General features: G+C 42.2%; 6 protein-coding genes and 1 pseudogene across 15 annotated transcripts; 4 read left to right on the top strand and 3 right to left on the bottom strand.

Moving 5' to 3' along the window:
* Positions 1 to 28,620: 28,620 nt before the first annotated feature.
* Positions 28,621 to 63,976, top strand: LOC101390227 (argonaute RISC component 1). 4 transcript variants are annotated; one of them, XM_087446289.1, is made up of 19 exons: positions 28,621 to 28,808; positions 33,824 to 34,026; positions 37,271 to 37,391; positions 37,839 to 38,020; positions 38,420 to 38,556; positions 38,780 to 38,914; positions 39,065 to 39,152; positions 39,814 to 39,961; positions 43,519 to 43,638; positions 44,001 to 44,132; positions 44,258 to 44,391; positions 48,481 to 48,665; positions 54,175 to 54,334; positions 54,491 to 54,581; positions 55,681 to 55,875; positions 57,596 to 57,730; positions 58,344 to 58,445; positions 58,766 to 58,965; positions 59,207 to 63,976. In XM_087446289.1, exons 1-19 carry the CDS (start codon positions 28,779 to 28,781, stop codon positions 59,313 to 59,315), a joined length of 2,607 nt encoding a protein of 868 aa, XP_087302415.1. In that variant the 5' UTR covers positions 28,621 to 28,778; the 3' UTR covers positions 59,316 to 63,976. The 4 variants fall into 4 exon arrangements, with proteins under 4 accessions (XP_087302415.1, XP_004425999.1, XP_014639626.1 ...); XM_004425942.3 differs by having other exon boundaries at positions 28,622 to 28,808; positions 33,824 to 34,007; positions 44,001 to 44,123; XM_014784140.2 differs by having other exon boundaries at positions 28,622 to 28,808; positions 33,824 to 34,007.
* Positions 63,977 to 70,833: 6,857 nt separating this feature from the next.
* Positions 70,834 to 191,796, top strand: AGO3 (argonaute RISC catalytic component 3). Of its 6 annotated transcripts, none has more exons than XM_004425943.3 (19): positions 70,835 to 71,166; positions 93,477 to 93,648; positions 108,513 to 108,633; positions 112,591 to 112,799; positions 113,699 to 113,835; positions 139,045 to 139,179; positions 143,396 to 143,483; positions 143,612 to 143,759; positions 144,186 to 144,305; positions 146,766 to 146,888; positions 147,218 to 147,351; positions 150,286 to 150,470; positions 161,814 to 161,973; positions 163,276 to 163,366; positions 166,548 to 166,742; positions 167,078 to 167,212; positions 170,039 to 170,140; positions 178,500 to 178,699; positions 179,278 to 191,796. In XM_004425943.3, exons 1-19 carry the CDS (start codon positions 71,148 to 71,150, stop codon positions 179,384 to 179,386), a joined length of 2,583 nt encoding a protein of 860 aa, XP_004426000.1. In that variant the 5' UTR covers positions 70,835 to 71,147; the 3' UTR covers positions 179,387 to 191,796. The 6 variants fall into 6 exon arrangements, with proteins under 6 accessions (XP_087302416.1, XP_004426000.1, XP_014639628.1 ...); XM_014784142.2 differs by lacking the exon at positions 70,835 to 71,166 and adding an exon at positions 101,995 to 102,059 and having other exon boundaries at positions 93,552 to 93,648; XM_087446290.1 differs by lacking the exon at positions 93,477 to 93,648 and having other exon boundaries at positions 70,834 to 71,166.
* A 6,653-nt stretch (positions 191,797 to 198,449) lies between these two features.
* LOC147914093 (dolichyl-diphosphooligosaccharide--protein glycosyltransferase subunit MAGT1 pseudogene) lies at positions 198,450 to 199,695 on the bottom strand (annotated as a pseudogene).
* A 2,220-nt stretch (positions 199,696 to 201,915) lies between these two features.
* Positions 201,916 to 204,826, top strand: TEKT2 (tektin 2). Its single transcript, XM_004425945.3, has 9 exons — positions 201,916 to 202,128; positions 202,212 to 202,337; positions 202,540 to 202,745; positions 203,265 to 203,408; positions 203,492 to 203,606; positions 203,788 to 203,895; positions 204,035 to 204,178; positions 204,336 to 204,415; positions 204,581 to 204,826. The coding sequence occupies exons 1-9, from the start codon at positions 201,973 to 201,975 to the stop codon at positions 204,792 to 204,794; spliced, it is 1,293 nt and encodes a 430-aa protein (XP_004426002.2). The 5' UTR covers positions 201,916 to 201,972; the 3' UTR covers positions 204,795 to 204,826.
* An 863-nt stretch (positions 204,827 to 205,689) lies between these two features.
* Positions 205,690 to 211,364, top strand: ADPRS (ADP-ribosylserine hydrolase). The gene is made up of 6 exons (XM_004425946.3): positions 205,690 to 205,927; positions 208,657 to 208,753; positions 209,028 to 209,235; positions 209,337 to 209,521; positions 209,819 to 209,919; positions 210,517 to 211,364. The coding sequence occupies exons 1-6, from the start codon at positions 205,705 to 205,707 to the stop codon at positions 210,807 to 210,809; spliced, it is 1,107 nt and encodes a 368-aa protein (XP_004426003.1). The 5' UTR covers positions 205,690 to 205,704; the 3' UTR covers positions 210,810 to 211,364.
* Positions 211,365 to 213,046: 1,682 nt separating this feature from the next.
* COL8A2 (collagen type VIII alpha 2 chain) lies at positions 213,047 to 236,265 on the bottom strand. Of its 2 annotated transcripts, XM_004425947.3 has the most exons (4): positions 236,195 to 236,265; positions 227,897 to 227,940; positions 217,461 to 217,678; positions 213,047 to 216,860 (listed from the first exon to the last, which is right to left on the bottom strand). In XM_004425947.3, the coding sequence occupies exons 3-4, from the start codon at positions 217,660 to 217,662 to the stop codon at positions 214,942 to 214,944; spliced, it is 2,121 nt and encodes a 706-aa protein (XP_004426004.1). In that variant the 5' UTR covers positions 217,663 to 217,678; positions 227,897 to 227,940; positions 236,195 to 236,265; the 3' UTR covers positions 213,047 to 214,941. The 2 variants fall into 2 exon arrangements, with proteins under 2 accessions (XP_004426004.1, XP_087302412.1); XM_087446286.1 differs by lacking the exons at positions 227,897 to 227,940; positions 236,195 to 236,265 and having other exon boundaries at positions 217,461 to 217,816.
* A 10,545-nt stretch (positions 236,266 to 246,810) lies between these two features.
* On the bottom strand, positions 246,811 to 256,419 carry TRAPPC3 (trafficking protein particle complex subunit 3). The gene is made up of 5 exons (XM_004425949.3): positions 256,281 to 256,419; positions 249,648 to 249,745; positions 249,302 to 249,401; positions 248,033 to 248,215; positions 246,811 to 247,563 (listed from the first exon to the last, which is right to left on the bottom strand). Exons 1-5 carry the CDS (start codon positions 256,320 to 256,322, stop codon positions 247,444 to 247,446), a joined length of 543 nt encoding a protein of 180 aa, XP_004426006.2. The 5' UTR covers positions 256,323 to 256,419; the 3' UTR covers positions 246,811 to 247,443.
* Between the last annotated feature and the right edge of the window lie 2,765 nt (positions 256,420 to 259,184).

The raw sequence follows: 259,184 nt of genomic DNA, 5'->3' as shown, positions 1-259,184 counted from the left end.
AGCGGAGCACTCACACTTAACCACTTGTGCCACTGGGCCGGCCCCATGATTGCTTTTTAAAAACAATTTCCTCAATTTAAGAAATTTGAGAAAGAACAGTGGGAAAACTTTGTGTTTTTAACTCCTGGCTCTCCCTATTTTTAGAAATTGTTATTTGGGAATTTTAAAAGAGCTTCTCGCAACATTTCACACATGAAAACTTTTACAAGATTCTTCAAGGTTCTGGGTATAGCTCTTAATGGGAAGATCTATTTAAGTGATGTTTTGAGAAAAATCTGCAGTCTCCAGAGGGCAGTATGGCCACATACTTTGTAAGACTAACTTCTGCAGAGGAAGAGCTGGTCAAATTCACCCAACCTGGGGCTCTCCAATCTCATGTCTTTTAAAACACACAGATAAAAACAGATTGGTGGTTGCCAGAGGGGCAGGGAGTGGGAGAGGGCAAAAGGGATAAAGGGGCACATGTGTATGGTGACAAAAAAAAACTAAACTATTGGTGGTAAACATGCAGTCTATACAGAAGCTGAAATATAATAATGTACACCTGAAATTACACAATGTTATAAACCAATGTGACCTCAATAAAATAATTTAAAAAAAAATTCTCACCAGCAAATCTCTTTTGTTAAGTCATGGCAGGGTTAATGCAGAGATTTGCACAATATGGCCCTTATCCTCAGGGAACTTTTAGTTGACCAGAGGAGCAAGTCCTGCATACAACTAACTCTACTCTAGGTAATTGTTTTTTCCATCAGCACAATAACCCCTCTCTGTATTTATCAGTTATCAAACTTTTGCCATCAATCCAATAGGTGCCAAGCTCTGCCTAGGTGCTGGGAACACAAAGAGTAAAAACTTAATTCTTCAAAGAGTTCGTTTTAATGTGGCATGGGGTGGGGAGGAGGAGGCAGCGAGATTAACATTATCTGAGTTCCTAGCATATGCCAGTCACTTTAGATTGACATCATTAATCCCAGCAACAGTCCTTTGAGATTGATAGTGGTATCCTCATTTTAAGGATGAGGAGTCAGCTTCAAAGAATTAAATAACACACAGTTACTGAGTGGCAACACTAGAATTTGAATTCAGTTCTGAGTGGCAGAACTAGAATTTGAATTAGATGGGATTCAAATTCTAGTTTTGCCACTCATTACACCTGGTATTGAACACGAAATAACAGAAATTTAGAAGGGAAAACAACAACTCGGCCATGGGGAGTCAGGAAAGCCTTCACAGTGGTGGTGAATTTTGGGATAGATCATGAAGCATGAGCAGGAGTTTGCCAGGTAGACAAGGAGGGGATGAGGGGATTCTAGACACACTCTTCCCTTACAGTTGATTATGGTAGCTACAATTTTCATCTACCTAAATGCTTCCCCCTACTCCTTCTTTGGATGACAGAATCCTTCTTTCTTATGGGAACCCCATTATTTTGTGTGTTTCAGGTAAGTCCAAATGGCCTTCCTCCAAATTCGTCCTCCACCATTTGTGTCATGTTAATGTCCATCCTTGAATCAGTGCCTGGTGTACTGTGTTACACCAGCCAGAATGGCTCATGTGCCCACTCCTGTGTGTGAGGGTGGCCAGCAAGTAGAGAAGTCGCAGACTGATCAGCACCATTACAAGACATGTGTCTCTGGGGCCGGCCTGGTGGCGTAGCAGCTAAGTGCGCGTGCTCCGCTTCAGCGGCCGGGGTTCACAGGTTCAGATCCTGGGTGCGCACCGATGCACCGCTTGTCAAGCCGTGCTGTGGCAGTGTCCCAGCAATCTTCCTCGGATTGGCATCAGAGATTAGCTCAGGGCCGATCTTCCTTACAAAAAAACACCCACAAAAAACAAGACGTGTCTCTTTTTCTCCATCTCTTGGCTCTGATTTCCTCTATGTTGACTTTATTCTCCAGAAGCTAGTGGCAAATCTTTAAGGAGAAGAGGGACAATATCAGATGGAGAAACTAACGACTATGGTATAAATTGCCTGGAGAAGGAAAGAAATGATTTTAGTTTAACAAACATTTCTGGAGCTCCTATTATGTGCTAGGAAATATAAAGATGAAAGACAAAGTTCTGGCTATTGAAAGGTTCACTTGTAAACTTGGGGGCCACACATGTAACAAGGTAGCTTTGATGGTTAAGTGCTATGAGAAGTGTATACACGGAACCATGGGACCACTTAAAGAGGTTCCTAACCCAGCTGGGGCATCAAGCAAGACTTCTTAGAAGAAATGAAGACTGAGGTGTCTCATAAAGACCAAATAATAATTTTATAAAAGAACAAGGTAGAAGAAAGCATTCTAGGAATTCTTGTCATGGGCAAAGTCACAGAGGGGAAAATAAAGAAAGATCATGACTTGTTCAGATGAATTACAAGTAATTTCAGTACTTTTAGGTTATAAGGGGTGAAGGGGGAAATGAGGGTGATAAGATTGGACCACAGAGGCAAGCACCAGTTCCTGACAGGTCAGGACTTAAATGGCATTCTAAGGAGTTTAGAGTTTATTCATAGGTGCAGGGAATAGCAGAGTCTCATTTGTGTTAGTTATGCTGGCAGTAGTGTCATCGGTAGGTTGAAGCTGAAGTTCTGCTGAAGGGAAGTTAGAGTTTTATTGCAATTTGTTGTTAGTGCTGGCGAATGGCTTCCAACTCCTAGCGACGCTGTGTACAGCAGAGAAGAACCCTGCCAGGTCTTTTTGCACCATCCTCTCACCTTCTGGCACTATAACAGACAACACTCTGCTGCTATTCATAGGATTTTCACGGCCACTTTTTTTATGAAGTGGGTGGACAGGTCCTTCTTCTTAGTCTGTCTAGTCTGGAAGCTCTGCTGAAACTTGTCCACCATGGGTGACCCTGCTGGTATTTGACATCCTGGTGGCATAGCTTTCATCATCATAGCAACGTGCAGCTGCCATGAACCCAGGCGTGGCGGTAAGAGCACCAAATCTTAACTAGTAGACCACCAAGACTGGCTTTTATTGCAATAGCCCAAGCAAAAGATGATGAGGCTTGAACTTGAGCCATGATAGTGCAGTTGGAGAGAAGGAATGAACACAAGAGATATTCAGAAAGTGGAAAAAGCAGAAATTGGTGAAAGTGGATGTGGAGAGTGAGGGGAAGGAAGTAGATTCGTTAAGAGGGCTCCCAGATTTCTGGCGTGGGTAGCTGGGTAGATAAAAGTGCCACTGAGAGAATGAACACTGAAGAAGAAGCAGATTTGTGATTTGTGGGAAGGAGGAAGGTGGTAAGCTCAGTTTGGGACAAATGAGATTTGAGGGTGGTGTATGTGGACTGGAGAAAGAGATTGGAAGCCATCGATACGTATATCTATGTATATCTTATTGGTTCTGTTTCTCTGGAGAACGCTAATATAGGAGGAAATTACCCTTTTTCCTCTGGCTGCTTTAGTCTCTTCTCTTTGTTTTTGATTTTCAACACTTTTACTGTAATGGGCCTAGGTATCTTCATATATATCCTACTTAGAACTTTGTCTTATACATCTTTGTGAAACCAGCACACTGTGTCTGGCATATAGTAGGTGCTCAATAAATGTTAGCTAATATTATTATTTGAGGAAAGTCTCCAACATGAAAGTCAGAGAACAAAACAAACAGTAAACACAACTCAAAGGAAACAGAGACCATACAAAAAGAACCCAAGAAAACTCCCCCCACCACACAATTGTATAGTTGTATTTTATATTCTCAGAAAGCTGAAAGAAGATGCTGCATTCGTTAAACAAGAGGAGACCATAACAATAGGAACAATTTAAATTAAAGGAAAATATTAAAATAGCAAACATTAAAAAATTCATACATGAGGCAAACTCCCTTTCACCCTAAACTTTGCTCTCCAGTGATTCTGTCTCATCTAATTCTGAACTTCAGTCTCTGTGATCTCTTTCCTTGACTCTGCTCCTGGCCTCTGGACTTGGTTGGCATTTGAACTTCGTTTCTCTTGTGTTTAATCCTGTTTTCTCCAACTGCCTTCACTTGGCTGCCCTCAGAGTCTCAGTGTCGCATGTGAAATTAACCCCCCTACCCCCAACCCATATATGTGTGTGTGAGGGGTGCAATTCAGACATTAGAAATAATGAAGAGTTTTAAAATTCTTGTTAAAAAAGATACCAAACACCATGGCAATTTATTTTACATATTACCTTTTAATGCACACACGTTTTTATAGTTGTAATCTTAATGCATATAGGATTTTGTATTCTATTATTTCACTAACTATTACATAATGAACAGTTATCCTTTCTCAAGACTGAAGTCATATCATTTTGTGGTCGTAATAATTTACTGTATGGTTTTTCTTCATGCTTTTGAGAATTTTACATGTTTAGAGGGAAGAGGGGGAGGAGGAAGGAGAAGGCTATATCGACAAAGGAGAGCAGCTAAGTGTTGCCACATGCAGCACGGGAAGTGCAAGCAGGGACACATGGGAGGGAATGTCAGGAAGTTGTCATGAAGGCAGGAAGCTTTGAGCTGAGTTTTGAAACACAAGTAGGTTTCACCAGTCAGGTGGAGGAGACGTTGAGGTTTAAGGGGGTTAATAAATCATACCTTCCTCCCTATACCAGTTCAGAACCAACTGAGAAGTAGACATAGATATCAGAGAGTTGGACAAAGAGCAAGACGTCAGCTTTATTGCTGATAAAACTTAGATAAGAGGATTTGCTTAGAAGTGAGGGCAAATGGGAGTGTTAACATTCCCCTTTATTTAACATGCTTGCCTTCCCAGTCACAGTAAGCACAGGACAACCTTGGTTTTCCACACTGGGAAGAGACTACTTTTCCAAGTTTACTGATTAAGCACTTTAGAATAAAATTGAATTTTAAAAATCCCACTTAAATAGCATCGAAACCATAAAATGCTTAGGCATAAATTTGAAAAAGATGTGCAAGATCTGTATGTTGAAAACTAGAAAACATTCTTGATAGAAATTTAAAAAGACCTACATAAATGGAGAGATGCACTGTGATCATGAATCAGAAGACTCAATAGTGTTAAGGTGTTATTTGTACCCAAATTGATCTATAGATCTAACACAGTCCCAATCAAAATCCCAGCAGGCTTTTTTGGTAGAAATTTACAGCTGATTCTAAAATTTATTTGGAAATGCAAAGGACCTAGAATAGCCAAAACAGCTCTGAAAAGAAAAACATGGAGAACTTATACTACCTGTGGAAGATGGATTATAAGATGGTCCCATGATCCCCAACTCCGGGTGTTCAGACCTTTGTATAATCTCCTCCCCTTGAGTGTGAAAAGGACTTATGACTTGCTTCTAACCAATAAAATATAGCAAAGGTGATGTGATGTGATTTTGTGATACATTTAGTTATAGAAGACTCTGTCTTGCTAGAAGACACTCTAAAATCCTTCTATCTCTCTCTCTCTCCTTTCTCACCAAGTTGGGGATGCCCAGGTGGCAAGGAATTGTGAGGGGCCTCTAGGAGCTAAGGGCGACCTCCAGCTGCCAGCCAACAAAAAACAGAAGCTCTTGGTTATACAGCTGCAGTGATCTGAATGCTTCTGACAAGCACACAAGCTGGAAAGTAGATTTTTTTCCTAGTCAAGTCTACAGATGAGAACCCAGCCCTGGTCTACACTTTGATTGCAGCCTATGAGATGCTAAGCAGAGGATCTAGCTAAGCCATGACTGGACTCTTGACCCACAGAGACACTGAGATAGTAAATGTATGTTGTTTTAAGCCTCCAAATTTGTGGTAATTTGTCATGCAGCAATAGATAACTGATATACTACCTGATCTTGAGATTTATTATAAACCTACCATAATCAAGACAGTGTAGTACTGGCATAAAGATAGACAAATAGACAAACGGAACAGAATAGAGAGTCCAGAAATAGACCCATACATATATGGTCAATTGACTTTCAACACAAATTTCAGGGCAATTTAGTGGGGGCAATCTTTTCAACAATTGAATAGTCTTGTGCAAAAAAATGAACCTTGATCTTTTCCTCTCCCCATATATAAAAAATAGCTCAAAATGGATCATAGACCTAAATGTAAAAGGTAAAACTATAAAACTTCTAGAAGAAAACATGGAAGAAAATCTTAGTGACCTTGAGTTTGGCAAACATTTTTAAAACATAACACAAAAAGCATCAATTGTAAAAGAAAAAAATCAATAAATTGGATTTCATGAAAGTTACAATTTTTGCTCTTCATAAGACACTGTTATGAAAATGAAGAAGCAAGTCATAACCTGAAAGAAAATACCTGCAAAATATATATCTGATAAAGGACTTGTATCTAGAATATATGAAGAAGTCTTACAACTTAATAAGATAACCCAATTTAAAAATGATTAAAAGAGGCCGGCCCCATGGCTTAGTGGTTAAGTGCACGCGCTCCGCTACTGGCGGCCCAGGTTCGGATCCCGGGTGCGCACCGTCGCGCTGCTTCTCTGGCCATGCTGAGGCCACGTTCCACGTACAGCAATTAGAAGGATGTGCATCTATGACATACAACTATCTACTGGGGCTTTGGGGGAAAATAAATAAATAAATAAAATTAAAAAAAAAAGAAAATACATAAAAATAAAAATTAAAAAAAATGATTAAAAGATTTGAACAGACATTTCACTTAAGAACATCTACAAATGGCCCTGGAGTGATGTCAGCATCATGGTGAGTGAGTTGTTCCTTTTGTCTCTCCTCACTAAGTTACTACTAAATGGATAATCATTAACCAGTAGAGGATTCCCTGCACAGCACAACAGGACATATGAGAGATCCATGCAGCTGTGCATCTGAAGGTGGGTGGACTGGATCCCCAGGAGGCAGTGCAACTATGTGAGTGCACCCTTACCCCTCCCCAGTAGCAGTGATCTAGGTCATGGGTCCTCACACAGCAGATGGCATGACTGTAAGAGGAGATGGGGGCAGCCTGGCCCATGCGAACATTTTCGGAGTTGTAGCCTGGCCTTTGGGAGTGCCCACCATGCCACAGTGGCCCCACTTGTGGAAACACTCCCCACCAAGTGGCATAGCTCAACCCCCATGAGGGAGCTCCCACCTTGCAGCAGCTCAGTCGAGCACCCCACATGTGCACAGCCAGCCTATGCATGAAAGAAAGCACCCCTCCCCTTCCACCTGGTGCACCAGTTTGGGCAGTCCCCTGCCAAGCACAGTGGTCCTGCACCAGAGCGACCCACCAGCTGAGCACAGAGGCCCAGCCTGCGTGTGCATGTGTGATCTGACAAGCAGCCGTGGCCAGCATGCAAATGCAGAGAAGTCCTACCAGCACAGCTTTCAACAGATGGGACGGGATCTGAAAACGCAGCTCCTGCCCCACCCCCAGCAGTGGCAGGTGGAATCTGATACTACCACAAACGCGCTGGCAAAGGATCACTTCATCAAACACCATGAAGACTACATTAATACTCAGAGCAGAAGGAAAATGACAAGTCTCCAGAAACCAATCCTGAACTCACAGAAATTTATAATCTAAATGACAGCGAATTCAAAATAGTTATCATAAAGAAACTCAATAAGTTACAAGAAATCTCAGAAAGACAGTTCAAGGAGCTCAGGAAGAAAATTAATGAGCAGAAGGAATACTTCACCAAAGAGATTGGAACTCTTAAAAAAAAAAACCAAACAGAAATTCTAGATAGGAAGAACACAATTAATGAAATAAAAAATAATCTAGAATCCATAAAAAGTAGAGCTGATGTTATGGAGGAGAGAATTAGTAATTTAGAGGATAGAAATACAGAAATGCTTCAGGTGGAGGAGAAGAGAGAACTAAGATTTTTAAAAAATGAAGAAATTCTTTGAGAAATATCCAACTCAGTTAGGAATAGCAACATAAGGATTATAGGTATTCCAGAGGGAGAAGTGTGGGAGAAAGGAGGAGAGAGCCTGTTCAAAGAAATAATAGCTGAGAACTTCCCAAATCTGGGGAATGAACTGGACTTACAAGTTCATGAAGCCACTAGAATTCCTAATTATATCAATGCAAAAAGACCTTCTCCAAGGTCTTTAAACCTGCAAAAGTCAATGACAAAGAAAAAATATTAAGGGCAGCAAGGCAGAAAAAAATAATCTACAAAGGAACCCCTAAAAGGCTTTCAGCAGATATTTCAGCAGAAACCTCACAGGCTAGGAGAGAATGGAAGGATATATTCAAAATACTGAAAGACAAAAACTTTCAGCCTAGAATACTGTATCCAGTGAAACTATCCTTCATATACAATGCTTTCCCAGATAAACAAAAGCTGAGGGAGTTCATCGCCACTAGGCCTGTGTTACAAAAAATGCTGAAAGGAGCCCTCTCATCTGAAACTAAAAAGCAAAAGTTTACAAAACCTTGAGCAAGGAGACAAATAAACACATAGAATCAGAAAATTGCAGCTGTAAATCAGAATAGGTTACTAAACACTTAATTATAACAAAAAGGACAAAGGGAAGGAAAACATCAAAAATAACTATAAACACTTCAGTTTGGTTACAAACTCACAATACAGAAAAGAACAATTTGTGACAACAATAACTCAGAAGGGAAAGAGAAAAGGGATGGAACTTGCTTAGGCTAATGGAGATAAGAGGCTATCAGAAAATGGGCTATCTCATCTATGAGATCTTTTATACAAACCTCATAGTAACGACTAAACAAAAAATCAGAGCAGAGCCATAAATCATAAATAAAGAGAATACTGAGGAAGCGATCACAGAAAACCACCAAATTGAAATGGCAGTCAGAAATACAGGGAGAAGAAACAATGGAAATATAGAACAACCAGAAAACAAGAGACAAAATTCCAGTATTAAGCCCTCATATATCAATAATTACTCTAAATGTAAATGGATTGAATTCTCCAATCAAAAGACACAGAGTGGCTGGTTGGATTAAAAAACCTACCCAACAATACACTCCTCCAGGAAACACATCTCAGCTCTAAAAACAAACATAGGCTCAGAGTGAAGAGATGGAAGACAAATACTCCAAGCAAATAACAAACAAAAGAAAGCAGGTGTTGCCATATTCATATCAGACAGAGCAGACTTCAAGATAAAAAAGACAATGAGAGGCAAGGAGGGGCAGTATGTAATGATAAAAGGGACATTCCACCACAAGGACATAACACTTATGAATATATATGTACCTAACACAAGAGCACCAAAGTATATAAAGCAACTACTAACAGACTGAAAGGGAGAAATTGACAGCAGCACAATAGTAGTAGGCGACTTCAACACCCCACTTACATCAATGGATAGATCATCCAGACAGAAAGTCAGAAGGGAAACAGTGGCCTTAAATGAAATACGAGACCAGATGGACTTAACAGATGTATATAGAACATTTTATCCAAAAACAGCGTAATACACATTCTTCTCAAGTGCACACGGAGCATTCTCAAAGATAGACCATATGTTGGGAAACAAGGCAAACTTCAATAAATTTAAGAAGACTGAAATTATATCAAGCATCTTTTCTGACCACAATGCTATGAAACTAGAAATCAACTACAAGAAAAAGGCTGGGAAAGTCACAAATATGTGGAGACTAAACAATGTGCTACCAAACAATCATTGGACCAATGAAGAAATCAAATGAGAAATGAAAAAATACCTAGAGACAAATGAAAATGAAAACACAACATACCAATTCTTATGGCGTGCAGCAAAAGCAGTGCTAAGAGGGAAATTTATAGCAATATAGGTCTACCTCAACAAAGAAGAAAAATCTCAAATAAGTAATCTTAAACTACACCTAACAGAACTAGAAAAAGAAGAACAAACAAAGCCCAAATTCAGCAGAAGGAGGAAAATAATAAAAATTAGAGCAGAAATAAATGAAATAGGGACCAAAAAACAACAGAAAGGATCAATGAAACTAGGAGCTGGTTCTTTGAGAAGAAAAACACAACTGATGAACCCTCAGCCAGACTCACTAAGAAAAAAAGAGAGAAGGCTCAAATAAATAAAATTAAAAATGAAAGAGGAGACAGTTTCCTCATCTGTAAGAGTGGATGATAATAATAAGAGCATCTGCCTCAGAGGATTGTCATGCAGATAAAACAAGTTATATTTGCAAAGTGCTTAGAACGGGGTCTGGCATGTAAGCACTATACAAGTTTTGGCTAAAAAAAAAAAAAGAAAGAGAAGAAATTACAACAGATACCACAGAAATATAAAGGATTATAAGAGAATACTATGAAAAACTACATGCTAACAAATTGGATAACCTAGAAAAAAATGGATAAATTCTTAGACTCACATAACCACCCAAAACTGAATCAAGAAGAAATAGAAAATCTGAATAGACCAGTCACAAGTAAAGAGATTGAAACAGTAGCCAAAAGCCTCCCAAAAAACAAAAGTCCATGACCAGATGGCTTCTCTGGAGAATTCTACCAAACATTCAAAGAAGATTTAATACCTATCCTTCTCAAACTATTCCGAAAAATTGAAGAAGACAGAATGCTTCCTAACTCATTCTATGAAGCCAACATTACCCTGATACCAAAACTAGACACGAGCAACACAAAGATGGAAAATTACAGGCCAATATCACTGATAAACATAGATGCAAAAATCCTCAACAAAATATTGGCAAATCGAATACAGCAGTACATTAAAAGGATCATACACCATGATCAAGTGGGATTTATACCAGGGATGCAGGGATAGTTCAACATCCACAAGTCAAGCAATGTGAAACACCACATTAACAAAACGAGGAACAAAAACTACATGATCATCTCAATAGACACTGAGAAAGCATCTGACAAGATCCAACATCCATTTATGATGAAAACTCTCAATATAATGGGTATAGAAGGAAAGTACCTCAACATGATAAAGGCCATATATGACAAATCCACAGCCAACATCATACTTAACAGTGAAAAACTGAAAGCCATCCCTCTGAGAACAGGAACAAGACAAGGGTGCCCTCTCTCATCACTCTTATTTGACATAGTACTGGAGGTTTTGACGAGAGCAATTAGGCAAGAAAGAGAAATAAAACGTATCCAAATCAGAAAGGAAGAAGTGAAACTTTCACTGTTTGTGGACGACATGATTCTATATACAGAAAAGCCTAAAGAATCCACGAGAATACTGTTAGAAATAATCAACAACTACAGCAAAATTGCAGGGTGGTACAAAATCAACTTACAAAAATCAGTTGTATTTCTATACAGTAATAACAAACTAGCAGAAGGAGAAGTCAGGAATATAATCCCATTTATAATCATGACCAAAAGAGTAAGATACCTAGGAATAAATTTAACCAAGGAGGTGAAAAGTCCTATACACTGAAAACTATAAGACATTATTGAAAGAAATAGAAGACGACATAAAGAAATAGAAAGATATTCCATGCTCATGGATGAAGAATAAACAGTTAAAATGTCCATATTACCTAAAGCAATCTACAGATTCAATGCAATCCCAATCAGAATCCCAATGACATTCTTCATGGAAATAGAACAAAGAATCCTAAAATTTATAGGAACAACAAATGACCCCAAATAGCCAAAGCAATCCTGAGAAAAGAGAACAAAGCTGGAGGCATCACAATCCCTGACTTCAAAATATACTACAAAGCTGTAGTAATCAAAACAGCACGGTACTGGTACAAAAACAGACACACAGATCAATGGAACAGAATTGAAAGTCAAGAAATAAAACCACACATCTATGGACAGCTAATCTTCAACAAAGGAGCCAAGAACACACAATGGAGAAAAGAAAGTCTCTTCAATAAATGGTGTTGGGAAAACTGGACAGCCACGTGCAAAAGAATGAAAGTAGACCATTATCTTACACCATACACAAAAATTAACTCAAAATGGGTTAAAGACTTGAATGTAAGACCTGAAATCATAAAACTCCTAGAAGAAAATACATGCAGTACACTCTGACATCCATCTTAGCAGCATCTTCTAGAATATCATGTCTACTCAGGCAAGGGAAACGATAGAAAAAATAAACAAATGGGACTACATCAGACTAAGCAGCTTCTTCGAGGCAAAGGAAACCATGAACAAAATGAAAAGATAATCCAGCAACTGGGAGAAACTATTCGCAAATCATATATATCCAACAAGCAGTTAATTTCCAAAATATATAAAGAACTCACAACTCAACAACAAAAAGACAAACAACCCAATCAAAAAATGGGCGGAGGACATGAACAGACACTTTTCCAAAGAAGATATACAGATGGCCAACAGGCATATGAAAAGATGCTCAACATCACTAATTATTAAGGAAATGCAAATCAAAACTACAATGAGATATCACCACACACTCGTCAGAACGGCTATAATTAACAAGACAAGAAATAATACATGTTGGAGAGGATGTGGAGAAAGGGGAACCCTCATACACTCCTGATGGGAATGCAAACCAGTGCAGCCACTATGGAAAACAGTGTGGAGATTTCTCAAAAAATTAAAAATAGAAATACCATATGATCTAGCTATCCCAGTGCTGGGTATTTATCCAAAGAACATGAAATCAACATTACAAAGAGATCTATGCACCCCTATGTTCATCGCAGCAGTATTCACAATAGCCAAAACATGGAAGCAACCCAAGTCCCCATCAATGGATGAGTGGGTAAAGATATGGTATATATACACAATGGAATACTACTCAACCATAAAAAAAGACAAAACCATCCCATTTGCAACATGGATGGACCTAAAGGGTATTACGTTAAATGAAATAAGCCAGACAGAGAAAGACAAACACCATATGATTTCACTCATGTGGAAGATAAACACATGGATAAGGAGAACAGATTAGTGGTTACCAGAGGGGAAGGGGGTATGGGGGTGGGTGAAGGGGTAAAGGGGCACATATATATATGGCGACACATAAAAACTAGACTATTGGTGGTGAGGGCGATGCAGTCTATACAGAAACTGATATATAATAATGTACACCTGAAATTACACAGTTATAAACCAATATGACCTCAATAAAAAAATAAATTTAAAAAAATTGTACCAAAAATAATAAAATTAAAAAAAATAAAGCGTGAGCTTCTGGTAACAAAAATAAATAAATAAATAAAGTATGATCTTCACTCTGGAAAAAAAAAAGAAAATATACAAATGGCAAATAAACACTTGAAAGATGCTCAACATAATTTGTCATTAGTAGAGTGTAAATTGAAACCACAGTGAGATACCATCATACTCCTACCGGAAGGACTAAAATTAAAAAGACTGAGCATACCAAATGTTCAGAAAGATGTGGACCAACTGGAATTCTCATGCACTTCTGGTGAGAATGTAAAATGATGCAATCACTTTGGAAAACAGTTTGGCTGCTTTTTAAAAAGTTCTTTAAGTTCTTCGTTAAAAGGTATGCAGCTACTGTAAGTCTCAGTCATTCCACTCCTAGGTGTTTACCCAAGCAAATGTCCAAAAGACTTGTAGACAAATGCTCATAGCAGTTTTATTTGTAATGGCCTCAAACTGAAAACAACCCAAATTCCCATCAACATGTGAATGAATAAATAAATTGTCATATATCCATATAGTGGAATACTATTCAGCATTAAAAAGCAAAGAACTATTGATACACACAACATGGGTGAATCTCAAAAAAATTATGGTGAGTGAAAGAAGCCAAAAAAAGAACTTACTCCTGTTATATAAAATACTAGAAAATGAAAAGTAATCTATGGCGACAGAAAGCAGATCAGTGGTTGCAACGGAGAAGGCAAGGAGGGACAAGAGGCAGGATTACAAAGGGGCAGGAGGAAACTTTTGAAGGTGATGGATATGTTCATTATCTCGATTGTGAGGATGGGTTCACGCGTGTATGCTTATGTCGGAACTCATCAGATTGCACACTTTAAATATGTGCAGTTTATTGAATGTCAATTAAACCTCAACAGAATTGGAAGAAGGTTGCAAGAATGGAAGATTTCTGCAGACCAGAGGACCTGAAGTTAGGGGAGGGAGGAGCTAGGTTGCGCACCCTCAGTCCTTCCTCCACGCTCACCAATCAGATCCCTGTTGGGCGACCTGGCGTCTGCAGACCGGAAAGGACGCCATGGGGAGAGGGCTACCCACGAAGCGCGCGTGTCAGGGATGCGAGAGGCCTTCCCAGAACTCGGTGGCCTTTTATCCTGAGGGCATGGGGCAGCCCTGGAAGGACTCTAATGAGGCAAGTAACTTAAGCCGGTGTTCGGTTGGAAACAATATTTTGAAGCTGTGTGGAAAATGGGCACGAGAGGGTGGGGAACGACCCGTAGGCAGGCTGTGGTCATTGTTTTTTTCCCCTCTCGGTCTTCCCCTTCAGCCTTGAACTCTGGAGGGAAAGGAATATTTCGTACTTATGACCAAAGTGCCCCTTCCCTGCCTGCACCCCTGCCCGTGGCTGGTGGTCAGTACGTTTTCGCTGAAGGGGTTGAGTAATCTCTGGTCACACAGCTTGTAAGAGCCACATTCAAATCGCGTGCTTTTTGGCTCCAAACCCTGAGGTCCTTCCTTCAAAGCGTAATGCCAATCGCAAAATAGTTGGGATTCATTTTGGGATTCATCAGTCTAATCCGTGCAATGACTTTGCCAGCCCTAAAATGCCCGCCATAAACAGCGAGGGATTTCCGAGGATGTCTGGAGGGATTTGTGTATTTTTAAAAATTATGCAAGATCGATTCAACAGAGGTTGTGCGCCTGCTTCCTTACAGGCACTGCGTTTGGCGCTGGTGTATCAGTGGGGAGGGTGGACATCGTCCCTGCCCTCGCATAAACAGACAGAATAATAAATAACAAAAAAGTGATGAGTGCTATGATAGGAAGCTGTCAGATCTTTTCTTTTCCCCTGAAATTTTGAAATTTTACCGTGATCTGCTCTTCTGTGAGTTTTTTTCTCTTAGTTTGCTGAGCACAGAATGCTCCCTTTCTGGAACTCGTGCCCTTTAGTTCTGAGAAAGTTTTTTTGTATTAGATCTTTGATAATTTCTTCTCCATTTTTTCTCCTTTCTCCTGAATTGGATCTTGTATTCTTCAGATGTGGGACCTAATGAATGGCTCTTCTAATTTTCTTTTTTTTCTCTTCTATTTTATATCTCTGTTTTTTGTTCTACTTTCTGGGGTACTTTTCTCAATTTTATCTTTCATGTATGAATTTTAAATTTTTACTATTTTCCTTTAAATTGTTCCTGTTGTTATAGTTTCCTCTTGTTTAATGAATGCAGCATCTTCTTTTATCTTTCTGAGAATATAAAATGCAGTTTTGGGAGAGGAGTTTTCTTGTATTCCCTTTGGGTGGTCTCTGTTTCCTTTGAGTTGTGTTTACTGTTTGTTTTGTTCTCTGACTTGCGTGCTGGGGAATTTCTTCAAATAGTAATGTTAGCTAACATTTATTGAGCACTTACAGTGTTATGGGGAAAGTTCTTAGCTCTTACAAATATTAATTTATTTAATACTCCTAACAACTAATGAAGTTCGGTGCTACAACCTTCAGTTTATAAATGCTGAAATGAAGGAAATGAGAGGGTGAGTAGTTTAACAAGAGTCACACAGTTTCAAAGTGGTGGAACCAAGATATTAACCAAGGCAGTCTAGGGCTTGTGTTCTTAACTACTATTCTATATTGCCTCATATTTAAGAGTGAAACCTGGCATCTAGTTAAATATGTTGGATTACACACCCATATTTACCTGTTTTCCCCCACTAACCCCACAAAAACAATAATAAATGGATTTTTTAAAAAAGGTACAAACTCATCAAGACAGAGCAAAGGAGAGGAGAAAACAGAAACAAATTTTTGGAAGTTAGAAATCCTGTGGACCAGTGGTAACTGATTTTGCACATCCTAGAAAGCTAAATCCTAAAGTGATGTGCGAGAAGCCCAAAGGCAAACCAATTTTCCCTGCAGATCGCCTTTTTTCTCTCTCCCAAGCTCTTTCTCACCCACAGACACACAGGTTAGGAATTATGGGCACCAAGAACCTCTGGACATGGGGATGCAGGGGAGGCTGAAAACAGGAAGATAGGTTGAAAGAATGGTAAAAATCTGTTAAGACTCCCAGATCCTCTCCAACTTCACAGCGGTCAGATGACTGCCCATCTCTGCTCTATCCAACCAGGTGGACTCTCTGGAGAGGTTAAAACAGTTTTAGTCTGGGATACGTTAAGTGTAATTACCACTCTGAAAACAGGCAGTAAGTGAATGTTTACACACTAAGTTGAGGCACAGTTCTAAGCTTTAAATCTATTAAACAATTTAATTCTCCCAACAGCTGTATAGAGGCGAGTATTATTGTTTTTCATGATTTACAGATGAGAAAACTGAGGCACAGTGAGACAAAGTTAGTTGCCTAAGATCACACGGATAGTTAAAAAAATTATTTTTATGACATACGCATAGTATAAAGAAGAATGCTGTAACAAACACCTATTACCCACCACTCAGTTTACCAGAGAAAAAGAGAGTATTACTTTTACTTTTTTTTTTTTTTTACCTTTACCTTTTGAGGTATGTCCTTTCAAAATCCAGTCCCATTTCTTCCCCTCTCAGATGTAACTACCATCTTGAAATTCGGGTTTATCATTCACTTGCTTTTTCTGTATTGTTTAATATATATGTTTGTATCCTTAAACCATATAGTTTACTTTTTCATATTTTTAAATTTTATATAGAGTCATACCATATGCATTCTTCTGCAACTTGTTGTTTTGTCACTCAATATCACGTTTCTAAAATTTATATGTATCACAATTTATTTGTCTGTTCTATTATGGGTGCAGTTAGTGTTGTTTTCAATATTTTGCTATTATAAACAGTGCTACTAAGAACATTCTTATGTGTACCTCCTGTTGGCAAAAGCAGAAGTTTCTCTGGACCAAAATTGCTGGGTCATAGAGTATGCACATTTTCGACTTTACAAAATAGTGTGTTGATTGTACCAATTTATACCCTCACTAGCAGTATCTGAGTTCGCATTAGTCTACATCCTTAAGTTTTACCCAATTTAGTGGGTGAAATTGATAACTCACTGTGATCTTACTTTGTATTTTTGTAATAAATAATGAGATTGAACTTTCATTTTTCGTGTTTCTTCTTCTGTGAAATAGCTGTTCATGACTTTTGCTTTTTTAAAAATATAATTGTCTGTTTTTCTTATTGATTTGTAGTTCTTAATATATATTGGATACTTATAATTCAATGGTTATGTGTATTGTAAATATTTGTTTTTGCCTTGTCTTCACTTTCTTTATGATGTCTTTTGATGAATTTAAGTTCTTAATTTTAATCTAGTGGAATTCATAGTCTTTATTTTTTTTAACAGTTAGTATGTTTTTGGTTAGTATGTTATGCTTAAGAAATTCTTCCCTGTCTCAAGTTGCTTATACTTTTTTCTACACATTTTTCAAGACTTGCCTTTCACAGGAGTTGATTTTTGTGTATGGAGCGAGGTAGGTCTCCAATTTTATATTTTTCCAAACAGATAATCAGTTGTCCCAGTTCAGTTATTGGTTAGTTTGTTTTTTGGCTAGTGGTCTGCAGTGCCACCTCTGTCATACCAGTATTCTTGCCATACATGCATGGGTCTGTTTCCAGACTCTGTAGTATTCTGTTATACGAACCAATTTATCTAACTCTAGGCCACTACCTCACTGTCTTAATTACCGTAGTTGTTTGATAAGATTTGGTATCTGGTAGGACAAATTCTCCACCTTAATATTTTTCTTTGTAAGTGTCTTTGCTATTCTTTTTTTTTTTGCCCTGGAAAATTTTTATAATACCTGTTACAGATAAATGACTATTAAATCTAATTGGTACTAATAGCTGCTACAATTGATAAGAAAAAAGTAAACAGTCCAGAATAGAAATGGTAAAATGCTCAGACAGTTCGCCGTAAAGGAAAACGAAGGGCCAGTCCAATGAAATTAAAGCAAAAATAATACCGTTGCCCACTTGTCATATTGGCAAATGTTGGAAGATTTTACCACCCATGGAAGAAAACATGGTGTGCTTACCCTTCTGAGCCTCCCTAATAAGATGGCACTGGTTAATGTAGGATGTAGGGTGAGCGTTATGTATATAGAAAAGCTGAGAGATTCTAAGTCCAGGATTACTCCCCCACTCCTGAAAACAATAATAAGGGCAAACAACAAAATAGCATCAATAATAACAATGGACTTTTTTTCCTGCCATCTATGTCTTTGCTATTCTTTGGGCCTCTGTTCACCTATATAAATTTTAAAGTAAGCTTATCAAGTTACATACACACAAACCTGATGGAACCTTTATTATAATTGCACTGAATCTGTAGATGAATTTGAGGCTATAGTAATGAGACTTCCTATCTAGGAGCAGAGTTTTTCCTCTCCATTTATTTAGGTCTTTTTAAATATTTTTCAATAAGATTTTTACAGTTTTCTCTATATAGGTCTTACACAGCTTTTGTCAGATTTATTCCTTGGTGCCTTCTTATTTCTGCTGCTATTGTTAATTATTATCTTTTTAATGCAATGGATTTTTAAGAATATTAATCTCATATTCATCAGTCTTACTAAACCCTCTTATTTCTTATATAATAATTTGTCTATATATTATTTCAGTTTTCTTTGTAGATAATCATATCATCTGTGAATAATAACAGTTTTATTTATTCCTTTCTAGTCTCCTAACTTTTTTTTCTTTTGGCCCCACTGTGCTGGCTGGACCTCCAGTACAATGCTGAAAGAAGTAAGGGCCTGTTTGTTTTGTTCCCAATTTTAAAGAGAATACTTCTGATGTTTTACTATTAAGAATGAAGTTTGTGTTTTGTAATTATTATATCTGGATGAGATGATGAGTATATGATGATGAGTACATGAGAGTTCATTATGCCAGTCACTCTAATTTGGTGTAGGTTTGAACATTTTCACAATTTAATATTAGTTTAAACAGTGTTTGCTACTGGGATTTGGTGGATACCTTTTAACAATTTAAGAAACTTCCTTTTTCTTAGTTTGCTAAGAGGTTTTTTTTAAAAAACATCATGAATGAATAGGTGTTGAATTTTATTAAGTGATCTTTCTGCATCTATAGGCTGCCTCTATTGTTTTTCTCCTTTAATCTGACATTTACAGATTTTGTAATGTTGAACCACCTTGCGTTCTTGGGATAAGTACAATTTCGTCATTACATATACACATTTATATATGTGTGTGTGTGTATATATATATTAATACATCACTACATTTGGTTTCCTGTTATTTTGTTGAGGATTTTTACATCCTGTTCATGGGAGAGACTAGCCTGTAATATTCCTTTCTAATACAGTCCTTGTTGGTTTTGGTATTAAGATTATACTGACTTGGGGAGTGTTCTATCTTGTTGTCTCTGGAAAAGTTTGTATGAGATTGAAATAATCTGTTATTCTTTCAATGTTTGGCAGAAGTTTCCTGTAAAACCATTTGATATATTTTTATTTTGTGGGAAGATTTTTAACTACTGACTCAATTTCTTTAATCATTCTATAGGTATTTAGCTAATGGTTTGTAAGTTCTATTTCTATTCCATTCTATTTCTATTTTTTTAATACCTTTTTTTGAAGTTTTACCATGTGTGCTTACCAAAGTCTAAAGTGAATCAACACCTTCACCCTTGTCCTAAACAGTACAAGGACCTTTAGAACACTTTAACTCTGATCACCTCGCCTCCCAACTTACATGCCATGACTAGTATTAAAGAAATACCTCCATCTTTCTTGACAACTGATATCAAATAATCACCATCTCCAATTATTCTCTTATTCTGTCTTACAGTAACCTATTCTTTTCCTTCAAAGAACTTATGTTGAAATATATATGTATGTTTTTTTTTTACTTGTTTATTGTCTGTGTCACTGTAATCTTCATGAGGAGAAGGAACCTGTCTTCTTTGTTCACCAACTGGTAGGCATAAAGTAAATGTTTGTTGAATAAATGGATATATATTTGTATTTTGGAAAGATCACCCTGGATGCAATTGGAAAAGGATCTGAGGCTGCAAGACTAGACTCAGGGAACTAGGAGGCTGTTGCCCTTATCCAGGCAAGAGTTAGTGGTGGCCTGGACTTGGATAATAGCAGTAAGGCTATAGAAAAGTAGAGAGGGGGCCGGCCCGGTGGCGCAGCTGTTAGTTGCTCGTGCTCCGCTTCGGCGGCTCGAGGGTTCACGGGTTCGGATCCCGGGCATGCACCAATGTGCTGCTTGTCAAGCCATCCTTGGTGGCGTCCCATGTAGAGTGGAGGAAGATGGGCATGGATGTGGGCCCAGGACTGGTCTTCCTCGGCAAGAAGAGGAGGATTGGCACGGATGTTGGCTCAGGGCTGATCTTCCTTACAAGAGGAAAAAAAAAAAAAAAAGAAAAGTAGAGAGGATTGAAAGATATTAGGAGGTAGAATCCACAGGATTCTATTACTATTTCGATATAAGGGCATGAGTTAAGTAGTGTTTTTTAGGGTTTTGTCTTTGCTCTATTCTCTCTTCATGCAACACACCCTCTTTGAGAGTTCTCGTTAATGCCTATGGCTACTGTTGCTGTCTATATGGTTGTAACTCTCCAATACGGATCTTTGTTACATGTTTTTTGGGTTCCACATTATATAGTCAACCACATATGGGACATCTGTACTAGGATATCTTGCAGGCATCCCAAGCTCAATATCTCAAAACCATGCTCATTATCTTTCTTGCTAAACCTGCTCCTCTTCTAGTGTTTTTTTTTTTGTGTGTGTGTGAGGAAGATTAGCCCTGAGCTAACATCCGATGCCAATCCTCCTCTTTTTGCGGAGGAAGATTGGCCCTGGGCTAACATCCGTGACCATCTTCCTCCACTTTATATGGGACGCTGGCACAACATGGCTTGACAAGCAGTGCATTGGTGCATGCCCGGGATCCGAACCCGTGAACCCCGGGCCCCCAAAGCAGAGCATGCGCACTTAACAGCTATGCCGCCAGGCTGGCCTCTCCTCTAGTGTTTTTTCAATCTCAGGATATGGCACCACCACTAGTTGCTTAAGCCAGAAACCTATTAGGGGGTGGCTCTTGGAGCCCAGCCTAGGAGGGGATAGGAATATAAGTATCTGCCCTTTAAAGGGTGTAACTAATTTGCTTTCCTCTTTATTTCCTTTTTTTTTTTTTTTTTGCTGAGGAAGATTGGCCCTGGGCTAACATCCGTGCCCATCTTCCTCTGCTTTATGTGGGCCGCTGCCACAGCATGGCTTGACAAGTGGCACGTCAGTGCACACTCAGGATCCGAACCTGCAGATCCTGGGCCGCTGAAGTGGAGCGTGCATACTTAACCACTGCGCCACTGGTCTGGCCCCTTTAGTTCCTATTTTTATTTACTATTTTTAAAAGATTAAAGGAGTAAAGCCATGAGAATGATTGAGATGATGTAGAAAGAAAAGAAAACAAGGAGCTGCCCCAGGAGCAGAGCAGAGGGCCATGGGAATTATCGTGTATTCAGCACCTGTAAGTGCTAAGCTCTGTGCTTGGCCTTTGCCATTCATTAATTAATTTAATCCTCCCACTACTCTGTGAGATTTTTATGAATGAGGAAATACAATTAATAATGGGACTGTGGCTTGCTCAAGGTCACATGCCCACGTGCGGTAGAGTTTAGATTAGACCCAGGTTTGTCTGATTCCAGGTGTTTCAGTATATACTGGGTGGGATTATAAGTCAAGGAGCAGAAACATCATTATGGCTGTTGATAAATATAGCCAAATTGCTTTCCAAAGGATCATACTTGCTGGTATAAAATGCCAGTGTATCAGTTCCATCACAACATCTTGATCATTGAATATGTAATAAACATTTTAAAATTAATGGATAGAGAATTATTATTGTATATTGACTTTCTTATGAATTAATGGCAATTATGTAGTCCTACTTGTGCAGACTATCCTTTTTCTTGGCTCATTGTATACTGAAGCCATATTTATTGTAAGTTTTTTCCCATTGAGCCCCACTGTGGGTTAATGGAGGTGAAGGAAGATGAAAGGAGTTAATTCTGCCCCTATCCTTTCCACTGATCAGCAGCTTGGTAACGTCGACTCAGACAGATTTTGGATTGAAAATTGAGTTGTTAGTTTACGTTCTTTGAGGGGTCAAGATACATGTTGACTACCATCTTTGGGGTTCATCTGGTAAGGTAGATCTACATCTGCTTTTATTTAAAGAGAATGCCTTTCCTGGCCGTATCTGACCCTAAATTTCAATATCCTAGAGTTCTGTTCCTAGATTTGGGTATTCCTAAGATTCTGCAACCCACTCAGGGCGAGCCTGTCCAAAGGGCTCTCCTGTTCTGCCAGGCCGACTTTAGGGTTTGGGAGCGTCTATGTGTGCTGCAGAAGACCCGGGGAAATAGGCTTGATCCAGCCTGGGTGGAACTGAACTGTGAATCTGGGTGGAACTACACTGTGAATCTGCCTTGGATGTCAGAACCAGGGACAGCTCCCTCTGTCCCTCCCCCTGCTGCCCCTCCCCTGGCTTGGGCTGGGGAGAGAGTGGGCAGATTTGGGCATGGTGTACTTCTCTGGCCTCTTCTGTTTCTTGCTTCCTTTTTTATGCTAGAATATTACTACTGATAGTTCCTGGCAAACGTGCTGTTTCTCACCTTCATGCTCTCTGCTAATACTGCTTAGTATGCCTTTCTCCCATCCTTCCTTTGCCTAGCTAATTCCTGCTCATCCTCCCAGGCCTATTTAAGTAGGTATCTCTTCTAGGAAACCTACTCTGATTACCCCAGACTAGGTTAGACATATCTCCTCTTAGTTCCCATGGCACCCATGCTTGCCTCTGTCAATATACTCAAAATTGCATTGAAATGATCATCTGTGCTGTCCAGAACAGTAGCCACTAGCCACATGTATTAAGCACTTGAAATGTGGCTAGTCTGAATTGAGATGTGCTATGAGTGTAAAAAGCACAACAGATTTCAAAGATTTATATAAAAAATGTAAAATATTAATAACTTTTTATATTGATGACATGTTGAAATAATAATTTGGTGTTAAAATATTAAAATTAATTTCACCTGTTTCCTTTTTACTTCTTATAATGTGGCTACTACAAAATCTAAAATTACATATGTATCTCACATAATATTTCTGTTAGGTAGCACTGATCTATATATTTGTTTTTTCTTAGGGGTAGGGACTGGCTTGAATCCATCCTTGCCTTTGTATTTCTGGAGCACAATACATGGGGATGGGTGGAGATACCTGATGCTAGTCCTCAGAACTTGGGGCTAGAATAGCAAGGGTCCAAAAGACATTATTACATTATTTGATTTTTCTATCAAGGAACTTGGTCTCTCTCTCTACTTAACTCAGGCTGTTTTATATGTCTTCTTACTAATTCTTATAGATTTCCTCATAGATCACAAACATCTCTCATTAAGTTTATTTTTAAGTATTTTGAATTGGATATTTTATCATTATAGTTTCTAATTAGTTATTACTTGTACCAGCAGTGAATGCTACAGATTTTTGCTTATTTTCTTGAATCTTTCCACTTACTTAGTCTTACTAATTTTAAAACTGTATTTTCTTATTGTATAATTGCATCAACTGCAACAAAGATATTTTCTTATATACTTAAGTTTATTTCTCTCTCTCTTTTCTTCTGTCTCTGCCTCTCTCCTCTGGCTAGAATATCCAGAATAACCAAACCAGTATTAAAATAGTATTAGTGAAGAGTGATCTTGTTTATTCCTATTTTTAAAGGGAAAGTATCTACTGCTTCTCCACTAGCTAAAAATAGATATTCTATTATACTGTTAAGTATGAGTGATTTTAATTATTTTACTAAGAATGGGTTATTAAAATTTATCAAATATTCTTATCTGTTACAATTATCATGTTTTTTTATTAATCTATATGTATGATATATTATGTTAAGATATTTCTTTATTTTTGAACCAGCGATGAATTATCGTTTTGTTTGTGATATGCTGTTCTTTTAATAATAATGTCATATAGTTTTGTGGTTAAGATTGTTGACTCTGGAACCATCCAGCCTAGGTTCAAGTTCTGTCTCTGCAAGTAGCAAGCTGTGTGATCTTGGGCAAGTTACTTATCCTCTCTCTCTCTCCATTTTTAATAATAGTACCTGCCTGTGCCAGTTATTTACCTATGGCCTCTCAGCCCAAGCCCACCTATCTGTTCTATGATGCACCAGGATTTTTGTGAGGATTATGTGAGTTAACATATGTGAAGTGTTGGAACAGTGCCTGACACTTAATATTAAGTAGACACTTAATAATGTTAGCTATTATAATTATCATAATTTTAATTAATCTCTTATAGAATTCTATATGTTAGTATTTGACTTGGGATTTTGCACCCATATTCCTGATATCTCTTTTTGTAATATCATCATCTGATAAGAGATGCAGATCTTTATCTGCTATTGTAAATGAATTAGGAAAATTCTCCTTTCTGCCATATTCTAGAACCATTCATATAACATGGAACAGAATTATCTCTTTCAGGAGGGGTTGGAAGTATTAAATAGTGAACCTTCTGGGCCAGATGTTCTTTGGTCATTTTTGATAACTTTCTCAGTGTCCTCCTTAATTGTTGCTCAATTCTTGCCTTTGAGTCTTTGTTTTGCATTTTTTTTTTTTTTGTGAGGAAGATCAGCCCTGAGCTAACATCCATGCTAATCCTCCTCTTTTTGCTGAGGAAGACCGGCTCTGAGCTAACATCTATTGCCAATCCGCCTCCTTTTATTTCCCAAAGCCCCAGTAGATAGTTGTATGTCATAGTTGCACATCCTTCTAGTTGCTGTATGTGGGACGCGGCCTCAGCATGGCCGGAGAAGCGGTGCGTCAGTGCGTGCCCGGGATCCGAACCCGGGCCGCCAGTAGCGGAGCACGCACACTTAAGCGCTAGGCCATGGGGCCGGCCCTGTTTTGCATTTTTTAAAGAAAAAATATATATGTAATTTAAAATTTTACTCAGAGTTTCAAATTCATTAGTCTATAGTTATATAAAAAAATTCCCATGTAATATATATATAATATAATTTCTGTGATGAGTTTTAAAATTTGGGAGTGATAGATACGTTCACTGTCTTGATTGTGGTGATAGTTTCACAGGTTGATACATATATTAGAATTGATTAAATTGTATACTTTATATATGTGCAGTTTATTGTATGTCAATTATACCTCAACTTAAAAAGGTAATTAAAAAAATTCTACCAATTCTATAAATCTTTTCAAAGTACCAGCTGACATTTATTAATTCCATTGTTCATGATTTCTGACTTTTAAAATTATCCCCTGAAATATATAAGAAATACATTTTATTATAGATAAAAAGAGATAGTGAATGCAGGAGCTGTTGGTGATTCATTTCCTAAGAGTAGGGTATACGATTTGTTTTATGTCTGTTATACTACCTTGATTTCATTGTCCCCAGGCTGTTTTTTAAATATTGAAAAGAGGAAAATATAGATGGAGGTGTAAATTTTTTTTCAGGCCATTCTTGTGTTTTGGGCCGGGAAACTCTGGGTATAGAGAAGGTGTACAAGTGGAAAGACCTGGGCTCTGGCCCACACAGCAGAGGCCTGAGCTATGGACTGAGATATAAGGATTGAACTGGAAACAGAAGCCAACAGCTTTCTGGGAAGGTACATTAAGAGTTACTAGAAGGGGAGGCCGGCCCCGTGGCTTAGCGGTTAAGTGCGGGCGCTCCGCTGCTGGCGGCCCGGGTTTGGATCCCGGGTGTGCACCGACACACCGCTTCTCCGGCCTTGGTGAGGCCGTGTCCCACATACAGCAACTAGAAGGATGTGCACCTATGACATACAACTATCTACTGGGGCTTTGGGGAAAAAAAAAATAATAATAATAAAAAAAAAGAGTTACTAGAAGGGGCTGGCCCCGTGGCTTAGCGGTTAAGTGCGCACGCTCCGCTGCTGGCGGCCTGGGTTCGACCCCGGGCGTGCACAGACGTACCACTTCTCCGGCCATGCTGAGGCCGCGTCCCACATACAGCAACTAGAAGGATGTGCAACTATGACATACAACTATCTACTGGGGCTTTGGGGGAAAAAAATAAATAAATAAATAAAATCATAAGAGTTACTAGAAGAAGTTTGTCCATATAAAAAAAGCAAAATGCTATCTGCATTTCCTGTATACTCTACCACTTTGTCTAGCCAAGAGTAAAATCCTTGATGATGGAGACACTCTGCAGAAAGACCTTGAGAGGCCAAGGCCAGGTTGACTCCACTAGCCACTTTGGAGATGGGTCAGAATAGTGACCAGTGCCTTTCCACAAAGTGTGAGGCTTGGTATTTCAAACAGGGGATTCAAACTCTTCTTATAGAATGCTGAGCTTCCAGTTTAGGTATACCAAGGCAAAGGTCTTGCTATGTCTGAGGATGTTTTGATGCCATCTGTTTGATTCAGATCAACCCAAATTTACTGATCATTCTAGGCACAGCTTGTGGCAGGCACTAAAGGGGGACAGAAATGCATATATATGGTCCCTGTTCTTAAAGAACTTAGAATATAGTGCAAGAGGCAGACAGTGCTTATGATAGCAGCTAATCCATTGCCTTCATTCTTCTAGGTACTTTTCTAAGGTGTTTATATGTATTAACAACAGCCCAGTGAGGTGGTAGGTACTATTTTCACCCTCTAAAGTGGAGGAGAGGAAATTGAGACACGGAGAAGTTAAGTAATTTGCCCAGTGGTACACAGCTAGTAAATGGCAGCACCGGGATTGAAACCAAAGCAGTCTGGCTCTAGAATCTTTGTTCTTTACTTTATACTGTAGAGCAGTAGTTCTTAAAGTGTGGTCCCCGGATCAGCAGCATCAGCCTCACTTGGAAACTTAATAGAAATGCACATTCTTGGGTCCCACCACAGACCTACTGAATCACAAACTCTGGAGGCGAGGCTCAGCAATCATTGTTTTAACAAGCCCTCCAGGCGATTCTGATGCCAGCTGTTTGAGAACCTCTGCTAGAGAGAAGCAAGGCATATACTATGATAAGTTTTAGAAATTAGTCTCTCCGTGGGTAGGGATTGGGTATGGTCTGTCTCTTAAGTTCCTAGCTCTCTGCACAACATCTAGTGTAAAGTAGGCATCAAAAAATACATATGGATGAATACATATGAATGAATATATGGGAAATTGATGTTTGAGCTGTGTCTCTTACCACCTATCAACTGCAGCCAACCAAATGGGAGGAATGTTCCCAGAAACCATGAGACTAGCAAGGAAGTGGTTGTGATACTTTTGGCAAGGTATGATAAGGGTCTGCACCTGCACAAGGAGCCATCAGAATGGCAGGGGGATCATATGAGAGCAGTTCAGGAAGTAAACGTGTCAGAACTTGGTGAAGAGCTGATTGAAGGGAAGAAGCAAGGGAGAGAGAGAAACTTATTTCTGGGATGAAGGTGCTATTTGCAGAGACAGGAGGCATAGGACAAGAATGTTTGTAGCAGAAAGATAAAGAGTTTGGTTTTGGACTCTAAATTTGAAGTGCTGGTAGGAGATCCAGGTGGAGCTGTCCAGCAGACACTTGGAAATATGAGTCTGAGACATGGCTGGAAATAGAGATTTGGAAGGGTAGTTGAGCCATAAGAATGGATGAGACCTTCAAGGGGAAAGTGGAGAGTGGAATGAGAAGAAAGTTGGGTTTGAAACAGCGAACACTGTTATTTAATGGGGCGAACACTGTTATTTAATGCGGCAAAAGCAAGAGAGGGCCCTTGAAGAAGACAGAAAAGGACTTAGGCAATAGGAGACCTCAGAAAATGCTGAAGCCAAGTAGAAGGCTCAAAAAGGAAGGAGAGGCAGTGTCAGATGATGCAGAGAAATAAGAACTGAAAATTATCCTTTGAATTTCGACACAAAAAGTATTTTAAGTGACGTGGTGAGGGCAGAAGCAGATTGACTGAGTTCAGGCGTGAGCTGTAGATGAGAAAGTGGAGGCAGGTGCTTCCCAGGTCCCACAGATAGTGGTCTGTAGCAGCACTTAAGTTGAGACCGTGACATCTTTCAGGGTAGGCAGGGTCTCTTGCATATCGGTGTTCTCAGCGCCCAGCACTCGGGCCTGGAAGAGAGGGTGGCGTCAGTGAGTTCAGTGACAGGGACGGAGAAAGGCTTCGCGGAGGCAGTCGCTTTGCAGCCAAGGCTTGAAGGATGAGGGTGATTGGGAGGAGAGGTGGGAGGCAGGGCCCCTGGGTGATGGGGTGTTCGGAGTGTGTGAGGGGGCCTAGGAATGAGGTGGGGTTCCTGTAATGTGCGCGTGGCTCTGTGCGAAGTGAGGAGGCTGTGTGTAAGCTTGGAGGGACCTGTTTGGGGAAAAGACAGGGCCGGAGGCTGCTGCGGGCGGTGTCCCCCCGCCCCGCCCCACTCCACTTACGCCACTGCGCGGTTCCGCGGCACCTCTGTCGGAGCCCTCCCGCCGGGCTGCATGGCGACAGATGACCGCCAGGGGCCGCTGCCTCGGGTCCCCGGTGCCCCCGCCCCTCTCCATTGGCCTTTGTTGCCGTCGGAGCGCCCCGCTTGACTCGTTCCCGTCCGCCCCCTGGGCCTGGCGGTCGCGCCTGCGCACTGGCAGCTGGCCGGGCGCTGGCAGGGGGAGCTGCTGCAGGCTCCGCGGCGGCGGCGGCAACGGAGGCTGCGGGGGCGGCAGCGCGAGCGGCCGGGCTTGGTGGGGGAGCCGAGCCCGGCCCGGGAGCCCGAGCAACTAGAGTGCGGGGTACCTAGGCCCCTCACGCTGGATTCCACAGTCTCCGGGCCGCCTGACCTCCGCACGGGTATATGGGATGGAAGCGGGACCCTCGGGAGCAGGTAAGGGTTCTCGGGAGTGGGAGACGGTGCGTGCTCCAAGGACCAGGGGGCTCCCGCGTGAAAAGCAAGATTTCCTAGTGAGGGAAGGTTTCCTAAGTGAGGAGAGGGGCTCTTATAGGAAGGGGGGCCCAGTTTGAAGGGGGCTGTGTGCAGTTCCGGGGGAAACCTTGTGAAGGGAGCCTTGAGACGGGGGCCGTTTATCAAAGGATCATATATGCACTCCTGGAGGTGGGAAGTAATCTGGGAGAAGGGCCTGAACGCACATAAGGACTCCCGGAGATCTCAGGAGGCCTAGGGAAAGGCCCGGCAGGTGGCAGGAGGCGGGCTTCAGGTGTCCAGGAGAGGAGGGGGTCGACACAAATGGGCCCAGAGTTGCTGCATGCTGGGGACGGGGGCTCAGCCGGGCTGGGCTGGGCTAGTAGTGTCTCTTGGGAGAAGGCGCTAGAGCTGGTCTCTGAGCTCCGCCCCAACCAGGCCTGACGCGGGGGCGAGGGTCAGGGGGCGGTGGGTGGGGATCCAGCCCCGGGATTCCCCCCCGTGAGTCTGGGGAGCTGGAGCGGAGGCGCCCGAGCATGCGCGGAGGTGGCAGCTGGAAGGGGCTGCCCGATGTCGTGGGGGCGTGGCTGCCCGAATCCCCCCCAACCCCCACACCGCCCGGTTTGGCTTGGAAAAAGGAGCGCGCTGATGGGGTGCATTCTCTAAGGTTATGCTGGCAGAGCGTAAATGGAAATGGTCCCCTTCCCCATCTTGGGGACTCTTACACTTGGCCCTGAAAACCCTCAGTCACAATTTGCCAAGAATGGGTTGAGGGAAACTGCCAAAGCGCCTTATTCTGCCGCTGGGATGAGGAAAGACTGGGACCGAGGCAATGTTCTTGGGGGCGGTTCCTCCCTGAAGATAGGCCTTAGAAAAGGTGTTGATTACTGAGGGACCAAGGCCAGGACCAGGTTTACCTGGAAGGGGTTGTCTGCCTGGTTTACACGTTTCTGCTCCAATAGTACTGAGTAGAGATGGAATCTTTTAATCCAAGGATAATGACCTTTCCATTGAAATGTCTCCTGAAGTGACAGCCTAATCTCTTTCTATACTTTAATGTTTTTGGCTTCTATCCCCTTCTTCGGTATCTTTTCTTTTTCCTCTCTATTCCCCAGAAACTGTCAGGGCTATGTCATTAGACCCAAGGTCGCCAAACTAGCCTTTTGTCACAAATAAATTGTTTGGGGTAGGGGGTAGTTTTTAGCCTTCACTCTGGTGAGTCCCAGGTAATAGCCTTAGATTCTTATTCACAGGCAATCAGGAGAAAAAGAGATAAGAACAGAGGAGAAACTGAGGCAGGGCTGCCCCAAGAAGACCGGAGTGCCCAGGATGGGCTGTGGGTGGTGGCACCTCTTGTGTCAGGTCTCTTAGCCTTTGATGGGAGGAGCAGTCTGGACCTGGGAATTCTTTAGGTCTTGTCTCACCACCTTCTTCCGTTTGGTCTGGGGGTGGGAATAGGATTTCCATTTGGGACATGAATTTCATTTCATTTCATTTGGGACATGAATTTCATTTCTGGTAGAAGGATCTTTGTTTTTTATACCAGATCTAAGCCCCTCAAGGAAATAGCTCCTACCAACTCATCAAGTCATCCATTCAGTGATCTATAAGTACTTAGTGACTACTTTCCCCAAAACGAAAACAACCTTGTAAAGGCTGTGTAAGTCTTAAGGTGGAGTGCAGGGAGCAACTGACTTCAGAAAACTACTCCCTTCTTCCCTGAGGCCCCTCTCTCCATTCCAGGAACTGTCCTGGGTTTCTGGGCTGGAGAGTATTTGCAACAACCTGTGGACTAGTGTAGCGTTAGGTCACAGAGGTCCAGATGGATTGCTGGGAGCTGGCACCCGTACCAGACTGCTAATGATTTTATTCTGATGAATTCCTAATGGGCTCTGGAGTGATGGAAAAATTGACTTTTTTGTTTGTTGCAAGAAATAAGCTTCTAGGGAAGGGACTAGAGCCTGGTATCTGGAGTTGACTGTAGCCCAGTGGGACAGGCTTTGCCTCATCAAGGGGCGTAACTGAAATTCATTCTGGAAGCTGTGAATGGAGGGACCCCATAACTGCCTCCTTCCTAGGCTGAGACTGTTCTCTTGGAAGTTGGAGGACGAAATATACAAAACTAAGGTATTGTTGCTGGCTTCACTGGGTGGGGTGTTCCTTCTGTGCTCAGGTGTGTTCCAAGCACATATACTGGACTGGGAGCTCCCGGAGGGTAGAGGTAGTGTCTGATTATTTCTGGAACCAGCGAGTGTTTAGGCCCTGATTCAAAGTACGTGTTCTTTAATGGAATTGAATCACATTCTAGTGTGAACGTAAACGGGAATGTGAACGTAAATGGTTAAGCACATACGTTGATATTGAATAATTTGTGTCTACTCATATGTGGACAAATTCTTTTTGGAGAGATTGGCCTTAGTCTTTGCTTACTGGACAGCTAACCCAGCCTTGAGTTTGTCTTTTGAATAGGCAGCCTGGCTCCTTGGGAGGCATGTGGGCCTCAGAACTGCAGGGAAGGAATCCCTGAGCCAGGCCATTCAGCTCTTACTTTTCCTTCTCAGGGCTGGTAGGGGATGGGGGAGGGGGAGTGTCCTTTTCATGGCCCCTCCCTCCTTGCTTTTGTCTGGATGGAAGGGCCCCGCCCCTTTCCCCCAAGGCCCAAGCTTTGTCCTCTGTGCTGGGGCCCTCATCTGCATCACAAAGTGGCCGTCTGTCCCTGTCTGGGTCTGAAGGGAAGTGTCTCCCTTTCTCAGACTAAAAGCTGGGGGCAGGGTGGAGTAAAGGGGGACTTTGTACAGCTCTAAGACTTGCAGGGGGATGGGGTGGTAGAGAGGTTCTCCCTTCCTCCTACCTTCCTTAGTTTGGGGATGAAGGGGAGGGTGGGGGTTCTTCTGTTTTCCCAAAGCCTTCTTGGAGTGGAGGGTGCCTAAGGCTAAGTCTGGTGTGTAGTCCAGTTTCTGGGGAAGAGAAGGCTTTGAGGCTAGAGTGTCGGTCCCATCCCCCATCATTTCTACCCAGCCCCCAGCTCTAGGGGATGTCTTTCTCCCAGGCTCCAAATGATTATTCAGCCTGGGAGACTAAGGAGGTGAATGGAATGCAAGAACTTGGGGAGGGGAAGGGTGTCTCTTACCAGCAAAATCCACCAGGGTGCATGTTTGTCCTGTGCAGGGTTTATACTTGTTCCTGAGCAGTTTGCAGGTCTTCGTGTGTTTGTGTGCTGTGTATGCTTGTGTGTTCTTTGTGGTGTGTCTGTTGATCTGTTTTAATATCTGTATATTGAACACCTCCTGTATGCCAGGCATTGGAGATTCAGCAGTGACCAAGGCAGATAACAGTGCCTGCCTTTGAAGAACAACAATCTAGGGTGGTGAGGGGTATGTGTATAAAGATACACTGTCTAGGTCTAAGTGTATGTTTGGATGTGTATGACAGGAATGTGTCCCACTATGTGTGTGTGTCTGTCTATGGCTTGTGTGCAGTTTTTGTCTAGCTCTTTCTGGAGTAGGCGCCAGGTGCTAGTAGTTCGGCTTTTAAGTTCCCCATGTAGCTGAGTCCTGAAGGCTTTTTCCCCCAGGCTGGGCCTCCATTTCCCTGTCTGCCCAGTGGGGCTGGGTTTGACAGGTGGTTAGGAGACACAGCAGCTTAGCTCTGGGAAGCGTGCCCCTCCCTTGAATGGTTCTGACCTCTTCCTGACCCCCCTAGTTGAGGATATGCCCCATCCCCCCAGCCTGGCAGACCGTGAAAGCAGAGCTCTGGTGATGGGAGGTTCTGTGCTGGTTTATCCCTCTCTCTTCCCACCTGGGCCGGTCCTCTACTGGCAAGGACAATAGTAGCTGTGGACAAAGGCTTCTCTTAGGCAGTTTCCCTTTTTCCTCTCTTTCCCTTCAAGCTAGAAAAATAAAACTAGGGGCAGCAATCAGGCTGGTGGCAAGAGAGGAGAAAGTAGTGGGAGCAGGCCCTGCCCTAGCCCTTTCCCAAGGGCCCCCTCTGTCTTGAAATTGATCCTTTCTGCTACCATCTGGGCCCTCTGTGTGGAAGGAGCTGTGGGCCCTGGAGAGAATCTTGTGTTCTCCTTCCCAGAGCCAGTATCTCTTCCTCCTCCAGCATGCTAATGGCTACCTCTCCTTCCCAAGTCCCTATTTTAGCCCACTCCTGCCTCAGTCTCCCGTATTCAGCCTGTCTTCATTCCCTAGGTTTTTCTTCTTTTGAACTTTTTCTTTATTGTCTCCCCAATCGCAGCCTTCTTTCCCAAGCTCCTAACACTAACCTGCCCTGCCCCAGTCCCTAACTCCAGTCTTTCCTCCTTCCCAATTTAAGCCTTTTTCTGCTGTAGCCTCCGGCTCCGGGCTCTTCACCAGCTCTCTACTTCAGCCTCTCTCCTTTCGTTAGTCTCCAAACTCTGTCCCTTTAGCTTTTTTCCCTTTTTTGTCTCTCTAGCCTCAGCCGTTCAGTTGCCTTAATCCTTTCTCAAACATTGCCCGTCCCCCCACCGTCTCCCCCCACCTGGCCTTCTTTGCATCTTCTTCCTACCTACATTGCAGAGGAGCATTAGGATGATGCTATTTTATGTTCAGGATGGTGATGATTGAAGTGAGCATCTGGCTGGCGGAGAATAGGGCATTCTTGGTCTGCTGGATACCTGGTGGAGGCAGCTGTCTTAATCTAGTAGAAGGAAGAAAGAGTTTTGTTACTGGGAGCCAGAGTTAGCCCCTCTACTTAACATGTAATAGGAACTTATTACATAGTCACTTGATGGATTTAAGATAGATAACAAGGGGAATTTTCCTAACTGGAGAGAGAGAAAAAAAAAATGAGCCTGGTTGCCTGAGCCAGTGGAAGCCCTCGGTTAGGTTGGGTAGGCAGGAAAGAGGCTTCCCCTACACTCTCCTGCTCCTGTTCTGGAAGGCCTTATGCCTTCTCTGATCAGAGTAGTAAGGAGATTGCCAGACTCGACCCTCACCAGCCTCTTTGTCTTTTAGCTGCGGGCGCCTACCTGCCCCCCCTGCAGCAGGTGTTCCAGGCACCTCGCCGGCCTGGCATTGGCACTGTGGGGAAACCAATCAAGCTCCTGGCCAATTACTTTGAGGTGGACATCCCTAAGATTGACGTCTACCACTACGAGGTGGATATCAAGCCGGATAAGTGTCCCCGCAGAGTCAACCGGTAAGTGGTGCACATCTAAGCCACCAAGTCCAGGAGTCTTCACTTTCCTGAGTCTCAGAACCCTGAAGGAGGATCCAGAGAGGTAAAAGGAAAACTAGTAGAAGATGGTATCACCAGATTCAAGAAGGTTTTGGGGGAGGATATTCCAGTTAAGGTAAATGTTGGAAAATATCATTGGATTTGGTTATTAGGAGATAATTGGTGCCTTTTGCCAGGGCAGTTTCAGTAGAGTAGTTGGGCTAGTAATCTGACTACAGTGAGTTACGGAGTAAGTGGAAGGTAATGTGGTAGGGATAGTGAGAGCAGATACTTTTTTTCCGGATAGCTTGACAGTGAAGTGCAGGGAAAGAGGGAATGTGTTGGCTAGAGAGGATTATCGGGGTCAAGTACAGTGCCTAGTATATTTCAATATTTGTTGAAATGAATGAATGAAAAGTTTTTAAGAATGAGACATGGATGTATTTAAAAACTGAGGAGAAGGAGGTAGTGGAGAAGGAGAGGTTAAAGATACAGGACAGAGAGGAGAGGAATGAATGGGATGTCCTTGCAAAGGCAGGAGGACATTACAGGATACACAGCTGGAGGGATTAGCCTTAGAAGAAGCAATATTTCTTTTTAAAATTAATTTATTTTATTATTTGAAAACTATATATGTACAATGTAAAAAAATTAAAATATTACAAAAAGAGTAGCAGGAAAAATGTCTCTTATTACCTTGGTCTACAGTCCCATAGTCCCTTTCCCCAGAGGCATTCATTGTTACTGTTCTTGAGTATGCTTCCAGATATTTTTCTATGCATATGCAAGCGTATCTGTGTATAGAACATTCTTAAAACACACAGAATATAGAATCCTATATACCTTATTCTGCACCTTGCTTTTTTCCACTGAAGAATATATTTTGGAAAATAATACATATCAAGTACATACTTAGTTGCCTCAATCTTTTGCATAACTCCGTAGATATTCCATCAAATGAATATAGTATAGCTTATTTAGTAAATCTATTGAGGAACATTTAGGTTGAGTCTAAACTTTTGCTACAAAAATGAAACTGTGTTGAATATTATTAAATATAGATACATTTTTGCACTCAAATATGAGTGTATCTGTAGGATAAATTCCTAGGAGTGGCATTGCTGGCATAATACATTTAAAAATTTTGAGATATTGCCATATTGTTTTAAGGTTAAGTTGTACCACTTTATACTCCCGTCAGCCAAGTGTGAGAGTCTCTCTTCCCCATATCTGCACCAATCCAATATATTGGATTTTTTGATCTTTGGCATTCTGATAAATAGTAAATTATATCTTGGTCTAATTTTTTTTTTCTTTGGTGAGGAAGATTAGCCCTGACCTAACATCCAATGCCAGTCCTCCTCTTTTTGCTGAGGAAGATTGGCCCTGGGCTAACATCCATGCCCATCTTCCTCTACTTTATGTGGGACACTGCCACAGCATGGCTTAATAAGTGGTGCGTCGGTCTGCACCTGGGATCCAAACCTGCGAACCCCAGGCAGCCGAAGCAGAGCACGCGAACTTAACCAGCACGCCGCCAGGCTGGCCCTCTTGGTCTGATTTTAAATTGTGTTTCTCTAATGAGTGAAGTTAAACGTATTTTCATATGTTTAAAAATTATATACGGAAGGGACATTTCAAGTTTGAGAAGAAAGAAAGAAGAAAAGAGATGTGTGTATACAAATATGTTTGTGAACTTGGGTGGTGTTGCCTACTCTGCTTTACTCTTTTCAGAGTTATTAGAGTTGATTTTTGATAAGAAGTAGGGGGCCGGCCCCATGGCTTAGCGGTTAAATGCGTGTGCTCCGCTGCTGGCCGCCCGGGTTTGGATCCCGGCACGCACCGACGCACCGCTTCTCCGGCCATGCTGAGGCCGCGTCCCACATACAGCAACTAGAAGGATGTGCAGCTATGACATGCAACTATCTACTGGGGCTTTGGGGGAAAATAAATAAATAAATAAAATTATAGAAGTAGGAATAGGTTCTGGAGTTAGAGGGTAGTTGAGAAGGTTGACACAGGCTATGAGGGATGAAAGGGATCAGGGACATTAAAAAGATTGCTAAGCAGCACTGAAACCTAATTGGGATTGAAACCATGTGTTTACAGTTGCTTCCAGTGTACATTTTGAGTCTTTTTATCTAGTAGTATTCAAGAGCTTTGGTTTAAAAAGTGAAGAGGTCAGATGGTTGGATGGGCTGGAATTTTGAAGGATAAATGGACACTCTGAGATCTAAGTGGCAGAGGACAGGAAGTGAAATCAAGAAAGAGATGATAGGGGCCGGCCCCATGGCTTAGCAGTTAAGTGCGCGCACTCTGCTGCTGGCGGCTCGGGTTCAGATCCTGGGTGCGCACCGACACGCCGCTTCTACGGCCATGCTGAGGCTGCGTCCCACGTACAGTGACTGGAAGGATGTGCAGCTATGGCATACAACTATCTACTGGGGCTTTGGGGGAAAAAATAAATAAATAAAAGTAAAAAAAGAAAGAGATGATAGGGGCCGGCCTGGTGGTGTAGTGGTTAAGTTCGCACGCTCCGCTTTGATGGCCCAAGGTTCAGGGGTTTGGATCCTAGGTGTGGACCTACACACCGCTCATCAAGCCCTGCTGTGGCAGCATCCCACATATGAAATAGAGGAAGATTGGCACAGCTTTTAGCTCAGGGCCAATCTTCTTCACCAAAAAAAAAAAAAAATGATGATAATGGAGAGAAAATGGGACGGTGGGACTAAGGGCTTCATGAAGAGAGATGGAAGAGGTGAGGTTCTTCTTCCACAGTTTATTCCTATTCCAATTCAGATCTCCTCCCCATCTGCCTTTTTTTTGCTTATCACCTTGGGGATTGGAGCAGCCTGGATTCTGTTTCTGATTCTGGATAGACCTTGGGATTAAGCCCTTCTCCCCTCTGCTTCCCCCTCTGCTCAGAAGGCACTCATACCCACTGTTTCATGTTCTTTAGAGCCTTGGTGATCTGAGGACCAGAAGCATCACCTGGGAGCGTGTTGGAAATGTAGAATTTCAGGCTTTGCTCTAGTCTGACTGAATCAGAATCTGCATTTTAATGAGATCTCCAAGTGATTCATATGAATGTTGAAGTTTGAGAAGCACTACCATAGAGCAGATGAGATTAGAGTAGCTGCTAGGACAGAATGTAGTAGGTGGGACATTGCCTGGACTTTGAGTTACTTCCAAAAGCTTGAAGTGGTAGTCTCTCAGCTTCGACAGGCCACTCCTATCCCCCACAGGGAAGTGGTGGAATACATGGTCCAGCATTTCAAGCCTCAGATCTTTGGTGATCGCAAGCCCGTGTATGATGGAAAGAAGAACATTTACACTGTCACAGCACTGCCCATTGGCAACGAACGGGTAAGGCTGGGAGTCAGGCTAGACCTGTGTCAGGGGTCTGGGTTGGGACAGAACTCATGTAAGCCTGCTTAGAGTCTGGCAGTTCAGAGATCCCTTTCATCTTTTGTGCTGGGAAAGTGTGTTTTAGGGTGAGGGATGGGTAGGTGCTGATGTTTATTCAGCCTATTGTATGTCTGTCCCTGTCCCAAACAGACTGAGATTAGACTTAAAATAGACCTAAAGGATTTCCTCCTAGGTGTGGTTGAGAGAGACAGAAGCACTGAACCAAGGTGGCTGGAGACTAAGGGGCTGGATTTTCTCTGAAGGCTTCATTATAAGCCCCTGTCAACTTAAGGAGCAGATTCTTGGCAAATCTGTGTGGGAGAGGAGGGACAGTTGGGGCAGGGCAAAGAATGTTGGACTGTGGAAAAGCATTGGTAGTCCTTCACTCCTTTCTCTCTCCTGAAGGTTGACTTTGAGGTGACAATCCCTGGGGAAGGGAAGGATCGAATCTTCAAGGTCTCCATCAAGTGGCTAGCCATTGTGAGCTGGCGCATGCTGCATGAGGCCCTGGTCAGTGGCCAGATCCCTGTTCCCCTGGAGTCTGTACAAGCCCTGGATGTGGCCATGAGGCACCTGGCGTCCATGAGGTACTGGGTGTAGTTAGTATCTGGGCTACTAGTGGTGGCAGAACTGCTGTGTCGGGGAGGAGGGGTATGAGCATGTAGTAAGGTTCCACCATGTGCTTTTCAAATAAAAAATTCTTTGAAGCCCTACCATATGCCAGGCAAGTGTGCATATACATTTAGATAGTTGAAAGCCTTGGCGCTGTCCCTTTTAGATATCTTTGGACATCACCCCATCTGTCCCTGCAGGGCAGCGAAAGGGTAGAGACTTGCACAAGGTCAGTCACACAACTAGTAAAGGATCAGAGCTGGAATTAAAGCCCTGGTGTCCTGCCTTCCAGGCCAGGGCTCCTCCGTGCCCAGGATGCCTCACAGGGTGGGGGCCTGTGCCCGAGGGACCAGTTCTCTGCCTGTCCCTGCCAGGTACACCCCAGTGGGCCGCTCCTTCTTCTCACCGCCTGAGGGCTACTACCACCCGCTGGGGGGTGGGCGCGAGGTCTGGTTCGGCTTTCACCAGTCTGTGCGCCCTGCCATGTGGAAGATGATGCTCAACATTGATGGTGAGTGGGGAGAGCTATGGAGCCAGGGGCACCCTGAGTCCAGTGACCACATTCCCAGCCTCATCCCTCCCAGCTCTTAACCACATTCCTAGTCTAATCCCTATAGCCCTGGGACCCCTCCCGCATCCCATTACCCTATAAGGAAGAGGGTGTAAGGAGCAGTGCCTCCATTTATTCTGGAAGACAGAACCTGAGCTGAGCTTTACCTACCCTGTCCCCACAGTCTCAGCCACTGCCTTCTACAAGGCGCAGCCGGTGATCGAGTTCATGTGTGAGGTGCTGGACATCAGGAACATAGATGAGCAGCCCAAACCCCTCACGGACTCTCAGCGTGTGCGCTTCACCAAGGAGATCAAGGGTGAGGACCCAACCAGGCGGGGAAGGGAAACAGCACTACTTTCTCTTTAGTCCTAAAAGGAAATCCCCTTGGGACATATTCAGGGAAGAGGCCAAGCCTGGGCACATGAGCAACCTTTTCCAACCCTGACAAGCAGTGTGTGTATCCCAGGCCTGAAGGTGGAAGTGACCCACTGTGGACAGATGAAGAGGAAATACCGCGTGTGTAATGTTACCCGCCGCCCTGCCAGCCATCAGACGTAAGTTAACAGAGCTGCTGAGACATACCACTGGTGAAAGAGGGCTGATATTTCAACATACTCCCTTTACCCCCTACTCTCAACCTCCCCCCAACACTGGCCCTGAGGATGAGCCCTATTTTCAAAGACAAGCTGTGGGAATTTGGCATCCCTCCCTCAACTTTCCTAGATCCATTGATATTCTCCCTACCATTTTTACCTTCTTAGTCTCTACCTTTCTTCCTTGGGCCTTTGCTAGAGAGCAGGCATCTTCCTTTGACTCCTGTCTTGGTTCTGTAGGTGTTAGAATCCCTCTCAACTTATTCTTTCTCCTGAAAAAGAAAGCCGGGCTCCTGGTCTAGACCTTGGGGAATTTGTCACTGATTCCATCTGCCTTCTTGACCTCAGACTGTACTGGACTATGAATGCCTACTGTGTGTAAGGCTTTATGCTCAACACTAGAAATAGAGATGAGTCAGCTATGGTCCCGACTGTTGTGGAACTTGCCTCACGAATCTTTGGCTTCACTCTCGGAGCCCTGTATTTCCTGCTTTCCCAAGAGTGGCAGTGCTCAAAGAGGCTGGATAGGGATGAAGCCAAGTCTGGGCTTCCCATGATTGTGGGTCTAGAGAGATGAGGTTGAATGCTGGGCTTTGACACCTCTTTCTCTTCCCCCAAACAGGTTTCCCTTGCAGCTGGAGAGTGGACAGACTGTGGAGTGCACAGTGGCACAGTATTTCAAGCAGAAATATAACCTACAGCTCAAGTATCCCCACCTGCCCTGCCTGCAAGTTGGCCAGGAACAAAAGCATACCTACCTGCCCCTGGAGGTGAGGCTGCCTAGTAATAGCCGGGCTGGGGAACAAGCATTGTATCTGCACACTGATCATCAGAGGTCTGTTCTTCCATTCGTAGTCTCATCCTCATTTTGAATTGACATTCTGAGAGGTATGAGGTCATGATGTGAACTGTAGGCCTCATTCTTACCTACTAAGTTTTTTCCTTATGCCCCATCCTGCTTTCATGTTCTTTCAGGACTGCCAGGCAGAGGTGAAATCTGTATTTACTGTTTAATAAGTAATTAGTTTGTTTAGAACAGAGACTTCAGATACCCATACTCATGTCCCCTTAATTTCTCTTTCCCTGTCTGGAGCTGGCAGTCCTAAATGACCTAGAGATACAAGTGTACTTTATTTTACAGAAAATGGAGATGAATGTTATCTATAACGTGAATTCCCTATTTCCCCAATAATCAATGTGTTTTCTTTGAAAAAGTTTTAGCCCCAAGATATATCATATTTTTATGCTTCAGCAGACCTTTGATATCCTGCAATTAAAGAAAGAATACTAATGCTATTTAAGTCATCGAATACAAATGCAGAACCATTGGGCTGCATTTGGTTTGGTATACATTAGCCAAAATGTCTAATGAGAAACTGCTTCTGACTGTTTCATTGTCTAGTCTAGTGCTACTCAAAATGTGGTCAGTAGACCAACAACATAGCCATAGGAGCTTGTTTGAAATGCAGAATCTCAGGTTCCACCTAGACCTACTGAATTAGAATCTGTCTTTTAACAGAATCCAAAGAGGATTCATATGAACACTAAAGTTGGAGAAGCACTAGCGTAGACCGTCTTACTGTGTTTTAGCAGCAGGAGTCAGATAGCTGGGACCAAAGCTCAAGCCTTCTGTAAGCTTCCGGAATTTCAGAACTAACCAGAGGGAATTAGGCTGAAGAATTCTGACGGAACTTAGTAGCTGCTGATGCACAGAAAGTGGGATGAAGGCAATGTGTTCTCTCAGGTGTAAACAGAAGTCTTTAGGGACAGTCTCAGCTAAGTAAATAGGCTTTAGGTAATATCTACTGCAAGCTGAGATTTGTTAGTAAATTAACATTACTTCTGTTTAAACAGTAATTGCCAAGGTGAATAATTTATATAATGACTTATATTTGATTTTTACTGTTGTTTGTTTATTTAACAAATATTTATTGAGCTCCTATTATGTGTCATATACTACTCTTTTAGGTGCTGGGAATGTAGAGATTAACAAGACAGACAAAAGGTCCCTGCTGTCATGGAGCTTACATTCTAGAAGGGGGAGATAGACAATAAATTGATAAATAAAGATAGTTTCAGATGGTGGTAAGTGCTCTATGAATAATAAAACAGGTTAAGGGGATAGAAAGGGTTGAGGGAGTTGGAGAGCTTTAGTTATTGTGCTCAGGGAAGTTCTCTTTTAGGAGACGTTTGGGCTGAGTCCCAAATTATGAGATAGAACCAACCTTGTAGCAACTTGAGGGAAGAGCCTTCTAGGTAGGAAGTAAATAGCAAGTACAAAGGCTGTCAAGCAGCAGGGAGCTTGGATCTTTTTGAGAGATAGACAGAAGGCCATAGTGGCTGGCCTGTAGTGTATGAGGGGCAAAATAGCAGGAGATGATTTTGGAGAGAGGTGCAGAGTCAAATTATGTAGGCTGTTATAGCCAGGTGGGATTTTATTTTATTATTTTTTTAGAATAGCTTTATCGAGATGTAATTCACATACCATAAAATTCACTCTCTTAAAATGTACAATTCTGTGGGTTTTAGTATAGTCAAAGAGTTGTGCAACCATCACCACCATCTGATTCTAAAACGTTTTCATCACCCACAGAAGAAAGCCCATGTCCATTAGCAGTCACTTACCATTCCTTCTTCCCCCCTACTCTGCCACCAGACCCTAGTAACCATTAATGTGCTTCTGTCTCTATGGATTTATCTATTCTGGACATTTCATATAAATGGAATTATATAATATGTGGCCTTTTTTGACTGGCCTGTTTCACTTAGCTTAATATCTTCAACGTTCATTTATATTGTAGAATATGTGAGCATATCCTTCCTTTTTAAGGCTGAATAATATTCTGTTGTGTGTATATACCACATTTTGTTTATCCATTCATTCATTGACGGACATTTGGGTTGCTTCCACCTTTTAGCTGTTATGAGTAATGCTTCTATGAATACAGGTGTACAAATATTTGTTCTAGTCCCTGCTTTCACTTTTTTTTAGTACATACCCAGAACTGGAATTACTGGACCATATGGTAATTCTGTGTTTAATTTTTTGGGGAATCACCATACTGTTTTCCACAGCAGCTGTACCATTTTACATTCCTACCAGCAATGCACAAGGGTTCCAGTTTCTCCACATCCTGCTTTAGTCTTTTTCCTGGTGTTGATTCTGTAGCTGAAATCATCTGTAGAGTGTGCTGCAACTTTAAGGTGCCTTCAAGAGAGCAACCTCACAAATTTTAGCAATTCTGGATTTTCATTAAGTGAATTCACTAATTTGTATCTTCTTTGGGATATGGACTTTAAGGGCAGGTGACCTTGTCCTGGTTTTCCCTACCATTGTTCAGCATGAACTCTGGAAATTAGGAAGAGAACCAGTACGTACAGAGTGTTGGACCTATGGGAGCAAGTTATACATTTCATTTTGTCTAAATACTCACTACAACTTCATGAGACAGCTAGTATTTTTTACTGTGACTGAAATTGAAGAAGCAGTCTCAGAGTAGTTAAGAGATCTGCCCAAGATAACATCACCCAGAAATGGCAAAGCTGGGCTTCAAAGTCAAGTCTTCCAAATCTGCTCGCTCTCTGCTCTGCCAAAAGGCTTCTTGTTCGTGGTATACTGACTATAGTATGTTGGGGAATGGAAGTCCTGTATATCACCAGAAAGTCTTTTCTGATCTCCATTGTGTTCTGTTGGGCCCAAAATAGAGGAACCACATGGCAGGATGTTCCTCACACCAACAGAGGACACAGTCAGCCAAGAGAGACAGTGATTTCTGTAGTCCAGTTCAGTGATCACCTGTAGGCTAGGGCTCCAGAGTTAAGAGCCATCTCTAGTTCTGGTGGATTGCAGGATGGAGCAGCTTACTGCCTGTCACCGCTGGAGAGCTGCCTACTATGTTAGGAGTCCAGTTTGTGTATATTGAGTTTTTTAGTATTCAGAAGAGCTCTATACTGGGTCCTTTGGTAAATAATAATTTATGCTACAATTTATTGAGTGTTTACCGTGTTCCGGAACTGTACTCAGTCCTTAAAGTGCTTTATTTAGTCCCCAACCAACCCTAAGAGATTGTTAATGTTCTCCCCATTTAACATATGAGACCTGAGCCCAGGTCTGGCTCTGGATCCCAAGCTCTTAATCACACAGTGGCTGTATTGCCTGTTGTATTGCACATGGATGTTTTCTAACTTACCTGTCTATACACAAGAGATTTTGCAGTCTCCTTCCCAGGGCTGACAGCCAAAGTCTCTTCCCTTACTTACTGTGGGGCTCTATGTACAGGGTGGACTGTACTCAAGCCAGAGCTACCTGTCCTTCTCGTTTCCTCAGGTCTGTAACATTGTGGCTGGGCAGCGCTGCATTAAGAAGCTGACCGACAACCAGACTTCGACCATGATAAAGGCTACAGCTAGGTCGGCCCCAGACAGACAGGAGGAGATCAGCCGCCTGGTCAGTGGGGCTGCAGAGAAATGTATGCTTGGTTGCTCAGTCATGGGGTCCCCTGGTAGCATAGATGCTTTTCTGCCTTGGCAGGACCCTCAGGAGAACACAAGTCTGAATTTGCTGCCTGGAGCTCATAGGAATGCTCTTGCTTCTTGACTCTGTAGTACTTTGCTTCCTATCTCTTTTTTCCTTTCTGTATTACTTCCCTGTGTTATCCACACCCCCTTACCTCATCTTCCACTTTCCCCGCTTTTTCAGGGCTATTCCTTGCCAGCCCCAGCTGCTCTTCAGGGCTTTCTCCTTGGGACCCAGAGGGTGAGCAGTATTGCCAAGCTGCTGCTCTCTTGAGCTCCTCTTTTGTCTTGCAGATGAAGAATGCCAGCTACAACCTAGATCCCTACATCCAGGAATTTGGGATCAAAGTAAAGGATGACATGACGGAGGTGACAGGGCGAGTGCTGCCGGCACCGATCTTGCAGTACGGCGGCCGGGTGAGCAGGGTCAGGGCCAGAAAATATCTCTGGGGCATATGGGTCGGAGGTTGGGTTGTATAGCCCGGGGCTTTTGCCCCCTACCCACCTGGCTCTACTGAGGCTCACCTGGGCACCCCTCTGCCTATCTGCAGAACCGGGCCATTGCCACACCCAATCAGGGTGTCTGGGACATGCGGGGGAAACAGTTCTACAATGGGATTGAGATCAAAGTCTGGGCCATCGCCTGCTTCGCACCCCAAAAACAGTGTCGAGAAGAGGTGCTCAAGTAAGGAGGGTTGGATGTGTGGGTGAAAGGGTGGGAAGGACCCTAGAGCTGCCTACCTTCCCTTACGCTCAAGGGGCCAAGATTTGATCTGTAGTCTGCTCTTTGTGACTCTTGACTCTGCCCTCCTTATGCTATCTGGCTCAAACTTCTGCCTGTTCCTTCTCTGTCCATCTGTGGTCAGGAGTCTTGATAAGGAGCCATATCTGTGTCAGAGAGAATGATTTCAGAGAATGAATCTCCTAAGGGAGGCCTGAATTATTTTCTTGTTATAATTATTAACATTGATAGTAAATAGTAGTCATGATGACTATAATGTTTATGCCAATATTGTACCTAATTTTATGTTCTCTCATTTCATCTTCACAGTGAGTAGTTGGTGGTATTTCCATTTTCAGGAGACTGAGGCTCAAAGAGGCTAAGTAATTTGTGCAAGGTTTGCATATCAAGAAAGTGTCAGAATTGGGATTGAATCAGGCCTGAGGTTTCAAAGCTTGTATTCGTAATTGGAAACAGAAGTTCAGCTGGTTCTCTGATCTGTCTTCTCATATGCACAGAATTTGTACAGTTGGGTCCAAGTGACCTGAATTAGGTGAACATGAGTTGTAAGGGCCTCTGAGCTACCGTGGCTGAGAGGCTGGGAGTAGATGACAGCATTGAAGAACGTGATATAGCCAAATGGTTTAAAGGAACAGGTTAGGGGAGTAATGGTTTTGAGTGAGTGAATGAGTAAGTGAAGAAATTACCAACCCTTCCCCTGCAGTCTTTTTTTTTTTTTTTAACAGCTTTATTGAGATATATTTGAAATACCACAAAATTCACCCATTTAAAGTGTACTGATGGGCCAGCCCCGTGGCTTAGCGGTTAAGTGTGTGTGCTCCGCTACCGGCGGCCCGGGTTCGGATCCCGGTCACGCACCGACGCACCGCTTCTCCAGCCATGCTGAGGCCGCGTCCCACATACAGCAACTAGAAGGATGTGCAACTATGACATGCAACTTCTACTGGGGCTTTGGGGAAAAAAAAAAAGGAGGAGGAGTGGCAATAGATGTTAGCTCAGAGCCGGTCTTCCTCATCAAAAAGAGGAGGATTAGCACAGATGTTAGCTCAGGGCTGATCTTCCTCACAAAAAAAATAAAATTAACTATTGAAAATAAATAAATAAATAAATAAAGTGTACTGCTTGGTAGTTCCTGCAGTTCTTTGAAGTGGTGGCTTCTAATTTTCTGTGCGTCTAGAATAGGGTCACTACACTCTGGGGCTGAGGAAGAGTGGGTGGAGCTGACTGCTTTGGGCAGTGGCGAGGATATTAGAGATGTGTGCCCTGGTAGGTTCAGCTAGTCTTGGGGTTTTCATAACAATTAGTTACAGCAGCCCCTGATGAATGTGGAGACTCTAGCTGCCCTGCCCTCTTCCTCTCCTCTCCCTTCACAGATACACAACTACCGCCAACACAATTACATTTTCTCTTAAATGGGTTCCTCTTGTCTCCTTTCCTGGGTTCTTGGGATTTTAGCCCCATTTAGGCCAGGCTGCTCCTAGCCTTGGCCTAGTACTGCGGGGCTGGCCCTTAGCAATATTGGAAAGATTCCCAACTCTCTGCCTCTGTGTCACCTTGTTGGTAGCTCTATTCTCTGTGTGCTTCTCTTTTATTCCCATGTCCTCTCCTGTCCAGTTCTTTTGAGAAACAGTTCATTTTTTTGGATATTTTGGAGTACAGAAACTGATAAACCTAGATTCTCAGAGTTGGAAGGAGTTAGTTCATCAGACATCACCTTCTCCCAATAATACCTAGCTGTAAGGGGTAAGAATGTGACTTGTATACCTGGGCCAGTGCTACCCAGTTGGATGTGTGGTTCTGGGCTAAAGATGATTGGGGAGTCTTCAGCTATGGCAGTAGATGAGATTGTCCAGGGAGAATGTGCGTAGTGAACAGAGGCTGACAGTAGAACTCCGAGAAACTAGAAAGGAAATAGAGCAAAGTTCCTAAGTGTGTGTGAGGGGATGGGATCCAGAGCACAGGAAAAGGCATCCTTTCCACTGGGACAGAGTGGGAAGGATGAAGGGGGCTGTGGAGGTGGAGAAATTGGTAACGGGATGGATGAGGGAGTCCTAGGGTCAATCCTCAGAATTTTTCTTCTTGCTCAAGAGGCCCTGTTACCTCAGCTGTATCACTTTTAGGACAGGATTTCAAGACCTTCCCCATCCTCGACTTCTCTCAACATTTTGTGGCCCCCAGCACTGACACAATAGCCCAAGTGTGATCTGGTAGTAGAGAAAAGATTGGGGGGCTGGACCCGTGGCATAGCGGTTAAGTGCACGCGCTTCACTGCTGGCGGCCTGGTTTCGGATCCCGGGTGCGCACCGATGCACCACTTGTCAGGCCATGCTGTGGTGGCGTCCCATATAAGGTAGAGGAAGATGGACATGGAGGTTGGCCTCAGGGCCCATCTTCCTCAGCAAAAAGAGGAGGATTGGCATGGATGTTAGCTCAGGGCTGATCTTCCTCACAAAAAAATAAAATTAAAAATTAAAAAAAAAAAAAAGAAAAGATTGGGAATACCATTTTCCTTGAAGTAGAGACCCACTTATTAATGGAATCTAGTAATACATTGGCTTTTTTAGTAGCTACACTACAGTTGTATACAAGGTAGAGAAATGGAAGAAATACTGTTAGTAGTCCATCAGAATCCTGGCTTTGATGTACATGAAATAATGGTTAGGGCCGGCCCCGTGGCTTAGCGGTTAAGTGTGTGCGCTCTGCTACTGGCGGCCCGGGTTCGGATCCCAGTCACGCACCGACGCACCGCTTCTCCGGCCATGCTGAGGCCGCGTCCCACATACAGCAACTAGAAGGATGTGCAACTACGACATACAACTATCTACTGGGGCTTTGGGGAGAAAAAAGGAGGAGGATTGGCAATAGATGTTAGCTCAGGGCCGGTCTTCCTCAGCAAAAAGAGGAGGATTAGCGTGGATGTTAGCTCAGGGCTGATCTTCCTCACAAAAAAAAAATAATAATAATGGTTAGATTGTACTTTTTTATTTTAACATTTATTTTGAAAAATTAAAAGAAATAGAGTAATATGGCAAACACCCATGTATCCGTCATCCAGAGTTTTGTCATATTTATTTTATTCTTTTTTAAAAAGTAAATAAAATATTACAGGTAAATTTGTTGTTCCTTATATCCTCCATCCTAGTCCCATTCCTCCCTTCTGATGCAGCCACTTGCATGAATTATTATAACTTTCCTATCCACTTTATATATTTTATGCACCTATATGTATATAAATGATTTTAAATTTTATGTAACAGTGTCATACCGTTTTTATCTTTCTTGTGTTTTTTTTACAAAATATGTGAAAAAAGTACTTATTTTCTTACTACATAGGCTTTTGTATCTTATCGATATTTATATGCTGTATAATGACATCCCCTAAACAATTGCTTTTATTCTCTATTTGTACATTATTGCTTTTAATCTGAATGGAGGATTTTCACAAATTAGATTTCCTGCTGCTCATTTCAGTCTGTCATTATATTTATGTAGCTTGATTTTTTTTAATCTGTATGTGTGCCCTCTTCCAACTTTGTCTTCCTTTCCTAGGATAAAGCCCTAAAGCCAAAGGAAAGAAGCTTGTTTAATTATTTGCTCTCGGGCCTCAAAGAACTAGTAGGGGAGGAGGGAGCTCATTTTTACTGAGCATCTCCTGTGCTCCTATCACTGTTAGAACCTTATTTATTTTAATCTGAGCAAAGAGCCCTTCCTCTTGGGCATCTGCCTATTGCTATGGACTTAAAGCACAGGAATCAGCTGCTTGAGTGGGACAAGGTGGGAACTCTGAGCTTCCCACAGGTCCGACTTCTTTGGGCTCCCTCAGCTCTCTGCTTGTACCATTGGACCTTAGCAAGCTCTGTCTTGTCCTATTCAACTATAAATGTGTTTTTTTCACTAGCTTTGATCATATCTTATTCATCTTAGAATCTCTCGCTGCCTGTCATAGTGCTAGGCACCTAAGATGGAGGCATTTGGTCAGAGGTGTTATTGTGGGACTTACTGCCTCCTGTCATGACCATACTTGTGCTGCAGGAACTTCACAGACCAGCTGCGGAAGATTTCCAAGGATGCAGGGATGCCCATCCAGGGCCAGCCTTGCTTCTGCAAATATGCACAGGGGGCAGACAGCGTGGAGCCCATGTTCCGGCATCTCAAGAACACCTACTCAGGGCTGCAGCTCATTATCGTCATCCTGCCAGGGAAGACGCCAGTGTATGGTACAGTTCTCTTGGGACAGTGATAATGATGATAGGACTCGTCTCAGGGTAGCTCCCTGGAGGCTCCTAGGGAGGACTCGGTGTGGATTCTTGGTTTTAGCCAGAGCTGTTTCTTAATGTCAGTGCTCCTCTTACTGGAGACATATCAGCCTGTATGAGCCATTGAGTCATGCCAGGTCCTGCTTACCTGCTCACACTCCCTCTCAGTAACATTTACTGGAGTCCTTTGTGTGCTAGTCTTTATGTCAGGCTGAGCTGGGCCAGATACAGAGATGGGTCAGTCCAGATTCCTATGCTTAGGTTTGTGTTGTCTATCAGGACATTATGCAGCACACCCAAGCAGAGTTTGTAGCGGTTCTATTGGTGTTCTGTCGCCTGGGAATGACTTGGACTTTTCAAGAAGTTTTCTCTCTCTCCCTCTATTTTCAGAATAGGAATGATTCTATACATCTCTGGCTCACAACTTTTCTCTTACTCTCTTTTTCCTCTCCACCTCTCCTGCTTCAAAGGAAGAGGTGTCCCTCCCCTTACCTTGCTCAGCCTGTGTGTGCTCTTGTTCCCGTCCCATCCTACTACCTTTGGGTCTTCATACCCTTTAACCCTCAAACATCTTCAGATTCCCCACATTAGAGCACATTACCACCTTTAGCTTTTGTCTTCTTATTTTCTTGTTTTTCTTCATCAGACTTTTTGAGTGAGTTTTCTGCATTTTCCACATCCGCTTCCTTACCAGCCGCTTACTCCTTTGCCTCTTTCATCTGTCTTACCTCTACCTTTCTCCTAAACTTCCTCTGCAGAGGGTTACCAGCGAGCTTTCTCAGTTCTCTTCTTTTGACTTATTGCTGTTTTCTCCTGTCTCCTTAATTATTTGTGTCATTACCAAGAATGCCTGGTATCTTCCATATTTCTGTACTCTGCCCTTTTTCTGTCTTTACATTCTAGTGAAATTCTCATCCATTTCAGTTGCTTTAGTCATCAACTACTGTTATCGTGTGTTATAACGTATTATTAAAATCCTGATCCAACCCTTGACCTCTCTGCAGCTCCTGTCTGTCTCTTTGACCTCTCTCCCTTACTTCTACAAGAGTTTACTGATTACTTACTATGTGTGAAACACTGTGCTAGATCCTGAATACATTGGTGAATAAAACAGATGTAGTCTCTGCCCTTATAAAGTGTTTTGGTGGACCATCTCTTTAGTAACTTGTCATCTTCTCCTCTGTCTACCATAAGCCCTTTTCTTTACTTCTTTCTTTCTTTGGCATCACAGTTGCTTTTGGATACCTTCATCCAAACTTTGGAGGCAGTGTGTCTTCTCTTTGCTTTACCTCCAGTGTTCTTTTTTATAGTCTTAAGATATATTTTGGGCTCTCCACGCACACTTCTCAACTTAGTTCTAACATTTCTTTTTAAGTCTTTTTTTAATAGGTTACTGGATGAGATCTTTTGTGTCTGTACTCCCCAAAAAACCTTCATTGGTCACCATTCACAAAATAAAAATTTTTAAGGGCCCTGATCTTAGTTAAACCTTTTCAGCTTTATCTTGTATTGTTCCCTTTGCTATACATGGAAAGATCACTTGTTCTGGAATTAGATTGAACTGGATTTTAATCCTGGCTATGCCAGTTTACTGGTTTAGGTAAATTACCTAACCTTTCTGAGCCTCATGAATTAATTATATAAAAAGCAGCATCTAACACAGCACTTGGCACATGGTAGATACTCTGAATCCTCATTCCTTGTCTGTGCTTTCCAGTCTCTGGTTTTGCTTACATTGTTTGCCTTTGCCTGGAATATCTAAGTACTCATCCCCCAACTTGCCCTTAAAATTCTCGCCATCCTTTAAAGTCCCAGTTTAAATGTACTTATTCCTGGAAGCCTTCTCTTGTCATCCCACCTAGAGGAAGAACTTGTCTCTTTCTGGATTCCTCTAGAAATTTTATCAGGCTGCTGATCACTTACTCCCTTGCTTGATACTTTTGGAGCATGGAGTAGATCTGAATCTGCTCTGAAACCTTCTTCCCTCTGCACATATACACCTAAGGGAGAGCCCTCCACTAACATGGTACTCAATAATAACTTACAGAGGGAGGTTGGTTGACCTCCATTCCATGTCTGTCTTGGGCCTTAAATTGATAACCCCAAATAAGGATGCTTTTTAGGAGAACTGCCTTGAGTAATTATCCATGTTTCTGGTTCCCTCCATTAAAGGTAGAATCCAATGTTTTGGCTTGCCTGGGAGTATAATGTAGCATGCTTGGAGAAGGCAGTGCTTACTCAGAGGATTTTTAGTTCCCTGGACTCAGTAACGTTATACCTCTCTCCAGTCTCATACCTTGATTAAGACCTTGGGTTTCTTTGACTTACATGCCGTTCCTTGATTATACCACTTGGACAGTGGGGCCATCTGCCTAGGAATTAAGCCAGCAGAAAAGAGGAGCAGTCATTTTCTTCTAAAGACACTTCACTCTCCCTCCTGGGAGGCCAAGTGATGATTAAAGCAAGGTCCAGATGCATTGTGGTTGCCCTGAGAGTATAGAAGGACATTGTCACATTTGCCCAGTTGTGATCTGGTACCATACCTCATCCTGTCTTTAGTATTTTTAACTCCTTTGTCTATACTAAATCAATACTATCATCTTTTTTTTAGTGTAAACTTTTTATTAAAGTATAATGTACATATAGAAATTCTATGCATTCAGTTCAATGAATTTTCACAAAGTGTCACAGCAGGGTAACCAGCACCCAGTTCTAGTAGCAGAACATTACCATAGCCCCAGGCTACCAGTCACTACAACTTCCCATTAATGGTAATCACTATTATTCTGGCTTCTAACACCATAGATTAGTTTCACCTGTCTTTGAACTTTGTATGAATGGAATCATATATTATGTACTTTTTTTGGTGTCTGGCTTCTTTCACTCAACATTATGTTTGTGAGATTCATCCATATTTGTGTAGTTGTAGTTATGGTTTTTCCATTATATGAATATAACACAATTTATATGTATTTATCCATTCTACTGTTAATGGACATATTTGGGTTGTTTCCAGTTTTTAGTATTATAAATAATGCTTCAGTGAATATTCTTGTACATGTCCTTTGAACATATATACCTATTTCTATTGGGTGTGTATCTAGGAGGGATTTTAAGTGTACAAATTTACACTTCCGCCAGCAGTGTATGACAGTTCTAGGTACTTTACCTCCTTACCAAACTTGGTATTGTCTCTTTCATTTTAGCCATTCTTGTGGGTGTTTAGTGATATTGTGTTGTGTTTTTAATTTGATTTCTCTGATGATTGATAAAGTTGAGTATCTTTTTATGTCTATTGGCTGTTTCACTAACCTCTTATAAAGTGCCTAATCAAGTCTTTTCCTTTTTTTATTGACTTAACTACTTATTTCTTATTGATTTATAGGTGTTCTTTATAATTCCTTCATTTAATATGTATGTGTATTACACATATCTTCTCTGCCTTTTTGCTTTCTTAATGGGGTCTTTTGTTGAACAGAAATTTTAAATTTTAATGTAGTCCAGTTTATCAATATTTTTCCTTTTGTTTTTCTTTTTCTTTTCTTTCTTTCTTTCTTTTTTTTTTTTTTTTGAGGAAGATTAGCCTGAGCTAACATCTGTTGGCAATCCTCCTCTTTTTCTGAGGAAGATTGGCCCTGGGCTAACATCCATGCCCATCTTCCTCTACTTTATATGTGGGACGCCTGCCACAGCATGGCTTGATAAGTGGTGCGTAGGTCCATGCCCAGGATCTGAACCTGCGAACCCTGGGCCACCAAAGTGGAGCGCACCAACTTAACCACTACGCCACCGGGCTGGCCCCTCAATATTTTTCCTTTATGGTTAGTACTTTCTGTGTCCTATTTAAGAAGTCTCAAGGTCATGAAGATACCAGTCTATGTTTTCTTTTAAATGTTTTTTTTTTTTAAACCTTTCACATTTAGAACTAGTCTGGCTTTACCAGAAACTCTGTTCTTTTCTCTTCCCTGGCAGTAGTTCCTCTGCTGGTGCAAAGCCTAGAATCTCAGCCTCCTGCCCACACCTAGAATCAGCAGATGTACCCAGGGTAAAAGCAGCTGCAGAAGATAGCTTACCTCTGTGAGATTCTCTCCCTCTCTGGAGTTTTAGCCCCTCCAGTTCCTGTTGTCTCAGCACCTCTCTGCAGCCTTCAAAAAGATGATTTGTCTATTTTATCTTGCTTTTCTGAATGTTCTCTGCAGAAGTACTGATTTGCCACTAACTACTCTGTCTTTCTTGGAGGTGGAAATGATCCCGTTAGCTTTTTAGACATGCTCAAGCTTCTCCCATTGAAAACATACCAAACCTTTCATTGATCCTACATCTCCTTCTTGGTACTTTATATCATCAAAATAGTTTTTGCCTCTATGCATTTATTTTTTGCCTTGATATCACTAAATCCAAAGGACATTTCTGATTTCTCATTTTACCTGATTTCTTAGCAGCATTTGACTTTGTTGAACACTTGCATTTTCTTGAAACACTCTCATTCTTCTCTTGACATTCATAATACAACAATGTCTTGATCTTCCTCCTTGTTCTTTGGATTTTTCTGCTTTGCAGACTGATCTTCCTGTTCTGCAAGTATTGGGAGTTCCTCAAGATTCAGGTCTAAGCTCTCTTCTCTTTTCACTCTGTTCTTTTCCTTGGTGATCTCATCAAGATCACGCCTTTAGTTACTCCCTGTACTTAAATATCTCACAAATGTGTATCTCCATTTCAGACTACTCTTGAGCTTCCAACTACTGTACCCAGTTTCCTTGTTGATATCCTCACTGGGATGACCAAAAAGCACTTCAAACTCAAAATGTCTCAAAAAAAGAATTTGTAATCTATCTATTCTGTTATGAAAGTTAGAAACTCAGAAGTTATCCATAAAAGTTCTTTTCCCTTACTCACATATATAGCCTCTGAGTCTCTTAAATATCTTTTGAATCTGTTTGTTTCTCTCCATCTTGACAACTGCCTTCTTAATATAAGCTACTCTGATTTCTTCCCTAAATCAGTCTAATGACCACATTCTTTCTGTCACACCATGCTTCCTTTGCTCTTGTTTTTAGTTACTTTGGCCCTTCAGTTTCTCAAATATATGCTGCTATCTCCTATCAGAGTGCATTTTTGCATGCTGTTCCCTCTGCCTGGAATGCTCTCTCCCAAACTCCTTCTCTTCTAAGTCCTTTTCTACCTTTAGATTTCAGTTCAATCATTACTTACTCAATCCTTTCCGGCTAGGTTATTGCCCCCTGTTATATGCTCTCATAGCTCTGTGAAGTTTTCTGTTGTAGCATTTATCATTGTTGTACTTTACATAATTTTTAAAATTAGTGCTAGATAGTAAACACTACAAGAGTAGGGACCCTATGTGTTTTTGGTCACCATTGTGTTCCCTAGCACCTCGTATACTACCTGGCATCTAGTAGGAATTCAGTAAGTATTTGTTGAATGCACTAACCAGTTTTCTCCCTGCTCATAGCTGAGGTGAAACGTGTTGGAGATACACTCTTGGGAATGGCTACACAGTGTGTGCAAGTGAAGAACGTGGTCAAGACCTCACCTCAGACTCTGTCCAACCTCTGCCTGAAGATCAATGTTAAACTTGGTGGCATTAACAACATCCTAGTCCCACACCAGCGGTATGAACTCTATTGCCCTCTTAGCCTTGTCAAGCTAGGTACCATGCTGGGGATTGATGAGAAGATAGGACCCTGACCAGGACCAAAGTGGGTGCTCGATGGTGCCAGGAAGAGAAGACCCAACTCCTCACCGTTTGTTTTCTCTTCCTTATTCAGCTCTGCCGTCTTTCAGCAGCCAGTAATATTCCTGGGAGCAGATGTTACACACCCCCCAGCAGGGGACGGGAAAAAACCTTCTATCACAGCAGTGAGTGATACTCTGCAACTTCCTCATAAGGTTCTCCTCTTAGCTCTGAGCCCCCAAGACTACGTGTGATTTCCTTCCCTCAACTCTGGTGCTTGACCCCTCATAAGATCTTTTCCTTTTAGCTGATTATCCTCATTAGCCACTCCCTTGGTATCTTCACAAAACTAACTCTGTATGGTGTCTTTTTTCCAGAGAAAGTACTGAGAGTGTAGGCTGTGGCCAGAGACTTGGCCCAGTCTTGATCACTCTTGCTCTGTGGTGGAGTTTCTCTCTTTCTCTCTGCATGCTCACTTTCGGAATATGGGAGTGACTATCTCTCTTCTCTGAAATCCCTTATAAGGGAGTTACTTCATTGCTGGGACTGTCCTTTCCTCTTCCCCATCCCTACCCCTGATCTACCTAGTAGATTAGATGTGTCTCCAGTTCCTCTCCTGACGTCTCTGCTCCCTGTCCCTTAGAGGCTTCCAAATTGCTATAGGGATCAGGCCTTCCTTCCCACTTCTCTTTACCCAACCCTCACATTTCTCTAGGCAGACCGGGCTTATCTCACTAAATGCAAGGAAACCATGTACTGTGCCTATCCCTAGTTTCCTTGTGGCCATCCATCCTAGGCTCTGGCCACTGTCCTCTTTGAAAATGATGTTACTTCCACCACCTGCAAGAATGCTCTTCACCACAGTTCCTGGGTAGATTAGCACTTCACTTGAAAAAAGGACAAACTTGTGGCTGGATGAGGTCATTCTTTGAGCTAGTAGTGCTAAACCTTCACGTGCCGCTCTGCAAGGGATAGGAAAATCAAATTTATCAAGTACCTACTGTGGGCTAGGCCCTGTGCAAGGTGCTCTATGTGTACCACAACAGCACTGCAAGCAGGTAGTAGTATTTCCATTTGAGAGGAAGAAAGAGAAGATCAGATGAATTAAGTAACTTTTGCATGAGTGGTAGAACAGAGATTGAAACCAGGGCTCATTGAATTTAAAACCCTACTCATTCGATTGCATAGTTTTCTTGCTAAGAAGCCTTTCCCCAAACCCACAGCCTGGGACAGTGTTGGGAGGATGGAGGTTCTGGGGGTTGATCCTGCCTCTTTGATTGTCAGGTGGTAGGCAGTATGGATGCACACCCCAGCCGTTACTGTGCTACTGTGCGGGTTCAGCGACCACGGCAAGAGATCATTGAAGATTTATCCTACATGGTGCGTGAGCTGCTTATCCAGTTCTACAAGTCCACCCGCTTCAAGCCTACCCGCATCATCTTCTACCGAGATGGGGTTCCTGAAGGCCAGCTCCCCCAGGTAGGGCCCACAGTAGCTGGAGAAAACCTTCACATTGAGGTCAGAGGGCCTAATGGTAGCAGAGAGTACTGCTACCTTTTCTAAGCTGTTGGCACTGGGAGGTGCTACTTCTTAGGGAGCTTTGCTAAATGGCTTGGGAGCAGAGATCACAACTGAGAGATAACGTGTATAAGCATCTATAGACCTTTCTTCTTGTAACAGAAAACCCTCAGTGCCTATTTACTAGTTGATTCGTGTTGAAGACTGATTCTTTAGACCAGTGGTTCTCAAACTTCAACATGCATCAAGATCTCCTGGAGGGCTTGTTAAAACAGTTTGTAGGGCTTTATCCTTAAAATATCTTATTCAGTGAGTCTAGGATGGGGCCCTAGAATTTGTAATTCTGACAAGTGCCTAGGTGATGCTGTTGGTGCGGAGGCCACACTTTGAGAACCACTGCCGTTGACCTTCCTTCGTGATGTTTCTCTTACTCTTTCTCTCTGCCCCAAGCCTTCATATTCTGTTGTTTAGGGTACTAAACTGGTCTTCTTGACTACTATTTAATAGTAATATAACTACCATTTATTGGGTACCTCTTATGTGCCATGAACTGTGCTAAGCACTTCATATGTGTTCTATTTAATGCTTACAATAGCCCTATGAAATAATTATTATTATTCCATTTGACAGGTGAGGAAATGGAGGCTTGGAAATGTTAAATGATTTCTTCAGTGTCACCCAAGCTAATAAGTGGTGGAACTGGGATTCAGACAAATTGGTCTGATTCCAAAGTCCATGCTCTTAACCTTTATTCTCAGTTTTCTTCAAGTCATCCAGTGTTTCCTAAAATACCAGATAAATTTATCCTGTCCCTTCTCTGTTCAGAAATGTCTAGTGGCATCCCATAGCCTTGGGTTAAAATTCAAACTGCTTAGCAAAGCAATCAGCAGTTATTAAGCCCCTGCTAGGTTTGCTATGCTTTTACTTAATTGTCTGCTTTAGTCTTCACAACAGCTTTGTGAGGCTGGTCTTATGAGTAACTTTAGTAGAAGTGGAGAAAATGAGACTTAGAGGGGTTAAGTAACTTGCTCAAGGTAATACGACTAGATAAAATTTGGGTTTAAACCTAGTTGTAATTGATTCCAAATTCTTTCTACTTCTGTCATACAGTTTTGACTCCCTGCATCTGACATCCAAGGCCACAAAGCACCTATTGCCTATGGTTATTTACCTATGGCTGCTTCTTCAGCTGGTCCATTTTTTTATAATTCTGCTTCTTTGTAAGACTGAATTCATATACTTTCTCTGCACCTGTTTCTGAACTGTATCTGCTCTTTTCTGGTGGTCCCACCCCTGTCTGCTCTTAGAGCTCGCTGGGGAGCTCCCGTTATCCTCCTGATCCTTTAATTGACCTTACTTTGGGCATTGTGATTTTAGTGATTTCTCTGTGAACCTTAGTTCTGTGTCTTGATGTTAGGTCTCTTTATGCATAGGAACTAGGTGAGTATTCTCTGCTGATGCCAAGGCTCCCAGACAAGGTTTTATAGGAACATATCAGGTGAACTGAGTATAAGGGTGATTTTGGTGGGAAGGTCCTATCGTCTCTAATGGTTGGGTGTCAGCTTATAAAGGGATGCTGAACAAAAGCCATATTACAAGTGGCAACCCCTTAGTTCAGAAAGACCTGTGAACTCAGGAGGAGCTGTATGTCTCTTTGTCTTCTTCCTCACCCTGTGCCTAGATCCTCCACTATGAGCTGCTGGCCATTCGTGATGCCTGCATCAAACTGGAAAAGGACTACCAGCCTGGGATCACTTATATTGTGGTGCAGAAACGTCATCACACCCGCCTTTTTTGTGCTGACAAGAATGAGCGAGTGAGTAAGGGACTGAAGAAGCCACCCATACCTCATCCTGTCTCCTTTCTCTTAATATGGAAGGAGCCCTTGAGATAAAATCAGGGGATTTAGTCCTTGGCCTATCCATCCTCCCTGACCCCTTTCTTCCCCCTAGCTCTTGTGGTCATTCCTCTACCACTTCCTTCCCTTTGTTCCCCTCTTCTCCCCTCCTTCCCTTATACTTCCTCTCCCTCCTCCTAGCGCCCTGGCCTATAGACCCCATATATAGACCAGCTCCCAGAGAAGGGAAAGGGAACTACCATTTATTGAACTTCTCCTATGTGCCAGACACTGTACAAGGCGTCTTCCTCACAGCAGCCCTGTGAGGTAGGTACTATTATTATCTCCAGTTTAACCTCAGAAAGGTTAAATGACTTGCTAAGATCACACAACTAATAAATGGTGAAACCAGCACTTAAACACAGGTCCGTGTGACTTTAGAAGCCCATTATTTCAAGACCTGGTATCCTCTGGGAACAGCAACTTCTGCTTTACTCTTGGGATTCTGGTGGAGTCAGAGTAGAATTGAGTTGGGGCCCTTAGTTAGGGCCAGGCAGGTCTTGGGATCTTGGTTGTCTTTGTCTCTATACAGATTGGGAAGAGTGGTAACATCCCAGCTGGGACCACTGTGGACACCAACATCACCCACCCATTTGAGTTTGACTTCTATCTGTGCAGCCACGCAGGCATCCAGGTAGCTGGGCTATGTCCTGGGGTTTCAATGGGTCACAGATTAGTTGATTATTCCCACTGCCTCTAGAATATATCACTGAGTGGCATTCAAATCAGTACTATTCTCTTAATAAGCCCTTAGTGCACTTGAACAGAAGTGTACTTTGAGCATCTTAGGCAGGTTGCCCCTAAGAAGGGTGCTTTATGACTTAGGTGGCTTTGTGCCTGCCTGTTCATGGGTGGGTCTTCCAGCCCAGCCATACTCTTAACAGTGATCCTGTTCCTTATCATCAGCCATCCCCTCTGCCCAACCTGGGGCCCCTCACCTTCCTATCTTCCCAGGGCACCAGCCGACCATCCCATTACTATGTCCTTTGGGATGACAACCGTTTCACAGCGGATGAGCTCCAGATCTTGACGTACCAGCTGTGCCACACTTATGTACGATGCACACGCTCCGTCTCTATCCCAGCACCTGCCTACTATGCCCGCCTGGTGGCTTTCCGGGCACGATACCACCTAGTGGACAAGGAACATGACAGGTGAGGCCTGGAATGAGGCTGGCTTCCTTTTTGCTTCAGCCTCTGGTACCAGATCCTCTCAACTTTCCTTAGGTAGAAGGAAATGGGTATTGTCCAATTTGGTGTCCTTGGGCTCACTTGCCCACATCCGGGTTGGGATTTTCTCTTAAGTTGGTATGGGAATTGGTACCCTAGGGATGGGGGGAAGGATTAGCAGCAGGTCAGTTCACCAGGAAGGATTTCTTTCATTTTTCCTTTTCAGTGGAGAGGGGAGCCACATATCGGGGCAGAGCAATGGGCGGGACCCCCAGGCCCTGGCCAAAGCCGTGCAGGTTCACCAGGATACTCTGCGCACCATGTACTTCGCTTGAAGGCAGAACGCTGTTACCTCACTGGATAGAAGAAAGCTTTCCAAGCCCCAAGAGCTGTGCTGCCCAAATCCAGAAGAAGCAGGGAGGGAGGTGGGATACGGAGGAGTGCAGAAGGCCTTGTTTCCTTCTACAGTGGGGGCAAAAGGGTAGGGAACAGGGCCAGTAAACCAGACCACCAGCCAGAAATCTCTGATATCCACCTCATGCCCCCCACTCCTCACCCCATCTTGTCACATCTGGCCCTGACCCCACTGGACCAAGAGGGGCAGCACCGGTGCCCACCATACACACAGGTGTCTCATGTGACTCACAGTGCTAAAGACTCATGCCTCACAGCTTGGTAAGGTCGGCTCTGCAGCCCTGCGGACAAAAGCTGGTAGGTTTGGGTATGATACTTTAGATGGGAAAATGAGGGGCTTGAGAAATTGGGTGGGAGGAGGGAAGGATTTTTTAGGAGCCTTAATCAGAAAAGGTCTAGATTTGTTTAAGAAGAAAAACGAAACCAGACCCAGATCAATATTTTAGGATACTAGGTGTTTTAATGGGTTGAGAATCCAGTTTGTAGGAAGATTTTTAATGCTAATGGTTTTGGTTGCTCCTCCCCCAGCTGCCACCCGCCTTTCCCTTACTCCTCGCTCTCCACCTTTTCTAGCCCACTTTACACCTCCTCCTTGACAGACATCCAGCCCTAGTAAGACTTAAGGCACTATGGCACTTAGCTCTGAAGTGACATGACCCTGTCTTCCTTCCGCCTGCTGGTGGGTAACCAGTGCCTTCCCTGTAACGGTAATGCTGCAGAACTGCAACCTTTTGTACCTTTCTTTGGGGGGATGGGGTGGGGGTGGGAGAGGAGGTAGGTGGGGAAGAAATATCCCCAACCCAACAAGCCTCCAGCCAGAGCGCCAGCTATTTTGCATTTGAAGGAATTGACTTCCATATTCATTGAGCTTTTAAAAAGATAACCTCAAGATGGTTAAAATCCATTGACATTTGCACTTTCAGACATGACAAGTCCCAGAGCTGCTGAGATGACTGGCCCATGGCCTTTCCACTTATGCCTCCTTTTCTCCCTGTTCCCCCTACCTCCCCACCTACCTGGGTCTGGAGTTACTTTCATAACATTTCTCACTCTGGCTTCTTTTTTTCCCTGATGGTCAAGTCTCTTATGTTTCAATATTTCTTAACTGGGGCATCTTATAACAAACAATCCTTAGGTCTAAAATAAGAAAAAAGAACAAAAGCTAAATGTTATTTTTATACCATAACTTGAGTCTATTGCCAAAATCTGGAAATCCTTCCTATGCCCAATGAGTTTACATCCAAGAAACATTGAGCCATCAGAAGGAACTATGTACGTGACTTGTTCTTTGGCCTGGCTAGGTAGGGGGGTAGTTATCTCCCCAAGGTGGGGCTCAGGCTCCATCCTTCCTCTGTGCAGATAATACCTTTTTCTTGCTACAGGCTCCCTCCTCTGCACTTCCCTGCACTATTTCCTGCAAGTACATCTTCCCTTCTTCTGGACTATCCTCTGATGCTTTGGCTCATCCCAGATTCCAGTATGTCCTTGGGACAGGCTAGGGGATTTTGCTGCTCCCTATTGCTTCTGTTTACACAAATGAATTTTTCCTGGTTTCCCACTAGGGCATGTGAGTGGGTGGCATGGGCTTTTTTTTTTCTTTTCTTTTTTTGGTCTCCCTGGATAGAGATGGGGTTTGGCTGTCTTGCAGAACTGGAAAAGTAGGGGGTTCTAGCTTGGTGTCTGCTGGCCTTGAGGCAAGGCCCCCTCTTTTCTTGACTGTTTATTTTTTCCTGTCCCACTGCTTGGGATGAGGAGTTGCAGCTTCAGTGCAGAAATTCCTCTTTTTGAGGAGCCTGGGCTTGGGTTTGCCCTAGTCTGGTGATGAAGCCATGACACTTTAGACCTAGCTCAGGCTTAGAGGCCAGCCGGAGGAAGGCCGGTCTGAATCCGGGCCTGTGCAGTTAGAGCTACCATTTCCCCTCCCCAGCAGCCCTTGTACAGACCCAGATTTGCTATGCAAAACAGTCTATCCCAGGTTCTGTTCTGGTTGGCTACTTTGTTCAGTGACTTCACAAAACGTAGCACAAACATTGATTATGGAGAAGGCATCAGGACTGTTGAGTAACTCCTCCTTTACTTCTTTCCTACTGGCTACAGCATGGGGTGCCCCATGGGCACAGCCCAGCTGAAGAACAGAATGGAGGGCTCTGGGAGGAGGCATCTCACTGGAGAGCCTACATTCCTTACACAAGTGCCTAAAGAGAGTGATGCCAACACTCCATCTACCCTGTCCATCGCCTTCATATACTGTCTACTTCGTGTTCAGTCACCCTTTGGGGAGGGGAGCTCTTTTGGAACAGTGGGTTCTGCATGTTCTCTTCTTGGGTGCATTTTGGGGCTGGGATCAGGGCACTGTTTCTGGAGGGTCCAGTCATTCACCAGCATTTGCAAATGTCCATAGGGAGCTGGTGGTAGCCACGTACTCTCAGCAACAAGTTTGTGTTCTCTCCTTTTTCTCTCTTTGCCTCACTCTCTCCAGTTGGGTTTTGAGCTGGGGCTTGAAATGCATTTTTTAGCCCTTTGGCATTGCACATGGCGTTCAAGAAATAAAAGCAAGAGAAGCAGCTTGGGCAATGGCAAGAAAATGACTTCTTACTCTGCTTTTTTTTTTTTAATCTTTGAGACTTGAAAAATATCCTTGACCTTGAGGATTATTCTTGTTTGAAAGGTGGTGCATGCAGATTGATAAGTGGTGTTGGCAACAAGCTTAGGCTTTTATGGATTTAGTTTAACTGGTGCTTCTTACCCAAGCTCTGAGGAAACACTGGGGAGACCCCAGCCTCATCCTCTTAGGTCTCTTGTTCCCTTCATTCCACTCCTTTGCCTTCCTTTTCCTCTTCTCTCTTTCCCTGGCTTCCTTTTCCTTTTTTCTATTCACTCAGCTTGCTTGCTGGCCTGCCTGCCTGTCTGCCTATATGATGATGAATTCTGTGCATGGCTACAATGATCCTACTGTTAGCTGGCAAGGTCAGGCTTAGCTCGTTGGCTGCAGAAGACGAAGAATCTGTTCTCCTAGCCCAGTGATGTCCTTTCTGGGCTGGACTGCCCTCAAGCTTACATGAGGGTAGAGCAGCAGGCCTACCCAAATGGCATGAAATCAGGGGGCTTCTGGCAACTTCCACACCTGTCCATTCCTTGGAGTTGGTTCCTCTCATTGCTTTTTCCATTTCTCTCTACCTGGGGCTTCCCTTCTCTGAGAATTTCCTAGGGTTAAGCTACTTGGGTATCCGGGGTTGGAGGGTTAGAGAATGGACATGGGGGAAGAAGAGAGTGATGGGAAGAAAATGGAGAGAATTTGGATAAAAGGTGGGAAAGGAGAGCACTGCTCATTGATCATTTTTCTAGTCCAGCCTGACCCATTGGGGGTTGAGGTGCTATTGCTGGCCTCTGGGGATAAGCCTGGGGCTGTTGTTGCTGGGAACTTAGGCTTAGAATAATGCTGAAGAAGAAGGTACCTAAAAGTGTGAAACCTCCCTAAAAAGCTTCTGGTTCCTACCTACTAGATAGCTCCTCTGTGGCCTCCTCTTTGGCCAAGCAACAGTGTTCTTGGATAGTCTTCTTTTTCTGATCCAGAATTCTGTAAATGAGGCTAGCACTCAAGATGGGCAGCCGAGGGGACACTTTGACTTCTTAGCTGGCCCACAGGACGTCTGCAAGGCTGGTGGGACAGTGTTTTAGACCTGGCATCATGTGTAACAAAGAAGGATGGAAGTTCCTTCCCCTTCAGGGTAGAAAGTCATCTCAAACTAGCCAAAATGCAGTTTTGGAAACTACATCAGGGGGAGTTATTTTTATTTATATTTACTGGGCTTAGGCCAATTCAGGATGGTAGCTGGGATGCCTTCCTTCTTAAAGTCTGATCATGGCAGGGATATGCAGGGCACTCTTTCCTATTTGGCCTTCTAAGCAGATTGGGGTAAAGGGATTCTCTGGTTTTCTCTTTCCCCCCATTTATTAGGACTTGCCTTCTCCCTGGGCAGGGAGGGAGGCTAGGTTGGTGCTCTCCTCTTACTCTACTCCTACTGACTTAGAACCTCTGGCTGCTGTTTGGGAGCCCATGAAAGGGAGTGGAGGGAATGGGCTAAAAACAAAACAAAAAAACCAGAATAAGGTGGGGAAGGCAGATTTCCTTCTTTAAAAAGGAAAATAGGAAACCCTCCAAGGATTGTGCAAGTAAAGACAATGTGTCGAATGCACTGAGTCCCCTGGTGTAGTAGCAATAAGGAAAAATGAAATGACTTTCCTGTGCACACAGTCCAACCTGATTGGTGTGTGATGTTGGCACTTAGCAGCCGTCTGGTGGGCGTGTGTGACTACTCTGGGTTTCACATTAGTTTCTAAACTTTTTATCCCTCTCAAGTCCAGCATGGATGGGGAAATGTCCCTGGAGCCCCACAGCTGTGTACTTGTTTGCATTTGTTTCCCTTTGAGACTTGTGTTTGTGTCCTGCTTTGAGCTGTACCTTGTCCAGTCCATTGTAAAATTATCCCAGCAGCTGTAATGTACAGTTCCTTCTGAAGCAAGCAACAACAGCAGCACAATTCTGTGTTTTATAAAGACAACAGTGGCTTCTATTTCTAAAGTGCGGTCTGTCTCTCTCTCTTTTTTTTTCCCATTAGCAAAGCAAACTGTTGGGATTAATTATAGCTCTGATAAATTTTAGGTTAGAATAGTAGATTGTTACAAGAGCAGAACCATCACTTCTAAAGAAGGAAAGTGGATAAAACAAATTCCAGCGAGTTGAAACTGTGGATTTTATGTAATCATAACCTTACAGGGCCTCCATTTATTCTTCATTCAACAAACATGCAAAGCGCTGTGTCCAGCAGCATTTGGGGAAAGAGGTCAGGCACGGTTCAAAAAACGAGGAAAACAGTGTCTCTCTCTTTAAGGAGCTTAAAGTTTGGTGGGGGATATGAGTAGCCAAATGGTCCCCTGGTATAGGAGAGAGATGATGAGGGACTGAAACAAGGCTATAGGGCTATAGCAGTGAAGATAGAGAGGAAAGGGCAGATTTGAGAGACACTCAGGCGGTAAAATTAATAGGACTCAATGGATGATGGAAGGAGAAGAGAGAAGTAGAGGCTAATGCCCAGGTTTCTGCTTGAACAAGTGAGTATATTGGGACGTTCCTCTAACCAAGATTGAGGGAAAGGGGAAACTAGAAGGAAGGTGATGAATTTTGTGAATAAAGACAATTAGCCTTGTATAAACTGAGTTTTGAGCTTCCCATGGGGCAATGAGGTTAAGGTTTCCAGTAAACACTTACGTTTTGGTGCTCAAGGAAGACTACAAAACTGCAGTTACAGATATGGAATTACTCATTTGGATGGTAGTTACAGCCATAGGAATCCACAGGAATGCACAAGATGGCTTAGAAAAAGAGTAGAGCAAGAGAAACATAGTGTACAGCTCTAGGAAACACAATTTAAGGGATGAGGGGGGGAAGCAGAGCCTAAGATGACTGTCAAATAACTAGTAGAGACCTTGTATATGTATATTTTTTTGTGTGAGGAAGATCAGCCCTGAGCTAACATCCATGCTAATCCTCCTCTTTTTGATGAGGAAGACCGGCTCTGAGCTAACATCTATTGCCAATCCTCCTCCTTTTTTTTCCCCAAAGCCCCAGTAGATAGTTGTGTGTCATAGTTGCACATCCTTCTAGTTGCTGTATGTGGGATGCGGCCTCAGCATGGCCGGAGAAGCGGTGCATCGGTGCGCGCCCGGGATCCAAACCCGGGCTGCCAGTATCGGAGCGCGCGCTCTTAACCGCTAAGCAACGGGCCGGCCCAAGACCTTGTATATTTTTGACTGATTTAATAAGATGGGAGAAGAATCGAGAGAGTGAAATAGGATCCAAGAAGGGCGTGATTAACAGCATGAACTGCAGCGAGAAGAAGGTATTTTTTTCTATTTAGTTTACCATCCTCCTCCCATCTTCTCTGGGATCTTATAACTATCTGGTCATTCTCCAGTATTTCTTGAAAATAATCATTGGAAAAACCTAATTTAAATAAGGCTAGGACTAGGACTTCCATGTCGTTCACCACAATCACCACCACCACCTCCACCTCCCTCCTGTCCTCAGGAGATACTTGTAAAAGAATAAAATAAACAAACCTAATTTTGTTCCTAACTAGTGTCATAAATGGTGTTCCAGTGCACTCAATAGCACTTAGCAGCTTGCTCTATTTATTTTCATGACTTGTTTTCCCCAGAGCCTGTGAACTCCGAGGAGTGGAAACTACATTCTATTCATTTTTTTCATCTCAGGGCCATAGCATATATATCAAGGGGTCAATATTTGTGAATAGAATTGAAATGAGCTAGAAATATGTGGTTCATGAAAACAGAGTAGGGGGAATCAAGAAGTGATATTGAGTGCACAGGATGGACTCAGCATTCCTGAATCTTCAGGTAAGCAGAAATTTAACTAGATTACCATCATTTCTCACTCTCACTCCAACTTGGAGGTTCTGTGGTTTTGTCCCGTAAGCTGATGGTACAGTTGTCAAGCATGTAAGTTCTGGCATTCCTCCCTGGTATTGCTAGAGCTTGTTATTTCTGTGTACTGGTGAGGAGATGGCTCAGAGAAGGATTCTGGCATAGAGCCCAGTGAGAAATTTTCAGTGGCAGCTAGTGTGTACATAAGTGCCTAGCATTCCTCTGGAGGCCAAGTGTTGTGACTTTTCAGATTGCAGAACTAACTTATGGCTACCACCTGCCAGATTCCCTTGGGAGCAAGCCAGCCAGACCCATGCTCCTTTTCAGCAGCAAGAGTTAATGAGGTTGGTTGAACTTGAAGAGCAAATTGGAACATGAAGGAGATTTTTCCCAGTCGAAATAAGACTTAAAATAAATTTATGACCCTTAATGAAGCAGAAATAAAGTATTTAGCAGAGGGAGTGGGAGGATGCTCATTATGGCGTATTTTTGCCATAAATTTTAGAAACTTTTTTTTTTTTTTTTTGATGAGGACGATCAGCCCTGAGCTAACATCCATACCAATCCTCCTCTTTTTGCTGAGGAAGACTGGCCCTGGGCTAACATCCGTGCCCATCTTCTTCCACTTTATATGGGACGCCGCCACAGCATGGCCTGACAAGCGGTGCGTCAGTGCTTGCCCGGGATCCAAACCCCGGGCCGCCAGCAGCAGAGCGCGAGCACTAACCACTATGCCACGGAGCCGGCCCCTAGAAATTATTGATGTTAAAAGGTTTCAGGATTTGGCTGTTGGTTGCTACTCAAGAGAAAAAGATGGTGAGAGCCCAAGGCCTGATTTCTCTGGTCCTGGAGCTCAAGGTTTTGAGTTAAGGCTTGTCCTAGCACCTCTGGACATCCCTTTAGTGTTGGTTGAGCAGCCTTCCCTTTGTCTTGTCAATTCGCAACATATACTGTAGCACATTCTTGTCTAGCAAGTGCCTTGGTGCAGAGAGAGGCTGGGTATTTGTTGGGTTATCTCTTGGCTTAGCAGACCCCAGAATCTCATGGCAGTTATGGTTTGGTGGCTCAAGGAAAGGGTTATAGTGCAAAGAGAAGACTGCTTTCAAGTTCTGAGCCTGGGCCACCCCCAAGCTGCTGTCTGTACTGCTGAATGGAGAGTAGCATTGAATTGGAAAATTAGCTCTCCCTTTTTGTTTCTGGCTTTCAGGACATTTATTCCTCTGGCTATAGGCTGAGGAAATCTGGCAAGCTTAGAAGATGCACAGAGCATGACAGAAGCATAGATGCTTTAAAGCATCTATGTCAAGAAGGAGGAGCTGGAAAAGTGGACTTGCTGGAGATGAGGTGCATTTAGAAGTTCTCCACTTAAGCACCACGACTGCTTTCCCCAGGACACGATATCAAGGTTTTTTAGGCCACTGTGGCTTACGCTGCAGGAACACACTGTCCTCCTGGCAGTGTTTTTTTGGGATAAAGAGATCTTGAGGGACCTTTCTAGGGAGCCCTCCATACCTCTTCCCCTCCTTCTTAAGGCAAGGAACTTTCCTCTTAAAAGAGGCAATGGGAGCTCCCAGCCAAGTTTTTGGAAAAGGCCTGTGTGTTGTTAATGGAAGTGAACTGGAAAAGGAGGAGGAAGTTGGGTACTTTGAACTTTTGTACTACATGTTTTGTACAGTATCTATTATTTAATTGCATCTTCACAGCATTCATGTGACGTAGTTTATCAGTTACCTTCAACTGTATATAACAAAACTCCAATTAAATTGGCTTAAATAAGGAAACTATCACTTGACAAGAAGTCCTGATTTAATATGGCTCCAAGGTTGGTTAAGTCACTGGCTCAATGATAATACCGACAAACCAGGTTGTTGCAGTCTTTCTGCTCTGCCATCCTCTGTGTTGGTTTATCTTCATGCTAGTTCACCTCAGGGTCCCAAGATGACTACTGTAATTCCAGGAAGGAAATGGTGACAGAAGGTGTCTAGCCGAAGAGGGACTAATTTTTCCCAGTGTTTCATTTTAAAGTAAGGAAATCCCTAGAAGCACCAGCAGATCTGGCCTCACGTCTCACTTGCTAGAAATGGATCATCTTTCCACTCCTATTCTGTCTTTGGCAAAGCAAATTAGATTGTCCATCATGCGTGGCTTAGATTAATTAGGAGTTACTCTGTGAGTCATGTGGATTAGAAAGACGAGTCATTTCTGCTAGGCAAGAAAGAAGGGGCTAAGGGCTGTTGGCTAGGCATCCAGCAGTGTCTGCTCTGTGTAGGTACTCTGGTTTTTACAGATGAGGAATGTGAGGCTCAAAGAGAGTGACTTTCCTAGAATCACAGATGGTAGCAGAGGGCCTTCTGTCTGAGCTCTGTCCCTAGAGCCAGTATGTTTTATAATGTGTCTGCTGCAGTGCAAAGTAACATTCTTTCTGCTGTGTAAAAACTGCTGGTCTAGAAGAGGTTTGAATTCAAGTGTCAAGTTGACTAACTTGAGCCCATGTGAGAGGAGAGGATTCTATCTAGAAGCTCTCCTCACCCAGTGATGATGTTTATCTAGCACAGGAAGCCTAGGAATGCCACTTTCAGAGGGCACTGATTTCCTTGTTCCTGAGATTTCTGTACTATTTCTGTAGGTCTCCCTTCTGAGAGCAACTAGTGCCACAAAGGATGAGGGTAGAGTTTTAGCCTGCTTCCTGAGCCCCGTTTTTGAAGCCCACTCATTTATTCATCCATCCATCTGTCCCACAAATATTTATTGAATGCTGCTATGTGCGGCACTGTTCTAGGCACTGGTGCTATGACAGTTAACAAGATACACAAAGACCCTGCTCTATGCCCCTTAAGAGCAGATTCATTTGGGAATGAGGTTATCGAAAAATACAGGAGTTTGTGTGGTCAGGGGAGAGCCTCATACAACTTCGCTTTTGGCAGAATTATTTAAACTTTTTTGCCTTTTCACTTTCTGATATTACAATTCATGAACCTTCCACATGGGCTCACTCTAAAGAGGCGGGGTCCCTGGGTTGCAGAAATAGATGGGAAGGCATCATTGACATTTATTAAATTGGCCCGAATTAGAGGGTCCAAATCCTGCTTCATCAATGTCAACAAAGAAGCCAGTGGCCCACCTCCAGGGTTTATCACCATCACCATTGGGAGAAGCCAAAGAAGCCTGCAATCATTTCAGGAACCAGTTTCAGATTCAGGGAGGGTTGACGGTGTGATAAACCCTTCACAAGAGTTGATATTTAACCTTGTCAGATGCTGCTACTGACTTGGATTGTGTACAGTCAGGGATTGAAAATAGCTAAGATAAAGTGTTTCATCTGGTGACATTTAATTTCAAATATTAAAATTGGGGAGGGCAATTTCATTCAAAGGGGTAGAGGTGGGAAGGAAAAAGGCAGAATTGGAGTCAGATGTGGGTTTGAATGCCATCCATTTATTAAGCTTTTACTGTATGGTAGGTGCATGTAAGAAGTGCTTTAAAATGGTAACTATAGTAAATACTTTTTTAATTCACTAACATTTAGGGAGGGTTTTCTCTGTGCTTGATGTATATTTCCTAACCTTGCAACAATTGTATAAGGTATCTGTTCTCTCCGTTTTTCTGAGGAGGAAACTGAAGCCCACAGGTCAAGTGACTGATCCAAAGTCCCACAGTGATTGGGGGGAGCCGAAGATGGGATATTTTTTCTCCTTTTCCTCTTTGTCCCAAGCTTTAAAAAGAGAATCTATTTTGACTTTTCAGAAGTCTAAACAAAATTACTGATACTTAGGGGCATCGGGAAAATTCATGAATCATTCTTCTGCCTGAAAAAAGTAGTATCACCTTTCATTAAGGCAACAAATATTAAGGATTTACTATTTGCCAATTAGTATAATGGCCCTGGTAATCTTATAAAGCTTACATTCTAGTGGGGGAGGGGGCACACAATAAACTATTAAAACGAATTACAAATTGGGAAAAGGGTTATTAAGGAAATACTGTAATAGAATAAAGGGTGCCCCACACCGTAGATGGGTGGCTGGGAAAAGGTCTCTCGGAGATAAGTCTGACGTTGGGGTATAAGAAGCAGCGGCGAAGGAAGGGGAGAAGGTGAGGGTAGAGAGAAAAGGAGAGGGTTACTGCCCAAGGGAACCAAAGGCAGAGAGGCTCCAGGTCGGAAAGAGAAGCGCTTTGCCTGTTGGGGAAATTAAAAGCAGACCAGTATAGCTGTAGCATAGCGTTGAGGGAGTCTTGCTTGAGGAGAAAGGCTGGGGCCCCGTTACGCCGTGTTTTGGCCCTGGAAAGGAGTTGTGGGTCTTCTCAGTGTGACGAGGCGCTATTCAGGACTTTTAAATATGGAAATTATTCGATCTGATATTTGTATAATGTTGTGTTCCTTCATCTTTACCCAAATTATATTGCACATTTTTTCCCTAAAAAAAAAAAGTCAGAGCGACCCTACGGACTTGGAGTGATCAACAGCGGCGGTCACTTGACCGCCTGCTGAGGAGGAGGCGCGTGGGACCGCCCAAACTGGGCGTGGCGGGAGGGGCTCGGGGAGGAGGGTGGCCCTGCCCAAGACGTGCTCGGCCTGGAGGCCCTCTCAGCTGCAGGTCTGGGTCCTGGACCTCAGCAGCCTCGCTCCAACGGGCTCCTCCCCAGGTAAGCTATGCCGCCTTCTCCGACGTCGCCTCAGGCAGGCACTGCCGTGCACCAGGGTGGCGCGAGGGGTCCTGCCTCTTCGGGTTGTCTCCGGCCGGCACGGCCCAGCGGAGAACCGCGGGAGGGCCGGCCCTGCCCCGCTCCGCCCAGCTCGCCAGCCTCCGGCCGCGCGTGCCCCAGGCTCCGCCCAGGCTCGGCGCCGGCTCCCCGACACCTCCCCTGAGTCTCCGCTCCGGCCGCGCCCGCACCGACGTCGCGCCAGCCCGGCTTGGGGCGGAGAGGCGAGGCTTAGATGTCGGGAAAGCCGGGGCAGCGGAACTGACGGCAGCGGACTTCCGGGGGCGGCCCCCGGGGAGGTCGGCGGCGGCGCCGCAGTCGTGGAGGGGCAGTGGGAGCGTAAGCGGCCCTGGGCGACGCAAGTTCCGCACGGGGCTCCCCTTCCTCGCCTCACGCGTCTCCTCCTTCTCGTATAGTCCTGTGCTGCTTCCCGACGGTGGCTCTTGCTGACGAGAGCCTTCGGAGTGCGGTTGCTGAGGAGAAGCCGTCGCTACCCCACCTCGGGGCTGAGTGAGGGTGCCTGTCGCGCCGCGTCGCCCCCTGCGCCGCCTCCTTGCCCCCAGTGGCGGACGCCCTTCTCACTCGAAGCACTCCCCCCAGCTCCATGAATGGAAATCGGCTCCGCAGGTGAGTCAGAGCTGCTGGCCCGGTCGCTGGGGGTGTCCCCAGAGGCCCGTCGCTCCCTCCACCCTGGCCCAGGTGCGCGAGGTGAGCGCCGTCCGAGCGGCTTTCCCTCTCCGCCCCCGCCCGGCCCCTCCGCCGCCGCCCCGCAGCCCCGCCGCAGTTCCCCGGGGCCCCTGAGTAGGCGAAGCTGCGGGAGGGGACATTGCTTAAAGGATTGAAATGTGGGGTTCTTTGGGGGGTATTAGCCTTTCGGGAGTCTAGAACGCTTTGCCATCGCTTTTGTTATTCCCGTTGAAGATGTAGCGGTGTGCGTGTCCTTTAACCGGGTTGTGTGTCCCATAGAGGCGCTGGGCGACCAGCCCTCTCCCTTGCTCCTTAAGCTAGTTGTGGAGATACGTTGAGATAACGGAGGAGACTTAAGTTTGAAATAGGTATTAGAGCAACGTCAAATGCAAGATGGCATTTCTTCCGTCCCCGAGTTCTCTCCTGATGTTTGTGGCAGCATGGTATATAGTTCCTGAGGATCTTGGAAATGTCATATCAGCCTGGATCACTGCTTGTGTGAGGAGGTGGATCTTAAAATTGCTGACAGTATATTTTTTTTCATTCCCTGTTCTCTAAAGAAGCAGTTGTCATGTTCCTGGAAATTAAGAAAATTGCTTTCTCTGCTTGGGAAAAACGGCAGTCTTGAGAAAAATTGCAACATGGGCAGTACTTACCTTAAAAAAAGAAAGAGCACTCTTTTATGGTTCTAAAGTAATTAATTGAGGGACGTAAAGTAAGTGTTACATAACGGTTTGCTTTCCAAATCGTCATGCTTTGTATGTTAAATTTGAAAGTATGCTTCATCTAGACAGTCACAAAGTTATAAATTAATTTTCAGAATATTGGGGGGGGGTGTCTTGTTACTAATGGTATCACAAGTCCCTGAATTTCACATCTGGTTTTGCCAATTTGGGAGGTACCTAAATATGAGATAAGAAAAACTTACATAAAAGAAACCAGTGACATAATGATGATAAAGAATTTGTTGATTGGGTTAAGGAGTATAATTGTTAAGTAGATGTGGAAAGCACTCAGAAATTGTAGAGATGGGATGGGGAGAAGAGTTTATTACAAGTTTTATTATATGGAATTTTCTTTAATCAGTTTATACCATTTCTCTTTCGCATTCTCCATTTTTACCTTCATTTCTTTGTAGAAGAGAAAGCTTGTCTAGGTTGTGAAGAGTTTTAGATTCTCATTTTTTATCATTGATTTGTGTATTTCTGAAACTGTGTCCTGCCTTTGTTTTTCAATTTTCTACTATACTATTTAGGAAACGTGATGATTCGGGGCTATAGGTGATTTTTACATAACTGTCCTGTTGTCAAGCCCAGAAAACAAAACGTGAAAGTTAAACACTTTATTAATCATCCTAAAACTTTTAAAGGTATTTCAAAAAAATTTTTTTAAGTTTTGTTTCTTTTTCTCCTTTGGGTTTTTCATATGAAATTATGCCCAGATATATGGACAGTATCTTAGAAAATACTTCTGAAGTCAAACCACCTAGCCAACTGGCCCAACTAGCCAAGTATGATTCAGTAAATGCTCCTGTGAATTCTTGAGCTACAGATAAGTTTTATCTCTTCTTTTTGCATGTACCATTGCTGAAATATATACCCACTTAATTGTCTTCACATATGGGGAGGTATAGTTAGAGTTATCAACCATATGCTTGGGCATCTTGAAACGCAAAATTTATTCTTCAGTGCAGTTTATACATGATTGACTGTAATGTGATGATAAAGATAAGTATAATTTGGCTCAAGATCATCATCATCGAAAACAAAATTTCCATTCTACCTGATACTTACATGTAATTGTTATGCTGCACATGAAATTGAAGGCATAATTGGGAAAAATGTGCAACTAAGTTTTAAATCAAGAATTTGACAGATACATATTTTGGTTTAAAAAATTTTAGATGTAAATGGTCTCTAATAGTGTTGGATCTTACTCCTCCAATTCTGTTCTGAGTTTTTCTTTTCTGTGGAGATTCTTAAGAATCATCTTGTAACAGGGTATTTTAAATTCTAGTTGTTAGGTGGATACATAGAAAACAAATTTATTTACATTAGAAGACTTCAAATACAATTACTTTATAATTGTTTCTTGGTGAGTCATTCCTCACTAAAAATTAATATTTATCTATTCTTTCCTTTTGCATGAAATATTTTAAGTGATTTTTAAGGGTGTCCTGTACAATCTACTGATTTAGTATTGTGTGAACTTTGATGTAACCAAAAAAGCTGGCACAATTGGTTTTTAAATAATAATAGTCAGTAGTTTAGCATCTGTGCCTATGACTACTTAGTTAGGGGAACTTCTGATGAAACCCTATTTGTTAGCTGGACTAAGAGTGTATGTTGTTTTAGTTCCAAAGAAAGTGGGAATAGAGGAAGCAGAAGTATTCATTGAGATATCACTTCTCCTGAGTAGCTGTTTTTTAGGATTGTACTATTCTAGTCTGTATTTTTGGGTAAAGTCAGACTACTGTTTAGGGCAAAACGAATTGTACTACTTACCAATGGAAGAAAAACATTTACTTTCACCTTAAATTAATGATATGCAAATTGATTTGACACGTTTAGTAGTTGTCTTATATAACCTTGCAAAAGTGAATAGACTGTTTCTTAGTTATACTCTTAAATTTGTGTTTGAATATAGTTATTTTAAGGCTCTGCATTTCTTTTTTTTTTTTTTTTTTGTGAGGAGATCAGCCTTGTGCTAACACCTGCCAATCCTCCTCTTTTTTTGCTGAGGAAGACTGGCCCTGGGCTAACATCCGTGCCCATCTTCCTCCACTTTGTATGGGACACCACCACTGCATGGCTTGCCAAGCGGTGCGTCAGTGCTCGCCCGGGATCCAAACCCAGGAACCCCGGGCCGCCGCAGCGGATCGAGAGCACTTAACCGCTTGCACCGCGGGGCTGGCCCTCTGCATTTCTTTAATAATAAAAATCAAGAGAAGTCATATGAGAACAAGTTCCAAAGAAACAAAAATTGCATGTATGGAAGGTCGATTTGAATGAAGTGTGGATAAAAGTGGGTTCAAAATACTAAAATATATAATGCCATTAGTTTCTCAGTTTAGTATTTAATTAATTAATTTTTTTTGTGTGAGGAAGATCAGCCCTGAGCTAACATCCATGCTAATCCTCCTCTTTTTGCTGAGGAAGACTGGCTCTTAGCTAATATCTATTGCCAATCCTCCTCCTTTTTTTTCCCCAAAGCCCCAGTAGATAGTTGTATGTCATAGTTGCACATCCTTCTAGTTGCTGTATGTGGGACACGGCCTCAGCATGGCCGAAGAAGCGATGTGTAGGTGCGCGCCCGGGATCCGAACCCGGGCCGCCAGTATCGGAGCACGCATTGGAGCGCGCGCTCCTAACCGCTAAGCCACGGGGCCGGCCCACTCAGTTTATTTATTTATTTTCTTTTCCCACTCAGTTTAGTATTTAAAATAAACAGTCTTCTTTACTCATTTTGGGAAGAGTTTTTATTGTTATGTAAATTTTCTCACTTGTAGATTTTTGTCTTGAAGAAAAATATGTCAAAATGCTGCTCTGTCTGGAGGGCATGAATTTTGAACATGGTTTTTCTACTTGGTTGTCACTTAAATTTTAGTTTGTGGTGCTCTGGAGTGGCCATTATAACTTTTTTCCTAGTATTTGCTACTTTTGACTGGCAGTGGGACTTATGAAAGTGTGCCAAGATTATTTTGATTTTTGTTTTAGAATTTAATTTCTCTGACGGTGATGGATCACTCTGAGGGAAAACTGAAAAGGAGGCAAGAAAACGTTTTTCTTCTAAACAAAGACTTTAAAGTAAAGGAAAAAAACGTATGTGTAACTCTCAAATGTAATTTGATTAACATGATGAGACTTTTAAAAATTATCCATGATTCCATCACCCTGATATAACCACTCTTTAAATTTTTAAACCAAATTTCAAATTAATAAATCTACTAATTTAAAAAATTTTAGGGAATTAAGTAATTTAGGAAAGCAGTTATAATGAATGAAATGATTTCTAGATGCTACTTCCTTTTGCTCTTTTGGAGAATTTTATGTAGTAAGTTGGTAATTGAGAATTAATTTCTATTTCCCAATGAGAACATTGCATTTGTTTGGTTCTATAAGCCTGGTCTGATAGTATGCAAAGAGGCCTGGGGCCCTGTAAAGGGGACATTTCCTGGAAGAGTTCTCTGTTGTATATGGAGAAACCCTAGCTCAGAGAAGAATTCTTGACAAATTGTTATAAGCTATTGGAGTCTAGTTGAATACTATGTTGCTTTATATCACAACCATCTTTTTTCTCAGTAGTTTCCGTAGTCTTAAAATACTGGCGAGTCCACCTGAAAGATGAATTAAATATTTTGTTAGTCTAACAAAACATTTTCTCTTATGATACTTAAAACTAGGATCTTAAGTAATTTATGGGGTTTTTTCTTAATGGATAGGAGGGAAAAGGCAAGTGATAGTTCTGTTACCAGGAAGGTAAAACTAAAAAGATAATTTATTTAAAAATAGTATCCTTTCCAAACCTGTTTAGTTTCAGTTTGTTGAGATGAACAGCATTCACCAGACATTCCTACTTCTAATTCAGTCGTCTGGGATATTCAATAGACCCTCATTCTTGGCTCATTAACAAAACAGATGTGGGAAAGAATATTGTGTGGTTTTTCAACCATAATGGTTATGCTGTTAGGATACATGAACAGCCTTTTTATATTTGGAGTTTCTGTAGTTTTCTGCCATTATCTGTGTTAATATTAATGACTTTCTTTGGCTAGCCACTGCTTAAAAAAAAAAAGACTATTGACATTTAGCAAAACCTTGTCCCACAACTGATGCTTTCTCTTATATCTTAAATGTGGGCTTTTTGTGGTTTGGTTACCATAAAAAATCGTATGCATTAGTCTTGAATGTCAGTTTAATGAAATAATCTGGAAGAATTCTTTGTTTTACTTCAGCCAGTTTTTTCCTACATTGTTTTTAAATTGTCAAATTCTTGGGAAATTAGAAGATATCTATAGAATATAGACATGGTATATTTTTATATTTTTCATTTGTGAAAGAAATTTTGCAAGAAAATGTTCTCAATTGTAGGCTTACATAATACTATTTTTGAGTCATTACCAATACTTGATACTTTAACTGATTTCCAAATCTTCTAACAACAGAATTTCATTAGTGTATCTCTGAATTTTAAAAAAGGTTCAAGAATAGATTGCAAAAATGGGCTTATACCTTAGTAATGAAGTCTTTTTTTTTTTTAGAAACTTCTGGCTTCTAAATTAGGACTCCATCTCTATCTGTATATTTAACATAAAAATGGCATTACTCAAAAATTTTCTAAAATTTTTACTTGGGTGCTCAGAGTTTTTCCAAAGCTATCCAACTTTTAATTGCAAAATAAATCTCAAGGCATTTCCATAGTGCAGGGGCTACTTGAGTAAAGTCTCCTTTTGTTTTCAAAGGGGAAAATGACTTTTAAAAAGTTGTTCCCCATACTCCCTTCTGAGAAATTTAACCCTCAGTAAGCTGAATTTCTATAAAAATGATTATTTAGCTGTAGTACATATAGTAAATGTAATATAATAATAAGTACAGTGTGTTTGTGCAGGTTCGTTGAATGAATAGATAGAATTAATAGGTGGGAGGTTATTAAAATCTCATGCTCATATTTACTAGCCTTGTGGGGTTGACTAGTAAACAGAGGCATTTTATTATGTTAAATTTTGAGGTCAACATAATATATATATATTTTTCTGATTATAAAAATGCATGTTTATTATTTTAAGAAAGCAAACAATATAGGAAAATATAAAAAACAAAGTGAAAATAATATGATCCCATCCTCCAGATAAAACCATTGTTAGTTTTTTCTTGTATGTCTTCCCAGACATCCATCATCTGTCTGTTTATCCATCCCTCATCCATTAATTGTTTTTAACCTGCTTTTTCTATTCAGTAATGTATCATGGACTTTTTTTATATTAATACTTACATCTATATAGCAAGGTAGTACTTTTTACTGAGTACGTAGCTTTTAATTTTATATATTAATTAATCAGTCTCATTGATGGTGGTTTAGATTTTTTCCATTTATTTTTTTAAATTATGAATAAAACTTTGATAAGTATCCTAGTACATATGTCTTTGCATACTGGTCCAGTGATTGCCTTAAGATAAATTCCTATAAGTATAATTGTTGAAACGAAGTATTCCATGAATATTCAAGAAAAAGTTCCCAGTGAAAATCCTTATGTGGTAATAAGCTGTAGTATACGCTGTAGTTGATTCTGATTTATTTACTGTTTATTTTTCATCAGTTACAAATGCCGTAGGCTGTTATTTAGCTTTGGACTCGCAACTAGTACATTAAATTATTAAGTCAGTGAACAGTAGGCACACACATATGCTTTGAAAATATATGGTTTTATGTCTGAAGTATAATGTGGTTAGTTGATATTAGCCAGTACTTACTATATTACCAAAAGAAAAGTTTGAGATGGAGAGAAATTCTAGATAGTGCCTTGTATTTCTATGTAATTACGTTTTCAATTCTAATGGGTAATATATGTATTTGTTAAATAACTAAAATATGCTTCACTGGAAGTATAATTGGTTATATTGACAGAATTGTTTCTTCCATTAATTTCCATTAAAATATTTTTTGGATACTTAAACTTGATGATGATGATTTTATAGTTAATAATGGTAGAGTTCTGTTCCATTGCTTATTCATGAAACAGAATCTTGAGTTTTGCCAGTTTGTATAAAAAGCACCAGGCAAAATAATGATAATGGAGGAAAAAATGGCAGTGTGATGTAGTGTAAAAAGCATGGGTTTTGGAGACAAATCCTGGCTCTCCAATTAACCGTGACTTGATAATGATGTCATTGTAGGTTCATCAATTGTGACAAGTGTACCACTCTGGTACAGGGATGTTGATAGTGGGAGAGGCTGTGTATATGATAATAGGCAGGAGGCATATGGGTAATCTCTACCTTCTCAGTTTTGCCCTGAACCTAAAACTGCTCTAAAAAATAAAGTCTATTAAAAAAAATTAACTGTCATTTTGGGCAGTGCATTTAATCTTTCTTAACCTTAATTTCCTTATCTGTGCAATGAGATGACAAAAAGAGATTAAGTATGCAAAGGAAATGGTACTTCCTCTCTTCCTATTTTTTTAAGGCATTTTATTATGGAGAATTGAGGATGTACACAGGTAGAAAGAATTGTATAATAAGGTCCCTGTACCCATCACCCAAACCCAACAATTATCAGCGTATGTCCAATTGTGTCCCTTCTACTTTCGCTTCCCCTGTATTTTTTGAAGCATATTCTAGACATAATACTGTTTCATTCATAAATATCTACTAAGTATCTATAAAAGACATGGACTATTTAAATAAGCCGCGGTAACATTATCACAGCAAAAATAGCAATAATAATTCTTTATAGCAAATATCCAGTCGGTGTTCAAATTTCTACTTATCTACTTATACTTTTTTTTTTTTAACAGTTTGCCTTTTATTTATATATTTTTTTTTATTTTTGAGTCAGGATCCAAATAAGTGCCACACATTGTGATTGATTGGTATGTCTTTTAAATGTCTTTTAATCTTTAAGTTTTCTATCCTTTTTTCTCCCCCTGCAATTTATGGATTGTTTGTCCTTTTAGAGTCTGGATTTTGCTGGTTCCATCTTCATGGTGTAATTTAACATGTTCCTCTGAATTTCCTGAAAACTGCTAGGATCTAAGGCTTGATCAGATCCAGAGCATTCTTTTTGAACTTACTCCAGTCAGATTTTTGTCCCCACCACTTCACTGAAATTGCCCTTATCAAGGTCAACAAAGAGTTTACTAAACCCAAATAGTCAATTCCCAAATCTTCATTTTATTTGAGTGTTCAACTGCATTTGATTAAGTTGCTTCCTTCTTGAAACACTTTTTTCCACTTGGCTTCCTGGGTACCACTCTCTCCAGGTCCTCCTTCAACCTATTGGCTATTACTTTTCCACTTCCTTTGCTGTTTCCTCATCATCTCCCAAATCTCTAAACATTGAGAGTGTCCCAGGGCTTAATTCTCCTATATCCTACCACAGTCTGGGTGCTCTCCTCTAGTCCAGTGGTTTTAAATACCACTCATATACCGAGGACACTCACATTTACATCTCCAGCCTGGACCTCTCCCTTGAACTCCACACCCATCTAACTGCCTACTAGACACCTACTTGTATAGACACCTCAAACTTAACATGTCGTAAAAATCCTGATTTCCTATCTAAACTTGCTCCTATCACTGAGTTTTTCCTATCTCAATAAATGATACTTCCATTCTTTCAGTTGCTTAGACCAAAAAACCTTGGGAGCTCTTTTCTTTCATACCCCACACCTAATCCCTTAGCAGTTCCCATCAGGTCTACCTTCTAAGTGTTTTCCACGTCAACATCATTCCCCCAGCTGGCCAACATTATCCTTTGCCTGGATGGTCAGCGAGCCTACTAACTGGTCTCCCTGCTTGTACCCTTTGTACCCCTATATATAATTTTTCATACAGCAGCCAGAGTGATCCTTTTAAAAAATTTAAGTCAGGGGCCAGCCTGGTGGCGCAGCGGTTAAGTGCACGTGCTCTGCTTCAGTGGCCCAGGGTTCGCAGTTTCGGATCCCGGGTGCGGACCGTTGCACCGCTTGGCAAACCATGCTTTGGCAGCGTCCCATATAAAGTAGAGGAAAATGGGCATGGATGTTAGCCCAAGGCCAATCTTCCTCAGCAAAAAGAGGAGGACGGGCAACAGATGTTACTCAGGGCTAATCTTCCTCACACACACACACACACACACACACACAAATTGTCAGATCATAATGCTTCTTGACTTAGAACCCTTTTTTGGTTGTCGTGTCTCAGAATAAAATCCAAAGGCCTCATCATGGCTTACAAATCCTGTATGATGTGATCTCCCATTATCTCTCTGACCTCATCTCCTATGATTCTCTCTGTTGCTTATTCTGTTGCAGGCATAGTGGTCTCTTTGCTATTCATCAAACACCAAGCAAACTTCTGCTTTTTCCTTTATACTTCATTTTTCCTCTGCCTGGAATTCTCTTCCAGATAGCCACATGACTTGTTCTCTCACTTCCTTCTGTTTTCTGCCTACTTGTCACCCTTTCAAAGAGGCTTTCTTTAACCAATCTATCTAAAATGGGTAACTACCTACTGTTTCTCCTCTCCCCAACACACACTTTCTATCCCCTTAACCTATTTTATTTTTCTTTATAGCACATATTATTACCTAACTGGCAAAAAAAGAAATACAACATAATCTGCCCCCTCCACCCCATAAAAGCTTCATGAGGACCAGGTCTTTATTATTATTATTAAATTATTGTTCACCTGAGCCTGAACAATGCTTGGTACTTAGAGACCGTCAATAAATATTTGTTGAACAAATTAAGAAATCAATGAATAAATGACTTAATGAACGATAGACATTCATCACTTGTTAGTTTGTTGTATAGTGTACTGGTTAAAAATGCAGGCTCTGAAATCAGAGCGCCTATTTGCAAATCCTTGCTTTGCCACTTTCTAGCAGTGAACATGTTTTTTAATCTCCCTGTGCTTCAGTTTCCTCAGCATAATATAGTACCTACCTCAAAAGTAATGTTGTAAGAAATCATCTAATGTATATCAGATATTTAATACTCATTACGTGTTAGCTATTATTGTTGTTAATGTTACTTTCCTTAAATATTAAGATGGGATATTGCCCAACGTATTGTGAACTACTTAAGCAAGATAACTGTGACTTACTAATTAATCTATGTATCTATAAAAACTTGAACATAATAATTGTTCAATAAATAGAGTAGATAAATGACCTTTTATGTTTTTGATTTTTTAAAAATTGTCTATGGGGGCAATGAGTTTCATAAGAAAATAGGGGATATAGAGCATAAAATATTCTGTTTTTTTGTTTTGGGGGCTTTTTTTTTGGTGAGGAAGATTAGCCCTGAGCTAACATTTGTTGCCAATCCTCCTCTTTTTGCTGAGGAAGTTTGGCCCTGGGCTAACATCCGTGCCCATCTTCCTCTACTTTATACATGGGATGCCTGCCTCAGCATGGCTTGATAAGCAGTGCATAGGACCTTGCCCGGGATCTGAACCCACGAACCCCGGGCCGCCGAAGCAGAGCGCATGAAGCCAACCACTACGACACCACCAGGCTGGCCCCCGTAAAATATTGTTTTTAAGCCAGTCGTGATAGTATTCACATGAAAATAAAACAGCAGGCGGTCATTTTTTAACACATAAAAGGTTTTTTTAAATTGTAATGCCTAATACTAGAGAGGGTAGGAGACAGAAATCTGGTGATAGTAAAGTGTTCACATGCCAGGTTGGCAATAAGTATCAGAAGCCAGAAGCAGGGCTGGCTCTGTGGCTTAGCGGTTAAGTGCGCGAACTCTGCTGCTGGCGGCCCTGGTTCGGATCCCGGGCGCGCACCGACGCACTGCTTCTCTGGCCATGCTGAGGCCACGTCCCACATACAGCAACTAGAAGGATGTGCAACTATGACATACAACTATCTACTGGGGGGGGCTCTGGGGGAAAAAAAAAAGGAGGAGGATTGGTAATGAATGTTAGCTCAGGGCCGGTCTTCCTCAGCAAAAAGAGGAGGATTAGCAAGGATGTTAGCTCAGGGCTGATCTTCCTCACACACACACAAAAAAAAGTCAGAAACATGTTTCTGTTCCTACCCTTTGACCTGACAGGTCTACTTCTGAAATTTGTCTGAAGGGAAAAATTCTGTATGCCAGTTTCCCTCTCTGCCTCCCCCAAATAGAACAGTAGGTGCTTGATGCAGGGAGATGCACTTAACATGCACTTATTGTGTGACATGTTATAGATGCTTATTAATATTTATTGAACAGTTACCTTTTTTCACGACTTATGTGTCAGGCATATCTAGAATGTATAGGTGGTTTTAATCTCATTTTTAAAATAAGATAACTGAACCAACCTCACCATAATAAAGGTCATATATGACAAGCCCACAGCTAATATCATACTCAGTAGTGAAAAGCTGAAAGCTTTTCCTCTAAGGTCAGGAACAAGATAAGGGTGCCACCTCTTGCCACCTTTATTCAACATAGTACTTGAAGTCCTAGCCAGAGCAGTTAGGCAAGAAAAAGAAATAAAAGGCATACAAATCAGAAAGGAAGGAGTAAAACTGTCACTATTTGCAAATGACATGGTATTATATATAGAAAACCCTAAAGACTCTACCAAAAAACTGTTGAAACTAATAAATTCAGTCAAGTTGCAGGATACAAAATCAATATACAAAAATCTGTTGCGTTTTTGTTCACTAACAATGAACTATCAGAAAGAGAAGAAAATAATCCCATTTATAATAGCATCAAAAACAGTAAAGTACTTAGGAATAAATTTAACCAAGGAGGTGAAAGATCTATACATTGAAAACTAGACAACGTTGATGAAAGAAATTGAGGAAGACACAAATAAATGGAAAGATATTCCGTGCTCATGGATTGGAAGAGTTAATGTTGTTAAAATGTCCATACTACCCAAAGTGATCTACAGATTCAACGCAATCCCTATCAAAATTCCGATGGCATTTTTCACAGAAATAGAAGAGCTTTGTAATATAGTTTGAAATCAGGGAGCGTGATGCCTCCACCTTTGCTCTTTCTCAAGATTACGTTGGCTATTCTGGGTGTTTTGGGGTTCCATACCAATTTTAGGATTGTTCTATTTCTGTGCTTGTTATGATTTCAGTCTTCTTAAATTTATTAAGACTTGTTTTGTGGCCTAACATATGATTTATTCTGGAGAATGTTCCATGTGTACTTGAAAAGAATGTGTATTCTGTTGCCTTTGGGTGGAATATTCTGTATATATCTGTTAAGTCCATCTGATCTAACATGTCTTTTAAGGCTGATGTTTCCGTACTGATTTTCTGTCTGGATGATCTATCCATTGATGAAAATGGGGTATTAAAGCCCCTACTATTATTGTATTGCTGTCTGTTTCTCCCTTTAGATCTGTTAACATTTGCTTTATATATCTAGGTGCTCCTATATTGGGTGCATAAGTATTTACAAATGTTATATCTTCTTGTTGGATTTGCCTCTTTATCATTATGTAATGCCCTTCTTTTGTCTCTTATTACAGTCTTTGTTTTAAAGTCTATTTTGTCTGATATAAGTATAGCTACCCTAGCTTTCTTTTGGTTTTCATTTGTATGGAATATCTTTTTCCAACTCTTCACTTTCAGTCTGCGTGTGTCCTTATCACTGAAGTGAGTCTCTTGTAGGCAGCATGTAGATGGGTCTTGTTTTTTAATCTATTCAGCCACTCTCTGTCTTTTGATTAGAGAAATTAGTCCATTTATGTTGAAAATTATCATTGATATGTATGTACTTATTGCCATTTGGTTAACTGTTTTCTGGCTGTTTTGTAGTTCCTCTGTTCCTTTTTTCTTCTCCTGCTCTCTTCCTTTGTGATTTGATGATTTTCTTTAGCGGTATGCTTAGATTCTTTTCTCTTTATCTTTTGTGTATGTATTATAGTTTTTTGCTTTGTGATTACCATGAGGCTTCATGACCTTCTCTTTAACACCAGCAGCACATCCCCTGGTTGACACTCAGCAGGCTTTAAAACACTGTGTATTTCATTTCTGATATTCTATCAGTTGCGTTGGAGTGTAACTTGAAACTTTTCTCCACACATTGTCTTGCTTTTTTTTTAAAAAAAAAGTGCTAGTTGAGTTTTGGGGGCATAGTGTAAATGTTTGCTATATAAAAATAATTTGAGAAACATTATATTGAGAGATATTTTAACATATTCTAAGAGGTTTAGATCTTAAAAATCAAGATGTATTTTACAGGGAAAAATTAGGTTCTGTGGGGTATGCCTGTAGTTATCAGGCCAAAATGGAAGGGAAATGAAAACCCAAAGACGTAAAGAACATAGAAGCCACTTTTTCCCTGAAGACATTTGCTGATCCTGGAAACTTTAAATTTTGATGCCTGGAGATAAGGGGAACAGAAATCAAAGTCAGGGACTACACATGCTGGAGAGTGTATAGGAGACCTTCCCTGCCATTAACTGGGACCCTAAAATGCTATACTCAAGGTGAGAGTAATCTTGAAGTGGATAACCCTCACAGGAAGCCTAAAGTCTTAAATTTGTTTTAAGTTGCACTGGACTGGTAGTACTCCTAGGCACCTGACAGAAACAAATGCAGATCTTTCCTTGAGGAACATTTCTTTATCCTAGGTCTTAAATTATTTTTCAAGTATGATGACCACACAATCTCATAACCAGATATACATACTAACAAGATACCGTGAGCGAGAAAGAGAACAGACAGTAAAAACAAAATCACAGACTTCAGATATTGAAGATATCAGATGCAAACTATAAAACAAATATTTCTTGGGGCCAGCCCGGTGGCATAGCGGTTAAGTTCACGTGCTCCACTTTGGCAGCCTGGGGTTCAGGGATTCGGATCCTGGGCGCGGGCCTATGCACTGTTTATCAGACCATGCTGTGGCGGGCATCCTGCATATAAAGTGGAGGAAGGTGGGCGCGGATGTTAGCCCAGGGCTGGTCTTCCTCAGCAAGAGAAGGAGGGTCGGCAACAGATGTTAGCTCAGGGCTGATCTTCGTCACCAAAAAAAAACAAACAAACCCAAACATTTATTAAGAAGTATATTTAAAGGGCTCTAGTGGTAACTGGACTGGATATAAAATCCATGTATACAACCTATTGAGGGCAAATTTTAGAGGTCTTTGAAAAAGAAAAAAATAACAGAAGAAGCCTCCCTGAAATATTGATCTCAACTGAAAATTGAACGTGTATTATATTCCAAGCAAACCTATTGAAAAGAGAACCACACAAGGGCATATTTATGGATTCTCAAGTCTCAAATATATAAAGAATGCATACAGAAAAAGTAATGCACATATACCAAATGCTAGAAGACAGTGTCTATGGAAATTTGAAGATAAAACTGTTGAATATATGGGTTCAGTGTCAATCCACGTTGTGTATGAAGGGTAACAGACATTCTTAAATGTATAAGGACTTAGAAAATATATCCCCCAGCTGCCTTTCTGTATAACACTACTTAAAGACATGCATTAGAGTAATGAAACATAAATTTGAAACCTCAAGAAGAGAGACTTTCAGAGTTGGAAAGCATGGGTGGTGAGCAAAGAAACCATATAAACTTAAATACATTAATTTGTTATCCAATTGCTTTTCCTGTAAAGAGATGATATCTTCTCTAAAATTTTCTAAATGATGAATGTTTTGGTTATCTGTTACTGCATTAGTGGATTAAAACAACAACAGCAGTTTATCATTTCTCTAGATTTGGTGGCTGGAAGCTCAGCTGGTATTATCAGCTGGAGGTGGGAGGGAGGAGGGAAGAGAAGCTCTGGGGAGTCTGGGCTCTTCTCCACTTGGGCCTTTCCATGTCGTAGGTTGGGCTTCCTCACAGCGTGGAGGCTGGGTTCCAAGAAGTAGCATTCCAAAAGGCAAAGGCAGAAGCTTCAGATCTCTTAAAGCCCAGTCTCAGAAGGTACACAGCATAGCTTCCTCTGCATTCTGTTGAAACCCCAGGTCAGCCCACATGCAAGGGGAGAGGAAAAACTCCACCTCTTGATGGAAGGAGTAGTCAAGATATATAGCTGTCTTTCATCACCACATGAGATATTCAGCTACTGATTAAGATCTCTTTCCAAGAATGTAGCTTGGAAAGGGATGGTAGAATGGGCTGAATAAAACTCTTATGTTCCATTAAGTAGATACCTTGTTCCATTAACAAGGTAAACTTTATCTTGAATTTTTAAAAAATAGGTTATAACAGCATATGATTCAAAATTCAAAAGATATAAAGAGATTCACAGGTGTTTCTGCTATAATGTGATATGTGCAATCCTGACAAGCCTGAATTACTAGGGGCGGAGGGATAGAGTTGAAACCTACCAGTCAAAACCTACTCAACTTTGTAACTAGAGTATAATAAAAACAGTAAAAATTTTAATAAAAATATCAGCACGGTTAAATAGACATGTTAAATTCATAATGATTGGAAAACAGTCTGGCAGTTCCTCAAAACGGTAAACATGACCCAGCAATTCCATTCCTAGGAATCTACTCAAGAGAAAAGAAAACTTATGTCCACACAAGGGCATGATGTGAGTGTTCATAGCAGCATTATTTATAATAGCCAAAAAGTAGAAACAACCTAAATGTCCATCAAATGGTGAATGGATAAATAAACTGTGGATTCAACCAGCTGTGGGTCAGAAGGCCTGTCATAGTTGCATCTGTACTGAACATGTACATACTTGTTTTTTCTTGTCATTATTCCCTAAACAATACAATATAACAAGTATTTACATAGCATTTACATTGTATTAGGTATTATAAGTAATCTAGAGATGATTTAAACTATACAGGAAGATGTACATAAGTTACATGCAAATACTTCGCCATTTTATATAAGGGACTTGAACATCCACGGATTTTGATGTCCTTGGGCAGTCTTGGAACCAATCCCCCATGGATACAGAGGGACGACTGTATGTTCAAGCAATGGAATATTGTTGGGGAATAAAAAGGAATGGAGTACTGATACATGCTACAACATGAGTGAACCTTATAAACATTATGTTAAGTGAAAGAAGTTAGTTATAAAAGGACTGTATATCGTATGATTCAATTTATATGAAATGTCCAGAATAGGCAAATCTGTAGAGATAGAAAGTAGATTAGTGGTAGCCATTGGCTGGGGGTGATGGGGGAATGAGGAGTTGATGGCTAAGGGGTCCAAGATTTCTTTTTGGGGTGATGAAGATGTTCTAAAATTGATTGTGATGATGGTTGCACAATTCTGTGAATATAATAAAAGCCATTGAATTGTATACTTTAAATGGGTGAATTATATGGTATGAATAATACCTCAAGAAAGCTGTCAAATGGGCCAGCCCCTGTGGCCTAGTGGTTAAATTCGGTGTTCTCTGCTTCGGCAGCCTGGGTTTGGTTCCCAGGCACAGACCTACACCACTCGTCTGTCAGTGGCCATGCTGTGGCAGTGGCTCACATACAAAAAGAGGAAGATTGGCAGTGGATGTTAGGTCAGGGCGAATCTTCCTCAGCAAAAAAAAAAAAAAAAAAAGCTATTAAAAAAATACATTGCTGCTGCCAGCCCGGTGGCATAGTGGTTAAGTTCACACACTCCTCTTCAGCAGCACGGGGTTCACGGGTTCAGATTTCAGGCACGGACCTACGCACTGCTCATCAAGCCATGCTGTGGCGGCATCCCATATACATATAGAGGAAGATGGGCACAGATGTTAGCTCAGGGCTAATCTTTCTCAGCAAAAAGGAGGATTGGCAATGGATGTTAGCTCAGAGCCAGTCTTCCTCACACACACACACACGCACACACAAAATTGCTAAAAGAAAAAAAAAAGTCCTAATAAATAAGGACTACTATAAGCTTAGGACTTTACATTAAAATGTTTTGAAAAGATGATGGTAGCCTGATAAAATGGGATGTAAGGAAGGTTTGAGACTGCTAAATTACTGAGATAAAGGCAAAAAATACCAAGTGTGGAGGAAATCACACAAAAGCTATTTTAAGTCAGAGCATGTGGCCAAACTGAGCCAAAGAGAAGACGATAGAGGTGAATGGGTATCATGGACAATACTGTATTCCTCTGCAAATTGTTGCATTCAGTTGTGTTCGTATACTTTGTATTCAACTGCTGTTACTTGGTGAGGCAAAGCATTCATAGGTTGAAGAAAATCACATGTGGGGGCCGGCCCCGTAGCTTAGCGGTCAAGTGCGCATGCTCCGCTGCTGGCGGCTGGGGTTGGGATCACAGGCGCGCGTTGACACACCGCTTCTCTAGCCATGCTGAGGCTGCATCCCACATACAGCAACTAGAAGGATGTGCAGCTATGACATACAACTATCTACTGGGGCTTCGAGGGGAAAATAAATAAATAAAATCTTTAAAAAGAAAAAAGAAAATCACAAGTGGACCAAAGTAACCTCTCTGTTAAACTGACATAATTTCCCTATTACAATTGCATATGAGGTTATTTGTATTACAGAAACACATATTGTATCACAATAAACTATACAGGGAGAAAAATCAATCTTTCCATCTTTCTTAGGCCCCCAGCCATCTAGTTCCCCTCTGTGAAGGCAATCATTGCTCCCACTGTATTGGTGTCCTACAAGATATTCTAATAATGTATGTGTGTACAATATGAATGTATATTCTATTTCTTCCTACAAATGAACACATTGTATAATGTATACAGTATCCTGTACTGTTTTTTTCATATAACCTATATATTGATACTAAAGAGCTTCTTTATTCTTTTTAATTTTAATACATATTATTTCATTGTATGGTTGTAATGTTAATTCTCATTGGGCATTGATTTATTGTGCATTACTGTTCTGGACACTATAGAGCAGCGAAGAAAGCAGACAAAACTCCCAGCCCTCATTGAGCTTTCATTCCATTTTCTTTTATTACTCCCAACAATGCTGCACAAATGTGCAAATGTCATTTTACACATGTGGAAGAATTTGTGTAGATAAATCCTTAGAAATGGAATTACTAGGTCTAAGTACAAATGCGTTTTTAAAAATTAATAGGTTTTTTTTTTTTTTTAATAATTTTTGAGTTTATAGAAAAATTAAGTGGAAAGTACAGAGAGTTCCCATATACTTCCTTACTCCCCTTCCCCCTTAGTTTCCCCTATTATTGCATTAGTGTGGTATGTTTTATTACAATGAATGAGTCAATATTGGTACATTATTATAAACTAAAGTCCATGGTTTATGTTAGGGTTAATTTTTTTTTTTTTTTTTTTTTTTTTTTTACATTCTGTGGGTTTTGAAAAATGTGTAGTGACATGTATCCACCATCACAGTATCATACAGAATAGAATTAAAATCTTCTGTGCTCTGCCTATTCATCCCTCCCTCCTTTGTACCCTCTGAACTCCTGGAAACCATGGATGTCTTTACTGTCTCCTTAGTTCTGTCTTTTCTCCCAAATTGTCAGATAGTTGGAATCATACAGTATGTAGCCTTTTCAGATTGGCTTATTTCACTTAGCAGTATGTGTTTAAGGTTCTCCATATTTTTTCATGCTTGATAGTTCATTTCTTTTTAGAGATGAGTAATATTCTGTTGTCTGGATGTACCACAGTTTATTTATCCATTCACCTACAGAAGGACATCTTGTTTGCTTCCAAGTTTTGGCAATTATGAATAAAGCTACTATAAACATTCATGTGCAGATTTTTGTGTGGACGTAAGTTTTTGATTCACTTGAGTAAACATCCAGGAGCTTAATTTCTGGATTGTATGGTAAGAGTGTGTTTAGTTTTGTAAAGAAACCACTAACCTGTCTTCCTAAGTGGCTGTACCACTTTGCAGTCCCACTGGCAATGAATGAGAGTTCCTATTTCTTCATATACTTGTCAGCATTTGTTGTTGTCATTGTTTTCGATTTTAGCGTTCTAATATGTGTGGGGAGGTATCTCATTGTTTTAGTTTGCAATGCCCCAATGACATATGATGTTGAGCATCTTGTTGTACGCTTATTTGCCTTCTGTATATCTTCTTTACTGAGATAGCTGTTTAGATCATTTGTCTATTTTTAATTGTTGAGTTTTAAGAGATCTTTGTATATTTTAGATACTAGTCCTTTATCAGATATGTGTTTTGCAAATATTTTCTCTCAGTCTGTGTAGCTTGTATTTTCATTCTCTTTTGCAGAATAGAGTTTTTAATTTTAATGAAAACTTACCAATATTTTATCTGATGCATTGTGCTTTTAGTGTCTTATCTAAGAAGTCAGCGCTGGGCTGGCCCCGTGGCTTAGCGGTTAAGTGTGCGCGCTCCGCTGCTGGCGGGCCGGGTTCGGATCCTGGGTGCGCACCGATGCACCGCTTCTCCGGCCACGCTGAGGCCGCGTCCCACATGCAGCAACTGGAAGGATGTGCAGCTATGACATACAACTATCTACTGGGGCTTTGGGGGGAAAAATAAATAAATAAATAAATAAATAAATAAAAAAGAAGTCAGCGCCAAACTCAAGGTCACGAAATTTTCAACTATGTTATCTTCTCGGAGTTTTACAGTTTTGCATTTTACAATTAGGTTTATGAGCCATTTTGAGTTAATTTTTGAAAAAGGTATAAAGTGTGTCTAGATTTCTTTTTTTTTTTTTGCATGTGGATATCCACTTGTTTTGAAAAGACTGTCCTTTTTGCATTTAATTGCCTTGCTCCTTTGTCAAATATCAGTTGACTGTGTTGTGTGGGTCAATTTTGAGGCTACCTATTCTGTTGTGTTGATCTATTTGTTTATTTGACCACTACCACACTGTCTTGATTATTGTAGCCTTATAATAAGTCTTGAATTATAGACCAACAATGAACAATTAGAATTTGAAATTAAAAGCACAATACCATTTAGATTAGCACGAAACAAACAAATCCAATTTAGTTATATATCTAACAAAATATATACAAGAACTATATGAGGAAAACTACAAAAGTCTGATGAAAGAAATCAAAGAAAATCTAAATAAATGTAAAGGTATTTCATGTACATGTATAGAGAGACTCAGTATTGTCAAGATGATGTCAGTTCTTTCCAACTTGATTTATATATTTATTTAGCACAATCCCAATCAACGTCCCAGCAAGTTATTTTGTGGATATTGACAAACTGATCCTAAAGTTTATATGGAAAAACAGAATACCCAGAATAGCTACACAATATTGAAGAAAAATAAAGTCAGGACTGACGCTATCTGCAAGACTTCCTATAAAACTATAATAATCAAGGCAGTGTGTTTTGGCAAAAGCATAGACAAATATATCAATGGAACAAATTAGAGAGCCCGGGAGGGCGGGTTCCAATCCTAGTTCTGCTACTTACTAGCTATGACATTTTAGTCAAATCATTTCAGTTTTCCTCATCTATAAAATCATTATAAGGTTTGTATGAAGAATTAGTGAGATAATGCATGTGCAGCATTTGTTAGCACATTGCCCAGGACATGATAAGAGCTTCATAAATTTTAGCTATTGTACGTTTTCTAATTTGATCCTGACAAGATTCGTAAGAAAGAGGCAGATCAGGTATTATTCCCATTTTATAGATTAGGAAATAGAGTTTCAGGGCTATTAATATTTGACAAAGGTCAAATGGTTAGATAAATGGCAGCACCAGAACTATGATCTAGTCTAGAATTTCTTAATATTACTTATCTCAGTCTCGGATAGCAGGAAAAATTATGCCCTCAGAATAGATTTTTAAAGTGGCTGACAACAAAATTTAAAAATAAATGATGCAGGCAGTATTTATGAGCGTACTTGCATCCACGGTGAAAAAAAAAGTTGTTGTTAACCCAACTTTTAATTCCTGATATAAACTCATCTTCATCATGACACATTGTCCTTTTAATATATTGCCAGATATAATTTAACATTTTGTTTAGGACTTTTGCATGTATGTTCATGAATGATTTTGTCCTATGATTTTCCTTTTTCCTAATGTTCTTGGCAGGTTTTAGAATCAGTTTTTCTGGCATCATAAGTTGAATTGGGGTATGTTTACTTTTTTCGTATTCTCTGGAAGTTTGTATAAGATTGGGTTTTTTTTCCTTTAAATGTTTGGTATAATTCTCTAGTGAAGCCATCTGGATCTGGAATCATTTAGTGTGTGTGGGGAAATATTTTTAACTGTGGATTTAATTTTTTCAAGTAGTTACTGGACTTTTCAGATATTTTAAATGTAAGTTCGTTAGATACTAGTTATTAATTTATTAACTGAATTTATTGTTTGAACTGTAACAAAGCTACAACATTTTGAGCTTTAAAAACTTAATGCTAGATAGATATCACTTAGGGGTTTTTTTTTTTAACTGTGATACAATATACATAACATTAAATTTACCGTCTTAGTAATTTTTAAGTGTACTGTTCGGTAGTAGTAAAGTACATTCACATTGCTATGCAACTAATCTCCTAAACTGTTTTCATCTTGCAAACTAAAACTATACGCATTAAGCAAAAATTCCCCATTCTCCTCTTCCTCTAGACCTTGGCAACCACCCTTCTACTTTGTCGCTATGCATTTGACTACTCTAGGTGTTAATAAGTGGAATCATACAGTGTCTTTTTGTGACTAGTCAGTTTCACTTAGCATAACGTCCACAAGATGCATCTATGTTGTAGCATATGTCAGAATTTCCTTCCTTTTTGATATTCCATTTTATGTAAGTACCACATTTTGTTTATACATTCATCCATCAGTAGATACTTAGGTTCCTTTTGGCTGTTGTAAATAATGCTGCTCTGAGCATAGGTGTACAATTATCTCTTCAACACCTGCTTTCAGTTCTTTTGGGTATATACCCAGAAGTAGAATTGCTGGATCCTATGGTAATTCTATTTTTAATGTTTTGAGGAACCACAATACTGTTTTCCAAAGCGGCTGCACCATTCTACATTTCTACCAACAGAGGACTTTACAAATTTTATATATTTTTATGTGTCAGTAAGCTGTATTTCTCTAGAAATTTGTCTGTTTCGTCGAACTTTCAAATTTATTGATACAGTGTTTGTAATGTCTTCAGTATCCATAGTGATATCATTTTTTTCACTAATATTGGTTATTTAAGCCTTTTTTCTCCTGTTTTAAAAATCGATGTTGCCTGGAGTTTATCGATTTTAATTATCTTTTCAAATAATTGATTTTGTGCTTTGTTGCTCCTTTTCATTGTATATTGTTTTTTATTTTGTTATTTGCTGTTATCCTTATTATCTCCTATTTTCTTTAAGTTTACTTTGCTGTTGGTCTCACACTCTTTATCTCTGTGTGTGCTTCCTCATGCTCACCTGGGTTTATGTGATTGTTTTCCCTGCTTTCTACTCCTTCCAAAACAATTTTCCAGAAGTACTCAGTTTTTTTTGTTTGTGTGTGCATTTGTTTTAATGAGGAGAGTAAGTTGGGATGAAAGAAGTTGAATTGTTAGAAATGATGTCATCTTTCAGCACTAGGCTTCAACTGTTATCAGCTGTACTTAAAATTCTAACATACTCTGGTTGACAAGGTTATCAAATGCAGCTTGTAACAGTGTTACTCTTTTTTTTTTTTTTTTTTTTCTCCTCCCTGGCAGGACCCGTTGGGGCCCAGCCCCTACTAATGGTGCCCAGAAGACCTGGCTATGGCACCATGGGCAAACCTATTAAATTGCTGGCTAACTGTTTTCAAGTTGAAATCCCAAAGATTGATGTCTACCTCTATGAGGTAGATATTAAACCAGACAAGTGTCCTAGGAGAGTGAACAGGTAAGAATCGTGCAGTCGTGGAGATCTTTTGCTGTTGGTATTTGCCTTTGCTTTAGTAATTATGTTTATCTTGTATATCTGAATAACAATGATAATGTCTAACAGTTCCACCAAGAACACATGGTAATTTGTTTTGAAATTGTACTCCAGAGGTGTGATGGTGGGAAAAATCTACAAACAATCTTGAAACTTTTCCATTATAACATGAGTTCATGTTTTCTCTGTGCTAATAGAAAAGGTCCAAATCATTTTTATATGCTCTTGAAATGAGACTGAGCATCTTTTCCCTTGCTGTTACGTATTATATCTGTGCTGTATATCTATATATATATTTATATTGCTACTGCCTTGGTTTCAGACCCTTATTTGTTATCTAGACTATTATAATGATCTTCTAATTGGTCTCCCCTAACATCTTTCTCTCTCTCCATTCTAGTTAATTATTCACACTTCTGACATAGTTAGCCTTTTAAATAAAAAAAATATGATTACATCACTCCCCTACTTTAAAATTTACTCAGCTCCCTATTGCTTACAGAATAACATCCCAAATTTAGTGCAGCATACCCTTCTTAGTTTGGCTCTAACCTATATCCTTTTCCATATTCTGCAGCTCTTACCTGGAATGCCCTCTCTGCCCTTGTCTATTTGGCAAACTTGTATTATTTTTCAAGACAAACCTTTTGAACTCCATAGTCAGATGGTAGTTCATTCTTCTATGACCTTGTAATACTTGGTGTACGCTTTTGTTGTAGTATTTTTAGTGCATTGTAATTATTTGTTACTCCCCTCTTCTCTCAGTATAACCTCTTCATGAAAAGAAATATTCTTTATCATCTTTGTAGCCTTGATCTTAGCTCAATGATTGGCACATAATAAGTACTCAGTAGAGTGAATGAAGTGCTTATAAAAGTAAAATGGGGTGAGTGTGATAGTGGGGGACAGGTGAGAGAACTAGACATTATAGAGAGCTTTGTATGCCTAGATGTGGATTTTCAGTGCCCTACCCTTCTCTGCCAGGATCTGTAGAGTAGTCTTTGTCTTAGTCTCCTTCGTTTCTCTTTTGTCTCTCTTTCTGTTAGCCACCATCTTCTTACAGGGACATAACTCTCTCAGGCTGCACTCTTAATTTCTTTTTTTCTTGGTTCTTAAAACTGGGGTGTAGTAAATTTGAGTGAAGGATAATCCTGACCCTTCTGGTAGATGTTTATATTTTAAAAAGGCATTTATTAATCTAAGTAAATCTCTTAACTGATAGCATGTCTAAAGCAGATATTACTGAGCTGAATTCCTTACTACTGCCTTTCCACCTTGCCCTGCCTAAGATTATCACCCCTAACTTTAGCAGTATATAGCTGAGGATTGTTATAGGTTATTTATTGAATAGGAGAATTATATGACTAAAATGTTGGGAAAACAAAAATCACTTGAAGATAAAATAAGTTGAAATTGAGGGTGTGGTGTGAGATGGAGGCTTGGGGCTTAGAGGAATGTCAGTTGAGGATTTTTTTAGTATTTCAGATGAGATATGAGGAACTGGGGCAGTGGCAGTAATATTAGGTAAAAAAGAACAAAATTGTTTATTAGATTTGTTTCCTCGCCCACCTAACTTTTGTGTTGGTAGGGGGTAAGGGAGTAATTGTGTATTATATGTGTGTATATGAAGTTGTGTAGCATAGAGGTTCACATGTAGATGCTCAACATGTTGGTGAAGTTTAAGAGGAAAATATATGTAATAAATTAGTGTGGTACATTCTGATTTTAACTTATGATCCTGTTGACATCTCTAATTATATTTCATCTTTAGGTTGTTTTATCTTATTATATTATTTGCCACTAGGAGTAAAGGATCTGTAATTTAGATGTTTCCAAATGGAAATTTTTTATCATGTACCTTTTATTTGAGTTTTGATAGGAGCTAAAGGACTTCTTTAGGACTCTGAAAATGGCATAAGTCAACTTTATACTTTGTTAATAATATTGACTTGATTTTATGTCAACATCGGCAAAACTTATTCCCTTTATTTTCCTCAAAAGACTAGCTTTTGTCTTCACATTTTGCAATATTTCTACATAACTAGTCAGTTAAAAATTGTTGGGGCTTCTGAAGTTGGTTCAGTTCCTACATTTCAACAACTGGAATTCTAAAAGTTAGAAGAAACTAGATAGAACTTTCTAATTCCTTTTCAGTATTAGCTAAACAGTTATGGGCCAAAATGCAGCAGTATTTAAATCAACACATATGAAGTTTCTCTTGTCCGTATGCCACGTGCTCAAATATTTGGCACTATGGTATTAATCATAATAGTAAAATGATGTATCGTGCCAAGCAAGTTTCCACTTGAGTCAGAGGAGTTTTCCTGGACAAAATATCCAGGAAATGCTTGTGAATCATTTTGTGAGTCAACTTCTCTACTTCAGACCTGCTGTCCGTTTTTTGTTTTTTTTGTTTTTTTTTTTTTTGGTCCTTTTGTTATTCTTTTGGGGTGTATGTGTGTGTATTTTTTTCCTATTTAATGATTTTGATTGAAAATGATCATTTGGTAAAAGAGCATGTTTGTTAAGCAGATTTCATTTATTTATTTATTGTGAGGAAGATCAGCCCTGAGCTAACATCCATGCTAATCCTCCTCTTTTTGCTGAGGAAGACCGGCTCTGAGCTAACGTCTATTGCCAATCCTTCTCCTTTTTTTCCCCCAAAGCCCCAATAGATAGTTGTATGTCATAGTTGCACATCTTTCTAGTTGCTGTATGTGGGACACAGCCTCAGCATGGCCGGAGAAGCGGTGCGTCGGTGCGTGCCCAGGATCCGAACCCGGGCCACCAGTAGTGGAGCGCACGCACTTAACTGCTAAGCCATGGGGCCAGCCCTGTTAAGCAGATTTCAGATGTTTCTAGTTTTGTTTTGTTTTTTTACAAATGAATGGTCTCAAAATCAAATATTTTTAGAAATATTATGATGTAAGTATAAATTCTGTAATTTGAAATTTTATGCTACTTTGCCTAACTGCTAAATATATGTGGGGATAAACCTTGAGTAGACTATTATATATTTATTGAAAATCATTAAATAGGGAAATAGATGGGAAAAAATTGTATATACAGCATGCCTGTAACTGCAAGATATATTTTAAACATGAATAAAGATTTGAGGGAATCTTGAAGTAGTTGGTAGTAGATTGTGGTTGAATTTTTTTTTAGTTCAATTTTCTTTTATAAATTAAACATCTTATAATCATTTACTACTATGATTACTATTACTATTCTAATATGATTGATAGCATAGTGCCAATATTTGCATATTGCATATGGATATAATGTAATTCTGATGATTAAATTTTAGAAGGAAAAAATGAATTTATATTGATACCATTTTGGCTTTTAAATGGAAATCTTAGACCAGAGTGTTTGAAGGAACTCCCTTTCTGCTGTTATTAGGAATATTGTTGGCATAGTGTTATAATTGGGTAGTCCACCAGGAGAGGAACATACTTTTTTTAAGTAACAACTTTATTGATGTAAAATTCACATTCTATACAATTTACTCCTTTAAAGTGTACAATTCAGTGTTATTCAGTATGTTCACAGAGATGGTGTATAGCCATCACCACAATCTAATTTTAGAACGTTTCGTCTTCCCAAAAAGAAATCCCATACTCAGTAGCAGTCATTCCCCATTGCTTCCCTCTCCACAGCCCCTAACCATGAATCTACTTTCTGTCTCTGTAGATTTGCCTTTTCTCGATGTTTCATATAAATTGAATTATACAGCATGTGGCCTTTCAAGTGACCGACCTCTTTCACTTCACATAATGTTTTCAAGATTCATCCATGTTGTAACATGTCTCGGTACTTCATTCCTTTTTATTACTGAATAATATTCCATTGTCTGGATATTTTGTTTATCTAGTCATCAGTTGATGGACATGTGAGTTGTTTGCACTTTTTGGCTCTTACGAATAATACCACTGTGAACATTTGTGTACCGGGTTTTGTGTGGACGTGTGTTTCCATTTCTCTTGGGTGCATACCTAAGAGTGGAATCGTGGTAACTCTGTGTTTATCCTTTTGAAGAACTGCCAGACTCTCTTCCAAGGTGGCTGCATCATTTCACATTCCCACGAGCAGTGTACGGTGATTCCAGTTTCTCCACATCCTCACCAACATTTGTTATCTGTCTTTTATTATAGCCATCCTAGTGTGTTAAGTAGTATCTCATTTTAATTTGCATTTCCCTGATGGCTGATGATGTTGAGCATCTTTTTGTGTACTTGGCCATTTGTATATTTTTGGACAAATGTCTATTGAGGTCCTTTGGCCATTTTTAAATTGGGTCATTTGTCTTTTCATTATTGAGTTGTAGGAGTTCTTTATAGCTTCTAGCTAAAAGTCCCTTATCAGAGGACTTGATCAGATATAATGATTTGCAAAGATTTTCTGCATGTTACCTTCTCACTTTCTTGATGGTGTCCTTTAAGCACAAACATTTTTTATTTTGATGAAGTCCATTTAATTTTTTCTTTTACTATTTGTTCTTTTTGTGTCATATCTATAGAGGGGTATACTTCTGATTAAAATGATTTAGAGGACATACTCCAGAAAATACTACTGGTGAAAATCAAATGGTATAGTTTTGAGAGTTTAGCTATCTTGGGGAAACTGTATCATACAAAATATGTCAGTTAATAAGCAAGTTTTATTTTCCTTCTTAGTTAATCATTTGGAAGCTAGGACAGCCAGCAGATGGTGATTATTTCAAATCTCAAAATTCTTTTAAAGTAGCAGCTAAATAAATTGCTCAGTAGAAATCAGTCATCTGGCTAATATTCCTACAATATGTTTGAAATTCAAAGATACTTTTATAAATAAATCTATAGCTAAACATCAGGGACTAGTAGGTAGGATTTATTCCTAACATCTATCCATTTGTGTAGATTTAAATTATAATAACAACCGTATAGTATTTCATTGTATGGATGTGCCTTGATTTTTTTACTTTTAGTTTGCTCTAGTTTCTTTCTTAGACTGAGTTAAATCAATTTAAACCAATTATCTGAGTTTACCATATGGTTGTACCAAGGTAGAATGCTGTTGGTACTAGTTTAAAGATATATGGACCCTGACTAGAATTATAATTCTAAATCCTGGAGAAACTTTTAAAACTTAAAGATCATTTTCGGATCTTCCCTGTTTTCATTAACTATTTAATTTATTGTGTCTCTGTTTTGTGTCAGGCACTGTGTAGGTTCTGGAGATACTAAGATAAGTAAGACATGATCCCTGCCAAGGATTTCATAGTCTGTATGGAGTGACAAATTCTGTGAGATGTTCATTACGTGCTGTGATGAAAGAGTAATGATTCCTGCTTTGGGTAGAGAGGAAGATGCGGGGTCCATGACATGGTATCTGAGCTGAATGGTTGCACAATGGACCGGGGGAAAGAATAATCCGTATAGAGAGAGCATGAGCAAAGGTATAACATGTTTGTGTAACAGAAGTACACCACTATCAATAGAGTAGCTAGAGTCTGAAAAGTTAGCCAAGGGGTAGATTATGAAGGATCTTAAATCCATGCTAAGGCTTTTCGTGAATTCAGAAACAGTAGAGAGCCATTGGAGGCTTTTGAGCAGTGAGGAACATCTGTATTTAAAAGTGTAACTAATGGCAGTGTGGAGAATGAATTAGAAAAGAGAAAGATGAGAGTCCTGGAGAACATTTTGAAGGCTGTTGCTGTAGTCTTGATCACTGGCCTTCAAACTTTTGGTCACAATTCCCATTAGTTAAAATATATTTGACCATGCACTCCACAATAAATAGATAAATATATATATATGTACTCACATTTAAAATTTTTTAATTTATAGACATGTACTACTATTCTAACATATTGCATAACTATAGAAAAATTAAAGGTGGGAAACAATATTGTGAAATAAACTTTTTAAGAATATATTTAATAATTTGAAATTTTGAGATTAATGTGCCAAAAACTTGATCGAATGTGTGTCACATGCTTGAACTGAAATAAGTTGCAACATGCTGAAATGAATGAATCACAGTTCCACTGTTAACTCATATATGTTACAGAACTCTCATTATTCTCTTAGGATTCCTGGTATACCATGTGTTACACCTGACCATCTGACATGGATTAAGTGAGGGCACCAGTGTCAATCAATATTCATGAATATTAGTAAATCCTAATTTTTAATTGTTAGGTGAAAATTAAATATAAATACTTTTTTTCTCATATACCAACATACCCCTTAGTACCTCTGGTACCTACTTTTCTAGATTAGAGGTAATGTGTTCTAAGACTTAAGTAACAGCAGTGGCAGAAGTGATGAAAGGAGGGCTTAGATAGAAGATTTAGAAGAAAAATGAACAATTTAGGTGTGTAGGGAAAGAGAAGAGATAATAATGGCTTCATAGTTTCTAGCTTGTGTAATGGTGATGGCTTTAACAGAAATAACAGATGGGGAAAGGACCAAGTTTTTTATTTTCTGTTTTGGATATTTGGAAGTTGAATTGTATAAGAAACGTCAAAATGGAATTCAATAGATTATTGGAAATAAGTGCCTACAGCTCAGGAAATAAGTCAAGATGGAGATTGAGATTTGAGATATGTCAGCATATAGGTGACAGTTAAAAGCTAGAGAAAGTGTGTAGAGTCAAGATAAGAGGACTGAAGATACATCTTGGGGGATACTATTGTTTCAGGTTTGTTGGTGAAGACACTTAGAGATTAGAAAGGTAGGAGAACCAGGACAAAGTAGAAGCTGTTTCAGAGAAGGTAAGGCAAGGATTATGGTTTCCTTAATCACGGGATCACAGTAGCAAATGCTAAAAGAAGCCGGGAGTGTAAAGGCTGAAAAGAGACCATGTCTCTTATGATGTAGTCCATGCAGAAATAGAAGTACAATGATGTACACCTGAAATTTTTACAATGTTATAAACCAATGTTACTGCAATAAACAAAAAATTAAAAAAAAATAAAAATAAAAATAAAAAAATAAAAAAAAAAAAAAGAAGTCAGTGGTGGCGGGCTGCCCCGGTGGTGCAAGCGGTTAAGTGCCCGCGCTCCGCTGTGGCGGCCCCGGGGGTCGCCGGTTCAGATCCCGGGTGTGCACCGATGCACCGTTTGGCAAGCCATGCTGTGGCAGCGTCCCATATAAAGTGGAGGAAGATGGGCACGGATGTTAGCCCAGGGCCAGTCTTCCTCAGCAAAAAAAGAGGAGGATTGGCAGATGTTAGCACAGGGCTGATCGTCCTCATAAAAAAACAAAACAAAACAAAAGTCAGTGGTGGCCTGAGGGAGAAGTGTTGTAGAGGAGAGTTCTTAGCGTAAGCCAGATTGAGTTAAAAATTCATTTCTTTGGGCCGGCCCGGTGATGTAGCAGTTAAGTTCGTGCGCTCTGCTTTGGCGGCCTGGAGTTCACAGGTTCGGACCCTGGGCACAGACCTGTGCACGGCTTATCAACCCATGCTGTGGCGGCGTCCTATATAAAGTAGCGAAAGATGGGCACAGACGTTAGCCCAGGGCCGATCTTCCTCAGCAAAAAAAGAGGTGGATTGGCAACAGATGTCAGCTCAGGGCTAATCTTCCTCAAAAAAAAAAATTCACTTCTCAATCTAAAGTAATCTATCAATTATTTGTGAATTCTAGAAATGTTTACTCCACTAGATTAGCTGGTGTGGTTATATAAAATTATGGAAAAATTCATACCCATGTGAAATGACTGTGAAGATAGTTTATAGTAAAATGCTCTGGTGTACTACAGATTTTATATTACAAAGTATTAAAAATTTGATCTAAAGTATAACCCTTTTCTTCCCTGCTCTGTGTCTTTTAAACTTTATTTTCATGCAAAAGTATTCATTGGTTACCTTCTCTGCTACTTACTACAGAGTTATGAAGATAAATTAGAAGTTGGAAGAATACAAGCTATTTTAGTTGTGTTTTATAAACTTCTTGGTGATTTTAGCATCTTGTTATACCTTAGCAATCTTCCTTCTTTCTGTTTGTACTATAGTGACAGATGAATTTATTTTAGCTGTGAATAGTAAACTGATATGAAAAGTCACTTTTTGGGGAAAATATTATTTCATTTCTTCTCCTATGGACTAGAATAATATTTCCCATTCTACCTTTTGGGAGCAGAGAGTTAAGAGGTACCTAAAAATGAGATGAAGATGGGTCTCTGTGAGCTTTATAGTAACAATTGACAGAAAAATAATTTCTCCTCCTTTTTACATTAAAGTTTCCCTCTCCTACCATTTTTCTGCTATATGAGTCAGATGGTAAAGTGGAACTTACTGAAACCAATATTAAATTTTACTTTACAGTCTGTGCACCAGAGCATGATGGAGTCAAAAGACTTGGTACCAGAATGTAGAAAGTGGTGGTTGAGGTAAGAGTGGGAAGGTAGGCTGTAGCCCTTTGTAAGACCTAATGTACTCAAGTAGGTCCCATTTTTGTAGTAATCGCCAGATATTCTGAAGAATTTTTAACTTCTATCCTGAGGTTCTACAAAAGTGCATCATATTATACTCTACAAGAATTCTTCCCTCCTCAGACTACAGTTATTAGTAAAAGGAAGGCACTAAAGATTGGTTAGAAGTTCTTATCCCTATTTACTCAAATTTTCTTTCCCAAATTGCTTTCCTAAGTACTGCTTTAGAAGTTAAAATATTTTATGTATTTTGGTTGTCATGGTTTTACCCTGTATCATAAGCTAAGAAGCTGGCTTAACAGTATACACTTAAATATTTTGCTAAAATTTCTATATTTGAACAAAAGATCAAAGGATCCCTCCCACTGTTATCATAAAAGGCTAGTGCACCACAACTACAATACAGAGAAAATTTAGTTCACAGTTTCTGTTAATTACCAGAATTCATTCTTTGTGTTAATTTATTATATTTGATGCCACTGCATCGTGATGTATCTGTTTGTTGTTTGGAAGACTACAGTACTTCAATATAATTCTTGAAGTATATTTTTGAGATAATTATGCTTAAATTTTTATATAAAAATAGTATCATACATATTTATTTTTTTCTCCCAAAGTACTTTCACCGATATACCATTTGGTCCCTGTAACAGCCCTGAGATTTTTATCCCATTTTTATTGATAAAAGAACTAAAGTCAGAGAGGCCAAGTAACTTTCATAACAACTTAGTGGCAAAATAGGACTAAAAACTCATCTACTGATTTCTTCTCCAATACTTATGTTTCAACATATTTTAAAGGTTTTGCAAATTGGCAGTTTCCCAACCAAACCTTCTTCCTAATACAGTGAGCACCATTGCTGCTATAGCTGCCTAGATAAATTACTATTTTGGAGAGTATTTTCTCTTATTTCCACATGCCTGCCTGATGAACATTCTAATAAACTGCCCTTTGCCACAGATACTTTGCCACAGTATCTTTTGAGATAAGAAATGAAAATTTGCAGTTCCTGGATTTGTCATTTTGTTAACTTGGCTTACTAAAGTTTCATTAAAATTCTCAATATATCAATTAATTGCATCATATTAGTGAGAGGTTAAAGTGAAGAGAGATGATAATAAATGATAGTCCTCAGAAAAGCTGATTCCCTTTGAAGCATAGGTTTTAGCAGTTATGAACTTAAAAGTAGTTTAATGTTGGGGCCAGCCCAGTGGCGCAGTGATTAAGTTAGCACGCTCTGCTTCGGTGGCCTGGGGTTTGTGGGTTCAAATCCCAGGTGTGGACCTACACACCGCTCATCAAGCCATGCTGTGGTGGCATCCCACATAAAAAGTAGAGGAGGATTGGCACAGATGGTAGCTCAGGACCAATCATTCTCACCAAAAAAAAAAAAGTAGTTTAATGTTAAAATTGCCTGGTGTATATAAAATTCTAACCCCATTCTGTTAAGGCTCTGAAGCCTTAAGTTCAAATCAATGTTTAAGGTAATTATTCATAAAGGAGTTTTTATATCTGATGCCATGATAAAATCTGCAGTGTTTCATTATTTGGTATTCTCTTGATTAGATTTTACTGATAGAGGGGATTGCAGAGATTATTCATATCAGTCTTTTGGTTGGTATCTTCCCTGACGTAACTGCTCTTTGAACTAGCAAGGATGAATTTAGGTACTTTGCAAGATAGTGTAATCTACTTGCGAATAACTCTGGTGGTTAGAAAATGTGGGATATTTTTGTTCCAGAATCTAGCTCCTGTATATTTTTCCATCTATTTGTCCTAGTTCTATCCTCCCATGCAAGATAGATTTTCTACTCAGTTTTTCGCTTGATGGTCCATCAGAATAGGCAAAGACTTCTATAATTTCCTTTGAGTCTTTCCTATTCCAGACTAAAGGTCCTTATTGTGATTTATCTTTACACATATTACATGAGTTTCTATCAGGATTACCTTCTACTGATTATGTTTCATTTTTAGGGTCTTAAATTTTTCCAGGTTGAAAGAGTACTCCAGAATGTGAAATGACCTGTGTAATATATGACAGGATGGTTACCTGCCTTATAATGGGTACTTAGATATATGCAACCTGAGTTCTTTAATTTTGAGGAAGCTACATCACACTTTTATTATTTTATTTATTTATGTTTTTTTGTGAGGAAGATTAGCCCTAAGCTAACATCTGATGCCAATCCTCCTCTTTTTGCTGAAGAAGATTGGCCCTGGGCTAACATCCGTGCCCATCTTCCTCTACTTTATATGGGATGCCGCCAAGCATGGCTTGACAAGAGGTGCGTCATTGTGCGCCCAGGATGCTAACCCGCGAACCCCTGGCTGCCACAGTGGACCGCTCGCACTTAACCGCTACGCCACCGGGCCGGCCCCTGCTACATCCCACTTTTAGCTCATTCTGGACTTACAGTCACCTTAAAGCCCCTTTCCACAAGAGCAGTGGGTCAATTCAGATTCTCTAATTTGTTTTTATTGCAGCTGAACTTTTCAAACATAAGCGTTTAGATTTATTGCCCTTATTATGTTTTATCTTCCTTGAGTTCATTGTTGTAGTTTGTCAGCTTTTAACACACTAATTTGTTTTTAGCATACTAGCCACGTCTCCCAAGTATGTATTATTTGAGGATTTCTTAACCAACAGATATTTTTTGATTAGTTACTATATGTAATATGTAGGGCACTAGATATGTTTCTTTTGCTTATGGTAGTGATAGGTTTTTTTTGGAGGGGGAAGGACTTGAGAAGTTTTTTCTGAATAAAAATTTCCATGAATGTCCAAGTTAACTTAGAAAAAGAAAAGGAACTTGCCCTGCCCCACATTACAACATAAACACTCTAGGGGCTGGCCTGGTGGTGTAGTGGTTAAGTTCGTGTGCTCCGCTTTGGCAGCCCGGGGTTCCCAGGTTCAGATCCTGGGCATGGACATAGCACCACTTATCAAGCCATGCTGTGGCAGGCATCCCACATATAAAGTAGAGGAACATGGGCACGGATGTTAGCCCAGGGCCAATCTTCCTCAGCAAAAAGAGGAGGATTGGCAACGGATGTTAGCTCAGGGCTGATCTTCCTCACCGGAAAAAAAAAAAAAAACACTCTAGTAATCATGAAAACATATGATACTGGTCTAAGAACAGACAAATAGACCACTGAGACAATATAGAGAACTCAGAGCCAGATCCATTTGTATGTGAGAACTTAATAAGATAAAAATAGCATTATAAATTGGTTGGTTAAGTATAGACTATTTAGTAGATGGTGTGGGAAAACTGGCTCACTATATGGAGAAGAGTAAAATCGAGTCCCTACATAGCACTGTTTATAAAGAAGGACCTCAGAGGGATTAATGACCAAAATAATATGTAAAATAAATATAGGTAATAATAATTAATAATAATAAAGATCAGTAAATAATAATATATAATAAATAGAATAATATAGAAAAAACTATGAAGTTAATAAAACATAATACATCTTTGTGACTTAGTATTAGGAAAGTATTTCTTAAAACCTCAAAAGCATGAAACCGTAGGTGAAAAATGATTAATTTGATGATACAATGTTAAAGATTTCAGTTCAGCAAATAAATGGACATTGTTTACAGGCAGATAACATTTTGGGGGAAGATATTTGCAATAATTAAACCTGTTAATGAATTACTATCTAGAATATCAAAGAAACTCCTTCAATTCAATAAGAAGACTGGGACCCCAATAGAAAAATGAGCAAAAGAAGTAGGGAATTCACAAAAGAAGAAACACAGACACATGAAGGGGTACTCAAATTCGTTAGTAATAAGAGAAATCTAAATTAAAACAAGCTTTTAGTTTTACCCACTAGGCTAGCAAAAGTTAGAAAGTGAAGCTAGATAATGCCAAATCTTGTCTGGGGTGTAGGGAAATAGGAACCTCCGGGAGTGTAGATTAGTGCAGCCATTCTGGAGAGCAATTTGGCAGTTCTTTGTCATTTAGTTGATAAAATTCACTAGGACTTAACAGTTCTGTTCCTGGATATATAACCAGAAATTAATTCTCGCATAGGTTTATAAGGGAACATAGAAGGAGATATTGCATTGCAGCATTGTTTTGGGTGGCTGGCAGTTAAAGATACTCTGAGTCTGTGTTGCTGAGGGAGTGGATAGACAACATGTAGAGTACTTTGCATCAGGAACAGTGAACTAAGTGTCCCACAGCAACGGGAATAGATGTTAAAAACCTAGTACAGAGGGTAAAGGTAGGAATATATACAAACAGAAGGATACTCATCAAACACATTAGAAGAAATAACTTATTGGTAAGGGGAATGGGGATAGAAAATGAATATGAAAGGAAAGAAATCAACTAGTTAGAAGAGGGGTCTTATACAGATGAATGATGATAATGTGCCATGAGCTGAGGAGTGTGATTAACTTAACCTTTTGTACCTGGGAAATAAAAGTGGGGTCTGGGGACTCATTTGGCAATGGTATGTAAGTTGAGTTGGAGAAGAAAAAAATTAAAGGCATAAAGAACAAGAAACTTAAAATAATCCAGGTAGTAAGACATGAAGTTTTAATTTAGAATGGTGGTAATTGGGAATGGAAAGTAAGGGACTGATATAAGAAATACTGCAGAGAGGTGAAGTCAACAACTAATTGGATGAAGAGATGAGCCAGGTTTTGAATCTGGGTAAATGGGAAGATGGAGGCTCCAATAATTCAAGAGGAGTAGTAAACAGGAGGATAACCAGATTTGACCTGGGGGAAATATGTTGAATTCAGCTTTAGATATATTCCACTGGAGGTTCTGGCGGTTCATTGAGGTAGATTATCCACTGTTCGAACATTGATTAAGAATATACTGTGTGCTAGCCATCAAAGCAGAACATTTTTTATCCCTATGTTTTGGCCCTACTATTTTAATCTCCTTCACCATTTTGATCCTTAGGGTGGTTTGATTGGGTTACCAGGATGTAGTAAGCTTAAAATTACCCCAATCTGCTATTGAGAAAAAAGTGACAAAATACTCAAAACATCCTGACAAATGAGATCTGAGAAACTGGAATTGATGATAATGGTCACAAAAGAAAACTTAAAATGGCAGAAAATCTTTGAAATTTGTTTGGTACCCAAAAACTGATCAGTGAATCAAATCTTTGTTGTAAAATTTACTCTAGGAAAGACTTGATCTTGATTTAAATAGTTTCAGCAAAATAAAATTGAAAAGGGGGTACAATAGAAACTTTGAGCATGTAGAAAATTGCTCTGGGTATCAAGTCAGCTTAATTATTTTGTTCCAGAAAAAGCTTTTTTTCTCTCCTTTCCCTCCCATCTACCCACTTGACTGGGCAAGAATTGAATCTTTTTTTTTTTCATTCTTTTAAATGTATTGTAAGTTATTTCAGTACTGTGTGAGTATACCCTCATCATAGTATCTTTCCACTGCTTTTACGAATAATGTATATACAAAAATAAATATTTATTTGGGGATATTTGGTATTATTTTCTCTATAAACTGTATTTTTTTTTTTTTTTTGGTGAGGAGGACCAGCCCTAAGCTAACATCCGATGCCAATCCTCCTCTTTTTTTTTTTTTTTTTTTTTTGCTGAGGAAGACTGGCCCTGGGCTAACATCCATGCCCATCTTCCTCTACTTTATATGGGACGCCGCCACAGCATGGCTCAACAAGCGGTGCGTCATTGCGCACCCAGGATCTGAACTGGAGAACCCTGGGCCGCCGCAGTGGAGCACACACACTTAACCACCTGCGCCACTGGGCCGGCCCCTGTAGACTGTAATTTTTAAAAATGTATAAGTCCTGAGTATCTTTCCATGTAAGTATATAGGATAAAAATGTTTGCTGGGTAAAAATGAACGTTTCAAAATATCCTTACTGGCTAGATACTGTTGTAAAGATGGGGTGAGGAGGTAGAAGGATGGTGGAGTACAAGGTATAGGTGTGTTTATTGCTCTCAAGAATCTCAGAATCTAGTAGAAGTGAAGTATGTAATAATTACAATGGAGTAAGTATTCTAATAGATAAATGTACTAGGTGCTGTTTGAGCATAGAGGAAAGAGCATCAAACTCGGATAAAGAGAGGCAAATGTGTCAGATGGTACTTAGAGATGGTGAATGGGATTTTGGATTAGTTTCTAAGGATAATATTTTGCAGGTCAACTGTGGTCCAGAATGATTAAGTAATTCACTGGATTCATTCTTCTCTGTACTTTGTGAAATTCGTATCATCCTTTGCCAGAAATCAGTCTTTCTGGTATCCTAAGCCATGGTTCTGAAAGCAAAATCTTTGTCATGTATGATTGTCTTACAGAATTTTGACAGCTTCAAATAGTGTAAGAAATTACTTTAGTTAAAATTTTTGTATTTCATCATGCAGAGGATTATGTGAATGTATTTTTTTCCCTTTTTTAGGGAAGTGGTTGACTCAATGGTTCAGCATTTTAAAGTAACTATATTTGGGGACCGAAGACCAGTTTATGATGGAAAAAGAAGTCTTTACACAGCCAATCCACTTCCTGTGGCAACTACTGGGGTAAGATACGTATTCCTTTATTGGAAAGCTATACGTTTGCAATGTCTCCTTTTAAATGAATTTATTACCATTTTATTTTATTACAGTTCATATTACATGTAAGTGTGCATTATTTATCTTTTTAAACTTTTTATTTTGAAATAACTTCTAATGTAGAGAAAAGTTGTAAAAATCATGCAGAGAACTCACGTATACCCTTTACCTAGATTCACCAGCAGTCTTAACATTTGCCACATAGGTTTTATCATTCTCTTTCTTTCTCTCTTTATATCTCTAGATACAGATGTATATAGTGTTGTATACCCTTTACCTAGATTCACCAGCAGTCTTAACATTTGCCACATAGGTTTTATCATTCTCTTTCTTTCTCTCTTTATATCTCTAGATACAGATGTATATAGTGTTGTATACCCTTTACCTAGATTCACCAGCAGTCTTAACATTTGCCACATAGGTTTTATCATTCTCTTTCTTTCTCTCTTTATATCTCTAGATACAGATGTATATAGTGATACACATGCTTATTTTTTCTTGAACCATTCGGGAGCAGGTTGCATACATAATGTCCTTTAATGTGTATTTTCTAAGAAGGACAAAAACCATAGTACAGTCATCAACTTCACTAAATTTTACATTGATATAATACTTTTGTCTCATCAACAACCCATATTCCAATTTTGTCATTTGTTCCAGTAATGTCCTTTAGCATTTTTCCCCATTAGTACAGAATTCAGTCCAGGTTTGTGATCATATTTAGATATGATGTCTTTTTAGTCTTCTTTGTTTTGGAACAATTCTCCAGCCTTTTTTTTTTTTTTCTTTTATGACATTAACATGGTTGAAGATTACAGACAAGTTATTTTGTAGAATGTCCCTCAGTCTGGGTTTGTCTGGTACTTCCTCTTAATTAGATTCTGATTAAGCATTTTTGGCAGGAATATTACAGAAGTGTTCTTTCCTTATCAGTACATCATATCAGGAGGCACATAATATGTATTTGTTCCGTTAATGGTGATGTTAACTTTGATCACTTGGTTAAGTTGGTATCTGCCAGGTTTCTCTTGTCAAGTTATTCTTTTTCTCTTGGATCTTATAGAGAGAGAATTTTTTTTTTAATTGTGGTAAAATACACATAAGATAAAATCTACCATCTGAGTCATTTTTCAGGTGCAGTTCAGTTGCATGAGATGCAGTCACAACCATCACCACCATCAATCTGTAATTTTTTTCATCTTGTAAGCTGAAACTCTATACCCATTAAACACTAATTCCCCCTTCTCCCCTCCCCTCAAACCCTGGCAACCACCATTCTACTTTCTGTCTTTATGAATTTGGCTACTCTCAGTACCTCTTATAAGTGGAATCATACAGTATTTGTCTTTTTGTGACTGGCTTATTTCACTTAGCATAATGTCCTCCAGGTTCATCCATGTTGTCAGGTATCAGACTTTCTTCCCTTTTTAAAGCTGAATAATATTCCATTGTGTGTGTATACCACATTTTGTTTATCTGTTCATTTGTTGATGGATGCCTTTTGGCTATTGCAAATAATGCTGCTATGAACATGGGTGTACAAATATCTGTTCTCATCCCTGTTTTCAATTCTTTTGTGTATATACCCAGAAGTGGAGTTGCTGGATCATATAAATGGTAATTCTATTTTTAATGTTTTGAGAAACTACCATACTGTTTTCCACAGTGACTGTACTGTTTTACATTCCCACCAACAGTGCACAAGGGTTCCAATGTCTCCACACCCTCACCTACACTTGTTGTTTTCTGGGTTTGTTGATAGTAGCCATCCTAATCTGTGTGAGGTGATATCTCATTGTGGTTTTGATATGCATTTCCCTAATGATTAGTAATGTTGAGCATCTTTTCGTGTGCTTATGGGCCATTTGTATATCTTCTTTGAAGAAATGTGTATTCAGGTCCTTTGCCCATTTTTTAAATTGGGTTTTTGGGTTTTCTTGTTGAGTTTTAGAAATTCTTTATATATTCTTATCAGATATATGATCTGTGAATATTTTCTCACATTCTGTAGGTTGCATTTTCACTCTGTTGATTGTATCCTTTGATGTACAGAAGTTTTAATTTTTGATATAGGAGATACTTTTAAGGATCCTGTTTCTCATTAGACCATTTTTAGTAATTGACGATTTGTGCTTGGAAGGATTATTACTATGTAGTAGTGGTGATTTTCTAATTCTGTCATTCCTTCTACATTTATTAGTTGGTATTCTAGTGTAAGGGAGAGCATTTTCTTCCGCCCTATTTATCTGTCTTTATTTATTTGACTGCCCAAATTGTCCTAGATTTGGCCAGTGGGAGCCCCTTTAAGCTGATTCCTGTGTCCTTTAGACACGACACACTTCTTTTTTGGGGGATGGAGCGCTTCCTTACTTTCTGGCACAAGATATTCATCTTATATTTTCTCTGCTGCAGTCCTGCAACTGGCCATTTCTCAAAGGGGCACTGGTTTCTTTTAGTTGGGGAATGCAATTTAGAAACCAAAATTTGGGTACTGGATGTGCTCATTGCTACTGGGGTTATATGTACTTCTAAGCCTTTTCTTTTTTTTTTTTTTTTTTTTTAATTAATTAATTTATTTATTTTTTCCTCCAAAGCCCCAGCAGATAGTTAGTTGTATGTCATAGTTGCACATCCTTCCAGCTGCTGCATGTGGGACGCGGCCTTAGCATGGCCGGAGAAGCGGTACGTTGGTGCGCACCCGGGATCTGAACCCCGGGCCGCCAGCAGCGGAGCGTGTGCACTTAACCGCTAAGCCACCGGGCCGGCCACTTCTAAGCCTTTTCAGTGGATGGAGTTAGGAAGGATAAATAAGTAAATAAAGAAACAAAACACAATAAATAATAAATATTACATGTCATATAGTAAACCTAACATATGTATCCTGCCAGTACCACTAACTGTATGCAATATACAATATGTGTATTGGAAATCATGAGTTCAGATTGATTCTTCCAGGTCCAATCTGTCCCCACAGGATTCTTCCTTTACTCCCTACTTTGCACATTTGTATCTTCCTTCTTTAAATGCCTGGCTCACCAAAACATCACCCACTTTTACTCATTTTTTTCAGTCCTACAGTACATATAAAATAGTTACTGAATTACTACACCATACCACTATAGAAAACAAACCTACTAATAAGAGTTTAAGGTTTTATTTTGTAAGCAGTTCTTCCCCATCCACCACTCCTCCACACTCCAACTGAGAATGTAGTCAGCATACTGTGTTAGAGTTACTTGCGTTAGTGTTTTCTTTCTTTTTTCCTTCTGTCAGTGTGGTTATGTTATTTATTGGAAATGCGTTTGGTTTCATTTGATTTTGTTTATATTCAGTTTTAGTTTTTCCCTCCATCCTTGTTGTTTTTGATTTTTTAATATATAGAACTTGATTTAACATGCTTCCAAAAGTCAAAACTATACTGAAAAATATACTCAGAATTGTTAATCCCCCCTTTATTTCTTCCAATCCGTTCTTTTCCATCCTTTGAAAATAACCACTTTCTTTGTTTCTAGTTCATGCTTCCTGTGTTTCTTTTTGTAAAAAGCAAATATATGAATATTTTCCCATTTTCTCCTTCTTTCTCACACAAAAGATGGTATACTATTTGTAATCTTCTGTACTTTGCTTTTTTCACTTAACAGTATAGCTTGGAAATTATTCCATTGCAGTTCCAAGAGATTTTCCACATTCTTTTTTTATAGCTGCCTAAATGTTTAGGCATTTAGGGAGTTTCCAGTATTTTGCAATGACAAATAATGCTGGCATAAATAACTGTTATTTAAATTTTAGTCTATTGATTTGACGTTGAGATTGGTTTTTTAATACTTGCCTTGTGTTTTCTTAAATATTTTTATAAGTAAAACTTAAAAATAATTGTATTTATCTTTTTCAACTTTTATTAGTTGACTCTTCTCCCATCAACAGGTAGATTTAGATGTTACTTTACCTGGGGAAGGTGGAAAAGATCGGCCTTTCAAGGTGTCAATCAAATTTGTGTCTCGGGTGAGTTGGCACCTACTACATGAAGTACTGACAGGACGGACCTTGCCTGAGCCACTGGAATTAGACAAGCCAATCAGCACTAATCCTGTCCATGCCGTTGATGTGGTGCTACGACATCTGCCCTCCATGAAGTGGGTACTTCTGGCTTTTTTCCCTCTTTATATTTTAAGTGTGAAGGCTTTCCTCCCAAGAGTGAGTTGTGCAGGCCTCCTTTGGTTAACCTTCAGATGTTGTACATTTTGATTATTTCAGTTGAAGAATAGCATACATACAAGTTCATTGATAGAAGTAAGTTACAGAAAATTCTCTAACTTTTGAAAGTAAATGCACATGATTAGCTTAGCTATTTTAATGTATATTTTTTAGAAAAATGTCTAACCCTTTCTCTTAGGAGCTATCAATCTTGAGTAATGATATATTTTCAGATATATTCCTATAGTTAAATCACCTTGTTTAAAGGTAATTTCATTGTTTATACAATAGTATCAAATTGTGTTGAAATTGCTACTCTTTTAATCACACTAGCACCTCACATATGTATGTGTGTATCTGTGGTATATCTGTGTGTATATATATAGGATTGGTGTGTTTTAATATTATGTCTTGCAAACACATTTATAGAAACTGTGTTTTGATCAATAATTATTTACTCTTTAGCATTTTCTAGGGTTGAAACTGTTAACTTTTAACTTTTTAAAATCTTTTTAAGAAAGTATTTTATTTTTTTATTTTTTTATTTTTTTTTTTTTAAGAAAGTATTTTAAATAAAATTTATTTTTATTCAAACTAACATTAGTTTTAAGAATAGAGAATTTCATTGAGTGATGCAGATGTTTTTGGGTTTTTTTTTTCCCCATTCAGAATGACTGCTTTTGGCTTTCACAAATTTAGAAAATGTGTAGTTTCGTATATTCATGATGATAACCATCATTATAATAAATTAAGTTTATGTTCTAGAGTCACCTGTTCTGCAAATTTAAATGCTTACATGGGAAGGAAAGGATTGAACATGCCGTTTTAATTTTTGTAGATATACGCCTGTGGGGCGTTCGTTTTTCTCAGCTCCAGAAGGATATGACCACCCTCTGGGAGGGGGCAGGGAAGTATGGTTTGGATTCCATCAATCGGTTCGGCCTGCCATGTGGAAAATGATGCTTAATATTGATGGTAAGGGAACTAAAACCATATTCTGTATTGGTTAGTTGATTTCTATATGGCCTGTGTGTGTGTGTATAAATATATACATATGTACATTTTATATATAATAGTATGTGCTGGTGTCTTGAAGTAATATTTGGACATACATTAAGACAACTGGAAAAATCTTTATGTTTTTATTATATTTCATTTTGAAAGCCTTTACACAGAACTTGCCCTGGAATGCTATTAAACGTGAAGTGAGCACATGCACGCAGATATAAAAGCCTTGACATGATCATCTGAGCAGTCTTCTGTTATAACTCACTTTTGTTCTTTTAACTCTAAGTCAGTATTTCATTATGAAATACATGTTTGAGAGGAAGAGAAGTCTGTTGATCGTGGTGACCCCAGGCATTATGCCTACTGCTGATGCTTAATGTGTTGCTAATTGCATTCTCAATTTTAGGTGTTTTCTTATGAATATTTTTGAGCATATATAAAAGTAGAGAGAATAACATGATAAATTGCCACAGCCGTTATCCAAATTGTCAGGATTTTTCTACCTTTGCTTAAACTATCTACATTTCTTCCTCTACTATAGTATTTTTAGACCAAATCGCAGACAGCGTGTTATTTTTTCCCTACTACTTCAGTATATACCTCTAAAAATACAGATGTTTTCTTACACAGTCACAGTGCCATTATCATATGCAAGAAAATTTAAAATAGTCATTTATTTGTAGCCTCTATCTGTAATCAGATTTCCCTGATTGTCTCAAATATGTCTTTTTATAGTTAATTGATTCTCATCAGGATCTAAACAAGATCCACACATCACATTTGGCTATTATGCCTTTTTTAAATGTAGTAGTCCCATTTCCTTCCCTCTTGTTTTGTTTTTTCCTGTTTTTATGCCATTGATTTGTTGCAGAAACTCTGTCACTTGTCCTGTAGAATATCCAAAAATCTGGATTTGTCTTTTGTTTTCTTGTGATGTCATTACCTTATTCTTCTATCCCCTGTATTTCCTGAAAATGAAAATTGGCCCTAGAAGCTTGTCTCAATTCTGGTTTAAAATACTTCATAAGTGCTTCATATTGTGTCATATTAGGAGGCATACAGTATCTAGTGGCCTCAATTTTAGTGATACTAAGATTGATCAATAGGTTCAGAGATCAATAGGCCTGATCTCTCCATTGTAAATTTTGCAATCCACCTTTCAAGTACTAATATCCCATTCATTGATCATTGTTACCTGAATCATTATTTCACTAGGGATTACTAACTGGTATTTTTTTCTAATTCTGTTATTCCTTTTGCATTAGATGGAATTCTTATGTTGAAAAACTACAATGTCCTGTTGATAATTCATTAGTCTTTGATAGCTGTCTTGCATTCTGGCACAGCAGGATGTTCCAGGCTTATCTTCTGTTCCTACCCTGTACCTGGAATCAGCGTTCCTCCAAGGATCCTTGGATCTTTCCTGATCAATACATAGATTCCTCATTATTTTCAGCTGCATGTACCATTGTGAGGATATGTCATTGAGGGGATATATTTCAATAATCCCCTTTAGATATATACTAGGGCTGTTTTTAATTATTTGCCATTTCAGAACATCATTTCATATGTATGTAGACGTATCTTTAAGATAGATTCCAGGAGGTGAGAATGATGGGTCAAGGGCAAATGTATTTGTAATTTTGATCAATATTGCCCAATTGCCCTCCATAGAGGTTGTAAACATTTTGCATCAGTGAATGAGACTACTTGTTTCCTTATACCTTTGCCTCTAGAGGTATCAAACTCTAGATTTTTGTCCATAGAATTTGTAAGAAATAGTTCCCTTATGTACTTTTATTTTGCATTTGACTGTCTTTTCACGTATGTAAGGGCCACCTTATTTCTTTTCTTATTAACTGTTAATGTCCTTTGCCCTTTTTTTTTCTGTTAGATTTTTGGTCTTCTCATTTACTGGGAGAGCTTTCTTTTTTTTTTTTTTTTTTTTTTTGTGAGGAAGACCAGCCCTGAGCTAACATCCATGCTAATCCTCCTCTTTTTGCTGAGGAAGACCATCTCTGAGCTAACATCTATTGCCAATCCTCCTCCTTTTTTTTTCCCCCCAGAGCCCCAGTAGATAGTTGTATGTCATAGTTGCACATCCTTCTAGTTGCTGCATGTGGGACATGGCCTCAGCATGGCTGGAGAAGCGGTGCGTCGGTGTGCGCCCAGGATCCGAACCCGGGCTGCCAGTAGCGGACCACGTGCACTTAACCACTAAGCCATGGGGCCAGCCCGAGAGCTTTCTAAATTAAAGAGATGAGTCCTTTGTCCGTGATATGAATTGCAGATATTGTCCCTAGGTTGTTGTCTTTTGATGTTTGGTATGGTCTTGGGTTTTTTTTTGTTTTTTGCATCTGTGTATGAGGAAGATCAGCCCTGAGCTAACATCCAATGCCAATCCTCCTCTTTTTTTGCTGAGGAAGATTGGCCCTGGGCTAACATCTGTGCCCATCTTCGTCTACTTTATATGGGATGCCGCCACAGCATGGCTTGACAAGCAGTGCCTCGGTGCACGCCCAACATCTGAACCTGCAAACCCCGGGCCGCAGAAGTGGAGTACGTGCACTTAACCGCTGGGGCACCAGGCCAGCCACTTGTTTTTGTTTTTGTTTTTTGCCATGTAGAAGTTTTTCTCTTTGTTGGTGTGTGTGTGTGTGTGTGTAGATACACATACACGAACACTTATATGTATTGGTCAGTCGTTTCTTTTATGGCTTTTAATATCTAATTGGGGCTAGTCTCATTTTTCTCTTCAGGATTATCTAGGCCATTCTCATTTATTTTACCATAAAGCCTTTAGAAACACCGTCTCTAGATCTACTGGGCGGTGGGGGGGGGGGGGTGGCAGGAGAATGGGCTGTTATTTTTATTGAGATCTCATTATGGTTTTTCTTTTTAATAATTTTATTTATTTATTCCCCCAAAGCCCCAGTAGATAGTTGTATGTCATAGTTACACATTCTTCTAGTTGCTGCATGTGGGACGCGGCCCCAGCATGGCGGGAGAAGCAGTGCGTTGGTGCGCGCCCGGGATCCAAACCCCGGCCGCCAGCAGCAGAGCACGCGCACTTAACCTCTAAGCCACGGGCCGGCCCTAGATCTCATTATGTTTATAAATTAAGTTAGGACAAATTGGCATCTTAAAGATATTGAGGGGCCGGCCCCGTGGCATAGCGGTCAAGTGCTCACGCTCCGCTGCTGGTGGCCACGGTTCGGATCCCGGGCACGCACCGATGCACCACATGTCAGGCCGTGTTGTGGCGGCATCCCATATAAAGTGCAGGAAGATGGGCACAGATTTTAGCCCAGGGCCAGTCTTCCTCAGCAAAAAAAGAGGAGGATTGGCGTCGGATGTTAGCTTGGAGCTGGTGTTCCTCACACACACACAAAAAAGATATTGAGTCTTTCTGTCCCAGAAAAGACTTCCCATTTGTGCAAGACTGCTTTTATTTCCTTCAGGAGTGTTGTAGAGTTTTCCTTGATAAAATTTACACATTTCTGTTGTTATTCCTGGATATTTTCTCTCTTTTTTTTTGGTATTAAATAGGTTTATAGATCCTAATTGGTTATTGTTTATGCACATGAAGGCTTTTGATTTCTGTATACTTACTTTTTTCTCTCTGACTTTTTGAATTCCATTTTTGTTTATAATAGTTTTTCAAGTGATTTTCTGGGAGTTTCTAGGTTATAATCGTTTCATCTACAGGTAGTGATAGCTTTATCCTTTGAATTTTTATACTCTAATTTTTTTCTTATCCGATTATATTGACTGACTAAACAGGACAGTGTTAAACATTAGTGATTAGTGGGCATCTTCTTTTTATTCTTTACTTCAGAAGGAATGCTTCCAGTGTTTCTGCATTAAATATGGTGCATACATATACGTATGTATATGTATAAGAGCATCTGTTGATTCCTGTTTTAGTAAGTACTTTTAATCAAGAATGGATGTGAATTTTGTCAGATGTCTTTTTAGCATCTATGGAGCTGATAATATGATATTTCTCTTCTTTTTAACAAACATTGAACCAGACTTGTATTTCTGGATTCTTTTAACGTGATACTGGATTCTGGATTCTATTAATACTTTACCTTTTTAATCCAAATGCAAAAGTAAGACTGATCTGATCTATGGTTTTCTCTTTTCTGGGGCAGTCGTTTTCAAGTTTTGGTATTAATATACTTCATAAAGAATTTGGAAGTTTTCCATTTTCTAAAATGGACAACAGTTTTTAAATAATATTGAAATTATCAGTTCTTTTAAAATTTGGTAGAATTCCCCCATAAAATCTTGTAGCCTGGTGTGTTTTGGTGGGTAGCTCTTTTAAGACTTCTTCCATTTATTTTGTGAAAATTGGTCTGTTTAGGCTTTCTGAGTTCAGTTTTGGTAGGTTATATCTTACTAGAAAATCATTTATTTTATCTATGTTTAATTTATTTGTCTAGAGTTTTACAAAATAGTTTCTTATTTTTGAAATTTTGTCTATTCTCTGGTTTACTTCCATTTCGTATTTTGTGTGTTTGTGCTTTGTCCTTTTTACTCTTGATTAGGAGAGGTAGTAGTTTAATCAACTGATTTTTTTTCTCAGCAAAAGAGCTTTTGAAATTTTTTTTAGTTCTCTGGCTTTCTGTTTTCTAACTCCTTAGTTTCTGCTTTTAGCTGTATAAGTTTTTTCCTCTACTTCAGTTAATTTCATTGTTTTTCTGACTTTTGGAGCTATATTAGTAACTCATTTACTTTCATTTTTTATTATTGATGAAGGTATTTAAAACAATGAATTTTCGGGCCGGCCCTGTGGCTTAGCAGTTGGGTGCTCGCACTCCGCTGCTGGCGGCCCGGGTTCGGATCCCGGGCATGCACCGACGCACCGCTTCTCCAGCCATGCTGAGGCCGCGACCCACATACAGCAACTAGAAGGATGTGCACCTATGACATACAACTATCTCCTGGGGCTTTGGGGGAAAAATAAATAAATAAATAAAATTATAAAAAAAAAAAATGAATTTTCTTCTGATCACTGTTTTAGCTATATTCCAAAGCTTCTCATATGTAATATTTTTATTATATTATTTTCTAGAAACACCACAAATTTCATTTGTATTTCTCCTATTATCCAAATGTTGTTTGAGAGACTTTAAGTTTTCAGAGTGAAGACCTTTTTATGTTCTGATTTGGTTACAAATTTCTAGTTTTAATGTGTTCTTAGTCAGAGAATGTGGCTTGTATTTCTACTTGTAGAATTTGTTGAGGTATTTTTTTGTAGCCTAATATACAGTTAGTTTTTGTGAAAATTCAATAGCTATTTGAAAATAAGGTATATTGAGTTATTAAGGTAGAGTTAAATGAATATCCATTAGGACTACCATTTTGATTATGTTGTTTAGATCATTTATTTTCTTGTTTACTTTTGTTTACTTGTTCTCTCAGACTGGGAAAAATAAATTTAAATTTCCTATTATTATTGTGTTTCTATTTCTCCTTATATCTCCTATAAGTTCTGCTTTCTTAATGTTCCTGCTATGTTATTGAGAGTGTATATATATAGATACACACCTCTCCATTTTCTTCATTGTGAACTGTACCCTTTACAATGATAAACTGACTTTCTTTTTATACTTTTGGGCCAAAAGTCTACGTTGTCTAATAAAAGGATTACAATCCATGTTTTTGTGAACTTTATCCTATCCATTAATTTTTCCTTTCCTTTAAATATTTTTATACTTTCTGAATCACATTTACATCTCAGCAACAGCATAGAATGGTCTTGCTTTGTGGGTCAGTCAAAAGCTTTTTTTTTTGTCAGTGGATGAGTTAGGCCAGATAGATAGGAAGGACATACATGTTTGGTCTTAGTGGTGTCAAATTATGTTATCTTTTCTGATTATATATGTTTTTGAAACTTAAATGGTCTGTTTTCTGTGCTTTTTAAATGATGGTTCTGGTAATAGGAGGGTTTTTTTCCCCACTAGTGGTTACCTTTATACTTAGACGTTCATATAATACTCATCTTTATCTCTTTTTTATAGCAGTGTTTTTTATTTTTCTTAATGAGTAACAATAGTATTAGCTTTATTCTCTATCTTCCCCTCTTTCATCCCTCTCCTTTACTAATTTTAGCCAATATAGCATTATTTTATTGTTCTTTATAATTTTGCTTAAAGTTTTACTACTTACCTTTCAACTTTGACTCCAGTCTGTTACTGTAAGGTGCAATCAGTGAGCTTATTCTATTTTTTGTTTACTATGCCTATCATTCATTTATTTATATGTATTATTATTCCTACATTGTTAGAGCATGTCACAGTTACACTCCATTCTGTCACCTCTAGGTCAATTTGTCTTAATCTTAAATCTACAATTAAATGTGTTGGTGCTAATTACCAGTCTTTTTGCTGAAATTTTTCCTGTTATCTCCTGGTTGCAGTTTCTCCTTAAGTTGTTTCTTCAAGAAGGTCTCATAAGAATAAAAGCTGAGTTTTTGCATATTGAAAACCATTGTCCGTAGCCTTATTCCTGAAGGACTGTTGGGCTAGACATAAAATTATCAACTCCAGTTTTCTTGAGTATCTTATAGATATTTTTTCACTGTCTTCTGACATTGAATGTTCAGTAGAGAAGTATGATAGAAGCTTGATTTTCTTTTCCCTGGAAGGCACCTGCTTTTTCTTGTCTGATTGCAGAAAGTGTTTTTTACAATTATTTTTACCAGATTTTTTTCTCAGCGTTGAACATTTTGGGTCAGTTTTATGTAAAACATGAGATTTCCTTTGAAAGTGTAGCTTTGAGTCTTTTTTTAAAATCTATCATTTAAATTTCTTTAAAAATTTTTCTATCCTCTTTACTTCTTACTGTGCCTTTTGTGGTGTAATTTTTATCATGTGCTCATTGTAGTTTAGTCTTCATTTTTTGAATTTTTAAAAATCTTTTTCTTCCATTTCTTTCATGAGTTCTGCCATGCTTATTTTACTTTCTCCTGTTGACTGGCTGTCTCTTCCTGGAGTTCTTAAATTTCTGCTCTGAGATCTTTCTTCATAGCTGCATTAAGAATTTTTCAATTTGTGTTAAAAAGTAGTGTTATGATTTTCATCTGCTTTATGATGATATTTTCTTTTGAGTTTTCTTTGTCAGGAATGTTGTGCTACTTTTTTACATTGTTTAATGGTATCTTTTTATGGATACGTATCACTTTTTTGTTATTCATATTTAAATGAGGTGAGATGAGTTTTCCCAAATTAGAAGAGGTGGGATAGGACATTAGAAGCAAGGTAGTTTTCCAGATTGCTCTCCTCAAGGCCTCTGCCCTCTGTTGTTCTGATGGATTCTTTCTTCAGAATGGAGCCACATCTCCTTTGCCTTTCAGTAACTTACATGTTTAAGGGGTGTGAACTAGCAGCCCTGAGTTCCACCAGGTCCTAACTAGTTTCTGCTACTAAGAGATATAGCTGCTGCCTTTTAAAGTGCCTACTCAAATGTTAACAATTAGAGAATTTGTGTAAAGGGTATATAGGAGTTCTTTGTACTATTCTTTTAACTTTTCTGTAAGTTTGAAATTATCGAAGAAAAGTGCATGCCTTAGTTTTAGAAAGGTAGTCCTACCTGAGATCTATCACTTTTAGACCACCTTCCACTCACTCTCATGACACTTTCTACACCTCCTTTCTCTAATTCCTTCTGAGATTCCCCCATTCAATCTCAGTTCTAACATTGCAGTTCCCACTTAGGATAGGACCCTCTCTTTCTGGGAGTGAAAGTTTGCTATTCCCCCACTAGTCTCCTTTCCTACTTCATGTCCTTCTCCCTTGTATAGGTTCTACTACTACCAAGTACTTTGGGCCATATTTACTTATAATTTGGCACTTTCAGGTTTTTATTATCTCCTAGGTTCACTTAAGATGTAGGGGTTTTTTTCTTTTCCTTTTTAAATATTCTCTTTGTTGCTCTGTATTGGGTTCTAGGAGGAAAGTAGGAAAATTCAGAAATAAATTGCTACTATTTTCCTACTGGAACTTAAAGTCCAGTTTTGGATAGTATTAAGAAATAATTTCTAAATAACCCATTGGTCAAAGAAATCACAAAGAAAATTTTAAATATTTTGAACTGAAGAGTAATGAAAATAGTACATATCAGAACTGATGTGATTAGCTAAAGCAATGCTTATAGAGAATTTTAAACCTTAAATACCTATTAGAAAAGAAGAACAGCATCAGTGACCTACACATTCATCTCAACAAATTAGAAAAATAACATAAAATTAAATACAAAGAAGAATAGAAAGAAATGAGTTAAAAACAGAAACTAATGAAATAGAAAAAAATTTACCTCTATCATGTAGATAGGAAGACTTCAAAGGTTTTTAAGAAGGATAGTGACATGATCATATTTGTTTTCCAGAAAGAGACCTCTGGCAGCAGTGTGGAGAATAGATAGAGGAGAAAAAACTAATCTGAGAAACCAGTTAGGAGGCTTTTTCAATCACTAGTTCAGGTAAGAGATGGTATGGTCTAATGTGGGATGGAGAGGAAAGGAACATATTACGAAGATTAAGTTGAAAAAATAGGTTTAAAAACCATGTCCAGAAAAAATTTTGGGTATAGTTACTGGCACATGGAACTGATTGGAAACAAATAGACCAGAAGGTTTACTAGGTGTTTGAAGGAATTGTTTTTGGAAATAAACTACAAACCTGGTGTATTAGGTTCAACCAGGGAAGCAGAACCAGCAGGAGATAGATAAAGAGAGAGATTTGACTTACCCAGTTTGTAGGGGCTAGTGAGACAAGTCTCAAATCCTTAGGATAGGCTGTCAGGAAGGGCAGGCTAGAACTCATGGGCAGTAGCTAAAGCTACTGTCCATAGGTAGAATTTCTTCTCTCTTTATCTTGGGGAAGCCTCAGCCCTGCTTTTAAGGCCTTTCAACTGACTGAATGAGGCCCACCCAGATTATCCAGGGTAATCTCCTTTACTTAAAGTCAATTGATTATAGACTTTAATTATGTCTATAAAATACCTTCACAGCAACACACAGATTAGTGTTTGAATAACTGGGAACTAGTTGCCTAGCCAAGTTGACACATTAAAAACAAAAACAAAAACAGAACCCCATACCTGTCCTACAAAATTCTCTGATTATTCAGTCTTTGAAACAACCTTCAGCTTAATTGACTGTGCTATATTATAAAAAACTAGCTTCCAAGAGGAGCATACTCGCCAACATACATTCATAATAGTGACTCATTCATGCCAAGTATGAATGGTAATGCTGTCAACTGAATATGGGAGGTAGATCTGCTGTTGGTGATTAGTTGGCAGTATACACCATGTATAAATAGATCAAATGTTAATGTGTCTGAAGCTTGGGGATTCTATGGAACGTGTGGCTAGAGACATCCAGTATGTAGTTGGAAATAACAGGTATGAAAATCTGTAGTGGTTGGAGCTAAAAGCAAAAGTTTTGGGACTCCTCAGTATGTAAATCCATGTTGAAACTGTAGAAATGGAAAAACTTCTTTTGGACTAGTATTTAGATTGAAAACAGGAGTGAGAAGGATAAAGCCATGGGAAATACTAGCATTTAAGGAAGCATACTAACATTAAGGAAGAAGAACCAGTGAGCAATTAATGATTATCACAAGGAGTATGAGCCAAAAAATGGTGTCAAGGAAACCAAGGGAGGAAACATATTCAAAGAGTAGATGATTTCACAGTTAAGCAGTGGGAGCTATACTCTGCTATGTAGTCACTTGTGTTTGCTAACTTCTGTTCTTCTTACAGGTTTCAGTCTACATGTTACTCCCTTGAGAAGCAGTATTTGACACCCTTCTCCCCCCAAATCCAGCCATCCCCCAAGTCCGAGTTAGATATTTCTCTTATGTATTCCCAAAGCACAGTGTACTTCCCCTGTAATCGCATGTGTCACCCTGAATTATAAGTGTTTATTGTTCTATGTCTCCTATTAGAATGAAAGCTCCGTGAAGCTAAGGACTGTCCATCTTATTCACCAGTGTAAATATCCTCCATGCCTAGCACAACTGTTGATTATATAAAGCAAAGAATTAATAAATAAAACCGAGAGCATAGAGATGGAGCATCCAAATGAGCCTGGAAAGTTAGAAAAATATTTGTAGAAGTAAGTGATGTCTTAGTTGAGCTTTAACAACTATGACGAGATCAAGAGTTTGAATTGAAAAGGAAGTACACAAGGAATAAAAGATTTCTGAGAGATCTCTAAAATATAAAGCTTTATTGAAAAACCTAAGAGAAAATCTAAATCAATGAAATATATTAAGCTCATTTAGAAGACTCGATTTGATAAGATGTCAGTTCTTCCAAAATTCATATGTAAATGCAATTTTAAGTAAAATCCCAATGGGATATATCATGAAACTTGATAAGTCAAGATTTATATGGAAAAATAAATGACCAAGAAAAACCAATATAATTTTAGAGAAGAATAAAGAAGAAGGAATTTCCCTCCTTATTTTAAAGCTATAACAATTATACCACATTGCTTTAAGTGCAGCACAAGACACATTAATGAAGCAAAATACAGAGCCTAGAAGTAAGCCATGTGTGTGTATATGGAAACTTTGTAAATGTCAAGGTAGCATTTCAGATAACCAAGGAAAGAATAGAATATTTAATAAATGGTGTTTATACAGTTGTTAACTATATGAAAAAATAATTAGACTCATCTTACATCATACCCAAAATTTATTTCTAGGTGGATTATAGTTGTAAATTTAAAGAGCAAAGTTTTGAAATTTTTAGAAAAAAATAAGAGAATAATATTTCTACTGTTGAACAAAATATAAAATGTATAAATCATAAAAGCAAATACTGATAAATTTGGCTACATCAAACTTTAAAATTTGTGTATTATAAAAGACACCATAAGCAAAGTTAAAATGCTAGGAGAATATTTGCAGCACATATAACCAAGAAATTTACAAAATATAAAGACAGATCAATAAAAAAACAGGTAACTCACAAAAGAGGAAACCCAAATGGCCAGTAAACACATGAAAATCCCAGTCTCAAATTTATTAGTAATCAAGAAAAGGCAAGTGAGGGGCCAGCCTGGTGGCATAGAGGCTAAGTTCCTGCACTCCGCTTTGGCCGCCCGGGGTTCTCAGGTTCAGATCCCGGGCACAGACTGACACACCGCTTGTCAAGCCATGCAGTGGCAGCATCCCATATAAAGTAGAGGAAGATGGGCACGGGTGTTAGCCCAGGGCCAATCTTCCTCAGCAAAAAGAGGAGGATTGGCATTGGGTGTTAGCTCAGGGACAGTCTTCCTCAAGCAAAAAGGGGAAGATTGGTACAGATGTTAGCTCAGGGACAATCTTCCTCACCAAAAAGAAGAAAAACAAGGAAAAAAACAGAAGAAGGTGATATAAAATGTTGGTGAGGATAAACTAAAAGGAACTCACACGCACTGTTGGCAGAAGTATGATTTGATACAACTACTTTGGAGAGCAGTTTTCAATATCTAGAAAAGATGAAGTAAAGATGAAATTGCACATATCTTAAAACTCATAATGGACCATAGAGATAACTTGCATATGAGCCTGAGGCATTATTTGTAATAGCAGAAAGTTGGAAACAGCCTAATTCCTATCAATAGCAGAATGAATAAACATTCTGAATGAGTACATAAATTGTTATATAATACTGCAGTGTACTATGTAACAGTTAAATGGATGAACCAGATCTACATGTATCAACATGGATTATTATTGAAAGCAGTGTTGGGGGAGGGGGAAATCAAATAGCAAAAGAATATGTTATTATTTATGTTAAAACAGAATAAGAGGGTATACTAGATACATACAGATGCAGTAAAATTATCAAAACATATGGGCCAAATACACACCAATTTCAGGATAGGGGTTCCGTTTAGGAAGAAAGAAGGAAGAGGAATGGAATAGGTTGGTTGGGGTAGGCAGAAGAGATAGAGCTAAAAGGCTGCATGTTTCAAGAAAAATATGAGAGTATGTTTATTTGTGTGAACAAAGTGTATAGATAACTTATGATGCCGTTGTGAAGCAAAGAAATCAGAAGATTAATAGGATATTTTTTAAAAAGGTCTGTGGTATCTTAATGAAATGAAAATAAAGCCTAAAAGTTTTTATGGGTTTATTTTTAAATTGTCAATAATATGTAATGCTGCTGTGAAAAATAATGAGTGAAAATATTGGACTGACCACCTTACTTTTATTTTGTTTTTTGTTTCTGTGTGATTTTGATTTTGCAACCCTTGCACTTGGTATATTGCACTGAACAAAACAGCCCTTATTGAACTTGAAATCTACTGGGGAAGACTGGTATTGAGTAATATAATGAGTACTACAAAGTACTGAGTGCAATGGGGGCATATAATAGAGGGATCTATTGTAGTCTCATGTTTGAGGAAGATTTCTTTGAGGACGTGACAGATGGGAGTCAGGTGAAATTGGTGGTGGAGATAAACATGGAAGACTACTCTAAGAAAGCAAGCAATTGAATTCTAATTGTGTGACTTAATCTTGTCTTCAAAATGATTGTTTTCATGGTATTTAATATCCTAACTTTCAACTATGTAATTAAACTTACTGAATTTTACCAATCTAAGACTTAAAAAAAATTTTTTTCACATTTCATCGTCTCTGAAATTGGGAGATGTCTTAGAGTTGATGGTTTGTCATAGTTTAATTGGCAGGTTTCTTTTTTTAGGATACATAAAATATTGATATACCTTACCATCATTGGCATCTTAGATTCAGTGAAATGTAGAATATTTATTTTTTTAATATAGCCTGCTTTAGGCTAAACTCATTTGCAATTTGCATTTTATTATTGTAATTCATGCATTTTAAGAGCATCACAGTGAATCTAGTGTTTATTAGTTGTATCTCCCTTAAGATATTTTTATTTACCACTTATGTACCGGGTAGAATGCTAAGAGTTTTACATTAATATCTCATATAGACGCCACCACAGTTATATGAGTTAGGTGTTGTCCCCAACTGAAGTTTAGAGAGAGAAAATCTCTTTAAAGTGACTTGCTGTCTCTAAAGGTCACATAGTTTATATTTTATATTTATGTTAAATAGTTTATATTTAAGGCTCAAGGTGACATAGTTTATATTTAAATGATAGACGTCAACTGTTCTGACTACAAAGCTTATGTGCTTATTATTCAATAGCTTTATAGTGTATCCCTTAAGCAAGATTTCTGGCAGACAAATCTCAGACCCAGGACATCTGAGTTGAGAAATGTTGTTTTATTTTTATTTACTTCCTTGTGCTTTTCTGTAAAAAGTAGTTTAAAAAAAAAGTACAAAAGTAGCGTTCTATAAAACATTCATTATCTGTTTTGTTCCTAGAAGAAGGTAATCAGAATATATAAATGGTTGTAGAATTTAGTAATTGTAATTTATTCTGCTTAAGAGTCAAAAGTTCACACTGAATATGCTTCCTTTGCAGGGAAAACAAATTTCTAGTAAGTAATTTATTAATCACAGTCTTAGTGTTGCTTGCTTCCTATGTTTGTCTTGAGTTCAGGTATAAGATCTCTAGGGTTAAGAAATAATTTGATTTTTATAATATTCCAATTAGTCATCTCAGACGTGGATCAAAGCAGAACATTTCTTTAGGGTGAAATGAGAGTCTGATTTTAGGCAGCAGGGCAGGAACTTTATCAACACGTGGTCAAGCCAGGCCAAGTAAAGATTTCTGTAATAGGCTTACAGTCTATCCTCACATTAGAAAAACAGTATAATGGCAACAGGAATCTCAATGACAGTCTTCATCAAATCTGTTTCTTTTTTTTTTTTTAATTTTATTTATTTTATTTTTTTCCTCCAAAGCCCCAGTAGATAGTTGTATGTCATAGCTACACATGCTTCTAGTTGCTGTATGTGGGACGCAGCCTCAGCATGGCTGGACAAGCGGTGCATCAGTGCGCCCCCAGGATCCGAACCCGGGCCGCCAGCAGCGGAGCGCATGCACTTAACCACTAAGCCACGGGTCCGGCCCATCAAGTCTGTCTCTTAATTCACACTGTTTCAGTCTTATTGAATATGCCCTTCATATTTGCTGCACAGCTGTCCTCTTGGGATCACACTTCACTGTCTCTCTGGGGAATTTTGTCTTTCTCCTATATTGATCTGTTTCCTGTATTCCACCCCCCCTCTTTTTTTCATGTTCAGAAGTTTCATGAGAAAAGAGTACAAGAGGCAAAATTTTTTGATAGCTTACACATTGGAAAATGTATCAGCAAACCTAAATGATAGTTTAGCTGGGTTTCTATGTTGGAAAAAATTTTTCTTCTTAAATTTGAGAGCAGTGCTCCATTTTTTAAATAGACCTAGTGAGGTTTAATTTACACACCGTGAAATTCACCCATTTTAAGTGTATATTCGTTATCTTTTTATCTCCCTTGCTTTGCTTTACTTTCTGGAAAATTTCTTCAACTTCTTCTTTCAACACTCGAGTCACTTTTTCATTTCTGCTGTTACATTTTTTATTTCCTGAATGTTATTTTATTACAACATACTATTCCTGTTTCACAGATAAGTATCCTCTCTTAGCTCACTGAGAATAATTTATTTTGGAGTTTTCTTTTTCCTGCACATGCTCATGCTTCTTCCAAATTCCTTTTTGTTTGTTTTGATCTGTCTTCCATTTTGGAGGCTTTGCTCAAATATATAGTATCCTTGATTATTTACTCATGATTCAGTGGGAGTCTAAAACACTGACTAAAAGCTTTGAATGCATTAGTGGGGCCTGTTGACTTTGAGCTTCATTATATGGTGATTTCAATGGGCTGATGTTGGGGAACCTACAATGTTAGTATCCTTACATCTCTCCTCTTGGCTAGTCAAGTTACCCAAAGATGAGTCTTCCAAACTGCCTGAAGGGTAACAGTCCGATTGCCTACATTCTGGAAGCCAAGTTGGGGATTCTGGCTTGCGGAATGTCTGCATTCAGCATTTAAAATTTATAGTCATTTAATCTCTTGTTTTTGGTGTAGTCCTGTGCCCTCCTCAGCTGTGGCTGACTTCCTCCCTAATTAAGAGCAACAGCTTTCCTCATTATTTTTCTGCACCACTCCCATCCGATCACCAGTTTCAGAGGTACCTAGCACTGCTGCTTCTCGTGCTTTTTGAGGATTCCGTAGTGTAATGTGGTTGATTCTTACCTTTCCCAACATAGCTGGCTTGAGATTTCATTTTCTTAAATCTGCTATGTCAGTTACAACTTGTCCAGTTGCTTTTCATCTTCTAAAATGATGCATTTCCTGTTTTCTGTTCTCCCCTCCTAGGTTTATGTCGTTTTTTTTTTTTTTTTTTTAATTCTTCACTGTAGTTATCATGGAGTTTGGGGATGGAATATGAAATGAGCTGCTTGTGGTTAATCTGCCATCTTAACCCGGGATCTGTTCTTAAAAGGCAGCGGCTTTGTCTGGTTCATCTCTAAATTCCAATCCATAAAGGAGTCTTGATTTAGTAGGTACTTAATAAATGTTTAAATGGATGATTAAGTCTTTTTACCTCTGTAAAACTCAATTGGTAACAAGTTTGTGCTGGAGGCCTAGTTTCTTGCCACATGGACCTCTCAATGGGGCTAGTTAAGTGTCCTCACGACATTGTGGCTGGCTTCCTCTGGAGCAGGTAATCCATGACAGAGCAAGGCAAAAGCTGTAATGACATTAGGGCCTAGCATTGAAAGTTACCCCACGTCTGCCATTTTCATAATATCCTATTGCTTACACAGATCAGATATATTCAGTGTAGGAGAGATTTACACAAAGGTGTGAATCCCAGGAGGAAGACTTATTAGGGACCATCTTGGAGGCTGGCTACCACACGAAGTTTCTGTCTTAAGCTAGATAAAGAACAAATTAAACACCAAGTAAGTAGTAGGTAAGAAATAATAAAGATCACAGCAAAAACTAATTAAATAGAAAGCAGTACAGAAAATGTATGAAGCCAAAAGTTGGTTCTTTTTAAAAGATTAATAAAATTAATAAACTCCTAGCAGGACTAATCAAGAAAAATAGAAAAAACAGATTACTAGCACCAGGAATAAAAGGGGATATCACTAAAGATCCTTCAGAATTGAAAGATTAAGAAGGGAATGTTATGAAAACTCGATACCGATTAATTTGATAACTTAAATGAAACACAGCTTTACAAAAATTGACTCAGAGAAATCTGAATAGCATTGTGTCTGTTAAGGAAATTGAATTCATAATCTTTTCTAACAAAAATAACTCCAGTCCCAAATGATTTCACTGGTGAATTTTATCTAACATTTAAGGAAAAAATAATACCAATCTTTCACAAATTCAGAAAACATAAGAGGAGGAAAGGCTTTTCACCTCAATTTCTTGAGGCTAGTCTATATCTGATACTGTCACCTGACAAAAGCAATATAATCCTCTCAGCAGACAGAAGAATCATTTAACACATTTTAACATTCTCATGATTAAAAATTAAACCAGTAAAAGGAAACTTCTTCAACCTGATCAAAGCATCTAGAAAAACCTACAGGCATCACCGTACCAAATGGTGAGAAGACTGAATGTTTTTGCCCTAAGATCAAGAAAAAGGCAAGGGTACTTGCTCTCACTTCTTCTGTTCAACATTGTGCTGGAGGTCCAAGCCAGTGCAGTGAGGCAAGAAAAATAAAGGCATAATATTGTAAAGGAAGAAATAAAACTATCTTTGTTTGCAGAGGACATAGTTGTCTATATAAGAAAATCCTAAGGAATCTACCCAAAAATCCTACCAGAATTAATAGATAAATTTAGCAAGGTCCTAAGAGACTAGTTGCATATATAAAAATCAATACTAGCAATATAACAAGAAATAACACCAGCATTCAACAATTGGAAAAAATAGTATGTACTATTTATAATATCAAAAAATGTAATATTTAGGAATAGATTTAAAGAGAGATGTGCAAGGCCTCTACACTGAAAGCTACAAAGCATTCCTGAGAAAGATAAGGAAGATATAAATAAGTGGAGAGAGACCATGATCACGGACCAGAAAACTCAAATTGTTAAGATGTCCATTCTCCCCAAATTGATCTGTAGATGCAACACAATCCCAAAATTTCATCAGGCTTTTTGAAAAATATATCTTGACAATTTATTCTAAGTGATTTATTTATTAAATTTATTCTAACATGATTCTAAGTTTATATTGAAATGCAAAGAACCTAGAATAGCCAAAACCATTTTGAAGAACAACAGAGTTAGGGGATTTATACTACCTGATTTCAAGATGTGCTATATAAAGCCACAGTAATCAAAACAGTGTGATATTGGGATAAAGATGGACATGTAAATCAAGTTATAGAATAGCTACAGATATTACACTTGATCTTAGCCAAAAGTCTGAGACTCTTTTAGAATAGCTACAAAAATAGACGCACTCAAGTGGTGGATTGATTTTCGACAAAGGGGCCAACGTAAGTCAATGGGGAAAGGACAGTCTTTTCAATAAATTACGCTAGAACAAGTGGATATTTGTATGAAAAAATTAAGCGTTAACCTCTCTTTCACAACATACTCAAAAGTTAATTCAAAGTGTGTTAACGGGCCGAAACATAAAAGATAAAACTGGAAAATTTCCAAGAAAACAGGAAAAGTATTCATGTCCATGGAATAGGCAAAAATTTCTTAATATATTGGAAACCTCATCTAAATGAAAAGGCAAGCTACTGCTGGGAGAAAATATTTGCAAAACATAGTATCTGAACAAAAGACTTGTGTCCAGAATATATGGAAAATTTGCACAACTCAGACAATTTTAAAAAGTGGTCAAAAGCAGACACTTCACAGAAGAAGATATGTGAATGGCCAATAAGGTAAACATCATAAATAAGAACCACAATGAGATAGTGCTTCACACCCACTAGATTGGCTAAGTTAAAAAACTGGCAATACCAACAGTTGACAAGAATGTGGAGCAACTGGAAATGGTAGAAGTGTAAAATTGTACAAGCACTTTGAAAAGTATTTTGGCAGATTCTTTTAAAGTTAAACATTCTCTTGCCATATAACCCACCAATTTTATTCCTAAGTATTTTCCCAAGAGAAATGAAAAAATAGGTCCATACAAACATGTTCATAATAACTAGAAACTGGAAACAACCCAAATGTCCAACAGCAGGTAAATGGAGAAATAAATTGTGATCTAATCATAGAAAGAAATACTACTCAGCAACTAAAAAGAACTAACTACTAATTTATACAGTGGTATGGATGAATCTCAACTAAGATGTGCAAAAGAAGCCAGACACAAAATGGTATATACAGTATAATTCCTTTTATATGAAATTCTAGAACCAGTTAATCTAGTATGAAAGGAATCAGATAAGTGGTTGCCTGGGGCAGATGTGGGAGGAACTGATTATATAAGGTTAGGAAAGTACTTTCTAAGGTGATGGAAATGTTCTATCTTAATTGGAGTGGTAATAGCATAGATGTATACATTTGTCAAAATCATTGAACTTCGTATTTTAAATGTATTTTATTATATGTAAGTTATACCTCAAAATTGTTTTTTTTAAATGAGATACTACTACACACCCACCAGAAAGGCTAAAATTCAAGTCTGACAGTGCTAACAGTTGGTGAGAATTTGGCACAACAGTGACTCATACACTACTTGTAAGAGGGTCAGTTGCCACTTTGGAAGAGTTTGGCATTATCTAGGAGAGTTAAAGATACACATCCTTCATGACTCAGCGGTTCTGCTCCTAGATAGATAGCCTTTTTTACTAGAGAAATTTATATTTGTATATGCATCAAAAAGACAATCCATAAGAATGTTCATAACATTATTCTGGTAACCAAAGGAAAGTACCAACAGAAATGTCCACCAATGTTAGAGTGAATAAATTGTATATTCAGCAGAGTATTAGGCTGGGCAATAAAAATGAAGAAACTAGTTAGATTTAATTAATATAGATGAGTTAGAAGCAATCTTTAGCAAAAGTCTCAAAAATATTACATAGTATTTAGGGATCTGTACTTAGGTTTTAAATCTATAAAGAAAAGGAAGTTATTACCATAAAATCCAAGATTTTGGTTACCTTTAGAGGAGAGAGGAAGTTAGGATTGGGAAGGGGCTCGGGAAAAAGTTTCTAGGGTACTGACAGTATTTAGTTCTATCTGGATGCTGGTTATGTGGATATTCACTTTATAATAATTTGCCAAGTTCACTTTATAATAATTTGCTAAGTAGCACATTTATGTTTTATACACTTTAGTAATATATGGTATTTTACATTAAAAGTAGAAAAAATACGGGCCAGCCCCAGTGGCCTAGTGGTTCAGTTTGGCGTGCTCTGCTTCGGGGGCCTGGGTTTAGTTCCTGGGCACGGACCTACACCACTCACCTGTCAATGACCATGCTGTCGCAGTGGTTCACATACGAAAAGAGGAAGATTGACAGCGGCTGTTAGCTCAGGGCAGATCTTCCTCAGCAAAAAAAAAAAAAAAGAAAACAAAATACAATAATCATTTAGTCTATCAATATCTCCTGAGTACTATGTTAATATTTTGCTAGGTGATAATAGGAGATGCAAAGATGTTTAACATGGCCTCTAAAGTACTCACTAATTATTACCATAAAAAGGCATTATGTAAGTGGTCTTAGTTTCTGTTCTTACACCTTCAGAGCCATGGAAGTAAACCTATAAACTTGAGGCAGATAACAGCCATACCATGTAACCTCTCAGGAGGTAGAATGTACAACATTAAGTATAATTGTGGTTATGTTTTTACCAGGATCTAACATTATTTAGTGCTTTGTTTTATACTGTTCTTTTGGACCTGGACTCATTTGGTACATGTAGCCCTAGTTATTTTAAATATGGCAAATATTTATTATTTTCTTCTTTCACATCTGTTATTTTAGCTGTGTCCTAACAGAAATTTTTAGTTCTGACACAGTGGAAAGCAAATTTAAGAATCCTAATCTCTTCTTCATGGAACATTTCTCCCGTACAACCTCTTCAAGGAGTTAGTTTACATCGACAAAACCGTTTTGCCTAGAATTAAGACCTTGGTAAATCAGCAAGCAAGGACATGAGTAGACACTTCTGCAAAAATGAGAAAAAGATTTCTGTTGAGCTCCTATCGTGTTCCAGGCACAAGTAGGTACCTTGCATTGAATCTCCACCCTAATGCTATGAGAAGTAGGTATTTTCCTAATTTTACAGATGAACAAATAGAGATTCAGAGAAATCACAATTAGTAAGTACCAGACCTAGGATTAAAATCTAAGTCTCTCTTACTTCCAAACCTGTCCTTTTTTCATTATTCTAACACTGCTACCTAGGAAAAGAAAAAAATAAACCTAGTTAAAAACTGTTAAGTGACAAAAAATTAAAGCATATATTTCCAACAGCAACAAAAATTTTTATCAATAATTTATTAATAAATCTATTAAAAGATGCATGTTATAGAGTATATTACAAAATCTTAATGAAATTTAAATTATCTTAATAAATTCAGAGATATACTATGTTCACGAATTGAAAGACTATCCCACTGGTATTCTAGACATCTAGTCTTTTGGTAAAGTGTTTTTTCCTTAGTTGTATATTATACATATCTAAATACTGGCAATCTAGGTAGTTGATAATACCTCTTTTGTGTGTGTGTGTGTGTGTGTGTGTGAGGAAGACTAGCCCTGAGCTAACATCCGATGCCAATCCTCCTCTTTTTTTTGCTGAGGAAGATTGGCCCTGGGCTAATGACATCCATGCCTGTCTTCCTCTACTTTATATGGGACGCCACCACAGCACGGCTTGACAGGCGGTTCATCGGTGCGCACCCAGGATCTGAACCTGCGAGCCCCGGGCTGCCGCAACGGAGCACACACACTTAACCACTGCACCACCGGGCTGGCCCGATAATACCTCATTTTTCACCAAACTCTTCTCAAGTAATATCTGTACTTTGTTTCTCAATTTTATTTATCTGAATTCTAGTACTTGCCCATTAATTTCAACTGTATGAATATACTACAAATTTACCCATTTGATTGATGGATATTTGGCTTGTTTCCATTTGTTTTACTATTAAAAACAATGCTACAATAAGCATGCTTATTCATGTTTCCTTTTGCAGATGTGGAATTTCTCTAGAGTATATATTCCAATATAGTGGAATAGCTGGGTAGAAAATTATGCACATCTTCAAATTTACTACGTATTGCCATTTGCTCTCCTAACTGCTTGTATCAATGTGTAATTCTACAATCTGTATGAGAGCTTTCATTCTTCCGTTGGCTTATTGTCAGTTTGAGTTACTGGTCTTGAAATTTTTTGCCCATCTTGATTGGTGTAAAATGATAGCTTAAATTGTTTTTATATATATTTCCTTAATTACAAATAAGATTATTAGTGAAGGAGGCTGGCCCGGTGGCGTAGCTGTTAAGTGCGCGCGCTCAGCTTCGGTGGCCCACGGGCTTGCAAGTTCAGATCCCAGGCGCGCACTGACACACCGCTTGCCAAGCCATGCTGTGGCGGTGCCCCATATAAAGTAGAGGAAGATGGGCACGGGTGTTAGCCCAGGGCCAGTCTTCCTTGGCGAGAAAGAGGAGGATTGGCATCAGATGTTAGCTCAGGGCTGATCTTCCTCACAACAAAAAAAGATTATTAGTGAAAATTTGTTTTTTGACGTTTAGATTTTTCTCTTCTGTGAAATGCCTGTTCATATCTTTTGCCACTTTTATTGTTTTATCTTGATTTGTAGGAACTCATTACATATTCTAGGTACTAATCGTTTGTTATATATTATACATATCCTCTTTGTTTTGTTTTTAGCTTTCTTTATGGTATCTTTTTTCTCATAGTTTTACTGGTTTGTAGTTTTGTATCTTGTTTAAGAAACTCTTCCTTACCTCAAGATCATAAGGATATTCTGTATTTTCCTCTAAATGTTTGTTTTTCTTTTCATATTTAGTTCTCTGAATAGGAATTTGTTTTTGTATATAGTATGAGATAGGCTTTCAAGTCTGTTCTGCTGGTCTGTGTGTCTATCCGCACAGTCTCTTGACTTGAATAGGATTATGACAAATCTTGATGAATGTTAAGGCAGACCTTATTCTTAAAAATTGTCTTGGCTATTCTTGTTTCATTGCTCTTTCATGTTAATTTTAGTATTACCTCTTTAAGTTCCCGAGGTCGAGGGAGTTATAGCCTGTTGGTATTTTGATTGAAATTGCTTTGAATTTGGAAATTAACTTGGGGATAATTTACATGAATAGGGTATATTACTCCATTATTTAGCTCTTCTGTAATATCATCAATAGTAAAGATATCTATTATTTCTATAGGTCTTATCTTTTGTTTAGATTTCATCCCAAGTGCCTTATGTTTTTTGTTGTGATTTTAAGTGGTATCTTTTTTAAATTACATTTTAAGTCAGTTGCTAGTATATAAGAATGTGATTTATTTTCATGTGTTTATCTTAAATGTACAACCTTGTTGAACTCTCTTATTAATTTTATAATTTATAGATTATTGGGTTTTCTATGTAGACAATCCTATTGTGAAGAATAATAATTTTGTTTCTCTCTTTCTAATCTTTTTACCTTTTATTTCTCTTAACTTGCATTACTGAGCTAGCTAGGAATTCCTATTAAATGAAGTTGAATTTACCATAGATTTTTAGTAGATAGCTTTTATCAAATTGAGGAGGTTCCCTTCTAGTCCTGATACAGTGAGAGTTTTAGCTATGGTGCTGAATTTTATCATATGCTTTTTTTGGGCCATCATCTATGGAAATGACTATATGCTTATTTCCTTTAATATGTTAATGCGGTATATTTCATTAATAGATTTTTAAAATATTAAACATAAATATTAGTTTTTCAGTTAAAATTAGCTAATTCCTGAAAGGGGAAGAAGGAATAAAATGCCTATATATGTAGGTTTATAAAATGTTAAGAATTCAACCAAGGGTAGAGAAGCAGATCTTTGCTCATTGAAATTCACACCTAATTCAGCGGTACTCATTGATTTCACCCCATCTTTTGTAAGAGCTTTTTTTCACTAATTTTCACTTCAAATGCCCACTTTCCTATAGAGAAGATGGTAAACAGTAAAATGATTAGAAGCACAGTGGGATAAAAAGGGAAAAATAATAGAAGAATGTTAAACAGAATAAATTGTTTAGTAGGATCAACTCTATGATATAAGACACATTTGTTGTGAATCCTAGTATTATAGTAATCCAGTGAAGAAAATTTACCTGTAGGATTAAAGGAAAGGCAAAATAAGCATGTTACTCATCATATATTTATTTTCCTTTATGTATTTACTTTTTAAAAATTAACCCAGAAGCAATGTGTGCTTATTTAGTTATGTATCCTGCCAGCCTTTTTTTAATGCACAATATTCTCACATTTTTTAATAGAGGAATATAATGTATACATTGTTTACACTATTGTGGATTTGAATAAGGTATTCAGAATGCTGTCTTATCAGTCTCTTTTTTTAATTAATTAGAAATTGTGGAGGTGTTTATAAAGTTTACTTGGATGGAAGTTTAGCAGTGAGTATTGATTCCTCTTAAATCTTTCCTACAGAAGTAGTGATGGATGTATCCATATGCACACATACATACAAATATATGTATAAGGATGTTCACTGGAATGTTTTTTGTAATAGTAAAAAAACAAAACCAGCGTAACTATCCATCATTAGGGACATGAAGTACATCCATGTAATGAGATATCCTACAGCTATGAAAAAGAATGAGATATAGTTCCATATTAGCACGTATAGATTTATCTCTAAGATATATAATGAGAAAAAACAAGTCAAAGCCCAGAATAGTGTTTCTAATGTTTTAGCACTTGTGCTCTTTTTGTTAAGAGGGGAAGGGGGTATATATTTGCTTAATTATCATGCAGCCATGCTGTGGAATAATATGAAGCCATTAAAAAGAATATACTGACATGGAAAGATCTCTAAGACATATTGTTAAGTTTTAAAATAATAAATCATAGAACATTTATTATCTGATCTCATGAAAAAAAAGTTGTACATTTTTATCTCTGTAAGTGCATATTAAAAGAACAGGATATATACGTATTTAACTACTAACAATGGTTACTTCTTAAAGATACTTGGAGACCAGAGGAATTCGTTACTGTGTATCTATATTGATGAGACTTCGTTCAGATATTATTTCTGTAGTAAAGGAAAAAGTAATATGTGCTCACTATTTAAAAAATTAAGATTTAAAGATAAAATGAAAAAGAAGAAAATAAAAAATATCCACAGTAGCCTTACCACCCACACACATCCTGAGATAACTGCTGTTAAAGCCTTGATAAATATCCTTCCAGAGGTAAGGGACATTTTGTGAAGGACATTTAATCCTAAACCCAGGAGAGGGAGATAAAGAGCACCACGTAAAAAGTTTACACTTAGCTTAGCAGATAGTGGGCATGTTTTTTTAAGCAGAAAAATATCATGATAGCATGTAGCTTATTGTCTGTTTTGGTTTTACTTTTCATTATATCACAGCCTTTATAGGACATAATAGCAGTCAGTAAGTATGTGTTTAAGAAATGAGTGATGGTAATCTACTAACCATTGGTGAAGCTCTTCCAGTTCCAAAACCCAAGATTAAGAAATCATGCTGGTTGACTTTCAGAAAACTGCAAACTTTAGCTAGATAACAATGGGCAGATACCCCTTGGCATTACTAGCTATAGTTTGGATTAACAGTCACAACATTTAATACCACTGTCTTCTCAAATCTGTGCAAGATAGAGAAAGCTCTCACTAGAATAGATAAACAGTCTGGGGTGGCATAGAAAGCTTTGTTTAAGAAACAGTACTTAGCCTTTTCATCTGCTAAGGGACTCTGGCCTTCTTTGCCCTCTTACAGGCCTTGTCTCATAACCCAGAACACTTTGTGTATGTATAGTAGAGAATGGAATGATTCAGGTACCTTGTTCTTGTGCCTGTCTTCCAGTCAAAGAGAGGTCAAATTGAAACTGCTTAATTTTGGAAATATTTTTATATGTACATAAGTATACATGAAGGATAATTTTAACTGTATAATTAGTTAATTATCATGGAGCCTGAGATCAAGTTTCTGAATCTTTTTTAAGGAAACATTAATTTTTACTATTTGTGTTTTTCTTTTTAGTTTCTGCCACTGCCTTCTACAAAGCACAACCTGTAATTCAATTCATGTGTGAAGTTCTTGACATTCATAATATTGATGAGCAACCAAGACCTCTGACTGATTCTCATCGGGTAAAATTCACCAAAGAGATAAAAGGTGAATTAATTAGCATTTGGAGCAACTTAACTATAAAATGCATGGATATAACAAACTATTATTGAAAATTTTTAAATTAAAATCTATTCATGTAACATCACCAGGAAAAAATATAGATCAGATTCTAAAATGTTACATTAAATTCATTACCATAACATCTTAGGTAGTGTTTCAATGGAAGAAATGCCAAGTAATGGAATTAATATCAATACCAGCTAATTTTTTGTTAATACTTTCCCTTACTAGCTGAAGGGATAAGAGTATCCCATGGGAAAATGCTTCTATAATACTGTTAAAAGTAGGAAGCTTATTCTAAAAACATTGTTATTTCAGAACTGGAGTCATTCTTTGAACATTTTCTAATATAATGACTTCCTTATTTTTCTGAAATGATAGCAGAGTATTTTATTCCTTTGAAAATTTATGGATATGGGGCTAGCCTGTTTCCTGTGTTGTTCTAGAGTTGGAATTCAGTTATTTCATGTACATTAAATAGCCAACCATTGATCTTGCCTATTTTAGTTAGTAGCTAAAATTTGTACAGTGGTGTTGCATCATATGCATATTTTACTAATATAAATTCATCTCTACATAGTCTTCCAAAGAGAAAAAAAGTTGTGTTCTGAAATTTATATTTTATATGTATTTACTCTTTATATATATTTCTATATACGTTTAAATATACATAAGCAGTTTTATATGCAAACCCACATACACTGTCCTTTATCGCAATTTGAGAGATTTTTCAAGATTAATTTTGATTATGTAAAATTCTTGCCTTATTCATTATTTTAGAACCTAATCCTCATGTAAGGTGTGACTCCACTGTATTTAGTTCTTTATTATTTAGACATGAAGAGAAATTAGATATTCTCTAATTAGAATGAGTAGTATAAGTTCTATGTATATTAAGGGTTAGATCTTAAATAGTCGGAAATAACTATGTTGTTTTATTTCAAGGTTTTACCTAGGTGTTGTAGATAATTTTCAGCCTGTGGTTTGAATGAAGCATTGAAGTTTGTTCGCTGAACATCTTTCAGTTCCCCCAAATCAATTAGAGTAGCTAAATACATCCTGCTTGCTCCAGTAATCATTCATTCTTTGTCACTTAGTAACCGGGAGAGAGAGTCATTGTAATAAAACATTAAAAGGAAAATCCTTCCTGCTTTGAAAATAAGCATCCATTTCTCTCAAGTTATTTAAGTGCCAAAATAAAAAAGTGTTATATATTACTGTATTGCAACCATACCATTGTCCTTTCATAATCTGTATTAACTGAACAGTTAACATTGTTGGGAGGTACTGCATTAGCCACCATTAATATGTGATCATCTAAATGCCATGCTTTCCAGTGGAGTTGCTGCTTAGTTACCACCTCTGATATCATGAAGTCACTTACATTATTTTGCGGTAACTATGCAATCAACTCATACCACCACTCTATCACAGAAAATACAAGATGTACAGAACAAGGATTCAACTGCTGCCCGAAGAGCATGGACTCGATCTTAACTTCAACTGCTCAGGGGCCCAAAGAAATGACTGAAAAAAATGACTAGAAAGCATTATAAAGTTGATGTTATAGTGAAGGTAAAGCCAAGTTTATAGGTTAAATATTTGATTTATTAAAGCCAAAATTTTGTTTTGGTTGGATGGAGGGTTTGGGGAGGGACCTGGGCAGGGTATTATCTAGTCCATTTTTTTAAGTGTCACCTTTTTGCTAACCCGTGGATTTGGGTCTAATCCTTAGGCACCTGTGACCCTAGATTTGGGGTAGAAAAATCTGAGTTGGATCTAATTGACAAACTGATGATTTTTTCCTCCATTCAAAGTCAAGACAGCTTTCTTTTTTTTTTTTTTTTTTAAGAAGGCTCTTAAAGTACATCATATATTCCTACTACAGTAACTCCAGAGAATCACAGTTGTGTGTTCTGTTCTGTATATTTGGGTTTAGTTTTTAGCTGGCATGAGGAATTTGGTGATAACTGTTAAATAGTGATACAAAGTGTGCTATAATGAATAGATTTCCTTAGTATATTCGTTTGGTTCCAGTTGAACTTTTTCCTGCATATTTAATAATAACTTTTGGGTGGTTTCTTTGTGCAATAATTCATCATAGTTAAACAGCAGAAATATTGAGGGAAATTTATGGTTAAATTATCATATGTATATAAGAGTACCAGTTTATTTTTGGTAAAAACTTTAGTAGGCTTGTAGAACCTTACTAATATTTTTTTTAATTCAAAGGGAAGACTTGAAAACAAATTGCTATGTAGTGTGGATAACAGAAATTTGTTTTAAATTTTTCTATTGTGTTTTTCCCCTAAACATAATATTTTTACAGCTTGCTTACTTTATATTGTTGGTATTTCCTTCTTTAAATACCAATACTACTACTTTAAAATACTATCAAGGACTTTCCTTGGAAAAGGAAATACTAATACTAATACTTGGAAAAGGAAAGTCCTTGATAGTATTTTATTTTCTAGTCTCCTTTATAACATAGAGGCATAGTAAATTCTCTAATTGATCTGAAATTTTAGTTTTATAAAGGTAGTTACTAATAAAAACTATTTCTCACTGATTCAATTAGGAGTACTTCTCAAGAAAAACCCATACCAGTCTGGTTCAGTCACACTGTGTCCGTTTAACATCTTAATTTGTGCTGATATATCAGAAGAAAATATTACTAGGAGTGAACTTTGTGTTTGGTACTACAGTTAGTAATTAGATAGGAAAAGAAGTTATACTATAGCAGGGCTTCTCACCCTTGGCACTATTGATATTTTGAGGTGAATAATTCTTTGTTGTGGTCGGGGGTGGGAGGTAGTGCTGTCCTGTGCATTGTAGGATATTTAGCAGCATCCCTAAATCTAGCATCTACTAGATGCCAATAGCACCCCCAGCTGTGACAATCAAAAATGTTTCCAGACATTACCAAATAATCCCTGAAGGACAAAATCACCTCTGATTGAGAACCACTGCACTATAGGAATCACAGATGTAAAAGGGAAATAATACAAAAATAATAACCATAAATACTATCAGAGAACTAAAAGTTGTCCTCCATCTACCCTTTTTTAAGTTTTCCTCCTTTGGAGTATAGACCATAGAAATAGAGTTGCTTATCTGTGACCAGTAGCCACCACATCTGTTTGTTAACTCTTCTCTAAAGAGTTCCAGGACTGCACTGGCCAATACAGTAGCCACTAGCCATGTGTAGCTATTTAAATTTAAATTAAATTTTCAGTTTCTTAGTCGCACTAGCCACAATTCATGTGCTCAGTAACGCATATTGCTAGTGATTTTAGTGCAGATGTGAAACATTCCATCATCTCAGAAAATTCTATGGACAGCTCTGCTTAAGAAAATTCATCCCGAAGAATTTCAGCCAATGGTTTAAAAGCCCATTGCTTTACATTCTAAAGCAGGCCTGGGATCTTCAAACCCCTAGGGTCTACAGATGGACTGCAAGGATCCAGGAACATCTCAAGTCATGTGCTAAATTATGTGTATGTGTGTTTTTCTGCGAGTTTATTGCTTTCATGAGATTTGCAAAGGGGTCAGTGATTTCATAAGAAGGTAGGGATCACCTGCTCTAGGAATTATTTTGGTTGCATTTGATTTCTAATATTTAGTGGTAAAAGAGTTGTGTCACTATATTATAATTCTACTAAATTGTCTCACCACTTTTGTCACAAGGGCCTGGGATTTTTTTTTTCTTCCTGCTTTAGAAATCTTTGAAGGACTTCCTTCTTGAGCTTTATGAAATTCTGATCTTCAGTCAGTATGTGATGACTGGGTTGTTCAAATAACACGTATTTTGAAGATTATAGAATATCTTGAGAATTATTGCAACTCTTCTTTCATTCCTCTTTCCCTCTCCCAGCATAAATACCTGAATTTATTATAAACAAGGTTTTTTATTAATGGATAACTTTGTCCCGTATTCTACAGGCTTTTCAAATCTTATGATACTATTTTTTAGTGTGTAGAACTGGGTAGGATAGGGGAAAGGTTTGGAGCTAGGTCTATGATGATTGTAACCATTATTATCAATGTTATGTATAAAATCCTGTGTTACTATCACATTGCCTTTATCACAGATTTTCTGTCTGTTTAGAATTTGAGTTTTTATAGTAATGAACAGGTTTTATAACTATAAATATTTTATATGTGACAGTTCTGTAACTTCAGTTTTTCTTGTTGGGAACAGGTCTGAAGGTTGAAGTGACTCATTGTGGCACAATGAGGCGGAAATATCGTGTTTGTAACGTAACAAGAAGGCCTGCCAGTCATCAAACGTAAGAAAAGCTGATGTTTGTCAGAGCAGAGATGATTGAAGCAGCTTGCTCTAGTTAGTGGATTGGGTGTTTTGCCAGCTCATTAATGAGATAAGAGTTGTTAATGTGTACTTTTTTTTTTTTTCCAGCTTTCCTTTACAGTTAGAAAATGGCCAAACTGTGGAGAGAACAGTTGCACAGTATTTCAGAGAAAAGTATACTCTTCAGCTGAAGTACCCACACCTTCCCTGTCTGCAAGTGGGGCAGGAGCAGAAACATACCTATCTGCCGCTAGAAGTAATGTGTTTAAGCTGCTTATTAATATACTCTTATTCGTCATTCTGTTGGGGTCTTGTATTGCCTATAACTTACTTCATACTCTCACATTTATTTTGGAGATTGAGCTGTTTTTAAATTTTATTTTATTCCAAATTTTTGGTAGTGAAATAATATGAAAAAACACTCATCCACAGTCCTACCACTCTAAATATTACCACTGTTAGCATTTTGGTACACTTCTTTTCAGCCTTTTTATCCAGTGTACATTTTAGCTAATACTAATCATACTGTAAAACAGTATTGTTTACTACTTTTTTACTTAACATGATATTAAAAAGAAGCAGTTTGATGAAGTAGATTTTAAAATTTAATTTCACATGTAATTGACACTGAGAGTTTAAAAAATGATATATACATCTAGTATAAATTTTTTTCCATTTGTAGGTCTGTAATATTGTGGCAGGGCAACGATGTATCAAGAAGTTAACGGACAATCAGACTTCTACTATGATCAAAGCAACAGCAAGATCTGCGCCAGATAGACAAGAGGAAATTAGCCGATTGGTTAGTACTTAACCCTAGAAATAGGAATTAAAAGCATATTAGAGTGAGCTACTAAAGAACCATGTCCTTATAAGCTTATACATTATTACCATTCCATGGACTATCAGAATTAAAACGGATCATGGAAGTAATCTAGAGGTGTTCTAGGAGGAAACCTTAGTGAGTTCTATGAGAAGGGTTAGATCCTTCTAATTTAACCCCAAACTCTTTAATTAGTTCCAGAGTAGATTCTCTCAGAACTAACGTTTCAGTTTGGTGAACTGCCACTTTATTACCTCCCACCTAAAAGAGGAGAGAGAAAGGAGGGAAAGTCAAGGTATTATGACTAGCAATAGTGAGAGTCTTAACACTCAGAGTAGGATTGCTTGAAATTCAAGACAGCTTCAACCATATAGGGTCTCTAAGCTATCTCCTTGTTCTAAATGGGGAGGAAGGAAGAGTTGTCGATACCACTTTATAAAACTGATAGAATAAGGCAAAATGAAAAGTAAAAGGCACCTGGTGGATCTTACCTTACTCTCTTCTTGAATACCATTTAAATTATCCAAGTGAAGAAGTCTGGAAATATGAATATTACCCAAAAGAACTTAAGGACACTTTCAAAAGTAATTTTAAAGATTGTTAAAAAAGGATTACAGAACTTTCATTTTATAGGCTAATTACATAAAAAAGACCTTTTTTTCTTATAGTTTTGTAAAGAGGGAATAAAAGTTATTACATGATATTTTACTGGGAAAATACAGGCTGGTTCTCATCATGGATTTTTGTCTGATCTACTATGACAAGATTTTAAAACCTTTAAGAGACTAGAACTTCTCACTATCTCTATAAAATCTCAATAACTAGTTCTAACCCATTTATTACAACTTTTCTGTTCAGAGAGACAATATTGTACAGTATTGCCTGTTCAGAGAGACAATATTGTAGTGGTTAAAAGAGGCTTTGGAATCTTACAGCTCTGGGTTCAAAGTCTGGCTTGTCTACTTGCTTACTGTTACTATTACTGTATTATTCTTTTTTTTTTTTTTTTTTTTAAAGATTTTATTTATTTTATTTTTTTCCCCCCAAAGCCCCAGTGGATAGTTGTATGTCGTAGCTGCACATCCTTCTAGTTGCTGTATGCGGGACTCGGCCTCAGGATGAACGGAGAAGTGGTGCCTCGATGCGCACCCGGGATCCGAACCCGGGCCACCAGCATCGCAGCGCGCGCACTTAACCACCAAGCCACAGGGCCGGCCCTGTATTATTCTAATTATAGTATCTGGAAGGCTAGTGCAGTGATTGAGAGTAGGAACTCTAGAATCAGAACATACATGGTTTCTATGTCATTTGCTTAGCTATATGGTTTTAGGCCAGTCATTTAACTTTACTAAGCTGTAGTTTTATCCTCTGTAAAATAAAGATTATAAAAGACCTTCTTTTATAGTCATAAGGTTATTGTGAAAATTAATTATAAAACATTTAGCATCAAGCACGTCACTCAGCAAGTCTTTGTAAATGATAATTGTTGTTATTCTTTGTAACCTTACTACGGAGGTACACTAAAACACACCAGAAATGAATGGCATTTAAGCTTGAAGAAAAGATGCATTAGTGCCTAATTTCGAAAACAACTTTCTGTGCTTATTATGGGGAGATTCTTTTTACCTATTTAGATTATATAGTGTTTTTTTTAATGGATTGTTACTCAAAGACTTGAACACTGCCTTCTTTTTGTCATCTCGTTTGACATTTACCCTGAGACCAAGTAAATATGTTTTGAAAAACACAGTTACTATAGCATACTGTGAGCATGAATTACCTCTGAGATCCAAGTTTACACTGAAACTAAATAAATTCTTTATCTTTGTATGTATGGATATATTATGTAAAAATTATAATCTGTATCTTATACTGGCTTTCTTATCTGTCTCAAGTGCATCCCACTAAGTGTTATAATATGGCACTTTTTCTCTAAAAATACACAAGTAAATTTTATATAAATTGTAAATCAAATACTTAGGAAAAAAGAGTTAGGGTTATCAATATTTGTTATCAAACTCTACGTAAGATAAATTTTAATAGTATATGTCTGGATCCTCTAATTAGGTGTTCTTAACCTTTTTTAGGTCAAGTATTTCTTTCTCTTGAAGTCTCTGGACCACCCCCCCCAAATATGCTAGGTTTAATTATATAAAATTACCATTTCATGAGTCATAAATAGTTGAAGTTTCTTATTATTAACCTAATACATTTAAATTTTGTATAAATTGTTGGGAGGTTCAGAGGCTTCCTGCAGTCCATTTATGGTCTGTGGTCCCCAGGTTAAGATTCTCTGCTCTATCATTAGGGCACCATTAACTAGACCTATTGTTAAATATTGTTGACATAGCGCAGAAAAAAAAAATAGAGGTTTCTAATGAGTACAGCAGGGAATTTGGGGGAATTCTGAAAGTAACTACAAACTTTTTCTGTTGTTAGGTAAGAAGTGCAAATTATGAAACAGATCCATTTGTTCAGGAATTTCAATTTAAAGTTCGAGATGAAATGGCCCATGTAACCGGACGAGTACTTCCAGCACCTATGCTCCAATATGGAGGACGGGTAAAACCTCTTGATAGTTTTTTAATTATCAACATATAGTTTCTGTGTATGGAGAGGAGGGCATCCTAGCTAAGTGTGGAATGTAGAAAATGTTTTATTGTTCCAGCAATATTTTTTTGTTTCAAAATGAGTATCTTTGCTTGAATTTAGTAGAACTTTTGTTTTTCTCTGGTAAAAATATAAATTATAATGATTTAAACAGCCTATTCTATGTAGAATGTCAGATACATATCAATTCAGCAATTTGAAATGCTTATTTCAGCTCGTTAAAATAAATTGTATGTTAAGCATTTTTTGCCTTATTACTTCTCTTTGTCCTTTTTCTGTAGAATCGGACAGTAGCAACACCAAGCCACGGAGTATGGGACATGCGAGGGAAACAATTCCACACAGGAGTTGAAATCAAAATGTGGGCTATAGCTTGTTTTGCCACACAGAGGCAGTGCAGAGAAGAAATATTGAAGTAAGTCTTGTCATTAGTTTGGCTTTGGGACCTTTTTGTGTTTAAGTTTTGTGTTTCAATTTTAAATTACTCAGCTAATGTTCTAATCAATGTTGCCTCAAAATGGAGCATATTTAATCACTGAACCTTTAAAAATGTTTCTTCTCAATAGTTTGATGAAGATTCCTCAATTGGTTAGTCATAGTCAGTCACTGATTCATTCTTCTAGGCGTCCTAGTAGACTAGCTTCTGTGTTATAGCAGGACCATCACTGGCTTTTGATAGCAAATGGGTTACGTTTAATTCTCAGCTTTGCTACTCGCTAGCTTTATTACAATGGATAATTTGATTTAATCTTGTTATGCTTCAGTTTTCACCTTTTTAAAATAGAGACAATAATACTTATCTAGTGGATGAGGATTAAATAAAATCCTTATTTATCAATTGAGTCCTTTGAAAGAGTGGTTTAACTCCTCTTTCACTTCCTTGCTTTTCAAAATTTGGCCGCCATCTCCACCACTTCGCCTCTTTCCCAGATTCTTTCCCTCAATATGTAAGTGTTCAACAGTCTTCTGTTTAAATTTAAAACAAACAAAATCTTCACTGTTCAATTTACCTCACTTATTCTCTCAGGCTTCCAGACTTACCTTCTCTCTCCTTCCTTGAAATCTTAGTGCTCTGCTGAAACTAGTTCCTGGAAGATCTCTGATATCTTTGTGCTTATCAATTCTAATGGTCTCTTCTCAGCCATTATTTTCTCAAAATTTGTGCAGCATTAGATACAATTGAATACCTTCTTGACATTCTCTCCATTCTTGCCTTCCTGGTTCCTTTTTATCACGTTGGCTTCTTTTCTTTTTTATCTCCTCTCCTTTGGAACTCTCAAGTCTTTGGGGCTTTGGTAATCTCAAGGGCTTCTGCTATCATTCTTGAAGAGCTGTGCTGTCGTGAAAGATTACCAGCTCCACTTGTGTCTCCCCCCACTCCAAAACTTTTAGGCTTCTCTTTGACAAAGAGTAACGTTAAATTGTTAAATAGAAGAATAACATTAAAATCACATAACATAACATAAATAACATAAAAATCAGTATAACATTTAAATCTTTCACCTGCCTAAGTCCTTTCTCCATTTTCACATATTCTGAACAAAGAAATTGAAGCAGTGTATTCCCTCTATCTCTCTGGCATTTTTTTCTGTTTCTACTTATGCTGCTCTTTACTGAAAATGCCTCCTTCCTGTCTCTACTCATCTAAATAATATCCAGTCTTCTGTGATTTGTGATGCTGGAAATAATCTCTCTTAACTCTAAATATAGTAGCTTATCAATATCCTCTCTATTTGTACTTGTCACTTTCTGTGTAAAATAGAATTGTATTCTAATTATTTGTGTAAATTTCTTTTTTTTTTTTTTGTGGGGAAGATCAGCCCTGAGCTAACATCCATGCTAATCCTCCGCTTTTTGCTGAGGAAGACCAGCTCTGAGCTAACATCTATTGCCAATCCTCCGCCTTTTTTTTTTTCCCCAAAGCCCCAGTAGATAGTTGTATGTCATAGTTGCACATCCTTCTAGTTGCTATATGTGGGACGCGGCCTCAGCATGGCCGGAGAAGTGGTGCGTCGGTGCGCGCCCGGGATCCGAACCCTGGCCGCCAGCAGCGGAGCGTGCACACTTAACCGCTAAGCCACGGGGCCGGCCCTAATTGTATTTCTTAAAGTTCACTTAATATGTTTTTTTCTCCAAAGTTTTTATCCCCCTGCTTTCAAGTAAAATATCATAAGGACAGTTTACTACAATGCTACGATTATCTTACTTGGCCTCCAGAGACCAAAGAAAACACCTCCAGTCATTTTTCAAGCCTAGGGTCATTCTTTTCATTTTGCATTTGTTATTCATGGCTTGATAGAATCTTATGATCAGGGACTTATGGCTCTTATTCAATCAAAATATTCAACGTCATACTTCTTGAATTAAACACTAATAAGGAAAAGGAGAAGAAGGGAATTCCTACAAACGTCATCTCTGTCCTGAGGGAATTGGGGTGTTTTTGAGCAAAGATAACTCAGATCCTTGACTTAGGACCTTATTTGTTTTAAAACAAGTAAAGTGATTGTTAAACCTCAACATCATTACTCTATCCTAGGCTAAATGCAGAATTTTGTTTAAATATGAAATTATTAATCTTTTATTTTTTTCAGTGTGGATGAAAGTACATTAAAGTGCTGCCTGCCTCATTTGTTTTTAAATGTTGTGTTCATATTTTCTTAATCTTTTCTGAGGACGCAATCTTTCCTGCTATCCTAATTTGAGACAGGTAATATGGAAAGAAACTCTGGATTAGGTCGTAGTTCTGACTCTGCTATTTATCTAACCATTTGATCTTGACCGAATACTTAATGTCCCAGAAACAATTTCCTGATCTATAAAATGGGAATAATACCTGACCTACCACTTTCTTAGGAATCGTGTCAAGATTGAATTAGAAAATGTACGACAGCTTAAATTTATCAAGCTCTTACCATGTCTTGGGCTAAGGGCTAAGTGCTTTTACATGTATTATCTCATTTAATCATCACACCAGCCTTAGAATGGAAGTAATCACATTGTAAATGAGAGAAACTGAAAAAATTTGCCTAAAATTTCATAACTAGTAAGTAACAGAATTAGAATTGGAACATGTCTTGCTAACTTGAGAGCTAAGCTCTTAACTAGCACGCTCTATTACTAATGGCCTTTGTAAACTACAAAACGCCACATAACTGTATAGTAGTGTTAGTTTGCAAAATAGATTACTGACCCGCTATTGCCCTTAACATCAGTAATCTGGTGATCTCTTCATATATGGAGCACACGTATCTTTGCTTCATTCTGCATTCTCTTCCCAAACTTTCCATTACTACTTTGTAGGTGTTTATGACTAGAGAAAGGTTTTATTTTTATTGATTTCTCCTTCCAGGGGTTTCACGGACCAACTGCGTAAGATTTCTAAAGATGCGGGAATGCCCATCCAGGGCCAGCCTTGCTTCTGCAAATATGCGCAGGGGGCAGACAGCGTGGAGCCCATGTTCCGGCATCTCAAGAACACCTACTCTGGGCTGCAGCTCATTATCGTCATCTTGCCGGGGAAGACACCGGTATATGGTAAGGATAACTTCAGATTGCGTTTTTCCTCAAGTACTTGATATTCCTTTTAGAATTATGCTAAAACATATCCTAAAACTTCCAAACATTAAAACATATTTTATAGCTACAGTATTGAAACTTGTTAACTTTAAAAAGACAAGTCAGTAGATCGATTTAAATAGTCTAAGAAGAGACCCTGTGAAAAGAATTTCAGTAGTTAAAGGAGGCATTTGAAAACAATGGTGGAGCAAAGAATTATTTCTTAAAAATGGCATTGAGATAACTTGAGTATCAGTGTAATGTAGTGGTTAAAAAGCACAGACTCTGGAGTCAAATTATGCTGCTTAATACTCAGCTACTGCCAGGTGTACTGCCTGTGAGATCTAGCTGAATTACTTAACCACACTCAGCCTTCATTTCCTCATCTATGAAATTAGGATACTAAAACTACCTAACCCATATAAGGTAGTTGTAAGGATTAAATAAATTTACATATGTAAACAGGGACTAGAATAGCGCCTGTCATATAGTGAACACTCAGTAAATGTCAGCTATTATTATTGTAAACAAATTAAAGTTTTATGAGATCAATAAATATAAATCATTGTGGAGGCCAGCCCCGTGGCTTAGTGGTTAAGTGCTCGCGCTCTGCTACTGGCAGCCCGGGTTCAGATCCCGGGTGCGCACCGACACACCGCTTGTCCGGCCGTGCTAAGGCTGCGTCCCACATACAGCAACTAGGAGGATGTGCAACTATGACATGCAACTATCTGCTGGGGCTTTGCGGAGAAAAAAGAAGGAGGATTGGCAATAGATGTTAGCTCAGAGCTGGTCTTCCTCAGCAAAAGGAAGAGAATTAGCATGGATGTTAGCTCAGGGCTCATCTTCCTCACAAAAAAAAAAAAAAATCATTGAATCATGGAAAAACACACAGAAAGTACCGTTTTCAACCTCCTGAATGGGGTATAATCATTTAAGCTTAAAAATGATAGAAGAATTTGCAAAGGAAAATTGTTAGATTTGACTGCATAAAAATTAAATTTTCTGTATGTCACAAAAGTATAACTAAAATTAAAAGCAAACCAAGAATGTGAAAAATATTTACAACAAATGGAGACAACGAAGGGCTAGTTTGTTATTAGTTAAAATATTCACAGAGGGCCGGCCCCGTGGCTTAGCGGTTAAGTGCTCGCGCTCCGCTACTGGCGGCCCCGCGTTCGGATCCCAGGCGCTCACTGACGCACCGCTTGTCAGGCCATGCTGAGGCTGCGTCCCACATACAGCAACTAGAATGATGTGCACCTATGACATACAACTATCTACTGGGGCTTTGGGCCGGGGGGGACAAAAGGAGGAGGATTGGCAATAGATGTTAGCTCAGAGCCGGTCTTCCTCAGCAAAAGGAGAAGGATTAGCACGGATGTTAGCTCAGGGCTGATCTTCCTCACCAAAAAAAAAAAAAAATTCATATAGATCTATTATGTGTTCAAAGGAAAAAATTCTTACATTCTTTTAGATTAATGAGAAAGAATATAAACTAAAATTTCTCAAGAAAAAACAAGTAAATATATGAGAAAATGTGGGTTTTCACCAATAGTTTAAGAAAAGTAGAGTAATAAAGGGAAAAATTTTATGCTACTAAATTAGCAAATATACTTAAATATTATAATACCTAGTGCTTGTGAGTATGCAGTGAATCTAGTATTTTATGGCAGTGCAAATTGGTATCTTTTCCATCGAAAGTAGAAAAATGTGTTTTTCGTCTGCAATTTATATTTCCAATTCCAAAAATGTGTTCAAAGAATTCATAATGTAGAAAACTTTTTTTTTTTTTGAGGGAGATTGGCCCTGTGCTAACATCTGTTACCCAGTCTTCCTCTTTTTTCCTTTTTCTCCCCAAAGCCCCAGTACATAGTTGTGTATCATAGTTGTAGAGTTGTAGCTCTTCTGTCTAGGATGCCACCTCAGCATGGCTTGACGATCGGTGAGTAGGTCCTTGCCCAGGATCCGAACTGGTGAACCCCAGGTCGCAGAAGTGAAACTCTCGAACTTAACTGCTCTGCTGCCGGGTCGGCCCCTAGAAAAATCTTTATGCACAAATAATGATGTCTGTGATGTTAAAAAATAAGAACTGGCTTTAAACAATGAGTAAGTTAATAGTATGTTGATGAAATAGTCTGCAGTAATTAAAAATGATGGTTATAAAATTCAAAAGATATTTTTTATGTTGTGATAAAATGCAGAAGGTTTTAAACTCAAAAAATTTGTAAATCAGTAAGGAAATGACAAACAACTCAACTGAAAAATAGACCAAGGACGTAAAACAGAAAAACAAATGGTCAGTTATTTTATGAGATCATGCTTAGCCTCATTTGTCATTAAAGAAATATGGACTAGAATAAGTTATTTTTCACCAACAGTGACAATACCCGTTTTTGGCAAAAATGTGAATAATTAATTATACACTCTCGTACCCTGTTGATGGGAGGGGAAGTTGTTATTACCATAGCCTCCAAACTGGTGTTCTTCTCTGCATTGCTTCTAGTTCCCTTTTAGTCCATTGTCGACACTGCTGCCAGAGTGATTTTTTTTTTAATTAATAGACTTTATTTTGTAGAACAGTTTTAGATTTATAGAAACATTGAGCAGATAGTAGAGTTCCTATATGCTTCCCCTCCCCTGCACACAGTTTTCCCTATTATTAACATCTTGTATTAGTGTGGTACATTTAATGAACCAATATTGGTAAATTATTATTAATATATTGTCCACAGTTTATATTAAAGTTCACTCTTTGTGTTGTACAGGTCTATGGGTTTTGACAAATGCATAACATCATGTATCTACTATTACAGTATCATAAAGAATAGTTTCCCTGCTCTAGGCCGGCCCCGTGGCTTAGCGGTTAAGTGCGCATGCTCCGCTGCTGGCGGCCCCGGGGTCGGATCCCGGGCGCGCACCGACGCACCGCTTCTCCCACCATGCTGAGGCCGTGTCCCACATACAGCAACTAGAAGGATGTGCAGCTATGACATACAACTATCTACTGGGGCTTTGGGGGGAAAAAATAAATAAATAAAATCTTTTAAAAAAAATAAAGAATAGTTTCCCTGCTCTAAAAATCATCTGTGTTCCACCTATTCATCCCTCCTGCCCTCTTCTCAAACCCCTGACAACCACTGGTCTTTTTATGTCTCTATAGTTTTGCCTTTTCTAAAACGTCATATAGTTGGAGTTATATGGTATGTACCGTTTTCTGATTGGCTTCTTTCACTTAGCAGTGTGCGTTTAAGATTCCTCCATGTCTTTTCATGGCTTGACAAGTCATTTCTTTTTACTGCTGAATAATATTCCATTGTATGAATGTACTATAGTCTGTTATCTGTTTACCTATTCAAGGACATCTTATTGCTTCCCATTTTTATCAATTATGAATAATGCTGTTATAAATATTCACGTGCAAGTTCTTGTGTGGACATAAGTTTCCAGCTCAGTTGGGTAAATAACTAGGAAACTAATTAGTGTATTGAATAGTAAGACTACCAAATTATCTTCTAAAGTGGCTGTGCCGTTTTGTATGTATGTACACCAGCAATGAATGAGAGTTCTTATTGCTCTGCATCCTCTCCAGCATTTGGTATTGTCGATTTTAGGATTCTAATAGGTGTATAGTGGTATCTTGTTGTTTTAATTTGCAATTCCTTAATGACACATAATGTTGAGTGTTTTTTCATATGCTTTTTTTCCTTTTGTATGTCTTTTTTTGATGAAGTGTCTGTTCCAATCTTTTGCACATTGTTTAATTAGGGTGTTTGTTTTCTTATTGTTCAGCTTTAAGAGTTCTTTGTATATTTTAGATACAAGTTTTTTATCAGATATGTGTTTTGCAAATATTTTCTCCCAGTCTGTGACTTGTCTTTTCATTCTCTTAACAGTGTCTTTCATAGAGTACAAGTTTTTAATTTTAATAAAGTCTAACTCATCAATTTTTTCTTTCACAGGTCATGTTTTTGGTGTTACATTTAAACCTCATTGCCAAACCCAAGGTCACCAAAGTTTTCACCAAAGTTATCTTCTAGTGGTTTTATAGTTTTGCTTTCTACGTATAGGTTTATAACACATTTTGAGTTAATTTTTGTGAGAGATAAAGTGTCTTTGTCTAGATTCACTTTTTTGCATGTGGCTCTCCAGTTCTTCCAGCACTATTTGTTGGAAAGACTGTCTTTCTATTAAATTGCCTCTGCTGCTTTGTCAAAGATTGACTGACTATATTTGTATGTCTGTTTTCTGGACCCTTTATTTTGTTCCACTGGTCTGTATGTCTATTCATTTGCTAATATGACACTGTCTTGATTAATATTGCTTTATAGAAAGTCTTGAAGTCAGATAGTGTCAGTTCTCTGACTTTGTTCTTTCTTCTTCACTATTATGTTAGCTATTCTGAGTCTTTTGCCTCTGTATATAAATGTTAGAGTCAATTTGTCAGTAGCCACAAAATGACTTGCTGAGGTTTTTATTTGGATTACATTGAATCTATAGATCAAGCTGGAAAGAATTGACATCTTAACAATATTAAGTCTTTTTATGTTTGAATATGGAATATCTCTCTGTTTAGAGCTTCTTTGATTTCATCAGAGTTTTATAGTTTTCCTCATATAGATCCTGCACACATTTTATTAGATTTGTTTTTTTTTCTTTTGATGCTAATGTAAATGGTATTGTGTTTTTAATTTTATTTATTTTATCTTATTTTTTTACTTTCTTTTTCTTTTTCTTTTTCTTTTTGTGAGGAAGATCAGCCCTGAGCTAATATCCGTGCCAATCTTCCTCTTTTTGCTGAGGAAGACTGGCCCTGGGCTAACATCTGCCCATCTTCCTCCACTTTATATGGGACACTGCCACAGCGTGGCCTGACAAGTGATGCATTGGTGCACGCCCAGGATCCGAACCTGGGCTGCCAGCAGCGGAGTGCACGCACTTAACCGCTACGCCACGGGGCCGGCCCCTGTGTTTTTAATTTTAAATTCCAGTTGTTCATTTTTTGTATATAGGAAAGCGATTAATTTTTGTATATTTACTTTGTATCCTGCAACTTTGCTATAATCACTTATTAGTTCCAGGAGGCTTTTTGTCAATTCTTTGGGATTTTCTACGTAGACAATCATGTCCTCTCCTAACAAAGACAGTTTTATTTCTTCCTTCCCAGTCTGTATACTTTCATATCCTTTTCCTTTCATTTGCTAGGACTTCTAGTACAATGTTGAAGAGGAGTAGTGACAGAAGACATCTTTGCATTGTTCCTGATGTTAGAGGGAAATCATCTAGTTTCTCGGCAGTAAGCATAATGTTAGCTATAGGTTTTTTGTAGTTGTTCTTTATCAAGTTGAGGAAATTCCCCTCTAATCCTAGTTTGCTGAGAATTTTTATCATGAATGCATGATGCAGTTTGCCAAATGCTTTTGCTTTATCTATTGATGTGATCATATGATTTTTCTTCTTTAGTCTCTTAATGTGATCAGTTGCATTAATTGATTTTTAAATGTCGAGCCCAGCCAGCCTTGCATACCTGGGATAAGTCCCACTTGGTCATGGTATATAATTCTAATACATTGTTGGATTCAATTTGCTAATATTTTGAAGATTTTTGCATCTGTATTCATGAAAGATAATGATCTTTGGTTTTCCTTTCTTGTAAAGTCTTTATGTGGTTTTGATATTAAGTATTGTTGGCCTCATAAAATAAGTTAGGAAGTATTCTCTCTGCTTCTGTTTTCTGGAAGATATTGTAGAGAATTGGTATCATTTCTTCCTTAAATGTTTGGTAGAATTTACCAGTGAAACCATCTGGGCCTGGTACTTTATTTTTTGGAAGATTATTAATGATTCAGTTTCTTTAATAGATACAGGCTGATTCAGATTATCTATTTCTTCTTTGTGAGTTTTGATAGTGTCATTCAAGGAATTGGTCCACTTCATGTAAGTTATCAAATTTGTGGGCCTAGAGTTGTTCATAATATTCTTTTTTTTATATATATAATTTTGTTTATTTTGTTCCCCCCACAAAGCCCCAGTAGATAGTTGTATGTCATAGTTGCACATCCTTCTAGTTGCTGTATGTGGGATGCGGCCTCAGCATGGCCGGAGAAGCAGTGCGTTGGTGCACTCCCGGGATCCGAACCCGGGCCGCCAGCAGCAGAGCGCGCGCACTTAACCGCTAAGCCATGGGGCCGACCCCATAATATTCTTTTATTAGCCTTTAAATGTCCATGGAACCAATAGTGATGACGCTTTTTTCATGTCTGTTATTAGTAATTTGTGTCTTCTCTTTCTTTTCCTTAGTCTGGCTAGAGGTTTATCAATTTCATTGATCTTTTCAAAGAACCATCTTTTGGTTTTGTTGATTTTTCTCTATTGATTTCTTATTTTCAATTTCATTGATTTCTACTCTAATTAATATTTCTTTCCCTCTACTTGTTTTAAGTCTATATTGTTCTTCATTCTCTATTTTTCTAAGGTGGAGACATAGATTATTGATTTTAGATCTTCTTTTCTAGTATATGCATTCAGTGCCATAAATTTCCCTCTAAGCACTGCTTTCACTGCATCCCACAAATTTTGACAAGTTGTATTTCATTTTCATTTAGTTCAAAATATTTTTAAGTTTCTCAAGACTTCTTTGGTCCATGTGTTACATAGAATTATGTTGTTTAATATACAAATATTTTGGGATTTCCCAGCTATCTTTCCGTTATTGATTTCTAGTTGAATCCCATTGTGGTCTGAGACCATACTTTGTATTTCTGTTCTTTTAAATTTGTTAAGATATGTTTTTGGACCAGAATGTGGTCTGTCTTGGTATATGTTCCATGTGAGCTTGACAAGAATGTGTATTCTGCTGTTATTGGATGAAGTATTCTATAAATGTCTCTTAGATTCAGTTGATTGATGGTGCTGTTGAAGTCAGCTATATCCTTACTGATCTTCTGCCTACTGGATCTGTCAATTACTGATAAAAGTGTGTTGAAGTCTCCACTATAATAGTGGATTTGTCTGTTTCTCCTTGCAGTTTTATCAATTTTTGCCTCACTTATTTTGGCATTCTTTTGTTAGATGCATGCATGTTCAAGATAGTTATGTCACCTTGGAGAATTGACCCTTTTATCATTATGCAATGCCCTTCTTTATCCCTAATAATTTTCCTAGTTCTGAAATTTGCTTTATGTGAAATTAATATAGCTACTCCAGTTTTTTTTTTTTCCTTGATGTTAGCATGGTGTATCTTTCTGTATCACTTTGTTTTTAATCTGTGTCTCTATATTTAACGTTGATTTCTTGTAGACAACATGTAGTTGGGTCTTATTTTTATCTTTCCCTCTTTTTCTGCCTTTTCTGGTTTTAATTGGGCACTTTATATTATTCCATTTTCTCTCCTTTGTTAGTATATCAATTATAATTGTTTTAAAAATTTTTTAGTGGTTGCTTTAGAGTTTGCAATATACATTTACAGTTAATCTAAGTCCACTTTCAGAGAATTCTGTACCATACTTTACAGGTAGCATAGTGACCTTATAACAAAGTATTCCCAATTCCTCCCTCCTGTCCCTTATAACATTGCTGTCATTCGTTTCGCTTATCCATAAGCTATAACCACCCAACACATTGTAACAGCTATCTATCAGTTCAATTAAAAATAAGAAATTAAAAGATTTTATTTTATTTTTATTTATTCCCTCTCTGACCTTCCTTTCTTTATATACATCTGAATTTCTGACCTATATTATTTTCCTTCTCTGAAGAACTTCTTTTATCATTTCTTCCAAAGCAAGTCTACTGTCAACAGATTCCCTTAGTTTTTATTTGTCTGAAGAAGTATTTCTCCTTGGGGCCGCCCCGTGGCGCAAGCGGTTAAGTGCGCACACTCCGCTGTGGAGGCCCGGGGTTCGCCAGTTCGGATCCTGGGCACACACCAAAGCACTGCTTGTCAAGCCATGCTGTGGCGGCATCCCATATAAAGTGGAGGAGGATGGGCACGGATGTTAGCTCAGGGCTGATCTCCTCACAAAAAAAAAAAAAAGAAGAAGAAGTATTTCTCCTTCACTTTTTTTTAATCATTTAATTGTTTGGTGTTTAGTTATAAATCAAATTATCCATTCATATAGTTTCAAGTGTTAAATCATTCTGGAATTCTTATTTTAAAAAACAGCTGCTTTACTGCCTTTACCCCATTTGTTTTTCTCATAGAAAAACTCTTTCATCATTTGCCACTTCTTTTTTACTTAATTTTTGTTTCCTGAGTGCTGCTACCTATATTTCAGCTCTTTCTGTAGTTGCCCTCTTTTGCCTGAACCCTGGGATCTCTTCATTTGTCTCATGTTAGTAGAGGTGTCAACAGATGGCTTCCTTAAGTCAGTCATTTAGTGTCAAATTTTGATTATAGTTTCATTCCTTCTGATGTACTGTTTTCATGGGAGTGTTCCCGGGTTAACTGTTTTTTAAACAAGTTTTTGTGTGTATGTGTGGTAAAATCTACATAACAAAATTTACCGTTTTAACCATTTTTGAGTGCACAATTAATTGGTTTTAAATATATTCACATTGTTGTGCAACCATCACCACTATCCATTTTCAGAACCTTTTCATCATCCATAACTGAAACTCTGTACCCATTAAACAGTAATTTCCCATTCCTGTCTCATCCCCAGCAGCCACCATTCTGCTTTGTCTCTGTGAATTTAACTATTCTAGGTACCTCATATAAATGAATCATACATTTGTCCTTTTATGACTTATTTCTTTTAACATAATTTCCTGAAGGTTCATCCATGTTGTACATGTATCAGAATTTTCTTCCCTTTTAAGGCTGAGTAATATTTCATCGTTATGTGTATACCATATTTTGTTTATCTGTTCATCCATTGATGGAAACTTAGATTACTTCCACCTTTGGGCTATTGTGAGTAATGCTGCTTTGAATATGGGCATGCAGCTGTTTGTTCCAGTCCTTCCTTTCACTTCTTTTGGATATATTCCCAGAAGTGAAATTGCTGGATCAGATAGTAATTCTGTATTTAATTTTTTGAGCAGTTGCCATACTGTTTTCCACAGCAGCTGCAGCATTTTCTATTCGTACCAGCAATGCACGAAGGTTCCAGTTTCTCCACATACTTGCCAACACTTGTTATTTTCAATTTTTTTGATAATAACCGTCCTAATGGGTATAAAGTGGTGTCTCGTTGTGGTTTTGATTTGCATTTCTCTAATGATTAGGATGTGGAGCATTCTTTCATGTGCTTATTGGCTATTTGTATATCTTCAGAGAAATGTCTCATCAAGTCCTTTGGCCATTTTTTAATTGGATTGTTTGGGTTTTTTCTTGTTGAGTTATAGTAGTTACTGTTTAATTGCTCCTCCCAGTTACTGGTTTCATCAGCTTCTGCTTCTAATAAGCTGATCTTGGTTGTGATTCTTTGTATTCACGTGTTTTGGGGGTGGCAGTTCACTCTGTGACCTCAGCTCTCTAATGGATCTAAGAAAAGTTATTGATATTCAGTTTACTCTGCTTTTTTCTTGTTGTGAGAATGGGAGTGATGACTTCCAAGCCTTCTACATGTTGGAGCTATAACCAACATCCAGGGTGGTCTTTTTAAAATACAAATCCTCTGTACCCCCTACCCCATCACCCCCACTTCAATAGTTTTTCATTATGCACTTGATAAAATTGATATTCAGTATGATCTTCCAAGGGTTTGCATGTTCAAATCATGACTTCCTACCTCTTTGAGATTCATCTCACTTTATGGTCTTTTTTCCCACAGGAACTCTTTGTTCATCCTCTTCCTTCTACTTGTATTGCTTCTCATGACCCACCTTCCACGCTTCACCAAGTAAATGTGCATTCTTCTTTTGAATTTCTTCTTTTGAATTTTAGTTCGGACATCCCTTTGTTGGGAAAGCTTTCCTTACCTCCCTGACAAGGTCAAATTCTCTCACTTTTATTATCTTATAGCACCTTATACCTCTCCTTTCTGTTGCTTTCACAGTTGTAATGTTAAATTTGAGCGGTTATTTAATGCCTATTTCTCTGACTTCACTATAAGCTCTGTAAGGGCAGGAACAGTGTCTTTCTTGACTCACCATTGTATATCCAGAGCTTCACACAGTATTAGCGTGTATTAGGTGCACGTTATATATTTGTAGAATGAATAAATAAACCTTTTGGAGAGCAATTTGTCACTATCTATAAAAATGTTAAATATATTTACCTCTGACCCCTGAATTCTATTTATAGAAATTTATCCTGAAGCTATAGTTACACAAATGAAGAAAAATAAATATACAAGGATATTATTCATAGGATTGTTTGAAATAATGAAAACCTGGAACAAGCTAAAAATATATCAGTGTATGGCTAGTTAGATAACATATGGCATATAAAAACAGAATAACTGAGGTGTTATAAGGGCGATGTATATATTGAGATTCAGAACATACTATATCATTAAGTGAAAATGACAAGTTGCAGAATAGAATGTATAGTACATTCTCAATCTTTATTTTAAAATGTTTTCCATGTGTTTTATATATAAGTTATGTACACTGAAGTTTTTATGGTAGTTACAATGGCAGAGAAGGGGAACGGAAAAGGGCCTTTTATTCTTTACACTGTAATACCTCTGTATTTTTAAATTAAAGGTTGGAGAATAGGATTGAAAGCTGTAAGTATACTGTGATTATAACTGCATTAAAATAATATAAATGAGAAAATTACTGGAAGAGAGTACAGTAAAATGCTAACAAGGTATTATGTATGATATTCTTTATGGTTTTTCAGTTATTGTAGTTATACTGTTTTTATGATAATCAAGATGTGCTTTCTTATACAAAGAAGAAAACAATTGGAAAAATTATCACTAAATGCTTAAGCTAGGGGCTGGGCTGGGCTGGTAGCGCAAGCAGTTAAGTGCGCGCGCTCCACTGCGGCGGCCCGGGGTTTGCCGGTTCGGATCCCGGGCGCGCACAACACACTGCTTGGCAAGCCATGCTGTGGCGGCGTCCCATATAAAGTGGAGGAAGATGGGCACAGATGTTAGCCCAGGGCCAGTCTTCCTCAGCAAAAAAAAAAAAGGAGGATTGGCAGATGTTAGCACAGGGCTGATCTCCTCACAAAAAAAAAAAAAATTACTTAAGCTAATCTTCAAGGCAGTATACTTTAAATTTTAACAGCATTGTTTTAATATTGGTGTAATTTTTGGTATCCTGTAATACAATGATGTATTTCAAGGGGGGATACATAGTAGTAGCTTATTTTTCAGTAAAGTTTGACCTTTTATCTAACTAGAGGTATTTGCATTTGTTCCATAGCGGAGGTGAAACGTGTAGGAGATACGCTTTTGGGTATGGCTACACAGTGTGTTCAAGTCAAGAATGTAATAAAAACATCCCCTCAAACTCTCTCAAACCTGTGCCTAAAGATAAATGTTAAACTTGGAGGGATCAATAATATTCTTGTACCTCATCAAAGGTAAGATAAGCTAATTGCATGATAAAAATATTCGTTATTTTTCTATATATTGCCATATGTAAGATATGGTAAGAAATAGCTTTGATGATTTCTGCGTGGGAAATAAGTAGACATTTTGGCAACAAATTAAAAGAATTTGGATTGGCCAGATTAAGAGAGTCCCTTGTAAAAATCCCCTCCCACCTCCATGTTCATTTAGTATGCAAAGTACCTCTTGCCTGGCTAGAAAGTATTGACATCTTTATTTATTTCTCACTGGAGAGCCCAGCTTGAAGAGTTTTCTCATTTTTTGATAGTCATCTTCAAGCTGGTGTCATGAAGCTACTCACCACCTAGAAAGTGAGGGAAGAAAGGAGGGTCTTGGAGGGGACATTCAATTAAGTAAATCAGTTAAGCAAGCCATATCAACCGCTGCTGCAGTCAGGGGGACAACAGATGTTACTGTTAGATTGCCATCATATCCAAGAGCTCAGTGACCTAGAAACAGTTGCTGAGGAAGAGGCTGTTATTTGGAGAAGTGAATAACAGTTTTCCTTTTAATAGTTGAAGCAACTAGGGCTTTAATAAGTTAATATCTTGACTAGTATGCACCACAAATAAGCATTAGAAGGATGGAACCATGTGTGTTTGACGCAAAAGCTCTTTTTTTTTCCTGTTTTTCCGTGCTGCCTCTACTTCCTATCCCTATTAAATATAAGACAAGATTCATAACTGAGGTGAATATAGAATTTTATCAACAAGTCCAAGAACTAAGAGACAGTCATTTGAATCTTAAAGGATATAGTTTTAAAAATAAAATGAACTACTAACTGCTTTATGGCTATTAAATATATGTTACTCAAATTTGTACTTTTGGCCAGGGGAGGAGGAGTAATACACTCCCATAATCCTTTCCAGTGTAAAGTTTAGTGATTCTTTTTCTTTCAGAGATTACATAAACTTAAAATGTAAATAGATTAAACAAAGATCGATACAAATTAGTGGCTTAATGTGAGGAAGTTTATCATTTTATGCCTATTATGAAGAACACTAGCAGCAGATACCCTTTGCACCCCCAGCACCACTGCTTAAGGCGAAAAACTGCTCTGAATAAGACATTGAGACCCATTGTGACAGCTTTTGCTTCATTGACTAGGGCTTCGTGAATTAAGAGAATAAAGCTCTCAGTAGTTCAGGCCTGTGAAGGACAGGATCTCCTCTGTGCTGTGTCAGCAACTTGCAGTTGTGTTACGGTGTTATGAAACAGAAAAATGGATAATGAAAAAAATGACTTATCTAACTCTTTTAAAAAATGTGTTTAAGACCTTCTGTGTTCCAGCAACCAGTGATCTTTTTGGGAGCAGATGTCACTCATCCACCAGCTGGTGATGGGAAGAAGCCTTCTATTGCTGCTGTGAGTGTCATTAGTCAGGTTTATCTAAAGTTTATACAAAGATCAACATTTTGGTTTCGACTTTTTTAATTTTAATGATATTTTATTTGAAACCAACTTTTATAAATATATATATCTAGAGCCAGCTTTCAAATGTTCCTTGTGTTTTTGAAAGAATGATCATTCTACGGTCGGGGACTACAAATTCCGTATATATCTGTTAAATCAAGTTTATTAATTATATTACTCAAATCTTCTGTTTTCCTACTTTGTCTTTTTCTCTCCATGATTGTATATTTTCAATTACTTTTTGTAATTCAAAGAGTTTATTTATTTCACTAGTGTCTTTGTTACAGAAAGATACATTACATATAAGCTTGGTGGATTGCATTTTTTTCAATATGAAATATCTCCCACCTTCATCCAGTTTAGTAGTTTGCACCTGAATTGTTTATTTGTTTAATACTGCCACTCCTACTTTTAATATCTGCCTATTATATCTTTGCCCACCTCTATATTTGTACCCTTTCTATGTCATTTCTTTTAAGTATATTTCTTATAAACTTCAGAAAGCTAGATAATATTTTACCCAACTTGAAAATTGTTTGATCTTAACAAAGGCCACCGTTTTTAAAATGTCAACATATTTTAGGCATACTTGATAAATTTCAGAAATTAAACTGTAAGACTTTTTATATTTTTCTACCATCCATTTTATAATCTTTATATAAATTTTAAGTTTTAACAATCTGATAAATCTTATTTATCCTTGAAAATGGTAGTAATATTAAAATTTTCACTTAGGATTCCAAAGCTATTTCATTAATAAAGAAAATTAATTTTATTAATAAATTATATTGCTTTGTATTCTTATAGTTATGCATACATTGTTTATATTTCAAATGTTCTAGAGGTAGTATTGAGCCATCTGTGATATTCATTAAAATATTCTTATAGAAGATAAAACGGTAAGGAAAGAAATTCAAAAGACTCACTTTAGATTTGCTGTTTTCGGGTCATTTTCCAAGACAGTTCAAGCATATTTGAATTCTTTTGGAGTTCCAGGTAGTCACTCTCCTTTTCTACTAGATCCATTTCTACCAAATACCTGCTTTCTTTTATGATTATCACAGGTCTTGTAAATAGAATTTATTGATTAATTCTTTTTGCTATATGGCTTCTATTCCCAAGAACTTAAAGACTAGTGTAAGAAACAAATGTAAGTAATAAATGCCACATATTATAAAAGATACTACCTTGATAGTGATGTAAATTAAAATTTAGATTGCAAAAACTTGATGTGTTTGGAGAACATTGAGAGATGCAGGGAATTAGAATGTAATATAGCAGGCTGTGAGGCTGGTAAGTTTTTGTGAGGTTTTTTGTACCATCAGAAGGGATATGGATTTATTTTTTAGTAGTGAGAGAGCATTCAAGGGAAAGAAATGGTCAGTTCTTTTTTTTTTCTTTGTTTTACATATAGAAGATTAAAAAAAGCAGATACAACCCATGTACATAAATAAGTAGACAAATTCTAGCTTATTTTTTTAAAAACTCTTGGTTATTTTCTAATCTGACCTACAGAAGAGAAACGTAAGAATTTTCCATATTTTGGTTTCAAGTAAGTAAGACATTTAAAGTACGGACAGGAAGTTAGACACTCTTTGGAAGTACTGTTTTTATTTATTTTTAATTGAGGTATAATTATGTATAACATTATATTAGTTTCAGGTGTACAACATAATGATTCAATATTTGTATTATTGTGAAATGACCACCACAATAAGTCTAGTTAACATCTGTCACCATACATAGTTACAAACAGTTTTTTTCTTATGATGAGAACTTTTAAGATTTACTCTCTTAGCAACTTTCGAATATGCAATACAGTATTATTAACTATAGTCGCCATGCTGTAAAGTACATCCCCAAGACTTATTTATTTTATAACTGGAAGTTTGTACCTTTTGACACCCTTTACCATTTCACTTATCACCCACCCCCAACCTCTGGCAAATACCCATCTGTTCTCTGTATCTATGAGGTTGGTGTGTTTTGTTTTGTTTTGTTTTGTTAGAGTCCACATATAAGTGAGATCATACAGTATTTGTCTTTCTCTGTCTGACTTATTTCACTTAGCATAATGCACTCAAGGTCTATCCAGGTTGTCACAAATGGCAAGATTTCATTCTTTTTTCATGACCGAATAATACTCCATTGTATGTATATGCCACGTTTTCTTTATTCATTCATCCTTCGATGGATGCTTAGGTTGTTTCCATGTCTTGGCTACTGTAAATAATGCAGCAATGAACAGGGGAGTGAAGAGTTCCATTTTTGAAGCATGGCTTGTTATAAATAGTACCCTAGAAGAAAGAGAAGCTAGAGGCAGTGACCAGCTGTTTCTCAGCCTAGGCTCTGATCAGAATGATGTGTAGACATTTTTAAAATATTCGGGTTCCAGAGATCATGCTTCAGTGGGTCTGTGAGTGACTATAGTCAAGGTGAACTTATAAGTTCATGCTTCAAACTTCCCTCTGCTCCAGGCACATAACAATATTAAAAAAGACACAGAAAGAGAAAATTAAGAGCTATTCCCAAAACCAAGATTAACTTTTCTGAGGAGCAGATAGAGAACACAAATTTAAGACAGTAAGACTGACGATAGATTCAAGCTTTCTGGTCTAGGACCTTGCAATAAAAAGAGAAAAGTCCTTTTAAAAGTTATGAAGCATAACAGTTCAAAGATGATGTCAAAGTCTTAAGTATGGCTTCTGGGGGTGGTTTGCTAAAGTATAAGAGATATAGAGAGAAATCAAGGGTTTGACAGGGTCCTCTTTTTTACTTATCTCCTTTCTCTTCTTCTCTTCATGTATATCTTTTTGTCTCTTTCCTTACTAATCTTTAGATTTATCAGCAACATCTATAAATTAGAATCTAATTATTAACTGTAAAGTACAGCCTACTTATAGGAAAATAGTTTTTGACCCTATACGAGGTCTTTTATTCTGTTCTTCACTGGGAATTATCTGTTTGTGATTACTCTCAAAATGAACAGGGATAAATAGGAAGGTTATAATAAAATACAAATTTAAATGAAATCCATGTTCCTTTTTTCAATTTTTTTTTATTGTGGTAAAATTCATATTCTTATAGTTTTGATTATCTTAATTTCTGTTTTTCTTTACTTTTTCCAACCTAGGTTGTAGGTAGTATGGATGCTCACCCAAGCAGATACTGCGCTACAGTAAGAGTTCAGAGACCCCGACAGGAGATCATCCAGGACTTGGCCTCCATGGTCCGAGAACTTCTCATTCAGTTTTATAAGTCAACTCGGTTCAAACCTACTCGTATCATCTTTTATCGGGATGGTGTTTCAGAGGGACAGTTTAGGCAGGTTGGTTGCCGGGGATCTCATCATACTATGGTTAAATCAGATACTGTGTTTATATTGTGGTGTCTAGTTCTGAAATTAGAAGACTTAATTAAGTTGAGAGTTCCTAAAGTCAAAATATGATGCTTCCTTAGATTTTCCCTTGTAACATGTTTACTATGGATGTATAAGCCTTGATTGCTAAGACCATGCTCTGATAATAAAGATGGAAAAGAGAAGTATATTTAGCTGTGAAGTGGTGAGATTTAGAAATCCTGAGACTAAATCGTTATTTTACGTTTAAGTATGTATAAGAGAACAGCTGGCTATATCAAATCTTTCTATTTCATCTTCTCTAGGTATTATATTATGAGCTACTAGCAATTCGAGAAGCCTGCATCAGTTTGGAGAAAGACTATCAACCTGGAATAACCTATATTGTAGTTCAGAAGAGACATCACACGCGATTATTTTGTGCTGATAGGACAGAAAGGGTAATCTTACATCTGTTGTAATACTATTATAAGCCAGTCTTATCTAACATAGTTCTTAGAGCACTTAACAAAGGCTTCTTGCCAACAGCAAAATTTCTAATACATAGTACCAGATTTCAGCAAAGCAGATTATGAATATAAAAGTATCAAAGTAGGTTGTTACTTTGTGTGTGTGTGTGTGTGGGTGTGTGGGTGTGTGGGTGTGTGTGAGGAAGATTAACCCTGAGCTAACATCCATTGCCAGTCCTCCTCTTTTTTGCTGAGGAAGATTGGCCCTGGGCTAACGTCCGTGCCCATCTTCCTCTACTTTATATGGGACACCACAGCATGGCTTGACAAGCAGTGCGTCGGTCTGCTCCCAGGATCCAAACCTGCAAACCCCGGGCCTCTGCAGCTGAGCGCGCGAACTTAACTGCCACACCACCTGGCTGGCCTTGCTTGTTACTTTTTAACTTTCTGGAACTTCTAGTAATACTCTAGATGTTCAAAATCCCATTAATACTTTTTTGTTTTTGTGAAGAAACTCATAGTTTTAAAATTGTTCTTTCTACTCATATTTTTCTTAAATGTTCAGAAGAAAAAAGGTACATTCTCTTTTTAAAATATCTTGTAAAAATTAGTTTTTTTAAAAGCTAGGGACTTTTAGAATGATTAGTGGAAATTCAGCAAACTAACTTGTAAACAATGCCTCCTTTAAAATGCACAGAATTATTTTCTGTATTTTATAATGTGAATATGTATTTTTATATTTAGGAAGGGAAAGGATATAAATACCTAGGGAAATCTGTCTTCTTGTCTGTGTGCAACATAGGCAAGTAGCAGTCTTGCTATCATTTCCAGTGCTCTGCCCGCATCCTGCAAACCTTGGAGCAGAGAAATCTGAGGATTCCAAGTGTCAGTGTTCCCTGGGAAAGGGGTTCAATGGAAAAGACGGAGAGAGAGGAGTGGTCTTGTCTTTGGTATATATTTGGTCTTTGGTTACACTGACTGTGTAACTTTGGGCAAGTAGCTTAACATTTCTGTGCTTGTTTCTTTCTCAGCAAGGTTTGGATAAAATTATTTACCTTATTTGAATTGTTGAGAAGATTAAATACATTATAATATGTAATGCACTTAGAATGGTGCTTCGCACTTACTAAGCACTCAATAAAGGTTAGCTAGTTGTAGATTGGTGGTGATAGTAGTAGTAATAGAGAAAAAGAAATAATAATAGCAGACATTGTTCTAGATATTGTTTATAAATTTAACTCATTTAATCCTCACAAACAATACATTGAGAGACTTACTATTATTATCTCCATTTTCCACAGGAGGAAACTGTGGCACGTGGAGGTTAAGTAATCTCCCAAAGTTACAAAGCTAGTAATTGGTAAAGCTAAGGCTCAAATCAGGCAGTTTGGCTCCAGAGGGCTCTTAATCACTGTCTGTACTATCTCTCTAATAGCAGCAGTGATAGTTTTATTATGGCCTCCAGGTTGTTAAAGGCCGTTGACCCCAAATTACTAGGTACATTTCTGTACCTAGAAAACCAAAGATTTCTTCAAAAGTAGAATTAGGAAAACTTAAGTTAGATTTAATGATTACTAGCATCTAATGTTTAGTTGTGCCAATCCATCATTTGTTTGCTTCTCTTTCACCTTTGCTCTAAATACTACTACTAATTATAGATGAGAGATCATTGTAAATGAGGAAACAGACACACACTGAGGTAAAATACCATGCCCTAGACCGCACAACTAGAAATTGGTGGAGCTGTGATATGAGCCTAGGCATTTTGCTGCCTCTCTGAATAGAGTAAAACTTTTTATATATATTAATTAGAAGGTTTATGTGTTAAGAATAGGCATGATTTAGTAGATTATGAACTGTTTTCTTTGTTTTGTGCTTGGTGAAGGCTAGCTGGTTGGTCCACACAGCTGTAACTCAAGGCACTACCTGATAGCAGTCCCTCACATGGCAGAAATAATGTCTGAGTCAGTAAAATAGGCTCTGATTTGCTAGCCTTGTAAACCTAGACTTATAGTTAATGATTTTAAATATGTTAGGGATAAGGAGGTGGAGGTGAGTATACATATGTATTTTAAAGTGTTTTATTAGGAGCCTTTCATTATGAGGAATTTCAAACTATTTCATTTACATCATATCTACTCAGAGCAAATCATGGTGTGTTTCCTTATGGGATCTTGAATCTGCTAGTATGAAATCAAAGGAATAGGGCCTTTGCAGTCGTTTCTGTGTTTGATTACCAGTTCTGCTCTTTATTGTATGCTATTGGGCAAATTAGTTTATATCCTCAGCCTTAGTTTCCCCATACAAATGGGAATAATACTTAACTAGCAGGGTTATCAGGATTAGAAATAATGTATGTAGAGTACCTGACACACAAATGGTTAACAAATGGTGACTTTTGTTGATGATGTTGTCAGCATTCTTTCTCTCTAAAAATAGTCTTCTCCAAGGAAAATGCTGATTTTCATGAGTTACACATTCAGAAGTACCTGCTGTGCACAGGCACCATAAATTGGAGCACTTAAAGTAACTTTAAAAAAATTTTTTTAAGTCTTCCACCCCTACTGGGATCAACTACCAGCTAAGCCTCAGTAGAAACTAATAACTCGTTGTTTGTCAGCTCTTTCTTTCAGCAACATTTAAGAATAGGAACCAGGACTAGAATAAAGTCTGCTCTTAATGCTTGCTTAAGTAATATATCAACCTGAAAGAGGTGAAACATGGGATCAGCCTATATACTTATACGTGTTTTAAAGTGCTTTCAGACACACCCTTTACCTTTGTCTTGTTGTTTAAACTTTGACCAAACAAATCTAGGTCGGAAGAAGTGGCAACATCCCAGCTGGAACAACAGTTGATACAGACATTACACACCCATATGAGTTCGATTTTTACCTCTGTAGCCATGCTGGAATACAGGTAAGCCTACACTTCGGGTGAAATGTAATTCAGGAACTTGCGTTCTTATGTATATTTTTTTTAATTTCAAAAAAAGAGAGAAAGAAATACTCTTCTCTGCACTCCATATTATTTCCACATGAAATTAAGTGAAACTTTGAGTAAATAAATTTTTTCCCCTTTCTTGAGAGGGGCTTATTTCTATGAAAATACCAGAATATAAGTAGTTTAATAGAATGAATCTCCCTAAACTGGGTCCTTAGTTTAACCTAATACTTCAAAAAAATTTTAAATACCTAATTGTTCCTTTGATATATGCTTCTTTTTGATAATAATACTTCATAGAAAACTTTGACATTTACTGGCAGATATTGAGCATGTGAAAGAGTTTAATTGTAGAATTACAGCTTTAAGTTTCAGTTAAATAATTTTGAGTCTTATTCTCTTCAGAAAATCTTTTTGTTAATTTGTTAGCTATACTTAGTAGAACATAAGCTTTAATTCAGTGCTTCTCAAACTTTTCAGCAGCAGAAAGTGAATCCACATTCTTCGGATGTCTGAGAGAATGTAGGCCAGAACTATTTTAGGTTACTTGCCATTGATTAAAATAGAAATTTCAGGAAGATGTACATTACTGTACAGCTGTACCTTAAAGCTTTATGTGTCACACATACACTAAGTCCAGTTTCACTCTTACAGCTTTAAAATTGTTGTCCCACTCATTTATCTATATTCTTATATCTGCTGCTCTTTACAGTTAGTGTTGTACATTTTCATCGTGGGTGATAACAATCACTTAGCAAAACAAAGTTAAAAGTACCTTCTAGGGGCTGGCCCAGTGGCATAGTGGTTAATGTCGTGCGCTCCACTTCAGCGGCCCGGAGTTCAAGGGTTTGGATACCAGGCATGGACCTACACCCCATTTGTCAAGCCATGCTGTGGCAGTGTCCCACATGCAAAATAGAGAAAGATTGGCACAGATGTTGGCTCAGGGACAATCTTCCTCAAGCAAAAAGGGGAAGATTGGCAGTGGATGTTAGCTCAGGGCCAATCTTCCCCACCAAAAAAAAAAAAGTACCTTCTAGAGATAAAATCTACATCATTGGAATACGTATTTTAACCTAGTGTTTCCCTCCATGTATCCCAAGGAACACTACTGCTATGACTTTTTAAATTTTTTTTTTTTCCCCCCCCAAAGCCCCAGTAGATAGTTGTTTGGCATAGTTGCACATCCTTCTAGTTGCTGTATGTGGGACACGGCCTCAGCATGGCCAGAGAAGCGGTGCGTCGGTGCGTGCCCAGGATCCGAACCCCGGGCCGCCAGCAGCAGAGCGCACGCACTTCACCACTAAGCCATGGGGCCGGCCCATTGCTATGACTTTTTAATAAATATCACAGAGGAGAAAAAAAGATTCTCTGTTCAAATAAATTTTGGAAATGCTTGTTAAACAGATTTTTTTAATCTAGAACTTTTGGATATCATTGATATGCAAACGGTTGTTATAAATCTTCAAGATAGGAATATTTCCCCCATGTATTTAACCAGAGACTTTAGGGATCAATTTTCCTTTGGAACACCGAGTTGAAACTTTGCTCTAGTCAGCAAATAATCAGGAATATTTCACAGAGGCTAAAGATGATTCTTTAAACATCTTAGCTTTATTAGAATTTTCAAACTTCTCTGAGATCAAAAAAAGGAGTTTTGTTTTTTACCAGCTAAAATTAAAAACCCAATCATTTCTAACCAGTATAAGAGATTATTTTTTCATATCACTACTTTTAACTTTACCAGTGAGTAATAGATCCTTTAATGACATTTTGGCCGAATTCCATAACTTCTTGACACTTTTATTGGTCTTGTTGGTGTTTACAGCTTAGCCCCATTTCCTTCCCTCCCCTTTTTATTTTGCAGTAAAATTCCCATTCATTTTTTAAACTTAAATTTACAAATCAAGTCAAAGCTTGGCTCCTCCCTTCTACCCTCCACCTGACCAGGACAGGCTAGGGCTTTGGTCCCAATAGCTTTGAGTAGAAGAGGGGACCATGGCCTGCCTCTGAGATACCTCCGTCCTCTCCTCCTTCTAGAATTCTAACTCATCTGGTATCACTGACTGCCAGCATGTCAGTAGTGGGAGGTGACACGAGCCTTTCAATAGTCCATTCTGATTCTTTCTGATGCGTTAGTCTCTGTGAAGCTGAGGACCCTTGAAGGGCAGCAGTGTCTTCCTTTGGCCTCATCATCAATATAGACCCCAGCTCCTCTAGGGTAGAGATCCCATTGCATGGCTTCATGGCTCCTGTGCCTCTGCTCACATTCCTTCTTTTGGCTCCTAAAACTGCTTCCAAGAACTAACCACTCTAGCTCTATGGACTTGACAGAGTGGGCCTATGGACTCTGAGTTCAGAAAGTATCCAGTTGGGGAATGAGATGATAGTCTCCCTTTCTAGAAGGCCCTCATCTTTATAACTGATTTTCTTGGAGTCCCCCTTACTTGACTTCAGGGGAGAGAGTGTGCCTTTCCTCATAACTAAAATTCCATATTTTAGGGGGCCGGCCCAGTGGTGCACGCAGTTAAGTACACGCACTCAGCTTCGGTGGCCCGGGGTTCACGGGTTCAGATCCTGGGCACGCACGGACGCACCGCTTGTCACACCATGCTGTGGCGGCGTCCCATATAAAGTGGAGGAAGATGGGCATGGAAGTTAGTTCAGGGCCAATCTTCCTTGGCAAAAAAAAAGAGGAGGATCGGCATTGGATGTTAGCTCAGGGCTGATCTCTCTCACAAAAAAAATAATAAAATAAAATAAAATTCCATATTTTCACAAAACCTTCAATCACTCTCTTCCTATATTGAGAGGATGGAGAGAAGATGAGAAGAGGCCAGAGCCAGGGAATTGATGATAAGATCTATCCAGAACTGGCTCCTCACAGTGAGCCCTTGAAGGAAGGTGACTGGCTTCAAAGGTTGGTAGCGCTTTAGAATGTAAGATGCTTAGTACCTTTAGTCCTCTGCTTTGGGCCACAGTTGAAATTCCGGGATAGCAGGGAAAATAAATCCCACTTGACATACTGTTACAAACATGTGAACTGCGTGGAGCATGTGACCCCCCCACCCACCCACCAAAGGGAATTCTCCTGAAGAGAGAAATGCTCCCTGTTGAGGAATCAGAGCAGGCAGTGCCCTAAATTATAACTTCCTGATATGAATCACCAAAACTTCAAAGATATTCTTCACTATTGTTTAACAATCCTTTGACTCCTCTTTCATTAGCTCTTACCATTTTCCGAGGGTCCCTAACCTTGGTCTATTGCCCCAACACTCAGCACGTGACCTCTTCCTTTTACCTCACTAAGAAATTATATTGTCAGTCACGCCTACTTTCTTCCCTCCTCTCACAGGAGAAAGGGTCAGCCTGTAGTATTGTTCTCACTTGCTCTTGCCTGCCTTAAGTTGGCCTTAGTTCACCAGTTATCCTTTCTTATATCTTCAATCTCTTCTAAGCTTCTGATTCCATTCCCTTGGCTTGTAGATACCCCCATCCTAAAATACAATTCCTTGATCTTGCTGTTCTCTTTTAAGTTATTGCCCCATATCTTTTCTTCCATTTGTCACCAAACTGTTCTTCAAAGAATAGCGTAAACACACCCATCAGAATGGCTGAAATTTAAAAAAAAGACAAGCGGGGCTGGCCCCATGGCATAGTGGTTAAGTGCGCGCGCTCTGCTGCTGGTGGCCCAGGTTCAATCCCGGGCACGCGTCGATGTACCGCTTGTCAGGCCATGCTGTGGCGGCGTCCCATATAAAGTGGAGGAAGATGGGCACAGATGTTAGCCCAGGGCCAGTCTTATTCAGCAAAAAGAGGAGGATTGGCGCGGATGTTAGCTCAGGGCCGATCTTCCTAAGACACACACACACACAAAAGACAAGTATTAAGGATATAGAGCAACTGGAACTCATACTGTGCTGGTGGGAGTATAAATTAATATGAACATTTTTGAAACTGTCTGGCATTATCTAGTAAATTTAAATATATGTGTATTCTATGACCCAGGATTTCCACTACAAGATAGCCAACAGAAATGCATATCTGTGTTCACCAAGGCATAATATGTTAATGTTCATAGTAGCACTGGTCATAATAGTCAAAAACTACAAACAACTCAAATGCCCGTAATCAGTAGATTGGATAAATAACCATCAATATATATTTATACAACAGACTATTGTACAGTAATGAGACTGATACAATAATATCTGTGAATTTCACAAACACAATGTCGAACCAAAGAAGCTAGACTCAAAGGGTACATACTTATAATGCCATTTATTATAAAGTTCAAAAACAGGCAAAACTAATCTATGATGTTACACGTGAGGTTACCAGGAGCAGGGTAGATAGGGTAGTAACCAGGAGAGGGCACAAAGGGGTTTTATGGTTGCAGTTAATGTTCAATTTCTTGATTTGGGTGCTGGTTTCATGGGTATGTTCACTTTGTGAAAATTCATCAGTGTGTACACTTATGGTCCATGTATTTTTCTCTCTATATTTATATTTCTGTCGAATGTTTACGTTAAGAATAAAAGACTACACCTGCTATTTCCTGTTCAACTTAAGCAGCCTGCCTTCTACACCACCACTATTGCTCCTTGATCTCTGCAACATCTGACTCTATTATCACTCATTCATCAAAACCATCTACCATTTGGCTTCCACTACATATTTTTCTTCTACCTGTCATTTTGCCTTTCTGTTTTTTCTTGATTTGGTGGTTGTTCTTCCATCCACCCTTTAACATTTTAAATTCAAATAATATTTATGCCTTTTAAATCTCTTTTTACACACACAACTTTTCTCCTAATTTCCAGACCTTGAAGTTGTTTTTGACTGCACTCGGTCACCTAACCACCTTCATCTAATGAATCCCTCAACCCTGTAGAATCTACCTTCTCACTCTCAGGCCTATCCGTTTTTCTTACCCTCACCTCTCCTGCTTAGTTCCAATTCTCATTATTACTTTCCTATACAATTGCAAAATGATCCTAAGTGCCCTCATTTAGTCTGTTCTCCATCAGATTAACTAAAACATAGATAAGACCTTATCATTCATCTGCTTAGTGGTATCTTAGGACAACATATTGATTCAATTCCCAATATCCCCTATCCTACTTCCTTCACTTCTGCTGCGCCCTCAGTCTGTCTGTCTCTCTTTTCTCCCATTCTTCCCTCCTCCTCCTCTCTTTTTTTCACCTCTTCTCTGTTTCCTCTCCTTCACATACACAAACACACAAAGCTGCAGCCATTCTAAACTATCTTCAGGTAGTTCTCATAACTCAATCCTGCCCATGCTGCTTCCTTACCTTAAATATTCCTTCTCTGACTTATTCTTGCTCATCCTTTAAGACTCATCTCAGACATCAACTCCTCCCGATCCTCCTCCCAACTCCTTTCTTGTATGTTTCCCCAAGACAAATGCCTCTCCTCCACACTGCCTGAGCATTCTATGCATACCTCTTTCTTAAACTTATTAGACAGCGTTGTAACATTCTTTTGTTTCTCTCCGCCTTCCACTAGTCTATAAGGTCCCAAAAGGCAGAGGCTACTCATTCATTCAATCAACAGATATTTATTGTGTACCTCTTAGGAGATAGGTATTGATACTAAGAGTATCAATACTAAGAGTGAACAAATAAATAGAATCCCTTACTCTTTTAGTTTATTGGGAGAGAGATGTTAAGTAAGTAATCTCACATATATATTTATAAACTGGGATGAGTGCAATAAAGAAAAAGTAAAGATAGGAAGACAGATTTTAGTCGGGACCTGATTTAGATTGAGAGACCACAAAAAGCTTCCCTGAGAAGTGACATTTAAGGTAAGATCTTAAGGAATGAGTAGGAGTTAACCAAGCCAAAATGGGATAGAGAATTCCTGCCGGAGGCACATGTACAAGCCCTTTTGGTGGAAAAATTTTTATCCATTGAAGGAATCGAATAGAGACTGCTACTGCAGCATGAGAGTAGGTTAGAGAGGTAGCCTGGGCTGGATTATGTGGGCCTTGTTGGGCGAAGATAAGAACTTGGATTTTAGTCTTAAGTGCTTTGGAAAGCCATTAAAAAAGGCTTTAAGCTGGACACTGACATAACTGGGGGGGGGGGGGCATGTTTAATTCACTTCAATTAAGTACAGATTACTGGGATTAAAAGTGGTATTACAGACATCAATTAGGAGTCTGTTAACATAGTCCAGGTGAAAGATGATGGTGGTTGGGACTAGAATGATGATGAGAGAGAAGTGAATGAATTGTGTATAGTTAGGACTTTTGCCCTCTCTCTTCCCTGTGCCTGAAATGCTCTTCCCTCTGATCTCACAAGCCCTCCTTATCATTCAGAGCTCACTTCCATGTCTCCTCCTCAGAGAGATAGGCCCTCCCTGACAGCCCACTTTAAAGAAGGCACAGACATACTCAGTCTTCCATGCTATCCTACATTTTAATTCTCTTGATAGCCTAATTTCTGATGGTTTTATTTATGTATTATCTGTCTCATTACTGGAACGTGTGTCTTATTCATTACTGTGTGCCCGGCACCTGATACAGGACATGGCATATAGTGAGTGTTCAGTAAATATTGAATATGTGAATGTATAGTATATTATATATCCATTATAAACATATAATCTGGGAGAGGTAGGATTTGGTAATAATTTGAATTTTATCCCCCAAATCTTGCACAGTCTGACAAATGATACTCAAACAAATGTTTGTTAAAGTATGAGCTAATCTTTCTCCTTTTCTCCTTTGCCACTGCCATTCCTTAGTTCATACCTTCATCATCTCGTACCAGACTAATGCAACAGCCTCCTAACTGCTTCTCTTGCTTTCAGTCTCTCCAGATGTCTAATCCATCCTCCATATTATTGCTGATGTTACTTTTATAAAACCCCAATCTCATCACACCTAAAAATTCTCCTGTTAAAAAAACTGTGAAGTGCTTTCCCTGCTGCCTACTGGTGGAAGTCCAAATGCCTAAGCATGTCATCACTCTGATTCCAAACTTTCTATTCAGCTTCATCTTTTTCCCTTTGTGCACCATACTTTGTTCATACTAGTCTTTTAGCTATTCCCCAAATACGCCACGAAATGTTATGTCTGCTGTGCTTTTATTGAGGCTGTTCATTCTCTCTAGTGTCTCTTCACCCCTACCTGCCCAAAAAAGGCCAAATCTCCCTCATTCCCCCCTTGGTGAAGAACCCCCAGGCTTATCTTCCAATTACTTCCTTTGGTATTCTTGTATAGGACTAACTGCCAGTAGTGCTATTGCCATTTAATAGTTGCTTTCGGGCCAGCCTCGTGGCTTAGTGGTTAAGTGCGCGTGCTCCGCTGCTGGTGGCCTGGGTTCAGATCCCGGGCGCGCACCCACGCACCGCTTCTTCGGCCATGCTGAGGCCGCGTCCCACATACAGCAACTAGAAGGATGTGCAACTATGCCATACAACTATCTACTGGGGCTCTGGGGGAAAAAATAAATAAAATTATAAAAAATAATAATAATAGTTGCTTTATAATTGTAGATGCTTGATCTCCTCTATTCCTCTACTAAATTATGTTTTCCAAAAGACAGGAAACCTTTGACTTTGGTTTTCTTTGACTACATAGTACCTAACATAGTAACTAATACAGAAGAGCTCAACTAAATGTTCTGGTTTTTTTATTTTGGTAAAATATACATAACATACAATTCACCATTTTAACCATTTTTAAGTGTACAGTTCTGTCACGTTAAGTACATTCACGATGTTGTGCAGCCATACCACCGTCTGTGTCTGGAACTTATCTTCCCTGACACTCTTTACTCATCAAACACTCCACCTTCCTCCCTGGCCCCCAGCCCCTGGTGACCACCATTCTGCTTTCTGTCTATGCATGTGGCTATTCCAGGTACCTCATATAAATGAATCATACATTATTTGTCTCTTTGTTAACTGCTTTATTTCATTTAGCATAATGTCATCAAAGTTCATCTATGTTGTCATATGTGTCAGAATTTTATTACTTTTTAAAGACTGAATAATATTTCATTATATGTATATACCATATTTTGTTTATCGATTCATCCATCAATGGATACTTGGTAACTTCCACCTTTGGCTATTGTGAATAAGGCTGCTTTGAACTCGGGTGTGCAAATATCTGTTCAAGTCTCTGCTTTCACTTCTTTTGGATATATACTCAGAATCAACTGGATGTTTTTTAATTGATTATTAGATTAGAATATGTTTTACTAATATACAAAGCTGGTTTTTAATATAACTTAGTCTGTGCTGAATATTTATTTAAAAGTTTAGAAATCAACAGACTATGCCATTGCCTTCTCTATAGGGTACCAGCCGTCCTTCACACTATCATGTTTTGTGGGATGATAACTGCTTTACTGCAGATGAACTTCAGCTGCTAACTTACCAGCTCTGCCACACTTATGTGCGCTGTACACGATCTGTTTCTATACCTGCACCAGCGTATTATGCTCACCTGGTGGCATTTAGAGCCAGATATCATCTCGTGGACAAAGAACATGACAGGTAATATAAAAACTAAACAAATACAGATTCTCACCCAAATCTAAGTATGGTCTGCATGTTAGAACTTTCTTGGGAAATTTCTTTAAGTGTTTCCATGTAAGTGCCTCTCTGTTTGCCATAAAGTACTGCCATTTAGTATTCAAGTTCCACAAGCTTTTAGAGGAATCTGTGATCCATATTGAAAAGCAATAATAGTCAGAACTGACTGCCCCAAGATAAGGGTTCCCATTAAAATGTGCAGTCTAGGCTTATTAGTAATAGAATGATATAGTGATTTAGTTGCTTTACCAAATTAATTCAAGGGAGAGATAATTGATAATAAAAGTGATATATATGGACAAAATGATGGGATGTCTAGAATTTGTTTCTAAATAATCCTAGGGAGGTAGGAAAAGTAAAACAAAATTGGCCTTGAGTTAATAATTATTGAAGCTGGGTGATAGACATGTAGGAGTTCATTATAATAGCACCTCTGTTTTCTTTAACATTTTTGAAATTTTCTACAACAAACAATATTTTTCAGAATTATTACATCAGCATAGGGTTTGTTTTTGTGTTCATTGCCACTTCTCTTACAGTGCTGAAGGAAGTCACGTTTCAGGACAGAGCAATGGGCGAGATCCACAAGCTCTTGCCAAGGCTGTACAGATTCACCAAGATACCTTACGCACAATGTACTTTGCTTAAAAAGTCCAAGAATATTCTCTGAGAGGAAGAACTGAAAGATGAATCGACATACAACGTATGTTTCCAGTGGAGTAATTGAGTGGGGATGCCTCCAGCCATACAGAAACCAACACTGTGTGGGGGCCAGGGTCTGATCTTTATGTTGATACAAGGAAGATTGTTTACTTCATCAAGGAACACAGCACCATTATGCAATATGAAACCAGCCAACTGCTTTTTTTGTGCGGTCTCCTGTAGGAAGTATCGCAGTTGTTTTGTTTTCACTTTCTTGTAGTCTAACCCTTTTAATGCCTTTACCTCAAGTTGCTTGGCAGCACAATTATCTTTGCAAAAAAAGTAAAGAAAAAGAAAATGATGGTTTAAAAAAATACACCTACATGAATAATCAAAGTGATTGTTCACAATTATGTGTGCAAAAAAAATGTGCATTCATCTATTCTTGTAAAAGGTATCTGTGTATATTTTAAATATATACATGCATACTTCATATGCATATATATCTGGATCTACATTGATAATAGATATATATGTGTCTCTGTATATATTTTATAGTTCATTCCATTGGGGAACTTTCCTTCCCTCTTATTATCCCCCCACCACCACTTTTATTTCTCTCTCTACCTCCCTTGCCTTCATCACCTACATTTTTTTTCCTAATGCTACCAGTGACATTCAAATGTTCATGTATCTGGTTCATTTGAATATGAAGCATGACAAACTAGATTTTAATTTTTATTTTGCACACCCTACTCCTGTGTCTTGTCTCATACACAATTCTGAATCCTCAACTCTTGATAGTGCTTTCTTAAGAAACAGAATTATTTTATATATACATTTGTTTTTGTGAGAGTGTGTGTCTGCCCCCTCCTGCTCTGAACTTACATTTGCCATTTGTGCAATGTGTACATAAGCAGTAGCAACCTAAACTATTCTTTTTCTTTAGTGAGTTTGTTAAAGCTGCTATAAGTATAAAACCTTGTCAGAAGTTGTAACTCTTTCTCTCTATAAGTGATATGTATTCTAAAGCCTTCTGTTTCTATGGATTATACATGGAAATCCCTTAAAGCTTTTATAAAGGATAAATATTTTGAATGATTGGAACTCTGTAGGGTTGAGGCCTCTGAAATTGGATGGAGGGGAAGTTGTTGAAGTTTTTAAAAAAATTTTCTTTTTGCTAGTTTACTTGCTGCCTCCCATACCTTAATGTGATTTTCATATATATATTTTTATATATATGTGTGTGTATATATAAACATATATGTATGTGTTTTGAAGTACAGCTTCCTTTTCTTTTATATTTATTAGAATAGTGCTTTAATAATTATAGAACCATATTGGCAACATCTTTTATAGAAATATAATCATGTTTATTTTAAGAACTGACAACTTGTTTTTGCTATCTTTTAGTGCAATAAGCAGTTTTAACGGAAAGCTGTGTCTGACATCTTTACCACAGATAGTGGGAGAAACAGGCACCTCCATAATTTTAAAAGGGCAAAGTAATACAGCCTTAATTTCAGAAGGAAAGTTTTGTAATTTTCAAGTTTAAAGCATGTCTTTTAAAAATCATAATGAAAATGAAGGAAGTTAAATTTCCTCAATGAGTCTGACCTTTAATGTTAGAAATAAAGTTGAACTTTGATTTAAGAAGTGACACTGAATAGCTTAAGATTTAGAAGATATTTAAATTCTTTGAAAATAGATCATGTTTATTGAAGAATCATACTGGTTAGGTGTCCATTTTCATGTACTAAAATCAATCAGGAAAATGTAAAATGATATTTTAAAAATATTTTTGCTAACATCACCAGTGTAACTTTCCTTTTAAAATTAGGGTTATGGTGACAAAGGAAGTTAGGACTTTGATAATTTTAAATGAGTTAAATCACTGAAATATGGGAAAAAGTTTTACAAAACTTTTGTTTTATTGACTTCACATTAAGATACTAAAAAGTACTATAAAGCTGTCAAAACTGAGCTCATCAGTAACATTGGATTCAGGGGAGCTTTGCACTTTGTAACTCATGAAAATTGCATTTTAATTTTTTATTTTTTGCACTGGTTCAGAGTATAGATATTACAGATTGTTTCCAGTGGGCATTGTTGTTAACCTTTCAGAATTCCATCTGCATGTGAAAACGAATGGATTAGCTCTTTATTTTCTCTCTTACCTATAATCCACTCTTATTGCCAATTTACTGTATTTTGAGCCTAAAATCTGAGCCCATGTCCTCCAACAGGTATGAAATCTTTTGTCCCTCTGCCAGAAAACTAGGAAAGTACTGTATTTTGTATGTCTATTATACTGAAGTGTCTGAAATGCAATTTACAACACTGTTTCAAAGCTCTTTACATGAGATAGTATTGTATAGTATATACATTTTTTCTCCCAACACTCCCCTCCTCCAAAATATTCCTATAAAGCACGTATTTTTTTTTTAATTGAAATGTCATTGAATATAGTCAGGAACATGGGCAAGAGGAGAAAATAGTATATCCTAGATGGTAAAAACTTGATTGCTCTGTGCTTGCTTGGTATGAGTATAACATCTTCCTTTATGGTTGAGAGGAAGAGTTGCACAAATTCACACAGGAAACTTTAGGGCCTGGGAAGAACTGTAGATAACCCTTGCCCTATTTACTGCTTTACCTAATTTTCAGTTACTTGGTTTCACATACGCTAGAGTGAAGCTCATAATTTAAATCTATTTGGGAAAAAAAAAAAAGATTTTTTTAATATAAAGCTTTACCTTTGAAGTGAGTTCTTTTTTAGGGTTTCTTTCTTACGGTTTCAACGTTGCTAGTTTAAGGTTGGTTAACTTGAAAGAGTATGTATAGCATATTTCTATTTTGCTTACTAACAAGTTGGTGTATCAAACTTAATTATGCGAAATCTTGTGCTTAGAATTTTACGATAAAAGTCTAAGTGGCAAATACTTTTTGAAATTTGTTTTAATTATTATTGCACTTCTGGTGTCAAATTCTTGATCATTTTATTTAAAAAAAAAAAAGTTTGTTTTGAATTTAATAGTCATGAAACTCAACAGTGACCTTTTTGTTCCTGCCCTTGCTCATTAACTATATAATGAATGCTAAATTTTGGTTTGCTGTTTTCTGTGATGTATAAGTGACTTTAAAATGTCAGTCTCAGCAACAGGTATAATTGATTTTCATGTGAAGAAGAGTTGGGAGTTAAATGTATATTCTGGACGGCAAATGTGTCTGTGTAAAGTGCTGATACATGTTATTATCTTACAGTATCAAGTTACTGGCATTGAGGACCATATGTTTATAATACTGTAGCTGCTATATTTATTTAATTAAGTAGAGTCTGACAGTTACTGCACTAAACAATAAGGAGATGAGCAGGATTCAAGGCTAGTGTTGTAGATCCCCTTTTTTTGTTCCTAAATAAGATTAAGAACGTGAACTATCAAGGTAACAATGGGTGCTGCCATTTTAGTTTCAGTTTAATATCAGGATACTCTTTTTTTTTTGTTTTATAAATGTGGATTTTGACTTTAGCAGTTTTGAAAAAGGGTACCTCAACCTCCTCAGTACTGATTTTTGGCATATTTTCACAGAAGTACAGATGCCCTTTATTTTTTCTTAATATTTGCCTTTTAACAAGTTTCTCAGAAAAAATATTCTTCTATGGAAATCTTCCTGTTTATAACCTATTAATTTATTTTTCTTCCTAGAAGAGAGTCTAGAAGGGATTCTAGTAGGAATGTACTGGGTGTTTTGGAAGGCAATTGATAAAGATTCATCTCCACCTTCTAGCATAGGGACTCCTAGCCTTCTAAAGACCTATACTAGTATTCCAAACTAGATTCTCTGATGACCCACCACTGCCTAATGTTTACTTGTATATTCTCTAGTGGATTTTAGTATGGCAGGCTTAGTCATGACAGACTTAAGGAATGTCTAGGGAAATAAAAGCTGACTTGCCATTCAGTAGAAATGGCTGGCAAGAGGATCTCAGTGTTTAAAGAAAAGGTGAACACTCAGAGTGCCAGTAATAGATCTGAAATAATTAGATGGATTATAGACCAGGAATTAAAAACCATTATTCAAGGAATTTGGTGGGTGTTTTCAGAGGCTAACATGAATTTGCCAAGGGTAGTGATTTTTATGAAATCCATGAAGCTAGCCACTTGGATTCAGCTAGAATATTTTGTAGTCTTGCTATTTCAAACTTGATAGTAATGTTTTTCCAAGGAGCTTAACTGACAACTCTGCATAATTTTTATTCAGTATCATTAAACCTTAGTTAAATATTTGCTTAACTTATCCTCTTAGATATTCTATTGAATACTTTTAAAGACAGGTTGCCCCTAACAGTAACTTGCTACTTAAATTACCTTTTATGAGTTATCAGTCAAACTGCAAAAAGACATCATTGGCCTGGCATCTTTATTTTGGCTTTTTTATCCATATGAAGTTTTAATCCTTTTCATTCTCTTTGAGAATTCATGGAGCTTCAATAATAATAGTTGGGAGACTTTGTCTCAAGTGAGGCCTTCTGAGTGGCCATATAACCCTGACTCTAGAGTCTGTCTGTATTTTCCTATTTCCCTCCCATTTGACCATATAAAGCACTTTTGTGATCCTATAGGAGTCAAAAAATAAGCCAAGAATAGACGTGTAAAATCAATACAGAAATGTGAAAGAATATTCTCCAAAAAACTGTTTTTTAAAAAAAATCCCTGCTTATACTAAGAACATTCTTTATCAGTGGCAATGTTAGAAATGATACTGTGATTAGTGAAACAAGCTGATTCCCTTGTGGAAAAAAAACACTCTCTTCTCTCCTCTTTTTCTCTCTCTCTTTCTCTCTCATATATATATATATCTCAAAGGGAGAAAATATTTTTGACTTTTTCCTACTTTTAAAAACGGTACATTTTAGTTTTATGATTTTCCATATTGGTTAAAATAATTTTTCTTAACCAAGAGACAATAGTCAAGGCTTGTGCTAATATTATCTACTGCTAGTTGAGTTTTATTTTTCTTTACTCATCAAAGATAGTACTCTAGATTTTTACAATGTTGATTAAACCTCAAGAATCTTTTGCTCTTAAGGTATAGAAGTTAAAGATTCTAATTTGAGTTAAAGATGGAAAGATAATAAATTTAATATAGAGGGTTGAGATTTACCAGTGAGAAACCCTGTTGAAGTATCAAGTAACAAGCAGTGTGACAAAATTAAGATCCTATCAAATCATCTATCTAGCCATTGGTCTCCCTTTTTGAAATCAATGTCTGAGGTAACCAAAATCTAATGTATCTATGTTAGGGTCTCAGTAAAGCAAAGATGTTCTTCAGGGTAGGCGCTGAATTAAATTTTTAAATCATTTTTTAAAGTAAGGTGGTTCTTAGAAAGTGCCTTTTCAGAAGATGGTGCTGTAGATTTTTATTTTTCAAATAGACGAGGCTAAAAATTTCAAAGAAATTATTTTAGAATTCCAAGAGTGTGACAGTTTCATATAAATAATGTTATTCGTTGTCCTGAATCCAGTCCAAGGGAACCAAGTAAAGCTTTTATTCAGTAAAGTATCTAGATAAATGCTCACCAAATGTATTTTCTGAGTTTGAAAACAAAATTTTTAACAGAATTTTCAGTTCTCAGCTGCGTTGAAGGTTATCTATAAGGCACATAAAACAGCAAATCTGCTTAACTTTTTAATAAGAGTATGGGTATAGTAGCAAGTGAGTGCCCAAAGGGAAAGGTAACTTGCCAGGAATTATAAGTCATAGGCTACCTTTCCTTTTTTTTTTTTTTTTTTTTTGGTTTCTTTTTTTAAGCGTGGATCGACCCTTTTGTATCTTAAATATCTATTGGCAACCTTTTCTAATTAATCTTTATTAAAGAAAACTGCGTATAAAGGGAGAGTCAAATCATCACGGAAATCCGTTTAAGAGAAAAAATGATTATGTCTCTATCTATAGGGAAATTTTCTTTTCTGGCGCCAAAAAATATTTAAATGATTCCTACTTTTTTCTAGCATGGGGGAACTATGAAAAATGATGACAGTGTATCTAAAAGGGTATGATCAGGTAATTAGAAATAGAACATGCAAAATTGAGCTTTGGAGGAAATAAGCAAAAGAAAGGATAATATCAGGACCATTCATGCTTATTAGAAATTTAGTATCTAGAAAGCAGTTTTCCCCTGGACTAAGAAGCAGTAAACAGCAGTTAAATGATCACCTAACCAGTTCTTGTTTGTAAATTTGGTGAGCATTCCTCCAGAAAAGAATAGACTAAAAACAAACAAAAAACACCACACCTCAGTAACCTTGTATGCTGCATTATGTAATAATGATAGTAAAATTATATCGTTTGGAGTGTACTGTGTCTGTTTGCAAATATACATGCACATTAAACTTTTTCATTTTTATAATGTCTTAATAGCAATTATGAGTTTATTTTTTATATTAATTTTTCTATTGTGATGTTTATATTTATTGGCAATTTGTGTGCAACTTTTATATTTTGCTTAGATGTTGGTTTTAAGGTATTTTATTTTTATAGATATTTCTAGTGTTTCCTCTTTCTTTGTCATATTAGCAAAGATTGAGATGGAATGTTAATATACCAACCAAACTACTAGTTCCATAAAGTCTAGAGTTTGGATTTTTACCAATAAACCATTAACACTATTTTCTAACTTAGAATATTTAATATTGTTTATATAGTGGGCATTAAAGACAGTCTTTAGACAGATTTCTAAATGTGGAGGGGAGGTGGGGCTTTTCTATAAGTTAGATTTCTTTCCCTTAAGTAGCAAACTAACACTAACAGATTGGATTTAATATACCTGATCTGCATTTCTGGGGCAACTTGTCAAATAAATGATTGTTACATTTCTTTTTTTAACTTCAGCTACATTAGAAACTGCTTAAATGGTCACATCATCCAGCATTAGGATTATGATACCATTTTTATAGACCTGGAAAACAAATAGCAAATGATCCAGAAGTCACTGATACTTGACTTTGAAATAGGATTTTTTTTCCCCCATAATAATATTATATGGAAAATTTGCTACCCTGATCTTTTCTCCTGCATACTTTTAAAGTTGATTCAACCCTGAGCATCAGTAAAGAAACAGAGTTGAAGTGGCTAGATAAAGCCAGGGATAAAGACTGATTAATATAGTATTTCAGTTAATTAAACATTTAAATAATAATTTATGAATGTAAATCAATTGGAAGGCAGTGAAAAGTATGATTATAGAATATTCACTTCAAATATATATGGTCCCTCCAGTTTCCTAATGAATAGATCAGGATTATATTGGCACTCTTTTTATAAAGGTATGTGGAAAAAGTGAATTCTTTTAAACAGGTAAAATATTTCTATTGTATTTTTACACTGTGAATTTGCTTGGTAAGCCATTTTCCTGTAAGAGATTAAAAGATAAACTGTATCCCATTCTCTGAGTTTTAAATTCTAAATTATCAAGGCTCGGTGTATGACATTTTGCTGTACTATAATCTGTTCTTCCACTGAGGGGGGGTAAATGAGAAAGTTTCAAGTAATTATAATTGGGAAAAAGTTATTTTTATATCCTGTAAAATTTTACAGCTTAAAGTGAATCAGCACGTGATTTCCTACAGACATTGGCCATATCATTTCTTTCTGCATTTTTGCTAGTTACAGTAGTTTTTTTAATAATATATTATTCTGAGCTACTTCCTTCACCCCCACATCAAGTATTAATTGAAGATTGGTACTCTGATTATAGGAATTTGTTGCTACCAAATATGTTTCAAGCAGTCAGATATATTTTTGTTGCAAGCATATGCCCCCCTCTTAAGGATATTTATTGTGCTTATAACTTGATTAGTTTTATTCATTATGTTTCAACACTGTCCTAGGTTGACAGGCATATAATTCTTGTAGACCAACATTTTTAAGGCAGCCTCGAGTAGAAATAGTCCTTTATTTCTTTTTTTCCTTCTGAAAGCTCATAGGAACCTGACACATAGAGCTTCTCTTGCTTTTATAACTGGTTGGCCCCGTAAATTAAGGTACCTGGCATCAGTACTGAATTACCACGATAAAGCACTTGGTGGCTTGTTCATGTTTATAGTCCACCTCTTAAGAAAGAAATATTTGTGCGGTAATAGTTCATCCCAAAAAAGAACTGTCATGAACAGTTCTTCTATGAGTAGAAAACAGATGGGAGTGTTGGTCATCAGAATTGTGCTTTTTTTTTTGGTTTTATTATTTCAAAAAAATTGACTGATGCACATCTATAATTTTATATTTGAAGTTTAAGAGGCTGTGCCAGAGACTAGAGAAGGAGATTACTCTGGTATTTAATACCTAAAACTTTCCATCTTTATTTACCTCATGGCTTTAGTTGGAAGGATTTGGCCTTTTAATAATATCTTTAGAACCAAAGAAGGAAAGACTCTACAAAAAATGTTGCAGATGTGACTCTATCTTTATTATAAGAATCTATGGAAACAGGAGGTCTTTGTAAAGAAACAGACTAGTGGGATTGTGAGGGTATGTAGTGACGGGGGAAATGAAGAGATTTCTCTGCTGGATCCTGGGACAGAAACCTTACTATTGTTTAATATTTGTCTAGTTCTCACAACCACATTGTAAAAGAGGGACTGTTACTGTTTGAACCTACAGAAGAGACCCAAGAAGAGTGCCTCTGTAACCTAACTTGACTATATGTTGTTGTCCCAGACCTAAAGCTGCATCTGTTCTCATTAAATTAGAGAAGTCTTGGAAGTTGCTTCCGAATTATAATAAAGAAATTAAATGAAGTATTTATCCTTAGAGCCATGGCATTGCCATCAACGTGGCTTTTCCAGCTTTTCCCTTTACATAGAAAACACCAACCAGAGCCTTTCCAGACAAGGTAGTCTTTCCTGTAAAGAAAATGTTTTTGGTGAAAGATTTTGAAAAAACACTGGTAGATTATAATGAAGGGGGAATTTTGCCTAGCGTAGACAGTCCAGCCAGGTTAATGGATACAATTTGGTCCCAAGAGTTTAACAAGAGGAAGCTTTGGTTTTGGTAGCAACAAACTTGGATCTCCGATGGTAATTAACTCCAGAAAGCTCTCTGTTTCACAGAAAGGGAATGATCTCATAGTATTTATGATGACCCTGCAAATGTGCATATGCTCTTTTTCTAATTCAAAAACCAGAAACAGCAAGCACTGACTGAAATCTTCTAATAGTTTGGCCCTACAAGATTTTTAAAACGTTTTTCAGGAGCTTTCTCATTTCTTAGCCCAGGGTACAACCCCTTTCTCCTCTTTAAAAAAGAAGAGGAGGAAAAGAAAAAGGCAGTTTTTAGAGGCAGTTTATATAGAATTCTACTATGAGTAAATAATAGTCTTTAAAATAGTTGGGGAAGGAGGATCACATGCCACAAGTTATAGCTTGATTGAGAGACTATTTGAGCACTTTTTTCATGTTTAGGTTCTAAGGTTTTTCCTTTGACATACCATTCTTTGATTTACTTGAGTGCCATCATTCTGTTTTGTGATATAATCAGTGTTTTATGCATTTATGAATCGTGCAGTTCTTCTCACCCCTACACACACACACACACACAAACACACACACACACAGTTAAAAAGGGAGAGAGATAAAGCAAAAAAGATACAATGAGAATCATTAGAATGTAACTTTAGTTAATATAGATGGAAAGAAATCCTAACCCGGTTAAATGAGAATTAAGATTGAAAGTGTTAATGCTGCAGGTATTATCTCTAGCCATAGAATTTTTGCTAACTATAGAGTGATAATGTGAACAGAATATATATCTGAAATATGAAGTGATAGCAAAGTGAGAAAAGAAAATTACTCTTGAAAGTAATGTTTTAACCTCTGCAACAGAGATCCCCATGTTCTTAAGGAAAATTAGTACAGCTTCTGGCTTTAGTGAATCAGACTCTGATTTAAACTTTAAAAGGTTTGTGACTTTTATTCTGACACGTCTTAAATATAAAATTATGCAGAATGAACACTTAAAGACTGTTCTTTCCTCTTAATTTACATATTGATTTATTCAGACTTGAGTTATATAGATATCTCTCTCACATATGCCTCTTGGTGTGTACAAAATGCTATATAAAAAACATTTTTTTAACTCAACCCACTTCCTAGTCAAGCCTGAGCGGTAAAGGAGAAGGCATAGGTGTTTTCCAATGCAGGAACTTTTTAGAGGATCACAACTGGAAAAGACCGTTGAGAATTGTTGCCTTTGGGAGTAGAAAGAGCTCTAAAACAGGAGCCAGAGCCTTGCGATTCATTCAGAGCTCTACCACTAATTTGCTCTGCATCCTTAGGCAATTTCGTTCATCTCTCCGTGCCTAGTTCTCCTTGTAAAATGGTAGTGATAATACCTGCCCTCACCTACCTCACACAGTTGTAAGAATAGGATAATGTTTGTGACAGTGCATGAGTTCTCCAAAAGAAAAGCTATCCAGAAGTTCAAGATAATAAAGTATTGTTGTATGAAGGGTTCATTTCCAGTTTGCCTCTATGAAAATATCTTTATCGTAGAGCATTTTATCAAACAGGTATAAGAGAAACTTAGGCCTTTTCATGGTATGGTGTTCACGTACAAATGGATCCTGTTCTGTTTCTCCCCTGTCAGATAGCCAGTGCACAGGCTGAACTTCTCTTTATAATAATCCTTGGCAAAACTGTAACTTCAAAAACCAAACTCCTTTTAGCGGTGCTATGGCAGCTGCGATTGTATTTTGAGTTAGATTAACGTGGTGAAACCATCAGATAATCAGAAATTAACTTTGCCTTTAGCCTCCGGGTATTTTTGCTACATATTGGCATCAGAGGCTGTTGTGCAACCTGATAGTTAATCCCTTTGTTTCTTGGCAGATTTTTGGTATCTTTTTTTGGAGTAGGGGCTTAGGTTTTAAGAAAGAGTGCTCATTTCACTTATCACTTTGCAGAGTTGAGCCTTGCTTTCCAATAACCATGTACCTGTAAAAGTTAAAATATAGTAAAAGGTTTTTTTCATTTTAATTCAATTCTGAGCATGTACAGGTGATATCAGGAAGCCTGTTGGTGTCTGACCCAGTTATCTTTATGGATCATGGGCAGAACCTTACATTTTGACAGGCTGACCCATTTCTATGGGGGGAAGGCGCTCCCGTTTCTAGGAAATAGCAAAGGGCACATCACCACAGGTTGTGTAAGCGATGCATTGTTGCAGCAGACAAATTTGGTTTTTTGTTTTGGGGTTTTGTCTTTTTAAGAAAAAAGGATGTATTTTAGGTACACAGGGTGTGGATGCATTCAGCGTTCATTTTTCCTCTTTGTAGATGCTGAGCTCCCCTCGCTGCAGGCAGTTGGGCTTTTCCACCTCATCACCAACATAGCGGTATCTGTCTTAGTTTTATAGGCTAATGAGAATTGCAAATACTCAGTGAAAGTGAAAAGTTGGAGAGATTCATGCTTGGAAAATGAACAAAAAATCCACCTTGCTGAGTGAGATAGCTAAGAACATTGATATATCAGGAATACTTTTAAATAATTTTTGCTGTAATGTGTAGCTTTAATGTCTCTCTTGAGTTATGGACCCACAAAAGTATTACTGTATCTTGTGAATAAAGATCATTCTTGTGGACTAGTATATGGATGCATTCATAGGCTGTGGGAAGCAGTGGTGTGTGTGGGTGTGTGTGTATAAAGATTCTATGTTTCTAACACTGTGTGTATTACCCAAGTTGATACAGAAAAAAATAATGTGTTTCTTTAGTGTTTTAGGGACTAAAATTGTAATATAGCCATTCCAGTGTAATCTGACCACTCACTCTAAAGAACATTTATATTACACCCAAATGCACACCCCTGAAGCGTTGCTAACTGCTCCCACTTTAGATAATTGCTGCTTTTTTTTTAACCCTAAGTAATGGAGGAGGAAACAGCACTCTTTTTAAAGGGGCTTTTCTGAACAGTAAAATGTAAATAGAGGACATGTGGGGAGGGTGGGGCCACCTGCAAATGTCTTGCAGATGGGCAAATAGCCTTTTAAATTTTACTTTTCAACCATCTTGACCGTGTGTGCCTATTTGTATTGCAGATGTGAACTATTTTTGGGGGTTAATATCAGTATGTTTTGAAACTGAATTATTACAAATAAAATCCGAGTAACCTCTTTCTCCATCCTCGTTTTCCACACCAACTATTCTTGCCAAATATTTCTACTGATACCAAGTTTCAGCGTGGTAAAATGATAGACTCTCAAACCTCCTTCCTCATCTTCCCTACCTTTCTTAAAACTGACCTGGCCTTATATTTTTTGTTGGCTTTTCATAAGTAAGAACCATTTACTGTAGTAATTTAAGGAGGACTGCAGAATTTCAAAATGTTTATCTATAAAAATATAAGCGTTCCTTTGTTAATGTTTGGTTACACAGTAACATCAGTTAAAACAATGGAATGAGTCTGAGTTTGTAATATGCCATAGGACCAGATAAGATCTTGAAGGACACTAAACTTGACTGCCACATTTTATTAAGAGGAAATTGGAACTTTATATGGTGGGGGTGGGAGCAAGTCTGTGATATATATGTAATCACTGTATAATTAGAAACACCAAATGCTGAATCCTATCACTGTGTACTTGGGGGCCAGGCTTTGGATTTGGTTGTCATTTTAATTCCTTGAAGATTATGTAATTATGATGAGCAGAGGCAAATAAAGTTTTTAAACAAAAGTGCTTTTTTTCGGTATTTAAAGTTTGGTAGTAAGTTTTCTACTTTCAGTTAAATTATCTTCCCCCCAAAAATTACTACAGAAAACTTAAGGTTGCGATTGAGATGCTTGAACAAGCCGCTTTTTAAGCAGGTCAATCACTTATAATATTTTATGTTAAAGAGGTCATAATTCTTTCTGAGCCAAACTGTCACTAAAATGTCTTGTGACAGAACCACTTTTTTCTGCCATTCTGCATATTGGAAGGGTTCTATGTTGTATTTGTTTTCAATCCTTGGTTTAAAAAAAAAGTAATGGTTTTAGTGTTGCTTAGCTTCAGTTTGAAGTGTTAACTTTCACTAATGACTGCAATAAAAAGAAAAGCTTTGCTCCAAACTTTCTGTTGTGTGGTCATCATTATAGCTCTGCAGGCTTAGGTAAAGGGAGCCAGTGTGATACAGTGGAAAGAAAGAATTTAGGCCTTAAGAGTCGTGAAGTCCTGGGTTCAAACCTGGATTGCATGACACTCTGGACAAGTTCCTGGATGCTTCTAAGTCTCAGGTTCCTCCGCTATAAGATGATAGTAGGGCTGTTGGGACATTAAATGAGATAATATGTGGAAAGTACCTAATAATGCTGGGCATGTGCATGGAGCTCAGGTTTTAAAGAGGTTCTTCCCCCCACCTACATTTTCCCTTAAATAAAAGACATTGGGTGGAGTGGAAAGAGGGGAAGGCAAGAAGCCAGGCTTAGAAACTCTGCTAGCCAGTGAAAGAATTGTAGAACAGGTAGGAAAAAAAGAAGCTGAAATGAACTGGGGGAATCTTCACAGGCCCAGGAGTGCATACACAGCCCAGGTATGATAGACAAGAAAACACTGGACTAAAACTTTGGAAACCAGCTCTCAACTGGTTAACTGTCACAACTGTATAACTTCAGGTATATCACTTCTCTTCTGCTATAAAAGTAGAAGTTTTTGGACTAAAATGAGAGGTCTCGAGTTGGCAAGCCAATTTCAGCCTGCGGATAATTTTTGTTTGGTGTTTAAAATAAGTTGCTGGGCCGGCCCCGTGGCTTAGAGGTTAAGTGCGCGCGCTCCACTGCTGGCGGCCCGGGTTCGGATCCCGGCGCGCATCAACACACTGCTTCTCCGGCCATGCTGAGGCGGCATCCCACGTACAGCAACTAGAAGGATGTGCAACTATGACGTACAGCTATCTACTGGGGCTTTGGGGGGAAAAAATAAATAAATAAAATCTTTTTAAAAAAAATAAGTTGCTAACATTTAAAAAATCAGAAGATCTCCCATAAAAATCCAGATTTTGTCTTCCCTTGAAAAGTGAGGAGATTCAGCAACTTCGTGGTATCCCTTTCAGTATTCCTTCACGGCTGCCATCAGGGGAAGCTCAGTGGTGGTCACCCCCTTTGAGCGGGACAGACTCTCACCACAGCCCCCAGCACTCTTTGCCCAGCTTGTGCAGGCACTTGTTCTTTGCCATCACTGGACTCAAAGGAACCCTAGTGTGAGGTGAGGCCTCCAACCAATACAGGAATTCCTTGGAGGACATGCTTCTTACCTGGGGGTAACTCACTGCTTTGAAGCAGTCCAGCCTAAATATTAAAAACATGTCCCTTCATAATTTCCATTTACCCTATTTATGTTCTCCAGAACATCATAGAATTAAGTCTAATCCCTTCTTGCTATTACATATACCCCATCCCAGTCTTCTCCCAGCTACATGTGCCCAGACCCTGTACAACCCCTAACAGTATAATTGGTGTTCTTCAAGGTTCTTGTTATGCTAAAGAAGTACTAGTTAGCTTATGAACAAATACTGATGGGTGGTTTTGTGTGTGCGTGAGGAAGATTGGCCTGAGCTAACCTGTTGCCAATCTTCTTCTTTTTGCTTGAGGAAGATTGTCCTTGAGCTAACATCTGGGCCAATCTTCCTCTATTTTGTATGTGGGACACCGCTGCAGCATGGCTTGGGAGCAGTGTAGGTCCGTACCCGGGATCCAAACCCACGAACCCCAGGCAGCCGAAGCAGAGCATGCGAACTTAACCACTACACCACTAGGCTGGCCCCCGTTGGTTTTTTTTTTAGACTTATACAATATGTGCCAGTTGATAAATTTGACAAATTGACTCTAATGTCAGTCTGCCCAGTAACTACACTGGTATAGAAAAATTCAAAAAACATCAATAATTATACCCAAATTCATACCATTAAATGGGGGAAATATGTGTAACAGTGACACTAAGGCCATGCTCTGAAAAATCAGAGGCTGTAGGGCAGATAACTGTGGTACCAGAAAAGCACCAAGTTATCTAGGCAGACTAGTTAGCCTGTTGCTCTGATAATAAGACGTGCTAGACTGCACAGAACAAATTGCCGATTATATTAGAGCTCAACTGCTTGAAATTTCCTTCATAGAAAAGAGTGCTCAGAACACTACCCTTAAGCATACAGAAATGAGGTGGCAGTCTAAGAAATTCTCAGGTGTTTTGTTTGTTTTGGAAGGGGGACATACATCTTGAAGTATAAGTTTTCATGGTTTCCATGTTTCAATGTCTGATCATTTGACAAATTCCTCTTGGCTGCTGAGACTTGCATACTTTGCAGATGCTTTTGGGAATTTAATTAGGTTAAGCTGCCAATGCCAGGAAAGGATGTGATCATTTTTACAATATTCAATGAAATGTTTTTATCATAAAGGAGACTGAAATCTTGAGTTTCATCTGTAGAAGTGAAACCAGCAAACAGCCATTGATGATTAAACAGCTAGTAACTATGGGGGACTGGAATTTGTGAACTCAAAATATGTCTCTGCCTGAATGACATTTTGACCCCCACCCCCACTAACTGACCAAAGGAGTTTGGGATGGGAGGCCTGCCCCCAGAAAAGGCCATTACTATAGACATCTCCAGGTACCTGGGTGGGTCATGCTAAGCCCATTCTTAGTTCTAGTTACCCTTTATGAGAGACATTTACATTTATAAAGAAAATCTCCATTTGTAAAGATATCTTCTTCCCTGCACCAGGAAGAAGGGGGATGGCCTTACCGAGAAACTTATCAGAATGGAAGGCGAGGACTTAAGTCTACATGATAAACTTACTCGTTGTTAACTGTGCTGTTTGGACAACATGCTCTCTGACTCCCACTAGGTTCCTATAGATGACATCTCCCTGGAGCCTGGGTCACCATGGTAATGGGTGTTTGAGCTCTTTTTTTCAGGAACTGAGCCCTTTGTCCACTTCAGGCCAGACTGAGACCACTAATCCATCAACTGGGCCCTTTTGACGGCAAGAGGTTGGAACTCCCCCCTCAGGGCATGCTAATGCCGCCATTCTGTGAAGATGTGTCCTACGAAGAAGCGTGAAGCCTGACTACGCTTGCGCAGATCATCAACTACCTCATCTCTCCTCAGCTCCAATCATTTCAGACCACCTTGCTCCCCTCCCCATAAATACCCCTGAGTCCCTATTTTCCGGGAGGCGGATTTGAGACTTGTTCTCCTGTTTTCCTCACTTGGTTGCCTTGTGATTAAACCCCCTCTCTCTCTGCAATCTCGTCGTCTCGGTGATTGGCTTTCTGGGCGGCGGGCAAAAATGGACCTGGTGCGGTAGCAGAAGAAAGATGATTCTTCTCCTGTCACTTTTGTTACCACTACAATTTCCGCAGTCTATAAAAATCTTTGCAATGCCTTTATAGAGCAACACTTTTCTCATGCTTTTCTCTATTAAAATATTTTTTATAACTAATACTTGGGTTCAAAATTTATAATTATAAACAAAACAGACACATTAGTGACTTAGGATTATGAAGCCTAATACGATGTCTGATTCTCAGCTGAAACAAAACGTTAACAGACTTTTTTGCTAAGTGATTTTAGAAGTAGCCCAGGGCCGGCCCCGTGGCTTAGCAGTTAAGTGCGCGCGCTCCGCTGCTGGCGGCCCGGGTTCGGATCCTGGGCGCGCACCGACTCACCACTTCTCCGGCCATGCTGAGGCCGCGTCCCACATACAGTAACTAGAAGGATGTGCAGCTATGACATACAAGTATCTACTGGGGCTTTAGGGGAAAAAAGGAGGAGGATTGGCAATAGACGTTAGCTCAGAGCCGGTCTTCCTCAGCAAAAAGAGGAGGATTAGCATGGATGTTAGCTCAGGGCTGATCTTCCTCACAAAAAAAAAAAAAAGAAGAAGTAGCCCAATTCAAAAGTACTTGACACTGCTAAATGTACAACATTACTCTTTACTAGAACATATCTTGCTAAATGGAATTTACACATTATGTTACAAAAACCAAAACTGGAACATAGGAATAGTTTTGATGTTGGACCAGCAGGATTTCAGTCACCACCATCATTCAGATGGTTTTCACTTGTATTTTATGCAAATGCAAAATTAAGGTTGTTTAACCCTCTTTTTATATTTTGTTTTGTGAGTTTAATTCTTCTAATTTATTTTTGTACTTTAACAAAGATTTTAGATTATAAAAGTTTGCCATCTGTGGTATCTCTTTGACTAGAAGGGTTTTTTTTTATTAAGAGGTGCTATCTAAACCTGTAATTAAAAAGTGCTACTATTGTCTACATGAAGGCCCTTTAGATATTAATTTGAAAATCTGCACAAAAGTATCACACTTTGCTTTGAATGCAGAAAAGCTACTTTCCATTCATTTTAACTGAGAGGCTTTTCCTTCTTATGCAAGATCAGTGGGCTTTGAAGATAAGAAGGGCAAATCAAGTTGGGAAAAAAATTGTTTCAGCCTCCTGTGCAGTTAAAATGATCTGCCGCTGTGTAGTTAAAGCAGCAGTTACCTCTCCCTGACTAATGTGCCGTGCAAACTACTCAGCCTCCCCTAAGTCTCAGCCTCGAGGATCTCAACGTGAAGTTATCTGGCCTGAGAAAAGTGCAAGACCAGCAGAAAAGTAAGCCGGAAAAAAGGCCAGAGTTGAGCAGTTTCCTCTGGGGTAATGTACAAAAAATGTCTAAATTAAAGTGAGAGAGGTCAACTATTCCCAACCACTCCATGTTTAAAAAAAAAATGTAATTTACTCTGGGGCAATTATACGCAACTCCCTTGGCAAATGACTCTTATATGAAACCTCAAAATCTTCCACTATACCTTGGAGGACGGTTACTTGCCAAAGCCAGTCCCAACTGAAAGCAGAAATCTTCTAATGTGGCACTAAATTGTTGCTTGAAAAACATTTTCACAATCACGGTTCTCACATTTCTAAAATAGCAATTTCCAGAGGGAAGGCCACAGTTTGATTTAATAGTAAACTGCAACTTAAATCTTTGCCAGGCATGTTAGTAAAGTGTTTAGGATTTAACTTTGATTATCCACATGACAGAAAGAAGATAAAGGGAAAAAAAATCTTCAAATCTATAGTTTGCTTTTTCACTTCAGAGGGAAGAAAGGCTGAAATTGAACAGCTTTTAAGGTGTTCAGCTTTGCATTTCTGTACATTGGAAATAACTTGATATTTTAGCAGAAAAGGGTGAATGAAATTACCATTCATCTTCTGAGTTGTCTCTGTGTGATATCTCTTAGGTTTAAATTAAATAGAAAACAACCTCAAGTCAACACCAAAATAGGAACTCCTATTTTGTTAGAGATTGGCCACTTGAAAGAAAAATAAGGAAAGATAATTTATCTGAAATCTTTCCAGATAAAAGGTGGTTAACAGTCTTGGAGAAATTATAATCCAGTATTCAATTAGTTTGTAATACGCACAACAATCAAGAAACACAGTAGTGGGGCCGGCCCGGTGGCTTAGCGGTTAAGTGCGCGCCCTCAGCTGCTGGCGGCCCGGGGTTCAGATCTGGGCGTGCACCGACGCACCGCTTCTCCGGCCATGCTGAGGCCGCGTCCCACATACAGCAGCTGGAAGGCTGTGCAGCTATGACACACAACTATCTACTGGGGCTTTGGGGAAAAAAAAAACGAGGAGGATTAGCATGGATGTTAGCTCAGGGCTGATCTTCCTCACAAAAAAAAAGCAGCAGCAGCAGCAGCACAGCAGTGTATTCCAGTAGGGCAGACTTGGGAGATGGAGTACTGAGTAGTACTATATTTGCCTCTAGGCATTGGAAGTGCACTCTACAGAAAGATGCTTAGGCTTCAGAGGACAACACACAAAGCATGCTGTACAAATACAGACCTCCAGGAAAGGTAACACAGTCATCTTCAGTAGCTAAATGTGGGGATACCTTACCAAGATATTATTTTTCATAGGAGAATAAGATCAGCTGGCCAAGGATTAACTACTTTTAAACATTGTTCTAATTCGATAAAACTTGTACTCTCTGATGATTTTAATCTTTGGAATTCATTAAATTAGGTAATCTATGACATTTACTGGAAGGAAAAAATTGAGAAGAACAGAGAACATACATACCATAAGACTTCACAGATTTTGAGAGAAAATGGCTTATTATTGCCAAGGCACCTCACGTCTCCTTTGGCTAAATCTCAATCACCTAAAAAGTTATGAGTTCAACATTCTTCTGTTTCACATTTTTATTTCACATTTTTAACAATTTCTTGCTTCATTGTTGGTATCTCTAGGATTCTTTTGAATCCATGAGAATGCTGAAGGGATACTCACATTCTTTAACTCTGAAGAGGGAGCTCAGCCAACTGAAGAATATTACAACTAGACACGTGCCAGTCATGCCCATCATCTTCCTCTCTATAATGTTCACACGAGATGTGGCAGCTTTATCTAAGAGCATCATTCCCAAGAAAATGCACATATTAAACAGAGAAATAACATGCATTTCTGCTACAAACTGAGAGTAACTTACTCCATGGATATAATGTATACGTCCTGTGTGAGAATTCCTTTGAGCATATGGTGCTCTTTTTATACGAGTCCACATTTGACCAGATGTCATCATGATCACAAAACACAGAACTAAAACTGCCCACAAATTTTTGTTAAAAATAAATTTCCTATTCCATATCAGTAAATACACATGTCTACCAATGACAGCCAAAAATATCCTCAACTTGAAGTGCTCATGATACTCTGTAGGCTGTCTGATTCTGTTGACCTTCCTTATCTCAGTTCTCTCAGCTACCCATTTGGCCATTTGCTCAGCTATGATACCCCTTTCTTCCAAATGATAAATGTCATCTGATGTAAAATTCCTCTTAGCAGAAAAGTGGAGGAAACTTGGAACTGACATCAACTGGAGCGCTTGAAAGGCCTCAGGGCTTTTGTCATAATCCACCATAGCAAAAAATACCTTGTTGGTGAATGCACTGGAATGTTGCCAGGAATTTGCCAAGATCTGAAATTCTTCAGCAGCATGTTTGCATATTACACATGATCTAAACTTCTGGAAAGTAGTAAACATCACAATAATAGAGTAGTTTCTTGGTGTTTCTAGTACAAAATGATAGAATACGGCATCACTCATTCTTATCATTCTGTTTTTCTTGGTCCAATCCATCAGCTGTCTGACCTTTTCTGCTAATATTCTCTTCCCTAGGCCAGGATGTTCGGGAACCTCATGAGTCATGAACACCAAGGCCACCACCACAATCAGAGACATTCGCCAAAGCCACCACCATTTGGCCACATTTGTTTACTTCTTTCTGTTATAAAATGTTTCCAAACACTTTACAGCCAAAATTTGATAATTTCTTCCAGCAATTAATTTGTCCAAGAACTTTTTTTGTCTTCTTTAATCCTAGTAAGAGCTATATCACCAATTCCCATGCATGTCTGGTTTACAAGCCATATATTAGAGTTTATAAAATATTCTGCGGGGAAAAAAATATATTCTGTGGACAAGGAAGTTTGGGAAATGTTCTAGCTTCAGTCTTTCTGCAAAGCTCCAGACTCGCATTTCTAACCACCTACTGGACAGCACCTGGCTACACCTCCATCACTCAAACTTCTCAAAACCCAGCCTCATCCTCCCTTATCTACCAAGCTCTTGGCTCTCTGCCTCTCTTCCCTCTGTGAAGGATTATACCATCCCACCAATCACTGAGGTTTTAAAACTGAGGACTCTTTTTGGACTCCTCTCTTTCCCTCGACCATCAAACCCGAGCTTGGCCTCTGTGGCAGACCTCCTGGGTTTGGATCCAGCTGTAGAGCACTTAGTTATGCGACCCTGGGCTCGTTCCTCATGTCTCTGTGCCTCAGTTTCCTCGCCTGCAAGATGAACACGGTAATAGCACCCACCTCCTAAGACCCTTCTGCAGAAGACAACCAGGCGGGAGTGTTGGGGATAGCGTCCCTGCCTTCCTCTCGATTTCCAGCGCCACCACTAGAGGCAGTGTGGAGTCATAACGGAGAAAACGTGTATCTGGGGATCGGACACACCTGAGTTTCCAATCCTGCCTGTTAGCGACGTCCGTCTCTTTAGTTGCCTGCGAAAATGGGGATAATGCCTGCCTCACCTATTAATTATGAACATTAAATGTTAACATCTCCCAAGGCCTAGAATAGTACTGGCACGGTTGAATTATTTTTCCTTCTCTTTTTTAAAGAAATGGTTGGATTTTTAGCATTGCTTCTCATACCCCAGTTACCTCTCGCACGGATGTGCCTTCTCCAAATACGATTATCATTTCTTCTATGCCGACAAGCAGATGGATGAATTTGTTGGGCAAGACAGGATCAAAAGAACGTGTGTAAATAAGGTTAAATATATATACAGTTCTGGAAGGATACCTGCTGAGGAGTGAGCCTGAGCGGGAGATGACTTTTTCTATGTACTGTACTATTTTTTACCATGTCGATGCATAACTTTTATCAAAATAAAAATGTTTAACTTGTAAATGAAGTGAACGCGGCATCCTGAGGCCCTCCTCCTCACGCCCCCTCCGCAGCCCCAGCCCCGCAGCCGCCTCTTTCCCACCCCGAAGGCCTCTCTGCCCGCCGCCGCCGCGCCGGCCCGCGGTTGCCAAGCTAAACAAGACGGCGCCGGGTGCCTAGCAACCGGGGCGCTAACAGAGCAGCGGGCGAGGGGAGGCGGAAGTGCGAGCTGGGAAGGAGGTGAGAGGACGAGGGGAGCGGGGGCGCTGGGGGGCTCACACCCAGGGCCCAGCTCCTTCCCTTCCCCCCTCCCTCTCCCTTCTTCGCGCCAGCGCTGGGGTATTATTTAAACCAAAGATGATTATCCTGGGGAAGGGAGGGGAGGAGTTCGGCTGGGAACTAGACGGACCCCAGCTCCTCCTCCTCCAACAGAAGGCGGAGGGAGAGAGTGTGACAGCCAGACGGGGAAAGGGCCAGCGCCTCCACCCCCACTCCCTAGTGCAACCCGTATCCCCTGCAACACTAGCCCGTCCTATCTGGATGGGGAACAGGGAACAGGGCTCCTTCTCTTAGGCTCCCCACGGGTCCTGTCCCAAAGCTGGCGCAGAGAAAGAAAAGAACGCTCCACAAGATTTGGTTGCTGGAAGTAGGGGTGGAAACGAGATTAAAGGCTATTTTTCCTGCTAACTCCCCCTTCACCAGCCCCACTAAGCACTTGGCACTGCATACACACACACACACACACACACACACACATGCACACGCACACACCCGCCAAGTGACTCCATTATCCTGTTTCACCTGCTCCAGGATCTGCAGGGTCCAGGAGTTAGTGTCTGTGGACAGACAGGTGGGAGGAAACTCAGTTAATGCCTCACACAAAGTTGAGTAAAGAGAGGGCTGTTCCTTAGCAGGCTTCTTGCAGGAAGGGGTCTGCAGCAAAATGGACAGGAGGAGGTCCCTTGGAGGGGTCTTTTGATCTAGGAGAGGATCTCCTGAACATTCTCCTGCAGCCTTGTTTTCCCTCTCTGGCAGAGGTGGGTGTATTGGAACAGGCCTAGGGGGTTCGGCCCCTTGGGCCCCTGCCCCCTGCACCATGGCTACGCTGAGCGTCAAGCCCAATCAACGTTTCCGGTTGCCAGACTGGCATACCAACAGCTACCTGTTGTCCACCAATGCCGAGCTGCAGCGAGATGCTTCACACCAGATCCGCCAGGAGGCCCGGGTCCTCCGAAATGAGACCAACAACCAGGTTGGAAGCGGGAGCCCAGTTGGGTGTGCAAAGGGATATCCCCCAACTCCGACAGCCTCTTTATCTAGCTCTGTCTCTTCCAGACCATTTGGGATGAACATGACAATAGGACTCGACTGGCAGAGAGGATTGATACTGTCAACCGATGGAAAGAGATGCTGGACAAGTATCTGACGGATTTAGATGCTGAGATTGACGCCCTGACACAGGCAGGCAGCCAGCGCAGGGTGCCAGGAGACCCTGCTGCAAGGAACCCCCCCTCCATCCCCACTTTGGGGTTGGGAAACCCTTGATGGGGGTATTTGGTGGCATGTCCATCTGAGTCACTCAATGGCCCCTCTACTAAAGTGAGGAGGAGAGCTGCTTCCCAGTGGATGGCCTCACCAGCCTCCTGTGCCCTCTCTTTTCTAGATGAAAGAGTCAGCAGAGCAAAACCTGCAGGCCAAGAACCTGCCTCTGGATGTGGCAATCGAGTGCCTGACCCTGCGGGACAGTCGGCGTGACATTGATGTGGTGAAGGACCCTGTGGAAGATGAGCTGCACAAAGAGGTGGAGGTCATTGACGCCACCAAGAAGGCCTTGCAACAGAAGATTAGCCAGGCCTTTGAGAAGCTCTGGTAAGGGCGAGCTGTGTCATTCACATGTTCACCTGCACGAGGACTGTGTCTGAAATGGTGAACACATGTACTGTGGATAACTGGCTCTCAGGCTGCCTTCTGCCCTTGTTGTACCCATTGGCAGAAACCACAAACTGATTGTAGCACTTTTTCCACCGCCTGGACGTGGTCTCAGAATACTTCTCATGACCCTGCTCTAGGCAGCCATTGTTAATAGGTTGGAGCATGAGAAATGAAGCCCATTTGCCACCACCCCTGACTGTACCTTATTGTGAGTGTGTATGTGAGCCTTGTGAGTGTAGCTACATACATGTGGCCCTGTGGGTGTGTACAAGCACTTGGGTGTCATAATTTTGTCTGTGGGGAGCTCCTCCAGCTGTGCTGGTCTTTGTCTCAGCTGCAGCAGCAGCTCCGCTATCACCCCAGCCTCCTCATCCCTCAGCGTCCCTTCAGTACAATGGGGGCTGCATCCTGGGGCCTTGGAGGGATGGGTCCTGATCGAGACTGTTCCTTCCCCAGCCTCCTGCAGGAAGTCCGACAGCAGCTCAACTCTGACCATAGGGGCAAAATGGAGACATTGGACATTGATAGAAGCTGCCTCTCTCTCAACCTCAAGTCCCCAAACATCTCTCTGAAGGTTAATCCCACACGTGTCCCCAATGGGTAAGAAGAGTGTTTCAGTCAGCCTCTCCTCCTCCCCTCCTAGGCCATACTCTTATGACCCCAGCATTTCCTGTCACCTGCAGCTGCTCCACACTCAAGCAGTGGGATGACTTCAGTCAGTTTAACAAGGACCGAGCAGAGGCTGAGATGAAAGAAGCCATGGAGCTGAGGGAGGCCATTGCGCTAACGATTGCCGAGGTGACTGACCACTCCTCCCACCCTGCTCCTCCACGGCCAACGGACGGCCCGAGTGTGCACTCAAGGGCTTATCTTTGTTCCCTGTTGGCCATGTGGCATCCCATCCCCTCATCTGAGCGGTATCCTCAGATGGCCATGAGTTTCTACCCTCCCCTTGCCCTGCCTACTTCCTGTCCTTCAGACCAACAATGAACTCGAGGCCCAGAGGGTTGCAACAGAATTTGCCTTCCGGAAGCGGCTGCGGGAGATGGAGAAAGCGTACAGTGAGCTCAAGTGGCAAGAGAAGAATGTGAGCCTTCTCTGTTTAGTCCTCTGGGGCCTGGACTTCCTGCTGTGGGATGAGGAGCCTGAGGCCCTGCCAGGAAGCCTGGACTGGGTGCACCCTGGTGGGTTCAGCTGGTGGAGACCCATCACTCTGTCCCCTGCAGACCTTAGAGGAGATCGCGGAGCTGCAGGAGGACATCCGGCACCTGGAGGAGGATCTGCGCAGAAAGTTACTGAACCTGAAGCTATGCCATACCCGGCTAGAGTCCAGAACCTACCGTCCCAATGTGGAACTCTGCCGGGACCAGGTGCGAGGGTCCCCAGTGGGCCATGGGCCCCCTGCTAAGGTCTCCTCAGGGTCACTCCCCAGCACATATTCCTGGCAGTGCAGGGGTGCACCTGGGCCTATGGGCTAAAGGACAGTATGGCTGACCTGGGACTCCCAACCCGCCCCTCTGCCTCCAGGCACAGTATGGCCTCACTGACGAGGTTCACCAGTTAGAGGCAACCATCGCTGCCCTGAAGCAGAAGCTGGCGCAAGCACAGTAGGTTTGGGGAGTGGGCAGGAGGGGCAGGGAGACACCTCCCACCCACAGGGTCTCTTGCCCCTGCTGGCTTCCCTGCTCTCTTCCTGCCTGAAGGCGGGTGAGTTCAGCCCCGACCTCCCAGCCTCACGCAGGGGTGGTGGTTTGTTAATGCCTCCTCTCCAGGGACGCCCTGGACGCCCTGGACAAGCACCTGGCCCGGCTGCAGGCTGACATCACTTGCAAGGCCAACTCCATGCTGTTGGACACCAGGTGCATGGACACCCGTCGGAAGCTGACTGTGCCTGCTGAGAAGTTTGTGCCTGAGGTGGACACCTTCACCCGTACCACCAACCGCACCCTGAGTCCACTCAAAAGCTGCCAGCTGGAGCTGGCCTAGCCTTGGGGGCTGAGGGAGAAGGGGAAGGTTAGGTGGGAAATGGAAGAGGAAGGGGGGCAGAGAGAATGAATCGAATAAATGTTGGCGTTCTCAGTCCAGACGGTTCTCTGCTACCTGCACGTAGCCAGCAGGGAGGGAGTGGGTTCTTGGCCCTCCTGTATATGGAGATGCAAAGATGGGGAACATCATCCCCCAAGCTTCATGTGCCAAATCCCATTCCTTCCCTTCTTTCTCCTCAGGGAACCCCTCTCTGGGCTAGGCCAGCAGTCGCTGGGCTCTAGCAGTGTGACCTCTAACCAGCTCTGCCCCAGCCGGACCCTTGCCTGCCGTCTTGATGCCTAAAGAGGCCCAGAGGGGGACAGGATCACAGTGGGAGAGGCTTGGGGGTGCGGGCCCAGGCCTGAGTGGGAGCAAAGAGCGAGTGCTGCCTTGGGAGGGCTGGGGGTGCCAGGGCACAAGGCGAGGCTTCATAAAGTCAGGCCACGGGGGCAGTGGCCTGAGGGTCAGAGCTGCCGAGGTCCGATGATCTGGCTCAGTGCCCACCCCTGGAGGACCCTTTAGTGGCTGTCCCACCCGGCTGGGACACCGTTTACAGGTGGGGAGAATGGGGGCTGAAAGCAGAGACCTGACCCAACCGAATCAGGGCGGCAGGACCACGGCGGGTCATACGCCTGTGGGAGTTGCGACTCTGGGCCGCGGGGGGCGCTGCGGCGAGGGGCGGTGCCGGGACTCAGGGTCACGCGGAGGCGCTGTGGGCGGGAGTCGGGGCCGAGACTCTGGGCCACGAGGGAGCGCTGTGGGCGTGGGCGGCCCCAAGACTCCCGGCCGGGCGGGGGCGCTGTGGGCCGGGGCGAAGCGGCGCGTGGGGCGAAGCGGCGGACGCACCGGAAGTGGCGACGGGTCCGCGCGGATGGCGGCGGTGGCGGCTGTGGCGGCGATGACGGCTGCGGGCTGCGGAGGGGCTGGCGCGGCCCGCTCTCTCTCCCGCTTCCGAGGCTGCCTGGCCGGCGCGCTGCTCGGGGACTGCGTGGGCTCCTTCTACGAGGCGCAAGACCCCGTCAGCCTGACGTCAGTCCTGCGTCACGTCCAGAGCCTGGAGCCGGACCCCGGCTCGCCCGGGAGCGCCCGGACAGGTGGGCGGGGCCGGGCGCACGTGTGGACGCGGGGTCGGGGTCGGGAGGCCACGAGAGGCGTGTGTTGGGAGATGAGGCTGCCGAGGCAGCAGGGGCCAGATCTGGATGACCCGCAGGCACCTCGGACCCAGCGTATCTAAATCCCAGCTCCATCTTCGCTCGTCTCGCCCCGAACATTCCCCAGCTCGGGGCCTGGCAACACCATCCTGTCAGCCGTGCAGGCCACGCCTAGATTGTGCCTAGTGCAGTGTATACACGCCTGCCGATTTCACCTGTTCTACCCAGTTCTCCGAAGCAGTGCACCACTAGTCCGTTCTCCACGCAGCGGGAAATGCTCTTCTCACAGATAGATCTGATCGCGGCCTCCCCGGCGTGAATCGGCGGTGATCTGCCATTGCCCTTAGGGTAGAGCCAAATTCCGTAACGTGTCCTACAGTCTGACCTTACACCACTCGTGGCCTTACCCTCTGCGCTTCAGTTCCTCTCACATCGTGCTTCCTCTAGCGCAAACCTTTGCCGTCCCCTGTCTAAAACTCTGTCCACTGCGCGTCTCCCTCCCCTCGTGCAGTCAGCCCATCCCCCAGATCTCAGCGCGGTGTCAAGTCTGAGGTCAAGCAGAGGATCGTTCTTGGAGAGCATGTAGAATAGTAAGAAAAAGGAGCCATTCTCAGAACCCTGGGGGAGGAAGAGGTGCTATAGGAGACCATTTGACAGGGGGAGAAGCAAGGGGAGTGGGTATCAACAAAACTCAAGAAGAGAATTTCAGGATGAAGACACTGGTCAGTGGTGTCATTCTACAGAGAGGTTAAGTAAGGGGACGTCTGGGTTTAGAAAAGCATTTTCAGTAGAAAGTTGAAGCCTGGAAGTTAGATTTCAGTGGGTTTAGGAGGAAATGAGAAAATAGGGTATGGTTTGGTGTGAAGGGAAGGGGAAAGACGAGCTGTGGTTGAGGGGAAGACAAGATGGAGGGACGGTTTTTAATTTCATTTTTGCTTTGTTGTTAAGATGAGGGGAAACATTTCGGGTTGAGAGGTGTTTTAGGACCCTTTGGATGCAAGTGGCAGAAAACCCAGCTCAGAAGGGCCTAAGCAGAAAGGGAATGCGTTGGCTGACGTAGCTGAGAAGTCCAGAAGTAGGTCTGCTTCAAGAGGAGCTCACTCCAGGGGCTCAGGCCGTCTCCTCAAGACTGAGTTCCCCTCCTTGTTGGGATCTTCGTTCTTCTGGGTGGGCTTCACTCACTCTGGAAAACCCTTCCCATGGGGTGGCCCCCAGCAGCTCCCAGCTCAACAAGTCCAGCAGAGGAAGAGTTTCTTTTTGCAGTCGTCCCAACAAAAGACCCAGGTCGCGTCTCACTGGCCCGGCTTAGGTCATCTGTCCCTCCTTGAATGAGGGAACGGGCTGTGCTATTTGGTTAGGTTAGAGGTGGTGTGAGCGCCAGGCCCTAGTCACATGGGCTGAGAATGGGAGAGATGCGGTTCCCTGGGGAGAAGCAGGGTACAGGGAGCAAACGCAGAGAGAATGGGTGCTGTTTCACCACAGAGGGAGAAGTTGAGGATACAGGGGAGGAGACAAAGGAAGAACACGGTCCCCCGGGAACGGGCTGGGGGTGGACAGGAGAGAGAGCCGCTCCCTGTGAGGGGAGACTGGAGAGTGCAGCTGTGGACAAGGTGCCTGTTCCCCTCTCCTCCTAGTGAAGCAGGGGGTGAGGGCCTCCTAAGAGTGAAAGGGGAGGAGAGGGTGGGATTGGGGCTTGGGATACACGGAGAGTGGGTGGCATAGTGGATGTGAGGAATGGGAAAGGGGGCTCACTAGGGAGTGTGCTTCATTCTCTGTAACTGCCTCTTCCTTCAAGTAAAACCAAGTCCCTGTCCCCACCCGGCTTAGAGCCTATTTGAGAGTCACCACATAACCAGTGGTGCCGTGTTGAAGTGCTAGAGCAGTACTCCCGGGCACCCAGAGGAAGGAGGCTCCAAGATTGGTTCTGGGGGTATATAGGGGGGTAGTGGGATATAAAATGGGTGAGGAAGAAAGGGCTTTGAATGCCAAGGCTGTGAATTTGGACCTCATCCAGTAGGCAAGAGACAGCCATTGTGAGCAGGAGAGAGAGATGAGGAAAGTGATACTCTACTCCTAGGAAGAATTTTCTGGCTGCACATATAGTCTGGGTTGGAGGGTGGGGAATGTGCAGGAGATGTGAGAGGCCCAAGCAGGTCGTTTTAAGACTAGAGCTACAGTGATGGCAGCCGGAGCGGGGGGTAGGTTTTCCTTCAGAAATCAGCAGGATGTGGTGACTGACTCAGAATAAAGAATGGCTGAAAATCCCACAGGGCAGAGCCCAGGAAACTGAGTGGGAATGAGAGGCTGACTTCAGGCATTCTAGAAGTAGTAAATAAAAGGCATGAGTGGCTGGGGTTGGCCCTGTGGCGTAGCAGTTAAGTGCACGCGCTCTGCTGTGGCGGCCCGAGGGTTCGCAGGTTCAGGTCCCAGGCATGCACCGACGCACTGCTTGTCAAGCCATGCTGTGGCAGCGTCCCGTATAAAGTAGAGGACGATGGGCACAGATATTAGCCCAGGGCCAATCTTCTTTGGCAGAAAGGGGAGGATTGGCATGGATGTTAGCTCAGGGCTGATCTTCCTCACCAAAAAAAAAAAAAAGAAGGCATGAGTGGGAGGCCAAAGCCACCACCCTCGAGCCCTGCAGCTTGATCTCCCCCGCCCTGTCCCTGCAGAAGCATTGTACTACACAGACGACACAGCTATGGCCAGGGCCCTGGTGCAGTCCCTGCTGGCCAAGGAGGCCTTCGACGAGGTGGACATGGCTCACAGGTGAGGGGGATGGTCTGGGGTGAGGCAAACCAGGTGGGCAGCGTTACTGCTCTTCCTGACCAGAGCCATGATGTCCCTGCATGCCGGGACCCCCGCCCTCAGCAGGGCACTGTGTCAGGCTGCTGCAGCTTCCCACGCTGGAAACCACAGCACTGCTGGTACAGGCTCCGCAGGCCCCCCAGGCTTCCTCTTTTCCCAGAGCAGCCAGATGTCTTCTCTCCCAGCCCTGACAGGCATCTTTTAAACCCTAATCCGGTCTTCTTCTCTCCCCTAGATTTGCTCGGGAGTACAAGAAAGACCCTGACCGGGGCTACGGTGCTGGAGTGGTCACTGTCTTCAAGAAGCTCCTGAGCCCCACGTGCCATGATGTCTATGAGCCTGCCCGGGCCCAGTTCAACGGGAAAGGCTCCTACGGCAACGGGGGGGCCATGCGGGTGGCCGGCATCTCCCTGGCCTACAGCAGTGTCCAGGATGTGCAGAAGGTAGTCCAGGCGGGCTGGCTTCTGGACTCTCCTGCCCTCCCTGCCCCTCTGCTCTGGGTTCTGTGACAGCAGGTCTTTTGCCTCCACTGCCTCTGCCCTAGTTTGCCCGGCTCTCGGCCCAGCTGACACACTCGTCCTCCCTGGGTTACAACGGTGCCATCCTGCAGGCCCTGGCTGTGCACCTGGCTTTGCAGGGTGAGTCGTCCAGTGAGCACTTCCTCCAACAACTCCTGGGCCACATGGAAGAGCTGGAGAGTGATGCCCAGTCGGCCTCGGATGCCAGGGAGTGAGTGTGCCTGCATGGGGAGCTGGGGCCCTCTGGCATTGCCAGAAGCTGAAGCCCGCCTTCTTTCATTGCAGACTCTAGGGAGGGGTGGGAGGAAGCCCCTTTGCCTTGGCTGTGCTTCAAGGCTCTCAGGGTCCCAGAGAACAAAATGACTGTCCCACCTCTTGTCAGGGCACCTGCACGTGGGCGTCAGCCTGACCACATCCCCACCTCGCCCTCCCACACAACCCTTCCCCCTGCCTGGCATCTCCACCCTGCTGGCTCCGACCTCCCTGAAATCTCGCCCCTCTCCCACAGGTTGGGCATGGAGGAGCGTCCGTACTCCAGCCGACTGAAGAAGATTGGAGAGCTTCTAGAGCAGGACTCAGTGACCAGAGAGGAGGTAGTGTCTGAGCTAGGTGGGTAGTCCCCCCACGCCCGTCATCCTTCAAGGTCAGCCTTGGGCTTAGGGATGGGAGGGGAACATGGAGTCATGCCTGCCAACATGTTTTTGCCTCGGGCTGCTGTGACCGCAGAGCCAGCTCTCTAGGGTCCTTGGTGAATTGTGAGTACAGTGCCTTCTTGCTGTAGGGCCACAGCACCTTCAGCCTTACAGATAAATGTCCCCAAAAATGGCAGCTGGCCACTAGTCTTTACAGCTGGTGTTGATAACTGCTGTTTGTTTACATAGCATTATTACTGTGTTCCGGGCCCTGTGCAGAGTGCTTTACCTCTGTGCTCTCATTTCCCTCTCCCAGTGGCCCTGTGAGGATTACTAACTTGATTCACTCTACACGAGGAGTCGAATCCAAGATACAGGACCCTTAGCCATTAGGGCACTTTCCTAGTCACACAGCCAGTAGGTAGGGGAGCGAGGATTTGAACCAGATAGTCTAACTCTAGAGCCTGTGATCTTTGTCACAGCCCAACTTGAAGCTGAGGTGTTGACTTGTGGCAGGAACCCTGGGGACATGGTGGCAGGGGGGTCAAGTTCCCGTAATTTGGTTTCCCCACAGGGAATGGCATTGCTGCCTTTGAATCTGTGCCCACCGCCATCTACTGCTTCCTGCGCTGCATGGAGCCCGACCCCGAGATCCCCTCTGCCTTCAATAGCCTCCAAAGGACTTTGATCTATTCCATCTCCCTTGGTGGGGACACAGACACCATTGCCACCATGGCTGGGGCCATTGCTGGCGCCTACTATGGGATGGAACAAGTGCCAGAGAGCTGGCAGCAAAGCTGTGAGGGCTATGAGGAGACAGATATCCTGGCCCAGAGCCTGCACCGGGTCTTCCAGAAGAGTCTGTGAGGGCCACAACTGCTGGGACTCTGCCATGTCCAGCAGGACCTACTGCAGCTCAGACTGGGAACCCTGAAGTTCCCCAGGCTTGGCTCCCTGCCTCAGTCTTCCTGCAGTGTGGGTGGAGTGCACCCTTGGGGCTGGGGTCTTTTTGGGGGAAGTCATTGGAATGGTGTGTGAGGGACTGGTGCCTCCCTGGGGCTGGGTTTCTGGCTGGTGCAGAGCCTTGGGCACTCACAGCTCCTCAATCAGACATGAGGGACCAGGGCAGGTTTTATTTTGGAGCAGTACTCGTGGCATTTTCCTTTATTATCTAGGACATGGGATTTGGGGAGGTGGAAATGATCTGCAGTATCATCATTTCTCCTTGTTGGCATTTAGCCATTTTGCCAGAAAGCCTGTCTTTGACTGGGTAAGGCCCCTGAGCAGCAAGATTATATGGATCAAGGGGACAGACACTTGAATCCAGCTGATCTAGATACACACCTGGCCCTTGGCTGTCGTGGGCTTGTTAACAGCTTCCAGTGGAAGTCAACAGCAATAAACAGCTTTCGGTAAATCCCACCACTTGTTCCTATGTTTTTCCTCTGCCCCGATTGGATTCTTCCCACTCTGACCTTCTGTTCTTAGTGCCTCTCTGTCTGGGCTGCACTCTCCAAGGAGCTAGGACCCCAAGGCAATGAGCTGCTGGGTTGTCAGGCAAATTCCTCCAGTTCTTCCAACCAGCTGCGTTGTGCAGCCAGGAAGGGCAGAGCAGGCATGGTTTGGTGCTTTTTCCTGTTGGAGGTCACACAGGATGGCCCAGGCAGTGGGCAGGAACAAGCCAGATTTTCCTGCTCTTGGAGCCTGACTTCTTCACAGGTTGCTCCCCAGATAGGACCAGGCCCAGCTGGGCTGGGAGCGGGAACCCTGGAGGAGGATGCAGAGGGCACCTTCTGTCACCAGACTGCTGACCTTTGGGTGGGGATGGCACAGCATCTCTGGTACCCTGGGTGGACGGACGGCGGTGCCTCATTCTGCATCATGGGCCCCAGTCAAAGGCCTCGCCCCACTAGGAAGTTTTGCACACCATCCATTTCGAAGAAAGGGAAATGGAAAGGGAGGGGACGCCTCCCCTCAAACTTCAGGGATATTCTCTGAGCATCCTTCCAGCCTCAGTGGAGAGAGAAGCCTGCCCAGCTCTGCAGCCAGCCTGAGGTGTCAGGACTGTTGAGCAGGTCTGCTTTCAGCCAAGATGGGGCTCTGCCAGGCTGGGGCAAACCACAGGACTTTGCAGGGCATGGCTTGGTCTCAGGTCTGCCATCTCCATCCCTAGAGCTGGGGACAGAGCCCTAGCAGCCAAGCACGGTAGGCTGGGGGGCTGGTGCTTTCTGCCCAGGACAGCTGCCCCAGCCCTGCCTTCAGCCTTGGGCCTGGCACTAGCACCGCCCACAGGAGCAGATTCATGATTTCATTCATAATTTGTATCAGATGTTGAAACTTGGCCCTTGGGATCCTGAGCCAGCTGTCATGCTCCACTACCCCTGAGAGCTGCAGGAATGTTCAAGGGAAGCTCGATCCATCTCCCCAGCTCCAGCCACGGCCTTACTTCAGTTTCTTAAAATGCCTCTTGGCATTTACTTGGTGCAGAGCCCCGCCAGCTTCGGAGCATCGAGCATTTCTGATGTGGTGGTGACAGAACCCGTGGCCGGGGAGCTGGTAAGGAATGCACGCTCCTTGAGAGAGGGCAGAGGGCAGAGCTCCTTGGACGCTTTGTGAAATCCAGGGGCTTGAGACATCTCTGCCTCAATGCCAATTTCAGCACAGTGCTGTTTTATACAACAGGTTTTATTGAGGTTGTGTCAATACAGTCAATACCATGATTTTTCTTTTCAAAAAGAAGTCCCATTTTCTTTGATTCCCGAGTGCATTTTCCCAAATCTTCTGTGACACAGGGCATGTAATAGATATGTAAAGAACTAAGCTTCCTATACCAGGTTAGAAATGAAATTACTAATGGAAAACATTTAAACCTTCATTTTTAAAAAAATTAGAAATCAGAATATAAAATGCACAAGGTACTATGTAGTTTTCATAGTTAAAACCTGACATCATTTATCAAAGCTAGTCAGTTAAGTGGACACCTGGAACTAAAATCCCATAAACATTTTGCAAACCCCAACCACTGCTCCCCAGAAGCTTGAGGAATGACATTTAGCAGAAGCTCAGTTCTGTGAAACAGCTCTTTTTTTCGTTCCCTCCCCCCACCCGCCTTCCCTCCTTAGGCCCCGGGGGCTCCCACTGAGAGCTGATGAATTTCCGCCCATCAGAACCCCTCCCTAACGGGTCAGATGGTGGGGGCTTTGACCCAGAAAGGAGGCTGAGCAAAAGGCCCCACCGGGTATGGCCTGAGACGCCTTAGTTCTCTTGGGTGTCAGGCGGAAAGAAATCCACCATGAACCCCCACCAAAACCTGTTCTTAAAGTGTCACTTGAGCAGATTTCAGTTTTCACTTCTCCTTTTGAAAGTTAAAGTAAGCAGTCAAATGGCCTGCTTTGTTGGGAGAAGTTGTGGGTGGGGAGGAGGCCTGGCCAGGGGCCTGAGGGAACCGCAGTTCAGCAATCAGAAGTCAGGTCACCCTCCACTGTCAACACAGACAGGCTGGCATTGGCCAATATTGGGGCTGTGCCACAAGATCACCTTGACTGACCCAGGGTCACACTCGGTGCAGGGAAGTGGACTGGCTTGGGGAGGGCTGAGGGAGAGGCTTGAGCCGCAGCGAAAGTGGCCCTCCTTGCGGGGGCAACAGTGTCCACATCCCTGCCACAGCACTAACCTCGGCTTTATCCGCTCAGCTTGAACTCGTGGCTGAGGGGATGTGAGTGGGGTCCTGCCTGTTTCCTGCAGCGGAGCTCTGACTGGGGAAAATAGCAGAAACTTCCAGAGCCAACTCATTCCAAAGGGGCCTGTTGGCACCCTTCTTCTCAGAGCCTCAGCCTCCTGGGCCTTAATCCTACAGGAAATCGGAACCAGAGGGTGGAAGGCGAGGAAGCCCCCACAGATTAACCCCTCTAGTAGACACACATACCCACCACGTGGTTCTTATTAAGGAAAAGCAGGCAGGGGCCTTCTTCATCCCCGAGCTTGTGTGCACCTTGTTCTGAGGGTCAAACAAGAGGCTCCCTGCCTTGGGGATGTGTGTTGCGGGTGGCAAGGATCCCTTACGATTTTGTATGAGGCAGCCATCCCCCAAGCAGGTGAAGGGAGAGAAAGGGAGGAATCCCGTGTTCACTGGTTGTCCATCCTGCCTCGTGCCTGCCTGTGGCAGTCCCTAGGGGCCTGCGCGGCTGCCCTTACGCTGAACAGAGCCAGAGTTGGTGAGGGCAGCCTGGGAAGATGGAGATGAATGTGAAGAACTGCCATCCTGCCCCAGATCCCTGCTCCTACCCCTCACAAACCACCTTACCCCATGGCTGCAGCTGGAGCCTGCAGAGGGGGCCACGCACCTGTGCCCGCCAGGGACAGACCTGATGCCACAGCATCACCCCTGGAGTGGCAGTCCTGGCAGGGTGTCCACACTGGCCACCTTGGTGGATCCCCCTCCTCTCCCTTTCCCCTGGAGGAAAACGAAAACTCTTCAGGGGACCCACCTCGTATGCTGGAGGTCCCAGGGGAGCTGGAAGAGCCCCAGCCAAGAACTGAGGGTGGTCATGCCCTGTTCCTTGAGCAGGTGCCATCTGGGGGCCAGCAGGAAGGGCAGGGCTTGGGAATATGTCTCCCAGAAGGGGGAACTCAGTCCCTCTCAGCTCCGACTCAGAGAAGCAGCATCCTTCACCGCCCAGCAGAGGCCAGGACTCACAAGGGGGCAGGGGTCTGCAATGGCTGGGCCAAGTGTCCTGGGGCCCTGCCTGCAATGGGGGCACAACCCCAACATTGCATAGACACTTAGGGGAGAGGAACTCAGGCCAGCCTCTTCCAGAAACAACCTCAGCCTGCGTGGAGGGAGAAACCAAGTCAGTCTCCTCGGGCCAAGGCCACAGCCACCTCTGTTCCTGCCTCTGTTCAGCCTTTGGTTTTTTCTCTAAATGGAGGTTCTTTGTAACTGAGAAGGTCTCTCTACCACTAAAGAGGAGGAGGCCAGGGCAGCAGGGCCCCCCGTGGGTTATGTGGGGCAGAGCAAGAATCCTGAAAAGGAGGAGTGGATGTACTCGGTGGAGTAGAGGCCGTTGGCCTGGTCCGAGGGCATCTGCACCCAGACCTGGTCGTTGGGCCGCAGCTGGAGCACGGCCCCGCCAGACGCCTGGTCCAGGTAGCCCTTCTTGTACTCGTCGTAGGTGTAGGTGGCTGGCACGTTGTTCTTGTACAAGGCCACCCACACGTTGGTGCCCTTGACGTGCACGTGGTAGGCAAAGTAGTAGACGCCGCCCACAGGGCAGGTGAAGATGCCAGTGGCTGGGTTGTAGCCACTGTGGCCGTTGTAGAGAGTCCGGTCAAATTTCACAGGCATGCCCGAAGCGGGAAAGGGTGAGGTGAGCACAGCGGTGAAGGCAGGCGTGGCGTGGGCCGATAGCTCGCCCAGCCCAAACTGTGGCTTGCCCCCCTTGCCCAGCACGGCACCCTCCACGCCACCATTGGGCAGGTGCAGGCCGGCGATGCCAGTCTCATCGAAGGCCCCAGGGGCGCCAGGGGGGCCAGGAGGCCCGGGAGGCCCAGGAGGGCCTGTGAGTCCTGGGGAACCGGGGATGCCAGGGGGCCCCGTAGGCCCAGCCATGCCGGGTTCTCCCACTTTCCCCTCTCCAGGGGGCCCTGGCAGGCCTGGTTCCCCCTTCAAGCCTGGCAGACCCTGGGGCCCGATAGGGCCAGCTGGGCCCTGGAGTCCTGGGATTCCTGAGGGGCCTCTCAGGCCAGGCTGCCCAGGGAGCCCCAAGTCACCCTTCTGCCCCAGGGCTCCTGCCACCCCTGGTCCCCCAGGGCGGCCTGTGAAACCCGGCTCACCCTTGGGCCCAGTTGGTCCAGGGGGTCCATGGGCCCCAGGAAGCCCCCTCTCTCCTGGGAGCCCAGGTTTCCCAGCCAGGCCACTAGGCCCTTGGTCACCCCGAATGCCAGGCATTCCCGGGGGTCCTGCAGGCCCTGCCTCCCCTTTAGGCCCAGGTGCCCCACGTCTGCCAGGGAGCCCTGCAGACCCTGGAAGTCCAGGAGGGCCCCCAAGGCCCTGTGGGCCCTGCTCCCCTGGTTCCCCATCCTCACCCGGCTCACCCCTGTCCCCTAAGAGCCCAGGGACCCCAGCTGGGCCCCTGTCCCCCTTGGGGCCTGGCAGTCCTGGCATCCCATAGCCAATGGGGCCTATCAGGCCAGGGGGGCCCCGGGTTCCTGGTTCCCCTTTGGCCCCTGCTGGGCCCTGTGGCCCTGGCACCCCTGCTATGCCTGGTACCCCCACACCATCCACTCCAGGGGGCCCTTTTGGGCCCAAAGCCCCTGGCTCCCCCCTGGGTCCTGGCACCCCAGGAGGCCCAGAGTCACCCTTATCTCCAGGGATACCAGGAAGCCCATCCAAACCTGGTTTGCCCAAGCCAGCTGGACCCGGGAGACCAGGGGGTCCGGGGGCACCTCCCTGCCCCGGGGCCCCAGGCAGCCCTGGCTGGCCCACTCCATTATCCCCCTTGAGGCCTCGATCACCTGGGGGCCCAGGCTCCCCCTGGGGCCCCGGCTCTCCCCCAAATCCCGGGGGCCCTGGCACCCCCTGGGGACCTGGTTTTCCAGGGACAGCAATGCCTGAGGGCCCAGGAAGGCCAGGGGGTCCTGGGGGCCCCCGGAGGCCTTGGTCCCCTCGTATTCCTGGCTCCCCCCGAAGCCCCGGCTGCCCTGGTGGTCCAATCTTGCCTGGGAGCCCTGGGGGACCAGCTTTGCCCATCCGAGAAAAGCCAGGGGGCCCGGCGGGGCCAGGCTGCCCATGTAGCCCAGGCTTTCCAGTGCCTGGTTTTCCTGGGAAGCCAGGAGGGCCGGGGGGCCCCCGAGGCCCGGGTTTCCCAGGGGGGCCAGGCTCTCCTTTCAGGTCCATCGGCAGCAGCGGTAGAGGCATTTCTGAGAGAGAGACAGAAGGGCCAGTCAGGGCCCTGGACAGTGGAAACCGGGGACCCCTCCACCCACTCCCCCACACCAGCATGGGGTACACTTGGGGAAAACAAGGCTCTGTATCTGCTCGTGAAGACTACGCCCTGGTCTCCCCCTCCCTGCTCTCATGGAAGATGAGGTTGGGGGGAGTCCAGTGGCCATCTTGTGGGCTCCTAGCACCCAACCTACCCAGGCTGGGCCTTCCCCAAGAGCTTGCGGTGACTCTCATCCCTGCATGACCTGGGGGTGGAATGGCCGCCAGGTGGCACCAGCAGCCCTCCTTAGAGCCAGTCAGAGCAGAGCCCCCCTCCAACTTCCCCACATACCTTCCCGCCCCCTTTTCCACCCCACCTGAAGCCCACTTCTGCCAGCCAGCCACACCCCTCTTTCAGGCCCTCCGGGAGTGGGAGGCCCTGGACCAGCATCAGGAAGAAGAGTGGAGAAGGGAAGATCTTTGGTGGGGATGAGGGGCTGTGGCTGGGGGGCCTGGGAGGAGCTGCTGGAGGTCGGGAGGCAGGGTGGTGGGGGTCAGGAGCTGTTCGAGGCACTGTGGGGCGGGGAGGCGCTCACCCAGGTACTGGCCCTTGCCCTCACGGAAGGGTGGCCCCACGGGTCCCTTGTGCATGGGCTGCACGTACTGCACTGGCGCGTAGCCTGCTGCCCCGCCGGCCCCGCCGCCAGCGGCCGCCCGCGGCCCACACCCCAGCACCAGCAGCAGCAGCAGCAGAGGTGGCGGTGGCAGCGAAGACAGGGGCGTCAGAGCCCCCCGCATGGCGTCCGCAGGCGTGCTGCAAGGAGGAACCAGAGGGAACATCAAGCCAGCCCCTGGATGGTTTGGCACCGGGCCCAGGCGCTCACAAAAAGATCAGAATTTAGCTATTATTCACAGGCAATTCCCCAAATCTCAGAGTCCGAAGAAGTTACCTCCTGAACCTCTCCCAACCCCGTCCATGGCTCTCCATCCCGATCGCTGTCTCCTGGACCCCTCCCCTGCACAACAGCCTCCCCCAGACCAGCCACTCTGCAACCAGACACTCTTCCAGAGCACCAATCTGACCTCGGCAGCCCCTGCCCAAAACCCTTTGATGATAACACCCACTACCATTTCCTGGGCTGGCTGTCTGCCAGGCCCCGGGCTAAGCTGTCTAGAGATGGGAACTCACTTAATCCTCCCAGCACTTTCACAAGGTATTATTATTGTCATCCCCATTTTCCAGATGACAAAACTAAAGCAAAGGTCTCTAGGAAGCAGAACTGGGATTTGACTTAGATCTCTCTGACTTCATATTATTTTGATGCCCTTCTGAGGCTCCCCGCGGCCTTCAGGATCAAGTCCATCGTGCCCAGCATGGCATTCAAGGCCTTTTACATCTAACCTGTGCCTGTGTCTCCAACCCCATCACCTACCACCCCTTTCTCTGCCTCTGCCCTCCCCTACCCTTTGCCCCAGCAACACAGAACTCCTTGCAGTTCCCAGACACCAGGCAGCCTCACACTTCTGGGCCTTTGCGCCTGCTATTTCTCTGCCTGCAATGTTCTTCCCCTCTCCTACTCATCCTTCAAGGCCGGGGAAGCTGTCACCCCTTCCTCTAGAAAGTTAACCCCTCACTCTTTTTGGCCCCGACCTAGCCCTGTCGCAGTATTGGCTCAGCTCCGAGAACAAGGCCCGGGTGGAGAAGAAGCCAGGCTCTAGATTTGGACAGCCAGGCTGTCCTCCACTCACAGCTGGGGGAACTGGGGCAAGAGGTTTCCACTCTGTGAACCTGTTGCCTTATCTGTAAAATGGGATAATGTTTCCACACAAACACATGTACACGAATGTTCATAGCAGCATTATTCATAATAGCCGAAAAGAAGAAACAACCCAGATGCGCATCAACTGATGAGTAGATGAAGTGTGGTATATCTGTATAATGGAATATTATTCGCAATAAAAGAAAAGGTAGTACTGATAAATATTACCATACAGATGAATCTTGAAAACATTATGCTAAGCGAAGAAGTCAGTCACAAAATCATACTATATGATTCCACTTATATGAAGTGTCCAGAACAGGTAGATCCATAGAGACAGAAAGCAGATTAGTGGTTGCCTAGGGCTGGGGGGAGGGGAAACGGGGAGTGACTGCTAATGGGTACAGGGTTTCTACTGGGGTGATGAGAACGTTCTGAAATTGATTTGGTGATGGTTGCCCAATTCTGTGAATATATTAAAAAACCATTGACAGCCACAATAGAAAACAATATGGAGATTCTTCAAAAAATTAGGAACAGAACCACCATATGATCCAGCTGTTCCACTTTTGGGTATTTATCCAAAGAATGTGAAAACACTAATTCAAAAAGATATATGTACCCCTATGTTCATTGAAGCACTATTTACAGTAGCCAAGACATAGAAACAACCTAAGTGCCCATCAACAGAAGAATGGATAAAGAAGATGTGGTACACACACACACACACACACACAAACACACACACACAATGGAATAGTACTCACTCATAAAAAATGATGAAATCTTGCCATTTGTGACAAGATGGATGGACTTTGAGGGTATTATGCTAAGCAAAGTAAGTCAGATGGAGAAAGACAAATACCATGTGATTTCACTCAAATGTGGAAGATAAACAAAAAAACCAAAAACAACAAACAAACACATAGATACAGAAAAGAGATTGGTGGTTACCAAAGGGGAAGAGGTTGGCAGGAGGGCAAAATGGGTAAAGGGGGATATTTGTACAGTGACATATGGAAACTAGACTTTTGGTGGTGAACACGATGTAATGTATACAGAAGTCAAATTATAAGGATGTACACCTAAAATCTATATAATGTTATAAACCAATGTTACCTCAATAAAAAAAAAATTGAATCGTATACTTTAAATGGGACAATTGTATGATATGTGCATTATATTTCAATAAAGATGTTATTTTTAAACTGGGCTAACAACCTGCTTCTCAGGCTGCTGTAATTATTAGAGATACTGTGTCTGCCTCACCACAGGCACCCACTGATGTCTGAACAAGGGACTATCTGGCACTTTGCACACCCAAGGAAAGCCCCACTTCCCCTCAAGTCACAGGGGCCTCTCCACACCTGTGCCTGGCTGCAGGCAGGATCTGGGGGTAGGTCATGCACACCTGGGGACGCGTGCCGGAGCAAAGCCCTCCCTGGTGCTGGGCCGAGTCTGGAGCTGCAAGCTGACGTTCCTGCAAACTCAATATCAGACTGAGCTTTGCAGGAATGAATGCAGGGCTCCGGAGAAGGTCAGGGAAGCCACCAACTCGGCTCTGGGGTTCAAATCCCAGCTGGGCCATCAACCTGTTCTGTAGCCTTGGGCAGGTCACTCAACTCCCCCAGCCTCAGCATACAGTAATACCCACCACTCACGGGGCTGCCCACATGCCAGGCCCAAGCTCAGGACTTCAGAGGCTTCATCTCATGGAATTCTTTCAACGACCCCCGAGGCTCATGCGATTATTATCTCCATTTTATAGACGTGGAAATGGAAGCTTAGACTGTAAGAATCTTACCCAGGACACACGACTGGCAAGTGTGAGAGCTGAGGCCTCATCCAGAGCTGCCCTCAGCACAGGCCCCCTGCTCCCACTGCCACCTGGCTGCTGCCAGGACTCATGACGCTGCGGGGTACAAGCCTGGCCCTCAGGTGCTGCTGCTGGAGGCTCTGGCCGGACACCGTCCTGATGTTTGATGTTCCATCCCATCAGCCCTGGGAGGCACGTGAGCCCTGCTTTAGCGATGAGGACGCCCAGTGCAGTCAGAACCTACACCCAGGCAGTCTGCCCCTTGAGCCCCAGCCCTGACAACCACACCACCCCACCTGCAGCACAAGGGCCCTCCTGCACGGGCCACCTGAGCCGGGGGGCCTATGGGGGTAAGAGGGGTGCTCAAGGGTGCACAGAGCCAGAATGCTCTGCCTGGTGGGTGGCAGGCGGTGAGGGAGCAGGTGAGGGGGCAGAGCTTGTATCGGGAAGCAGCGGGAGGGAGTGAGCGGTTCTGGCCTGGGTGGGCCAGAGGCCAAGGTCACGGCACCACCACAGGAGGACTCAGGACAGGCCTGGCTCTGGGGAGCCCTGACTCCCTCCCAACGCTGAGCCCAGGCCTCAGTGGGGGCGGGGGGTGATGAAGGGTGCAGGCAGCCTCAGGCTCAGCTGGGAGGGTGCTTAGGGCGAGGAGGACGGAGGAAGAGCACAAACAGGCAGGGCGCCATAAGAAGAGCCCCAAGTCCAGTGAGGAGCCCGGGCAGGGCCCCCAGCCAGCTCCCCATCTTTCATTCCTCCTCGGCAATGCAGGTCTCCAGGAAGCGTCCCTGCCCCACACCCTGTGGCTCCCTGAACTTGCCCCACCCCAGCACCTCCTGCCCTGCATTCCCTCTGCTAGGCAGGACAGGTCTGCTGCAGGCCCCAGAGCAGGTGTTTCCTGTGGAGGGAGGCGTGTCTGAGTGAGGATGACTCAGACCTCCAGTCAGGCACCCGCCTAGGCGCCTTACATTCAATATGTGATTCAATTCCCACCGAGCTCTTGTGTCCTCCTGTCGGTGAGGAGCCTGAGGTTTGGAGGAGTACAGTGATGTGCCCACTGGCTAGAGCCAGGAGCCAGGATTTGAGCAGAGCTCTGTGAAAAACTTGAGCTCTTAACCGCTGTGACACACTGCCATGGGGGAGGAAGGGCTGGAGAGAGCGCCAGGGAGCAAAGCTAGAAAGAGAGACAAGCAGAGAGAGAGACACTGTCTGGGCTCCAAGCCGCCTGCGGGTTTGAGGTGGGAAGGATTACTCCAGCTCTGAGTGGGGAGGCTGGCATGTGCCAGTCCAGGTCAGGAGCTGGGGAGTGGAAGCGAGGGCCTGGCCGTGAGAAGGGGTGTGCTGGGCCTGTTCGAGGGGCTGCAGAGAGAAGTCACACCCCCTAGAATGGTACAACGTGGCAGCCCAGGTAGGACAGACTGCCCCCCAACCCCAGCCGCCATCAGAGCCAAAGGTGCTTGGGCGCCTCTGAGCCCCCTGCCTCCTTTTCACTGTCACCCCTTTCCAGCAGCCCCCATACCCCCAGACTCCCTGAAACTGTCTGGCCTCTGCACATTCGGTTCCCTCTGCTGCTTCCTCACCTCCTAACTCTGACTGGTTCTTGGACATCTGGGAAGCCTATTGGAGCCTCTCCTGGGCTCTGCTGATGCCCGTGGGTCCCGGCACAGCTCTCATTTCCCTCTTTGGCTCTTCTCTCTCTACCCACCACGTTCCCCCCACTCCATGCCTGGCACAGGACTTGGCTGGCACACAGTAATGCTCCACAAACATTTGATGAACTCAATTCACTGTCAGATTTAAAGATCACACCAGTAACTCAGTCCTTCCTCAGCCTTTGCACAGATCCATGTCACATCCACCCACGGAGCCCCGCCCCGGCCAGAGGGGCTTGTGTCAGCCAGAATGGGAAGAGGTGGAGACACTCACACGGCCTCAATCACAGGACTTCAGCTGACAACAGCCTGCACAGGGAATAGAGGTGCAAAGGGATGAACAATTCATTTGCTTGCTCCCTGTTCTCCCCTTGGGGAATGGTGGCCCCAGATGACAGCATCTGGAGTGTCAGGGGTCGGGGAGGGCCCTGAGGCTCAAGGCTGGCTCTGCTGTGTGACCTTGGGCAAGCCATCACCCTCTCTGGTCACCTCTTAGGAAGGAAGGCAGGAGCCAGAGCAGCTGGGAAGAGGCTGGGCTGGCAGGGGCACGAGGTGGGCTGCATAAGGAGACGCTGATTCAGGGGACTGAGCAGTGGCGGCAGCGGGGTAGATGCAGTGTTTGGACAGCTGCAAGTCCTTAACGGGGATATCCCCCCTTTTCAACAAATCCCCGTAAAACAGCATTTTGTCGAAGTCAGCGTTTTGTGGCAGCCTGGGCCTCCTCCCGGGGCAGCCAAGGAGGCTGGCTGGGAGCGGAGTGCTCCAGGGTCTTTCAGACCAATGGGGGGGTGGGGCGGGGCTGGGCCCCAGCAAGAAGAATTGGCATGAATGCAGACCCCTCTCCCCCCAGATATGGCTGTGGGAGAGGAAGGGGCATCAGCTCACAGTGACCCCTCCCCACCAGGCCCTTCTCTCAAAGGGTCCTGTCCCAGGGGTGACCAGCAGAGGGGCCCAGGTGATCCCATGGAATTTAAAAGCCTGCCCACTTCCCAGCCCATTTCACAGATTGGCTATCAGAGGTCCAGACATAAAGGGGGGCCTGAGGGCCCCCAAGTTCCCAATGGACCGCGCAGGGGTGTGGCTGGTGTGGCCCCGGCAGTCCCCCTCTGGGCTGGGTGGATGGAATGTGGCCCTGTGCAGGCTCCTGCTGCTGCAAGCCCCCCGCCCCACCCCAGACAGCAGGCTGCAGCTGAGGGAGCAGTGGGGAGCACGCAGGCAGCCCCGGGGCCTGGCCAAACCACAGGTATGTTATGAGACGCTTCCTGTTGTGGAGACATTTCTGCGCGATCGGCTGCCCCCCTTGCTCCCCTGGTGCCTTCTGTCTCCTACTCGCCCAGCCTCATCTCTGCTGGCTCCCTGGGTCTCTGGCCCCGACTGGTTTCTCTCTGTGTCTCTGTCTCTCTCTCTCTCCAGCTCTGCGTCTGTCACCTCGACAGGTGAGCTGCATTTCTTGCTCAGGCTCTTCCTATCAGGGGTCCAGCCCTGGGGGCCCCTACAGCCCTCCCAGGTCCAGGTAGCCCCTGGACTCCCATTCCAGCACAGCTGCTTACGAGCTGAGTGACAAGTGATTTAACCTCTCTGAACCTTGACGAGCTCATCTGTGAAAGGATTAACCGAGATGATCTGAGTCATCAGCAACTCCAGGGCTGCTGCCCTGTCCTGCTACCCAGATGGCTAGAAAGTCCTCCCTTCATCTAACCTCAATTCCTCCTGCTGCAAAGCAACATCTCCTCTAATCCTTAAAAAACTCAAGTGACTTGCTGCCAAAGGCCAGGACCTTGTGAAAGTTCCCAAAAGAGAATTTTCTGGCCTTCTAGGCCTTTTCTCTGACCGCTCCTGAAATGAAACTGACCAGGGGTCACACAGGCAGCTCAGGACTAGGATGGAGTTACAGATCTTGGAGAGGAGCAGACGAGCTGCCCTCCTCACCCACTGGGCATGATGCCCACCCACAACTGCCCAGCCGGGCGGCTCCAGACTCCTCCAGGGCTCCCCCCACCTCTCTCCCAGCTTGTGGAAACTGGACAGCCCTTTCCCGTCCTTCTCTCCTGTGTCTCAGATGGCGGGGGTCCGCTCCCACTCAAGGCCCAGGCCCCTCCACACCTCCTCCTCAGGGGCCTCTCGCTGTCTGTGGATGCTTGTCCCCCCACCCCCCGAGGCTCCAGCCTCTCCATCCCATGTCTACACAGGCCTAAACGCGCCCCCAGTGACCCTCATCTCTCTCCAGCCTTCTCAGCCAAGCTTCTCGAAAGAACCATCGCTACGCCTCACCCCGGCTGGTGGCTCACCGCCCCGCCTCCCACCTCGCTCTCCCCTCTCCCCAGCACTGAATCCCACCCTGTGACCCTGCTCTCCTCCTTCCTGGAAAGCCTCCTCCTCAGATTCTTCTCTGCCCTCTTCCTCTGCCCTCTCTGCAGACCCAGGCTTGCCCCAAGGAGCTGGCTCAGGCCTCGTCTCTTCTCTCTGGATGTTTCTTCTGCATTTTCCACCTCTCACCAATCCCATCACCAAGGAGACACATGTGTTCCCAGCTACAACCTCTCCCAAGCCCAGACTCTTGCGTTCAATTACAGCCAAGCATTTTCACCTGGCTGTCCCTCAGATACCTCCACCCAAACTGCTGTCATGATCTTCTCCCCCATTACCAGCTTCTCCCCCACTCCCAGGTGCCCAGGCCAGAAATCTGGACATCATTTCTGACCCTTCCTTCCTTACAGGGCAGTAAGGAATCTCTCTAGCCAATACAATGCCTTAGCACAATTAGAAAAGGCTACCCCTCCTTCCAGCCAACTCAGGCCCTATTCATTGCCTTCCCTGAAAGCCCTTGTACAGTAACCAACCTGCACAACTGTACATGACAGCCCTGTTCCGTTACCCTCAAACCCCCAATCCAATCCTGTGGACTCTGTCTCCTCTCTGTGTCCTTCTCTCACTTCTGTTCCTTCCCCTCCTTCTCCATAGTCTCTGTCCTAATACAGACCTTGTACTGTCCCAACACACAACCCATGGCCTAGCACCTCCCAGCCACTCAGTAAAGGTTTATTAAATTAAATTGCCAAATTCCCTTTCCCACTGCTCACCCTCAGCTTCTCTGTTCTCCTCAGTACATCCTATAGATACTCCAACAGTGCTTCCCAAACTTTAGTGCACATCAGACAGTTTGTTAAACGCAGGTTCCTGGGCCCCACTCCAGGGATCCTGATTCCGTAGGTGTGTGGTAGGGCCCAACATCTGCATCTCTAACAAGCTCCCCGGTGATGCTGATGCTGCCTGTCTGTGGACCACACTTTGGCACAGCTCTGCCCATGACCCTCCCCTGCCCTGGATTCTCCAGTGGCTCCCTAGTACCAACATGATAAATTCCATGTTACTCTGCAATCTGCGTGGCTTCCTGGAGGAGGACTCAGGAAGGATGTAGCCCATCCTACTTTAGACTCAGTAGGATGTGGACCAATTAAGATGGAGGGGTAGAGAGGGTGGAGAGACTGATGGTGAGCCCAGCAAAACCCTGAGATCACAACTGGGGGGACACACTCTCGGGCTAAGAGTTATGTGTGTAAGGGGGAGGCCAGGGACCAGCTCGCTGCGGGAGCCATGTGGGTGTATGCCATGCCCACCTGTGTCACTTCCTCCGTGCCTTTGTGTCACCGAATCCAGGTCCTCACCTGGCTGTGTATCTCAGGCATCTCTTGGTGTGTCTCCTCCTATCTCTGTGTCACCGTCCCATTTGCCTGCCCATCTCTGTGACTGTTTGTCTTTCTCTGTCCTCTCCTATGTCCTGGTACCTAGATCCCTGAGTTCCAGGCTCTGTAAATCTCTACCTGTCAGTCACTTGATGGAACCCTCTGGAAGGCCAGCATTTACAGCCTAATGCTCATGCTAACATCAGGTCTGTGTCTGACCTCTCTGGACAATCCCTGAGCAGCCCCCAAGGTCTAGGTGGGGACTTGTGGGTCCAGTGCCCATGAGCTGAGCTCTCTGTCCTGTGGGATCACTACGATATTCTGAACCCCTCAAATTTAAATACGCAGGTGTAAGAATTGCTCCAAAGCCAAAGACTGCCCGGAATCTGGGAGTTGGGGGTAGAGGGAGGTGGCCAGGCTGGGGCAGGGCAACCTGGGGGCCACATCATCCAGGTTGATGGCAGGACAGGAGTGCTGCCCCCTCCCCACCTTGCCTACCCCACCAGGCTTCAGTTCCACCCAGAGTCCCAACCTCCCTCCCTCTGCAGGTAAGGCTCCTAGACCACAGGGGACCTCCATTTGGGAAGCAGTATTAGAAGGAGGCCTGAAGGATGGGTCAGAGTTCAACAGACCCACTGGGGCAGGTGATGGTGGAACATTCTAAACTGAGAGCAGAGCACACATCTAGGCAAGGAAGACGAGGGGACTTCTGGGGTGCGGGGTGTCCAAAAGGCAGAGAACTTGTGGGTCTGGAACTTGAGAGAAAGAAGGCTTCATTGGCAGGGTTGCTGCAGCCTGGACGAGGCCCACGGACTCACCCTTGGGGAAAACACCCATGCTGAGGGAGTGAGAGGAGCCCACCACACCCCTGGGCTCCAGCACCCTATGATCTGGATACCCCAAACTTCTCCATGTTTCCCTCTACCCACCTGCCTGCCTTTGCCTGCACCATCTCCCCTGTCTGGATTGCCCTTTCTACCTTTCTCCTGCAGGTAAACATGTTAGTCCTCACTTAAGAACCAGTTCAAATGCCTCCTCCTCCAGGCAGCCTTCTGTGCCTCCCTCAGCAGAACAACTCCTCCTCCCCCACCCCCACCTCATCCCTGACTCAGGCTTGGCACACAGTAGGTGCTCACTACAGTCTGCAGCCGGGGTGCTCTAGCTCCAGGCCTCTGACAACCCCACCTCCCACCTCCAGCCAAGCCCACAGGATGGCTTCTCACAGCACCCCTTCTTCATGGCTCTTCTGGAGTCCCTCTTAGCTCTCGGCTGGAGGGGGCTTGGGTGGAACCTTCCTCCCCACAGGCGACTAGGTCCACCTCCCAGGCCCCCAGCCTCTGCCCATCTCTGAGGCTAGACACCCCAATCCTCCCCTGGGGAGGAGCATCTCAGGGCAACAAAGCATCCGCGGTAGTGGGAACAGCCAGGCAGGGGCAGATGAATCAGAAGAGGCAGGACCCAGGGCAACAGTGTAACCTCAGGCAGGTGGCCAGGGGACTGGCCGTTCCCCACCAGGGGGCTCCGGCCTGAGCTGGTGCCATAGCTCACTTCGCAGCAGAGGCCTGAAGCTTCTGACTGGGACTGGACATCGGGGGTGGGTACCCCCAGACTCAGCTACCCCCAGGCCCCAGGCTGGGCCAGGCGGGGTCTTCTGGGCTGCCAATTCCTCGTCTTCTGGTTCGCATTTGCAGCCTTTTCCGGAGCACCACCCGCCGCCCGCTGCCTCCCACGCCTGCCAAGATTCCTGGGCCTTCGCGGCTTCCCCGCGCGGTGGCGGCAGCCTCAGCGACGGCAGGAGGGGCTGGGCTGCGCTGGGCAGGGAGGGGGCCCGGCAGGAGCGCGGCCAGGCCACTGCACTCAGGCAGGCCAAGCAAACACGAGGCGCGCCAAGCAGCCGGGGCGAAATAGTTCACAAATGAGAAAAAGCTGCTTCTGAGTTGGGCCGGGGTTTTAAAGCCCAGGCCGCAGGGAGCTGAGGTCACCTGCGAGAGGGGCTGCCTGCTAGGACCCCCTGGGCCTGGGAGGGGCTTCCACTGCAGCAGGAGGGAGCGAGGTTAGATAGCAGCATGCACAGGCCTCATCCACCTGGGAAATCAGAGAACGCTGCCGCCAAATCTAGCTTACCTTTCAGGTCGGAGGGGCCTCTGAAGGTCCGGCAGAGGCAAGGCCTGAGGATGAAAGGAAGAAACAGTAAGGAAGAGGCCAGGAGCCTGGGAAGCCTCCAGCCCCAACTCACAGCCACCCCATTGCCTGCCACAGGCTGCCTACCAGGAGCCCCTGCTGCCATATCCACCCCAACCTCAGCCTCTCTTCTCAGGAAGCCAGGATGTGTGACTCCCTTCATTCATTCCATGCACACTTAGCAATGGCCACGGGGTGCCCGGCCCTGGGTTGATGGAATTCTTCCTGTCCTTGGACCCAGGCTGAGGAAGCCCCTTTTGTGTGCCAGGGTCCCCACTGGAGAAGTCCCTACTATATGTCAGGCCCTGGGCTGGGGTGGCCCCTACTACAGGCTAGGGTTCCCACCTGGGGAAGCTCCTACCATGTGGGGGACCCTAGGCTGGGCCTTAGGACACAGAAATGGCTCAGCCCCATGCCCTGCCCTGAATTAGCTGGAGGCATCAGACAGGTGGCCCTCACATAACTGGCTAAGATCTCTGGGCTGTGGGAGCACAGCACAGGGAGCACTGCCTCCCCCTTGAGCTCCCCCAGAAGGCTTCATGTAGGAAGGGACACTGGAGCTGGATCCTGAAGGGCAAGTAGGAGTCTGAAAAGCAGACAAAGAAAAGGAATTTCAGGCAGTAGGAAGCTGCTTGGCAGAACAGGGAAGGTTCCGGAAATGCCGGGGGTTGAGAGGACAAGCAGGGGCTCAGAAGGCTGGGGCAACATAGTGAGAAGACATGAATCTCGTGCTTGCCACTCTCTGGAAGGCAACAGGGAGCCATGAAAGGTTGTTCACTGGGGCGGTGATGTGGTCAGAGCCCTGGACAGCCAGGTCCCCATTTCTGCCCCCATCAACTACGATGCCAGGCTGTCACAAGCCCCACTCAGATCACACAGCTGTGCACAGGGGAGCCGGGGCTGCAGTCCAGGCCCAGACGTGACTCCTGGGTGATGGAGAGGGGACGCCTCGCCAGCCCACCTGGCAGAGAGGCCTGCCGGCTGCGTCACTCTCTCCCACAGCTGCTCGCTCGCCTCTGCCCGCTCCCATGGAAACTCTGACATCCCAGCCCTGTCGCTCACTGCACAAGCAGCCAGAGGCCGCAGCCAACTCAGCTGAGCCCTGCCTCCATCCCGCGCCACTCCGGACACCCAGAGGTGGGTCATGAGGCTACTCTCTGAGGGCCTCACCTGGCTGATGGAGCCTGGGTGGGAGGTTCTCACTGCCCAACTCAACCCCGGCTTCTCTGGCCCCAGCCCCCACCCCCACCATGAGGCTCGGGGAGGGGAAGTGACTTCTGTTGGATCTGGGCTTTAAAGGATGAACGTGGATTTCACTAGGTGGTAGTGGGGAGAGGCAACGGGTCCAGGTCGAGGGAACCGCATGGGTGAGGGCACGGAAGTGTGAAAGCCCTAATCATATTCAGGGGATGGAAATAAGGAAAAGAAAAGAAACAAACAAGTGAACTAACCAATCATAGCTAACACTGACTGTGTACCTACTATGTGCCAGGCACCGTTCTGGGCTCTTCTCGTGGATTATCTCATTTAATCCTCACAACAACCCAGTAAAGTAGGTACTTCATCTTCCCTTTTTACAGATGGGGAAACCAAGGGACAGAGAGGTTAAGTAACTGGCTCAAGATCACACAGCTCATGAAGGGCAGAGCCAGAATTTGAACCTAGGCTGTTGGCTCCAAAGCTTGGGCTCTTAACCTCTCCACTACAAAGATGATTTGAGTAGAGAAGGGCTCGCTCAGGTAAGCCTGAGAAATGCCTTGAATATCAGGATCAGAGACCCCAGGCCCAGTCTAAAGCTGGCTCCCCATCCCCTCCACCCATGTTAGCCCCTATAATGATCTCTACATCCGAAGTCCATGTTATGCACCAGACATAGCCCTAGGCACAGCCTAGGCGTTATTTTATCAGACTCTCTCATAACCCTGTGAGGTGGGAATTGCTGTCCCATTTTTCTGAGGAGGAGCATTGAGGCCCAGAGAGGTGACATTCATTCTCCAAGGTTACAGGGCTAGGAAGCACAGGGATCTAAACCTTGAGACTTGCCTGGCCCCCAAATGGCCAAACCTGTACTCTTGGGCTTCCTGGAGAAGCTGCCTCAACCTAGATGGCAACAGGCACAGGCAAGGCTGGGAACAGAGAGGGCAGCTACTATCAAAGGCCCCAGGAGCCCACTCCAGTTGACCAAGGCTCCCTCCATCCTACAAAATAGGAAGCTGGGGCGGGTGGGTGTGCCAGGGCACCGCCTGAGCCAACTTCCATGGGACTCTGTTCTTAACCTCCATCTCCAGCTGCCTTCCCTAATCTCCTCCTTGAGCCCCTCCCCTGGCGACATCTCCTCCTTGCACAGAGCCTGCTGCCAGCTAAATCCCAGGCCAGATGTGGGTGGACAGTCTGCACCCCCGGTCCCCCACCAGGTTCTGAGAGCTGCAGGGTTCCCAGGGAGGCCGGCGAGGGCCCCAGGCCTGCTTGCCCATCCCAACTTTCCAAACCGAGGTGTTGATGGCCATGAGCTCACAGCTCCTCCCAGAGGTGGGCTCATGGGAGAAAAAGTTCCCATTTCCTGAGCCCCTACCCCAAGCAGGCTCTGGGCTAAGAGTCTTGCTTGCAAAAATCATGATGGGTTAAGAACCTCTCTGGAGCCCAGCCACCTCTTACTAGCACCTGACTTCTCTCGGCTGTGCCTCAGCTGCTTCACCAATAAACTGGGAACAGTCCCTACTTCACAGAGCATTTGTGAGGACTCAACTAGTTAATTTCATGTAGCAGAAGTCAAGCAGTGCTTGGCATATGGAACATTCAAGAAATGTTTGCTATTATTATTATAATCATCACCATGACACCTCCCAAAAGCCCTGTGACGTTAGTATTATAAACCCTATTTTACAGATGAAGAAACCGAGGCTCAGAAAGAAGTCACTTGCCCGAGTAGTCAGCTAGTGGTGATGTCCAGTGGTTGTCTAGTGGTGGACGGTCCCAGAGTTTGGACCCAAGCTGTCCACAGATGATGACAGCCTCGAAGCTCCCTGGAGCTGAGGCACAGTGTGTGTGTGTGGGGGGGCCTCCAGACCCCCTCAGCCCCTCCTGCCTGACCACCAGGGGCTCCCCTGCCCAAGCCCCTGCTCCTGCTGCAGGAGGGGGCTCTGCATTCCTGGCTAAGCAGCCGGATTTGCTGTGCTCTGGGAACTATGAAAAGAATGTTTGCCACGAGCTGAGCCGTGGTCGCCTGTCAGAGGGAGCGTGGCCTGGAGGGCCCACGCAGAGCTGTGTGGCGGCCAGCAGCCACCACAGTGGGAGGGAAGAAGGCTAGACAGAAAAGAGAACTTCTGGGTAATGAGGACTGTGGACACTGGATGGGGGTGGAGACCAAAGAGTTGGCCTCCTGGGATATTTCAGGAGAGAAACGACTTCACCCCACAATCTGTGATGCTCCTCAGCACAGGCTCTATGGAGAGCCAGGATGGCATTACTGGCCCACCTCCTGGATGGGATTGTGGAGACCCAGAGGAGAACTCACTGAGGTCACACAGCAGCCAATGGCAGAACTGAGACCCGAGACCTGAGACCAGGACCCCTTCCTCCCAGAGGCTGCCCTCCCGACAGGGCCCACGAGGACCACGGCACATTCTTAGAGACTAGAAAACACCACCCCAGCCCGCACTGTTCTGGCCTCTCTCTGGGCCTGATCTTCTCATGCCTGCTACTCCCCATGTTCCCCACCCTTCAAAAAAGCACCTTGTGGGCCGGCCCCGTGGCTTAGCAGTTAAGTGCGCGCGCTCCGCTGCTGGCAGCCCGGGTTTGGATCCCAGGCGCGCACCGACGCACCGCTTCTCCGGCCATGCTGAGGCCGCGTCCCACATACAGCAACTAGAAGGATGTGCAGCTATGACATACAACTATCTACTGGGGCTTTGGGGGAAAAAATAAATAAATAAATAAAATTATTAAAAAAAAAAAAAAAAAGCACCTTGTGGGGCCGGCCCGGTGGTGTAGCAGTTAAGACTGTGCACTCCTCTTCGGTGGCCCAGGGTTCGCAGGTTCGGATCCTGGGCAGGGACCGATGCACCGCTTGTCAAGCCATGCTGTAGTGGCATCCCATATAAAGTAGAGGAAGATGGGCAGAGATGTTAGCCCAGGGCCAATCTTCTTCAGCAAAAAGAGGAGGATTGGCAAAGGATGTTAGCTCAGGGCTAATCTTCCTTACCGAAAAAAAAAAAAAGCACCTTGTGCTATGAAAACGCCTGCTGCACTGCGGATGCTCAACAGTTAAGTTTCCATTCCTTTCCCTGCCAAACCAAGCCCTGGAGAGGGCAGTGACCTGGGAGGTCAGTGGGAATAACGTGAGCTGTGCATCCTCACAGACCTGGGAGTGAATCCCGGCTCACCACTCAGCGAGGCGACACTTGGCCAGGTTACTGGTCTCTCTGAGCCCCCACTTCCCCCTCTGTTAAATGGGTTACTGATCTCTGCCTTGCAGCATTGTTACAGGACGAAATGAGACACGTGAACGCAGGACCTGGTGCACAGTAGGTGCCCAATAAACTTATTGTTACCCTCCCCCAAGGGAACAGAAAGAATTGAAATTAGAGATCTCAGGTGGCAAGATTCCCTCCATTCCAGGTCCCTGCTGGGCCCTGCTAGGTGGGGCATCCTCTGGGAAGAAGTGGTCCTGGCCTCGGGTCTCAGCCCTGACTGGCTGCTGTGTGACCTCAGGCAAGTTCTTCTCTGAGTCTCCACAATCCCATCCATGAGATGAGCCAGTAATGTCGCCATGGTTATCCCCATGAGGCACTAACCCTCTGCCACCCCCTTCTTCTGCCCTCTAAGAGCTAGAAATCTCAGCCTATCCAGGTTGCATGGGGATAGTCACCTCCCAATTCAAAACTTTCCAAAAATCTGAATGGAAGAAGGGCCAGGTCCTCCCCAGTCCCTTCCCAGGATCCAACCAGAGAGGTGTAACGGATAGTGACCAGAAGTCTGGGTGAAAGTTCTGGCATTGTACCCTGACCAAGTGGGATCACTTCTTACCTCTCTGCTGGCAAAACGACCCTGGAGACAAGTATTAGCATTTCCATTTTATAGATGGGGAAACCAAGGCACAGAGATGGGAAGTCCCTTGCCCAGGGTCACACGGAAAGTAACCCAGGTCTGTCTGACCCCCAAGGCCAGCTCTTCTCACTGCATGTGCTGCCTTCATTCAAGATCCACTGTCCACACCCCTCCACCCTGGAAACACCCACAGAACACAGTGGGTCTGGAATTCTCTTTCTGGGAGCATGACTTCCCTGGCTGATGTCTGGGCACATGTGTGCGTACATAATGGCCTCAGACACCCACTCAGGCTTCTGTACACACTCCAGGCCTCCCAGACACTACCTCCACAACTCAGGGTCACACTCAACTCCCAGCCCCTTGCCATCTCAGCATACTAGACCCCAGGGTCCAAACTCATGTCTCCCCTTCACCGGCCTCCTCTGGGGACAGGCCACTGCCACCCAGTGCAGCCCTCCTGGCCAGCCCTCTCCTCACTCCCACAGACAGTCAGTCACCAAAGCCTGTCCAGTCTCTCCCCTTACTCCTCTCATCCCCATGGCAACCACCCACCTCAGCCTCCATCACCTTCCTCCTCAAACTCTGCCCAGCCTCCTCAGTGGTCTCCTTGCCTGTAAGGTCCCCCTTTGTCCTTGCACCCCCTAGAGCAACCAGAGCAATTTCCAGATTACAGCCCTCTGCAGCTCACACCCTTTCTCTGGACAAGGCCCTTGGAAATCTGACCTCAAAGCAGTTGTCAACCCCTCCCACTCACTCCCCCAGTGTGTGGGCCAACAGTTACTCACAGCCCCCTGAGAGGACTCTGCAGCTTCACTCCTCCACACCTTTGCACATGCTGTTGCCTCTGAATGGAATGTCCTCCCATTCACCCTTTCCACCACCTGCACCTGTCAGAGTTCTCATTCTCCTTGAAAGCCCCAGGCAGAGCCACTTCTTTGGTGCTGCCTCTCCTGATGCCCCCTCCGTCCCCCACTTTGGCTTGCATGGTGCCTCCCTGTCATGTACCTTGACAGACACCCTGAGACACAGCTGCACCCCACATGAGAGGCCGCTGTGCCTCTCTGCGTCTTCCACCCAACTCTGTAAGTGCCTCGGGCCACAGATGGGACCAGCTCATCTGAGGCCCCACTTTCCTACAAGGGGAGCCCCATGCCTGCCATTAGGGGGTCTGGAGTGGGCTGGAAGGCCAGCAGGGCAGGGAAGGAAGCTGGGGCTCTGCCCGCCTTTGGCCTGGCTCAGGCCCGGAGCAGGGGAGGCAGCAGGGAGGTGCTCGGGCTGACAGCCCTACTTGGTCTCTTCCCCCTGCCTCTTGCTAGCAGACACATTCACTTCCATTTTTTCTTTCCCCTTCCTCTGAGCCAAAAGAGCCAAAGAGCAGAAACACTCATTTTCACTGTGGTGGACCAAGTGAAACTGGAGAGAGACCCTGGTGAGTGTGTCTGAGTGTGTGAGTGTGTTTGTCGTCCTGTCTGAGCAGGTCTGGCTGGGCCATGTGGGGTCTGCCCGGTGTCTGTAGGAGTCTGGGTGTGTATGTCTGGGTGTGTGTGTGCACGCATACGCGCGTACATGCCTCATCTGTCATTGTTTCAGCATCTGAGGTGGTGTGTGTTTCAGTAGAGCATGTTCATGTATGTGATGGTGTGTGACCGCCAGTGGGAGGGAGTGTAGCTGTGTGTGACTGTGTGAGTATGTCTGTGCTGTGTCTTTATTATTGTTTCAGGGTGATTGTGTGTCCAAGGGTCTGTCGGTGTTCACCAGCCCAGCGGGAGGACCGTGGGGGCATCTACACCCTGACCAAGAAGACCTACTACCCACGGTGCCTCCACAGACCCCCACCTCTTCCCCTGGGCTCTAGAATAGGCTCGCTGAGGGCCCCCCCTCTGCTCAGGGCAGTGAGGGTTAGTCCCCGGAAAGGGACCTCAGGCTGCCTGACCCTCCGGCCATCCCAGCCCCATAGCCCCCAGACCTTCCAAATGCCCAGGGCAGCCCCCAGGGAGCTGCCTTTGCTAAGGGCACTCCGAGGAGGGGATGGATACTTGCCACCAGAAAAGGGCTCAGGCCTTAGCAAGAGGCAGTGAAGGCAGACAGGAAGAGGACTTCTGGGTTGCCAGGGTGCCCTGAGGGAGGTCAGTGGCATTTCTGTGTCAGGAATCCAGCATGTTCTCTCACACACTGAGGGTCTCACACAAGCATACAAGGACTGGCCCACGTTAATAACATACTCGCAGACACTCACTGTCCCCCTCACACTCCACAAATGCACGCACTGACAGGCTCACACTGGTACACACATACAACAAATAAACTCAGTGGGTCTGCCCTTCCTGTTCGCAATTCCTGGGCTCCTCTAGCTGAATGGCATTTCTCACCCCTCTCCCCTCACCGCTCCCCCCCCCCGGGGGAGGGGGGGAGCTCCTGGGGCTACTGGGCCTTCAGCCAGGACAGAGATGTTGGGGAGGCTGTTCTGGGGTTCTCAGAGCCCAGTGCCTTGGGGCCAGGTAACAGCCCCTGCAACTCTGCAAGTCTCAGTCCTGAGCTGGGCAAGGTGCTGAGCCTCTGGCAGGGACATTCCTCAGAACCTCAGTCTCCAGTTTAGGGGGTGCTGCTAGGACACCTAGAATAGGAGGGACTTGGGGGCAGAGGCAGAAAAACTGAAAGACCGCCAGCCAACCAGCAATGGCAGAGAGACGAGGAGAGAGCGGAGGGTGAGAGCCGAGAGGGCTTCCCCGGCCTGGGGCTGGAGGGCTGGAGGGGGCTCTAAGGCCCCTCACTCCCTCCTCTCTCCTCCAACACCCTGCGAAGCAAGCTTTGTCATTCCCATTTTACAGGTGGGAAGGGAGTCTCCCAGAGGTGAAGGGGCACGCTCAGAGCCACATCCTCAGGGATTCCACCTGGGACTGTCTGATGCTAGAGCCCCTGCTTCTGGGCGAGGAAGGGAGGAGGGGGCTTTATCTGGGATTCTGCCTGGGCAGCTCTGGAGGAGGAAAATCGGGTGCAGGGAACGAGGTGGGCTCCCCCATCCCAGCGCCAACCCCCTGGTCCGAGTCGTCGTCCCTCCCCAACGCCCCGTCCCCATCCCGGCGTCGGAGGCGCCGGCCCAGCCGTCCGGGATAGTCTTAGGGGGAGCCTAGGCCAGTCCTGCCCTCGGAGCCCCCCAAGTCCGAGCAGCCGTGCTAGCCCCCCCGCCTTTACCTGCAGGGGCGGCCGCCGGGCGCCGCTCCCGGCCCTGGAGGGCGGCCCGGGGCGCGCGGGCTCGGGGAGGGGGCGTCGTCGGGGTCCGCGCCGGCGGGGCTCCGCGTCGCTCTGCTGGCGCCCCTCGCGGCTCCGGAGTGGGCGGGCGGGGGGGCCGGGCGGCGGGAGGGGCGCGGCGGGGCGGGGCCTCCACCCGCCTCTTTCCACAGCCACCGCCAAGGCCTGCGCCCCGCCCGGCCGAGCGCCCGCCGCCGGGGCCTGACATCGCCTGCCTCCCGGGACCGCTCCGACGCCCCCACCCCCACGCGCGTCCCCGGCAGGCGGCCCCCAGCCGTCCTCGCGTCGCATGTGCCTGCGTCTGGGGCCCAGAGGGCCGTCCCGCGGGCCCCCTGCCCTCAAGGGCTCCGGGAACTAGGGGGACCCACAACCAGCCGCTGCGAAAGAGGGCACAGTGTGGTCAGTGAGGGGAAGAGGCAGCACAGGGATTGTGGCCCGGACATGAGGAGTCCACGGAAGGCTTCCTGCAAGCGGTGACCTAGGCTGAGAAGATGGAGGAGGAGGGGCGGCAGGGATCCGCACTTTGGGGTTTAGGGAGGTGAGCCTGTGTGCTCAGCGGCAGGCAGGGGCCGATGCTGCAGTCTTGTTCACCATGCTGAGGCTGGTGAGACTTCACCTTCAGGGAAATGGGGAGCCATAGAAGACTCTGAAGCAGCACAGTGAGGTGGTCAGAGTTGTGCTTTAAAAAGAGCCCCCTGACAGGCATCACAATCCCTGACTTCAAAACATACTACAAAGCAATAGTAATCAAAACAGCATGGTACTAGTACAAAAACAGACACACAGATCAATGGAACAGAACTGAAAGCCCAGAAATAAAACCACACATATACGGACAGCTAATTTTCGACAAAGGAGCTAAGAACACACAATGGAGAAAGGAAATTCTCTTCAATAAATGGTGTTGGGAAAACTGGACAGCCACATGCAAAAGAATGAAAGTGGACCATCTGCTATCGCCATTCACAAAAATTAACTCAAAATGGATCAAAGACCTGAAGGTGAGACTTGAAACTATAAAACTCATGGAAGAAAATATAGGCAACACACTATTTGACATTGGTCGTAAAGGAATCTTTTCAGATGCCATGCCTACCCAGACTAGGGAAAGTAAAGAAAAAATAAGCAAGTGGGACTTTATCAGATTAAAGAGCTTCTACAAGACAAATGAAACCAGAATCAAAATGAACAGACAACCCACCAGCTGGGAGAAAATATTTGCAAAACATATATCTGACAAGGGGTTAATCTCCATAATATATAAAGAACTCACACAACTGAACAACAAAAAAACAAATAACCTGGTCAAAAAACTGGCAGAGGAAATGAACAGACACTTCTCCAAAGAAGATATACAGATGGCCAATAGGCATATGAAAAGATGTTCAACATCACTAATCATCAGGGAAATGCAAATCAAAACAACACTAAGATATCACCTCACACCCGTTAGAATGGCTATAATCACCAAGACAAAAAACAACAAATGTTGGAGAGGATGTGAGAAACAGGAACCCTCATACACAGCTGGTGGGAATGCAAACTGGTGCGGCCTCTATGGAAAACGGTATGGAGAGTCCTCAAAAAATTAAAAATAGAAATACCATACGATCCAGCTATCCCACTACTGGGAATCTATCCAACGAACCTGAAATCAACAATCCAAAGAGGCTTATGCACCCCTATGTTCATTGCAGCATTATTCACTATAGCCAAGAAGTGGAAGCAACCCAAGTGTCCCTCGACTGATGATTGGATAAACAAGATGTGGTATATATATACCATGGAATACTACTCAGCTATAAAAAAAGACAAAATCGTCCCATTTGCAACAACATGGATGGGCCTGGAGAGTATTATGTTAAGTGAAATAAGCCAGAAAGAGAAAGACAAACACCGTATGATCTCACTCATATGTGGAATATAAACCAACACATGGACAGAGAAAACCATATTGTGGTTACCAGGGGCAATGGGGGTAGGGGGTGGGCACGAGGGCTGAAGGGAGACATGTATATGGTGATGGACAAACAAAAATGTACGACCCAAAATTTCACAATGTTATAAACTATTAAAACATCAATTAAAAAAAAAAAAAAAAGCCCCCTGACTTCTGTGTGGAGGAAGACAGAGGCAGGGACAATGGTGAGGAGGCTGCTGGAATAATCCTGAATTCCAATGAGGTGGACAGGGGAGGTTGGGGGGAAGGGTCAAGTGTAAGAAGAGTTAAGAAGGTGGAATAGGCAGGATTTGGACGTGAGGGTGAGGGGCCTAGAAAAAATGAAGTTTCGAGGACAGGGCCCAGGTTTCTGGTTAGGCATCAGGGAGGTGATGGTCCAGAAGGAGGATGGTCAGATGCACTGAGTTGCACCCCTGTGAGACATCCGTGGAGCCAGAAGGGAAGTGAGAGTGCTGGGCTAGAGCTTAGGAGTCCATGGAGTACAGCGGTGACTGATGCCATGGGGGGATGCCCAGGGAAGGAGTGCAGGGAGAAGAGGAAGCCCACACCAGGACCACCCCAACATTCAAAGGGCGTGCAGAGGAAGAGGGGTGGCAAAGGAGACCGAGAAGGTGGGGCTGGGGAGGTGGGGGGAAAACCAGGAGAGCAATGACTCAGAAGGCCAGGGTAGAGTGTTTCTAGAAGGCCAGGGAGGCCCCCAGAGTCAGGTGTCACAGAAGAGCATCGTTTTGGGACTGGCAATTTGGGGCTGGTGGTTGGTGGGGGGCAGGGGCAGGGGCAAGAGCCAGGCTGCAGGGGCCAAAGGAGCAGCCACAGGGGAGGAGGTAGAGGCAGTGAGTGCAGTGGGGAGTGTGGATGAACTGACGCCAGGAGAAGGGGGGTTGGGGTGAGGAGGGGTGTGTGTGTGTGTGTGTGTGTGTGTGTGTGTGTGTGTGTGTGTGTGTGTGTGTGTATTCTAAGTGGGAAAGAGCCAAGCCCTCAACAGGTCCAGAAAAGGAGCAGGGAGGGCCCAAGGCTGTCTGTCTCTGGGTCTAGGCCCACCTCCATCACCCCTTCCCCCTCCTACCGCCTGCCCTCCAAGGGCCTCCCACTTTGCTGTCCCCTTGCCAAGGTACACACCAACCCCGCCACTCCTCGATGGGGCCTCTCACCCTCGCCCACCTCTAGAGCCTGGGCCCACTCCCATCCTATCCCTCAGATCAGGGGGATTGCAAGTGGTCTTTGGGTCTGGCCTCCTGGCCTGAGCCAGCCCAGAGGGACTACAGGGGAGCCAGGCTGGGGCACTGCCCAAGGAAGGGGACGAGGCCTGATTGGCAGGGTACCTAAGAGGACACTGGCTGGGATGGAGAGCTGGGGCCTTCCCCCAGAGCTGGTGTGAAAACCAGGCCCTTGATGGGGATCAGATGGGGGAGTGTTCAGGGAGAGGGTGGGAGCTAATCAGCCAGGACTGAGGGTTGACAGCATGGACCCTGGAGTTAGACTGCTGGGTTCAAGTCCACAGGGCCACCACTCAGCAGCTGCGTGCCCCGAGCAAGTTACCTAACCTCTGGCGCCTCAGTTTCCTCATCTGAAAAGCTCTCCTAGGCTTGTTGTAAGGATTAAATCTGTTAATCCACAGAGAGCATTCAGCTCTGAGTGTGAGCTGTTCTTAGAGAGGGGAGGGGAGCTCGGTGAAGGGGACACGGTGAAGCAAGCAGACCAGTGAGGGGGCACTGTGCTGGGGAAGGGGCTCCCATGGGCTCCAGGCACACAGACACTCAAACACACTCAGCCCCAGTCCCCTACATGATCTCACCCCTGATTCTCCTGACTCACTCCTTAAACTTTCCTGAGGCCCTCCCGCCTGGGTCAATGTGGCACACACCGTCCAGGGAGGGGAGGCTCTGGCTCCTTTCAGGGGGCCTTGGAAGGCCAAGTCTAGGCCCTATCCGGTTGTCCTGTGGCCCTCAGTGTTCGCTGGACCCCTCAGGTGGGCCTCAGCTTCCCATCCCCCAGCAGAGGCTGAGACAGCCGTGCCGTGACCCTGCCACAGCTGCCTCCTTGTCCACCAGCTCTTTGCGCAGAAAACCTCAAGGCAGGAAATGCTTGTCCCAGACCCAGAAGTCTGCAGACTCTCCCACCAAGCTCACCTCTGGGCTAGGCCAGGCCAGACTTTCAGCCAGGCTCCCCATCTCATCTGCCAGGGGCTGCCACCTTTGCTCTGTCTCTGGTGGTGTCTAGACATCAGTGGGTCAGCTCTGCCTGTGGTCACCTGCTGTGTGGCCTTGGACAAGTTGCTGCCTCTCTCTGGGCTTCAGTTCCCTCAGCCACAAGAATCAGAGGCTGGCCAGAGAGGATTCAAGTACTGTTCTAGGCCTGAGCAGGGGTATTGAATAGGGTAGGTGGTTAAACTGAACCAGATGAGGCACGTAACCTGCTTAGCGCAGCCGCTGGCAGAGCCGATGCTGGCACCGGCCTGGTGGTTCAGAGTGTGGGCTGAGGAGTTAAGCAGACCTGGGTTTGGATCCCAGCTCTGCCTCTCTGACTGTGGGCAAGTGACCTCATTTCTCCAAACCTCAAATTCCTTCTCTTTGAGAGGGGATAATGATAGTCCCTAATGACAACAGCTAACCCTCGCAGGCCCTTACTCCAGGCCAGGCACTATTCTGAGCACTTTATGTGGATTAACTCATCTAATCCTCACAACAACCCTTTGAGATGGATATTATTATTGTCCCCACTTTGTAGATGGGAAAACTGAGGCACAGATGGGTTAACTTATTCACATGATTACAAAGCTGGGAAGTGGGTGAGTTGGGAATTGACTCAGGCAGGCTGGCTCCCCAGTCCTCTTTCCCACAGTGCCATAGGGCCTCTTGGAAGAGATAGTGAATACAAAGGGCTTAACACTGCCTGGCACATGGTAATGACTCCATAAATGTTAGTGATCATTATTACTGTTACCATATTCTCCCATCCCTTCTAAATTTTTATCTTGATCTACCAAAAAGAAAACTCTCTGGGCTCCAACCAACCCATATTGGAGCCTGGGGAGGGCCTGGATGGAACCTTCCTCTTGCCACCCCTTCATCTGGCTGGCAAGCTGAGGGGAGGGAGAGATGTTTGCACAGATGTGTGGCCCAGGGTGTGCACATAGTCTGGGGTAGGGGTGTGGTGCTGGTAAATTTCCTGCTCCACCAGGGCCTTGGTGATTCTGTACCCCCCCATCCCCACCCCTGACTTCCCACATCTGCTAGAGGACTAGACTCCTGTTCTACAATTCCTGGGAAGTCCTTCCCTCTGTCTAGCCCTCCTTCCTTCTTTTCAGTAGGGAAATGAAGACCCCTCTTGCAGCCCCCACCATTCTCATCACTTTCATCCTAGGGGATCTCTCAGCCCCATCCTCAAAAATCCCAGTAATGCAGTGGAAATTAAAGTTACCTTAAATATTCTAATCTTATAACAATTTTGCTTCAATCAACATCTAAATGTGACCACATGTGCCCAGACCACCCAGCAGCCTGGTTGGTGGTTTGGGAGGGGGTGAGCTCCTAGATGGACGGAGGGCAGAGGGCCGCTCTCAGGCATGGGCCTGGCTCTGGAGGGGCTTCCTGGGGAGAGGTCTGTAGGTCATCAGGTCCCTCCCTCTGCTTTCTCCCTGCCTACCCACACTGAGCGATCCTTCCCCTTCCTCCTCTTCCGCCCGGCAGCCCTGGGGAACATGGCAAGCCATGGGTGGAGTCCCCTTAGACTTTCTCCTGAACAGCTGGGCTGGGGAAGGGCTGGGGGCTGGTGATGCTCCCCAGGCAAGGGGAGGCCAGGGCTGGCTTCAAGGGCGTGCAGCCTGAGCAGTCACACAGAGCTCCTCGCTCAGAAGGGCTTGGTTTAATGCTCTGCTGGGTCATCTTGAAATTCACAATATACTCACGCATCGCTTAACGATAGGGATACCTTCTAAGAAATGTTAGGCGATTTTGTTGTTATATGAACATCACAGAATGTACTTACACAAACCTAGACAGTGTAGGCTACTACACACCTAGGCTATATGCTACTCCCGTCGTATACACAGTCTGTCATTGACTGAAACATTGTTATGCGGCACATGCCTATAATTTTTTAACAGGAGCTCTGCATTTTCATTTTGCACTGAGCCCCATAAATTATGTAGCCAGTCCTGGTGGAGGCCTACATTGCCCACACACCCCTCTCTCCGTGGGCCCACCTCACTCCTTTCTCACACTAAGTCAACACCCAGTCAATAAAAATTGATTGAGCACCTACTTTGTGCTGAAAAGTAGTGTTAGATGCTTGGGGATACAGTGATGAACAACACAGACACGGCCTTGATCTCACAAAACCCCTCTCTGCACACGTGCAGACACTCACATAACCACACACAGTAGTTTTGCAAGACAGTTCCTCTAATAACAAGCATGTTCATCGTAACTGCCAATTTGGAAACACTCAGCCCATGCCAGGAAATGTTCATACTTCATCTTGCATCATCCTCAAAACAGTCAGTAAGGTAGGCATTCTTATCCCCATTTTCTAGATGAAGAACTGAGGCTCAGAATTCAAATCTTTTGTCCAGTGTCACATAACCAGTAAGTAGCAGAGCCAGGACTTGCCTTTGTCTCTTGTTTTCAACTTCTCCTCTCCCCCCGACCCTCCACCACACATACATTGCATTAGCTGCCTCCCAAGGGGCAGATGCTCCAGCATCTCCACGTCCCCAGCCCCCAGCACAGGGCTGCATTTTTGTGAAATGAAAGAATTCACATATAGGCACACTCCCCAAGGAAGATGAGGATACAGACACACACTGAAACACAAAAACAGACACGTAATACATAATGTACTGGATAAGAGCTTGGTGTCCCACACTGGACTATTTGATTCAAATCCTGAATCTACTATGTCCTAGCTGTGGATTTCAAGTTTTCTCATCTGCAAAATGGGAATAGTGATGGGGTTGTTCTGAATGCTGAATGAGAAATGCGTGTGAAGTGCTTAAACCACCACTGACACAGTCACTCTTCAATAAATATTAGCCGTTGCTATGAATAACATACATCCACACTCGCTCACACATGCTCTCACGCCCATCACACCATCTTCCCAGCTCTCCTCTAGCCTGGCTCCGTCCTGGATGCCCTCATGGCTGACAGTTCAGGCCCCCAGAGCCAGGAGGGAAGAGCAGCTGCTTCTCTCAGCACCCTCCGGGCTATACCTGGCAGCCCACGTGTGTGGTAGGGGCCAAAGGCGCTGCTCCTCACCTGCTCTCGGTCCATCAGAGAAGGCTTCCTGGGGGAGGCCTCCGCTCAAGCAGTTTAAGTGAGCCGGGCTGAGGCAGAGGGGTCCTGCCCTGTGCCTTGGCTCCCTCCATTGTTCTTCACAACACCGCCTCCCCCAACCTCTGCTGCAGCACCCTCTCTCCACCCCCTTCCCCACAGTAGAAACTTTCCTTTCCTCCTGCCAGAAGCGTAAATTGCCCCCAGGAATGCGCTGCTACGTCCCACAGCTCCCCTGGCAGTGGCCAGCGGCCATCCTGGGGTCAGGCCTGGCCCTGCATCAAAGGCTGGAGATCGGTAACAGTGAGCCTTCTCGCCTGCCGCCTCCCGCCCCTCCCCTCCCACCGGCCCTTTGGCTTCCAGGGAACAGCACATGGTAGCACTTAAGCTCCAGGAGGATGGGAGGATGCTTTTCCTGCACCCACCCCTCCACACACCAACCACAATGAACTACTTGTTAGGAGACTATTTTAATTTTACTTAATGCAATTTCTGCTCCTGAGCCTCTGTTGCCACCTCCTTTTCAGACCTGGATGCCTAGTACAAATGTAGGGGAGGCCAATCCACCAGGGATACGGAACCTGAATATGGAAGTGTCATTTGTGTTGGAGGTCTGGGGCAGGAATAGAACTCTTACATCGGGGGAACCAAGCTGCTGCTCTGGTCTCCACTCAGGAAGTAAGGGGGGTTGGTTAGGGGAGGGCTCAGAACCAGCTTGTAGAACTCAGGAGGCCAGCATGAGAGTTTAGGGTGTGTATGGGGGCCACAGACTTCTTAGCCAACGTGCTCTTTCCAATGCCCTGGGTTCAGTGGGCAGGCCCTCAGCCTGGCAAGCCTGAAAGCCTTGCTTTCTCAGGTCCCGTGGGTGTGACTGGAGGAAGGGGGCACTTCCAGGCTCTGACTAGCCTCCGAGATTTGCTCCATCAGGTGCATCTTCCAGCAAATTCTGAAAACCAGGGGTCCAATGATAACCCTCTGGGACAGTACGGTGGTGATCTGGAGACCCCTGGTGGCCAAAGGCTGTAGAGCGAGGCTTTTCCTTAGAGCTCTGCCCAGCCAGCCAAGCCCAAAGGCCACCAGCATGGACTCCTCAGCCCCAGAACTCCACTGGGACCCAGGCTTCTGATCTCATTAGTCAGCCCCTCCCATATAGCCAGGCAAACCTGCACCATCTTGCTGGGATGGCGTGTGCCAGTACATCAAGGAGAATGGACAACAGCCTAGCCTGGGGGCTGTCCCAGCCTCACAGTCATAGTAAAGCAGAGGGATATGTAACCTACAACTAATTAATTCCAGGGCTGGGTATGAGGCGGGGGTGTCTAAAGTTAGGTTGCTGGGGGCCGGCCCGGTGGCTTAGTGGTTAAGTGCACGCGCTCCACTACCGGCAGCCCGGGTTCAGATCCCGGGCACGCACCGAGGCACCGCTTTTCCAGGCATGCTGAGGCCGCGTCCCACATACAGCAACTAGAAGGATGTGCAACTATGACATACAACTATCTACTGGGGCTTTGGGGGAAAAAAAGGAGGAGGATTGGCAATAGATGTTAGCTCAGAGCCGGTCTTCCTCAGCAAAAAAAAAAAAAGAGGAGGATTAGCATGGATGTTAGCTCAGGGCTGATCTTCCTCACAAAAAAAATAAAAATAAATAAATAAATAAAATTAGGTTGCTGGGACTTGTGCATTTGGCTCGTTTGGGAGAGATGAGGAGGTGACGTTCCAAACAGCTCCATAGTCCTCAGCCATTCCCTTTCCTCAGCCCCGAGTGCACGTCACACAGTTGTGGGGCTGTAACTGGGAAGTCTCCAAGAAGGCTTTGTTTCCCTAGCTTGCCGACCCTGTATTGCCTAAGATTAATTCTGGGAAAGGAAATGTCCAAAACCTCAGGCCATATAAAGGGCTGCTATAAAGTAGGCTGTGGTACTGGGAGGAGAGGAAGGCAAGGGTCCCCCTGGACAAAGGAAGGGGTGGTGCAGCTACTTTTCTTGGCAGAGTCCAGACACCACACACTTTCCACATCCGGGCCCCAGCATTCATTCTATTCCTCTCTCCTTCATTCACTCAAACTCTGGTGTGACTGGACCCAGCCCTCTACTGGGTGCTAAGGATACAGTTGACCAAAATGAGGAGCCTGACCTGAGGCCCCAAATTGTACCTGGAGGGAGAGGTAAGAGGCTCAGAGAAGGCTGGTATCCCAGAGAGAGCATTAGCCTCCCTATACTTGGGGACACAAAAGTGACCTTTCCTCCCCCTTGGTGGCCTAACCCAGCTGGAGGCGGCTGGTTGTGTACAAACTGCCTCTCTTACTGGTGTCCCAGAACCCTGGTCCTAACCTACACGACCAAGACACACTTCAAGCACAATGCATCTATAACCCTTCCTTTCATCTCAGGCCTGTCCACTAACCTTGGGGAAGGCCTGGGGACCCTGTTTACCCCCAACAACCTGAGTATCTGGACCTCAAAGCCCTAGGCTGTTCCCAAGAACAGTGCTATCAAATACGGCCTGACAACCCCTGATCTCTCCCTTTAAAAGCTATCCTAGGGCCGGCCCTGTGGCTTGGTGGTTAAGTGCGCGCGCTGCGATGCTGGCGGCCCGGGTTCGGATCCCGGGTGCGCATCGAGGCACCACTTCTCTGTCCATCCTGGGGCCGAGTCCCACATGCAGCGACTGGAAGGGTGTGCAGCTATGACATACAGCTATCTACTGGGGCTTTGGGGGCAAAAAGTAAAATAAATAAAATCTTAAAAAAAAAAAAAATAAAAATAAAAGCTATCCTAATTTCTGTAAGGCTGGCAGGGGGACCACAGGCCTGTCGCCTCCTCCCACACAGTGCTAACCAGGCATCATTGTCAAGAACATGGGCTTTGGAATTTGCCTGGGGCTTTGAAGCCTAGCTTCTCCACTTACCAGCTGTGTGACCTTGGGCAATGTGTGGCCTCCCCTCTAAAAATGGAATAATGCCCAGTGCTCAGTACAGCATCTGACATGTGGTGACCACTCAATAAATGGCTCCTCAACACCAGGATTTAAACATGGTATTTCTAACCAAACCTTCCAACTCACAGTGGCCAAGAGCCCAGGATCGTCCATTTTAGGTACATCTGGGATAATGGTCTGTTTGTAGATTTTGCTACAGACAGTAGACCCAAAAATGACTCTAAAGGTGCCTCATTTGATCCCAGGTTTCCCAGACTCTGGTCGGTGGGGAGAAGCCACTCCTAGATCAGGTAAAATGAAGGCACGGCCCAGGAACTTAGCTGGTCTCCTCACCCCACTGCAACAAAATTCCCAAGGCTGAGCAGAAAGAAAACAGGACATGATTGGGATTTCACTCAAGAATGTGTCTTTATTGAAGAATTAGTAAGAAAAAAGGATGGACCCTCTGTAAAAAGAGGAGATGTTGCCTCCAAACAGCAGGGAGGAATGAGAGACCTGGGTGGCTTCCCAGGAGTCAGTGTTTCCGGCACGACCGGCTCCCCTACCCTGGTAAGCGCTCATGTGTCACACTGCAGCTAGCAACTCCAATCCATCCCTCCCAGCCTCTCCTCCCCTGTCCCACAACCCTGGATTCCCTACAGCCATTTCCCAATGGCTCCTGAAGGCCCAGGGACAGATGTGCCAGGCTTGCCTCTTAAAAGGGTCAAAGTGGGTTTTGCTTTGGAAAATTCAAACAGGAATGTAAAATGGTTTGAGCTCTTTCTAGTCCAATCAAGGATGACTACATCCAGCCCCTTTGGAGGGAAAGGGAACAAAGAATTTCCCTCCTGAATGTGCACACTTGTTGGGTAAATGGACTATATTACAGTCTGCTCCTTATTAGCATGGAGAATGGAAACAAGGTTAGAAGAATATGTAACATCCATGTTAAAGAGTCACTGAGTTCTAGAGGGCAGAAGGAGCACTGAGGCTTTCTGATCCCACAAGTGCTCCTGCTGGCTACCCTGAAGTCCTGGGGATGGTCATTCCTCTCCAGCTGGGAGATTGTCCTCAATCCGCCTGATGAACCTCATCCGGATTTCTGTCACACCGTCTCCTTTCAGGGTGTCCTGGACAAACTTGGCCTCCACAGCCATCTGGACCTGGGGATAGTGGGAAAATGAAGGGGCAGCTGCCTAGCCACAGCCTCTGGGAAACCATTGGCGATGGGGCTATAACTGACTCATCCACAGCCAAAACAAGGGGGGTTGTTTCCCACAAGGACAAGATTGCCAGCTCCAATGTTCCCCTGCAGAAGGCAGTGGCCCCGACCCATAAGGAGAGACTCAGCAAAGAACACCCACGAATGAGACTGTCACCAAAGAAGCCAATCTGGGAATGTGCGTTCCTAGGCTTTGGGGGCTGAATGCACCATCTCCCAGCCTAGTAGGGAGGATCATCACCACATGGAGATGTTCAACTTGGACGCTATACTCAGCAGTGTCACCATCTCAGACAGCAAAGTGCTGGAGTGAGCCAAAGAGCTTTCTCTTCTCTCTCTCTCATTCACTCAAACATTTATCAAGCCCCTACTACATTTCAGTGTCCCAGAAGGTAAAGAGCTGCACTCACCATCTCCAAGGCTCCCCGCAACACCCCACACAAGAGATTGGAATAAATAAGGGATGAGTGGTTATCAGGAAGTTCCACAAAGTCCACCAAGGGGTTATTTTCCAAAATGAGGGAAAATTCATCACCAGCTGGGCTCCAATTGGTGATGCTTGGAGTGATGCCGAGGTACATCTTGAACGCCACCTGCCAAGGGACACACAACAGCACTATGGGGAAGAGCAGTAAGGGCTGTACAAGGGGGAAGGTCATGGGACTGACAAGGGGGCATTAAGTGGCTTGGGAACAAAACTGTGGCCTCTGCAAGACGTTGAAGCTTTAGGTATTCAGGACAAAAAGCAAAAGCATCTGTGCACAATTCCAGACTCCTCGTCTTCAAGGCATCCATGCAATTAGGCAACAATTTGCTGTCCTCCTGTACTTCTTAGTGGAAGGGAGCACTGATCTTCTGACAGGGGTGGCTGCCCTGAGCCAGCATCTGAGCGCAGAGAGGCCCCAACCCACTTCCCTGTCCTCTGTCTGTGCTATCTGAACCTTCTTGAAAGCAAATACAGCTCACTGGAGCAGAATTATTCTGAAGACATCCTTCCCTCTATCTACCCTCCTAATTCCACACCTCACAGACCTCTCTCCATTGTCAACCCTCTCTAGGATTTGGGCATGGCCAACATGCCCCACAACAGAAAGAATCAACCTTTAGGTAACTGACTCCACAAAGCTATAGGTGTTTCATCATTTATTAGTAATGCTATAATATGTAACACTAATATTATTAATAGCAAACAGTTACTATATACACACTACGTTAAGTGCATTAATTTTACCTGAATGCTCATGTTCATTATTTCATTTACTCCTTACAACAACTCTGTGCAGTAGTTCTTATTTTCTTCATTTTAAAGATGAGGTAATTAAAGAGGTTAAAAGTAACTTACCTAAGAAGTAGTAAGCATTGGAGCTAGAATTCAGAGCCAGGTTTGTCTGAGTCCAAAGCCCACATCCCTAACCCCCATGCTATTGCTACAGCTCCACAGTGGAGGGATCTGGCTTTGACTGCAGTGGGGCTTTAATCCACAGGGATGATCCCAGCCACTTCTCCCTTTGTCATCATCTGTGCTATTCCCAAACCACCAGGAAGCTTCTTTGGCTCAAACGGCTGCCTAACTAATCTTTTGGAATATTAAAGGCCTCTCTAAGGGACATGGAGAAAGTGGTAAGCAGTGCCTCCCAATGATAATTCTTCAGCATGGCCAGGTGGCCCCAGGTAATGACCTTGGCGATGACATCTGCAGTTTCCCGAAAGTCGTGGCACCTCCCGACATTTGACCGTGCCAAGAAATCTTCAATCAGTCGAACTCCAATGTTGTAGCCCCTGGGAAGGAAAAGAGAACAGACTATGTTATGGGGTCTGAATGTCCTATGTCTGAACATAAGGCTATTGGTAGTAAAGGGAAAATGGGGACAATCCCAAAACATCCCAATATATGAGCTCAGTGGAAATTATAGCCAAAATGTTGGTTATAAGAGAGAGGACCTCATTCTGGGCTCTAAAGGACCACACAGATTCAGTGTGCTAGGGAGCCCCATTCTTGTCTCTCCCGCAGAGGAGCTCACTCACATTTTGTCGAGCTGTTTATTCACATCTTCATCATTTTCATAGTCCTTGCACAGCTGGGTGACCAGAGCTCCATAGGTCAGGGTGAAGAGCTCAGAGCTCTAAAAGAGATTCAAAAGACAGTTAGAACCAAGCTGCACAAAAGAGAAAGTTAGGTGAGAGTCTGGATCAGCCTCCACGCAACTGACAGAACTCAAAGGAAGGTCACTTGTGTCTGGTGGGAAAGAACATCATCCCCTGTGTAGTGGCCAAGGGATTTGGTCCCCCAGAGTCAACGTGGCAGGGCTGCAGCTAGACCCACTATCAAAGGCTGTAAAAGGCACCCCAGGCACTGAGTAGTCACTCTTTCAACATACCAAGGTGGGCTTCTGCCAACCCAGGACCCCACCACAGCTGCCAAGTCTAAGCTCGGGTCATCAGAACCTGGTGTGGGACCAGTAGTCATTCACTAGATACTGTGAAGGACCCGAAACAGACATTTTCAAATTAGCCTCTGGGTTAGCAGGTGTGACCAATGGCTTCCCCACACCTTAGAATATGTGGAGTGTCCTGGCCTAGAGTTAAACTGCACTTCCAAGGCCCCACCTAGGAGCAGCAGAGGACTCAGGAGCCCAGTCCATCGGGAAGGAAGTCGGTCTCAGACGAAGCCCATTGCACTGATGATGACCCCTCTCCTAAGTCACCAGCATGGAAAAAATAATGTTCCTCTTGACATATAGCTAAAATGTTTCCAGAAAGTGAGTAACTTTACAAGAAATATAATCTTTTGTGTATCTGAAACACAATACTGATCTGGACTGGTTTCTATTACAACCAGTGCTAAAATCACAGAAACTCTTTCTCAGATAAAGATCCTGTCACCTGCCTACCAAGAAACAGAGATGTGGAAGATGAAAGGAATGGCAAACACCAAGACTACACAATGAAAGCAGGAGGTGGGGGGAAAAGCGTTATCAGAGTTAAAAGTGAGAAACATGTTAACAGCACATCTGGATCAATGGATTTACACAGAAATAAGGCTGAAAAATCAAGATTGCCACCTAACCACTCCCTTCTGAATGGAGGCTTGTCAAACTTGGAGCAGAGCACCTTTCTATCTTTTAGTCTCCTGGGGAAGAAAGTCCAAGTAATGTTAAGGCCTGGGGTCTCAGGACCCAATGCTCCTCACCTCAACCCCGTGGCCTGGCGGTGAGGTTACTGCAAGAATAACAATGTGAGTGCCTTCTGCTTACACAATGCATTCTATTTTTCATCTCATTTTCCACCCCACAATAACTGTGTAAAGGAGAGAGGGAAGGAATTAACTCCATGTTATGAGGAAACTAAGACTCAGAATGGTTAAGTAATTTTCCCAAAGATAAGCTATTTATTGACAACAGTAATTTTGGGAGATAAAAACCAAGAGTTTCTAAGCCAATGGTCATTCTATCCCGTTACTCACAACTGCAATATTAATAAGCCCCCCTAAAAAAACAAACAAAAAAAACCTTAGCTGCACCAGGGAGTCAAAGAAAATCAGTTTCACAATCAGGAAGCTCTTTGAACTTAACTACAACAGTCAGATCGTGGTGTCTCCAAGAGACCATTTACCAAATATGGCAATTAAGGGGAAGCTATTAAGAAGGAGAATAATTTTTTAGTAAAGTTAAGGGTTTGGCACCAGAATGGCTTGGGCATGAATGGATGGAGACAATCCAGCAGTTACCAGTCCACAGAGTTGGCACCACTGCATTAAATCAGGAGAGCTTTCCTTCCATTATTAATGAGCCCTTGGATGGAGACTCCAAGAGCCTCGGCCCACCATGATGCCAAGTAACATGCATATTGTGACGTTATCAAGCACCTTATACATGCAGCAGCCCCCAATTTACAATAAGAAAAATCTAGATAGACCTGTCTGTGGTCACAGAATCCATATGCCTGGGATCTGGGAATGGGATCCCTGACCCAGGCTCTCCACACCCTCTCTTAACTTGCAAGCCTGTCTCCATCTCCAACTGTGAACCAAGCCTATTTGGAACAGTATGCAACATAAATATATAACTTAAAGATCTTCATACTTTAAAAATAGGAGTAGGGCTATATATAGAAAAAAATCATCATGCAATATTTACTATGTATCAGGGACTATCTAATAGGAGGCAGACAGATAATAAACCAAATAAATAAAATATATGGTTTGCCAGAAAAATAAACACAAAAGGAGATTAGGGAGTATTTATGTTCATATATGTGTGTGAAGGGGTGGGGGGGGGATGTCAATTTTAAATAGGGTAGTCAGAGAAGCCCTCATTAAGGTGATATTTGTGCAAAGACATGAAGGAGGTAAGGGTTAAGCCATGAAGACGGCTTGGTGAAAAAATTCCAGGCAGCAAGTATAAAGGCCCTGAGATAGGAGTATGTCTGCCCTATTTGAGAAACAGTAAGGAGACCAGTGTGATTAGAGAGGAGTGAACAAGAGAGAAAACAGAAGAGGAAGTCAGAGAAGTAATGGGAGGTTGCAGAGTCTGAAGACCTGGGTTTTCAGTCCTTCTGACCCTTATAACAAAAGGTTCCACGGGACCTTAAAGGTCAGCTAATTCACCCAGTCCCATTTCTTCACTGAACAAAAAGTCCCACATTCTCCCTCCCAACAAAGACATGAACCTCTTCTGCAACACTTCTACTTTCAGTTGCTTTAATTAGGTTAACAATAATAGTTGTTAACATTTATAAAACTTTCAGAATGTCTTCACGGAGTTTCTCATTGATCCTCATAACAACCAAGAGAGGTTAGCAGAACAAACATCATTTATCCTCATTTAAACAGGTTAAGTAACTGAGACTCAGCAGTTTTCTTATAGGTGAATACTGTCCTGTAAAAAGTTATGTGATCCTAAACCACTGCTTAATCTTAAACATCGTTTTTCCCATCTGTACCAGGGTGACAACATTATCTGCCCTTCAGGGTGACTGTGAGATACCAATGAGATGATGTCTGAGGAGCACCTGCTGCACACTAGTACTCAGGATATTGTTCTTTTTCTTCTTAAACCACTTCTATGTGGTGTGGTACCAGAGAGCACCATGACCTAGATTCAAGGAGGGAGATTTTGAATCAATGTAAAGAACTTTCCAACAATTAGTAAGGCAAATATAGAAAGAATACTGGGTTCATAGTCAGAAGACCTGAGTCTGAGTCTGGCCTTGCCACTTACTAGCTGTGAGACTTTAGGTAAGTCATTTCACTTTGCTAAGCCTCAACCTTCTCACACAAAAAACAGTAACAGTAAAATCTGTCATGCCAATCACAGGGTTGTTGGGAGGATCTAATGAGATAATAGCCTTGAAGATGCTTTGCAGACCAAGGAACGATAGGTGTGGTTTCATATTGACATAGCCAACATGATCTCCACGCAATTCTCCAAGTACTTCAGGCAAAACCTGAGCAGAGTAAGTTAAGCCAAGCCTACACTCAGGTGAGCTACTGCACTTGATGTTTTTCAAAAGGCTTTTCAGCTAGTGCCCCAAACGAAACATCAAATTTCCTTAAGAGGGCTGATCTTTGGAGCTAATGCTCCATGAGTCAACTTACTATTTGTGTCAAAACAAGTAATCCAGTGTGACTGCCCCCCAGCAGCTGGAGAAGGAAGGTAAGTAACAGGACTGAGTCCAGCCCTCTCTCTCATCCTCCAGCCTCCTGTCCTGCAGACTCTGAGTGCTGCTACTCAGAACAGAGGCGCTGGGGTTGGGTTACTAGTAACACAACACAAAAGAAGGGCAGGCTGGACTGTCCATGGGATTTAAGAACCAAACACTATACAGATACACAAAGGCTAATACTTTTACTAACAAGGATGCCAGCTGACTTTTTTTTTTTTTTTTTTTGCTTGAGGAAGATTGTCCCTGAGCTAACACCTGAGCCAATCTTCCTCTATTTTGTATGTGGGATGCTGCCACACCATGGCCTGATGAGTGGTGTGTAGGTCTGTACCCAGTATCTAAACCCACAAACCCCGGGCCACCGAAGCAGAGCGTGCAAACTTAAGCATCACACCACCGAGCTGGCCTGCCAGCCGACATCTACTGAGTGTCAACTGTGTTCTAGGCGCACTGCCACGCTGCTAGCTTTACATGCATTACTTCAATTAATCCTCACAACAACCCTATGATACAGATATTATCATTACCTTTATTTCTTTATTTTTAAAAGATGGTGAAATTGATGCTTAGAACAATGAAGAAACTTCCCCAAGGTCACACAGAAAGCAAGCAGTGAAGCCAGGACTCAATCCCAGACAGCACTACACCCCTGTGTTGTGTTCCCTTCTGTCTCTCTTATAGAGTATGTGCTTCTCAAGGTTAGAGACTAGGACATCATCTCTGCATTTCCCACAGCACCTAGAACAAAGCTCTGCATATAGCTGGGGCTCAAGAAAAGTTTGTTAGACAAATGGGCTGTTTCTGTTTGCACAGACTAAAAGCAGAGATCTAGTTACCTGGGTGTGTTAACCCTTAAGTCTTGGAAGGCTAAGTGGGAACACAGCAATCAGCAGAAGCTTGGGTTGACTGGAAAGAGGGCTGCTAGAGGGGGAGACTCTCCACGTAGAGAGGAGATAAGAATGTCAAAACCTGGTGGCCACAAACAGCATCATGTGACAAGCCCCAAGGAGGCACCAGTTTGAGGATGCACTCAAACCTTCATGTCATTTATTCAATAAATATAGATTGCCTAGTGCCAGGCATCATTCTAGATGCTGGGAATGGAGCAGTGAACAAACAAATCCCTGCTCTTGTGGAGTTTACATCTCATGGGGGAGACTGAAAATAAACAAGTGAACATATAATTTTAACAAAACATTTAAAATGAAATAGACAGTGCTATGAAGAAAAACAGAATAAGTAAGAGGATAGAGAACTAGTCAGGTGGTCAAGGAAGGCCTCTCTGAGGAGGCGACATTTGAAACTGTGCATGAAGTGAGGAGTAGCTAAGTGACTATGGGGGAAGGAAGTTCCAAGCAGAGACAACAGCAGTTACAAAAGCTTTGAGGCTGGAGTGCACTGCTGCCCCTCCCTAATTCCCTCACTTCACCAAAGCTGAGTGAAGAATGGGGACTAGGGATGGAGCCTGCAGGTTCCTGCTAAAGTGGTGTTAAAGATTTCAATATTGATTCCAAGAAAAAAATGTACAAGAGCAAGATATGAAAACTAAGCAGGGAATACCTCTCCCATCTGCTCATATCTTAGGAAAAGGAGGAGGAAATAAGCATTTACCATGCCCCACGTATTTTACACTATCTCATTTAATCCTAGGTAGGCATTATTGTCCCCATTTTATAGATAACGAAATTGAGGATCAATGAAGTGAGACAAAATTCCAACCAATGTCCCTGCTTTTCCCCACCATGATACTGTTTCCTAGCAAAATATTCTCTTCTTTTTCTTATGCTTTTAAACTCTTGGTATTTCCTCCAAAACAGGAATTCTTAACCTGTGATCCATGGAGTATGTTCAGGGGGCACACAAATTCCCCCAAAATATAAGTAAGTGTCTGTGTATATGTTTGTCTATTTAATATTTCTGGGGAGAAGATTCATAGATATCATCAGCTTCTCAAAAGGGGTCTGAGAGAGAGAAAAGTTAAGTTCTACTCTGGAGTAATAGGGCCTCTTGTAGCCCATTGTTGGGGGCTGTTCCTGGTGTAAGATTCAAAGGTGTGAGGGAAGTTTAATCATCCCTTCTAGAGCAGTGTCAACAAAAGGCCCCTGATGTGCCCAGCATGCAATCCTGTATACTCAGTTTTTAAATAGGAAAAAAAAGACAGCATGGGCAATTCTGGAGGAGGGAAGAATATGCGACAGAAAAGGAACATCTGCCAAGAAATCCCCTTAGCTTGGAGAAAAATGTCATCTACCTTACTTTCCAGGCGCAGCCCTTACCTGCAGCCAAACTTTATGGGACTATATGGTGTCTCACTATTCCCAGGACAAGAAGGGAGAGCCCCCCCCCCCCCATCCATCACCAGAGGGGCACCACTTACTGCCTACTCTGGCCCACCTCTTACTCCACCGAATACAAAGTTCCTTTCCGGCAAGACCACTGTCTGAGCATCTCTTACAATGTCAAGGCATGGTGTGAGAGAGAGTATGGCCTAGTAGTCTGAAGCATTCGCTCTGGAGTTACGAGAGGCATGGGTTCAAATCCTAACTTCCTAACTGCAAATTTGGGCAAGTTATGTAACCTCTCTGACCTGTAAAATGGCGATAACATCCACCTGAGAGGGTTACTTTGCGGATCAAGTGAGATAACGTACGTAAAGTGGTTGCCCCCGGGCCTAACACATAGTAAGAGAGTAATACATGGTAGTTACTGTTATTACCGTGGTTACTGTTGGCCTAGCGCACAGCTGCACTCCGGCCTCGGGGAGGGGTCTCTGAGCTACCCCAGCGGCCCTCCACCCGGCCCCAGGACGCCCCTGGGGTGACTCGTCCCTCTCGACCCCCCAGGCAGCCTCCTCCTCCTCCTTCCCGCGGAACCACCTCCTCCCAGCGCTCAGAGGCCCCTTCCCAATGTGCCCGCCTGGCGCCCCGCGCCGGGCCCCTTCCCTAGAACGCCTCCATTCCGCTCCGCCCGCCGAGGTCACGCGCTCCCAGTTACCATTTTCTTGCTCTCGGTGCCTCGGTTCGCCTGCCTCGACATGGTGCCGGCCACCCCACCCCGCCTCGCCACAGACCCACTCGGCTACCCCTTTTGACACCACTCCACCCAGCCACGGCCCCTCAGCCTTCGGGCCTGACCGGCGCCGACTCACCGCGCCTGCGCCGCCTGCCGCGAGGCACCACGGGACTCGTGGTCTGGCAGACGAGAGTAACTCCCGCCCGATAAACGTCGGACTACAACGCCCAACAGCCCCGCTGGCAGCACCGCCCCTTAGCTCAGCCGAACTACAACTCCCAGAGTGCTTCACGCCCGGCTGACTCGTAGAGCCTGGCTTCTTCGGGCTACATTCTGGCCGCATGGTGGCGGCCGCATCTTGCGGCAATCGTGTTATCATGCGCACGCTTCCCCCTCCTCTTCGCCCCTCCTCCTCCCACTCAAAGATGCTCCGCAAATTCCTCTCTCGCCCGGGTTGGTCTTGGAAAGTCCCTCTTTCGAACTAGTTTCTTCCGCTGTTGCTGCAATTCAGAGGCAGAAGTTCCCAGGGTGTCCCAGAAAACTAGCTATCGCTCATTATGCAGATCTGGGTTCTTCATTACAAAAATATTTGATGCCCACCTATTATACGCCAAGCATTTCGCTAGAGGCTTTCTCTTCGAATTGCCATCTGTCCTCTAACCCCAAACGCAGCCAGCACCTGCCTCCTACCACCTGTGTCCTCGTGATGGACTATCCCGTCTGTTAGAAAAAGTTCGGGTCACTTTCTTTCCCTCCCTCCCCTAGGACAACTACACTGCCTTGTTCCCAGAAAAGAAAGTTCATCAGCTTTGGTGGCAGCCAGTCTTGGGTTTTAATCCCAGGTTTGCCATTTTAGGCAAGTTGCTGGATCTGGCTCAGTTGTTGTGAAGACTGGCAGAGCACTTGGGCACAAAGTGAACGTGCATTTCCTCTCTTCCAGCGACTCTCGAAAAACACAGCCCAACAAACAGGCCCCCAAAACACAAGGAGAATGTGCTGGCCACACTCTTACCCATCACCAAAGGGAAGTCCTACAGTCCCTGACTGTAGCTCTTTGGTTTCAGCTCCAGCCATCCCTCCCTGACTGGTCAATTCTGAGGAAGCAGGGCTGGGGGTCCCCGAGCACCCTCTCCTCACTTAGGCCTGGTAGGCTGACTCTGCAGCAGCTGCGTTCTAGCCCCTAGCCTTCACCATGACAACCAGCCTGCGGAGACATGAGCCTGCCAGGCTGGGGAAAGCTGGGGGGCCCAGGCAGCTCAGGGTGAAAGCCAGTGCTGGAGATTCCTCCAGTCTCTCCCTCAGGGTGCAAGACCAATCATTATTATACCCTCTCCCTGTGGCACAGACATTCTGGGGCCTCCCTAGAGTCAGTGACCCTTGACTCTCCCTCCTGTGTCAATGCTGCTGGGAGACCGCCTGAGGGCTGAGGGTTCTGGGAAGGAACATGAGGTTGGGTTGTGTGTGTTCTGCGGGGGAAGAAAGGTCAGCTAGCCCCCAGAGGCCAGCACAGCTAAAGAGCCTCCTGCATTCCCAAGAGAGGGGACAGCTGAGGTGAAAGCTGCAGTTGGCTGGCCTGTCTGTCGGTCTGGGCTCCTCCCTGCCGGCTGCCCTTGGCTGCCCACAGAAACCTGAGTCACAGTCATGGCCAGCCACCCGACCCCACCCAGCCTGCTGTCAGGCAGGGCAGTTCTGGAGAGACTGGAGGCGGAGCTTCTCACTGCTTGTCTTACAACCTCTGAGGTTGTTCCTCCCTCTGCCTGTGATTCCTCCGCTTGGCGTCTTTTTCTTTGGAACTCCTCCTCACAGTGTCACCAGTCCTGAATTAAGGGTGGGGTGGCATCCATCTCAGGCTGATCTGTAGGGTCTCCTCCTTGCTCAGATGGGAAGTTAAAAGCTCCTTAGCTGCTCCAAGGGCTCTGAGTACAGTTCCCATCATTCCCAAATCCCAGTCCATCTCCACTATCCCTCAGGGCTAGGACATTTAGGAACACTAGGCACCCCCTCCCCACCCTCTTCTCCTCCCTAGAAAAGAACACAGCAGGAACAGCTTCCCATCCCTATCGGGGGCTCTAGACAAGGACCTCCTCCCAGGAAGCCAAAGGGTTGAACCTGTTTAGTCCTAGATCTGAGTTCCTCCACCTTCAATCCCTCTCTGTTCCTCTCCCTCCCCAAGAGCTGGAGGGAGGGAGGCCTTATTGCAGCTGGTGCCACCACCGCCCTTGAGGACATTTCCCACCCCAGCCCCAGAGAGTGAGGCCTGGAGGCTACAGGCGAGAGCCTAGAGCTGGTGTGAGTTAGAGACCTCTTCCAGCTGCAGGGCCTTGGGGGTGGGGTGGGAGTGAGAATCTGGTGTCTCTTCTCTCTGCTGCCCCCACCATGAGGCCCCTCCCACTTCCTACTTTGTGGGTGTGGAGGCAGCTTCCAGGGCCTAGGTCCGGATTCATATCTCTGTGTCAAATCTCCCAGTGATTTCCTTCACCCCTCCATCAGGTTCATCCTGGACCTAGCCCCACCAAACCTAGGAGGTTGTAAATGCTCTGGCTCCTGCCCTCCCTTTAAGGGGATCAAGAAGGAGCTGTATTTCTGATTCCCATTCAGTGACCTGCCCCCTAGTCACAGCTCAGCCTCCTGGTGAGACTAACGGCTCATTCATGCCAGTTTCCGTGGAGGGGGAGGGGACTGCCCTGGGCGGAAGGGGAGGCAACAGGCAGCCCCTGATGTTGCAAGTGCCCCACCTGCTCCTTCTCTGAGTTATCTAATGTTTGGGATATCTAATATTTGGGAGGCCCTGTGGGGCCCCCAGGCACTGTCACCCAGCCCCAAACACAGAGAGAAATACCCACTCTAAATCCTCTCAGGTGCTGGGGCTTGGGATCTGCCAGGGAT

This window comes from Ceratotherium simum, chromosome 22 (assembly GCF_057802395.1).
Source record: "Ceratotherium simum simum isolate JZ-2026a chromosome 22, ASM5780239v1, whole genome shotgun sequence".
In the NCBI taxonomy this organism is placed as follows: Eukaryota; Metazoa; Chordata; class Mammalia; order Perissodactyla; family Rhinocerotidae; genus Ceratotherium; species Ceratotherium simum.
Note: the sequence above shows the minus strand (reverse complement) of the source record. Positions and strands in the feature narration are given on the sequence as shown.

Bases quoted from the DNA above. Each gene is read 5' to 3' on its own strand.
- LOC101390227 (XM_087446289.1), top strand. From the start codon at position 28,779: ATGGGATGGAAGCGGGACCCTCGGGAGCAG. The intron at 38,557-38,779 runs GTGAGTGGGGAG...CTGTCCCCACAG, and splicing joins GATGATGCTCAACATTGATG to TCTCAGCCACTGCCTTCTAC. The intron at 58,966-59,206 runs GTGAGGCCTGGA...TTTCCTTTTCAG, and splicing joins GTGGACAAGGAACATGACAG to TGGAGAGGGGAGCCACATAT.
- TRAPPC3 (XM_004425949.3), bottom strand. From the start codon at position 256,322: ATGTCGAGGCAGGCGAACCGAGGCACCGAGAGCAAGAAAATG. The intron at 249,746-256,280 runs GTAACTGGGAGC...AATCTCTTTTAG, and splicing joins GCACCGAGAGCAAGAAAATG to AGCTCTGAGCTCTTCACCCT. The intron at 247,564-248,032 runs GTGAGTGCAGCT...CACTATCCCCAG, and splicing joins TGCGGGGAGCCTTGGAGATG to GTCCAGATGGCTGTGGAGGC.
- ADPRS (XM_004425946.3), top strand. From the start codon at position 205,705: ATGGCGGCGGTGGCGGCTGTGGCGGCGATGACGGCTGCGGGCTGCGGA. The intron at 205,928-208,656 runs GTGGGCGGGGCC...CTGTCCCTGCAG, and splicing joins GCCCGGGAGCGCCCGGACAG to AAGCATTGTACTACACAGAC. The intron at 209,236-209,336 runs GTAGTCCAGGCG...CCTCTGCCCTAG, and splicing joins GTGTCCAGGATGTGCAGAAG to TTTGCCCGGCTCTCGGCCCA.
- AGO3 (XM_004425943.3), top strand. The intron at 146,889-147,217 runs GTAAAACCTCTT...CTTTTTCTGTAG, and splicing joins TGCTCCAATATGGAGGACGG to AATCGGACAGTAGCAACACC. The intron at 178,700-179,277 runs GTAATATAAAAA...CTTCTCTTACAG, and splicing joins GTGGACAAAGAACATGACAG to TGCTGAAGGAAGTCACGTTT.
- COL8A2 (XM_087446286.1), bottom strand. From the start codon at position 217,704: ATGTTCCCTCTGGTTCCTCCTTGCAGCACGCCTGCGGACGCCATGCGG. The intron at 216,861-217,460 runs GTGAGCGCCTCC...TCTCTCTCTCAG, and splicing joins GGGCAAGGGCCAGTACCTGG to AAATGCCTCTACCGCTGCTG.
- TEKT2 (XM_004425945.3), top strand. From the start codon at position 201,973: ATGGCTACGCTGAGCGTCAAGCCCAATCAACGTTTCCGGTTGCCAGAC. The intron at 202,129-202,211 runs GTTGGAAGCGGG...TGTCTCTTCCAG, and splicing joins GAAATGAGACCAACAACCAG to ACCATTTGGGATGAACATGA. The intron at 203,409-203,491 runs GTAAGAAGAGTG...TGTCACCTGCAG, and splicing joins CCCACACGTGTCCCCAATGG to CTGCTCCACACTCAAGCAGT.